A 240,747-nucleotide genomic window follows, 5' to 3' on the forward strand; every position below is an offset into this window, starting at 1 on the left:
ACACATAACGGTACAGTCAGAGTTAAGAGTACACACATAACAGGAAATTCAGTCCTATGTATGGGGGTCCATTTGGAGCTTGAACCCATGACGGACATGTTGTTAAAGTCGTGCGAGTTGACGACTGTACCACCAGACCCGACCCAGTTCGATATCGTTGGATTGTGTATAAAGCTTACACCAAAACACTGGATCAATCAATTACTCTCTACTGTGTACTTCTTAAAATCCTGATCATTTAGAAACTCATCTACTATCATTAAGTAAGTAATAGCTCATGAAATTACCAACTAATTTCCATTGTTTGGCATCTAAAGCGCAAGGTTTGTTGCCTATCCCCAACGAGGACTCGTTAGTGGTTTGCTACCTTTAGCAACATCTTCTAACCTGTCCATTCGGGGTCGTTGTTTTTATTTCCGCTTGCCATTCTTGGTCCCAGTTTTAGCTCGCTCAGAAACAACACGATGCTAATATTCATTCCCTGCATCCCTTCACAATTAGTTGGCGACTAATTAGCGACCGGTGAACAAATAGCGAGAAATTGTTTATATTTCGAAAGCCTCACTGACTCGATGTCTTGGCTTGGATGGCTACGCCTCATGTAGCTCTGCAACCATTTGGCCCGATCTATCATCGTCGCAACGAGACGGGGGACTCGCAACCGAACCTCCCTTGCACGCGCAACTACAAAGCATCGAGCGTATGATATAAGCGTTTGCGATTATTTGAAGAATTCGTACCAAAGATTTACGAACCCCTTTTTGTCGGTCGGTTGCGGCAGTAAAAAGGTAAAAGAGGGCCTCCTCTATCCGACTAGTTTTTTTTTTGCGGGGGGGTGATGGCAGCTGGCCCATAAACACACTTTTGCATGCCACCATCACCACCACCCCACGAGGATGGTGGGTTGCATTTGTGTTTTGGCCTGCGCGAGTAGTAAAATTAACTATCTTATTTTAACCATTTTTTTGTGTGTTCGTCGCACGCCAAATTCCGACCGAATGTCGGCGGGTTTTCGGTTCCGTTGCAATCGTAAGCCCGCGCAGTGTGCACCCCCCCACCCAAAGTCCGAGAGGACAAAGGGTGCGCGAAGGCGGCATCGTGTGTGAAAGTGTGAATGTTGACACTTTTTATGCCCGTGCGCGTCGCCAATCGGAAGGTTATTTGGAGGGGGGGGAAGGGAGATCGATCGAAAATTGATTGTGCAATTGCAATTGGTTTCGCAGCTGCAACTGTACTGTTGCGCGGGTGTAATTTATTGCGGGACCACATACAGCGTTGATTAATATTTAAATACAAAACCACAAAATGCGTCTCCATTCGCAGTGAAGCAATTATTTTAAAACCAAGCGAATTGCTTTATAAAAATATAAATTTGTGTCTCAATCCGAAATGATTGCACACATACGCACACATCCGCACACAGACAATGCTTGAATGAAGCGCCTAAACCCCCCCAACACAAGCGCATTTTTCTCCTGTCAAAACAAATGGAACACATTTTCCCAAACACCTTTGCTTTGCTCGCCCATCCCCACTAGTCACCTTCTGGGAAACAATTCGCATGCTTTGATCCATTTTGTTGTGCGTTGTGTACAATACACAGCCCCCGGGGGTGGATTGGATTTCTTGCTTTGGGGTGCCTTGCACCTCCACTGGCAGCACTTTAAGGTGACGGCAAAAAGTGTCCTATTTTTGGAAGGGAGGACACAGTCCCGACCATGCCGTAACTTTGTCGTCAGTGTCAAGGAGAGGGGACAGATTGTCCTTCGTTCCCGGTCAGGGCCCAATTGGTGCAGCTGACTGTGGATGGATTGAAATTGTGTGCGTTTTACGTCTTGATTGTTGAAGGGTTTATAGAGAAGTGTCGTTTTTCTTCTGCGGCACACGCTTGACCAGCGAATGGACTAACGCGGGTCATGTTCAGGAATTGGTGTAATGTATATGCGAAATATGTGATCCACCTTGACAGGCGGCAGCTGGCATGTGTCAGTTGTGCCGCTCGTGTCTAGTGAAGAATGGCTTGTTCTTCCAATTGCAAGGGAATAGGATGTTTCTTTTTTGTCCTAGAACATGCTACATCGCTAGCCATTTTTGTAGTTTTACTGTAAACAAATGGACTGTACTGTAAGAGCTCCCAATCACATCATTTCATCCATTAAAACCATTTTATTTGGCAACAAAATCCCATGATGTTTCCATGTCTCATGTACTTACGCTAACAACATACGCGAGCGAAACAACTTCCCTAAAACGTGACCGTCTTCCGACCCTAACCTTACACTGCAAATACTGCTGAAACAGCCATTAAAACGGGTAGACAACAAGCATCACACTTCACAAGCCATAAATTATCGCCAAAACGATGCGCTGAGACGGTGAATATAACATCTTCCGCTTCAAAGCAACAGCACCCATTGATTGAAAGCAACCCCCGTTCGCTTGAGGTTAAACGAGCGAAGTATTTCGTCAGCGCGTCACACCTGGTCCACCTGGCGGGCTGGAAATGGGCATGTCTTTACGCGTTGATGGTTCATTTAAAAATAGTGCCCCCTTATTTACGCTCTTTCCCCCCTTGGTGCTGGTGCACTCTTGCTGGCACCGACCTTTTAACTACTGGGTCGTGGTGAATTATTGGCGACAAATGGTCTCGGGTTTGCTCGTAGCACGCCGCTCCATAAGCGTTCCTTGGGCTGGGTAATGACGACGCAAAACTGTAGACGATTTAATGCCCGACCAGCGTGTCTGAGCGTGAGCAAGTTGTTGATTGCAGTACAGTACGTGCAGCAAGTCAAGCCAGTGAACACACTGGCGTGACTATGGCGCACTCTTGAAAGACCCTCTTCGGCTGCACAATCTAGACCACAGCAAGCTGAAGGATTTACTTGTCCACCAGCACCATTAACCATTTGTTAAGCTACACCCAGTACCTAGCTGCCAGTGGTTCAGTGCACTGTGGGGTGTTTGGCATATTTATGTAATCTCGAACATAGAACTAATCGTCACATTACTTACACGGCTACAACGTCGTACAAAAGAAGTGTCCTGTCATGCAATTACTTGTACACTCACGCGCCCGGCAGGGGTAGGGCATTGTGAGCAATGTTTTACGTTCAAGCAGTCTAGCAAGCTTTCCGTTTTGCTTCGTTTTGTTCCGAGAGCGACCGTTCAGGTGAGAGCGCCTAAATGTATGCAACGCGTGTATGCGTGTTGTACTAAAACATGAGTGAGCCTGTTGTGTACTAAACGAGTTAGTAATCTACTTTAACGTTCTTTTTGTGACTTTTTGCAATATTTCTATAATTCAGTCGAGCCATTTAATTCCACCGTCACTCTGTTTTGTTAAATACCCTCATCTTCTCCCCATTAATCAAGATCATGGCTTCAAAATTCAACGTTTTTTCTCACAGTTCCTTACCCCGCTCGAACGAAAATACACTACAAAAAAACATGCGAATACACGCCACAAGTAAATAAACATCATTTATTATGCATCATGTTTTCCCATTTGGCTAACTTCACGCTTCGCCTGGTGTCGTCGTGTGCCTCGCCGTGTAAGGCGTCACGCGGAAGTATCATACAAGAACGAAACGAACGACAAGGGAAAGAAAAATGCTTTCGCACGAATACGGCACACACAGGCACACACTTTTCTCATTTTAAACACATAAAACGGTCTCGCGAGACTCGTTTGCGTACGACAAAAACACAGCCGCACGCTTCAATGATGTTTAGTACAAATATATTGCTGTCTTTAAAGAAAAGCATCCATTAGCTGCATCGGTTTATGGCCGATTTGGTTCCCGATTTACTTTCCTGTCTGCTAATCTGTTCTTCTGTCTGCTTTCTCCTCGCACTCCCAGGAGACTCGCATTTTATATCTTTTTTTTTTACACACACTTACATAGAGACATTGCGTCTTGCTTCGGCTGCTCTCCTCTCCCTAATCTCCTTTATCTCTCATTCTCTGGGATAGTAACTAACATCTTACCAGCTAGATCTGAATGGCCCTACAAAACTGTACGTATTACCACAACAACAAAAAATATTACACAAGAATGCAAGAGATTCAAACTAAAACGTCAACAACACACACACACACGCGCGCGCGCCTGTTTGGACAATGTTTCTTCCCCCCCACCCCCCTCCCACTTCTTCCTCCCTTTAAAAGCTGACCATTTTCTTCTGCGTCGTCTTCACCTTCAGCACGCCGGTCGTCACCTTCATCCCGTCCGCGTGCTCGCTCAGACTCGCCGGCACAATGTCCTGGGCGGCCGTCTCCGCCAGCAGCTGCTTCAGCTGAGCGTTACGGCGAGCCCGGGCCGCCTGCTTCGCCTCAAACTCCTCCATCTCCTGGTCGATGTCCTGCAGCCGGGCCTTGGTTGCGCTCGCCCGCTTGCTCGCGTACGATTCGGCCGTCTCGTCCTTCCACTTGAGCGCCTGCGAGCTCTTGGCCACCGAGGACGATTCGGTGCTGGCACGGATCTGCCGCATTCCGACAGTAGGGTCAGAAGCAGCGGCAGCAAAATCACGGATGTAGTGGACAGAAAAACAAGGGCGGGAAAATACAACAAGGGGAACGGTCAAAACGGAGGGATCTACATTTAAACGTTTTTGAAAAAAAATGGGTGACGGGAGATGATGGGATGCCGTAAAGTAGAAGGGGTTTGCAGGTGAAAATCTGGTTTGAATGAGTCAGCAAAAGCGTAATGAGTCGTCCCACGGCAATGAAGTATGCAATTCGCACAACAAAATCAGCTTATTTAAAGCGCATTTTTAAATGCTTTTTGACACCTGGGGCTGTACACGATTTGCTTTGTTTTATCTCCTGCGGGATTGCTTAGCGTGCTGCTGGCTGACTGACCGGCTCCAAACTGGCAGCACGCTCGTGTCCAACGCAACCCCACGCTACACGTCCATCGTTGGGGCAGCACTTAGTCCCGGGGGAGATATTTGCGGTATTTGTACTGTACACCAAAAGGGAACGGGAACCATCGCCGGCGTCAGCAGCATTCCGGATTGTAGAGGGGGGAAAGGTTATGGTAGAAGCATACAGGAGGGGAGTGAGGGCAGGACGGGGACGAGTCGATGCGATAGCCCGGAAAAGAAAGCAGTGGAAAGAAGAAGCGGCAAGCATGATACAAAAGCGTTTAGTATGCATTGTGCTAAGAGCAGATTAAGATGTAGATGTGAATGAAGCCTAGAAGATGAAGATTTATGATGGATTTATTTCGCAAAAAGAAGGTTTGTAGAACGTTCTTGGCTTAATTCCACTTTAAGAGTGAAAATGGCTCCTTTTGAGGAAAATTGCATAATTTTAGGCGATTACTTGAATAATTTAAAAAAGACTTGTATGGAGAATTGCATAACTTTAGGCGTAAATTGGATTTGTTGTATGCCAATTGAGAATGTCTTATGAACGATCGTTCTGCTTTAAACCAAAATTTAATGTTAATTAGCTTTAAATCATACCAATTTAAAGAGAATGTTAAACCTTCCCCACTTTACTCTCATTATCACACATTTTTAAAAGCAACTCCTCGACCTCTTGAACTCTCTTTTTCGCAAGCAAAGAACGTTCTACTGCCTCCGTGCCGTGTCGTTAAACATGATGGAATGAGGACTTAACACCCATTTCCCTGAGTGGCTCTACTTCACCGCCCCGCTTGCAACAGGGCGAAAGCCCCGGGTCTTACCTTGAGTGCCTTGCGTGCCGTCATGCCGGTGGAGACAAACTCGTCCTCGTCGCTGTTCACCATCGCCATCTTGTCCGCCAGCTTGCGGGCAGTCTGTTCGCTCAGCTTCGAGCGCGTCTCGGACCGGTACGACTCCAGGGCATCGTCCGACTGCAGCTGGCTGAGCAGATTCTTGCTGGCACGGATACGGTCTAGCGTCGCCTGGACCTGTGAGCAGAGAGAGAGAGAGAGAGACGGGAAAACGCATTGTGCAAAGGAAAAGCTTGAGTTTAGTTGCTGAGATGCCAAAAGATAATTCTTTTTCATGACATAATGCGACGAAAAGTTTAATTTTGCAAATGTTTTAGTGGTTAGATTACTGCTTCCGAAGCAAATAATTTTTTAAGTTATCTTTATACTGTTTTTAATTTTATTTGACCCGTAAATCGGATTAGTAAGCAGGCAAATTATGCTGAAACAAATATTTATTTAAAATGGACTCATTTGAACCTATTCCCATTAATGAACTGTTGGTGATTAATCGATAAAACCAACTCAAAAGGAACAGTTAAAGGCGCCAGTAAATCTTACCAGTAATTAAACAATTGCTATTAAAATCCTTCCCCACTTACGGCCTCCTTCCTTTTCCTTCGAGCTTCGAATAATTACCCACAGCCCGTATAAAAAAGTTCCATTTCGTGTGTTGCGCTCAAAAATTACTCATCCATTGAGGATTTAATTCAAACCCGCGGTGCACCAAGAAGCAACATTACGGCACAAAAGGCACAACAAATTCCTGCGCAACGGAAAATACGATACGCTGCGTAGGAAACAATCGTTCGAACCCACCACCGACTGTACCACCACCGGCAAGAATGTTGACGGTGTGTTCCGTCACGGGTGGGGGTGGGGGGGGGAGGGATGACGCGACACGCCACCAACCGCTCGACGGTACATTATAATTAGCGGGCGGATTGCTTTGCCGTGGACCGAGAGGACCGCTGGTTTGCCATTTGCGAGGAATTTATTTTTAACGCATCGAAGCAAGCGACGTGTATCGGTCGAGTGCGGGAGGGGATTTGTGAGATACAAGAAAAAGAAAGGAAAAAAAAACGGGAGGAACCAAAAGCAAGACATCGCTTGGGCTTGTTGGGCCTGTTTCGCTCTTGCTTACCCACCCAGGAGAGGGATGTGTGGAGCGGGAACATGGCCATAAACCGTGGCACCGTGTCGAGTTCTTCCTCGGGCGATGGGGAGGATATTTTTAAAATTATCGCCACACCGCGCACGGTGGGTAATAGTGGCAACAACAGCAACAGCAACAAAATAAGCCGCTCAGTACCCGATAACGATCCTACAGAAAGAGGTGGACGGTGGACGGGCGGGGGCAAATGAAAATAAAATCTTACTCATCCCACGCCTCGGCTGCGGACTGCGAAGCTTTGCAAATACCTTCGAAACACACGATGGCACTGAGTCAGCATGGCCTGCTAGATGCACGAAAGGAGGGTTCAGTCACACCGTTGTGACAAAATATCGCCGAGAGCCATCAATCAGCTGATTGTGCGAGCGGTTTGGCTTTTATTTGGCCATCTTCTGCTGGGTAATTGAGTTGCTTTTTGGGGTGTGCATGGTGAGAGAATTTTGAGCATGCTGAACAGGTAATGAGGCTTGCCGGGCAGCAAGAAAAAATTGCACATTTATCATTGCAATGCAGTCTACAGGATGTTATTTAAAATAATTACTGCACGCTTCGTTCTTCGTTCCCCCCCTCTCTCTCTCTGCCAAACACCGTTTTTATATTAATAATAATTTGTTCTAAAATTAGCACTGTTGGCATTGGCAAAACAAAACATTCTCCCACGAACGTGATAACAACACATTTGCAAAGTCTGAACGGACGGTAAAAAAAAGGTGAACAGACTAGTGTTTTCTCCCAAAGACCGAAGAGTCATGTCAAGGCACTTGTTTGACACAGCCAACATAAACCACCGTCATCAATCTTTGTTTTGACTTTGTGCTCGGGCCGATGAGCCGGGTGATGAGATCATCGTGAAAATTTAAGTGACTTGGCCTTGTCTAGGGGATTGGGGTCTTTTTTATCAGTTGTGCTGAATTAGGCCGGAAAGCCGCGTTTTAAGCAAGAGAATAAGGTTTCGGCTATGTTGAGCTAGCTTTAGGAACTGGGCTAAGGACGATCATGATTCAAAAGCGAATTTTGGGGTCTTTTTTGTAATTTAAGACTAACGAAACCTTCATCAAGGATGGACTTTGAATATTGACTCATATTCTTTAGCTTAAATAGCTGCCTTCGTCGTTACTCGTAGGAATAATTCAATTTTTAGTACAGACGAAGCACTAAGTGTCTAGCGGCTTTAGTAATTCTTTGATTCTAAGCCTTAGTACACAGCCTTTGACGCACAGCAGGATAATCAGTGGACACTTTTTCTACTTGACCACTTCAACTCAGAAATATCCAATTCCCCATCATTATGTATTCTTCAATGTCTTTCAGAGAAGATAGGGAAAGTTTGTACTAAAATTCGAGTCTGATGATCATACGAAACACACTCTACAACTTTACTGTCATCTGTTGGCGATTCCTTCGTGAACCATTTTGCATTGCATTTTCGGATATTTTCATCACACTTGGCGTTGAAATGAGATGTACATGAGCCACTAAAATGCACGTTAAAAAGGGAATGGGGCAGAGATGAGGGAAGGGAATATACTCGTGTTATAATACTATTAGTGAAACATTAGTACATCATTAGTAAACGTTTAGTATGGCATGCAGTTTAAATGAATAGCTCAGTTTTTCAAATTTCGATTAAATATGTTTCCAGCTATTTTGTTCCTGTGCACACACTATCTTTTTGCTTTCCAATAGAGTTTTATGTGGTAATTTTTGCGTTCCAAAAATATAGATATATCCTAAAGCTACTAAAGCTACTAAAGCCTGGCTTCTATCATCACGAAAACAAAAAACAAACTCTCTTCACTCATGATGCGAAATGGACAAACAAAACGAATGGTATACATGTGACGGTTCTAGCGCATGGTGAGGCATGGCGATGTGGCTGCAAACTGCAAACGATCGACCAAGCATGATCCAAACGTACCAAGCAAACTTACGGTAACGATCGCCAACACACACACACACACACACATACTCGACGACAAAACCGACGAACAGCGGGAAAAAAGAAAACGAATCTAAAACACATCGAGACATGCGCGTGGAAACGGACATTCTTCTGTCCGAGTCATATCACATTTTATTCACGTGTCGCGTCCTTTCAACCACCGGAAAAAGGGGTTCGATGGTGGGCTATGGGACGGAGCGGGAGAGGGCGGTTGGTTGTAGAGATGGTAGATGGGGATACAACAACAAGATTTGATCATAACATTTTTGTTTTGCCCGTACCGTGTGCTAGTAGAGAGACGCTACTGACATGCTTCGTGCGATGATGTTGCAGCACGGATCGAAATTGGAACGGAAACAGCCTTTCAGTTTTACACGGATACTAACACGTTTTGTTCTAAACATTTGTTCTAAAAACCAGCAGGTCAAACTCAAGCTCTTGCCTATATTGTTTAGCTTTTCTAGCTCGTTCTCAACACCTGCTAGTGTTTCGTTCCTTACACGCTACTGTATATACTTTGTAAACTCCTACAAACTACAAACAATCCAAAAACAATACTACTGTGGCAGGCAACATTTTAAGCGTATCATGTTCTCCCTTCCTTTTTTTTTTGCTTTGCTTTGCTTTTTCTCCTCCTTCACACATTGTACTACTAAAAACGTTCAAATTCGTTCGCTAATTAGTTTCGCTCGCTAAGCGTCGTTTTGGTTTCTGTTTTGTTGTTGTTTTGTGTGCGTTTCGAATCGATTTCTACTCAATTTTGTACGGCGGAACATCACAAAACCATTCTACAAACAATCCGATTTGTGAGTAGCAGCGTTTGTTCCTTGCTTCTAAAGACCTAAATTATAGTGTTGTTTTGTTTTTTTTTTTGTATGTAACTTGTACGTAAAAGAACTCAGGTAACGGCATTGTCAACAATCCAGCTTGCTTGTGTAAAGCGAGGACATACTCTACTCAACGGTTCGTTGGAAACATATTTGAATCGCGGTCGCGGTTTGGTGGTAGTAACAATTAGTACGACACGAAACGTAGAGAGTAGGGGAAAAAAGGGGTGGGTGGCGGTGTGTGGGCTAGGGTTAGAACGGGGGAGAGGGACAAAAAGTTATGTGGTTGACAAACTTGTTGAGAAAGTGGAACAATTTGGTGAACAACATCCCACTAAAGTAGTTTTTAGACCACTTTGCGCCTAAAACTATGCAATCCGATGTGCAAAATCCATTCATTTAGGAACTTTTTGTTACCTCCTTGTTCAACTCTCTCATCAAGACTGTCAACTAAGTCACATAGTATGAGCTACTTCTCATAAGTATTCTTCATGAACACAAACACACACACACATACACCGCACATTGGGTAACATTGAGGTGGAGGAGAGCGGGATGGAGAGCAAAACCTCATCCTCAGCAGCAGCTGGAGTAGTAGTCGTAGTAGCAACGCGGGAAGTAGCTCGCATCGCTCGGTAGCGGCACTACGTAAATGACGCTGTTGTTGTGGTTGACCCACGAGCGTCGCAACAGAAACCGTCTGAATCTCACCTGATCGTCGAACTCGCCCTCGAGCGCCAGGGCCGAGCTGACCGGGGCCGGCGCCAGGCTCGAGCTGCGGAACTGCTCCGCCCGCTGGTCGATGGTCGACTTCTCGTGGATCACGCGCGAGGCGCGGCTGCGGGCGACCTGCAGCTCCTCGTCCAGATCCGCCCCGTTAAAGTCGTACCGGCTGACGAACGGGGAGGCGCGTGGCTTCACCTCCCGATCGAGCGACCTGGGAGGAAGAATTCGAAAAAAAAGAAAGGGGAAAGGGAGGGAAAAATAACACCATCAGTTCAAGATCACGTCCACAGCGAAAAGGAAACATCGCCGTTCGTTGGCCTTGCAAACGAACCGGTACCGCCGCCCGATTCATTGACCGGGGAAATTAATGTTTACATCATGCGCACACCGCGCCTGCCGGACGTTTCGGACATGCCCTGACGTCAACCTTGATCGCAAGGCGGCAGCTGTCCGGCGTAGCGCTTCGGTTCGCAAGGGCCAACACATCCATCGCCATACTTACGGTGCGCGACGGCTCTTCTCGAGACGCTCCAGCGCGGCCCGATAGTTGTTCTCGACCATGCTCATGTTGGCGTCGTACACGCGCGTGCGAAGTCCTCGGCGAGCACTCATGGTGACTGTTGATGGCGTTGATGGTTGTCTGTTTGTTTCTTCCCGCGCGGGAGTTGTGGTTAGTTTACCTGGAAAGATGAAACATTTCCAGCAATTAGTTTTCAACTGAATGATTAAATATTGCCTAAATTTAGGCGCTCTCTTAATTTTGTACTAAAATTCCTCCAATAATTCTTATCATGTAAAAATTCCAAAATAAATCATTATTAATACAATTGTTGACAAAACACCGTGACCACCAACTCACAAAACCACCCGCTCTTGCTCCAAACTGTCAAATCCGTCAGCGTTCATGTAAACACACCACTATTTACGATTTGTTCTACTGCCACCGTTCTCCAAACCCGTCCAAGCCTGCTTTGACCATGAGCAACGCATTTCACGACCAACAGCCGTACAGCAGCCACCGTGCACATTGTGTTAATGGCGTAAGCCGTAATGCGTACGACCCCGATAAACAACCACCTTGTGATTCTTGACGAGTCTCGTCTCTATCTTCTATTCAACCATTTCTCCATTCAGTTTCATGGACCGACCGGATCTGGAAGTGATTACTATTGGAATGTTGGTTGTTTATTTGTGGCGGCCTATCGTGCGTCAGGCTATTGGCCATCGTGCGTCGCACCAGTCCTTCGGCAATGCATACCGCAATTCACACCGAAGCCTTATAAATAAACATATTAAACAAATGAACTGCAATTGTTCGATGCGATGAGAGACTGTCATTAAAATTATTTACCCTTCGCAAACGGAAAAGCCGTCAGCTGGTCTCAGTGGGAGAGAGAGAGAGAGTGCGCGAAAGAGCTGTCGTGTTGCCCGGGGTAACCCACTAAACAGCAATCGCCGCTTGTTTGTTGCCTTTGTTGGGCAAGGTTAGAAGCTGCCCAGAAGATAAATACACACACGCGCGCACACACACAATCCCATGCCATGTCGCTACGACCGATTAGAAGCGGGAATTGTTTATTTGATGCTAGCCTAATTAATCTGCATTCCTTCGTCCACCGGGCGTCTGGCAAAGCGCACAAGAATGAATTATTTTCATTTCCTCCTTCTCCTCCTCCTCTCTAGCTATTTCAAGCAGCAGCTTCTTCTCTTCCCGCTGCACTCCGCGCTAGAATAGGGTCAACAGCATGAAAGGAACGTAGAGCGTGCGGCTGAAAATAACGCACTCGCTTGCATCTTCGAAACACGGTGTGCTCGTTTCAGGCACGGGGAAATGATGCATCTTCCCCCTAATTCCCTCATCTTCCCTCGCCTTCAAGCGACTGCACGTCACTCAATTCTGATGTCGCTCAACGGAGCACTTAATTAGGCGAACCCATCACCATCGGCCGCTGTCGCTTGGCGCATCCGCGCCAAAACGGTACGCGCCCATTGCAACATCCCAACCCAGCTCCACTTAGCTGCGCGCCGAATTAGGGCAACGTGTCTCGCATCGAGTGGGGTAAGATTACATACATACGCAACTTTGAGCACGAAACCCATCATAAACCTTGACTTAGATCACCTCTCCCTCACCAAGTGTGTGGCAAACCCCGCTGCTGCTGAGGGCATTTATGGCTAGTTTGGAGGGGAGTGGCGAGCGAGGTATTATACGGCATAACCTGGTCCCGGTTGTCCGGTGAGTGAGGAAATGGGGGCAGCAGCAGCCAAGATACGGTACGGTCGTATCGAAAATAGACGCACTCACATCTAGTGTGCGCGACACGTTTTCGTTTCGTCCATCCGTGCGGGCCAAAAAACCCGTGGTCGAAGCAAGCTGGGGAGGTTGCTCCTCAGCAACTAGCGCGTGAGAATCATCACCATTCACCGCCAGCAGGAATCAACCGGTTCAGCCGTCTTAGGAAGGAGAGGGATGGGAAAGGTAGTGGTGATTCCGTTTGCTGTGCCGTCTCTCTTAACCTCACCCAACGTTGCGGTTCGATGTATTCCTTCGGGCACGGTGTGTGGTGGACAAACTAAAATTAGTTAGGCGTGACAAGTAATTGGTTTTGATGAGTGTATCTGTGATTCACAGGAAACATTAATGAAAAGAGTGATAAAAAATAGGATCGCTTTTTTTTGCCCAAAGCTTGTGTTTATCTATCCCACACACACACACATGTCGTTGCGAATGAACGACCAGGCTTCTCCATTACGCTTCGCGTGAACGACCAGGCGTCTCCATGATCATTTCAAAGCCTCCTAAAACAAAAAGGGATGCTAATTTTAGGCATTTATAATGCAGCACAGTGAGCAGCTTATAAACATCTGCATAATTTCAGTCAGAGCCGCTCTGCCGCTTGCTGTGGGGTCAGGTCAGGTGGGGGACCTTATTTTTGCACAATTGTTGCACATTAAAAATAGTAATTGCAACCATTCCCCCTTTGCTTGCGGTACACAGCAAACCCACCTACCCAAGCACACGTACATCTGGTAAATTGTTGCGCCCGACAATAAATCATCAAAGCGGGACGAAGGAAGATGGGGTGAATAAACCGATGCTACCAGCCAAGATGGACAGCTGATTGTCTCAAGCTACGCATGGAGATTGTAAAGTAAGCATGCAACAACAACAAAAACAGTGGAAAAACACATTTTCCCTCAGTCACCTCAGCCTCAGTGTGAGATCATAAAGTAAAAATATTACGTGATCACTCACTAGAACCGTTCCCCGTTCGCCCATTCAGTTCATTTTTCAAAACGTCGTGTTTTGGATGGAAATTTTCCCTTCCCTTTTTCCCCCCCCCTCTCTCTCTCTCTCACTGTTCGCCTTGAAAGCAAAAACCACTTGAAATTTGTATTGGCAGCAACGGAATGAATTGAAAACGCCGGCCCCATTTACACTGGCGTCTATAATTTGATCGCGTTTGATCGCGCTTCCGCTTGAACAGTTTTCCGAAGGTCTCTCCAAAGACTTTTAAAACACACAGAAACACACACATACACACAAAATCGTACAAAAACCTACCTAAGGTATGTGTAAACGTTTGACGGACGTTTTTCTAGTGCTACTACACACACGGCCACTGCTTTCGATTGCGCTCTGTATCTGCTTCTCTCACTCTGGCACACAACACTGGTTCCCTATCGGATCGATTGGACAAGAGAGACAAAAAAAGGAGCAAAATAAACCATTTAAAAAAGGACCCGTTTCCAACACAACACTGCCACACCACACAAGCGCACACAATCGCACACACCACACACAAACACAATTGCTCCCTAACCTGTAGCTATCACACGATTGCTGCTCAAGTCCTGACTTCCGACTGAAGTCGCCCGGCTCTTGGTGCGACTGTTTTAATGGACCTCCTCCCCCCCAGGTGCGGTGAGTGCACTTGCGCAAGCCGCTTCACCAAAGCAGTGGTGCCAGTGCGCATACGCATCCATGCGCTGAGTGTCAGTGTGGAAATGTCAGTGGTGTGCGTGTCTTGACAGAGAGCGAGAGAGAGTCTAGAAATACGAGTGTGAGCACCTTGTGAGTGTCTTCCCGGTCGGGCGCACTGAGAGAGAGAGAGCGAAATTGTTAGGCGATAAAGATGGAAAGCAATGGCGAGAGAGCGTAAGATTAAAAACAAGCTTATTCATCAATCGTACTGTATTTTTTTTCTTTCTTTTGTGACTATCAAAAGATAACACACAGCTGACGAGCCACAATTAAACTGTCCTCGTCATGTTTGTGTACGTTTGCGCATTAATTGCTGCGAGAAAATTCCCACCGGCGTGACTAAGCGGCCATTATTACATCCTGCTGCTGCTGCTGCTGCTACTGCTAGTGGTGGAAGAGGGATGATTAACCTATCTCAGACAGTAAAGAAAACACCGTTTGAGTACTACTGCTTCGCCTACTGCTCGCAATGACTTCCGACAGTTCGGGATGACTGACGACGACGACGACGACGACCACGGTGTGGTGGTGAACAATCAATGTCCGTTCGCGTGCTGTTGCCTTTTTGGAAAGATTGAGCAGGCAGTGGCGTAGAGGTAAAAATAGTAACAGCACTCCTCCCTCCCTTCTCCTGGTGCGATTTAGGCTTTGCGGGGAGAGGGTGGTTTTGTATTTGTGCCGTGCCCTTGGTACGGATTTATGAAGACGCGTTCTGGCATTGACGTTGACAGCGGGGATGGGAGTTCTTCTCGAGAGCAATGCGCGTTGCCAACAGTTGCCCCGGCTGCTGCTTTCAGCAAGCTGAGCTGATGCTACTATCGGTTCTTGCACCTGAAATAGAGCGACAACCCCACCCCCCACTGCGAGCTGACGGCAGTGAGAACAGTTTACGCGTTTCGTTTTATGGTCAATTTGATACCATGAAAAGGTGTTGATTAAAAATAAATGGTTTATTCTGCTTGAGAGGTAGCGGTTGCTTTTGCGAGAGATTACTGTATTACTCTAAACAATAAAAAGGCATTTTTTTTACAAAATTTAGCTATTTTATTGAGTATACGATCAGATACAACGCCTACATTTATGCAATTTACATTCCAAAATGCTACAAATAAGAACTATTCTTTCACTATAAAATAGACTCCTAATATGACCTTCTGCAAACTACTTTATCATACTGTCTGGCATGTCAAACTATTATCTACCTCCTATCTGCACACCTAAGGAACACGAGCACCTTTCATAACCTTATCACAAAAATCCACCTTTAATCCCTCGATGTCGCCCAGTCACACAAACAATCACTCACTCACTCAGCAAGCGATGCAGTCCGAGTTGGCTCTTATCCAATCCAAGAAGTAACTAACGCGCCCGTACACCGTCGGCATCCCGTCCGTACACCCGTTGCCCGACCCGAACGATGTTACACCCACTTGATACGTGATGCCGCCCCACTCTTCGATCGTCAGCGGACCACCGGAATCACCAACGCAGGCCGATCGACCACCGTCCCCCGAGAGGCAAATGTTGTGCGGTTCCACCAGCAACGAACCCCACCGCGCCGCGCACGCACCGTTGCTCAGGATCGTGTTGATTGTGTAGCGTAGAATGGACGGCAGTAGCTCGTCCTTATCATTCGTCCGTCCAAAGCCACTGACGGTGCCGATTATGCCATCGAACAGCCGCTGATCGGTACGGGCCGGAAGGCGTACCGGCTGCACGTAACTGTTGAAGCGAAGCGGCGCACTGAGCCGCACCATTGCCACATCGAAGCGAAAGTTGGTGACGGTGTACGAAGGGTGAACGATGATGCCACTGGTTGCGAAGCGTATCCGCTGCTGGGTCGGTTCCACCACCATCCGGTTGTGGGCACCGAGGATGGCCATGCCACCTGTCGCTTTGGTCGTTTGATCGAGCATTACGCAGTGTGCCGCGGTGAGGATAAAGTTGGGCGTCAACACTGTCCCACCGCACATGATGGTGAACATGCCGAACTCGGTCAGTAGCAGTGCCTGGTACGGGAACTGTCCTACACGTGCCTCCAGTCCGTTGGTGATGCGAGCTGACGGATGAGTTCCATGAGTGCCATTCCTGTAAGCCTGCAGCTCCGGGGGTAAGCGGGCCCAATAGTGGTCGAGCTCTTCCACCGGTTTAACACGTGTCCAATCGATCGAATCGACGGTTGACGGCACACTGTACGCCGCACCATGCGCAATCGAAACGGTCACCAACAGTAGCACAATCAACCTCCTCATCATGTAAAGCAACAAACTAAGATGTCGCGATAAGCGCACAGGCAGCCTTTATATATAGAGCACGCACTGCGTCTGGCGGATTGACCTAGCACGATAAAGAATTCCCAAACAGTACATGCACCTTATCCATCTTATCAGCCTGCTCGATCGATTCTTGGAAGCGGGTTTTTGGGAGCACGGGCCATTATTCGTTCACGATGTGTTCGTTGCTATCAGTCTAGCGTGCGCGATAAGCCAAATTCATGCGCTTTGCGTAAATCAGGCGCCGTTGGGGGTGATGAGGTGCGGTGAGCTTACAATCGTCAATGGGCCAATGGGCTGGAATTTGGCCGGATTGTATGCATCACTCTCTTTCGTTCTCTGCAGCGCGGTTGGCGCATTTATTTTTGGCCTTCAACCGCCAGTTTATCGTACAGTGCTGCACGTGTCATTGATCCCGATTGGGAATGGTGGCAAATTTCGGAAAGGGATGGGGAGCCTTGTGTTGTTTTGGTGTGCAAATTGATAAAAACGTTCAAGGTTGCCACGCGCGAATGTACTCCATGGGGCGGGGAAAGGTGAGTTTATTCGTCATTAAGTAACTCGACATCAAGAGCCTAACGATCATGTTGGTGAATTGTTTAAGGCATTTCGCAACATAAAATCTCCTGCGAGCACCTTTATACTACTTTGAAAAAAAACATAAAATTGTTAATCAATACTATGAAACACTTCTAAATACTACATTATCGCAGCAATGTTTACAGCATTCTCACGGTATCAAAACAACGTGTCAGCCAACCGTCGTCTGCTTGACGTTTGATTTTCAAACGGTTCAAATGTTTGCTCAAACGTCTGATAGCGTTTGCGACAGCAGCGCTGCGGGCGGCGGGTGCGCGTACTAATCAACTTTTGAAATTCAACGCACGCGGTCCGTTATAGACGGTTTGGACGGTTTTGGAGAACAACTTTCTTACGGTTCTCTAACAAATGATAAGATGGCTAAAGTTTCAACACCAAACATGCGTGACACAGCATTATATGAAGCATAAGATTACCCGAATAAAAAAAGGTAATTTCATCCTTCCCTATCAATCTCCAATGAAACCACAGGAGTTGTTTCTACAAGAAAAAAGAGCAAAAAAACACTCCCAAAATGTAATGTTTGTACAGTACAGACGGGAAGCAAGCGCTTATCGTGCGGGAATAACCAGCTGATGATTGCCTTTACGATATTTGCGTCAAGCTGGACCGTATATTACTCTTCGGTAGTGTACAGCCACTTATCAAGCGTAAGAGATTATTCATTATCGTAACGCGATTGATTCAGCTACCTCCCCCCAATAATGCTGCTACCGAGATATGAATCCCCTAGCTTACGTACCAGCAAACATATATACGTCTTAAGAGATCCCGAACGAGATGATCTTATCGGGAGAACCCACCACGATACGTCAATACACACCACAGGAACGCTCCGCGATTGCCTTTTCTTATTGCAAGTAATTCCCACCTCGAAATACTGCCTATAAATACAACCTTCGACAACGCTTGCGACACACTAGTTACTAGAAAGGTTCGGGGACGTTTCGGAACGTGTTTTTCGGGTGTCTGTGATCAAGATGAAGTTTTCCCTGTTGGCGCTGTTTGCGCTCGCGTGCGCCGTCCTGGCCGCCGACGATATCGACTGGTCCAAGGTTCGCCCCATGACCCGCATGCCCCAGTACTGGCGCCGCCTGCCCAAGGACCTGTTGAAGCAGTACCTGACGGAGGTGCGCAACATGCCGGCGGGCGCCCGCGATAACGCGCGCATCGTCAACGGCTACGTTGCCCAGCCCGGCCAGTTCCCGTACCAGGTCGCCATCCTGAGCACCTTCCCGACCGGTTCCGGGCTGTGCGGTGGTTCCGTGCTGACTGCCAACTACGTCCTGACCGCTGCCCACTGTGTCGACGTTTCGAACGGTGGTCTCGTCATCTACGGCGCCCAGGACCGTACGGTTAACGAGCCGAGTCAGCAGCGCATCGCGTTCGAGCAGAGCGGCGTCCGGCTGCACCCGAACTGGAACCCGGCCCTCATCCGCTACGACATTGCGACCATCCGCGTCGTGTCGCCCGTCACCTTCAGCGATCGCATCCAGCCGGTGACGCTGCCGCGCCTCAGCGATGTGGGCAACGACTTTGCCGGCCTGATCGGTACCGTGTCCGGGTTCGGGCGCTTCTCCGACTCGATCCAGGAGGCGTCGGCCATCCTGCGCTACGTCAACAACCCGATCCAGACGAACCTGGCCTGCTCGGTGCGCTTCCCGGGCGTGGTGCAGCCGGAGAACATTTGCCTGTCGGGCGATGCTGGCCGCGGTGCCTGCCAGGGTGATTCCGGCGGTCCGCTGACGATCGTGCGCGACGGTACGACCGTCCAGCTCGGTGTCGTGTCGTTCGGTCTCGCTCTCGGCTGCGAGCTTAACTGGCCGTCCGTCTTTGCCCGTACCACCTCCTTCCTCGCCTGGATCGGGGAGAACTCCGACGTTCAGCTGCTGCCGTAAAGTGTCCTCCGCTTAACCTAAAATTATAACACAGACCAAAAAAAAAAGACAGTGAAATATCCGTTACTAAAACCAACACATTTTCGTGTCCTTCGTTCGCGTTTGGCTTCTTTCTTGAGAAAAGTGGGTTCGTTCACACCGTGCGGATTTGGTTCAAATTATTTTACCAATATTTATTTCCCTTCCTTTTCATCATTCGTTTACCTATTCCATTCTGCTCTATCCACAACGATTCAACGATTCGCACAGTTATTACCTTTCACCTAGTACAACTTCCTTTACTCTTTCTCTCTGTCTCTTTCTTCATTCAAACACACACACACATTCATTCACTTTCTTACACAACAGCACTTTGCTTAGTGTTGCTACCCGAATTCGTTTCTATACTTTTACCACACTCCCATCTCTCTCTCTCTCTCTGTGTTCGCTTCACGCATTTTTCCCTTTTCACATGTTGTTTTTTGTTTGTTTGTTCTCTTATAATTTACAAATTTACTTAACTGGGGCTGTGTACTACGTGCACTTTCAAGTAGTTTTCTTTCTCTATCCTCTCTTGCTTTGCTTTCTAAGAAAGCATCAACATCATTTAAAAGAAAGAGAGAGAGAGAGAGCGAGAGGGAAAGAAAGCTAATTGAAAGAGAAAAAATATGTATGTAACGCTTTGATTTCGCTGTTTTTGTCGTTATAATGCCGTTTGTTTGTTTGTTTGTTTGTTTCGCTATGCGTCTTCGGCGTACTTACACTTGTACTGTAAGTGTAAGTAAGTGAAACCGAGATGCTGCCCTAGGTGTGAAGAATGAACACAACGCAAAAATTGGCGAAAAGTTGGGGTTTGAAAGTTTTAACCGTATTGGAAAAGCGTATCGCAACGGCCACACGCACGCACTCGCATACGCAATATGGGAATACGTCAACAAAAATTCTCTCTTTGCTTCCTGCTGATGCGCCGTTTTGCTTTGCGGCCATATAAAAAGGGCGCAAATGCTTAAGTCTGTCTGGGTCCCTCTTGGGGGGTCGAATAATGTGTGGGAGAGTTTTACACATTAAGAAGGGAAGAAAAAGACAACAACAGTTCAACAACAATAACGCCGGCAGCGCTTTTGCGATTGCTGCTTTTGTTTTGTTTTTGTATGCAGAAAAAGAAACGCGAGATTTAAACGCGCCGCTTTTTGCTACTACTGTGCGCAGTCTACAGAAACGAAACGAATGGCATACGATTATCGCAGCATTATGCGTTCTCACTTTTCTTCTCACTTTTTCTACACACACACACACCCAGAGAAATTTGGGGGGAAAAAGGAAAAACAATTTTTGGAGCTACTACTTTCCCCTCCCTTGCACGTGTGCCCCCACACGTGGTTTATGCATGATGCACAAAAGAGGATTGCTAATTTCCATTACATATGCTTGGGTTGGTATTTATTGTTGGTTTTGTTTCTGTTTATCTGTTATCGTCGGCGTACTGGCATCTTAAAAAAAAAAACTCGCATTCTCGGGATGTTTTTGTTGCCTTTTTCTTTAATACTAACGCTCTACCACTAGTAGTTCAAGTTAATTCATAATCTTTGGACTAACAGTGTGTGTGTGTTTGTCTGTGTTGGGTTTGCGTATCTCGTTCGATAGATCGATGTTCGACGTTCTGCAGCGTAACAAGAGAGCATCAACACGTGACACTATTAAATCGCTAATTTATGTACCTTTTTCGGCTTGTGTTTGCTTGAATTCTGATACTGCTATAACTTTTTTTTTGTTTTGTTTTTTTCTTCTTCTTTCTTTTTTTTACATGCACATTTGAATTGCTGCAGCAGTTGTTGTTTGCGTTATATTACACACTAAAAAGATGCTCCCATCGTGCTGGTGTATGGCGCGTATTTATCTTTAAATTCTCTCCACAGGATGCCGCCTCGCAATATGTAGAGTCAAATTAAACGGCACACACACACATACGTAAATCAGCCCAATTGTTCCTTTGCGGCGTCGCCGTGTGGTGTACTGTGTATATTGGTATTTTAAAAGTGCGCTTTTCACTCTCTCTCTCTCTCGCTTTCTGTAACGAATTAGCAGCGTAATGGAAAGGAAATCTTTTACAAAATTCACTACCTGCGTTATGTGTGTGTGTGTGTAAGTAAAAATGCTCTCAACAACACACTGAGAGTAACGTCCGTTTAGCAAACTCTGTAACCATACTGTTGACGGATGTTAAACGAGTTTTAGAAACATTTCCTCCTTCCCTCCTGCCTGTAGGTAGATTATTAAACTCGAATCAAAGCCAAAAAACGATAGCGTCGGTTAAATTCTGGCAACATACTATTTTAACATAATTTTTACACGCATACACTTAAAACATATCACCCAAAGAGCAGGCACGGCAGGAAAGCTAATATTGGTAGGAGCCTTTTTCGTACATGCTGCTGCTGCTACTACTGCTGATGCTTTTCTCCGTCCGACACATGCACACAACACTAGCTGCTCGATTATTTCCTCTTCCATCCTCTTTCCACTTCTCCACCCTAATCGATAATCTAATCCTACTATCACTCGGTTTTCTTGTCGTAGACTAAGCGAACCACGGACAAAAAATACTCTTCCTCCCTCCTTCTCCGCGTGTTGTTTGTTTTCTCTGCCCAACCTTTCCCACCCCCCTTCATTTCAGTCCTAATATACACCGGCGACGGTAGACGTGCGTAACTCTCTGTTCCTTTAACTCGCTGCTATCAACACTAAAACTGACCAAACGCTACCGTCCAATGACGCAAGATTAGTTAGCGCAGTGGAATTCCCACACCCACCGATGCTGCCGCTGCTGCCCAGACGATGATATCTGGGCGCTCGGCTGCTCAGTGTGTTTGTGTGTCCGTCCGTCCGTCCGTCCGTCCGTCGGTTGACTAGACTGTGGAGAATTATCTGGACAAACTACGAGCGAAAGTTTCTACAAAATGGCGTACGTTCGTTGTGTCACAACTACAGGTAAGGTGTAAGGGGTTTTATGCGTTCCAAGTGCTCCGAAACGAACCACGAAAGCTCGAGTTCGGCTTAAAGCTTTCCATCCCAACAAAAACAAAAACGTGTAATCGTGCTAAAAGTTCACACTTTTGCCTTTCATATCAACACCGTAACAGAAACACATATGCGTGATGTAAAATAGGGCGACAAAATGAGGGCAACAAACCGACTTGTGATTCCCTCTTACAAAACAGTAGAAATAAAGTGTAACTGTTATTAAAATCAATTCTCAAACCATCATCCACAAAAGGGGACAAACAGAACAGAAGCTTTTCCTAGCGGATTATAAATCTTCATGCCCTTACCAACAGCCACAAACATCATGCTGGAAACACAGGAGCAAAAAACACAAAATAATCAACAGACTAATACATTTTACACAGCACATTTCACGCGCCGACTGCATACCGGTCAACAATTCCCTGCCACGGACCGAAAGGTTATTCACTCCACCTCTGCCCTTAGATTGGCCCTGCGCTACCGCATTTTCGCTCGCTCGCGTAACCGCATTCACGCCGTGTGCTCGGCTCTTCTTTGCTTTTTTGCTTACACTAGGATTGTACAAACTAATGATGACGCCGATATTAGGATTATGTCGAGCTAAGCTGTGGGCTTTCTCTTATTTCTTTTTAACACAACTATAGCTGGGCCGAGTCCTGGTGCATCAGTGGTGATAGTGGGCCCGCTACTTTACGCCCACGCTCGTACTCGTAATCGACGTCCAGCGAGAGCCCTGCCGGGAAAAGAAGGGAGAAAGAGAAACAGAGAAAAGCATTGGTGGGGGAATGTTAGCTGTCGTTGTTCGCACTACAAATGTTTCACTACTAGCAGGTACTCTCTACTTTACTATACTGTACAGGAAAAAAAATCAGTTCAGTGTAGACTAATAATACTACAAGAGGAAAAGAGTCCGAGAGCGTCAATTTATAGATACAGATTCAGTGAAGTGTTAGTTTAGCAGCGTTCAGAGAGCTTAAGCGTAAAAATTCAAGAGGCGCCAACTCTACGATAGCAGCAAAGACGATAGAGAAAGAACGCGGACCATGTTAAAAACTATTTCTTCGTAGTCTTTTAGATCGTGTTTAGCAACATTTGAATGTTTAGAGGCAATTGTTTGAAGTCAAAAAGCTTACACACAAGTATGAGATATGGTCTATGAGACGAGCTTGTAGATTTCTTTGTAGATTTATATCGTTTTTCGATTGTTTGTAATTCCTTCTATTCTACACACACTAGAGCTAAATATGTAGTGCTTTTAGTGATGGAAGAGATTTTGTCCAAGCGCAACGCGAATTAAGAGGAAAATTATAGAGTAAAAGACAGAGAGAAAGGAAATGAAATGACTAAACATAAAATGAAATCACTGCCACTACGATTGTGGTGTACGTGTAGAAAAGTAAGATAGATAGAACAGGACCAAAACACAAACACAGAAAACCAAATCATAATTACTTCAATAGCAAACTGTTGTTTTGCTGTGACGAGCATTCCAGCAGCATCTTCGAACCACGGGATAGTAAAATCAACTCCATACAACAACTCCCACATGGACTAAATCAGGTGAACGGAACACTTTTCCAACTTGGGAGTGAGATAAGTGCGGCACACAAAAACCAAAAACAAAACTGGAGAAACAGTAGCAAGTTGTGCAACGGTTGTTGTGGTTGTTAGTAATGGTGGAGTGGTGGTAGTGGTGAGTTGGTGGAAAAATAAAATAAAACACTCTACAACAGGCTCGCACACATCTCTGTCCATTACTTCTGAACCCCCGTCTGAGTCGTCGTATCGCTCGCTGTATATATGTATGTGTGTTTGTTTCTCACTTATCATCACCGCACTAATCAGTCTCCAATAAGAACGGTCAATCTGTCTTGGCTCCGATAGCCGCTTTCTGAAAATGGGTGGAAAAGAAGCAAAAATAAACCAGAAATAGTGGGGAATTCGGAGGGAAAACGACCGCAACGAGCAACGGGAAAACATGTTGCTACATTTGCAAAAGACAGATATTGTACACGTTTACTAATCATCTACCCACAGAAACAATTCAGACACCACAGGTACAGAGATGCCACAGAAACGCACAGAGCATTCTGCATGATAATGAAAGACATCGTTCGAAGACGAATACCACAGAGAGCATGTGCCGGTGATTAGTAGATTAGTTCAACAAACACCGCTTCCATTTGTTAATGTGCCGTTCGTTAGTGGACTGTTAGTGTGACCATCACACACCAAAACACACGGAAACACACAGGTATGAGGGAGGGAAAAAGTTGGAAATAACTACTTTTCTTCTCACCCGATGGCCGCCGCATGGTGTCGCTCGGCGTCTCCGGTATGAAGGCCGCCACGGCGATCGCACAGATAACCATGAGCGCGCCGAACACGAACGGCGGGCCCGGCATGAGCTGCGAGTACTCGTCCTCGATGTGATGGTGCACCGAGCCACCGAGCAGCGTCTCGTTGCGCACGAACTTGGCGTCGGAGCCGTCGAACACGCCACCGCCCGCTACCGCCCCGATGGCGGCACCGTTCAGGCTGTGGCTCGCAACATTATGCTCGTCGTTCAGGTCGACGTGAAACACGTAGAAGATGACGCCGAACATTGCGGGCCCCAGCCCGTTGCACAAACCGCGCATTCCTGTCACCATACCCTGGACCACTCCTGGCGGGAGAGAGAGATGGAAAACGTGAAAGAAAACGTGTTAGATGTATTCTCTCGCTTGCTAAATGTCATTACAACGGTTCCGCGCCTTGCACCACTTACCCTGTTGGTCCGGGTTGGAATGTATCGACACGAATGCACTGATCGCCGGGTACGTAATTGACGCTAATGAAGCAAGGATACCTGCTGCCCACATCATCCTGCGCCAGACAACAAGAACGAAACATTAATTAATGCACGTATTTCTTTTCTCCTCGCTTTCTCTTGCCATGTACCACACACTTACCATGTCTGACTGCCAAAACCATACCAAAGCAGTTGTAACATTTCGAACAGTAATCCTATTATTATTGTACGCTTTGCACCAAGTGCCCTTTTGGGAGGAGAGGAAAAAAGAAAGAAAGAAAAAGCTCACGTTAGCTTCGGTTCGTCCGGCGGGTCCGTTCGCGCAAAACTTACTTCATTAGATCACCTAGGATGACCTGCGTCAGTATACTTAGTATACCGACGACAGCAATAAAGATCGATACATCGATCGAGCTGAAATGCATTTTCAGTTTCAGGTAGACGAAAATGCACGAATATTGTCCCGCTTCGGGCAGATAGGAGAGCAGCACCGTAACACACTGCATCAGAATCGTTTGATCCAGACCAACTTTACGAAGTGCCTGTGGGAAAGGAGGAAGAAAAGGTTGTAATTATATAAAGAAACTAATTTCTACTACTCGCTGCCATACACCTACCGCAAACGGATCTGCCTGTTCCCAGCTGATCGGTGCACCCCACGAGCTGGGACGCACCTTTTCCGGTAAGCTTTCCGGCACCGCCACCAGTATGAAGAACACATCCAGCACCGCGATTGCAGTGGCGAGGGCAACGATTAGCGGTTCCGAGTATTTGTCGTTCAGGTAGGCTCCGAGGGCAGGTGAAATAACCTAAAGAGGGGGCACAGCACGAGAGTGTTGCATAAAATTCACACAAAAATTAAATTATTTTTCCAATTTATTGCTCAACATCATCAACCCAACTATCTTTTACGTACCAAACTAGCGGCGAACGTGGCTGACACCAAACCGTACGCCCGTGACCGGTCCTCCACCGTCGTCACGTCCGCGACGTACGCGAACACGACGGAAAACGTTACCGCGAACACGCCACTGATTGAGATCATTGCAAAGAACCACCTGGAAGAGGGTTGGCGAGATATAGAAGACAGATTAACAATCGCACACAGTGTACAAGAGCAAGGGGAAGGGAAAGGGAGCACACTTACCAAGAGTTGATCGACATCAGAGGGATCGGAGCGCAGGTGAAGAACACCGTAATTAGCAGGAAGAACTTCCTGCCCCACACGTCCGACAGTGCGCCAATCAGTGGAGCGCTCAGGAAGGACAGTATGCCCTTGATGCCCATCACCAACCCGTTCATTAGGAAGGTGTGATCTGGAAAGGTTTGATTGAGGACCTGCCGTAGAAGGAGAAAGAAAAGGATAGCAGGATGGTAAATAGTTGTTGCAAAGGAGTTGGGAGTTGCATCAGACACCAAAGTTCCTTGTTATGCAAGGAAGGCAGGGTTATTTTTAGGCAGTACGGTTACGTTACGTTATGCCTAATACGATTTAGACCGCGCTGTAACCTGCTGTCGCCACCCAATTACCGCATTACTCTCCAATTCCTTCGCATGCTTTTGTTATGTGAGACAATGCGCATAAAGGAAAGGAACCGATTGCTACACCAATCAGTGGAACATGTCACTTGCAAGTTTTTGTTCGCTGTTTTCAGAAACAGCTCTTCTTTAGAAACGCAACTAGGCGGCAAAATACTTACATTGATGACCGGCATCGTTAACAGTCCCCAGGCGAAAAATTCCAAAAATATGACTACTAAGGCATGATAAACGCTCGGCTCTCCTATACCGGAGCTCTGAAATAGAATGGGGAAAAAAGGGGAACGAGAACAGTAATAAGTGGCTGAAACACAATACACAGTCGCCTGAAAATTTGCGCGATAGCAGGGAGAGAGTATAAGAAAGCAGGAGAAACATATAATTTAAAATATAGCTACGATGATGATGACGAAGGCAGCGGAGAGCCGTTTTGTTTTCAGCTGCTTTGATGAAGCGCGCATTAATTCGTTTAATGATAACAGTGATCGATTATATTTACATTCCTCGTGGAATGAACATTGTTGTTGAAAGCACGCTGGAACAGATCTGTGAAACATTATCCATCCTTCCCAAGCCATTTGCTCGTTGATTGACAAGTAAAAGCGATCGACAAATATTAATTTCACAGTTCACTTCCGTCAAAAGTTATCGGAAAATAGGTAGGAAACTTCTCAGTTCGAAATCTTTGTCCTGAGAACCTGAATAGATCCTCAATCTTCGCAACAATATTAATTAACATGTATAAAACTTAAACAATCCACAGCTCGACCAATTATCGATCGACAAATGCTGCTAATTCTTCAAACAGTCTGGGAGCTCCTAGTACGAAATACCCGGAATACATCGCCTTGTATCTCCATGTTCAATGTGCAACGGTCCAGAACACAATCGACCATGTTCGCAGCCGTGTTTGCTAACCGCAAAATACCACCAGTCTGACCACCTCCACTCATCTGGACACAACCGAAACATGATGAAATATTGGCGAATATAACATTCATCGCTTCCGCTCTCGCTTCAGATGGGGCGGCAGCGCTTTTCATGCGAGCATTCCCTTCCCAATTAAAGGCCCAGCAAATAATAACATGATGATTAGCGGCCAGCGCCTCCCACAACAGCAATGATACGCAAGTACGGCAAATAAAACGAACGGGAAACAATGGTAAAGGTAGAGAGGAGCGCGGCAGAAAAAGCAGAGCATGGGGGTAATGTGTATCTCCTGCTTCAGTTTCTCCTGCTTCAGTGTCTCCAACAAACAAACAGAAAACCAACACTCCAACCCTTCGGATCTACCAACCTTACAGTGATTGAAGATCAATCGCAGGAAGTAGATGAGATTTTTGCTCTGTTTCAGCTGCACCACGGTGACGGTCGGTAGGCCACTGCAATTACTTAAGTTCGACGGTGTCGTCGTGACCCGGCTGTGCGGATTGCCAACCGCTCCATTAGCTGTCGTCCCGGACGGGGCTACTGCTGCAGCGCGTGCATTACCGTCCTGTGCATTACCCGTACTTCCGATGTCGACCACCGTGCTGCTGCCACCCGCAGTTTCGCTGACCGGATTGTCAACTATGTTGCAACAAACGCCAGCTTCCGGCACTCTGCTGCTGCTGCTGCTGCCATTGGAACAACCGGGTTGCTGGTCCGTTCCACTCACCACCAGTATGCGGGACTTGTTGGACGACACGGTTGCCGTCGTTGCGGCCGAATGTGTTAGCATGGACGAATCCTCATCCTCATCATCATCGTCCTCCTCCTCTTCGTCGTCGAGCCGTGGCTTTGGGCCGGATTCTTTGCTACCTTCACCCAGCAGCTCGCCCGGTGTCAGAACCACCCCCATCTGTCCCGACTGTATGTACCGCTCGTTTACAAGCGTCATCCGCAGACCCTCCTCCTCGGGCGACACCGGCTTCAATCTCGCCGGGCCCATCATCGGCGAACATTCGCCGGGTAGGTCGAAGCAGCTGCTGCTGCGACTGTTGCTAATGCTTAGATAATTGCTATTCTGATCGTCCGTATCGGTACAGCTGTCCTCTGCCGGCTCGCCGCCGGCAGCTGGTAAGATCGCGCCCAACTCATCCATAGTAACCACGTTACTTCTATCACAGACTTCCGCATCACTTGCATTCCCAGTTCCGGGTCGCAGCTGCTGACTCGCAGGAACTGCCACTGCCGCCGCCGACGCCTCACCCATGTGAGACAACTTCGTGCTAGCATCACCTGCTGCTGCTGCTGCCACTGCACCCAAAAACTTTGCCGAATGCTCCTCCATCCTCACTTGTACTATATCGTTCCCGTACCACGTTAGGCTCGCTCGCCTGTCCACGGAATTGACCCTTTTTCGCTGCTACTTTCGCCTGGCGGGCGTTAATCGGCAAACTTTTCCCTACTGCCAGCGATCGCTACCTTGCGCTGCCAGAGCTGCATCCAGCCGAGCGGACCTGTGCCACCGATCCGTCCGCTGCCGGTACTGACGACTCGATTCCGACTTCCGCTACCGCAACAACAACAGTGATAACAATAATGGCACCGACTCGGGCTCATTTAACGCGAAGTGTGTGTGTGGAGTGGAGTCTATAGATAAAGATTTGAATATGGTAGGCTGGATTCTTGACTTCCTTCTACTTCGGGAGCACAATTTGCTCTCTCTCTCTCGCTCTCTCTCCACGTAAGCTTCTAAGTGTACTTTGCGAATCAGCGACCTTCAGCGAAATCCGATCTGCTGCCCATCAGCCAACGGCGTGATTTTCGGGGTTCGTCTCGTTTAAAAAGCGCTCTCACTCTGTCGCACTGGGGGTGAGAGGTGTTAAACACGAGCCGACAATACAGTCACACAGCACCGGGGTTTGTGCGCGGATATATCCGTCCCTCAGGTTGTGCCGCGCGGGAAGCTGCTAAATTTAAACACCATGCGCGCTGCTGCGGCTGATCGCGATCACCGAATCTTCGCGCCGCTTGAGCTCGTGTGGCGACGTGAGAGACAGGTTATAGAGCTGGCAAACAGTAACGTACAATGGACAACCCGACCCGCACAAATGTACGCATTTACTTCCGACGCGTCGGCGTCAATCAACCGCGAACCGGACACGGACGGAATTGCTAACTCCCCAGGCGTTGCGGTGGCCTATTATGCTTTTTGCAAATCGTGTCCACACCACTGTCTCGATCTTGCGCTTGACTCACGCACTCTTGTGCTCTGTTCTTCTATGGATTTGAAGGATTTGAATTTTTATGTCTTCATTCGAGAGAGAGAGAGAGCAGCAGCAAACGCGCGCTTATAAATGGCTTCCGCCGTCGCGTAGGAACTTGTCAGATACTATCGGTGAAAAAATAAACGTTTCCTATCTCTCTGGGTAGTGGTAGAAGTAAAGCGTTCTTGAGGTATGACAGAAGAGTAGTGCACTTTTGCTTCCTTCAGGCACACACATACAACGCAATTCAAAATATATTCCTCTGTGTATGTATCCTATAGGCCCCGTCTCAGACCGATTCGGTCGATTGGATTTATGATTCCGGCTATGCAGGTATTCTCACACACTGTCACTATCAGAGGTTCACAGATCGAATGCAGCCCACCCCGTTTTTGTGGGTGTGTCTCTTGTGGTGTGTGTGCGTATTTTAAAGCTCTCAGTCGAACGGAAGCACAGCTGCTGCTGCTGCTATTGCGTTATTCTTGGTTCCTGCGGAGGATTAAGCAATTCTGTGTGGGCGATTGCGCCTCAGTGACTCCTCCTAGGACGTATACGATGATGATGGCTCCCTGGACGACTTCACCACCCACGCACGCACTCCTCGGTTTATTGCCGCTCGCTTCAAGGACTTTTGTCAGGCTTTGCAGGGTATGTGCTAGAGGGTGTGGTTGAAAATTGAACGGATTCCACTGTTTGCTTGCTTGCTTGTATTTGATTCTGTTTGAGAGAGGCACTGAATTTGATGGCAAATACTTCTTCACAATCGTCGTACACCGTACCGTGTACACCTTTTGGTTTGGTTTATTTCTCTTTTTGGGATGGTCTTTTCTTCTTTCAGACGAACTGATTGCTCACCTACAAATAGATGTGTGGTTCAAGTGTTGTTAGTTTCGCTAGAGCATTTAGTCGCATTTAGTCCGAAAGCAAGGGGCAGCAACGGTATCTGGGTTGGTGCTTTTGTTTCTGTTTGAAACATGTACAAAATGTGTCCAAATTTTCTTCACTGCACAAAACTAATGCACATGACATCCTTCTTGTCTCGTAGAAGACCCAAAAATCACATTGAACTAATCCATACTAAAGGGTAGCTATTTTTGAACGATCTTTTTCTTTTGCATTGAACTTTCCATCCTTCCAAGAACTCTGACGCACTGTAAGAAAACACACCAACATAGCATAAAATCCTTTCCTATGAAAAATTGCTTCTTAAAATGTAACCCACTCCCACTGCACGCACTACCTTCTTTTCTCGTCCCAAAAGCATCACAATCTCCCTTCATTCTTTGCAAACAGCTACCCACACTAAAAACGACAGCGCGCTGCTCACGCCCACCTGCTGTAGAAAGGGCTTTTCTCAATAGAAAGCTTAAAAGCAATCAAAAGCACATGGAAGAAAATAACACAATTCCAAGCGCATCAGAGCCCATCAGAGCACCCCGAACGAGCCAGCACCTCCAAAGATAGATTAAGCTTGACCGTCGCCATCGTTACCAACGGACGATGCCGCCGCCAGAGGGTGATTAACTTTTGAAGGGACGACAGAAAAATAAAGCATCAACCCAAAGTACATCTCTCTACACCCATCCTTAATCAAAAACAAAGCGCACACACACACAGTCACAGAGAGGCGAGAGAGGCTTGTTTGTTTTGGGAACACAGCGTGTGGATGTGTACGGCGGGTGTGGGCGGCTGCGGCAACGCATTTTCTAATGTGCCACCCCCAGAGGATGATGAGATGCAAAACAACACAGTAGGCGCTTTTGCACCGGGTTGGCTGGCTGTGTTGGATGAATAAAACATGGCACCCGGGGAAACAACGCGCCCTCCTCTCGAATGCAATCAAAGCTGTTTATGAGCTGAGTGGAGGAGAAGCAATAAATAAAACACGCTCGCAGTGCTGCAAAATGTCACTCTCAATGTCATAAAAAGATCTGACTGAAACAAAATCCATATCTGCGTGACGTACTCAATTGTGATAATCAGAGGTGATACTCAAAACGGTTGGTGTGACCAATACAAGCTTCATGACATTTATGCGACCATCGTTTGGTCAGTGACTATGTCATGACTTTTTTTAACTGTGATCAGTTCTGCAAAATGTCTGACTGGCATAGTCATTGCAAATTCCGGCTGAAACTAAATCATGTCAGCGTCACGAAACGCTCTACTGTGATGATCAGATGTGATGATCTGAAGCATGTGATTGATCCTACAACTGTTTGAGTCTCATCACTGATCATTTTAGTTGTGTACGTGAGCTGATTTGAGCTTCGTTACAGTCATGAGTGTTGGTGACTGAAACAGTGGCATTTGGTAGCCAGAAAAAAAACATGATTATGCTTGCACCGGCATTAAGCTCAGCTTGTCAGTCACATTATCAGGTTTGATTCAAGCACTCACATGCCGTGTTCGGCATGTCATGACGCACTTTCATTGAGTATCACAACAATGAGCATCAAGCTACCACGAATACGTTCATTGTTTTCGTTGGTGAAAATCTCGTGATGCTCATGACATTTTGCAGCACTGCAAGCTCGCCTCCAAAAAAGGGCTTTATGTTAACAAATACGTTGACAGCATTCTGCAATTTGATGCTTCCTATAAAGTGCAAAAATGGACCCAAAAACCTTCTTCTTCTTCTTCTTAGGCACAACAACCGATGTCGGTCAAGGCCTGCCTGTACCCACTTGTGGGCTTTGGCTTTCAGTGACTAATTGATTCCCCCCCATAGCAGGATAGTCAAGTCCTACGTATGGCGGCGCGGTCTATTTGGGGATTGAACCCATGACGGGCATGTTGTTAAGTTGTACGAGTTGACGACTGTACTACGAGACCGGCTCGGCCCAAAAACCTATGTCAAGTCTTTTTTCATATCAATGTGACCCAACATTACAAATCTAACTCGATTTGCCTTCAGAAGCTGCTAGGACCTCCGTTAAATCTCTCCGTTGATCGCTTGGTTAGACTAACGCTCTTTTAAATAACTGGTTTGTGAAAAGCGTAACCAAGGATGTGGTTTTTGAATAACCTAACCACACCCGAACACACTGAACCAGTAACAACCATCGGCATCATACATTGTCGAAAGTTAATACCGAAAGGCTGTTACATGTTACTGAAAACTTTTCCGACACCGGAACCCGCAAAACACACACACACAGAGGGTTTAAGTAACTTACTGCGGGAAGGGAAGGTTCTTTTCTTTTTCACCTTCCCCGGCAAAGGCCAAACATCATCCAAAAGGGGGGGGGGGGAGACGCAGTTTAAACTGTGGTTGCAGTTGAAAACCTATATAACCCTAAACCACAGTCACGAAAAAGGGTAATCACGAAAGGCATACAGGTCAGAAGCGAACGCAGTACCTAGCTCCAATCCTATCCTTTTTCAAAAAAACTAAAAAAAGAACGTCAAAAATGTTGGCCCCTCTGCTGCGCTCGTGCGGTTTATGATATCGTGTGCATTACACACACCCCGCGTCAAAAGCCGTTTGCCATTGCTGCTCCAAAATTCAACCCTATGCACCACACGCGCACAACACACACAAGCACACACACACACACATTGTACTGCGAGTACTGCATTGGCTTGGGGCTGCGACCACATGCGCTTTTCCAATGCACACTACTAACGCGGTATATGGTAGGTATGCAGCACGACGGCGGCAGTGTTGATGATGATGATGATGATGATGCACAAGATCGACCATCGAAAATCCGCAGCACAAGCACAGCGCACAGCTCTCGGGTGTGTGTAGAACCTACCTCTCGCAGCTTATTGGAAAACCAATCAAATCCCCTTCCCAAATGGGGACGCCACGCGATGGACGGCCGTATTCGTGACTCGCAGTTTTTCGCAGCTGCCCTGTGCCCGCTCGCTGTGCCGTGCGCTGCTGCTGAGAACAAAAATCGTCACGAAATGTCGCGCTTCTTGGATCGATTATTTACAGCGGACAAGTTGTGATTTATTGCCGGTAGCAGCACCATCCAAACGGACGCACAAACAGTGTGCGAAAAGGAAGTTTCCCATTCGTGTCAAGCCCGGTGGGAAAGTTTCACCGGCTAGTTAATACATTTTGAGAAAGTTGTTTGAGGAAAATCCATTTCATTGTAAGCGAACTCTTATTTGTTCTTACTTGCCGTAAGCGGGAATTCCAAAGACGTCCTAGAATTCCCCATCTATGCGTCCTAGGTTAAGCAGAGCTTTGATGCTTTCAATTACGCCCAAAGCGATTACAATCAAAGTTGTAAGCGATCCCCGGCCCACTTGGATCATGTTTATTTCTTGCTAAATTGCTCTCCAACTCTCAATTGATCGGGCCATTTTCCTCGTGTAAACATCGCAACGCCTCTTCCCGTCGTCTTTGGGGCAGATTTTTGCGCTCCACTTTGTCCAATAAAAATGGTGCACAACATTACTACTGGTACTCCTGGGACTGTGCAAAACGAGCAAAACATCTCCCCCCCCCCCCACCCTATCACGTCCCAAACATGCGGGGAGAGAGAGTGTAATTGAAGTCGTTGTCCATTTCGTCTGGGTCAGTTTGCAAAGAATCATCACCTCTCCTGTGTGGTATGCATTAAACACACACACACACACACACACACAGAGACACTCCGTGGTCTGAATCACCACAACCATCACCCACTTGAGAACAGGGGAAGATCAAATTTCATTCTCGACAGTAAATTTTCCCTTCATCCTTGACCTAAAAACGGCCGATGCTCCTGCACCTCACGAAATCCGAGACCCCTGAAGGGAGGAAGGGAGGCGAGGGTCTGGCCTGGGCTGCTGCGATAAACGATTTATGATACGTTACGGAATTATGTTTTATGGGGTACACGCTCCCCCCGGAGGGAGCATTCTGCACAGAGAGAGAGAGAGAGATAGAAAAACACCTTTCTAACAATTCGCACCATTTCACGCGCAAAACCCATGTCTTTGGCAGGCAGTGCTGGACCGGCTACAAGAGAACTGCTGGGAGTGCTGGAGATGAGCTGAAGCGTTGAGGTACCGCCGTTTTGGGAGTTGGAATTTAATGACAAACTTTTTGGGGGTCAAACATATGCGAATATAACGACTCCGAGGCCTACCAAACATTGGAAACTGCGTCATTGGTTAATAATAACTTTTGTTTGGCACTTGACTGAACCTAAATCACGACAAAAAGGGATTAAAAAACAAGAGCTCTTCCAAACCTAACAAAATTAAGAAAACAAATCAAACGAACTCAATCAAATATCAAAAAGAATAGCTTCTTCAAACAATCGTTCTATTATTGTTGTTCTAAAACCTAAGCTCTTTGTCGTGTGTGATAGGCTTACGTCATATAGGCACGGTACGATTGCACAACAAATAAAAGACTTCGATTGTGTTGTTAAATCGACCAATTCATACGGAATTCCCGCAGCTACTGATCACGATTTACTGCTAATGACGAACCGAAGCATAATCCGTACGATGCAGTAATCGCTAATTAGCGTAATTCCACACCCTTGCAGCACACACAAAAAGATACGATAAGTCGTCATTTTCTTCATTCCCTTCAGCTGAGATCATCTCATTTTGGCACGAGACTACAGCAGAGGAATAGGAAACAGAGCAAAAAAAAACAAACAGACAGGGAATGCGCATTCCAGTAATCAGACTAATTGTTACTGCTGCAGAAGACTCCAAAGGATCTTTCTTCTACACAACAAAAAACTCTACTTTCACGAAAATTTACGATGCGTCTCGATGTGGAACCTGAACCAACTCCATTTAAATCCAGCCACCACCAACTGCACAACACAAATCCCATCCAATGTCAAGCGGAAGTCGCGACCTCGGTGGTACCTCAGCCAGTGTCTAGAGAGAGAGAGAGCGTGGTGTCGCCTTCGACTTCCAGCGACGCTCGCGATGCTGCTTTCAGAAATCATCCAGCAGGAAATGGGCATAAATGAAATCAACAAACCCCTGGCATAATCACGCAGACACTGGCGACGGCCTAAGGTTCTGCTCCGGCATTTCCCCCAAAACCACTCGAAACCTCGCTCCAAAACTCAATTCCAAGGGAGGTATGGTTTTTCTCTACGACAGCAAGTTCATCACACCGACCCATCTCCCCCATCGCTACCGTAAACGAATGAGGATTTCCCCCCTTCCTTCAGCGCGTGCTAGTGCGCATGACCCAAAGGAAAACGTTGCCTCACAGAGCATATTCCAACGGGTTTTTGGAACGGATGCCGCCACCGAAACATTCCCTTTCCCTTTCGTACACGGGAAGGAGGTCTCGGGTCTCCCCTGTGCTTCTTTACCGGGATGGTGGCGGGGGGGGGGGGAGAGAATCAGGATGGTTGGTTCGCACGCTCTCTCGCTCTCGCGTGTGCTGCTGCCCGTGTGCCACACGGAAGGACAAGATGGATCCGGTTGTGCTAGACCAACAGCAATAACAAAGCAGGCGCTGGGAAAGCTTCTCTCGCACAAAAAAGATATGCCGACTGTATGTTTCTTCTTTTTTGCTTCGGATCGCATGTGTTTTTATGCTGCCGTATTCATGTATGTGTGTTCAAACACTCACACGCAAGCACTGGGCGGGTGCCGAACGGACGCCGCCATCATCCATCGAGCAGTAATTTACAACAGCTGTCGATAGCGCTTTTCTCAAGGTCTGCGCGAGTGCCGGGTGCACGTGCACTCACAGGCGACGACACGGGGCGGCTGGCTTCGGGTCGTTCTGTTTCGTTCTCTTTTTCCTTTCGCTGATGACGCCATCACGAAGGGAGCACCAACTCGAAATGAAATTCACCAAACGCAGGCTGGCTGCATATGGACGATGTGAAGCCTTCGCCCGAAGGAAGGAAGAAAACGAAGAAGTAGGTTCAAATGTTCGTTGGAATGTAGCAATCATAAAAAACGGCATTATTATGTGAACCTGCCATTAAGTGTCGTATCTTTTATTGTGATTTGGTCCATCAGCACACACAGCTATACACAGACATAAGGAGTAGAATACGTGAATACGATCAAACTTTGGTGATGTACAACCTCACTGCCTTCTGCAACCCATTTACGGGGACGATGAGAAGAAGGCGATAAAGCACTTTGCGGTGAACCACCAATGGGATGGAACCAACAAAAAAAAGGAGGACACCCGTTGTCCCGTCGTCAAGAAATCGCATTCCAATAAAGAAAATTCTAACGATATTATACATGCCAGTACAACGACCCACGTCGACCGAGACTCATATCGAGATGCTCGCACCGTTTCTGCTGAGCAAACAACACGCACCACCAACACACAGATAACACACAATTTCTCAAGCGTTTATCGACCGATCGCCGAGTGGGGCGCGCCATCGAAACCACCGAATAAGGACACGGATAACGGGAGAAAACCACACAATAATCCTGTGCCCGCAATCCGCATTTGCATGTCGTTCTTTTGCGTCTTGTGCTTCGATTCACTTCTTAAAAAGCACCTCAACAACTTCTTCCACTTGAACATTATAATAAAAATAATATCATACACACACCTCATCGTTTTCGCATATACATTTGTGGTCCATTTTTTTGGCCCCTTACCGAAATCCCCCAAAACTATATCTACAGCTGCTGCAGCTGGCAGCTATCACAAAGCGGGGATGTAACATAAACTTTGCTTTGCTTTTGCTAGCCCGGCCACCCCGCACCTCTTGCCAGCGGATAATGATGTGCCACCACCACTCTCTCTGGTGTCTTTTTTTTTCTCAAGACATTCCATTTCGTGCATACTCAGGCAACTTTTGCTTGCAAAAACAGAAGCAGCAGCAGCAGCCGGCAAACGATACAGCACTTGAAAAATATGGCCACAACCGAAGGGATCGGGACGCACAAAAACGCCTAAGAGAGGGAGAAAGAGCGAAGGCGAGACAAAAACCCAACCAACCTGGGTGGCAGCAAAAACCCATCACCCAGATGTAGATTAGTTGATTAATGGGTTGGGCGTGACTTTTAGCACAAACGCATCCATACACACAGAGTGAGTAGGTAGTATGGAGAGACCTTCTTTTTTAGTGTTTTGTTTTTAAAAAGGAAGCAATATCGCACACAATGCAGCAAAAGCGACAAGAGAGAAGCAATGCGCTACAGTTGTGGCTGGCAAGTTAATGTGTCATGTGGCATGTTATTATGAAATTGAAATAAGGGAAATCCTTTCATTCTAAACACAGCACCAGGCGTCTCCATCGAACTTCTTCTCAAATTAATGATCATACATAGAAGAGAGAATGGAATGATTTGAAGTAAAACTTATTTGCAAATCATTTACATGCATTCTTCTGGTAAATTGAGTCAGAAAAAAAGATTCCCACATAAACCACACAACATCATAATGGATCACTTTTGCATCTTGAATTTCCCATTTTTTTCTCTCTGTTCTTCTTCATGTCTCTTCCACTTCTCAGCGACAGTCATCGACATAATCAGGTACTTGTGTCTGTAAGGAGTTTCCCTCTTTGCCTCTATAAATAACTCAAGAGTTCAAGAAGACACTACTTCAAGTTTAAAAAGGCGATCCCCGTCTATTCCCACAACGCGACCTCATCTGCTAACGAACGAGTTATAATTATTCTTCGCCATTACATTTTATCTAAACCGTATCCCCAAAGCGTATGCTTATTACAAAATGTGTACCCGGACAAAATCGTCTGTGCTGATAGGAAACTCGTTTCCTTACGCAAACCGGCATATGCCGTCCAGACGGAGAGCAAACTCCATAAAACGTTGAATCGTTGGACCGTCTTTGCTGATCTTTCATATAATGCCAACAACCAGCACTCGTCCGGCGCGTTCGGGTTTTAAATTTCATGCACATTTACAATGGTCACCCAGGCAGGGAGGTGCTAATTTTGCACTTTCCTTTGAATGACTGCTCAAACACAATCATCTCATCAGACCCCCCCCCCCCCCCCATCGCCACCGTTTTATCGACCACACAACCGGACCCATTCAAACATTAAGCCGCCACCCAACAGCAGGAAGTAGAACACTATCCACCACCATCACCACAATCGACCGAGCCGAGCCGAGAGACCCAAGATAGCGAGGTGCTAAGAGTTTAGTCAATATTGACCAAAACGTCATCCGCTCGGCGAGTGCGCTCGCTCTCGGGGCTGCCAGCTGGATGCGAAAACACGTACCCCCTTCGCGGAGAGCTCGGTGTGTAGTAACTACGGTCTAATGGATTGGAATACGTCTCCCCCAATCCAGCCCCAGGGCTCGTCTCGTTCGGCACCACCGCAGTGTATGACAAAAGGTAAATTCGATTGGACCACGATGATTGGCGGCTTCGTTGGTACCTTCGGGGTCCAATCCAGCCACAGCAAACAAATGAATTTTTGGGGATGTTTTGAAAGAGGCCACACAAAAAAGAAGAACTGAAAGCAGCACATACACCACAATCCACTGCGGGATACTGAAATGACCAGATTATCGGTCACGGAAGCGAATACCAACCAGAGGTGCACTGTTGTAATAAGTTTATGGCACAGAAAAGGTCACAAAGGACCCTTGCGGGTTGCCGGTTTGGCGGTCCGCATTATGAACAACATAATTAAACACAAAAGCAACAAAAGCTGCCACTACGATTTGTGAAAGTTACTCATGAAATATGTAACATACAGCTAGAAGCAGGGGCTTTGGCTTTGTGCTCGGATAGCTTTGGATTATAGTAGGAATAATTCTATCCCTACCGATCTCATCCGACAACGCGACTTCTGGAAAGTTCCACAAGCAACAACCACAACAGATGATCGCCTTTTTTGTGGTACATATATAGCTGGCCTCCGATGATTGCCACCACCGCCAACAATCATTGTCGCTCTCATTAGCACTTCGATTGTGGTCCACAAGTTGGGAAGGAAGTTGTATCAGAAGCAGGTAATTCTTATTAGCATTCGCTATAATGCAGATGTTTTTGGAATAAAGTATACGCCACATTAAATCCTTTCCGAGTGGCGAGAGACCGTTTTGATCTTGGGAATGAAACAGCAACACAGCTCAAGTTCAAAGTAAAAAAATAAGCATTTTCTACAGAAGTAACTGTGCACCTTTCTAAACAAACAACAAGCTCGCTTTATACATTTCGAATTGGACCTACTAGCTTATCAAGGCTATATAAATATGTCAATAGAACAAATATGAAGTTAAAGTAGAGGTGAAAACGTTGAAAACATACATTTAGTCACGCTGTAGACAAGATTTAAACGCATGCCTAGGGATGTACTACAAGAAACGCTTGGCACTGTACCGCGCACTCGTTTCTTTAGCCCCACATTATGAACCAGTTTAGATTTTTTCTGAACTTGAAGTGATGATTCTCTCCATGAAGCGTTGCTCTGTTCTGTACATTCTGAAACACGATCAATACAAAGTTTCTATTTATCACCACAACTTGTGCCAGAGCGTCTCCGCAAAATAAAAATCTGTTTTTTATCCTTCTGTCAACATATTTACCAAACGACAAACGATACCTTTCCAACATAACCTTATAGAGTAAGCCTAACTGGTGCCAAAATCGATACCACCACCACAACTTCCTCTATTCTACACCTAACCAGCAGCAAACGACCAGATTTATATAGCAGAAAACTACTACTGCAAAAAAACAGTATACCAATCGTAGCTAGGGCAATGTTCCAAAGCGATTCTCGATTAGTTCTGGCTACATTCTAGCACTCTGTGTCCTTTGCCATGGTCAATGTACGCAAGGGTAGCTAAAAAACCACTCCCCCAATCAACAACACACCAGATTGGAGGCCGCCAACAACAGTATTTGATGTTCTCGCCATTAGCGGACGCAAGAGGAGAATCCTCCGATTTCGTGCCAATAGGCAGAGAAACCGGTTGACCTAGACCTCAGCACACACACACACACACAAAGGAGAGAAGGAGACCTCCACACTCCTCAGCAACGCATCCATCATCATTATCTTCACACCGCAGCGGGCGGCAAAAGATGGTCAAGCACGTGAAGTGACTCTACAACAAACACCACCACGTCAGACGATTCGTCTCGCGCGCGCCCTGCTCGAACGATTGCATTCCAACCAACCAACGTGGTGCAACAAATCATCGTTCGTCGTGTGATGACAACATCCCATCACCATCACCATCCAGCGCAGTTACCTTTTTGCCAGCGCGTTCGAATGATGATGCTGGGATCAAAAGTTCATCAATTTCAAACCTCTCTAGACCTCTCTAGTATCACACTTTCCACGTTCTGTGTTTTACGGACCCCCTCCTTCTTCGTGGAGGGTGAGATTGTGATGGTTTTTGATGTTCTTTTCGTTCCTTTGGTTGGTGCTGTCCTAGTACGGAGCTCAGAACGCCGTCAGAGGGAATGGAAGTCCCTGGTGGCAATTCGTTCTACTAAATCCTACAAAGAAAGACAAGTTTTAATTGTGTCCTTTTCGTCACAGTGTAAAACCTTGGACGTTGTGTCCCCAACACCACCAGAAAACAAGTGCCAACAAAAAGGAGCACCATTCCTCATCGTAGATACCGTTGCTTGCACACCCGCTTGTCTAGTTTGTACGGGCAATATTCACCCAAATATCACTTTCTAGCCCACATCACTCGAATACATACTCTGGAAGGTTGTTGTTTTTGGGCTGGCTGGCTAGGTTGCTGCTGCTGTGGCCGCGTTGGCTGTTGTGCTGCCGTGCCTTGCATTCCGCGTTAGTCTGTGTGTGCGTGTGTTAGCACCCGTTTTGTCCGAACCGTGCCAAAAATGTCTGTCTCCTCTTCGACAGGGCGGCGATGCAGCAGCACAATAGAATTTAGGGGGGGGGGGGGGGTATTGCGTTGCAACACACACACACAGCCAGACAGTGCTTCTAAAGCCTGAACAAGGTGCCTGCTGCAGCTGCTCACTTCACTTCTTTATTGATTCGCAATGGGGGAAGCTTTTCCACGGCAAACTGTCAACCGAAAACTTGCACGAAGGTATTGCTTTTCGCCAATTTGGAGCACCCTTGTTATGGCCTACTTGATTTCAGCTCCCCTTCTTTCGGAGAAATTTGGTTTCAGTGTGATTGCGTTTTTTTTATTTCTTTTCCTTTTCGAATGCAAATGCGAATTTTACGGATTTGGGATTTGGGGAAAACTCTACTATTATTGTCGCACCGAGCAAATGAAAACACACGCGCATACACTACACGCACAAAAACAAACACGACTGTGTGTACGCCCCTTCTGCCTTTTTGGGGGATAAAACGCAGCCAGTTTTGTCTTGCACTGCTGCACGGGGGGGAAGGGTTAAATCCTTTTATTTTCCACCACGCATTTTTATTGAAAATTCTTCCACACAGATGAGCTTTTCCTTCGCACAAACACACAAACAAACAGGCACCCACAAACCACACACGACTCGAACAGACGGAATAACAATTTTCACTGCATGCGAAAGTGCTCTCCCACTGTGGTTGCTGCGATTGTGGACACAAAGCTACATTCGGAGATCAGGCTGCAGAACAACAGGATGGCACGCTGTGATTGTCGCTTTTCTCCACCGGACAGAAAAGGGGGTCGATAAGTAAGCGGTCGTCGTCGTCGTCGCAGAGCAAAGAGTCACCGTTGCTGCAACGATCTACCACCGCCACCACAGAACAGCACCACCATTTTTGTTCACCGAAAAAATAAGAAACCAAAAACGACGACCAGCGACGACTTCATGCGCGTTCGATGGTAAACCACGAACTGCGGCCACCAGCACGAAGGCCACCCATCGGAAGCTGACCGATCGAGCTGGGAGCGGAGCGAGCGCGCGAGCATAACATCTCTTCTCTATCCCGACACTTCTCCCTTGCATTAGAACCTTCCGTTGGAGAGCGAGAGGACACAAAATAAACTAACCCGATGGGTCAAAGGGGGAAGAGGGGGGGATGCATGTTTACGTTCCGGGACGGGGGCTAATGGCCATGGTGGTGGTGGTAATCCCCCAAAAGAAGAGACTCGCTTGCTCGGTTCAACTGCGATGTACACTCTTCGGTTCAAGCGCTCTGCCGAGAGCTTCGTGCATTTGGAGTGCATGGCTTTGAGTGGAGGGCCCCACACGCTCATTCATTCACCCCAAAAGTGCAATGCAATGTGGTTCGTTCTCTTGGAGCAGTGAGCAGCGTGCAGAGAGAGAGAGAGAGTGAGCAGCGAGAGTGAGTGTTGCTGTTCGAGTCTCTCTTCCGCTCGGGTACGTCAACAGTGACAGATAAACTTATCGTTTAGTGTGTGCTTCAAACGATAAGTGCAAAAACAGGCAAGCTGAACAGTAGCAACGGAATGTTTTGCAGCTTTTTTTTAGGTTTTATGTTTAATCTAAGTTTTAAAAATATTTACGCATATTCTAGCATAATATGACGTTTCTGGCGAGACGGTTTGCTTGAGTCTAAACATTGTGTTTGAAATATTTCGCAAAGTTTTGCATTCTAATGTATTTAAATCTCAAAGTTATTCCCCACAAAAGGCAAATAAGTAATTAGTAGTACCCATAAGAGCGTAAAGTTAATTACTACCGATCCAATAGCAATAGATAAAACGTGACAAATGTCTCTCATATGCGTGTAACATATTATTACACAGCTGCTTGCATAAAACATGTCCCCGCAAACTCACGTGTTGCAAATCAAGCCTCTTCCTGCGTGCACCCATCAACGGTTTGAAATTGAAAAATGTTATTAATTTCTTCACGTTTCAAAACAGTGCGAACAACGAGCAAACGAGAGACATGATTCACTCATTTTACACGCACTGCTAATGCTCAGTAAATACTGCGGAAGGTAGCAGGAGCAGAACAACGGACAGAGCATACCGGATCATTCCAGAATTCGTTCTTCGCTTATCTATGCTAAAATGTTATCTACGCGCGTCTTATCTTCAAAAGGTTTAGAATTAACATATCTCTCACTGTATCTTTGTCATCGTCATCGTTTGCTTCTAAATGTATGCAGCATATTCTTCTCATTAGCGATAAATTACCTGAAAAGATAAAACAGAAGAAAAAAGAGATTATTAGCAACGTTAATCGTTTTCTGCAAGGGGTAAAGGGGTGAAGATCACGCCAGTTAGAGCATTATGTCATCCGGAACTGTACCCTCGTGTGCAGCAACTCGTCTTCAAATCAGGTTTACCTTAATAGCAGTAAATTTGCCTGCTAATTGCACACCCACCTCAACCAACTGGCGCTTCGGCGTTACTCACGCCCTTCAAAGCGCACAATTTATGCAAATAAAAGAGCACACCACGACGATACGATTGTTGCTGGCCCCTGTAGCCTGTATAAACGTATATGTACCTCCATTATCATCGGCAACACCCACGCATAATCGTCCGTTTTTTGCTACAAATCTCAGCACAAAGCAACGATAGTGCATGTTCTCATCGTATTTAATTGTCGCAAATAACGCGCCCCGAGAGCACCGAGTGCTCGAAATGATTAATTCCTCCGCTTGTTGGTCAGTAAGAATTAGAGATTAGAGCCGTCAAGTGTAGGCGGCAGTGGGAATTTGGCCCGGAAAAGCAGAAAGATAAGACCTACCGCTCCTTCTCTCTCGTGCTCTACCGAGTGCTAAAGTGGATAGAAGAGTGTTATTTGAGTGTTTGAAATTGTTTAAAGTAAAAAGACATGTTTTCTTTAAGGGGAAAATAAATTGCCAGCAACCCGGCGGGGGACACCAAACACGGAAATAACGCCTGAGTGTACATCCGAACGGCTTTCCGAAGACCTCGAAGACCCACACGAAAATGCATTGTGTGTGTCCCTCACCCTCTCCCCCACCCAACGGGGCACATTTTCACGCCAACACACGCGTACAGCCGTATCGTCTTCTCGACCACGTCCATGCTTGGGGATCGCGTGCGTACACAATGCGACGCAACAATGTGCACAAAACCACGAGACCAACAACGAAACTCAACGCAAACCCAACACAGCAAATAAAGCCCTACAATCATTCGGCCACACCAGTACACACACACACGCACACACACACACACTGGTGGCGAACCGAACTACAATTGACGTCAGCGACCAACAGGCCGGTGGCACGCGGGAAACCACGATGCCCTGCCAGCATGCCACCCGTCCCGGCAGTGACACACAAGAAGGTGACAATAAATTAGCTGAACTCGCCCAACACTCGACCACCAGAAGCTCGACTGGAGCAATAAAGTGATCAACCCCGCATCCAACTCGGAACGAACGAACGAACGAGTCGCCACTTCATAAGCGAAGATGCAAAATTGTGTGCTATCTTTCGATTTTGCGCTTCTTCCTTTTGTTATTATTACGCTGTCCAGCAAGCATAAATGAACGAGACTGTATTGCGGGACACACGAAGTATGAAATTAATCGCAAGATGTCCTCCTTTTCTCCGTCCGTTTCACTTTAAATTGAACAATCTGAATTTGAGTTGTTAAGATGAGCCACAAAAAAGGGGCAAGAGTTAATTGAGAGTAACTATTTTATTTGCATGTTGCAATCAAGCTGAAACAACCCTTACACGCTATGAAATCGTTTCATTTTTGAGCATTCAGAAATCACTTTTACTCTAACGCCTACGACGCTCGCTCTATACGTGACATCTCTAGCGATAGCGCAAGATCACGTCTCCGGCTACTGGCGAGACAGGGCAGCGGCAGAAAATTGCAATTGCACTTGATGCACGGACACGCAAACAACCAAAGTGCACTCATGCAAATTCAATCAGCGGGCAACAATTGCATTCGCGTTGCGCAATGGGAGTGGAAGAAGGAAACTTCTGTCTGCGGTTCAAGCCCAAACACATAGGAAATTTTGCCAATCTTCGTCTCGTCGTGTTAACTATAAACAAGGACGCGAGGAAAAAGCCCCGAAGGGTGAATAATAGTTACGAAATGAAAACGGGAAGAAAAATGATTCCAACTCAACGCAGGCACAAGCAAACAAGCACACATGTGTTGATCAATTTCAATTCATCTCAATCAATAGCGGCAGCCCCGGCAGCCAGTTGTCGCAGAATGCTCTCCTCGCTATAAATAACACACGCAAGGCAAACGGTTTAATAAATAAAAGTCACTTTAAAATGGTAAACCCCGTTCCTTGGTACGGCTAAAGGCACAAACAGGCAGATGGTGTTGCAGCAAGTCGGACGCGCTACTTTGACACACTTTATGGGTGCAAATTTTCACACTTTTCATTGGTCCAAAAAAATGTGCAAAAGTCTCAACGGATTGGAATCGTTTAGCAGTTACAGTGTAGCAGCAGTGCGGTAGCATTATGAAAAGCATGCAAAATTTAGCACCGTACAAAAAGCTTCCCAGGTGTATGAAGGTATCTAACATCTGGCACGGAGAAGTTCGATTTTGTTCGAGAAGAAATGAAATTACCTGTTCTATCATCTAGAAATATTAAATTAATACATGTTTGAAATACAATTCGCAGTAAATCCTTCTCCTAAAATGCCTAAAATACGCCGAAAGTAACATTCAACTCTCAAAAGGTACCTCAATTATGCTTTTCATCTCTAGCTCACACTCACAGCGCCTGACTGAGCTCATCAGCCCAACTTTGTAACCGTAATCAACTCAATTAATTAGTAACATTCGCTTTGAAGTCAACGCGACTCTCCACCGAAGCTACTTCCAAAGAAGCTTTAATGCGATTAACATAGTAAAAGTGAATTAATATAGAAATCCTTTCCTATCGCACAGGCACTATACAACAACAAAAAAACAGAAAACGAGATAAAACAAACCAAGAGCTGATTAATTAAAGCGATGACAAAATCAATAATTGGTCAATTTTGTGTGCAGCAACGATACAGAGTGTACAAACATGACTAATCGATCGTAGGACACGTTCAATCGTTACACAAAACCGGACCACACAAAAAGGGGTATCTAAACATGATAAATCCAACCATTCGGCCCTTATCGCCGTACTACACACGGACGAGGATGGTATCGTGTGCTCCAGAGGGATGAATTATTACATTGAATAATAGCATCGTGACACGGCCAAAAGTTGTACCACGACCGCTGCTGGGCGCCTTTTCGCATCCCTCACACCATTGGCTGATAACGATATCGAGAGAAGCTGATAATTGAAATTGCAAGCCATCAAACACACACACACGACGCGTTTGCAACCATTTCGCAACATAACCGTGATAGTGAGGAGCGAACGCGATTGAACGGACGGACGGTGTTAATCAGAAGCACATGGTAGGCTCGCTGCTGCTCGCTGCCCAGGGCTTGTGCAAATCTCATCCCAACATCTCGATCCGGGGAAGGGAATGTGGAACAAAATAATAGAAAAAAAACAGCAAAACCCCCCACCGTCCTCGCAAATAGGTCATGGCATGTAGAGCTATGTTGTTAAAAATCCATTTGTTTGCTTCCGGTTCAGCTTTCCGTTGGGGCTCAATCAAGGGGGTCGACACAGCGAGCCCGGGGTCCGATTGATGTGCAGAGATTGGATATGCCAATCGATTTCACAGGATGTTTGTCCGGTTTTGGCACCACTTACTGTGAGCGAAATGAGCAAGTAGAGTTGGCAAGGATGTGTGTGGGTAAAGTGGGGTGGTAAAAAAAACAGTCTGACCTTTTAAGCATTTTTCCGTCTGACACGTGTGATGAGGTAGGGAATGATAGTTGGGTCCGATATGGAACCATCAGATGCAGATCATTAACATGCAAATTAATTGTAGTAATGCATTTCTGAGAAGCCTTCAAACGCAGTCGCATTCGGGCAGCTGGGTTTAATTAAAAATGTAACTATAATTGGAGCGTCCATCTTTTGCAGTCCTGTTTGGCTGTATTGAAAAAGAGTTTTTCCAATTATTTAGCGTCTGCTTAGTGTAATTAAAAAGAATTCCTAAGGCCTCACTAATGAGTAGCAACATAAACTGATCAGTAACATATTATAGCAGAGGAAAACAACTTGTCATTTGCTTTAAAATGCCTAAAAATAATCTCGCTGGATGTATTAGACAAATATGACTCCCGAGGGCACCTCACGAGAGAAAGAAAATGAAACGAGAGAAAGAAAGTGAAAAATAGGTCACATTTGGTCGCAAAGACTGTTTCCCAAGAGAAGACTAAAACAAAATCCAAGTATTCGAGCAACCGCAAGTCTGCTGGTCTGCTAAATTTACGTAAGCTTCGAAAACGGGCGGTGTCCGTTGCCGTACGTAATGTCCATCTGCAAAAGAATTCCCTTTCGTACGTTTGTTTGTTTGTTTGTTTGTTTGATGGCATGAGAGCTGCTGCTCTGCTGGCGGGCACAAACACAACCAGAAGCAACAGTGCCGCATGCTATTTCCAGAGACCAACGCGCCCAGAAGATTCGTACAATCCTGCTTGCTGATGACGTGTGTCGGACAGATGTGTGGCGAGAGATGCGTTCAATGGATTGGAAGTCGTTTTCTATGACGATCTTTTTCTTTGCATAACGGTCCAACGACATTTACAGTGTCAGAAGGTACATGCCTAAAAATGAAAATAAACATTAAAAATCACTGCATTGCGAGTGGGAAAAGAAAAGGAACTGAAAAAGGCAACCGTCAGCATGCTTACGGTTGAAACAATAAACGAACAAAAAATACTCTCCATTCGCGATGCAAACGCACTGACACTGACCTACACGACAACTGAGCTCGGCGACACCATCACCAGCTTACCAGCCCGGGAAACCGGATTCCTCCCGGCCGACCAAAAACGGCTTGCGCACACATCAGACTCGCTCTCGTTTTACGAGCGTGAAAGGAGATAACGAGTAATGCAGGCTTTTGTAAATGTAATCCATCTAAATAGGTAATTTCTACAAGCTACCCGTCAATTTTGAACTTCAAAACAAACGCTCAACCCACATCAGACGCGTTTCAAACCGAAATGGCTCTGATAGGGCAAAGGGTTACGCATCTAGCGCAACACCACCTTTAGAAAAAAAAACTTGCTCCAAGCAAAACCTGGACAGGGTCACGTAAACACGCAGCTTTGAGCTGCGTTGGGGTAAGGAGGCGATAATCCCCTATCATTACGTACCTCCGGTGTTGCCCATGACAGTTCAAGCCCGCAGCTAACTATCACGGTCAAGTTCATGTACGTCCACTACCCTGTCTGTCCTCTTTCGTGCGATCTTCTCGAGGGCAACCCAACAGGCCCAACGTATCGAATGCTTCGGACCTGATCAGCTGAGCATACTACAGCTTCTGTAATCGGGGGACATGAGGCTGTGGTTGGAAGGAGGTGGCCAGTAGAAAGTACCACATCACAAGACGCAACTGACGCATGTGAGTGTGTGTTTCAGTGTTGTTGTTTTTTTCGTTTGCTTCATTCTCTTTTCACGTCTATTTCGTTGTTCCTCTTGGATTATCATGGACCTGCGGTGGTTCGTTGTTTTATTGTTTTTTCTTTGGGTTTTTTTTTTTATTTGGAAAGCAATCATCCATCTACCGGTACTGCTGAACCGTGATCTTTTAACGCACTAGAAGCAGCTTTTGAAGAGAGCGAAAACGAAGAGGATCCGGTACAAAAACCGGTTCCAAAAAGCATGCCGCCAATCCCCTCCCTGGGTGGTAACTGTCCCTCTGTTCGTTGCCCGAAACGGACGCAACGGATCGAATCGTGTCGAAGATCATCATCATCAGTAACAACGGCAGCAGCAGCATGATCGCGCATGATGCATCAATTAATGGCCGCTGTTCCGCCGTGCTAGCGTTACAATTGTACTTTAATTACTACTAACGCGTATTGCAACAAAACTTGACGTCGATCAAGTCGTGCGGAACACGGGAATAATTCCGATTCTAAAAACTACGAATGCAAATAGTAGAAAATAGGTTTTGCATCCCTCTTGCTTCGGCCATTTCTTCTCTACTGCTGTACGCTCGCTTGCTAAGTGGACGGTTTCTCTTTCTTTTCAAGGTGAACCCCGCGACCGACGGTGCTGTACGGTGTTTGTTTCGCCCTTGCTGGCGGGTTTTGTTTGTCCAGCTCGCGTCATCGCGGCAACAGATTGTGGTCGGTTTTGCTTTTTTTGCGTTTTTGCGTCGATTCATGCAAATTGCATTAGTACGCTTACGTACCCACAAACTGTCTTAGGCGGTTGTGTGTCTCACGTACTCCCTCCAAACGGCAGCTTGGCAGACACCGATTACAGCCGAAGGAAGGAGGGTGGTAGCTAAAATTCCCCCCAAGAGGGTTCACACTCCACCACGCTCCACCACAGCCCTGCATTAATTCGATTGTTCCGTTCGGTAAGCCGGGTCGATCGATGCAGCCGAAAAACACACACAAACATGTTGCCTATGGAAAACCGGAACTATCTATTCTCTTTTCCATCCCCGGTTTTTTTTCGCCAACCCTTAAAAAAAGCTAAAACAAAAACACGTTTAGTGACACAATCGGTTCACAATCGGTTTACCGTTATCACGCCGTCCTTGATGATGGCCGTCTTGCGGCTCCGCAGCACCATGATCGGTTTCCTTAGCGATTTTTTCGTCATGTTCGCTTTGTAGACCCCGCCGTACCGCCGATGCTGCTCCTCCTCGTCGTCCTCTTCCTCTTCCTCCGCCTCGTCCTCCACGAGCAGCCGTATCCTGTCGCGCCCAATCGTGTCCGCTCCGAAATGTCACAACAACGCAAATATTCGATTCCGCTGTGCGGGGGAAGGCCACCCGTACTGCTGCTGCTTCTCGGCCTACTGTTTATGATATGGAACCGGGAACGGAGGATGATGAAGGTCCCCCCACTACCTGTGCCACTCGTGCACCTGTGCAATCAAACACACACACACACACTCGTACCGCGCGTTTCCTGCCGCGTGTTTCGTGTGAATTAATATCGACGCGGCCGTGTGTTTTCGCAGCCTGCTCAGCCACACTACTGTCTTCTTCTTGTCTCCCTGGAAACCCGGAAATGATTTTAAGCGCTTCCCTGAAGCTCTCCCGACTCGGACCGGATGCGTTCCCTGCCGGATGCGATGTGCGCACTGTATTTATTGGATCCGGCCAGTTCGAAGCGAATTTTCGACATCACCTCAATAGCGCTGGCCCGGAACGTACATAGAATGGATCACCCACGGGGTTTTTTTTTGTATTCCACTACACGTATCGTGGCATTTTCCCGAGCGACCACACCAGCACACACACACACACGCTCACAGAGCAACTATTGTTGAGGATTTCACCACTTTAATGACCGCCCGGACAATCGCGGATATAAAACGAGCCAATCCGTCATAAATCACTCATCTTACAGTACACACAGGCATTCCGATTCGAAATTCGCGCAATGGATGCCGTTCTGCACCGTGACAGAACTTCTAGAAAACCGTGTCACCAATGGAGAACGCAACAGTGGCAGTGTGCCCACACACCACCACTCACACACACTCACTCACACACAGCACACACTAACTGCTGTTGGTCTTTCGTGGCTGATATTAATTTCATCCAAGTTGGGGTATTTTGTGCCCGCGTTGGGTGTATTGTTTCACTCGCGGGACACTTCTTGCTTCCCCTGCAAATATCTCAACCAGCCGTGCGTGCGTGCACAGGCTTGTGTGTGTGTGTCTCTCTGTTCCTTGGCTAGAGCAAGCCTAACAGGCCACAGAACCACCAAACAACACAATCCCGTTTACCTTCAGCGCGTGCAAATACCTTCGTACTTTTTGTAGCTAGCCGTCGCCGCCGTCACCGCCACAGCCACACGTATTTTTCTCACTTCTCGGCTGGATATTTTACTTGGCCCGTGCAGATGATGCACATACTTCGAGTAGCGCGCCTGGGTTTTTTTTGGGGGGGATCGCGCCGTCTCGCTTACGCTAGTGGGTGAAGGCTTTTGGCGAGAGTGCAAAGGAATTACGATTCGAAGTGCTTGACGGCTCGGTTGGACAGTGGGAGTTTAATGTGGACATTCGGCTGACAGGTGGACCAAGCACGGTGGTCTACTTTTCTTCAAAATTGCAGCGAATGATGAAATGTAAAGGAAACTTTTCACAGCGCCATTTTCAATCGTCGAAGATTTGTTCCTAATTTAGTTTATTTTTTAAGTGTTTACAGACGTTTTTGTTCAATTTTCTGCTGTTTTGAACTTGGAACAGCTTGATCTTTTTACAGGTATAGTACATTCCATGTTCTAATTTTCTGTTTCAAATGTTCACTGAAGATAATCTCAGCTCTACACGAATTCAAGAAGAATCACTTATTTTCTAGATTTGCCTCAAGATCGGCTTTGGACCAATACGATAGCCGGGAAAAGTACAACATCCGTTCATAAGACCGGGATAAGACTAGCAGTAGCTCCTAGAACATAATATGAACGAGTCAAGACCACGACAGCCTCAGCCTCAGTGCCTTGATCAGATGACCGCAACAGGTCTAGAACCGCTGCGTACAGAATTCTCTTCCGATGATGTCCAGGTGAGTAAAGTAACATTGATATCAACAGCCAATTACAGCCACTCATCATCACCAGCGTTTATTTCGTTTTAGCAACAGTTTCAACGCCGTCTTAATCTCCTCTTCCGTCATGTTTTCAAAATCCTCCGCCCGGAAGGGAAAGAACCGATTGTCGTTCCCGTTAAGCATGCCATTCCCACTGGCATCGGGTGTACCGGCACCAGCCGGCTGCACTCCATCCTCACCGTCATCGTCATCATCATCCTCCTCGTCCCGTATCCGGTGCCGATTGAGATACTTCCACAGGAACGTTCCGAGCACGAGCGTATTCGCTACGGCAACCGATTTTAATCCCATCAGAATCTTCAACGGTAAAATGAACGCCTGCAGCAGCAGCACGGGAAGCGTCAGTATGGCCAACCCGGCGATCAGATACTTGAGCAGGTGAATGATCGATGAGCCGATGCCGGTCCAGCTGTGGTCGGATATGCTGATGGACTGCACCGACGGTGGTGGGTCCGGTTTGCACTGCTTCGCCGCAGGTCCTACTGCTTGTGGGGGATGAACGATTTCACCATAACCGGGGAACAGACTGCATTAAAGGAGGCTCATTAGACGGGAAAAACGCATCACACGCCTCGTACTTACTCATCGTTTGTCGGATCGTCGTACGTGTAGTATCGCACGTTTCGTTTGTTGCGTGAATCCTCCCCAACGGATTCGTGGCTGTTGGCAGGATCTATGATACTGTTTCCACGAATGGCATCATACACGGAAGACAACACTAATCGCTTATCAATTGCCACCGAAGAAGAGTGCGCTAAAATGCATCGGAAACACAGGATCGCTAAAACCGATCGCAAAAGAAGGTGCGCCATGGCTAGAACCTTCAGCTGAGTACCGATCGGAACAAGATCTCAATCAAGAATGAAGCTGACGAAAAGGTTTGATGGTGCTTTTATAATTTCTCGACCCTTCACACCGCACCGCAAGCACACAAAAAGGAAGGGCAGTTGCTTCCATTCTAAGCGGATTAAGAACATCGATTGCCGTGACAAATCCAGAACAAAAGTAGATTGTTTTCTCGTGTTCGCTTTCAACTCGCCTCTCGTCATCGTTTAAACACACCGGTAAGTTACGATTCCATTTATATATTCCATCCCACTAGATGTACAGGAGATGCCAGATATTAGTATTATCTTTATTAAATCTAAAAAAAGCATTCTACTTGATGCGCATCTTCGGACCGCGCTGACGCGGCCGACCACCCGTACGCGGTCTCGCCGGTGGCTCATCATCGTACGGCACCCAGTTATCGTCGTCGTCCGGTTGGAAGTCTTCCAGCGTCATCTCCACATCGGAATCGGGCTCGTTGTTCTCACCATCCGCGCTCGGTTTCTTCACCCGCCGGACGACACCGTCCTTGGTCACCTCGTACTTGCCGCCCGTCTGCTTGCTGAACAGCTTCTGCTGCTTCTGCACAAACACCTGCCGCGGTCCGGTAATGATCGGTACCGGCACCAGATTGGGATCGATCGTGCTGACGTAGATCGGCAGCGAGTACGACTTTTCGCACACCGTCTTCAGGTTGATCGCCTGCACATTCAACCAGCCGCCCGGATAGACGGTCTTCAGCTGCTCCAGCAGTGCCATCCCGTTCGCGACCGCCTGCTCCACCGGCATCCAGTGGGCGGCGAACTTAATCTCCGTCACCGGACCACTGTAGGTCTGCCGGAAGGTTTGCACCAGTGCCGCCTGCTCAATCGATTCCTTAATCTTGGCGTCGCTGTCCAGTTTCACCGCGATTGGGTTTTTACCGCGCCGGGCAAACTGTGTCCCGAGAAACGAAAACACGTGCCCACTGACGCGTGCGTCGACCACGAACCGCTCGAAACGGTGCACCAGCTTGCGCTTCATCTCGAACGAACTGTAGTCGCGCTTCAGCTGCTGAAACGGAATGACCTGCACGTTGTACCCGACCGACAGCTCCTTCAGCTTGTCCTCCCAGTGGTGCAGCGTGGGCAGATAGTCGACATCCCGGCCACGAGCGTTATCCTTCACGATGAGACACATTTCATCCTCCTTGCGCATCAGCGTGTGGGGAAGAGCGCTGAAAAAGGCAAAAAAGGAAATTAGCTTCATTTCACCCGTGCAGCACCACCGATGGCTTCCTCCTACTTACACGCGACAGATCCGTAGCGGGCACCTTGGCACCTTCACAGCCACGGCTTGCAACGCATACTTTAGATCATCCCCGAACAGCTTGTTGCCCTTCTCGTTGAACTTGTTGTGCACCACCTCGTACAGCTTCCGGAAGCTCGCCTCCGTTACCAACTGTTCCGGCACGAGGGCCAGCGTCTCCTCGGACACCTTCGACACCACTTTGCCGCCCGCCTTCAGTTGCTTCTTTTTCAACGCTTTCAGCTTGAGTTCTCTTTCCCTCCGAGCCGCCTTGGATTCATTTTTTGTTTTCGACGGGTCCTCCTCATCAGTTACCTGCTTCGCTGGTTTCGGTCCTTTACCATTCAGTGGAGGCATTTTTTCCTCGTTCGCAGTTTCCTTCATCGATTTCGATCCTTTCTCTTGCTTGACTGGCGATTCACCATTCGTTTGTACCAGCTTCTGTGGGGGTTCATTTTCCTGCTCCGCATCCTTCTTGTCCGCTTTCGTTTTGCTTGCTTTTACCAGCTTCACTTCCTTTTTCTTCTCCAGTAGCTTTGCCGCAGCGGCTACCTTGGCGGCGGATTCCTTCACCGGTCCGGCGGATTTGACTTTCTTCGCCTTCTGGATGTCGGTTTTGGACTTTTTCAGCACACCCAAGCCCTTGGCGGCTGGTTTTTCTTTTTTCATGGGTTTTACTTTCATTTCGAAAGTAAAATGTACACTTTTCTAGGGTAAAAATCCAAAACGCACGTGTTTCGCACGTACACAATGCGGAGCGCGTGTTGTTTTGTGATCACGTCACTTTGACAGCTCAGGTGACAGAACGGGCTGCGTGACGTTTGCCCGTTCGCACCCAAAGAGCAAAACGGTACGTTGGCTAGGGTTGCATTGAATAAAAGTGAATAAAAGCGAATAAAGTTCATTAAAAGCGTTCAACTTCAGGAATAAACTTGAATTTGTGGCAGTTTTAATTTTGAAAATAGTTGTATGACCCCAAAATTCATATCTTTTGATGAAAATTAATATATAAAAGCAAGATAAAATTGATGGAATGTTCAAATATTAACCACCAGTGTCCCAGTGTGCAGCATCAGGTCGTGCGAAACGAACGACCACATCTCCCAAGCAGCCTCTCCTTCTCTCTCTTTCTCGCATGTACAACGGCTTTCAAGCTTACAAGGGCCAAAAGAAAGGGCGAGGGGATGAATCGAAAACAAGGAAAAAAGCAACGTCAAACGGAAACTAACACTCGACGCGCGCGGTTGTGTGTCGATCTCATCTCCGTCGTCGTACGAGCGCGTCGCATTAAATGTGTAGAGGAGAAGATATAAATGTGTTTGAAGTGTGTTTTTATTCCTAAAACAGTGTTCAGTGTTTCAAGTTAGGCTGGTTAGGCGCTCCTTCAATTGTTGGTTAGTTGAGCAAAATCTTCTCCACACAAGCAATCGCCGCAGCATCCGTGGCAATAACCTCGAAACATCTACCGCACCGCTTTGTTTACCGAAAACGCTACGCTGGAAGGCAATTATCGTGCCGTGAATCGCGCCGAAAATTCGTGTGTCAAACCCACCATTCTATTGCGGTGTTGTGGGATTAACCGCCGACGGGGTGATTTTGCTGGAAAGTGTTAATTTTTCATTAGAATCCACACAAACGCACACACAAGCACGGGTACGGGCGTCGTTAGAAATCGTGGGTTTTACCGCCGTGTGTCCTTTTATTATTTGACCACCAATCACCGTGCTGAGGTGTGCTTTTATAGATTGCGGGTGTGTTTTTTTTTTCTTCAACGAGCGAGCAAATCGGACACGGCATAACTTTCATTTCCTGCTGTATATTTAGAAAACGCATACACGACCTACAAATTATTCGGCAGCGTTTAATTTAATGGCGTGTTCTGGATGCGTGTGCAAGTCTCCCTGCCCCTATGTCAGCTGCAAGTACACACTGCTGCAATTGCAAAATTCTGCATCGCCTGCTGCTGTGCCTTGTGTGAAATCTTCCGTGCTCAACTGGTTTTTGTGTTTGTTGGTGCAGACAGGGGGGCAACAAGTTGGAAGGTGGTGAAATAGAAGCTGCCAACGGCGAATTATGTTTTTTAAATAATCATATTCAACATGTAACTTTGTTAAATACAAAACAATTATTGGGACTTCCTTTTTTTTTCAAGCACAATCATGCCCATCAAATTATGTTTCAACATCCTTTCGGTTTGTTTCCCTGTGTGTGCCGAGTTTTTGCTGATTTAAATTTCCACCCCATTCAAGCGTGTGGTGTCTCTTTCTTGCACACGCTGTTGTTACCTTAGTTACCCGCCTAAGGGGTGCGCGAGCGTGCGCCCGTGTCGATGTGTGCGAGATAGCGCAGCCAATTTAACCTGCGTCGTGCGGGAGTGTAGTGGTGTGCGTGTGTGTAATAATGGTGGTGTGTGAGCTAATAAAAACCTGCGGCATAGACAAACAGGCAAAGAATGTGATGTTGTTGCTCAGCCCTCCCCATTCACCCTTGTTTTCTTTCCCGTTTTACTTGCTTTTTATAGGTGTGTGTGTGTGTGTGTGTATTTGTTGCTATGCTGTACACGCAGCTGTAGTTCAATTTCGTAAATAGTGAAGTGAAAAAAAGCAACACCCTCGTGTGTGTATGTGTTGGTGGAAAGTGTTTTGCGCACATGTGTGATGCGTGGAGCTGCTCCACTGGCTTACCAAAGGCCTGGTATGGGTGTGTGTGTGTGTGAATATATTTGACGTTGTTCGACCGCTGGGCGGCACGTTTTAGGAGTTGTTTTTACAGTGTTTCCTGGCGCGGCGTTCGAGCATGGTTTAAGGGTGTCGTCTTCCTCGGTTGAAGAAACCCTTTCAACATCCCAACAACAACAGTCCCAGCAGGCCAAAGGCAGCACACAGTCGCGCGAGGTAAGTAAACTCTCTCTCTGCTCGTCACCCCCAAAAGCACCCCCAACCTGTTGTGAAATGCAGTTGTTCAAGAAGAAGAGAAGATAAAAGGAAGCTTTTAAACCCGAAAGCACTTCAGTGAGGCATATCTCTCTCTCCTGTTGAAAGGAAAAGGTAAAGTTCAAAGACCAAAATGTTCTTGCACTTTTGCCTTTGGAGGCAACAAATGGTTACTACGATTACGATTGTGTTTTGGGAAGAACGAAGCGTGGCATCTCCCTCTCACTCACCGTCGCTTCTCATCCTTCCTGTGAGAGATATTCACCCCGATGTACTCTCGCCCTTAACGACCGGGAAAGCAGTGCATCGTCCTCCTCCACTGTGTCCTGTGATGGCCGTACAGGCCATGCGCATGATGCAATCGACCCGGGGACGAACGGCCACCCTCAATGTTCCAATGTCAGTGTCATCGTCTTCTTGCGTCGTCCCGCTTCACGCCAACCATTTCCACTGCGCCCAAAGAGGGATGATGCCGTATCGAACTACTCGCAGCATCCGATAGCGCGATAGTATGAAGAGAGAGAGAGCGAGAGCGTCAACCCGTTGTTTATTTTTGTAACTTTTTACAACAACGAACGAGAACGGACGACGCGCTCAGTCCATGTGTGTTCTGCTGCTGCTGCTGCTGCTGTGTGTGTGACGATCCGTTCAACCTTGAGATTAATTGGGACGCATTTGCATCCAGCAATAGAGCGGTGGTACGGCTCATGCCGTTTGAAATGGTAATTTCAAGAGTTTAGATATTCTTTGTCCAACCAAATCCTTCTCCAACTGAATGCGAAGGGAAGTCATTCGTCCTTAGAAATGCCTTCAACACTCTCTGGTTCATTGCCTTCTATTTGTCTAAACAGTGTCCGAACTGTTTGTAAAACATGTCCAACAAATTCTAAAGTCCTCGTTTAGAGCATTGCCGTCTTCCACCAGCCGGCCTCCACCAAAGTGTCAGAATGTCCCTGACGTCGTCCTCTTCCGTCAACGGCACTGCGTTGTGGCAAACAAAACACTCTCCAAGAACGTGATAAGAGCGCGTACTTTCTCTTATCGCCACTATTCTCGCCTCCTTTCCCCCACACATGACTGACGCACTGCTGACATATTGGTGGTGACTTGCGTCTGTCAACAAACACAGTCATGGTGGTGCGCCTGTTTTGACATGCACTGTTTGGCTGGGCCTTCTCCCTCAGGGCGTTTCATGGCATACTGTGGCTGTGCACTGCATCCGAGTTAGAGGCCAGACAGATGCAAGCAACGGCACTGGGGTGCACATTGTGCACTCTGGGATGCAAACAAAAATGGGGACACAAAACGTCGTCTGCGGTAAGCGAAGCATGCAACGCGACAAAAAGCCGTAGGATGTGTGAGGTTTCCAATTTAAATGATGGAGCACGAGAAAAGGCCCCTTTTGTATCGTACGAAGAGGAGATTTTCTCCTTTTGCTGCTGCTCTGTGGTGCGCTGAATGTATTACGGGATTTAATTCAAGGTGCAAAGAGAAGGGAAATGCTGGAGGTAGAACTTCCCAGTGCGGGTCTGGGATGAACAGAAATGGTAAAGGGTTCGGAACTAAAATCGTGTGGGCTAATGAAGCTCTTTAAGCCGGAATTGAACTGGTTTATGCCGTTCAGTGTTCCACAATTTCTGAATGCTCCGAAAGGCCCTTCCTTCATAACTTCTAGAAGCAAACTTCCCCCAATAACAATGATAACAGTTTTATCAACCAAAGTCTCAAGCCCTCGTCCTTGGGTCGTGTGGGATCTTATCGACAAAATTCCTGAAGCAAGAATTATCAACCAAAGCTTGTACAATGATTGGATGGAAGGAAAGCAAACAAAATCATTAATGCAGCATGAAAGCGACAGGTTCCTCTCCCGGGCCCAATAACCGGTTTGAACTGGTTTTCATTGTTTGGGTGACTTTGCCGGCTCCCTCCTGGGTCTGAAAAGGAACACGGGAAGATCAAGAATGACGCATTAGAAAAAAGGACCTTTGTTCGCTGGAATCAGAGAATCGAAGGCAAAGCAAAGGGCCAATGCGATGTACAATGCACGTACATTAACCCCTGAACCGAGCGAGCTTAGGGCAGGTTAGGTTTGGTAGGTTCGTTTTCAAGGTTCTTATTATAGGAGATTTAATTTCTTCGATTCTCCAAAATTCCATAACGATAATAAAATATAAATTCGTGTTGTGGAATTTTAGGCCGCTTTGTGTCTTTGACTGGGAGATTCAATAGCAATCTTCAATAGCTCTGGCTGGAGCAGTCGAATAGCAGGACGTGTCGATGACGCCGTACGTGAAAGTATGCATCTTTCGAGAGAGAATGTGTGTGTGGGAATGATCGTGGGATGATGACTGGAACTTATTTTTGCACGCGAGGTCATTTAAAGTGGTTGATTTACGGGATGAAAACAGCACTTGGAAGTACTTGCAACAACCATAACCAACGTCTCGCCGCCTGCGTTCATTTGCGTTTGGATTATCCAGAATGAATGGCACAATTCTGCGTTTGATGTGACATAATGTGCTGAATGTGTCGTTAATTTTGTTGAAAATAATGTAACAATTCCACCAGTCGAAAGTAAACATCGGACTATCGCGTACGATAAGATAAGCGAGCGACCTGCAACTTCCCAGGCAGGCCTTTATCCAGCGCGCTTATCGCAACCGGCCATTGGCTGCTGGCCATTGCCGGTGCCTTTCCGTAACAATTCAGACCAGTTTAGAAACTTCTTTGTATCTCGACTCTTTAGGCAGTAGTGTGGCAGCCCTGTCTAGGAGGACCGGCCACTGGGTTTTCAGGCCCTTTCCCCGTATCCACGCGTCCACACCCCGAAACAGACAGGCAGAAATGGAGTTTCTGCTCGGTGGTGCTTCGTCTATGTGTGCCGTACTGTTTACGAACCCGTTCGACGTGCTCAAAACCCGCCAACAGCTCGAGGGTGAGCTGATAGCGAAACAGAATCTCAAGGAGCGAGCGTACAAGGGCATCCGCCAGTCCGTCCTCACGGTAGTCCGGACGGATGGGTTGCGCGGTCTGCAGAAGGGGCTTCCGGCAGCCCTACTCTACCAGTTTTCGATGAACGGTGTCCGGCTGGGGACGTACCAGACGGCGGAGAATCTCGGCTGGACGAAGAGCACCAGCAATCCATCGCTAACGCCACTGCTTTCCGTGTTCTGGGGCGGATGTGCGGGTCTTGCAAGTGCTACCGCATCCTGCCCATTCTACGTAGTGAAGACACAGCTCCAGGCCGTCACTTCGGGGTCTTATACGGCACGGTTTCAGCATCATCACAGTGGGACAGTGTCAGCTTTTGTGAATATCTACCGGCAGAGTGGAGTTCGGGGATTGTTCCGTGGGTATACGGCCACCCTAGCCCGACTGGTCGTTGGATCCTCCGCCCAGATGTCATCGTTCAGTGCGTGCAAAGAGTTCTTCCTGCGCTATCAGGTATTCCAGGAATCGATTGTGCTGACCGCGCTGGCGAGCAGTACGGTGGCGGGATTTCTGACCAGTGTGCTAATGTCACCGTGCGATGTCGTCACGACACGCATGACCAATCAAGGTAGTGTTCTCGGGAAAACGTCCCAAAATCCTGAAGAAGGCTTTAAATTCCGCTCTTTGTTTCTATACAGCCGTATCTGCCAATGGAAAGGGCCTGCTGTACACCAACATCTTCGATTGCTTCTTGAAGATCTACCGATCGGAAGGTATCCATGGTTACTACAAAGGATTCGTCCCGATGTATCTGCGCGTTGCTCCACACACGATGCTTAATCTTACCTTCTGGGAGTTCTTCAAGGGTTTGCACGACCGCTACGGCAAGCAACATTGATGACAACGGTGAAAACAACCTGTCTCCAAAATGCTCGATACAACATACATTCCCGATCATACAGAGATTGATGTAAAAAAAGACACACACTCAAGCACAGTGTTGCTTTGCGGCTTATCTTATCAGCAGAAGACATTCGTAGAAGGCTTGGCTTTCGTGGAGGTAGCACCACGGCAACCATATCAGCTCCACTCACAATACGAATTGCATGCAATGCACACGCCCCACACCTGCTATCAAATAGCGACTTCTTGTCGGTGCAAAACAGGAATTCATGTGTTCCAGCGTGTTCCATTAGATCGTTGAACGATAACATACTTATACCTCCCGTGCACAGAGCTTCCAATGTATCTAAACTACACTGCAACGCAAGATTAAAGAAGAGTGCCTTACAGAACAGACAGACAAACAGTCTTCTTACCCGAGAGCGCTTCAAAATGATGACATCACCTCCTGGGCGGGAATCGAGTTGTTTGGAAGTGGCTGGGTCGCTTCTCTAAGCCACAACAAACGACACCCTTTGTATGTTCGACACACATCGGGGCATGTGTTACACCGATGTTAGTACTTATTGGTTATTATTGCAAACTTCATGTTTACAACGGTCGCTTCGGTGGAAGAGTCAAGTCTATCTGGAGCAATCAAGAAGGGCCCGTACACACAGTTAGACTCATATCGATAAATTCGTTGAAAAAATGGACACCAATCAAGTGCAGCAAACGCTTCTTGCTCGTCCTATTTCCCACTTGGGTGTTTTGTATTGGCAGTGCGACAAATGGGATAGATACTGAGAACCTTGGTACGCATTCGTCATTGAATCACGACCTATGACGACTTCTTCGCAAGGTCTTGATTGATTACTTCAGGCGGATTTAGGTGACTAGGTTAGTGTGGTTAAAGCAATCGAAGGTTGAAGATCAATTTGATGGGAAGTGTTTTTTTTTAATGCTCACGATCATCCTAAACAAGTTAAAGTGGAATTCGAGTGGTAAACATCATTTACTTTCTCTCACTTTCTCCAAGTTATTCGCATCACCCAAGTGTCGCGTCGTGTGCCAATTTGGCAAATCATCGTTCAGTTTGCTCGGGTCGATCGTCATGCCATGTGGCCGGCGTCTCATGGTCATCATTGTTTTGCAAGCTAGCAAAATCAATTGATATCGCTGAATTATTGAAAAGTTTCCATCCTTCTTCGTCCACCACCGCAGAAAAGGAGGGTTGGGCAGGGGAATAAAGTGACAATATGATCGATCGTTTCGGATGGAGAAGTGTCACTGCAAAACCATTTACGGCCAGTAGAAGTGATCCATGTTCAAAGCCAGTTAACCCACATTTTCCATACCCGTGTTCATGGGTACATTTTAAAGATTTCAGTAGGTAAATATGCCGTTCCGTTTCCCATTCTGCCGTTTAGCTGTGGTTGCATATGGGTGCAATTTAGCACCCTCTGTTCCGGGTGACACGCTAGCACAGCGTGAAAGAGGAAGAACGGAAACCGGGCTTTCCCCGTGGTGTTTTCGTTCCGTTCCGGGCGCCTGAGACGCCTTCTTACTGTGGCCCGGATTATTTGCTACGAGTGTGTGTGTGTTTGTGTGCCTAGGGCTTAGACAGTCGCAGGGGTCATACAACGGCTTTTTGGTGGCGGGTTGGCGCTGGGGTGCAATTACCTTTCGCCTGCCCCTATCCGCATAGCAGTTGTCACAGTGGATACAGTGGTGTGTGGCCGGTTTGACGCAGGTCAGACAGGGGATAGCAGGAAAGTGTATGTATTCTATTTCATAATATACTGCTGCAGTGAGAGCGCTACTGAGTAGTGCTACCGACGCAGCCAGAAGTGGATGGGCTTCATGTTAAAGATCACCTTGTACTAACCGATTTCTTGGAAAAGCTTGCCGTTTAGTAGAAAAAAGCTGACGTTTTGAAATCGGAATAGATTAGATGGCCCGCGTGTGCCGGGCCATATTTTGTGAAACTTTAACGATGTTAGAACCAAAGCCTGTATCGTGACGTTGATGCAGCAACACAATGCTTTTGCCACAACAGCACAGAGGGAGCCAGCAAACACGAACATCCCCAATTGAAATTACAGATGCATGTGGGAAAATAGTTGTAGTACATCGCATTCTAACCGCACAACAGGTTTGCATGTGTGTCGATCGGGGTTTATTGTTTCACCCGGTCCGATCCGCCTTCAACTCTGCGTGTGTGTTGCTGTGCCTATGAACGTGTAGAAAGCGATGCGATTTATGCGCATTAGGAAACCCTGCGTGAGGCAAATTATCTAACACTCTCACGGCCCTTTTTTCCGACCATGGCGACCGGGAATTCCGTTGCAAGGCCATTCCCCGGTATCTCCCACCCCTTTCTACGGGTGGGAAGGAAAGTGTTTCCAACCGTCGCTTTCTTCCTCGCACATCCTTCCCTAAGTATGTGGGTCAATATTGAAATCTCCGTCTCTCTCTCTCTCTCTCTCTCTGTGTTGAGAAAGTATTGTATTTGCATCATCCATATCCACGTGAACGCTATCAGCGATCTGTTGGTAGTAATAAAAACCGTCTCTCGACGTCCATCTGTACTGTGATGTGATTACATCGCTTTTTGCTTCAGTAGTCTGCAGTATGTGTGTCAGATTAGGCAAAAAAGGCACAAACAAATGGCCGTTAGGTTGTTGTGAGGAGGAGCGAAAGTGGTTTGTAAGGAGAGAGTTACGCGAGAGCAGGCACTCTGGTGCGGTAAAATCGTCTTTAATGGAGCTTTTTGTGTGGGATACTATAGTTGCTTGCTTAATTACACGTGTGTGTTTTTTGTGTGTTAAATATACGTTCAAGATCAAGCAAAAGCGAAAGTGGGCTGAAGTGAAAGAAGCTCATGAAGAGTGATGTAAATGACGTAAGTAGAGTGAATGAGTTATTCTATAAGAAGTATGGAAGTATGGCCAATCTTTTGGATACGTTGCCTCAAATTAGGAAGTATTAAAAAAGAGTTACAATTCTGGTTGTACGGGGTCATTAAAATGTCGTGTTCAACGCCCCAACCCATTGCAAGCCAGTGGATCTTACAAAAGTTTTGTTAAGTCCTTTAGATCTTCAATCTCTCTTTTGCTATTATTTCTATCTCAAGTGTTCACGCCAATCTGGTGGTACAGTCGTCAACTCGTACGACTTAACAACATGCCCGTCATGGGTTCAAACCCCGAACAGACCGTGCCCCCATACGTAGGACTGACTATCCTCCTATGGTAACGTCACTCTGAAAGCCAAGCACTCTTCACTAGTTGGTACAGGCATGCCTTGACCGACAACGGTTGATGTGCAAAAGAAGAAGAAGTGTTCACGCCATTCACAAATTTGAAATGGTTAAGTATTGAGTATATAGAAAATGAGTGTCTGAAAATTTAGCAACAATTGGATTGGTATAATTCTGGATTTGAGCATGATCTATAATGACTACTTCATGAAGGGATGGTAAGAAAAAAACAATGATAAGCGTTAGAGGCTCAATTGTAGCAGATGAATAATGCCACATTATCGTAACGTGTAATCTGTTGTTTGCGAATGTAATGGGAATGCACCGTATGGATGTCATCTATTCCTATCTCTCATGTTCTATCCCTCTCTCTCTCTCGTTCTCTCGCTCCATGTAGAAAGCAACGCCAACGTTGATAAACAATTCATGTCGTTGCATTTCCGTTCCGTTGTGATGGCACGATGCACGGTAGCGACATGCTTCTCACACGAATCGACGGTTGCGTATCAACGTGCGCACATGCATATTGTCATATAAAGTGTGCATTCATGCAGTAAGGATGAGGCAGATAGGAAAGAGAGATAAAGGGAAATGTTTTATAGAAAATTAATAGCTCACCAGCATGATCGTTTGAAATTGGTACATGCACACGAATAGATTTCTAGATAGACAGTATGCCTTATATGCAGCCCACCTGTCGTCCAGTGGGTGTAAATGAGCAAATGGAGCAAACAAAATGTACCTAAGGAACGCATTTGATTGCCTTTTGCTTGACCATTAGTCGATTGGTGTGTTATCGATCGGTAATTACCTTGAACTTTCCATCACACATTCGGTACCCGACATTGAACGAACTTCCAATGACATGACACATGGAGTTAACACATGGTGAACATCCATGGGAGGACAATTTATGAATCAGAAGTATGGAAATGTAGTTCGGCAGTGAAAGGGATTATTACAGAACCGTACACCAAACACACCGGTAATGTTTACACGAAAGATTGAAGTTGAATAATGAATGATAATATGCTGTCAAAGGTCGCGTGTTGTTTAGTGAAATCCGTTTGTTTGTGTGGTCTATTTTGTTTATTTCTTTTTAGTTTCGGTGCTATCAGAATGCACTGACTCATGCCCAGGCAGCAAGTGGTGCGCCTGATTCATTCAGTCCCTTTTTTCAGTTGTTTATTTCCCATTTCACAGAACAGTCGGTCGTTGCAGTTTTGTTGTTTAGCTTGGCTGATTATGACCAAACAGCGCTGATATGACACTCTTTCTGCGCTCCCGTTGACGTGTTTAAGGCTCTACAGAGGGGGCAAATACGGCTCCGAATAACTGGAGTTCATTTCACTTTTGGGCGAAAGGAAGTAACATCTTCAACGGTTTGCCGACCCAATCAGCCGTTTGCGAAATTGGCGCTGAAAGCCAGTGACCTAATAATAAATTGTATTTGTGAACAACGCGTCGTGCTCCATTAGTTCTAATGTGTCCAAAAAAGGCAACGGGAAAGAGCGAGAGAGAAAGAGAGTGAAAAACGGTTGCTAGTGTTTATGCTGGTACTGACGATTGAAGCGGCATCTCAATGTGGCATAAATCTCACAGCGGAAGATCATTACTGTCGGCTGCCAGTGTAGTTTGTTCGCTGTTGTATGCGTGAAACATAAATAAATATAGTTTTTTTTTCACCAGTCACGACCGGCATCGTTTGTTCGATTGGCGCCCAGGCACAAAACGAATAAAGTCATTAGAATGGTACAATCAGTTTTATAGGGGCTTTCCGGTTTCTGGTAGAACGATGTGTTAATACAGGGGTAATTAATAAAATTATGCGTTTATAATCAGAACTGTGCAGTGCACTGAATACGGAAGAACAGAAAATGTATTCGATAAAAACGGTCGATTTAAAAATGCTCCAACTCCAGCTGAGCACGCGAACAAATTGCACTCTTTAGTAGGCTATGATGAATCCATCTGTCCAGCTGTCTACTCAAGTGCCCTGCTTCCTCAGTCCGGTCTGAAGTGTTGATCTCTCAGTGTGTGTGCGTGTGCCTTTACTGTGTGAAAATGTATAATTCTACAAACGGTATGCATTTCCCGCTTTGTGGAATAGATTCAAGTACGACCGTATTGCGTGAGTGAATAAATTTCGTGCGTGTGTGTGTGTGTGTAGGCCACATATAAATAGCCCCAGTTGCTATGAAAATAGATTGAATAATACATCCTCAAACACTCGGCCATCCGACTGAGTTGATGCACGCTTAACTCTCGCATGGAGCATCATCTCCGCTCTCGGCTTTCGTTGTACTGTTAAAAAGCAAAGTTTTATTACCTTCCTTTGCAGTGAACGGTGCCTGTTCGGCAGAGCAGTTGAACCTTACCATTCCACTACCGAAGCTTCCGGCTCGCTGTACCAAATGTCGTGCAATTAGAATTCCAATGGTGCTGGAAGTTTGCAACTGCCGGACTGGCTTTACGGCTGCACTGAAGGAGCAGGTGCACTTTTGTTTGCAGTACTACCTGAGTCGCTTTATGTCGCTTGTGAATTGGACGGTTTATGTGCCGGTAATGATTGCCTATTTCGTTATTTGGAAGAATCAATCTCTTCTGATCATTTTTTGTAGCGTCGAAAACAGATTCCCGCAACTGAAATTGTATTCCCGGCTTATGGATCCACGAATTACTATATTTATCGGAGGAAAGCATTGATATCTTACTCCGAAGATTCATTGCAAAAGCCAGAAGAGTCAAACAGAGAAGATGTTGTAAGTTTGAATACATCTCGATCCAACCGTTGTGAAGATTGGCACCCTAGCCAAGGTTGTGTTCCAGTGCGAAGAATCCCACAGGAGAAAATTAGCTGGTCGAAGGTTTTCCGAACCGTTTCCAGCGTTACTAGCCGGTTGCTACGATGCCTACTGCTCGTATCCCTCGTCATTCTGACTGTGCCACTGTGGATGATTGTTGGGTTCATCTACATTGTGGAGGGTTGTTTGATACCCTAGACAAGTTGTCCATTGTGCGAGCTGCCCCCCAGCCGCCAGTTGCATCCGGCAATCTTGGGATGAAATAAATATTACTCCTACAGATTTTACATCCCACGTGCTCGTCGCAAACGCGACTCGAGAACACTAAACAGATGTTTCGACCAGACGCAGCGTGTGCTTCGGCGCACATGTATGATTCAGGAAAAATTCCACGTAACTGAGAAAAACGTTCAAATCACCGACTGGTGTTGGCGCGCTTCAACTGGTCAGATGTGTGTGTGTGTTACGCTTACGCTACCGAGCGGGCAGCGAGCCTGGTTGCCTTAAGCCGGATGCTGATGAATGAGTCTACGCCTCTAACCTTTAGGGCGCCAATTGTCTCTCACCCTGTTGCACGCGGTCAGAAGACAGATGAATGAGCGAAAATGCTCGCTTCTGAGAACAAGCTGGTGCCATGTCTGGTGCCAAAAAAAAGATGAGCGACATGAAAACCGTGACAGATGTAACCGGACTAGCGCGGTTCATGTTGTTTTTGAAGGTGCGTCGTCGTAGGGTGCTAAGTGCAAAGACTTGTGTCTCTGCGCCGACCAGTAGTAGTAGCTGGGCCTGGTGGTTTCACCTCCCTTCTCCCGCCGTTAACTTAACCACATTTATGAGTCATGCATAACACGCGCGCGAATTGGAAAGAGAGCCCGATCAGATTTTAGTACACTTGGATGCGTCATAAACAACTTCAAATCAACCAATTTGTAGCTGGAGTCCGGGTGGGGAGTGAGCATAATCAAACCCGATTTCGGTACGCTTCCAGCGGAAGGGGCCAGTGGCATATGGAATTATGTATGTGCTTGTTGGCTGTTAGAAGTGATGGGACGTCATCGGGAGGAAAGTGACTTCACTTGTTTTGCCAAATTATTGTTTGGCACATCCCCTCTCGAACGGAAAGCACATGTCATTGAATTTGGGCAGAGGTGATTGAGAGAGTGTGTGTTTGTGAGTGCGTTATGGCCACCGAAACAATGGAACCATCATTACCACCACCACCAAAGCGACATTGACTACAATAAAGCGTTAAAGTGTTAATTTGAGAATGACGCGCGCCCATGGCGAAATTTCTGCAACACTTAGACACCAACACAGTTGATTCTCGTTAGTTGTGTGGAGTAGCAATTTTGTTTTACGTTTTGTTTATACCACAAGAACTCAACACTTGAGGAATATTCTTTCTTTTTTTGTTCAAACGACGCAAATGTTTGCCTATATTTTGAGTGTGTATGTCGCCGCTCTCGCCGCTTCAAAGCTAACAGTTGAAACAAACAAAACGAGGAAGGAAAGCGAACGCTTCGCGCAAAGTTATACGACACCGATCGTTCAGCGTCAATTTACAGTTTCTTCGAGCCGCTAGTGGAGCGTTGCGCGCATTTTTTTGTCATGGAAAAGAGCGTAACATGTCGCAATATATAGGTTGAGACGATACGTCAACCAGATCGGTGCTAAATAATTAATCAATTCAGTCTTGCTGCTCGATCGTGTGAGTGTGTGTGCTGGACCTGAGGCCCGTGCTGGCGTAACCTTTCAAACGTTTTACAAAGGTTGGCAATAGCACAAATTGCTGGTAACATAATCGGGTCCGTGTTTTTGTTGCTTCCTTTCAATTGGAATTTTCTGTTATAAGGTGAACTCAAGGCATATTGCTGTTGAACTTCGGCACTGAAAGGCGGAACTGATGGCTTAAACGCACGACGGGCTCGACTAATAGTCGCTAATTTTCAATCTGAACAGAAGAGCGCGAGCAGACGGACCCGAAAATGAGCTGACATGGCCGAAAAAAACACCCTCATTGCATTCACGATTTAAGAAAAACAGCAGCAAAGTGTGTGGATTTAATGATGGCCATCGAAAAGCAGTATAACAACAACAAAAAATATGGCCCACAATGAGGTCACATTGAGTGCGCCAAAGTGTGGCTGAGTGAGGGGAGACGCAACCAAAAAACTTTTGAAGGGGGTTTGGCGTGGCGGTAAAGACAAGAAGTTCGTTTCGAAACGCGTTGGCGTTTGTGAAAGATCGTTCCAGCGGCTCTGCAGAAGTTCAGAGTTCCATGAATTAGAGAGCTCTGGCAATGTACGATAAAAGAGGTTTGCCCAAGTGTAGTTGGCCTCCGGTGGCGGTCTCTATCCAAAGCAACACTTGTTATCAATGCACCCAGCTGGCAATCGTTGCCCTTATGGCTACTTCTTCGTGGTGTCTGAAACACTTTCTCTACGGTGAGTGTTAGTGTGATGACTCGTATCTCGAACTCCGCTTGTGTTCTCAACAAGCCTATATGCAACCGGAACCAGCATAAGTGTCACCGATTGCAACACCACTGCCTCCCTCAGAACAAAGCCATAAACAGTACCCCAAGAGTTGGCCAATGCCATCGGCAGACTGATTTCAAGACTGGGCAATTCTTGAGTCATTGGCGGAGGGAGATATACTCTGGTGTGTGTGCACCATTATCATTTGTTCTGTGTGTAGAATGGGACGCTTATTTTAGGTTCACATAATCTTCCAGACAATAAGCTCTTCACAGTCAGAACTGCAACTTATCGTACATTACATATATCTATCTCTCTAGCTCTCTCTCACTCTCTTCGTCACCATTTGTGACCGTTGATGCCTTCGAGATATCGATGCAATGTACTTCTGTTGGAAACCCGCGTAGCAAGCGACAACGAGAACGAGCCCAACAAGGAACAGTTGGCTAAAGGCGTTGATTGGTGATCGTCGTCCGGCAAGCGTGCAGTGCAATAAGGAAAACAATTTACCCTCTCGGGTTCATATCGCTGCCGTGATTCATCGGCTTGAATATCCCAACCTACCAGCTGCAAAAGTAAAGCGCAAACACAAGTAGCAGAACAGAAGGGCGTACACACGCAATTGCTGCCGATAAAGTGTCCACGAAGGATCGGGTATAAGTGGTGGTTGGGTCTCAAGTTGTCACAACACACGTACACTGTGTGTGCCTTCGTGATCCAATTTCGCATGCGCAACTCTCGCGCAATGGAACGTGTTATTGTTGTTGTGTGGTGTGCCACTGTGAACATTCGCTGCTGTAATCGATCGATCGACGGACGCGATCGACGGTATGGGGGATTAATTGCACTTGGCGTTATTTTCCACTGAGCGATAGGATAGGGTTGGTCGTCGTGTCGCTTTCACGATCGTCGTTGCAATCGTTAGTCAATCGAAAGGCATTTAGCAAACGGAGGGGGAAGTGGAACAAGATAAGAAATTAGTTCTTCCTGTAGATATTCCTGGAACTGGAAAATCGATCGATGCTTACTTTGCAGTTCTACTGCGATACAGAAGTGCGCTCTATCAGTGCAAGAACAAAGGAATTGTGTAGCTCCGGGAGATACGATAGGCAATGATTTATTGTCGTCTTTGCCTTGAATTATCTCCCATGTGCGACAATAAAGCCTCTCCAAGATGATATGCTGGCTAGGCACAAAGAAACCTCAGAATCGATGCTAATTCCATTGCGTGCGTCGTGCGAGTATAGTTGCTTTATTCTTGAAGTGATCTTCTTGACAATTCTCACATGGAATGGGGTTTACTGTATTTCTGTTAAAATTATGATAAATATCTTGATGTATCCAAAAGAACTCTATGAGATTATTCAATGGTCCAACTTCCTACACGTATGAGTTTATGATTCACAGAAACAAAACACCAACCTTTACATGTACTACCTACACCCTCTCATCGCAGTTATGCTAATTAGAAGCTTCCTCTTCTCCACACACACACAACTCAATTTGTCATTCTCGCGGCAGGCATTCCGTTAGGCAGCGGATTCCGTTTCGTTCGCCCTTAGTATGTAGTGTAAACACCGCACCAATCTAACTAACTCTATTGTGCTTCTCTCTTTTGTTTCTTCACTTTCCTTCCAGCCAGGTGCAGCAGTAATTGATGTAACGGGAAGAACGCACAGTGTGCCAATTCTGGAGTGTGGCTGCTCTCAGCCTGTATCTCTCTTAAGAACATCCCGCGCGCAAACGTTGGAATGAGTTGACGATCTTACACAATCGAACACGCGTCGGTGTGACGAGATATACAGCATAGGAGAGATCTTCAAAAGAGAACAAAGAGCATCTCGTCAGGACGAAGGGGCAATCGAGTGAGACGTTTGCATACGTTCGCCGCAGTCGTCGTCATAACTTGTAGACGCGTGAACAAGTGGCTGGAATTATTTGTGTGATCGCACTAATCTTCGAGTCGTTGGTGGTGGTGTTGGTGCAGTGTGTAAAGCGGCAGCATTACAGACAGTTGCGATCGCATTACAGACAGTTGTGGAGTGTTTCTAATGCTCGAGTGTTCTCACGAGCCACTGCACTGCGAACGATGCCTAACCGGACCGCCGCCATACGGGGTTGCTAGTTATGAATGAAGTTTGTCCGCTCCCTCTCTAAACAACAGTGTACAGTGAAGCAAGCAAACCTGATCGCTGTGCACAAGTGCATTGCTCGAGGGTGACGAAAAGCAAACAAGTGAACGGATAGTAGAAAGAGAGAGAGAGATCTAAAGCTGCAGTTGTAGCGGAGTATAACCCGGACTTTGTGTCCACACTGTGTGTGTGGCTTTTCAGAACAGAATCACAACAAAATACACACACAATGGCACGAGCACGAAAGAAACCGTGCATGCAAAAGCAACCAACATCGACCACGGCTGTGAGCGGGCTGCTGCTGCTGGCCATGCTGGTGGCCATCTGCCACGATGTCCGAGTGTTGGCCCACACCGAACTCATCAAGGATGATCACCTGGAGGGCCCGAACGTGTGCAAGGAAGTGGAAAAGTAAGTGTGCTGTTTTGTGCGCTTGTAATGTGATTTACCTTCGAGGAATTAATTGCGCCAAAGGTTGCTGGCTGGCGATTAGTGTGTTAAGGTGGTGGTGGGATGAAATTACCGAACGGCAAGTCTGCTGAGTGCAAATTGCTGAATGAATGAAGGTGAAATCGGGTTTTCTCACTGGTGGCAAAGTAGTACCGGCTTTCGCTGAATAGTGGAAGAGGGTTGCAAGGGTGGAGATGCATTACGATGGTGTGTGGGGTGATATTAGTAGGTCAAACGATTGATTAAATAACGGAGTAAGCTTTAGTAACTTTTAACGCGAAGCAAAAGTGTTGAAAATAGATATCCATCTAACAAAATTGAAGTAAAAAACATTTAATGAGTGAATTAGTCAAATAAATTGCGCAACGAGCTAATTAAATCGTACAAGAACAGAGAGATCCAACACACTAACACCACATGAATCACTCGCTTGATAAAACGCACTGAACTAATTGCAACGTTTCCCCGTCTCGCCCTTCTTCTTCACAGCATAACCGTCACGATAACGACACCGCGCGAGGAAGCGTACCAGGAGCGGTACCAGAAGTGGTGTCTCGGCATACCGCCCCGCTGTTCGGCGTACCGCATCAAGATCCGGACGGTGAACGAAACGCGCACCGTCATCAACCAGCGCATCGTGAAGAAGTGCTGCGTCGGCTACCAGCTGGACGAGGAGCAGCTGCACTGCATACCGGAGTGCAAGGCGGGCTGCGTGTACGGCACGTGCATCAACCCGGACGTGTGCCGGTGCAACAAAGGATATGCTGGCAAAACGTGTAACATAAGTATGTGCCTTTTCGAAGTGCCCTTTTGCAATTTGTGCGATCACTAAAACACGGGGTTCGTTTCGCTTGCTCTTTTTCTGTAGGTTGTCCACCGAACGTTTGGGGCTCGGACTGCAAGCAACCGTGCAAGTGTGCGAACGGGGCAGTATGCAATGCGGCCGACGGTAGCTGTGAGTGTAGCCGTGGCTTCAAGGGCCGGTACTGCGAGGAAACATGCCCGAGCGATCGGTTCGGGCAGGACTGTGCGGAGATCTGCCAGTGCAAGAACGGTGGCAAGTGTGACCACGTGTCCGGGGAGTGCTTCTGTGCGGCAGGATACACCGGACCGCTGTAAGTGTTGCTTTGTTTGATTGTCTCGTTGTCTTCATCGCATTAACCTGTCCTATCTTGTGTTCTTTTTAGCTGCACCGAACCTTGCCCGGCCGGTACGCACGGTGCCCAGTGCCAGTCGAAGTGCCGCTGCCAGAACGGCGGAACGTGCGATCCAGTGACGGGTGAGTGTGTTTGTCCGGCCGGTTTCACCGGCATGGTGTGCGCCAACCGCTGCCAGCCCGGCTGGTACGGGCTGCAGTGCGCGAAGCGGTGCGAATGCTTCAACGGCGCCGACTGCGACCGGGTGACGGGCCAGTGCATCTGTGCGCCCGGGTTCATGGGCGCCAAGTGTCTCGACTCCTGCCCGAACAATCAGTACGGCATCAACTGTACCGAGACGTGCCGGTGCCAGAACGAGGGCATCTGTGATACGGCCGACGGGCGCTGCACCTGCCCGGACGGGTGGAAGGGTGCGGATTGTGGCCAGCGGATCTGTCCGCAGGGTCGGTACGGGGCGAACTGTACCGGCGTGTGTGACTGCAAATGGGACAACACGAAAATGTACGCACCGTTTGTTTTTCCGCTTCACCGATTCCTTGATTGCGGCTTTATGTTTTAAACTTTTCCATTTTCATTTCTTATTTTTTGTTGGACTCCTCCTTCGTTTGTTGTACCGTACGTGCGTGTGTGTGTGCAGGTGTCATCCATGGACGGGCAAGTGTCTTTGCGAACCGGGCTGGAGTAACAGTGCCTGCGATCGGCCTTGCCGCTTCCTGCGCTACGGACAGGACTGTCAGCTGATGTGCAACTGCAAAAACTCATCTCCCTGTTCGCATATTGACGGTTCGTTTAAATTGATTAATTTATTTGCTTTCTTTCTGTTGTCTGTTCACGTAATACTTAGGATTCACCTGTGTAAAACAGTTTCTGTTTGTGTCCTTCTTTTGCACCCTACTCACATCATTTTGTTTGATCGATTTTCACCATTTTCACCTTCCTTCTTTACCATTTCACGAACTGTTTATGTTTCCTATTTAATTTTTGTCCTAATTTATCTTTTTTCGTTTTAATATGTTTCATTTTTGACTCATCTCGCGTACGACTCCCGAAATCAACCCTAACCACAGGCACGTGCCTTTGTATTGCCGGCTTCAAGGGCGAAAGCTGCGAGGAGCCCTGCTCGAACAACACGTACGGCCAGAACTGTAGCGAGCGTTGCCAGTGCATGAACGGGGCGGCCTGCGACGGTGAATCGGGCAAGTGTGCCTGTGCACCGGGCTGGCAGGGCATCAAGTGCGATAGGCCGTGCGATGCGCAGCACTATGGACGGGACTGTACCGAGAAGTGCCACTGCCAGAACGGGGGCGTTTGCAATCCGATCAATGGTCAGTGCACGTGCCCGGCCGGATGGACGGGCGAGCTGTGCGACAAGAAGTGTTCGCCCGGCCGTTTCGGGCAGAACTGTGAGCAGCTGTGCGATTGCCATCTGGAGAACTCGCTCGCCTGCAATGCGACCACCGGCCGGTGTATCTGCAAGGCAGACTGGGGTGGTGAGTTGTCGTCAAATGTCGGGCCATCGAAATGGGTGAAATAAGTCGGCAGTGGCCCCATCAAATCCTTTGATTACTGGTTCAAATCCGGTTCGATGGACCAAAATGTGTAGGATTTCGCCGTACACTTGATAGTGTTGATAACTCGTTAATCGAGTTTACAATGGGGCCATTTGGTGTTTCCGCATAAAGACAAAAAAGCTTTCTTCTTCCGTTAGTTAATTTGTTTGTTTGCCTTCATTTTAGGCGTTCGCTGTGAGAGTCGCTGTCCGCTCGGATACTACGGTGAAAGCTGCAGTGAGATCTGCACCTGCCATAACAACTCGTCCTGCGATCCCACGACCGGTGAGTGCATCTGCTCGCGTGGCTGGACCGGCCCAAGCTGCAACGAACCCTGCCCGAAAGGGTTCTTCGGCCACGGCTGCATGGAACGGTGCTCGGGCTCGGCGGAAAGCAATCGTACCTGCAACCCCATCACCGGCCAGTACAGCTGCCCGCCCGGGTACGTCGGACCGACGTGCGAGCATCCGTGCTCGTCCGGCTACTACGGGCAGGATTGTCAGAAAAAGTGCCCAGAGTGTCGAAACGGTGCCGAATGTTCGCACATCACAGGGGAGTGCCAGTGTACGCCCGGCTGGAAGGGACCGCTGTGCGAGACGGTGTGCGAGGGCATGTACTACGGCACGAACTGTAGCCAGGTGTGCAACTGTAAGAATAATGCAAAGTGTCGGAAGAACGATGGCACCTGCATTTGTGACGCCGGGTGGATGGGACACCGGTGTGATGAGGTTTGTCCGGAAGGATTCTACGGGAACCATTGCATGGAGGCGTGCGAGTGTCCGGCCGGCAACTTTTTGTGCCATGCGGCGAAGGGATGCGTGTGCAGCGTGGGCTGGACGGGCAAGAACTGTGACGAGCGTATGACGAACATGCTGACGCAGGATCGGGTCGATGAAGGTAAGCGTTGTTGTTTGGTAGATCAATCAATTATATTATCATTTTTATAGTGCAATTTGGTATGATTTGAACCAGAAAAGGTGGTTGGAAAGGGTTGTGGATACTAACTGCTACTCATTTCTTAGCGACACGTTTAGTAGATGAAGCAAATCACACGTCAAACGATGACGTCACCACCCTAACAGAAAATAAGCCAAAACAAGCGATCGAACACTCTCCAGCGCTGTACAATCTTCGCATCGAGCTGCTAAACGATTCCGACACGCATCACCACGAACGGGAACACCACGTGCTCGCCGGTGAACACATTGCGAGCAGTCGTCCTAAAGCATCCGCAGTGTATAACGTTACGGTTGAGTTCTCACTCTACGGCAATAGCTTTCTCACGCGCTACAATAGGACTCACTCGCTTCGGCCAGGGCAGCAGATGGCGCTACAGTATCGAGACGATGGCTTTCTTGACCTCACACTTGTGCAGATGAATTCGTACGTCACGCTGGGGGAGGATTTGGTGGCCAGTAGCTCGGCTAATGTTATGGAAACATTCATCAACAGCACTAGCTATCGTGTAGCATTGGAGGAGGGGTTGACAGTGTACGTGTCTTATGTGGATCTGCAGGAGAGAAACGATTTAGAATGTGATTGTGAAGGTAACAGGACGTTTTTGCTGCGTACGGGACAGAGGATGGTGATAAGGTTGATAAGGATGAAAGGGCCAACACCGAAAACGATCGAAGAAACCACTGTAATCCATGAAGATGTGAGTGTAGATAACGATCGTTCTACAGATGCAACTAGAGTTCAATACACAACAGAAGAAACTACTGACGATCGCTTTAGAATAGTAGATGAGGTGAATGGACATGAATTGCCTGATGCAACCACATCCTGGATGGATACTGTTACTTCGTATGAACAAAGTATAATTCCTGAAGCAGTTCAAGAGGTAACAGAAAGCATTCAACCAACAAATTCAACTTCAAAAGAGACTTCTCCGGAATTGAATTCTAATCGTAATGTCCTGAAGAATAGTCGAGAAGATGCTACATCACCTCAACCTGATTTACTTGCGACTAATCCGACAACTGTTACTTCTCTGATGAGTACAATACCTTTAAATGCACAAGATCTAATTACTATTGCTGCTAACCACGCAATCCTACCAACAAATTCCACTCTAAAGGAAGTCTCAAAGGGAGATGCAAATAGCTCTAATCGCAAGGTACCGAATAATACTCAGGAAGAAAGCAAAGATGGTGGTCCTACAACCGTAAAAGCGAATTCAAGTGACCATGATGAAACAAAAGAAGAGTATTTAAGCGAATGGTTGAAAGAGTTTTACGGACTTGACGACGAAGTTGAGAGAAGAATGGAAAAAGACGATAGACCAGTAACGAATTCATCCTCTTCTGTGGTGGCCCAATCACAAATTCAATCACCAGAGGGACTATTGGGTAATATGAATGTACTTGTGCGTTTGTGTGTTTCACAATTACCCGTGCTTAATATGCCAGATGCTGTTTTATACACACACACACATGTGGAAAAATATGCTGCAATTTGCGCACCTGTCTGTGCACGTATGCGTCTCAGAGTGTGCACCATGCGTGTACTGCACAATATGTCCCCCTTTAAAGCAATATTCCTTTCCACAATCGTGACACTTTTTTCATGTTCTCTCCTTCGCCCCTCTCCTATCCCCAGGTTCCTCCAGCTCCACCGTATGGATGGTGGTGCTGTTGCTAATGTTTGGCGCGATGCTTACCGCAATGCTGCTGTATTACCGGCGCCGCGTCGCCAGCCTAAAGGCGGAAGTGAACCACGTCGTCAACTACATGACCCAGGAGCAGCCGAGCCATTTCGACAATCCCGTCTACGCACGAACCGGCGGTGGTGGTGCTCCAAACGGTGGCAGCATTGCCAGCGGCACCCTTTCCTCCAACGGAACGATCGTACCGCCGCTTGATGCACGCACTGGCCTGTTGCGCAATGTGCTGCCCAACAATTTGCGCGATGTCATGTCGGGGCGGCGTAAGCAAAATCAGGACAAGTACAGCTACCCGGACAATGAGTACGATGTGGACAAATGTAAGTAACAGGGAATGATGGTGATCATCAACACAGTTGCGGACGCTTTTGCTGACGTGTTTGTTTCTTTCCCCCTTTTGTAGCGCTTTCCTTCTCGCACTATCGGCCGGAAAGTTTGAAAAACTTTGAAGCGGACATGACCAATCCAAACTTTAAGGATCACGTGTACGATGAGATTCGACTGAAGGATTCTATCGGTAAGAGAGCGTGCGAAGAAAATCGTATAAGAAATGGTGAATTCACTCGTCGTTTGCGATTATCCGTGTTGCGCCTAACAGTATGCAATCGGCAACACACAACGAAGCATTTTCTGTTATACACCATTTGTTTGAATCATTTTCTTCCATTTTCGAACAACTTTCTAACTCTTGTTCTATAACTAATGTTCTTAAATAGTTACTTAAAGGGGTATTTTCAATATATAAATCCATTTAAATAATATATTAATTCTAACGGACGCAGCCGCTTTATCGCGGGATGCGAATTACGCCTACATTTGTAAGTTTTATCGTATAACAGTGCTTAAAGGCATTTAATTTATGTACTTACGATTTTATCCACCTTTTTCTCGCTTTCGCGGCTAATCATCTTTCCCATTTCCCTATTCCAGACACCGAGTACGATCACCTGGACTACTCTCGCCCGGGAAGCTCCCACAAAGCGCACTACTTCCGCATGAACGATGGCGCCTCGAATGGAAACGGCACAGCAAACGGCGGCACCCTTACCGGATCGATCGCATCGTCCAACGCGTACGGCAACGGATCTCCGAAAGCGATCAACGTGCTGCGTGACACTGCTTCCGCCGGTCCCATCAACAACCTGTCCGCACCGCCCACCGCCAACCGGGTGAACAATCTTCTGCCCGCCATCCCGTCCGTACCGGCGGAGGCGAAGTGTAGCAACACCGACAGCGCCAGCCTCGGTAACGATCTTTCCTCGTCCTCGAACTCCTCATCCCCAACGCCACCATCATCACCCTCCCAGCAGCGTCAGCGGCTCGTACCGGGCGGGGACGATCTGTACGTGCCGATGTCGGCCGGTGTCGCCGCCGCCACCAGCGCCGAGCACGGTTCGTCCGCATCGTCCTCCGGGTCCGAGTTTGGCGGGCTAAAGATTCCCGACCATCAGCTCAACATCAAGGAGTAAATCCGTGCCCCGTGTCCACGAAGGGGGATCCTTTTTTGTTTTCTCATCGAAAAGTCCACAGCAATTGGTTGGGATTTTCGTGTTTATGGCAATTTGCATTTGTGTGTGATATAGTACCCGGCCCCCGGATCCTTTCCCCTGTTGAGTGTTCCTTTGCGTTTGCATCTCGATGATGATCATTACGATCATCACCCGTCTTCTTTCATCAATCCCCCCGCCCCCCCTCATTTGTACACATGTAAGGCAATCATCCCAAGCGTGATTAGGAGTTGTGTGTGAGTGTTTTTGTTTTAGTTTTTCATTCCGCCGTTCGCTTCCGTTCCGTTTTTTTTCTTTTCTTTTTTTTAGGTGTTTAATTTTTAGGTTGTGCATGCAAGCAGCAGCGCGCCCCTCTATTTGCCTCAGCCTATTACTTCCTCTTCCACATATGATTGTGACTGTATATGTGTGTGTTTGTATGTATGCGTGTGTGTGTGTGTGTTTGCGTGATAGTATAATGATCGTGATAAAAGTGAAAACACGTGGAGGAGAAGCGTACTAACAATGATAAAACGGAACACATAGGCATATTATACATCAAAACCGTGCGCGTGCCAAAATATTGTAAAAGGAAGAGAGAAAGAGAGAGAAAGAGAGAGAAAGGAAAAAGGAAGAAAGTGAGAGTCACAATACAGTAAGGTTGTATACTATTTTTTAAGCAGCATTATTGAATCTCATCACGCCTGATGTTTGGTGTGTGTGTGTGTGTGTGTGTCGCCAATAGAAAATGCCTCGTGTGGCAGACAACGACCCCCAGAACTGATTTACAGCTTATTTGAATTGTTTTCATTTTCTTTTCTTTTGTTTTTGCGACACAATTATTCCCACAACGATCGTGTGCGACGGAGGACACACGCATTATTTTCCTTACTTCTTTTAGACTACTATTGAACAACGATGAAGCTAAGTTGTACACATTTTAGAAGCGATTTTATGAGTAGTTTTTCTGTCACCCCCGCAGCACAGGATCGTACCGATTCTGTTTAAAGAAGGAACACGGATTTCAAGGCGTTATAATTTGTACGTGAAGATTACAGTATAGGTGATTGTAGTTTCCAGTGGGGGCACGCCACCCCACTACTGGAGGGAGCTGGAGCAATTGAAAGTCAAAGACGATTCATAGTTAATAAAGTGCATTTTCAAGCCAATTCGGGGAAAAAAGCAAGTGAAAAGTAGGGGCAACATTTTTCTCTCCCACGTTAAGCAATAAGCAATACAAATAAGCGTAAGCAATTTAATTCGTTACAAAAAAAAGATTCGTTAAATTCGTGTGTTTTCTAAAAGAAAAGTATAAAAAGGGCAAAGATAAAACTATTTTTGGAAAGTAAAGAATAGAGTAGAGTCTAATCGAGTAATAATAAGTGAGGAGTGTTTGAGGGAACCTGGCCGAAGAAGAGAGATCCAAAATGGAAGGAAGCGTTCTTTATGCCCTCCCCGATGATTCCTTCATCGTTCGAAATCGTGTTAAAATATGATAGGAAGTTTAATAGAGAGTTGTAAGATTATCTTTAACATGTGAGGCACGTGTAGCAAAAAAGAAAAAACAAGCATAAAACAGCAATCCTGAAAAAGTATTGAACGGAAATTGGATTGAACATTATTATAATGATGAAATAAAGGAAATTAGATGAATTACACACTATTTACTTCAAAAAGTAAACGTGAGTTAATTACTCTTGTATTTCTCAATACTTTCATTTTCTTTCGTTAGTATCACACAGCTTCCTTTCAAAAAAAATGCACACGTCGTTTTGCATTACTTTTTATGGCAAACCTTTGTGTTGTTGTGTTTTTTTTGTTTCTTCGTTTTTATTTCGATTGTACCGAACCAGCAAATAGTTGTGTAGTAGTAATCGATAGTAGTAGAAGTAATAGTATTAATAGTAGTAGTAGTAGTATTAGAAGTACATCTCTCATACTGTCATCGTCTTTCGTTCGGTTGATGATTTTTTTTTTGTAGTAACATTCACCATTCAGTTTAACGCAACTTGTCCCACATCCCCCGTCTCCCTTCCATTTATTCCTATCTATATAGTTATATAGTACGCGTTTTTTCTTCATTTCTACTACTAACCTCAACTCAACTGCTTCTTACTGAATTTTGTTTTTAATCTTATAATTGAGAGACGGATCGGTTTGCATGACCAGTGGTGAGTGTGAGTGTGTGTGTGTGTGTGTTGGTTGAAATATTTACATTATCGTTCTCCTCTTCCCAGGTGCAGTATCGTAAATCAAAAACTGCTTCCAAGACGTAGAATTTCCGTGCTAGTCTATCGCGTTGCTGAAAGTGTTTGTGCAGATTGGATTGAGAAAGGGGAAACAGAAGTGAGGAAAGAATGCACGCTCACACGCTTCATTCCTCTCACTAAACTTGCTTCCGCTTCCATTCTCACCGCTTTTCCGCTTTAATTTGAATATCAAGGCGCCTTTTATTCCTGTGTTTTGTTTTTTTAATACGTTTTTTTTTTTTTCTATACGACCACCACAAAATACAATCCTTCTTCGACCTCTACTACCTCTACTACCCTTTCCTATCCGAAACCGTGGCGACAGTAATGTGACCTCTTACATACCTCCAAAAAAAAAACCCCATCTTTTTTTCATTTTTAAATAATATTTCTTCCTGTTTTTTCGTGTATTGACTTTCTTTTTTACTATAAGCCCTACTTTTCCTACTTTCTCTCTCTCTCTCTCTCTCTCTCTCTCTCTCTTTCTCTGTGTTGATTGCACAACACTGTTCTTCAATCACACCTGTTAAATATTACACCTAGCCGAAATTGCAGTGGTCTGTCCGTGTCTGTAAATGTGTTTGTTCCAACAAGACACACACAATATGCGTACACACAAACAAACACACATCCGATAGAAATCCCAAATGCCTTAAGCTTATCTTACTTAACTATACATAATGCTTGCTGCTGCTGCTATTTGTATTACAGTTACTTCCGCCGTGTTCACTTTCGCATCCAACAGCTTACCACCACACTATTTTGGCGACTATTTTTTCTATGCGTGTCCTTTTCTCACTAGCTCTCTCTCGCTCTCTACTGACCAACCTGTTGCTTTACTATTCGCACCCCCGTATCCCTTTTATATCAGTTAGAAAGTTAAATTACCAAAACGGATTGCTTGGACCTTCCCACAGTATCTCCATCCGTCGCCGACCTTGGGGTTGAGGCTTGGAACCAAAAGAAAAAACGTGTCCTGTGTCATGGCGTTCTGCCAGTGTGTGTGTGTGTGTCCCCTCTGTCTACCTAAATGCACTCAGAACCTTCCCTTCTATGTACAAAGTGTGGTTGTTGAAGAGACGCGGATTCACCTCGCCTCGCCTGTTTTGTTGGTGCAAAGGTGGCAAATGGAATGTTCCTGCTGCTACTCCTCCTTCTACTTTTTATTTTACACTAACGAATTCACCACCCCCGCGCTAAACTTTCCCCTTTCCAAAACAGACGCCGACGGCCCCACATGATGCCATGCATGGTAACACTGCTAACCTTCCCCATGGTGGGAGGACACACACACTTACTAGAATAATGCAACCGTGCTCCTTTGTCCTAGCACGCCAACAGCACGCCACCGGCATCGGTTCCGGTACAGCCGGCACCGGCGATTGGGCTACGGGTGTGATGATCCGCTACCACCACCGCCGCCACCACTTCGGATCATTTCTCCTTCAGCAGCAGGTTGAGGAAATCGATCTCCTTCTGCTGCTGCTGGATCGCTTTGTTCTGGTTCTTCACAATCTTCCGGCAGGCGAACAGCTCCTTCAGCGTCTGTTCGTACTTTTCCTTGTAGTCGATGTGGAGCTCCTCCACCAGCCCGCCACCATTCGCGTTCACGTTGTGGATGCTGTTGTTGTTGATGGTCGTTGTACTGGCGTTGGTTACGGCACCGGCAGGCGTAACGGTCAGCTGCGACTTGAGCGACGGCGGTATGACCGCCTCCACCTTGGCGACCTTCAGCTTCTGGTGGTACGCGTAGTCCTCGTCGGCCGAGTTTTGATAGCTCGAGTCACCTTCGGACGATTCTGCAAATGGAAAAATGGAAGAGGAAGTTCTTTAGTACACAAAAAAGAAGAAGAAGAAGTAATTCATTCGAAAGCTGCGCAGGGTAGGAGAGCGGCTCTAGATAATTAATTAATTGAATTTTCAACGCAACTAATCTTATAAATCTTAGCGAAACGCACTGAATTTAAGCGGAAACAACCTTGCTCCAGGAATAGCACGCCGGGTCCTTATCTTTCACGCACTTCTCGGATTGGAAGGCTGATTTTCGTGAGGCTTTCTTCGTACTTAAGAGAGAATTTGCGACACGTTCACCTTTTCCCGGCGAACATGGCGATAACGTCGATCGTGACTGGATGAAAGGGAGAAGCAGTAGCAGCTACTTCTAACTGTGACTGTTGCTTTTTGGTACAATTTATCGTTTATCCGTCATTTTCTTGGAACTCCCCTCCAGCTGATAAGATCATCCACCAACCGCAGACCCATAGGGTCAATGGGCTTGGCGTGTGGCTGGCTGAGCCGTTTACAATGTTACGGGTTTTCTTGTGCGGTGCGTGTGGTATATCCTCCTCCTCCAGATTGGATAAGAAGCAAAGCCGAAGCTGATAATATGTGGATCAAGTGGTCGCGTTGTTTCTTCCCCACAGTTCCCACGCTTCATCAACTAAGGTGACCAACTTTACATTGAAAGGGGGGTGTCTGGGCGGGTGCGGCTGCTTTCCTTACGCAATCAGCAATGCAATCAATCAGCAGGTACAATTCAAAGTCATTGATGCACTTTTTTACTCCATTTTTCCCTCTCTCGCTCTCTCTATCTCTATCTCTAAGGAGTAAACATAAACCACCGACCGGTCAAAAGCAAGCAAAACACACACACACACAAGAACTGGTTTTCGCATGACAAGGCGCATACAGGGGGAAAACCCACCACCGCATAGAAATAGTAGCAAAAAAACATGTTTTTTTTTATGCTGAAATGCAATTCGTTTCGCTCCAACGCCACTCTGTGTGTGTGGTGGTGGTGGTGAATTTGATGGCTAAAATTAGCCTAACACCCCTCAAACACCTAGCCTCCCCCCCCTGCCCATTCCCAAACAGTGGTTGGAATGATTGGAAGGAAAACAGCCGCACGTCTCGCTCCGTTATGTGCGCGGCTCGGGCCGCCTCAAGGTCAAATGCGCGAAGAAAAAACCGGTTCTCTTTGCGTGTGGTTTGGTGGCTGGTGTTGGAGCTCGGCGTTGGGGCTGCTACTTGCTGGGCTGGCATGTGACCGTGGACTTGATCGTGATTAGTTGCCAAGGCATTAGGATCAACAGCAGCAGCCACGATTGGAACCATCGTGGGGATGTTCACGTGTTCACGACAAGAATTGAGGCACGATGGAAATCTAGGTCTATATATTACAATGCATAAGAGAAAACCCTTATGAAAGAGAAGGCACGAGCCAGAGATTGAATTAAAAAGCGAAACTTAACAACATAACAACAACAACACCACACGAACAAACGATGCAAGACAAAACCATGAAAAGAAACGCACGCAGCAACAGAACAGAAACAGAGGAAAGCAGAGGGAGAGAAGCATAAACGACAAATAAGAGAGCAAATCACGTGGTGAAGTTGATTAGCAAACAAACACGATCACGATCATGATGACGATGACGATGCCGATCATGAATCATAGACGAAGACGAAGGCAAAAGTAGACAAATAAAAGGGGGCAATAAAAGTAGGAAAAGAACGGCACAAGAATCAAAACAAAACATCACACTGTTGCGCTTTAACTCGTTCCTCGTTTCTTCTCTTATGTGTTTTGGTTCTGTTGTTTCTGCACATTCTTGTGCGTGTGTTTGTGTTTTTAAATGTTGATGATTAATAAGGAAAGGCACGCGTGCGCCGGCATACTTTCGGTTTCGTTTTATGTTGCTGCGCGCATTGCGCATCAGAAACAACAAGGAGATGGGATGGGAGGAATGCAATATTGTAAAAGAAGGCAAAGCAAAACAGCCGGGGCGGCCACCGGCTGCTGGGGTGAGAGTGTATTGAACTTGGCCGCTGTATGGTGCTGCAAACATTATTAGCATTATATGTATGTCATTCAGCAGCATATATACAACCAGTGGCGGAATGGGTGTCACACACGCGCGCGTCAAAACAAGCGCAACACCGACGACGACCGACGTCATTGCCATTGCGTCAATGTGGCCTCCTCCTCCCTTCTGTTCTTCTTTTGCTACCGCTCTAAACAACAGCGCTTTATTCGTTTTTGTTTACGCCAATCTCGACGCCAAAAGGCGGTTTTGCGCGAACCAGCACGCCGCTCCTCCGCGCTTGCTTTGCTTTGCGTGTTTCGTCGTCTTAGACTTTACGCGGCTTCACTTTCATTCATTGAGCAAATGTTCGCGCACGCACACACATAGAGACGCACTATCTTTCTATTAGTGCTCGTGTGTGTTTGTGCTTCTTTTCCCCTTTGTTTGCAATCTGATAAGACACCGCGGAACCAGAGCGCGAGCGCGCTGCGGACACATGCTCTCTTGTTGCTGTTGCATTTTTTGCTGTCCCCTTCTCGACGTGGAACTATTCTTGTTTTACGCTTATTTAAAACGAGACAGTACGATACATTCCCACGCAAAACAGGTGGTGAGACGGGAAAATGTGTCTGTGTGTCGAGTTTTGTATTTTCTCCTTCGTCCCTTCTGCCGAGAGAGAGAGAGAGAGAGAGAGAGAGAAAGAAAGACACACGAGCAGAAAAGTGCGTGTACGATTGGAGTGCGCAAACGCCACTGCCGCCGCTTGTTGCGCGCGTACATATGTTCTTCGCAAGACGGCGTCGTCGGCGTGTGCGTTTTTGTTCTATTTTTGCACACATTCTTAAAACCATTCTCTCTCTCCCGCTCCGAAACACACATCAAATCGAGTTATCGAGGATTTTATTTAAAAGAAACCCCAACAGTTCGTTGCGCGACTGCGCGATTGCGTTGGTATAGGGACGTAGTGAGGAAGGGATGACGTTTCTTTTGGGGTTTTGTTTTTCTCTCTCGCATTTCTTTGCCCCCCCTCCCCCCTTCCCCCCCTCTCACGCACACAACACTAGACAAGGCGCCCCTTTACCCCCCCATTCCTCACTAGGTCAATAGAAAATTGCGTGAAAACAACAACAGCAATGACCTCCACCGGCAGCGGCGACGGCGGCGTCTCGCGTGTATGTATTATTCCATTCGGACCGCATGCAAGCAACACATAGAAAAAGCATATATGTGCATCATTAAAAAGCACTGGTTGCTTTGTTAGTTGTTGAGCGGTCGGTCGGTCGCGCGACGAAAGAGCACGTGTGCACACACAAAGAAAGCTAATCAACATCAAACAAACGAAACACGCACACACACGATTATCTTCTTGATTTTGTTTTGGATGGAACCCCAACCCCAACCCAATGCTTACTAGATGCTTTTTAGTAAACGGTTCTCTCAGAATAAAAACCTGTCTATAATTTCAAAACGATCCATTTCAACCTGAGATTTGAACCAAGAACGAGCAGACTGAACGATCCATACAATACCAACACGACTGTAGAGCAGTCATGTCATCCACGGAGAAAATAACTCACCCTATTCCTCGCACACTGCCGCTACCGCTTGCAATATATTTTCATCGCCCAACATCGTACACACGACGCACGCAATTAGCATTCACCTCAGGTGGGAGGATTATTGAAACGAGGTAAACTCGGTCCAGCAGCGGGTGAAGAACCGCGACCGGCTTTTTCTACTACGGCCACTCCGGTGAGCAGCAGTGTGGCTATGACCTTCACACACATACCCGATTGACCGGACCGGAATTGGGTGGTCCCAACGATCAACACGGGGCGGGCGGGTTTGATGGTAAGAAAGAAGCCTCCTCACCGGGGGGAGTGAGACATACACCAATGCGTTGCTGGCCAGCACCTTTGTCATTCCCTTCTTCGGAGCGCTGTTTTGAAGGCGCTCGGAAGATTGGACAAAACACACACGCAGTCGTGACAGTAAGTTCACACAAACACAACAAAACAGAGAGACATACACACAGAGCAGAGAGAGAGAGAGAGAGAGAGAGAGAGAGAGAGAGAGAGAGCGATCAGTATCAGTTTGCCTTCCCCGTGAGGAGATACGGGGAATCGGGATTTGGCTGGACGGCGACGAACAGTGATGACGGCGATGGCTTCGAGACTTTTAAGGTGTAGAGAGCCGCGTCTGCACATGCGTGTCTTCTTCTTCCCCCCCAAACAGCTAGACAGATAAAGCGGAGGACGGGACAAACACACACAAACAAAAAAACACAAACGACGCGTCTGCTTGCGCGCTACTTGTGCCGAAGCAGAAGCCATTGTGTGTTGTTTATGTAGGTCATGTTTTGATAAAACAAAGCGCGTAAGAGCACTCTCTTCTATGTCCAGGCACGCTGCAAAGCTTCCACACAAAGTTTCGTCAGGATCTTATCAACTCTCTACATCAGCAACACGTTTGCTTATCTATCCTTGAAGCCGGAATATGACAGTGGCATTAAAAAGAAAATTGAATTTTAATTCAATACCACCTGTAAGCAACAGAGAGAGAGAGAGAGAGTTGTTAGGGCCACTTGTTGAATGAATGAATTGTTCAAAGAATTTAGAACGCTCAACAAAAACGATGAAGAAGCAAAGTAAAAGTGAACCTATACATTGCCACTTTAGAGAGCTTTTTCTCCTATTTTCCGACGTTGGAACATTCCGAACGACCCCCGTCTCATCATCGCATCTTTTCCACCACCTATACGTGGACGCACAAAAAGCAACAGTGGGAAATGGAGCTATCACGCCGTCTGACATTCACCACCTTCGACTGGGAAAAGGACTCTTCTGCGCACACGAACACTAAAAAACCGTGTGCATGCATGCAGAGTACACTACTCTGGAAGGAAAAGGGAAAACAACATCGCACTCGGACGAAATGTCACCATCGACCATGCGCCATCCGAACTCGGGCAGTGCCTTGTGTGTCTGGAGCATGTCGACAAATACATGGACACATGGCACAGTCCGGCGGTTGAGAAAATTCCCACCAAGCATCCTTTCTCTCTCACTCTGTTACTTGTACGCTCTTATAAACGAATACACATCCTGCCAGATGTTAGCGATTAGAGTTCACCCCACCTGCAACGCCATCGCCATGTTTTATGCTCCTCTAAACAATCCTTCGCCGTCGTTGTATGTTTTTACGTTTTTGTGAATGAACTGATATAGTAGTAAAAGAGTGTGTGGATACAAGCAGCCACACTCGTCATGTCTGTAGTAGAATGGCCTTGAGTCTTCCCATGGGGGCGAGTGAGCCAATTTCATGACCAACACACAAAGTGATGCATACTGCTCAACAGATACGAGAGTTTGTGTTTGTGATACAGTGATGTCCCTAAACGATTCTAAGCTTTCCTTGCCCCTGAACTTATCCGGATCCTACTGTTTCTTCTCTGTCCAATCGCTCTACTCTGCCATTCGGCAGTATATAAAATAATCAACCATCCATGTGACATACATTCCAGCTTCGTGATGTTCAAAGCACCACAAAGGCCAAACCATTACACACCATTTGGAGTTTGGACACCGAAATCCAGCCTTTTTTTGTTCACCAACCCCTCACCCTCCGCTGCTGACATGCTTCAACGCACGCAGTGCCATTATCATGCCATGGATTTGGGATTTCCCCCGTCATAAACACACTACCACCCGTGACAGACGACGACACACGCGAACGTGCAGGTATAGAGAGAACGTGCAAAAAGGCGTACATCTCCGGAGGTGCCGTGTGCCAAGATGGCAAAGAGTGGCGGCCGCCACAAAATGGGGAAGAAAAAGAAGCCCACACACACGCAGACATCTTTTCTCCCCCAGCGTTAAAACGAAGAACAAACGCAGATGGAAAAAAAGAAGCTGGTAACCTCCACACCTTCAAGGGGGGGCCAGCCAGCACAGTCTTTGTGCTGCTCCAAGATCTCCATCCGAAGCTCCCTTTTTTGCCCCCTTTTCTCGCGCAGTATGGGTAACGCAGCCACCATACCACCAGCACCTGGGGGAACTGGCCTGGGTGGTGGTATTGGTGGCAGGCTTCATTAGTGGCCCCGCGCGTTTGTGTGTCTGTGTGGCTGTGCTGGAGCGTAGCACAGGTGAGATGAGCCACTGAAATGGCACACAACACATCGCTCACACCGCGTGCGCATGACCTTGGAGGTGACAACGGGTCGTTAAGTCGATCGGAACACGGTGGCAACTGATGGCACGCTGGTCGTGGTACGCGCGTTGGGTCATCACAGATTGGGCCGCACTGATTGGGAACGTATCCAAACGCTTATCATGCCCGCAACGAACTCTCTCTCTACAATGTCCCAGGCCCCTCTCTGTGTCGCAAGTCACGCGATCCTACTAATCCACGTTCCCTGAAATTGAAGTCCCAAAAGCTTTAACGCAGATAACGCATCGCATTGGCCAGCACCTACCTCCGGCGGTCATGTCCATGTCGACCATGTTCAGCCCATACTCGCTGTGGTCCAACAAGCGCCCTCTGCTACTGCTGTTGTTCAGCTTTCCGCTCTGCTGGTGGTGGTTGTGGTTATGGTTGCTCACGTTGATGTTGTTGTTGTTGTTGTTATGGTTGTTGGCACTAGATTTTTTCGTTGTCACGAGCGAGATCGCCCCACCATTGTTGTTGTTGTGGTGGTGGTTGTTGTTGTTGCTGCTACCATTGCTCGGCGGCGTACCGATGATGGCGGGCGTGATGGACACCTGCCCGTTCACGAGCCCGAGCGCGGCCAGGGCGGTCGCCTTCCGCTGCTGGTCCTTTAGCTGCTGCTCCTTCAGCTGCTGCTCCTTGATCTGCTGCTGGCGCTGGATCAGGTTGGCGAGGGCGCCGGTTGGTGCGGCCAGCGGCGGCACGGCCCGGTTGCGCTTCGACGAGGAGACGGGCGTGGTCGCGGTGGGCGTCGCCGTGGACGCTGTCGTCCCCTGGCTTGCTGTCACCATGCTGCCCCCGCTCATGGCCGAGGCGGACCGTTTCAGGCTGGCGGTCAGACTGCTCAGCTGGCTCGCGTTCTGGCTGGCGGACTGGGTGGCGGCCGCCGCGACGGCAGCCATCATGAGCGACAGGTTGGTGTGCAGGTTCGGGATCGAGGCCACGGCCGACAGGAGCTTCTCATCGATCGGTGAGCCGGCGCCATTGCTGCTGCCACTGCCGCCACCGCCGCCGCCGCCGCCACTGCCGATGCCATTGCCTCCACCATTACCACCGTGTGGCTTTGTCGCTTCCAAGTTGGCCGGGTTCACGGACGGTACCGAGCCTTTTTTGAGCCTATGCGCGCGCGCACACCGCAAAAAAACACAGCGCGACAGAGGTGTTAATGAGCGTTCGTGCCAGATAGTTCGTCCGCCAGCAGCACACCAGCACGGGATGCGAGGGGTCCAATCGATGTGACGTCAGCAGAGTGTTGGTAACGACGTTCCAACGCACAAGTTGCCGTGCGTTTCCGTGAGTGCCGTTTTTGTGCCGTCCATCATTGCGGGCGAGATAAAGGACATCATCGCCATTCCCAGAGGTCATTTTGGAGTGTAGAGAGAGAGAGAGAGAGGGAGAGAGAAAAAAGAAAAAGAAAAAAACATTTATTAGGATTTTTGTGTGATACGAAGAGCTCGATGGTGCTCGGTTGATGCCATTTTTTTACTGCCCAAACCCACCATCCCGGATATGCTGCTGCTCGGCAACCGATCGGACCAGGGGACTTTTCGGGAGGAGTGTTCGGAGTTTGTGTGTCGAACCGAAACGTAAACCGAAAAAAAGCAAGAGATGATGGAACGAGAAGGAGACAAAAAAGAAGCTTGAAGAATGCCAAGGATGGTTCACGCGGGAACGTGAATGATAGTTAGAGGACATACACACACACACGCATAAGCCATCCTCCCTCCTCCGGTTGGTCCCAAAAAACGTTGAGGCTGCGCGCGCTGATGTACCAGACCCCAGCCACCAGATGACCGCAAAAGGTATCGTACCATCCGGTACCATCCTCATCCCTTCAGGTTTTCTCATCGAGGTATCGATTCTTTGGCCTTTTTTTGGGCACGGGGACTGCTACGGGGTGTAAAAATGCCCTGCCGGGCGCCGGAGATAGTTTCAGGGGCATTTAGGGGCCCGCAAGACACGAACGCAAACCCCTGGGTTGCGAGAGAGCGCACAAACTCAGTCACACACGCGGGCAGGTAAGGGAACACGCAGCCAGCCAGCCAGCCAACCAGCCAGAAGGGTACGGGCATGACGAACCCCGACGGGCGGGCGAAGAACCGAAGCGAAACCGGTGCCAACCAGCCACAACCAACCTTCCAATCCTTCGGCACTGTCTGTGTGCGTGTGTTTGGAGGCTGAAGTGAGCGAGCACTGCTTCGGCGCTTCGGCAAACGGTACGCCCGCTGCGGAGTTCGAGGCCAGCCGCGCGCGGGTCTCTGTAGTCGTGTGATTTGGTGTGGCGTTGCGCGGAGTGTTACCTGGAGTTTCGAATTGAGGGGAGAGGGGGGGGTGTTGTTTTCGTCGCACTTATGGATGCGATGTTCGCTCGTGGAGGGACACACCGCCATTACGGTTTTGACATTAACGGAGGGAGCGAGAGAGAGAGAGGGAGAGAAACGCACATTTTCGATGGTTTGTCAAAATTCCCGTGGCCCGGGGTTCGGAAGGTGCAAAAACCCGTGTAAGGAAGAGGGTCGGTTTTTTTGGTTTGGGAGGAGGAATTCTCCTCAAACTTCCCATCCATCTCAACGGCGCAAAAAAGCGAACCAACACTCGAGGAGGACCTGAGCTGGAGTTTGGCAAAAAGTTTCCTCCGGCCCAAAACGACTCCCGAAAAGAGAAGAGAAGGGTGGGGGAGGAGGTGGTGGTACGCGTGGGCGACGCTTCCTTTATTGAAAGCGAGTCCCCCCCCCCAAAACGGACCAAAAGGAAAGTTAATTTCACACAGTCTCAACCAACCAACCAGCCAACCCCCGCCAACTCCAACAAACCCCAAAAAACGCAAGAAAACACAGACGGGAACCTTCTCTTCCTCTCCTCGGTCCCCCACTACTTCGTAAGGGATAAAAGAGACCCTCCTCCTCCTCTCCACCAGCACCACGCCCGCCAGACCCCGAGAAGCCCGAAAGACTTGCCGTGTTCCCATAAGGTCGAGTAAATTAGTCTCACCGGTCGCTCCTTGCCCGTTGTTTCTTCACAAACTGCCCTTACTGGAACACACCCGGAGAAGACAAACCATTGGCCTACCTGCCTGCACCTCACTCTCCCCTCCCTTTGTCTGTGGGTGGAACGAGAGTGTACAACACACACACACATGAGGGAAGAAGAGCGGTTCAAGAAAGAGTCAAGGAAATCGATTACCATTAAATTCTCCTTCGTCGCCGCCGTCGTCATCACCGTGGACACGCTCTACACCTTCAACGCCGGGGTTCCGTTTCCCTGCGCCAGCCAGGTCGTCGATTTTACGACACCAAAAACCTTCCCCGCGTGCGCGCCCGAGGATGGAGTGTATATCGCACGCAAAACGGTTCTCCCCGGGTGTTTGCCTGCTGGTGCTGCTGCTGCTGCCGTGCTGGCAAGTTATTTTAAAGGGGGCTGTTGCTGGCTGCTGATGATGCCGAAGGGGTTTCCCATCTCGTTTCCCCATCTCTCGTTCGTTGCGCCGCGCGGCGGGACTGAGACTTGCGGAAAAAGGTGTTGTACTCGCGGGCTGCTGTTGCTGCTGCTGTCGATACGCTTGGGGTTTTGCGTATATACGTTCTTGTGTTTTTTTTTACTGACCGCTGAGACTTTTTTTTTTGCTTTGACACTTCACTCTCTTGCTTACTCTCTCTCTCTCTCTCTCTCTGTGGGCATGGGTGTGTGCGGTCGCGCGTTACGCCCCGGCAAAGATGACGACGTCAACCATCAACCATCAGCAGCAACAACAAAGACCCATCCCCAAAAAACCGAGATGGCAAAATCAAAGATCCTCACCACACACACACACATCAGTCGGCTTTGGTGTGACTTTTTTTGGTCGGTGGGAGAGGAAGAGGGGAGAACCTTTTTTTGTGCTTGCTAGCATGTGCCGAGCGATCATCCCCGAGCCAGGCACAGCCAGGCCCGTTGGTCCGTTGGTGGGAAGAACGCGCGACGAGATTTTCAACGACGATGTACCTTCTTCATCCGTCTTTGCTCGCGCCGCAACAGACTAGGCCAGCCTCGCTTGGTCTCTCTGTGTGCGTGTGTTTGTTTGGTTGCCGTTTTTGCGGCTCGCTAACCAGGCATGTCAGCTTCCGAGGCAGCAACAAAAAACGCCAGAAACCCAACGGCAAAACAGTCTCCTCCGAATACCCTTCGCGCGGGGCGAGATCGTTGGTTTTCTGGGGGGAGATTTCACTCTTTTTTTGCTGTTGTTGTTGCTGTTGTTGGGGGATTGGGTGTGGGAACTCAAAACCGGGAGAGGCGCTGCCAGTAAGCGGACAGCAAATAAATAAACACTCAAACTCACAAAGGGAGTGGGGGTTGGGAGTGTGTAAGTGATGGGAACCGCGCGCAACACCATCTCGCGGAAGGTTCCCTCTACCGACTTCTGGCGGGGCTCGCACTCGCTCTCGGGTCGCGTTTTTATCACTCGCCAAAAGGGTCTTGAGAGAAAAACAGAACCCCACTCACCACACCAACTTCGGCTGGCAGAAGGTAGGAAGGAGAAGATGGAGGAGCAGTTTAGAGAATTTCTGCCAACTCGGCTAAAAGGCCCACCACCACCGCGAGGAGCTCGGTGCGCGAGAAGGCCACGGCGGATTGTGATCACGCGGGCGCAGCGAAACTCCCCTCGAGCCAACGCCACACACACACACACACACACACACACACACACTGCTGCAACCCAGAAAGATCCGGCGGGCAACAGACACGCCACGGCCCAAAGAGATGTGCGCAATACCACCACCAGCGCGCGTCCTTCTCGGTTTCGGTGGACGGATCTCCGATCAGAAAGCGCTCGTGCGCGGTCCAAAGGTCCAACGCATCATCATCATCATCATCGCCACGATCATCAGCCGCGTTGCCAACAGCAGCGTCCGGTCATGAAAGTGTCCGGTGTGTGTCTGGGGGCGAGTGCGCGCTGCTCGCTCGCGAGGTAATCGTTCCACCAGATCCGGTCCCCGACGACGCCAGAGGGGTGCATTGGAGGAGCGCGACCAACACAGAACAGTATTAGAGCGATCGAGAGCGAGAGAGAGAGAGAGTGAACGGGACAACCAAACACACACACAGACCAAAAATTGGGGTGTCCAATCCAAAAGGTAGACCCCGAAAAAGGTTTTCCAAAAACAAGGTTCCCCGCGCTTGCTGGTTACTGCTGCCATTAAACATCCTGAGGTTTGCCCTCTGCGACTATGGGGTCTGTGGTCTGTGTCCTCGGTGTGCTGGTGCTGTACCTGTGTCCCACCAACCAACCAACCAGCCAACCAACCAGCATCCCCCGTCACTTCTCACACGTCAGTCCAAGGATCTGCTCCCTTCAAAAGGCTGCAACAGACCACGAATGCGAACAACTTACCCTTGGCTGAAGAGATTGGGATTGTTGAAGTCCGCCGGCTGAAAGTGGTCCGAGCAGATGCGGGAACTTTTGTACAGATATTCCGGCCCGTTCTCGTCGTACTTCTTGTACAGCTCCGGCCGGTTGCAAAAGTCGACCCACTTCTTGCAGCTGCGTGTGTGTAGCCGCGCGATGGAAAGAAAAGAAGAGAAAACAGAAACAGTTTGGGCGTTAGTGTATTATCGGGAAGTTGGAAAGTTTGGATTTTGGAGGGCGAAGATGCACATCTTTCCCCGAAAAAAAAAAATGGAAAAAACAAGATCTAATCATAAGGGTTTGCCGGCTCTCGCTGCTTTTTGGGGAGTGGATATTGACAGGTATACAGAGCACGGAGAGACCCTTATGCCCGGACGGGGTGTAGTAACAGAGGGCGACGAAAGCGAGAGAACCACAGCAATTAGCAGCAGTACGTAAACTTCCAGCTTCCAGGCATTCAGCAACGACCGTCGTCAAGCGAAGGAGGAACACGCACATTCCTGTGCTCATCCCAACCTTCAGAGAGCTCAGAATTCATTTCCTCATCGTTCACCAGGGCTTTTGTGTGTGTGTGTGTGTATGTGTGCAGCAATCTGTCAACCCGAGGTCGGCGGACACTTGCCGCCAGGGATCGGCGGCCTCTCTCTCTCTCTGTGTGCCGTCAGCGCAGAAAAGAATGTCGTAATCACTCCGCGCTGCTGCGGCTGCCGCTCGCCAATGAAAAAATCCAATATCACACACCGACACACACACAGCCAGGGAGTGTGACACTTGTGTGACTCGGTTTGGGTAGGCAGCGGCGGACTGGCGACCACTGTCGGGCTTGAATCACCCCCTCCTCCCTTGGGCGCACGGCGCGCGCTACAATGACGCCAAACAGCGGGCCAAAAGTCGCCCCGGCCTAACGCACCAGAGAGAGAAAGAGAGAGAGAGCGGTGGCGGTGGCACACGACGATCGAGGGACGCTGGAAGTGGACGATCGAAGGGCGCTCGGGTGTTGGTGGTGATTGCTCGGAATGGGGCACAATGACCGCCGATGACGGACCTGACACGGTGCGCTGCTGCTGCTGTACTCAGTTTGCCAATGAGATGTTACACAGCGAGCCGGGTGAAGGGGGGGTTGGGTCCGTGCCGCAGCCCCGTAGGTTAAAAGCGCGACACAGTTTGTGTGGTGGTGGTGGTGGGAGGGCGCGCACGTAAGAAGAAAACAGAATGCCACAACTGGCGGCGGCGGCGGCCGCACCGAAACCGAAATGAGGGTTGCTTGCACACACACCCAATCTCACCCCCTAACTCCCCTAACCCCCTTGGACCCTCTTGCGTTTGTTGCGTTGCGCACCGTGGCTTCTTCTCTCCCACACACACACACACACACACGCACACACACACAGACACACTCAGGCATGCCCGGACTGAGCAAGGGTGGACCTGGCAGGCGATTACGGGCCGTGCGCACCGTGGCGACTGACTACTGCTACCTCCCCCTCTCTGCGCCGCCATTTGTCGGGGCAACTGTAACCACTCTTCCCACACCACCCACCACTCCCCCCTCGCACGAGAGATATAACACACACCGGACGCAGCGTGTGCCCAACCGAGAGAAGCGCAAGGGAAACCACCACCACCACCATCAGGCGAGCACACAAAGGGGGTGAGAGCGATTGGTCGGTCTCTGCTCTGGCGGACCCAACACACAAACAGCGACACACACACACGTCATGCGGCGCGTCCGGGAGCGCGCGTTTGGACCTGGGCGACCGATAAGAAAAATCGTTGGAACGCCGCCACCGTCACACACAAGCGATGATGTATGGGGCGACGGAACACGACATTTTCAGGCCGTCGGGGGACCTGTTGGCGTGACAAAGGAGCCAGCTAGAATATGCTCCAAAATGTGTGTCCGCTGTGAGGAGGATCTTCTGAAGCAACGAAAAATTGCAACCAGGACCGACCCAATCCGCTTGTGTTAAAACTCCCAACTCTCCAAAAGCCCATCATCGGGGTAGAGACACGAAGAATACAGTTCAAGGTTCCTTTCTAGTACCTTCATTCCATCCAGCACACACACACACACACACACACACACACACACACACACAACACACACACACACACACACACACACACACACACACACACACACACACACACACACACACACGAAGCAACCCAAAGTTCGCAAAAGCTTCCACACACTGCTTGGCGGCGGTACCTTCCGCTCCTTCTTCCTTCACCCGCACCCGACTCGGAATGAAGGACAAAATGGCCTGCGCGCACAGCGCGATCGCGCCGATCGATGGACAAGTCAAAGTCAGCGCGCGCGCCCGCCAACAGAGTCCGTGGGTGTTGTTTGTGGGGAAAGGGGTTTCATTTTTCTCGCGTTGATCTTCTTCTTCTTCTTCTTCGTACGCTTCTTTGAGCGCGATCCTCCTCATCCGTTGCACCGGTACACACATGCGCAGAAGAGACACACACACCACCCTCCTCTCTCTCTCTCTTCTGTGTGCGTTTTTTCGGGGTGTTGCGAGAGTTCAGCTTCTTTGCTTCTTTGCTTCCAGCTCCCTTTGACGGTGTGGTGCATCATCTTTTTTTGTAAGACCCCTAGACCCCCCTCCACTCCAACGGGCACACCACACACACACGCACAGTAGGGTGGAAGTGCGCAGAAGGCAACTGAACCAGCAGCAGCTGTCGTCGTTGCATGCCCACGGAGAAACCCTCCCGATTGCTGCTGCTCATGCTTCGCTGATTATTATTGGACTTCTTTACTCCCCCCCCCACCACCACCACCCCTCCCCCCATCCATTGGGAAGTTGCCACCAGGACTTCTCGTGGCGTAAGAAAACAAGGGGGAGAAATGCACAAACTACTCCAAACCGATCGAGCAAGCCCTGGCTGGAGCTACAGTTGGACGACTCTCCCTGGAGGACACCAACTCCAACAAGAAGTCCTCAAGAAGTCACAGGGAAGAAAAGGCGTCCTGCTGCTGCTGTTGCTGCTGCACCAAATATTCCACCCAAGTTTCGTTTTGTACATCCAGACCCTGTGCCCCTCTTGCTAGCTTCGGACGACATGTGTCCGAGTTCGGGTTTCGGGTAGTACCTCCAATTTCTTCCACACACACACACACAGCAGAGGGTCCTCGGGGTTTTGAGGCATTGCATGCCAGCTGGCGTGCGCGCGCTTGCCCGACTCACACGCCAAGGGCTTCGTCAGACCGTCCGAAAGGGCACGTAGACGTACGTTGGGTTTCACTACCTCCCTGCGCGTGTGTCCCTTGCCCAGGGGGTTAGGCTTCAAAAGGGAATCGAGAAAGCGGTGAGCTCGACAAGGCAGACACACACACACCTGCTGTCAGGCGTGTGTGTTGCCTGCCCGCATTCTCGCCCGCAAAACGGGCAGCTGGAGTTTAATGGATTGCTGGCGGGCTGGCTGGCTAGCTGGTTGGCTGGCTCTTGCTGGCCTGATGGTGGCCGCTGTTGTTGCTACCATCCCCCTCCACTTTCGGTCCAATTCGAAAGGCAATCCAGCGTGTGTGTGTGTGGGTAATCTTTCCTTGCTTTTCGCCTTTTGGGTGTCAAGGAGTGCTTTCGCAACAGAAAGTACTACCCGCAGCTGATGCTGCTCCTAGCCAAATCTTGCAGCTGCGATCCTTGCCACACAGATGCCACAGTTGGCATTCAATTTCCACGCGCGGTCACACAAAAAAAAAACCCACAGATAACGCGCTCTTATCGAGCAAGTGGTGCGGCTGTACCAGCCAGCTTTTACATGACTCAACCCACCACAACAACTCCCAACAGCGGATTCTGAGCTCTCTGGAGCTCAGAAGCTAACTACTCCCTAAACCCCTTCGCTAATGAGTAGGCTTTACAGTGGGATAGTTATTAAGCATCCCATTTGCGCTATATTTTTAGAGCCCACACCTCCAAAATGGGAACCAAACTGGAAGAGCACGGGATGGGAAGCGGCAACGCATTAATCACCGTTGCAAACACCAACCGCATCACATCCGGACGCACCGCCGTGAGTCATCCGTGCCAAGTGCCAAACCCCCAGTAAGACCCGAGATGGGGGGGGGGGAGAGGTCTCCGGGCGCAGTAAGTGGCGCAGCAATTGGCAAACTCTCAACTCGGCACGTACGGCCAATGAAATCGACGGCACATAATAAAACGGTGTCGCACCAGGGCTTTGACGGTACTGGGCCTTCCCCTCCTACTCCTGCCCCACACGGTGGAAAGTTACACCTTTTGTCTTGGCAGCGACGATAATGACCATCTGGATGGACACACCAAAGCGGAGGGCGTCGTGTTGGGATAATTGATTTTGTCCGATAGCCAGAAGCAGTAGGTTGCAGCCAGGTGTTGCCTCCGGGAACGGGGTAGAAGCGATGAGGGAGAAGCAAACCCATTACACACCCATGAAATGTACCCAAAATGTTAGAAACAGACGGGTACGGGAAAGAGAGAGAGAGATAGTTCCCAACTTGAACCCTTCCCATTATTGGAGGACACATTCGGAAGAGCGCACCACGCGCGCATGATTCATTCGCCGCTCGCAGCCCCAACATCCAAAAATAGGACTTTGGAGCTGGGTGGGAATGTGCGCGATTAGAGTGTCCCAAAACCAAACACCACCGTTCCAGGAATTGGTGCGCATTCTCTGGAAGATAAAGATCGAGTGCGATTTCCTGGAACACGACTTGCGGGCAAGTTGCGCACCACGCTCCCTTGGTCCGTCCGGATCACCGATAAGAAAGTTGCCCGCCGGTGCGGAGCCCTCCGGGACTTGCAAGAATTGCAGGCGAAAAGCCTTGCAAGGGGGGAGGGCCGTCCATCGGGTCTTTTCGGATGATAACGGCCGCGCGCGGTCTGGTGTTTTTTTGTTGCTGATATCATCTTCCTGGAGGGTTAATAATCAGATCCCCAGATACTTCTTCTTGGAGCTGGACATTAGACATGTTTTTGGAACATCCAAGAAACGACTCCTAGATTCTCCAGCTTCCCAGAACTCAGCGCGCAGAGGTGATCTACACTGTTGGAGATACCCAAGATGATGATCTCGACCCCTCCCGCACTACAACAAACTAGCCTCGTGTGTGTCATCTGTCAGGTAGTCGTGGGCCTGCCAAAGTCCCCACCAGCAGCAGCTCGCCATGCCCGGTTGGCCTTGCCACGGGCACATGGTCAGAAGTCACCGCATGGAGAGTGGACGACCGACTCCACTCCAAACTCCTCCCCACCACACACACACACGTGAGCACGCGTGTACTTAACTGCAACCAGAGGGGTCCCCAGCAACTCCGCGCGCAAGCAAACGGTCGTGTGTACGCTGCTGATCGCCCTTGCTGCTGCTGCTGCTGCTCCACTTCCACTGCTCAACCCCATCCGGTCAGTCCCTCAACCTCTCTCCCCCCCCCCCCCTCTCTTCGTGTGCGCGTGGGGCTTCTCGCTGCTGGGGAGTTCCTACAGCAAAACCTGCACTGTACACACACAGCCACGAATGGGTTTTACAGTGCCAGTAGGGCACACGCTCGCTTACACAGAGAGCTCGGTGTGTTTTTTTTTTTTGCTGTTGAGTTGATGATGGCGGTCGGTGGCGATGGCTCCGAAAACGTGCTGCGCCTTCCCGTGCGCTTCCTGCTCGCCCTCTCCCTGTTCCTTCCCCACTGACTCTCTTATTCCCTAGGTAGGAAGCTCTGGACTGCAGCAGCACGCACCGAACGTAGCTCTCTTTCCCGCCCATGGGGCCGGTTGGCAAGCGGGGTGTTGGCAAGCGACCAACAGCAACAGCAGCCGACGGCGGCGGCGGCGGCCCCCAGAAGTGCTCGATCGAGTGCGCGAGCGAGCCCGGGCCGGCACACACGGGCGAACTTGGGAATGTGTGGTTAGCTGGTTGTTTGTGAGCCATTCGCCCGCCTGCCTGCCCTCGCGAGAGAGGGAGAGCACCGCGGCACCACAAGGGGGTGTGTGTGTGTGTGTGTCTGTGTGTTGAACGCGTGATATCAGCTACTGATGATGGAGGACGCCGCCATCAGTGTGACTGGTGGACTGACGCTGTGGTTGAGGGGGAGCGATTACGAATGGATGTGGATTCTCGCGTTCGATTCGAGCGAACCAGCGGGTACTCCTCACCACCACCACCACCACAACCCTCTCTCCGCGCTCGTTTGTCCGTGTCATTTGTCGCGCTGCTGGTGATGCGGCACACCATCATCATCATCATCATCATCAGCAAGTTCCTGCGGTCCCGCGGCACCGAAAGCGAAAACATTGCGTTGATTGGGAAAAACCACCTACCCATAGAGCCCTCCCCCATCCCATTGGCAGGGGAAACTCGTCGGTGCGGTGGGTGAAGGTGGAGGGGCGCCTTCCATCACCCCCTCTTCACCCTCTTCGTTACAAGCCAGTGGGAAACAGAGCACAGTGGGTCGGTCTGTGAGTGTGGTCGAAGCGGATGCGCGTGCAACAACACACCAAGAGCTAGCTGCCCGTTTGCCGCCGTCGCCTCCGCCACCACCACCGCGCACCAAACCGGAGAGAGACCGACCATCATCAACATCATCATGCCAATGCCGGATGAGCACCACCACCACCACCACACACAACGGCGGCGGCAACGACGACAACAACATTCGTGCCGATCGCGCCAGCAGCAGCGAGTGATGATGACGATGGTCGATGCCAATGGCGGCGGCGGCGGTCGCGTTTTGGGTCGGTCACTTGCTGATGAGCGTCGCGGAACCGAAGGGAAGGGAAGGGGGGGGGGGGAGGGAAAGCGGAAGGGAAGGAAGTGGATGGCTGGCAGTGATCATCGCCATCGAACACAGAGCTACCAACACAGCCGTACACAGGCACAGCCAGAGAGCCAGGCAGCAGCAGCAGCTAGCAACCGACCGACCTCAGCGCCAACGTCGTCCGGTCGGTTGAGTTTATCCAAGCACACACCACAGCACACCAACACGCTGGGTTTTTTCTTCCCTCTCTTCTACCGTTCCTTCTTTTGTTCGCTCAGCTGCCACCGCCACGCCACGTCGTCGAGGGGCATCATCATCATCATGCTGGCTGACGATCCTGGTTCCGCGCACCTGTCTCTACATCCGCCGTCGACCAAAGCGGTGCCCAAGTGTTCCAGCAGCAACAAATCCAAACCTCCATTCCGAAAATGAAGGAAAAACCGATCGTACGATCATTCTAGAATACCGATCGGTGGGTTGAGCGGGATGAACATTCCAGTATTTGGAGCAAGCAAACATACACAGACTTACGCGACTTTGGCAAGGAAGTTCTAGAAAAACTGGCAAGCCAGGTAGTTTCCCCTTTTGGGGGATTTGGGTCGAGAGATACCAGCAAAAGGATGGATTAGATGGGGAAAATCGTATGTTCACCATTACAATCTTCTCCCGCAACGGACCAGCCCACGCCAGATGCACACCAAACTAGTGATGGGTAACGTTGGCAAATATCCGGAGTCTACTCCGATAGTATCAGAACCGATTCCAGAAGCTAGGTCCGCCCAGCGTCGTTCGAAGTCGTCCGGAGTCGTCCAGAGTCGGTCGGAGTCGTTCGAAGTCATCGGGTGTCGCCTTGAGTCGTTCAAGTACATCCAGAATCGCTTGCAGTCGTTCGGAGCTGACCAAAGTCGCCCAGATGCCGATTCCGGATGACTTCGAACGACTCCGGACAACTCTGAGCGACTCTGGGCGACTAGGGCCGTCTCTGGACAACTCCCAATGACTCCTTGAGTCGTTCAAAGTCATCCAAAATTGCTTGGAGTCGTCCGGAGCTGTCCAAAGTAGCCCAGATGCCGATTCCGGATGATTCCGGATGACTTCCAACGACTTCGGACGACTCTTGACGACTCCGTACAACTCTGGGCGTCTCTAGACAACTCCCAACGACTCTTTGAGTCGTTCAAAGTCATCCAGAATCGCTTGGAGTCGTCCGGAGCTGTCCAAAGTCGCACAGAGGCCGATTCCGGAAGATTTTGAACGACTCGGGACAACTCTGAAAGACACTGAGAGACTCTGGACAACTCCCAACGACTCCGGACAATTCCGCACAACTCCAGAAAACTCAGGACGTCTCCGGTAAACTCCGACCAGAACTAGTGGTTCTGGTGATTTTGCCGGAGTTGGAGTCAAACTACCAATAGTCTGAATCAGATCGGAGTCGTGGGTGTGCTCCACGACAGCACACATCACTACACCAAACGCTTCACCGCACCAGCCAGCCAGCAACGGCCCCAGGCCAGCCCAGCTCAACCAGCCAACCGAGCCAGCTGCCAGCTTATAAATTGAGGGAACGTCCGGTCGCCAACGTGTGCATGTGCGAGAGCGAGCGAGCGAGAGCAAGACAGCGTTGGATATTTCACCCCTCAGCGCAAAACCAGGCAATGATGACCACACCACTCGGCGGCAGCGACACACACATACACACACACGCACAAGCAGCAGCACAAAGGCAGCGAGCGCGCGCTCGCACGGCAAGGGGGAAACATTCCCAAGGCCCCGGGTAAAAACCCACCGCTGTAGTCGTCCCCGCGGTCGGTCGCGATGGGTTTCGCCATCATCGCCATCGTTGCCGTCGTGGTCGTGCCCGCCCGTTTGCTGCACACCGAAAACCGAAGGGATCGACACACCGTGCACGAGGCGGGAGGAAGACCGAAAAAAGACCGAGAACAGCCCAAAAAAAAAAACGATACCGGGAGTTTGAAGGTGACCCAAAACGTGGACACGCTGCTGGTGTTTCGGAGTTTCGGCTTTCCTTTGCTCTGTGTGTGTGTGTGTGTGTGTGTGTGTGTGTGTGTGTGTGTGTGTGTGTGTGTGTGTGTGTGTGTGTGTGTGTGTGTGTGTGTGTGTGTGTGTGTGTGTGTGTGCTGAAGCGAAAAGGACGGACCGGTAACATCAATAACAGCAACAGCAGCAGAGGCACCCGGAGAAAACACGGCCTGGGCCGGGGCCCTTTTTTGCTGAAGCGGCCAAGAAAGGGAGGGAGAAACTCCAAGTCCCAAGTTCCACCGATGGTGCCTGCACCCAACAACCACGACCGACCGACCGACCGACCGACGACGATGATGATGGCAGATGGTCCTTTTTCCAAACTTCCTTTCGTCCGTTTCTCGCCAGCCTCCGCACCGTCGTTTGGTAGTGGCTGTGTTCCCGGGGCTGTGTGTTCCCCCTTGGTATTTCGTACACACTTTGTGCTGCGCGGCTCTTTGGGCATATGTCTCTCCTCTCCTTCCCTTTTTGCTCGGTTGCTGGAACTGCATGCCAGCCCCTGTTGGGTGTGTGTGTGAGCGTCCCCTTCATTTTTCTTCGTTCGCTTTCTTCGCGGCAGCGTCGTGGCAGCCACAAGGATCATTGCTCGGCGTTTTTGGGATCCCGTTGCGTGCAGCGCATGTGTCCGCTCGTTACCAGCGTCCCCTATTGCCCTACAGGCCATTCCACTCCCCCCCATGCCGCCGAAAAGGACGTTTGCTCCCTCCTCTCCCGAAACACTGGTTCGATTTTTTGGGATATTTAGGATATTGGCTTGAGTTTGTGTGTGTTCCTTCCACCAGAGGAAAAGATACATCCATCACACTTGTCCCCGAGACAGTGTTGGGGGAGAGACCAGTGAAACCGTGTCGAATCGCGAGAAGAAAGCAAAAAAAGGGCGAAGAACAATCCGGCACATTCGCAGTCACAGATCTTTTCTTCTTAAAGAACTCACTACTGCTACTACTACTACTACTTACAGGTCGGCATCGCGCGGAAAGCGGAAGTAGGACCGGATGTTGGCCTGGTTGAGCAGCTGCCGGTTGCGGCAGCCCAGGACGAGACAGTGGCTTCCGGAGATTTTGCCCATCTCCCTTTTCCGCTTTCTCTGGGGATTTTGGGCTGTAAAACGACCACTGTACACACACACACACGCACTTTGACACACTTTTGTCTCACTAAACACGCAATGAGGTGGTAGTGGAGAGGTGCACTACTTGTGGATTGACACTTTTGTTTGGACTCACTTTGGATTGCTTCTCTGCAACAAAATAGAACCACAACGACGGGATAAGCATCACTCGTTTGCTGGTGCAGGGGAACTACACACACACACACACGCCGGGTGATCTCTTTTGTTGCCCCTTGTCACCATACAAACACTACTACTACTACTACTACTACTGCTACTGCTACTGCTGCTGCCTGTACTAAGGGGCAAACACGATCGCCTGTGCGTGGCTGGAGCCTTCCAAAAGCCGAACCACGATCAACCTTCTCTAAAAGCCCGTGGCTTGGTGCGAGTGTGTGTGTGTGGCTGGCAGGTCCCAGAGTCTCTTCCTTTGTCTTGCCTCCGGGAAGCGGTGCGTGGGAGGGAGTGGGAGATGAGCGCGTGTGTGTCTGTGCGTGCCGTTTTGACCGTGCGCCCCGTGTGTCCGTGTATGCGTTTCTAGCCCAGCCGATAAATGGCCGTGGGGTGAGCAGATTTCCCTCTTTTTTTTTTCATCTTCCCCCTGGCCCAGCAACGGCGCGTCGCTCCCTCCTCACCCACGTGTCCAGACCGGAACAAAGCACACACACACGGTTCGCCCCTTCCCGCTGCTCTAACGACAACACCAAAGGCCCGAGTGGTTTCCAAAACTCGGGAAACGGGCAGGGGTGGGTTCCAAATACCCCAGAGCCCCGCGTGCGTGTGTGTGTGTACGCGCTGCGGTTTCCGGTACACAGCACACACAGCACACACACGCACACACAAAACCACGGCTCAATCCAATGGGAATGGGGGGGGGGGAATGAGATGGTTGGTTCATGTGTTTTTTTTCTTGCTGCTTCAACGCATCGCTTTAATTCCATTCCATGAACGCACACACACGAGCCACGGGTTCGCCCGGGATGCCCGGGATGCCCGGGATGGTGGACGGTCGGGCCCGGGATTTTGATTTCCAGTCCAAAGGACAAACTCCCTTTTCAGAAAGGGTGTGTGCGTTCGGGGAAGCGTTGCAGATTGGGACGATGGAGCAACAACGGGAAGCTGGGAAAAGTGGGAGAAATGTGGGATGACGCTTTCATCATCGGCTTGTGTGAGTGTGTATGTGTGGGAGTGTTTTTTTTCTGTTATCAATATCGATAATAATAATATTAGCCCGGTCCGAACGCACACGAACGCACACACACACACCCACAAAGCGTGTCCCGTAGATGGACGTCCCGTAACAGGACACAAAGGACCTATACACACACACGCGCGGACATTGGCTTCAACGCACAAACTAATTAGCCGATATAGGGAGCACATAGGCTGTAGCTGCCACACTTTAATTTCCAATACACGCGCTTTGCCACCGAACGCCGAACAGTGCACACGCTGCGAGGCGACTCACACTATCAACACACACGACGCCCCCGATAAAGCGACGCACCAAACAGGGCACGTGAATGGTGACGGACACGACACACCACACACCGGGACACCGTGTGTTAGAAAGCGAAAATTTTCTGTTCCCATAAAACCGCCAACCTGCCCGGTTTCACACAATTTTCACGGCACGACCAACGGTTGGGCACTCTCTTTAGGTGCACCTTTAAAGACGCTTCCGTTCCGTAACGCTCACACCCCAACACTTACGTTTGCGTTAGGGTACGACGCAGCGGCTACACTAAACACACCACGTACACACGGTTACACGGTTACGGCACGTCCGTTCGCTTCGAAGTGTGGAAAGAAAAAACACCGCTTTACACGAGCGACCGTCACAGCTGGCGCTGGTTTCAGGTGGCGCGCTCTCCCGAGCAAAGTGTCGTACGGGTGCAAGAGTGAGAGTGAGAGAGAAAAACAGCGCTCGCGAGCCCTACGCGTTCAGGCGAGAGCGAGAGCGCGCGCGCGTGCCGGACCAGTCGGGAGAGCCCGAGGGACAAATGTTTTTGCAGGGCTCGTGGCCCCATTTGTTTATAGCGTACACGATAGAATTGTTTTTTTAATCGCATTTTAAATGTGTTGAATTGCGAAAACATATACACCGGCAACAAAATACTCTAGTAGCATTCTGAAGCATGTTAAAATGCTACAAAAATCATTCTTTCAATAACAAAACAGTTCAAAGCAAACACTTTGCTGAACGAGTACGAGCCCTGCACAACAAACGCTTGCGAGAGAAACGAAAACAACAGCGAGAGAAAGAGAGAGAATTTGCTTCACGAGAGATTGGTTAGATGCTGCAGGTACACGGTACACGACATCAGCGTTGATCATTGTGCAGAACGCTACAACAGTCGCAGTATACCGAACACTTCATATTTAACCTTTATTTGTAAGCATAGTTTAATATTGAAGAAATGTACCTGAAATAAACTGTTTCCCTTAAAAAGCTGGCTTTTTAAACCTCATACAAGGCCAGACAGAATCAATTTCCATACAGGCCGTCCCCCCTACATAGCAACGATGATTATTTGAATGTGAGGTACTAATAAGGCTCGGAGTATTGTTTTTTTATAAGCAGAACAGCATCGATAATTCACTCTACAGCTAGGAAAAGCGCACCACAAACACGCAAGCCACATCACTTCACCAACAATCCGAAAGCAAAGTGATAATGCCTGCCAACAGATTACGGAGCGATTTCCTCCAAAAAGCCTCCAGCTTCTACAACCGAACTGCTCGCGGCGTTTTACTTTTTCCAGTTAGTAAAGCAGATTGTAACCGTTTGCCTGGACGTAGCCTTTTCACGATTAAACTATTGCTAGGCCCATCCCAGCGCCTGCCAGGAGTTACAGGAACCAACCCTATTCTCCACAACGTGTGCCGATAACGCGCGTTCCCGCAATTCCAGCCATTTCCCTTTAAAACCCACTGGATCCCCTAGATCCCGGAACACGTCAATCGATAAATCACGGACGAACAACTCCAAGGGGGTGGAAAATGGTTCCCCCCCCCCCCCTTCCTTGCCGCACCGTCAGCGAGCAGCTCGCCCCAGCCAAAAAGCCGAACAGCTCGCTGACCCTAAATATCGATCGAATGTGCTACACACCAGCCCAGTTCCCAGCATTCCCAGTTCCCAACCGTAACACCCACAGAATTTGGCCCTGCTGCGTCACACAGCACAGCAGCTCTATGTGCTAGGCGAGACAGGAGGGAAAAAATCTCCACCAACACACACGCGCATACACGCGTACAATGCCAGCCCACCCGCCACCCGCCGTGACCATCCAACATCCTCCAGAGGGGATGCTGTACCGACTATGAACGCGGGGACGACAGCCTAAAAGTATCCGTAAAACGACCCCTTGGCGAAAAAGACATTCTCTAATGGCGCAGATGAAAGCAACTAGGAGGAAAGGGAGAGAGAAAGAGAGCACATAAAGGACGTGCGGGGAGGAAAAAAACTTTTCCCTCTGCCCTCCGTAAAACTCGGCCCAGTTTTCATCTCGAAAGAATGAAAGCAGTAACAACAACAAAAAAAACAACCTCTCTCAAAGATGATGCGCTTCGGTCCCGGGACACGGGCTTGCCAGGATTGGGGGAAAACTTTACCAAGAACACAACCCTCGTCGAAAATGAATTCCTTGCACGGTATAAAATGGGTTCCCCCCCCCCTATTGAACCCGGAGTTTTGTGCCCCCTCCTCGGCAGGGCAGAGATCCCCGGAATGGAGGTAAAAAGTCCACCAGATTTCCCAGGCTGTTTCTCCAACGCTCGTTGCTAGAGCCGCACGGAGTCAACGGAAGCGTCCTGCCGTCGCCACCGCCGATTACTCACCATCATGGTTTTATGGTTGACTTTAGAAGGAGCGGTGAGGTGGAAGAAGCTGGGTCATCGTGCAAAACTGGACTGGAAGAAGAAAGCAAAAACCTACACCCAAACCAACGGAGCAGCCTTGGACGATGATCCAAGGGCTTTTGCTCGGTTGTCGTAGCAACGGGGCGGCGAAGGTCGGAGCAGGTCGGTGTCGGAGGCGACGATTCTGTCGAAGGAAAACTTCAACCAAGAGCCCTGGTTGTGCTGCTGTGTTTGTGGAATGCCCCTGGCAGGTTGCAGGGCAAGGGAGTCTCTTCGGATGTAATATCAACGGCGAGGTAAGTAATGAGAGCAAGATAATACACGAGCATTCTCCTTCAAGTCAAGATATTCCCGGGCGTTTGGAGCGTTGAGGCGAAATTCTAAAGAATTTTGAGACACGTGCCAACCTGATATGAGAACCTGAAAAACTTGACTGATATCATCAGATTCTCGTGGGTCGGAGGGGTAGGAACAGGAGCACCGACAAGAAAACAGAGTGTAGCGTGGGTTGAAGAAGCTTTCGCCTTAGCCGCCGCTGCTGCTTCTTAGCTGGGGCGGTTGCTTATCGATCGAAATTCCGCCAGTTCCTGGCAACTTTCGAGTACTTGGCCCTGTTCCTATGGCAGCCCGTTGCGGTTAAATCCGGGCAAAAACATCATGCACCCACAGCCATGAGTAAAAATCCCTCCCAAGGAAAAGTCCAACAAGTCATCTTACAGCTCCCCCAATTCGTTCGATACTTACATGACAACATCCTTCGGGAAGCAGTACAAGCTGCAGCAGGGGCTCCGGCTGTTGGTGCAACCTTTCACCGAGCAGTAGGACGGTGGCATGGTGACGACGACGGCAGGGTTTGCTGATCTTCTCCGACACCGCACACTGGATTACACTGCAGCAAGCGAACCAACCTGTTGGTAGGAGTTTTTTTTCTTCTCTCACTCTAGAACTTTCCACTTCGAACTGGTGGCGCGCGCGCTCGAGGCAGCTGTGGTCAATATGTTTGTTCAAAAAATTGCAAAACCGACAGCGCTAGGGCAGCAAAAACAGGAAGAAGAAGAAGAAACGTAAACCTTCTCATCCACTTCAACCTCCGCCGATGACGACACCGGAAAATACACATACACACACACACACACACACATGCACAAAAGTCAGCGTGAAAAAAGCCGAAGCCAAGGGAACGACGTTGGGGGAGACAGGGTTGCTGCCTGGATTACTCGGTCGCAACGGAACTCAAGTCCCACTGCCCCAGGAAAAGGTACAGAAATATCTTCGCACGAGCTTCTATTTCACCATTTCCACCACCAACTACCACCGCCGGCCACCACTTCCACACGAAACGGCTGGACTATGTGCCGAGATACTTCGCGAGAACTAACTGCGGCACGGGAATTGGCACGGTACGGGGCAATGTGACTTTGGACAAACTGATCCCTGCTTTTGCTGGGGATGGAGGTTAAATCGTAATTCGCTGGTTGATTTTTTGGTACAGATTTCCACCACTGAGCCTCACACACACACACACACACAAAGCACTGCGGCCGTTACACAGAAGATCTGGAAGTGAACTGACTGACTGGCAGGCTGATGATTTCACCTCAGTTCCTCAGCGATTGCTAGGATCTTGCTACCCTAATGAGCAGGTGCTAGCAATAAAACAGCTTCTCTCCCAGAGCTCTATTTCCCTCTGCTTCGATCCAAAAAAAAGCAGTTGGCGTGGAGTGGCAATACGGCCGGGTTGACACACAGTCTACTTGTGAGTCTCTGTCAGCGAGCGCGACCACTAAGCCATTGAAGAAGAACCGCCCCGGCGTGGGATGATGTTGATGATGATGATGATGATGCTGTGGCGTCTCCATGCGGTGTCGCGGTGCCGTGCGCGACGCATTTTCCAACGCCGTGGACGGTGAAGAACGGTAAAAAGTTATTTCCACCCATCGCCCCTGAAGTGGGGGATGTACTAGAATGCTCTCTCTTTCTCTCCCTCTCTCTCGCTTTCGCTCTTCTACCACTACAGCGAGTGCAGTTTTGCGTGTGCTGACGTTAGTCGGTGCACAGGAGCAATCACACTTTTCACAAAATCAGAACCTCGCGATTAATTGATGCTTTTTTTGGTATGTCCTCACTGATTGGTTTCCATTTTCACTTTCAGTATGAAGCACAAAGAACTTCGGTACACTATCGATTTGGACCACATCACACCACAGCAGAGTGTCCTCCGTCTAAGACGACCACCGCAACATATCTAGACGTCTTGCGTTTATTCTTTTTTTGATTGTGTGAACTCTGGCTCCGAACGGTTTCAGAAAACAGATGATTATTACGAGCTGGCCGCCCTTGTCCACACACACACACACACACACGCACTGGTAGTGTTAGTGAACTCGGGAAAAATCGGGGAAAAACAAACAAAACAACGAAATATGTGTCACCGTACTGCCGTACCCCCACCTTCTGTCTGGGGGTCGTGATTGCCCTAGCTCAGTGCACTCGAGGGGCAACGCTAAATCGACCTCAGAGCAACGGAATCGAATGAGCTCATCCCGCGATGTATAGGAATTGAAAATGGCCAGCCTTTCAAAATGCACTCGGCCGTGTGTTACTCGGACCGGATCGCACGGGCTATATGCTACAAGCACGTTTCGCAAGCGCCTACTACCAGCTGCCCAGGACACGCAGCCGGAGTGCTGCTTCAGCCAGAATTCGTTGACGTTTTGGTCGTCCGTTTTCTTTTGGGCGGAATTTGTATTTCCCCACCCGACAACCACTTTTGACTTTTCGGAGGGGAAATTTTCCGCTTTTCATCTTCAGCCCACAGACAGGTTGTTGTTCGAGTGAAGTCTCGCACACACCATCAACACGCAGAGAGCAGGCGACGACGACGACGATTGTGTTTATTTGATTTTCCCCACACAAACACACTCAAAGGAGCAGCGGCTTGCATTGGTGTTGGTGCAGCGCGCTGGCTCGAGTGTACGAGTGAAAGTGAGAAAAACGCCGGCAGTGTATACAACTAGCTGTGTGGCTGGGAAAATCCCCCAGAGAGCGAGAGAGAGAACAACTCGTCGGTGAACATTCGTGAAAAGCTGTGGACGTGTGTTCGCTTATTTTTTATACCCACCCAAATACCTCTTTATTGCCTCTCTTCGTGAGTTTAAAGGGTCCACTTTTCCCTTTCCGTGATAACAAAAAAAATTCGTATAATAATGATATAAAGGTGTCCAAAAATTGTTCGCGTAAGATAATATTGTTGTAATAATGGTACTGCCACAACCGCTGCGGGCTCCTAGTCGATCATCTTCCGGATCATGTAGTTCAGGATGCCGCCGTTGCGGAAGTACTCCAGGTCCACCTCCGTGTCGAAGCGCACGATCACCTCGAACTGCTTGCCACAGTCCGTGCTGACCGGGATGCGTTCGTGCGGCTTGCAGCTCTCCGGAATCGCAATGCTAAACAGCTCCTGCCCCGTCAGGCCCAAGCTTTCCGCGTTCTGTCCGGCCAGATACTGCAGCGGCACAATGCCCATCCCGACCAGGTTCGAGCGGTGAATGCGCTCGTACGATTCCGCAATAACCGCCTTAATGCCGAGCAGGTACGGACCCTTCGCCGCCCAGTCACGGCTCGATCCACTGCCATAATCCTTGCCAACGAGCGCAATCAGCGGCGTTCCCTCGCCGGCATACCGCTGCGCACAGTCGAACACGTCCATCTCCTCCCCACTCGGGATGTGCAGGGTGCGCGGGCCTGGCCGCGGAACCAGCTTGTTCACGAGCCGAATGTTAGCGAACGTACCGCGCGCCATAATGTCGTCATTGCCGCGCCGCGAACCGTACGAGTTGAAGTCGCGCGGTGTTAGCCCCCGGTCGGACAGGAACCGTGCGGCCGGGCTGTTGCGTGCGATCGAACCGGCCGGCGAGATGTGATCGGTCGTGACGGAATCGCCCAGATTCAGCAGCGCCCGCGCATTGACGATGTTTCCGATCTTGGGCAGCTCGCGCGTCATGCCGTCGAAGAACGGCGGCCGCTTGATGTACGTCGACTGGGTGTCCCACGGGTACAGCTTGCCGGTCGGTGCGTTCAGCCCCTGCCAGGAGTCCGACCCCAGCTCCACCTTTTCGTAAACATCGCGGAACATGGCCGGAATCACGTGCTTCTGCTCGACGGTTTGAATTTCCGCGCGCGTTGGCCAGATGTCGCGCAGAAACACGGCCGAACCGTCCGGACGCGTACCGAGCGGTTGCTTCTCGAAATCGATGTCGACCGTGCCGGCCAGTGCGTACGCGATCACGAGCAGCGGACTGGCCAGATAGTTGGCGCGCGTGTTCGGGTGAATGCGGCCCTCGAAGTTGCGGTTGCCGGACAGCACGCCGCAGCACACGAGATTGTTCTTCTCGATCGTGTTCGCCACATTGTCGTCCAGCGGGCCCGAGTTACCGATACAGGTCATGCAACCGTACCCGACCACATTGAAGCCGAGCTCTTCCAGCGCGGGAATGACACCCGACTCCTTCAGATAGTACGTCACGACACCGCTGCCTGGGGAAAGGGAAGTTTTGATGTACGGAGCCACCTTCAGACCCGCCTCGACCGCTTTCTTTGCCAGCAGGCCCGCACCGAGCATTACGGACGGGTTGCTCGTGTTGGTGCAGGACGTGATGGCCGCAATGACGACCGAACCGTGCCGCAACGCGTACGTCTTGCCGTCCGTCCAGCTGAAGCTACCCTCGGCACTCATTTCCGCCTCCGGCACGGCGAATCCCTTGAAGCCGACCTTGCTCACCAAACACTGGCGGAAGTCCTGCTGCATCTCGCTGACGGCCACCCGGTCATGGGGGCGCTTCGGCCCAGAAACGGACGTAACGACGCTCGCCAGATCCAGCTCGACGATCTGCGTAAAGACCGGATCCTGCTCGGCATTGCCGAAATCGCGCAGCTGATCCGTCGCCTTCAGGTACGCCTCGATCACGCGCACCTTCTCCTCCGCCCGGTTCGTCTGGCGCAGATAGTCCAGCGCGTTCTTGTCCACCGGGAAATAACCGACCGTGGCACCGTACTCCGGGCACATGTTGCTGATGGTGGCCCGATCCGCAATGGACAGCTCGCTCACGCCCGGGCCAAAGAACTCGACAAACTTCCCCACCACACCGATCTGGCGCAGATGCTTCGTGATGGTCAGCACAAGATCGGTGGACGTGACGAGCGGGTTCAGCTTGCCCACCAGCTTGTAGCCGATCACCTCCGGCAGCAGCATCGAGATCGCCTGACCGAGCATCACCGCCTCGGCCTCGATGCCACCGACACCCCATCCGACCACACCGAGCCCATTGATCATGGTGGTGTGCGAGTCCGTACCGACGACACTGTCCGGGTACAGCAACCGTGCCGCGCCCTCCTTCGCCGCGTCCTGAAACACGACGCGCGCCAAATACTCCAGATTGACCTGGTGCACGATGCCCGAGCCGGGCGGAATGATGAGCATGTTGTTGAACGCCTTCGCTCCCCACTTCAGAAATGTGAAGCGTTCCTTGTTGCGCTCAAACTCCAGATCCTGATTCTTGGCCAGCGCGTCCTCGCTGCGCGCAAAGTCCACCTGCACCGAGTGGTCGATCACCAGATCGGACGGGCAGATGGGATTGATGCGGTCGGGGTCACCGCCCAGCTTCAGCACGGCGTCACGCATGGCCGCAAAATCGACCACCGCCGGAACGCCGGTAAAGTCCTGCAGGATGACGCGGGCCGGCTTGAACGGGATCTCCAGCTCGTCGTCGGAGGTCGGCGTACCCTTCAGCTGCTTCCATCGCAGGATGCCCCGCACGTCTTTTTCCAGCACCTGGAAGTTGTCGCAGTTCCGGACGGCCGACTCGAGCAGCACGCGCACACTGTACGGTAGTTCGCCTGAATGGAGGGCGCAACAAGCAAGAATCAATAAAAAAAGGAACACATTTGGGGTCAATTCCACTTACGATACTCCGGGAATGAGGCAATGTCGAAATAGTGGAATGTTTCGCCATTGACGTTGATCTCCTTCAGCAAACTCTGGAATGGATTAGCACCTGGGGGGCAGTTGTGAAAAAGGGAGAGAAAAGGGAATTAGATTAAACTAGGTGATAACGAACCATGCCCCAAAACACTTCCACTTTCATTGACAAGCCTCCAACCCATCGGAAGCAATCAAAGCAACACAACACGATCCACAACGTCATTACGCAACGTCTCCTCGGCCCCTTGCGCCCCAGATCAGACCGATTGTGTGTTCGCTTGAATGACTCTGCCAACTTTGTTTTTTCGCCCTGCGTCTTTTGCTTGTGCTTGTACAGTTCCCTAATTAATCCCCGATCGTGTTATCTGTGATCTGGAGAAGCTTCATGCCCACGGCAATAGGACGGGGGGTCGCCATCATCATCATTGGTCACTTGCTACGCTATCACTGCTCCGTCTTTCGCAGTGTCCACTCTTATCGGAGTTTCAGGTCGAGCAGTGGGAAAACACCCCGGAATGTTCTACCGCCGCCGTATGCACTTGACCGCGGGTGTGTGCTTATCGCGCCGATTGGAGGTTCTTTTCTCTGTTTTGTGGCAGAATTTTAGCTTAATTTTCACTGCCCCATCCACTTACCGGCCATTTTTACTGCGGTTGTTTACTGCGCCTTTTGCGAAAGAATCCGGAATTACAGGGGAATTGAAGGAATGTGTGCTTACTGCGCGACACTTGATGACGTTGTACGGAGAACGGAAGGGAGGAGAAACAGTAATGGGCGACTAAATTAGACGGCCAAATGCTTTTCTCACCAGCACGAAGGCACGGCACTTCTGTGTCCGTTTAGAAAGTGACCAGTTTTTGTTGTCCAACGCGATGCGGCGTCAGAACAGCGGGTACGTGTACTGCCGACCGGTTTGACGTTTGACACACGTTGACGTTTGTGTTTGAATTTGTTCGGTGATGAATGCGATGTGTTTATGTGTACAAATCGATAAGAAACCATTTTTAAAGATGATGAAATGTTGAAAATAAATTTAAAAATATATTCAAATTGTATTTAAAGCTCAATAAATATTCAATAAAAAATCAAAACTTGGCGCTGAATGTGCAGCACAGGGTGTCTCGGTATGTCTATCCCAACAGTTTGACATTACGTCAAAGACGCTGCTTGTTCTTTTTCTTCCCGTCTTCGGTCGCAGTTGTTCTTGTGATTACAAATGAAAACAATATTCTGCTGGGTAGGCGTAAATTAAGTGAAAAATTCTTGCGTATGTAGCACCGGAAACTGCGCCACAATGAATCACAAACTGTTGTACAGTATTACGCTAGTGATAATATTCCATGTAGCCACCACACAGGTAGGAATAATCAGCCATTAACAAGCGCCCTGCGTAAACGGGGGGTATGCACAACGTCATCAAAGGGAAGGCAGTGTTCTTAATCTAATTTTTTCTCGGTTTTTTCTTTTCCCAGAGCCAATCGTACGAAGATAAACGGTGCAAATGCATCTGCCCGAGCTTCAAGACGGCGGACAACACCACGCAGAAGGGAACCGACCGGATGCTCATAATCGATAATGTCCCACCGAACAAGTGCAACTGCGACGGTGTCATCCTGCCCCGGCTGGTGGGCAAAATCAAGGGCAAGGGGCAGGAGATCTGCCCGCGGTGCGATTGCAAGTACGAGAATCGCAACACGACCATCATCAAGGTAGGCTGAGATAGAAGGGACTCGGTGCGGGGATCGGAAAAAAAACAAATACGATAGCATCTTCTCGCTCGGGGTTGAACCTCTCCCCTTCTCTCACAGCACAACTCGTTTGTTTGTTTGGCTCTTGCAGGTGGTGGTCATCATTGTGATATGGATCATTTCGCTGCTCGTTATCTACATGCTGTTCCTGATGTGTTTGGATCCACTGCTGAACAAGCGCGTGAAAGCGAACTACCAGGAGCACACGAACGAAGATGTGATTATCGCCAGTGATAGTATTAGCGGGTCGCCGGGGGCCGGTACCACTGCTAGCCTTAACAGTGGGGCGTCGTCGCGCCTGTTTCGCGACACGTATAGAAATAAGTACAGCGGAAGCTTCGTAACAACGACGATTGCGGCCCGTTCGAGCGGTAGCGACGAGGGTAGCGAGAGTGAGGTGGACTTTTTGGCCCCATCGCACCATCGCACCCAAGCGTACGGCGATCGTGAGCGGGTCCGCTTGATAAGTGATTGAGGGGCCTTCTTGTGAAGGCTCGACAGACGCGGACGGCGACGACTGTCGTCGTTGTTACGAAATGTTCCTACCACCAGACAGACACGATGGACACAAGACATTCCCCGACACACCACACAGACATCCGTCTGGACTGCCATTTATTCCACTTTCCGATGCCCGGAATAAAAACAAAGCGTATCTGTTTCATTTTATATTTTCGTACCCGTTTATAATTTCATACCGTTTTTGTGTCACATTTTGGGTTTTACACTAACTCCCATTATTAGAGCTCATACCCCCTCGTCTGCTGTTACTAACACAAACTGTGAAGGGAGAATCGGTGGGATTAGTGTGTTTGGTTTCGTTTGTCTTGTCTTTTTTTTTGTCCACCCCAACCTGAGGAATGATCTCTCTGTCTCTCTACTTTCTTGCAGGACGACACAGCCGTTACCGTGGGCAATGGGCAGGATATGCACGTGCGGGAGAACAACGTGCTGAACCGGGTCGGTCACCAGCAGGACAAGTGGAAGCGACAGGTACGGGAGCAGCGGCGCAACATCTACGACCGCCACACGATGCTGAACTGAGAAAAATCACGGCCAGTGACGACGGGCCAAAACGAGTAAACCCCATCCATCACACAACACGCCGAATGTGCAATGTTTTGTATTTCCGATGATCTGCAAAAGCTTTAGGAACACGGGCAGCGGTTATTCCCATGTTTTTTACCCCAAAAGCATTGTGTCCGGACAAGCTTATTACTGGAAGATGATGAACTAAAAGCTACTTTTGTTGTTTTGGTAATTTATGTATTGTTGTGTAGAGTGAGTCGCTAACCCGTATCCCGAATGTAATAACTGTGGCCGGAAAACGTGCGATATGAGTGCGGGTCCGGTCGGTTGAAGAATAAACCAACTTAGACTTTATAGATTGTATGCCGCCTACAGTGTTCTCTTCCGTCCTTCAGTAATGTTTGTAAACTAACTTCATATCTTACGATAATGTCCTGTATCCTTACCATTTGGCCAATCATTCAATTCAACGTTTTGAGCGAAAAACAATCGTTTAAAAACGACTGATGCTGCGCAGCACAAGAAGAAGATAAACGGTGAGTTAACAAAATGGAAGAGAATTTTGTAAAAAGAAATCTCCAACGTGCCTCCTGTGAGAATCGAACTCACGACCGCTGGTTTACAAGACCAGCGCTCTGCCTACTGAGCTAAAGAGGCATGTGCTAGGGAGAAGGTTACATTTATTTATAAACATTGCTCAGCCTGTGTCGATGAGTCACATCAAAGGTTGAAGCGTTGGGGTGCTTACTGTTGTATTTCCTACATATGGAATATTACGTGCTGATTAAGAGCGATTGGACTCGCTATTAGAAGATCTATTTGATTGTTATTGTATATGGAAGCAATTTAATCCAATTTCGAGATTTATACTATATGTCTCATATGGTTTATACAGTTAATTGTCCAGTAAATTATACCCCAAATGTTCTGGGCCAATTCCATGTTTTCCTTTATCTTCTCTCGGGCATGCAGAGCGCTTTTGTTATGAACGCTTTGTTAGCGAAGGTGTGTTTATTTGTGCTATTTTTTTTGTTCGCATTGTGTTTCACTATGTAACGAGTAAAACAATGATGATAATTGAGTTTTTGTTGGATGATGCTTATCGTACGAGTCTGAAATACTTTCTTCAACATTCTTGCCCCTGGAGAGCCTCGTGCCAGTTTTATTTAGCGGGTTATCTCATTCCGATGTTCAGGCACCTACCGTCCGAGGGGTTGAAAGCTAGTCCGTGTATATGGTGACATATGATTCCACTCTACACGAACAGGGGCGTCCGGATAGGAGTTAAATAGGAGAGCCTATTTTATCCTTTATAGCGGTCTCGGATCCTATTATCCCATTGCAGTCGTTAAATAGCATGTGATATGAAAGCAGTTTTCTCTTTTCGTAAGGAAATATTTCCGTCCGTTGTTCTAGTACACATTATATATAGCGCGTCTAAAGAATAAAACACCGCGTTGTTAAACATTTTAATAACTGTGTTGAAAGAAAATTAAATTAGCGGTATGAAAAAGAGAACGACGACCCGGGCGAGCATTAATTGTGAGGTTATAAAAAAGCTTCATGCGCCCAACGTGGGGCTCGAACCCACGACCCTGAGATTAAGAGTCTCATGCTCTACCGACTGAGCTAGCCGGGCGTCGCTGAGGAGAGGGCGCTCATAGGCCTACAGTTCATACCGGTCTGCTCAACGGTGCTTTGAGAGTTCGTGAATCGGTCGGTACTCCGCACAGACTGACGGAATTTGATGCGTTCCGAAATCTTTGCTTTCCACGATTGATCCCACGGCGAATCTAATGTGTTCCGGTGGAGGGCACACAACATCAAACCTGCGTGTAATGAGAGACACAATTTCCCTACCGAAATCGAGAGACCGATCGCTCAATAGTATCAGGCGCACAGGATGGGAAGAGTGACCGGGGACACGATGTGTGTACCCACACCCACCCCGCTGGCTGGCTCAAACCCATGGATGAGTGGGTTTGTGTGACCAACTCATTTCGAGTGGCTGGTGGCGGAGAAAACCTTCCGCCATCATCCTCTGTGCGGGACCGATTGCGCACCGCGTATCATTGCGTTACCGGGGGAGGGCTGCCCGCTTCCTTACCCTGTGGGACGCGCGCGAGTGCGCGAATGAGAGATGAGAACGAGTTCCGAACACACGACGGGGTTTGGCACATGCGGACGGCGCGCCGCAGTCCATATGGTGGCCGCGGTGGTGGCCGGGATGGGTCCCTGTCGGCGAAGGGAGAAGCGGTCACCCGAAGCGGCACCGAGAGTGGCCTTAGCTGGGTTGTGAGCGGGCAATCGAGAGTTCTCCTCCTGTCTGAGATAGAGATAAAATGCGCGGAAACACCTCTTGAGTGTTTTGAGGGGTTACTTTATTTTAGTTTAAAGTAGAAAAGGTAAATTAATAAAATTAAATTGTATTTATTGTACTGTATAAATAACGGTTGTTTAATGCTTTAACCTCGATTTATTACTACCAAAAGTCCATGCTTATGATTTTAAGCCTTTTCCATTGCTCTCCTTCACAGATCCGGGGTAAAGTCCGAGTTCGTCTCAATCCAGTCCAGATAGTAGGTAACGCGGGCAAACACCGTCGGAATGCCATTGTCACAACCGCCCGCCGAACCAAAGGAAACGACACCCACCTGCAAGCTTTCCCCATTATCCTGCACCGTCAGTGGGCCACCGGAGTCACTGTTGCACGCCGAACGACCACCATCACCCGACTGGCAGACGTTCTGTGCCTCGATCAGCCACTCAAATCCACTCCACGCGGCCCGACAGTCCGCGTTAGTTATGACGGGATTCAGAACGTAGTTGAGCACATCGGAAAGCCCTGGGTTAGCGGTCGAGTACACACCGTACCCGGACACGGTACCCATCAGCCCGGCAAAGGTACGCGTATCGGACCGGCCCGGCAGACGGATCGGTTGAATCCGGTCCGTGTACAGGATCGGTTCGTCTAGCCGTACCACCGCAATGTCATTGCGCACGTCGAACAGATCGTACCCGGGATGGCCAATGACTCCGCTTGCGCTGAACGTGATGCGCTGCTGGGACGGTTCCTCGATCATGCGGTTGTGGGCGCCCAGGATGGCGGTTCCGTTGGCGACGGGCGTACTAGCATCCACCCCGATGTAAACGCAGTGTGCCGCCGTTAGGACGTAGCGTTGGGTAATGATCGAGGCACCACACAGCCCAACACCGCTGTTGAACTGTCCGAGTAGGGCCACTTGATAGGGGAACTGACCGGGGCGTGCTTCTTGTCCGTTAACGATGCGACGGTTGGGAGTGTTTTGTGTCACGGTGGTTGGTGTGCGGAGGTGAGCTTTGATGTGATCGAACTCTTCGATCGGACGCACCTCGGACCAATCGATTCCGAACGAAGAAGAAGCAGAGGTAGTGGGCAGTGGTGACACACCGTTAAGCAGTGCCAGAAGGCCTACCAGCGTGAGTGAAATTACACACTTCATCTTTGGATGACAATAGAGATTGGAGCTCCGAGAGGTTGCCCGAATGATGCGATCAACCAATGGCTTTAGGTGTGCTTTTATACCAAATTTGCTGCTTATCACTTCAACTTTGCGATAAAGATTCGTCCAAAATTGGCCCACAATGGAAGTCACGTGCGATAAGACGATGCCTTGTCGCCTTCCCCGCCTGCTAAAAGCGTTAAATCAAAGGAAGATTGCATTGGGAATGCCCTTTCGGGGAAAAAACGTCCAGGAACGGAACTTTACTTCGAATATTGATAAAAATAGAACCAGAAAGCGCGTGCCAGTGGCCGGTCGGGATGATAAAAATCCAATTGCCAAGGGAATTCCAATGATGCCTGCGTGTCATACTGGGGGCATTCCCCATGGGAAAGGCGAAGGAATTGAGATAAGAGTGCCTCTCCCCTTCGAATGTTGTAGAACAAGCGGGTAAAGGTAATCAAACGTGTTGTAAGCAAAACCCACGTTTTTTAGACCAATTTCATCTTCTTGTTCTCAGTGGCCACCTGCCAAAGACTTAAAAGCAAGCTTACCTTAGCTTCTGTCTCAGTCAAATAAATCCCCCAAGGACTCAGTCTCAAAATCAAAGGCCGCGGTTAAGACGGTCCATCGATTTCGTCCGGCCTTGCAAGAGCCGGTACGCCTATCGAATAGTCAACAAGGCAACAAGGAATGATGTTTGAAATAACAACACAGATGTGACGTGTTATAGGCTTTATCACGTGACGTCCCAGACAGCGATAGGTTCTTTGGAGCGCACCCATGGTTCCGAACCGATTCCGACAATTGTTGTTGTTTGATTATAGCTCCGACGAAACCAGAACTAGTAGTTCCACCCGGATTTGTAGTCGTCTGAAGTTGGAGCAAGTCGGCGTTAGAACCTGTCCGAATCAGTGTCCGAATCGTGCCAATTCCAGCCAACCTAACTTCCAAAGGCACTTCCGAAATTATGGAATTCAGATCGGAGTCGACTAGTCCCAACAGATTGGTTTCAAACCACTGACAATGACTTTGTAGCTTCCATCAGTCGTATTGGCATCGGCAACAATCAACTGTCCTAATTCTCCTGTGCAATAAGCTACGAGAAGGTGAATGAGATCATGTCCTTGAATAACAAATCCTTCAAGTGTGCCATGTTCGTTATTTGGTCCCCTTTAGAAACCATGCGTTCTTCTTTTTAAAGGGAACTCATCCCGTTCATCGATGTTGCTGCCATGACTGTTCGCTTAGCACTGCGTTGGAGCCTTCAAAGAATCTTTTTAACTAAATTCCAGCTCTAGTTCGCTCAAACAGAAATACACTCACACATTCTCCCTACCTTTCCCAAAACCCCTGAATTGTGGTTCAGTTGTGCAAGCACTGTCCAAAAACCTGTATTGCAGTACGAAATCCTGAGACAGAGAACTGAACGTGCGATGTGTTTGCACAGCTGCCCCATCCGCAAGCACAGTAGACGTGTATGGTCCCCCGCAGAAGCGTTCTATTGCAGAAGCATTGAACAGTTTTGAAAACAAGAAGGCACGTTTAGACCGTGCTCTTGCTCTTGTGCGGATATCGAATATTGGCAACGAATCGGTGTTGCCGTGCTAGATACATTCAGGAGCCATGTACGCGTTGGCTGTGTCTGTTGCGTTGGCCTGCATCGTACTGCAGGTTGGTATATTGAAGGGTGGTGGATGGTGATCGCGTGATCTTTCTACGCTTCATTCATTCCTTCGTGCAGGTCGCGTATTCCCGTCCCGACTTTGGCATCCGGGGCACGATCGATGGTGTGAGCAACGTCAACTCGCGAGCCATCCTGGTGAAGGAGTACTTTCTGCGTGTGAACGACTACATTATACCGGACCAGAAGAGTGACATTGCGACGCTGCGCGATGCGGCTAAAACGCTGCAGGCGATCGGTCAGTCGGTGAACAGCCTCGGACCGGCCCTGATGGATGCACTGACGACCGCCACGGACAACGACAGCGGGGATGTTAATGCGACGTTCGCGCTGATCGACATGGCTCGGTTAAACTTCGAGGGCTACGTTGAAATCAATCTAAACGAACAGATCCTCAACTTGAACACGCTACTGGGCATACATGTGCGCGATCAGCTGGTGGACGATTTCTATCACATCTCCAACCGACTGGCCGCAGTGAACAACACGCTCGGTCTGCTGCAGGCGGCAGTTGTGGCGGCAAACGACGCAGCCAGCGGGGGCCCTGTGTCGCAGGATCTGATTAGACAGTTTGTGAGTGCCGATCTGGTGGCTCAGCTGTCCCGCCATCTTACCCTGCTCGCCTACCGCATTCCCGTGCTGACGTACACGGTGACCTCCTCGCTGGAGAACATCGAGCAGGCGGATGCGTACTACTACGGGCTGGTGCAGGACTCGGACCGTGTGCTGAACGAGATCGAAACGTCGGGCGACGAGTTCAACATGCTCGCGAGCAACTACTCCCAGCTCGTGGAGCAGCAGATGAACCAACTGATTGCCGATTACGAACCGGAACTGTCGTTCGCGAACGATACGGCTACCGCGCTGAACGTGACCGCTTTGGTGACGGTCGTAACCGACCTGAAGAACGTGACGGACGCCAAACTGGCCGAAACGCTGAAAGCCTACAAGGACCTGTACCTACCCGCCATTCTAGCGCTGTCGAGGCTGCTGCCCATCGAGTCCAACTTCTCCTTCCTGGCGGGCGAAAATCCGGCCGCCGTGCTGGTGGGGGTGCTGATTGCGAACGGTCCCTTTTCGCGGTTCTGCTTCTGGAAGTACTCGAGCCTGCTGCACAACATTCTGCTCACGTCCAACTTTGCCGCCGAGTGCTACGATCGCGAGTACAACCGGCTGAGCACGCTGCAGCAGGCGCTGCTGCTGCAAATCGAGCTGATCTCGTACAGTCTGGAGATCGTAAACCCGTACTCGGTGGTGTGTGGGTTCCTGCCACCATCTGCCGCCCTGCGGACGGAACAGTGCGCAAATGAGGTGAGAGCGAGAAACGGTCTCCCGTAGGCTTTTTAATATTGGATTGTTATGTATAATGTTATTTTTCTTTTCTATTTTTTCGTTACACTAGATCGCATCATACTTCAACATAATTTCGAACGATTTTAGCAGTAAGCTGGCGGCGTTCGTTAATCTGACCTCCATTGAGCTTAATGCCAGCAAGCAGCGGCTGAGCGTATGCTGGTCGGCCAAGATACAGTCCACGTTCGTCAAGTATCAGACGCTCATTCCGGAAATAAGAAACTGCTCCGTGACCGGTCCCGAACTGTAGATGACATAGACGGTGTAAAATAAGCATTAAATCAAACGAACTTCTGCTAAATATTAGTGTGTGTGTGCTCGATTTTCTTCTCTTCTGCTTTGTGGTACTACCGATTGTAGTTGACACTGGTAGCTGTTATGATGACCGATCGATCATGAACGATCGGTCGTTGTGATCGATGATTCATGGATGTATTTAAGGTTATTTTTTGTGAACATCTGTTAATATTGCTTAGTTACAGGATAGTACAAACAATTTTGGAGATATTCAATAGCTTCAGAAAGCAAGGTGATTATTGATCCAGGTTTCATGGCAATTCACATGGCACGAAAGCACGAGAACACCATACAGGTCTAGAAACGGCAACTGATCTATAAGGTCCCTGAAACTGCTCCAGCTCCCTGTATTTATCCTATAAATGAATACAAAGCCATACTGGGACTAGAAATGATCCGGAACTGATACCTGTCTTGGAATTGATTTTGAGCCCACACCGTTCCTGGAACTGATGTCTAACCCATGTCGGTCCTGAAACTGCTCCCTATTTTGTTTCCAAACCTAAATACGTACAAATCAAATATATAATTCTTGAATTCTTCTGTATCAAGAGATTTTGAACGTACTGTAACGTAGGAACAGTTTAACACGGTAAGCAAAACACCTAATATGATTATTTTGACAAGCCAGTGACGTTCGCGAAGCCGGTCCCTAAGCTCCATACCAAAATTACGCAGCGCAACCATGCAAAGCTCATTGTCACTATCCTTTACTTCCGGGTTTGCGTTCGGAACGTGACCTATAAATAACCGCGCGTCCTTAGCATATTTCCCTGCAAACTCCGAACATAGTGCACGGCTCGGGCTATATATACAAGCAACGGGACGACGTTACACGCAAAGCCGTTTATGTTCGCAAAAGCATTATCGCCACGGACCAACCAATTCCCCACCGAAACCTTCCGATCGAAAGAGCAGTTTTTGGTGCTTAATTCGCACTATTTGCAAGCTGTTTATGTGAGGCGCTGGTTTGAAACTTTGTGCCGCAATTTGGTCTGAGGCGGGGGTTAGATGTGGGTCCTGGCGCTGGGGCGATGGGCGGTTGGTTGGTTGAAGCGGATAAGCGGATCATAATTTTCCCGATGCCGTTCTCGCTTCAAAGCTCCGAAGCTACCACCATCAAGAGCCCGCGGTCCTCCCAGAAAGCAAAGGTCTCTCACTTCACTCACTCACTGTGCTCATCACTCATCATCATCCTGTGGCTGTGTGCTCATCTCAGTGGCGAGCGACAAGTTCGTTGTGGCGTTGGATGATATGTGGCTGTTGGGATATGGTGGGGTACATAAATAAAACATTCATCCTCTATCCTCGGAGACATTTACCCACCCCGGGGGTTTCGGAGAACAATGTCCACGCTCGAGACATCGGAGGATGCGAACTCGTCCACCGTCGTCATCGTGGTGTGTGACGTCCGTGTCTGTGACTGTCTGCCTTGTTGCCACAAGCGCTTTCACTTCACTCGCAGAGCAGTGGAACCTATGGGAAGGACTTTGGGGAAGGACACACTATGTGGCCCTTTACGATTTCCTTCAGTGTGTTTGTGGATGCAATTACCCCATCCCACAGCAAGCATGTTGATGATGATGAGGATGTCTCTACAATGTTGAATCGAGCAGCTGTAGAGAGCATCAAATGCGTTGAAATCAAAATGCTAAAATCTTGCCCATGAAGCTTACAGACGATTTGAATTCGTTTATTGGTTGGCGGGAGAATGTGTGTGTGTGTGTGTGCGTAAGTGATAATTTGCCATTGCACAATGGGTGGGGTGATGTAACAGACTGCACAAGAGCTTAGCCCCCGTACCCCGCCAGGAAGCCCAAATCGCAGTCAATTTGGTATTGTAATACGGAGCAGCAGCAACTGCACTGGACAGTAAATTGAAATTAGAATCAATCCCTTACCTAACCAATGAGTCGAGAGAGAAAGAGAGAGAGAGAGAGAGAGAGAGAGAGAGAGAGAGAGAGAGAAAAAGAGTGAAAGAGAGAGTGTTCAAGAATGTGAACCTTTGGTCTCTTACTACGTCCAGTGAAGACGCACATGCAGTTCAGGAAGCGAACTAAACACGCCAATGCTAATCGAAAATTCAAATGACGCGTTATTGTCCAATGTCCAAACGGTTGGGCCCGGTTGGGTGAATATTTTATTTCGGCAGTTCCCCACAAATGACCCTGCGTGACGGGAGGGCGTCACTGACATTGAACAGACGTGGTGGGGGGGCAAAATGGCTTCTTGACTCGGGTGCACGTCAGTGGTCAACGGTGGACGCGTGTTTTTTTTTATTGACTAAATTTTCACAGAAAAGACAAAACAAGCAACAACCCTGGTAATGGTAGCCGCGTGTGCCCCCGCGAGGCAACACGCACATACACATGGGGCCACACGTGGGGCCGTCTGAGAGACGGTTACGAGGCGACACTGACCTCTTTGGATGAGTTGCGCTTTGTGCAGTCTGCGCCGTTGGCCAGCTTGCCGTTGTAGTCGCCATTCATCGCCTTGCCGTTCGAGTCACTCTTGTGGATACCGTTCTGCTGGTGGTCGGCTGACCGCCGTACGGTAACGGTCGGCGGCTTTTTCTTGATGTACGCCTGGTAGTAAAAGTCCAGGAAGAGACAGAACATGAAGAGATTCTGCGGCAGAATGACAAACAGGGGCCACTTGGGGAAGGTACAGTTGGGCTGGAACAGTAGCACGAACCACTGCAGGAAGATCATGCCGAACTGGATCTGTGGAGGCAGCCAAGCCATCGATATACGTTCAGTTGGATGTGTTATGGTTCAACACTCTCTTGCTACTTACGATCTGCAGCTGCGTGATGTACTTCTTCCACCAAAGGTTGTTTTTGTACTTGGGATTGGCGGAGGTGAGGAAGTAGTACGCGTACATGACCACGTGCACGAAGCTGTTGATGAAGCCCATAAACACGCCGTGCCCGCCGGGGAACCATTTGACGCCGCTCCAGACCAGCATCACCATGCCGGTGTGATGGTACACGTGCAGGAAGCTAACCTGGTTCTGCTTCTTGCGCAGCACGAAGAAGATCGTGTCGAGCAGATCGAGCACCTTCACGAGGAAGTAGTAGTAGCAGCGGCGCGCGATCGCGATCGGTATCTCGGTCGGCGAGTAGTCGACCGGTTGGCAGAGAAAGCTGTACCCGCGCAGATACCCAAGCCGAAAGCCCTTGAAGGAAGATCGTAAAGACGGGGTGATCAGTGGGTGATGATCGTATGTGGAGCAGGCTTCGAGGAGCTGCTCACCTCCACGAACAGGAACGCACACAGGACGACCTGTATCAGATTGTAGTACTTGATGATCGTGTCGATCTGGAACGGTTTCCTATTCTCCATCCATTTCGGGCCCCACTTGAGCACGAACATTAGATAGAGGCCGAGAATGGCGGCCCCCGGCCAGGGCGTTTTCATCAGGAACCAATCATTGACCCGTGGATCTGTTAACGAGAGGGTAAGTAAGTGTCACGTGCGTGAGGATCTTCTCGTTTCTCCAATAAAAAAGCACTGACCACTGACTTCGTAGTTGACGTAGTGATAGAACGATGCCAAGTACCGTAGCACCAGCATCTTTAAAGGGAGTTAAGTCCTTGTCGTGTTTGATCGTTTTACCGGCTCTGTGAGACACCGCACCGTGTCGATCCGTGTGTCCGGACCAGTTAGAACTTAGAACATTACTGAGCCGACGGGCCGACAATGGTTGCGACTACTCTCGCTAAGCTTAATGTTTGCACTGCCGGACAGTAGAGACAGTTCCGGCACAAACACACCGGCACGATCGACCGGTCTTCCCGATGCGCAACTACAACACGCGGTGGGACGCACACACCGTTGTGAATGGCGCAGTGTTTTAGATTATTTTTTGTTCTTCCGTTAGTGGTGTATAATTTTCCATTTCAAATGAACACCGGAGTGTGTGGTGTGTGCAACGCATAAACTTAGACTCTCTTCTTCCTTAATCACGCGGAGAAGCGGAGAGCGGTAGACCAGACGGCTGGACGATTGTTAGCCTTCCCCATCCAGTCACACACTTTCCCGCACCCGGTTTGCTCCATTGTTTGTAGCTGGCCAACATTTGCCGTGTGCAACGGCGATTGTTAGGGTGCATTTAGCGCGGTACGTACACACACACACACACACGGCCGTGAGAAAGCTCACATGCCCGCCGTTTGACCTTCGACATTTGACGGCGTTCGTCGCTTAGATTCAGCGTGCGTTACGTCCCAGTAGTAGGAACGTAGTACCGAGATTGTAGAAGGTGTTTGGGTTTCGGGCGTTTGGGGATTTCGAAGGCGTTTGAATAAAAGGGAAGCTAGCCTTTGAAAGGTGCGTTTGCGGGTAAGTTCAATGACTTGTGCAATGTCTCGGGAGGTGTGTGTAGGTACCAGCTAGTTTGTATTTCAGCCAGTCGAAAGTGTAAACGAGTAGTTCAGCAACTTCAGGGAGGGGTCGAAAGGTCATCAGTTACGTTTTGTAAACGTGGCGTACCCCTTTTATGAAGCAAGCAGCATACAATGTTGCTACAGTTCAGTGACACAGTTATGGGGGAGATGCACAAGGAGTGCATTGGACATTGTGATAGTGGAACACTAGATTGCAGCTATGTGAGTAACAATGTCTTTTTTAAAGGTAAAATAACTTCAAAAAATTAACATTCTGAGGAAATTATGATCATTAAGATGGCTAATGTAATGTAACGATGATAGAACCAATAATATCCTTCACTATCTCCCACTTCTTCCAGGAACTGCGCAAATTTCCCGTTCACTGGGCAGCAAATCCTAATCCTTTGTTCGGCGTGAGTGTTGCAGCGCGATTTGCAACGATTGAATCCGTACGCCGAATTCGGATCAATTATCTCAGTACACAGCGCACAGTACATAAGGGACATTCCTAACCCGCACACACACAGCAACACCGGAATTTCACCCCCCTCCCCCCTCTCCCGAAAACCACCCGTCAAACCGGATGCATCAAAACCGAAACGCACATCAATATATTGCGGTGATCCGGCATCCGCTCTCCCATCAAACCCCACGTGTCGAGCCAGGCAGCCGAGCGCATAGGGACGCTCGTTCGGAAGGATGAAAAATTACTGAAATGTTGCGGTAATCGCGTCAATATGTTGTAACGATAATTTATCGCAATCGCTATTCGATCGGGGTTGATACCTGTCCTCCCTACCGCCCCCTTCACGGGTCTTTCCGCGTTTGGCAACGCACAACCCCAGCCCCGAGTTTGGAATGTGTGAAAGAGGAGGAAAATCGTGGAAAGGGACGAGAGCAAATTTTAGGCAACATCAGCTTGCAACCACAACCCACCCGGTGTCAGAGTGACGGGTTTTGGGAAACGGGGGTAAGGTGAGTTAATAAATTTAAGCGCACATTGATGATGTGATGAAATGGCGTTAAACGTAAACGAATGGCAAAAACAACGATACGCAAAATCAAGCGGAATGTACGGTGAAGCGGAGCGCTGTTGATTGGTTAAATCAAATCGTGTGATGCGAATAGCATAGCTTTAGGCGTAAATGTGGGACAAATCGTGTTTTTTTTCTGCCCGAATGTATGCAATGCGCATCACAGTATTGGCTTAATTTGTGAAAACTAACACAAAACGGAGTAGCAAAAGTGTGTGCTTATTCCTCCGAAAATGGATTTCCCTACGCATCAAGCAATTTCTGTTCCGCAAAATCGCAGCCCTTACGCTAAAGTTAGTTAAACAAATCAGCACATAATGGGTTACAGTTGGAGTTCACGCTGGCGGCGGCCATACATACAGCCTCCTGTTGCGGTGAGCTGTTTCCTATTCGTGCCACCTTGCCTTTGCATCCGTGTAGGAAGGTAGACCTTAACCGTCGCTTTTCTAGCCCTTTCCTCGAGTCGGGTTTTTGTTGCTACTTTTAAGAGGATGTTGGGGATGCTTCTCGCAACAAATCTCCACCGCGTCCCTCTGCTTTGCTGCCCCGTGCAACCTCTACCCTCCCTGTACCCGATTCCACCCACCCAAAAGGGACATTATGTAATCATCTTCAAATAGTCTCCCGAAACCCTCCCCCTCGACAGCAAAACTCGACACTCGAGCCGACAGCCGAGCCAAAGCCCTGAGAGATGTCAGCCCAAAAGTCAGAGGCAGAGGCAGAGGCAGTCCCCCTCGAACTCACCGGGGTTATGTACAGTGGTGTAAGTTTACCATCGACGGGAAGGGGGGGGGGGGGGTGGAATCTGGCAAGGATAAAGCAAGCGCAAACCTTCGCCAGCTAACCAGCGTTTTGCTGGTTCATCGCTGGGTTGGGTGGTGGAAGGTGGTACTACCGTATACTGGCACCCACTGTGTGGCAGACGATGGAACGGAAAATCGTACCACGAAGGCACGCACAGAAGGCAAAGTTTTCATTTCAGCAGGGAGCAAAACCGCCCGTCCAGACGGCCCGGTACGGGAGCGCTCTGCAGCGAAATGAAACGAAAGGATAAAGTTTTTTGCTGTGTCCCCTGCGTCGCCCGTGTCTCTTCACTCTTTCTCGCTCTCTCTCTTTCTATCACTCTCTTTTGAGTGGTGGATGTTGGGTACCATCGCGGTAAAGGGTTTTCCATCACAACGCGATAGCGACGAGTACGAGAGTGCGCTTGGTTTTTTTGGTTTGGTCCGCCTTGCCTGCCCGATGGCTATGTTTGGTGGGAAAATGAATTTTCAACCAAATTCCCCTCCCCCTCCACAGTTCCGTTCCTTGCTGTCCTATCCTATCCTATCCTATCCTAGGCGAGCTGCCACCATCTCACGCGAAGAATAGTCAGCGTCACGAAACGTCTTGTGCAAGGTAAGGTTGTGCAAACAACCGCTCGACTGTACCGAGAAAGGATACACACACGTGTGAGGGTGTGTGTGTGCTGTGTTCGTCCGCAGGCAGTTCCAAAAATGAAAATGCAAGCACATGAGCATTCTGTGTGTATATGAAGGGCACACAACCATCTCCATCATCTTCATCATTCGGGGCGCCGTAAAAAGGGACCATCGCATCCTACGCATCCTTGGATGTGGCTGTGTCTAATCGTTTTCAACGTTTCATTTTACCGGGAATACAACAAAAAACATTCAACGATACGAACGCATTCGCATGAAATTTATCCCCATCATCAGAGTCTTCTTTCCCCCCCCCCCCTCCCATTTTCCAGTCGGCCGCAATGTTCTCGGTTGAGTGTTTGGGAGTATTTTCACCCGCCATGCTTCTTGGAACGGGAGCGCGAATTAACCTGGGCGTAGATTTCATGACAATTAACGTCATCCGATGTGAGGCGAGGTTGGTATTTGGGGCCGGTTTTGTTCGATCTAACTTTATTACACTTCGCGATAATGGGGATAGCAAATTCTTGAGAACACTGGGGAAGTACTCGGGGCACCTTTGTTGCTTGGGGATTGCTTCCGGAATGCGTGCGTTTCGCGGTAAAGGAATCACATTTAACCCGACTGTTCTGTACGCTCTCTCATTACTGTCGGTTTGTGTGCTGTGGACCTGGGTAAGTAGGCATTTAGATTTTACATAGAACTGTAGTCGCATACTTTGCTGGGAAGCGTTCATTGGAAATAGATCATTACTATTTCCTGGGACTGAATGAAGTTAGTTCCGATAACTTCAATGTAATCTGCACACTTTGAACTGTTACAGTCTTTAGGCAGACTTTTGAGTCGATTTCCCCATTATATTCTCCACTGCTCATGAAGACCCTTGAAGAACTCCCAGAAGGTAAGGTTGAGCATCGTGTGTGGAGCAACGCGCAGATACATCGGGACGAATCCTTTGTAGTAACCGTGGATGCCTTCCGATCGGTAGATCTTCAGGAAGCAGTCGAAGATGTTGGTGTACAGCAGGCCCTTTCCATTGGCAGATACGGCTTTATAGACAAAGAGGGTAAGAGTTAAAGTCTTCTTCTGGAAGATAGGAAATTTCTCGAGATACTACCTTGATTGGTCATGCGTGTAGTGACGACATCGCACGGTGACATCAAAACGCTTGTAAAAAATCCCGCTACCGTACTGCTCGCCAGCGCGGTCAGCACGATCGATTCCTGAAATACTTCATAGCGCAAGAACAACTGCTTACACACACTGAACGAAGCCATTTCAGCAGCAGAGCCCACGACAAGACGAGCTACCGATGCGGGATACCCCCGGAACAGCCCTCGAACGCCACTCTGCCGGTAAATGTTCACAAACGCCGACACTGTGCCGTTGTGATGGTGCTGAAACCGTGCCGTATACGACCCCGAAGTGACCGCCTGGAGCTGTATCTTCACTACGTAGAATGGGCAGGATGCAGTGGCACTCACGAGACCGGCACACCCGCCCCAGAACACCGATAGCAGCGGTGTCAGTGAGGGATGGTTAGCACTTTTCGTCCAGCCAAGATTGTCTACGGTTTGATACGTCCCCAGCCGGACACTGTTCATGGAGAACTGGAAGAGTAGGGCTGCTGGTAGTCCTTTCTGAAGGCCACGCAACCCATCCGTTTGGACCACCGTGAGGAGGGACTGACGGATGCCCCTGTACGAACGCTTTGTGGGGTTCTGTTTCGCTATCAGCTCACCTTCGAGCTGTTGGCGAGTTTTCAGGACGTCCAGAGGGTTTGTGAACAGTACGGCACACATGGAGGATGCACCACCGAGCAGGAACTCCATTGGTGAGATGTTTAGATGAAGTGGTTAGTTGAAGAGTCGAAGGTAAACTGTTCATCATAAGCATAAGCACCAAAGTCATTTGGATTCAAGGTAGAGAGATCTTATCTTATCACCGGCGTACTCTTATGTGCTCTGCCAGATAAGAGGATCGTTTGCATATGAGATTGCAGTTTTTTTGGGAGAGATAAAGGTAGATTATGTGACATAAATGATTCAAGTGGGTGTTTAAATTACTAAAGCTTGTCTTAGAGCATTTGGAGAGGCTTGATCTATTGATTTGGGTAATTGAGGGTCAACCGCGTTGAAGTTACTGTCAAAATTTGCTCATAAAATGAATGTTCTGCATGTTTTGGAAGGGTGAAATTGGAAATGTTTGCCCCTATATTGTACGATACGACACAAATAACATTGTTTTAGCAAATGGAAACTAATTAACAGGGCCTTCAACCAATCGATTCTATTTGTATGGATTACTTTGCCTCATTGCAAGTTATTGTTAACCACCTGTCCAATTACTTAAATTTAACCCCACTGATCAAATTACCAAGCTAGCTCACTGATAGAGAGCATCGTGCCAGACAAAAATGCAAAAGCTCCCTCCTTTCTCCTCCTCCCACCAATCATCCTAATGCTCGCGAGTGTATAAGCTAAGTGAAAGTTCACCTTTCTCATCGACAACGATAAAGCGCGCTCCGTCATCGCGTCCCATCCACGCTTTCGGGTGACGATTCTGCCCGCTTCGGTAATAACATAAATTTTGTCAAAATATGAGATCGTTATCATTGTAGCAGCACCAGCACCAGCAACGGAATTCGTCCACGGTGCACTTTTGGCGTTGCACTCTTTCACTCTCACACTCTCCTCGCTCTTCATTCGTCTTCGCACAAGCGCTTGCCAGGGACGAAAAAGACTTGGAATTGCGGTCAAGACGTCGTACTGGATGCGAGAACCGAACTGAGAAGGGAGGGAACATATTTTGAACTTACCGACCGATTCCTCCCAGCTTTGCTCTTTTCTTTGCCCTTCCCTCAAGCGGGCGGGTGGGCAGCAAGCGATCGCGTGGCAGGGAGGTGAAAATGTTGTGATATGCGCTCGGCGTGTAGCAAATCCGTTAGCAGCAGCAGCAGCAGCAGCAGCAGCAGCTTGTTTGTTGGGAGTTTTGTTGCGCGAGTGCAAGCACCCAGTCTTTCGTGGTCAGAATTCATCGACCTTCTTGGGTCTGGTTTGGTGCGTGGAATGGGACTGTGGAATGGAAATGCAGGGACTGCATCAGGAGAAAAGCATCATCAACAGCTTCTTCGCGTTTCACCGTTCGGGAGGGGGCTACAGTGCCTTGACAATTCCGAATGCCAATGAACGCGCCGAACCGAACTGGGCGACCGAACTGCGCTCTAGCGTTTCGCCCTATCGGTCAGCGGGTGGCGGGAAGGAGAATGGGGCAGAACTGAAGAACACTCTGGCTGCAGCAGCAGCACACACACACACACATCGAACGAAACTCCACTTCACTTCGACGTCCATAACTTGTCTGGAAGTCTCGACGGCGTCTATTGCCGCTTCACTTGATGTCGCGTCCGAGCCCGGAGGACGCCCTTCGCTTGCAGCACACAACACAAGACGCGCAAGACACACAGCCACAACACTGGTTGCACTGCTTGCAGAAGGAGTAAGATAATTGTATTTATTGCCCTGGTATCTTCCTCGTCCCCCTTTTCTGCTGACCAGCTCACAGCCCCGTTTGCGACCCTGGACGGGTGGTTATAAAAGTTTTTAGTGAAGCATCTTTGCCGATAGACTTACACCGTGATGCAAAGCACACAGAGGGAATGGCAAACACACAGTTCAATATCTTCACCCTCTCTCTTCCCATCCCAGCACAAGGAGGGGGGGGGGGTTAAATGCACACCAGGAACTAGATAGACCGGAACCGGAAATGTATCCGAAATGGGAAGGATCGCACAAGTTGCAGTGCTGGAAGATGGCATCGGTTTTTGGAGCAGAGGTTTGTCCGCAGAGTGTGAGGTTTGTCCGGATTGTTGGGGTGCAAATGGGGAGCTACACTGCAGAAGCGGGAACCTTGGCAAAGGTTCGATTCGTCTTGGCTATCGATCAACGGACGGTTTATTGATTTTAACCCGCAGCAACACCCACCGTTGGGCACTGGAAGGGTTGGGCGCAAATCACGCTTCAAGTGATGTTCCGTAAATGGTGTTATGCGAATGGGGTAAATCGGTATAATATCTTCCCGGTACTGCTTCCCGGGGTAGGGTTGAGCTGTAAGGTATGCTCAGCTCGAGGTGGGACAAGAGAAGCGAAAACTGTTAAAATACAATCTCTTCCTAAGATCAATATCCAAGGGATGTGCAGGCTGAAGAGAGATATTCATCCAAGGGAAAGCTAATGGAACAGGCAAGGCTTCAAACGTTTGAAAGGTTGCATCATTTGACAGTTATATAAAATACCTTCTAAACTGCCACATTTTGGAGAATGTTTATTTTGATAGTCTTATGTAAGGTAAGTTAGAAAAGACACCATAAAGACTCAGGGATGATGTTTTGGGGCTATCGAAAGCCTTGATGAAGAATATAAACTGGTTGAGTTTGTAAATCTTTTAAAAGCCCTCCGTGGAGTCCCATCACATGGAACCTTCTTAAATAGTATTCATAAACTCTATCGAAACACCATTCTCTATCATTCCAAACATCATATGGATATAAATACACACACTCATTCAAACGTTGGGTTGAGATCAGTTTTGAACCCATGCCATGTGATGCGTTAGACTAAGTACTTTACCACGGTACTGTCATACTGTCTTACCCATCACGCTGCTATTTGTTTACCTGTATCAACGAAGTAAAAATCCTATTATTTTGTTCGTCTAGCTCTACTAGACTTGCAACTCGTACTCCTTTTTACGATGCATCACTGCTCCATCAAACGAAGCAACGCAGACTGAATTTTGCACCGACTTCACTAGCTTAAATCCCTTCCAACCGTACCATTACGGCCAAACGCCAAACCAATCGTGGATTGCCTGTTGTGTTGGGAAATTCATTTTCAAATTGTGCAAACAGCAAAAGAAGTCCCGCGTACTGCACAACTCGTCCGACGATGGAGTCGTACAAAAATTACTTCTCCCTAATATGTGTGTGTGTGTGTGTGTGTGTGTGTCTCTGTGAAACTACCAAACACGAATGGGAAATCGAACGGGTAGCCATCCTTTGCACAGTTCGCACAAAGTATACGCGCGGCTCTGTGCGTTTTTGGGAACGGAAAAGCTAATCAACGCCGCCGGCGGTCCTGCCCTCGGTGGCGGAAATGGCCACCGATTGGGTGTCCCTCGTTCGAATCGTTCGGCAAAGTGTTGCTTACAGCGTTTTCGAAAAGCACAGGATACGCACAGGATTTGTTTGCTCAAAGGCTGCAGACCGACCCCGAAAACCCATCATTTCAAGGGATGGCATTCGCTCCCGAAAGGCATCGGATAGATATGGTCCCACACGCACACGCAACACCCGGGAATGGGGAAAAGGCCAAAGAGAGGGAGTGAGAGAGTGTGGGAGGAGGAGGGGGGGGGGGATGTATCGACGACTTTATTCTGCCCCGAGTCCGTTTCGGTCGTTGGCTAGCCATCAAGTTCGATTACGAATTGTTGGTTTCCCCTCATTGCCCTCATCGCCACCGCACGACGGCCAAGGCAACATCATCGTCAGGTTCTGTCTGTACCATCGGGGTTAAACCGTTGAAGGTGCCCCGGACGACGACGACGACAACGGATGCCACCGGATCGGTGTCCTTCTCGCTCTCTCTCGCTCTTTCTTTGCAAATCTCTCTCTCTCTCTCTGTCTCTATCTCTCTGTCGCTCTCGGCAAGTGAGCAATAATGGGCTCTACCGTCACTACTATGTATCACACGGAATGTGCAATGTTCATCCCTTCCAACCCCTCCCCGTGTGTATGTATTCTGTGTGTGTGTGTGTGTGTGTGTGTGTGTGTGTGTGTGTTTGGCTGTTCTTTTTTTTTTTAGCTGCTCCATTCCACCCATCTCGCATGCTCTGGAGCAGATCGAATGCGTTCGAGCAGTGTGCTCCGTCTGCTGTTGAAGTTCTTCTTCTACGGTCCGACTGAACGCCACCCACGAACACGGGCGGTTGCGTTGCGTGTGTGGGAGATACAGTTTTTTTTTGTTGTTGCTCTTTCCCCATCTTTCGTTTTTGTTTGCTCGCTACGACTCCCTTTTCCGCATGTTGCTCCCATCGGCCGAAAGGTTCAACAGGGATCTCGACCTCGCACAAAACGGTTGGGGTGATGGACACGAACACGGTGAAGGTCGACCGGTGTTTTGTTGGGCTTGTGGTGTAGCTTGCTTGGATGAGAAGAAGGAGGAGGAGGAGAAGGAGTAGGAGAAGGTTCGATTTTTGAATGTCATACATAAAGGCAACCTTGGGTAGTGCTGTATTGTGCCCCAGTGTACAGTGGTTGACGAATCCGTTGGAGTGGTTGAAGAGATGCTTTTGAAGACTTTTTTTGTATTATTTATGTAATAATTTACTTTAAAAATGTGTTTCATAGAAAATGTTGAAGATTTTGGCTTGAATTACTATTTGTTTGTGTCATACAGAGGCTATTTGATATAGATTGTATTACTTGTTTTTGTTTTAATGTTTTATTAGTTCCTTTTTAATTTTTTTAATGAATTGTCATGTTCCTCTTGTTTCTTTTCAATTCATAGTTAAAGTTATCTATGATATATTAATTATTGTATGCTGTTTTTACTTATCATATTGTTTTTACTTATTTATTTGTTTCTTTTCTTTTTTTATTCGATCTCTTTTCTTAATCAATTGTACATCTTGATGTCCTTCTTTTGTTCTTTAATTCATTATTTGAGTTATTACTTTCGTAGTATTTCTTGTAACGTTCAAATTTCTTTTTACTTGTTCATTTTTTGTTCTATTTTGGGCTATTATTTGTTCTTAGTTTTTTGTGCTCTTTAGATAATGATTCTTGTTCGATTGTTTTCCCATTAATCATCTAATCTATTACATATTTTTGTTGCTTCAACAAACTATTTAATTTCTTCCTTTGTTTACCGACGTCGCTTAAGCTTTTCGATATTTCTTCCACTACCATACCACCACCAGCGTTTGGTACGATACTTCCCCCGTAATGGTTAATGTGGCACTTATCCGTTTAGGGACGGTGCTTGGAAAAATCGCTATGTTTAGGTTTCCTTTTTTTGGTTGTAGCTGTTGTAGCCTTCCCTTCAACGTTATCCTTTACACCGAAACGGACGGCCCACCAAAACCCTTGCAACCGAAGGCAAAGGCAACGGGTCTCAGCAAATCGATTTAGCCACCCGGGTGTGTGTGTGTGTGTTGCCAGCATAGCGCACCATTGTACCAACAGCAACAACCTGTGCTGGCACTCACCTCATAAAAATCCTTCCTGCAAACGCCCTCCGGCACTGGGTACGTTGGCGTGGCTCTACCGGATATTCAGATGTGTCAAACGGATCAAACACAGGGCAGGGAAGGGACGATGGGTGGCATTTCCCGTGGGTGCGTGTAGGTGTGTGTGCTGGAGTTTCGAGGATTTGGCTGCGTGGAAATGAGGTTCGGTCCTTCCTGTGCGAAGGATAACGAGGATGGGAAAATATTACAAATGTATGCCACGGCAACGAATGGTCTCTGTGTGTGTGTCTGTGTGTGTCGAAAGCCTCTCTTCAGTGGTTTGTGAGTGTACAGGCTACATCAAAGAGGGATCAAAAGGCGGGTTGGCGGGTGGATGATGTCTCTTTCGCTCCCGGGGTTTTTGGGCGAGAGAATCTGACTTCGGTAAATAAACCGGTGTACCTTGGGTCATGCTTTCGACTGTCGATTCACTCGGCTGCCGTGTTCATTTTCCTGGTGGGACGGAAGGACGGATGTGGCAGTGTATGTGTGTGTGTGTGTGTGTGTCTGTGTGGGCACATATCTATGTACGGCGCTTTTCGGAATGCCAGCGTATGGGGGAGAGCGAGCAAACGGAGAAACGATAGAATCATTGCACGGTTTTGCTTGCCAAATGCTGGACCATCGCATGCCCTGGAACGGTGAAACGTTGCGGTCAGCTCACTGAGGAAGGACGAAGGAGGAGCGGAGGTGAATGCAGATCATGTTGGCGGTGTACTCATTGTTCGCCGTGTGTTGTTTGGCTACCCCATCCGCCCCATTGTCGAGGATTGTCCGGAGCAGTGTGCCTGTGATGCTGCTGCTGCTAGTGAAGGACTTCAGGATATGTCCATGCTCAATCCCTTGCCCCAGCAGCTTATCACCAGCAGCGCAGCTAGCCAGCAGGGGATGGCGGGAGGGTTGGTGTAATCCGTGCTGAATGGTGGAGGATGGCTGCATGCGTGCGAGTGTGTTTATATACGCTTCGATCGGGCGATCGAATCAATTATCATTAATTCATTTCGAGTGGAGATATCGGCACACAACCTCGGGGCAATGTGGAATGGCCCCGTCGCCTCTCCGAGCCCACTGCACACAGCACATGAACGTTGTGGTACGGTGGTAAAGGGGGCGGTGGGAGTGAATTGGTACTATAAATATTATTGGCAATAGTGTTGTGCTTCTAGCAGCCCGTTCTGTGTCCGTGTGCGGGAGTTCCTTTGTTGGCGCGTTTGCTGACTTATTGGCACAAATATTTTGCAGAATCAGTGGTAGGGCTAGGCTTGGGAATCGATGGATGGTCACGCAGGCACCTTTGGTTTGGCGTGTCACCGAATGGCGATGGATAAAACGCCCCATTTCGGGCAGAGTTCGGAGAAGCGCGGTGCGTTTCGTTTGTTTTTAGAATTAATTAGCCCATTTTCGGAGTGTTTGTAATTCTGTGAACACTTGAAATCATTGCAGGTAATTTAGTTACTTCGCTGGAATGAAGATCGGGAAGAATTGCGTACGCATTGGCCGAGTTTGTCCCTTCCCCAACATCGTTTGTAATTAGTTGCTTCAAGGAATAATGTTTTTCTGAACTCCTGAGGATTTTCTCCTATTTTGAAGCCTTCCGTAACAGCTTGAGCTTCGAACTTCCGGGGTGCAAAACTCAAATCAGGGGAAACTTCACTACAAGTGAGGTTCCGTTGCCTTGCAAGAACCTTACTTTCTCCTTGCTTCATCATCGGAGAGAACGGATATTCCTCGAATGACCCGAAAGAAAGCGACCCGATCGGTTAGATTTTCCCCAAAAGGGGAGCTTTTCTTAGGGCAGCTCCAACCCGGCACTGCCCCAAAGTAGGTTAAGGGGTGTGGGGGGAAAAAACCGCACATTCAAGCGCCCACCAGCTCCCAGCGTACTGCGCTCCTGGTAGTGGAAGTTTAGCCTTCGGCGGAGTAGCGATCGAACGAAGCTGCCGAAGATGGGGCTGCCCCTATTTCGCCGAGCGTAGCACGGGGTTCGGCTTTTTTGGTGTCTGCGCTGGGTGGAGAGAGTGTCTTATATGGCCTGTTCCGCCTTCGGACGCGCGTGTGAGCTTTTGTCGCTCGAGACTGCTCAGCACGAGCTGCGAGTGGCCCGAGCGATGGGGAAAATTATGTTAGAGTTGATGATTTCTGTTCCTTCGATCGTTCGTAAAGTAGTGAGAAACTTGTGTCTATTTAATTCCACTGAGCATCGTGAGCGCTTCTCTGTTTGGGGAGAGCTGACAGAAGGAAGAGTACCGGAATTAAATAACAGCTTTCATACGTGATTGACAGTTATGACCAATTTTGAGCGCAAACAGCAACGAATACCCTTGAAAAGCTAGCTTCCTTTCATAAACGGCAACATTTTGCAATGAAGATTGCATACATTGGGGCTGGAAGCACGCACAACGCCTAAAGATATGCAATCCGTAGGAGTGTAACTCGCTTACTTAACGAATGATTGGAATTTTCTTTGCAAATCGGTACACAATATGATTGTGAAGGATGCCAAAACAAAATCCAATTAAACAAATTCTATCAAGAGCCTTTCATGCTTTGCCGTGTATCTAATGAACAGAAAAGAAGGGCACAAGGAAAGCCTTCCAGGAAGCTACTACTTCTACTACAATCAAAGACACAGTACAAGCCGTACGATGTAACAACACACGAGGTACGGGATTCAGGTGCAACCGTCCGGGTGGCACATTGTGTAAATGGGCATCATTGCTTCAAGACAAAACCATGATAAATGTATCAAACATCGTACGTTTGTGTACGAGGTGAGCTGTCCGCTTGCCTTCGACAGCGTGCCTGTGTGTTGGATTTTACGCATAGCATTAGCACCACCCATGAGCTGGTTGCAGACGGTGGGGGAAAACAGCAGACAAAAACAGGGAGCAGTGCACAGGGAAGTTTGTTTAAATTTATTGGAAAATTCTAACCCATGCCCATGGGTGCCAGCAAAGGCATGGACATATCCCCCCCTCCGGGCACCGAAACAGGTTTGAGAGATTGTTACACATTTCGGCTTTTTGTGCCGAGAACGGAGTTTCACACTCGAGCTTCGTCTAGTGCGGGTGGAAGTATGTCTCGTCTGTTCATGATTTGGTTTTAAACCAATCCTCCCTTTGCCGCCGGTTCGATCACACATCGATGCCGTTAGCTATCGTGTTGGTTTGGTTGGCTGGTTGGCTGGTTGGTTGGTGCATGTTGCCAGAAGCATGTTGCCGAGCATGAAGCCAATATGTGTGTTGATGTTAAAGTTATGTGAAATAATGCGGCGAGGCGACGAGGCTGTGCGTACATGCGGAATGGGCGGAAGGATGTTCACTTGCCACGGTGCAACGTTTGGTACGAAGTTATGATGTTTGTATCGATACTGTCAGTACGGTAGCGTTAGATGTGCAGTTGGTGGGAAACGGGGAAACAACAGAGAGAGATGGAGAGAGAGCGAATGCCGTTCGAGCGAGCAAGAGCAAGATAGCGACACAAACGCTGCAGAGGAATGGACGGAGATTTAACTGCCTTTGTACGCTTCGGTACTTTAGCCGGGCTGTGACGAAACGTGTAGAGGGGAGTGCGAAGTGTGTGTGTGTGTGTGCATGTGTGTTTGGAACCGACCCGATACGATGGCATCGATGAACTGCATGTAGCATGTTCAGGACTTTCCATATGTGCGAAACGATGCCATTCTGGACCGCTCACGCCTCACCGCTTTGCTGCAGCTGCACCTTGCGGCTACTGCAGGCAGAGGCGAATGGTCGTCTCACCGCAACACCCGCCCACATCGTCCCGCTTTCGCACCTAACATTTATAATAAATGGAGGAAATTTATGCATTTCGATCCCGAAAGCGTACCTCGGAAACAATTGCTGCACAACGCAGCGGCAGGGGGCCTGAAAATAGGGGAGTGTGTGAGTGTGCGGGGTGAAATGCGGCATGCGGAAAATTGTGCACGGGTACGGTACAAAACAAAGGTGGTAACAGATGCTGCTACTGTTGTTGGTTACGGGAGCAATTTACGAGCAAAGAGAGCGATAGAGCGAGAGAGAGAGAGAGTCAGAGAGACCCCTAATCTGTTGTTTTGTAGAAGCATCCATCCTGGTGTTCGGTGTTCGTGTTCTAAGAAATCAAGCCCTTTCCTTCTCCAGGACGCCATCCTGGATGGCCTTGCACTTCTCCTCGCCTAGTCCGGCACGTCACCCACGGCCTATGCAAATCGTATCAAATCGAGGGCATTGAGTAGCCGGTCGGGCGTTAAATAACCGTTAAAGCTACCGGTTCCGGAACGTGGACAGCATACCGGAGGGGGAGGCTGAAACCCCTTCCTCATACTCCCCCCTCCCCCCCTGTTTGGTGCGCTCAAACGGGTAGCTGATTTATAGGCTGTTGATTTGGATGTGGATTAGGATGAGCTGGTAGTATGATGATAAGAGAGAAAGAGAGAGAGAGGGAGTGTGGAAGGCAAACGGAACGTTTGTGAAAGCTTATTAAAGTGATTTTGCCCAGCATCAAACGCGTACACATTGTGCTGTCGTTCTTTGACCGTATTTATGCTTATCGGTTGGGGGTTAAGCCTCAAATCATAAACATTTCAACTTTACAGCTTCACATTTATCACGCTGTACGCCAAGCTGCTTCAATCCCAGCTCATAGCTGAGTTCCAAGAGTCCTTCCTGGCTAGCTTACATAACTTTAGGCGTTGTTTGAATATTTTTCCGAAAAAAAAAACGCCTGAAAGTATGCATTCCACAGTGCAATGCGCGTAAATAAGTGCAAATAATTCAATAAAATCAATTAATTGGTATTTTAGTGCTATTTATCGGTGTTTATATGACAAAAAATCCAATATACGAGTTTTAGTAGCAAAATAAAATCAATTTTCATATCTCAAGGCAGCACTCGGCTCGCACCATTAGCTTCCATTGTTCTTCTAATCCTCAGACCATGTGACAAAATACTGTACGATGTTTGTCTTTCGATTGTCAACGGTGCCAGCGCTTTAAGTCCTTTCGTTTTCGTGGACTAGCAGAGGAAAAAACAGAAAAGATGGCCAATTTTTCATAATTAATCCCCTCCTGTCGTAAACCATACCCGAACCGAGCGGCTCTATGTATCTCCCATTTCGCTCTCTCTCTCTTCCTTTCTCTCCCGTAGTTGTCATTTCTCTTTCCAAACGCAGAGCGCATTAGAAAAGTAAAGCATCTTAGCGCTTTGGAGATGATTTGTTTCCCTTCGTCTTGATGTTGATGTTGCCGGTCGGGTGTCGGGTCATAACATAAAGAGCCCCTAACCTTCTCCCTGCGCGCCTCAAAAGGGTGTTTGTGTGCGTGTGTGTATCGATATTATGTGCTCCATGAGTTCGTTTCGTGCTTAGATCGAGATCGCCAACTCCCCGTTCCACCCTCTCAGTCCACGCCTTACTCAGCGACACAAAGACGCTCACGCTCGGTGCGCGCAAGGGGCATCGTAATGCGGAAGCGCACAAATGCATGTTTATGTTTTTCCAGCCCCACTGGCGCTGGGACCTTTTTCTTTCGTACCTTTTTTTTCCATGTTTGCTTGCGCTCGCCTCCCTTGCAGACACGAACCAGTCAAGACGGAAGAATCTTTATTCAGTGGGATTGATTTACGATGGCCATGGTTCTGGTTTGGCGCGTACCCAGCCCACCCCACCCCGTTTGGCATACACTGTTGGAGGAACCGAATTCAGTGGCCGGCCAGCTCTGCTCGACTCGTGGTGATTTATTGGAATAATATTCAATCATTAGCTTCGTCCCGGGCAGTGCGCGCTCCGTGTGTGCGTGTGTGACGAGGGTTGTCCCGGGCTAAAAGATTACCGCCGGACAATGGTTACTGCTCCCTGGCTGGCGCAACGGGGTAGCAAAGTGGTATTGATTTTGTAAAAAGGCGTGTTAATAAAGTGTGTGCGCGGTGAAAGGTAGAACGCAGCACAGTGGGAGAGGGCTTGTTTTTAGCTCCGGTTCAAATAAAGTCCGTCTAAACGAAGAAGACAGAGCGATCTGTTGCAATGTTTGTTTTCCATTCTGGAGGAGCTGAGGAATTGAGCAGTAAAGAACCGTGCGCCTAATAATATGCAAGATAGTGTAGCTTTCGTTTTGCTTTTGTTGCGTGCTGTTTTCATTTGCATATTCTTTGGATAGGATAATTAATTTGGTTTGATGGTTTCATTGTTTTGGTTTGATTTATTGTATGATCATTTTTGTTGAGTAAGACGCTTTATTTTCCTGAACGTTGTCATACTTTTCTTAAGCTGGTGTGACGCAATGTCTTTATAAGAGTGCATTTATTTAAAATTTATATTTATTAAGTGTTATATGATCCTTTATTCGCTTGTCCGAAATGAATCATATTGAAATTTGTCAGTGTTAACACTCTCTTAGCTGTTCAAGGCCATTCTACACCTCCAAGAATACCCATTTTGACAGACTTCCTAATCACGGATGACAAAAAAACGTCTTTCCCCATTCCAAAACAACGTCCCACAGCAATGATCCGCTTTGCGCGGTGATCGACCACCGCCGAAGACCACAAACTGGTTCCCGGTGTGTTCGCCGGTCATTCTCTTTCTTCCCTCTAGCTGAGCCAATGCCCCTTGTCCAATGGTTTTTGCCTGCCCATCCACGGACACTAATAGCTCATAAATTTATCATCGCACATATCGCGCGAACTCGCGCACGTTGTCTGCGCACGGTTTCTGTTCGCTTGCCATTTGGTTTTGGTATTCGCAGCCGTGCCGAAGCACCCACCAACGGGACCAACGGGTGTATTGACGACATCGGGACGGGCAAACAAAACACGCGACTGGCCGAGGAAAGCTTTCGCTGAGCCAGAGAGGAGCGAAGCAAAAGCGGGCGAGAACGTCCGAACGACCGAGAATGTGTGTGCATAAATCTTAAGCTATTTAACTTAAAACCACCAAACACCCGGCGACGATCGGTACTCGGTTCAGCAGCCCCGGGCGCTTGCTTTTTGCCGCGAGCCTTGGCTGCTAGTTTGTACGCGTTGCTGGTTGCTGTTTTATTGGCGCGATGCTTCTCTCTTCTGCTCGTGCCGTAGCAGCAAGTGTTGACCGGCAGGCAGCACATCAGCAGGACCGGGCCCGAGCTTGCTTGTTCCTTCCTTGCCGCGCGACGCTCATTATCGCCGGTTAATCATAATCCGCTGGGGCTGGCGGGATCCGGACAATCTTGCCAACACGGTCATCGGCGGTACATATCGTTTGGGTGTATCATCGTGTACGCGGGGAGAAACACCAAAAAAAAAAGTAGAAAGAATATCGAGGGTCATGGTTAGAGCGGTAGTAAACCAGTTTCTCCACTCAAACGCAGCAAACGAAGGGGCACAGGTTGAGCAGTTTCGCTTGTTGCATTGCAGTACACCCTCGCTTTGTGGCGGGAGAGTGTCGTACACGGTGGACACATGAAGTACCAGCAGGAAGTCAGATTATTAAAGTACTGCACTTTTAGGATTCTAAAAAAATGGTAACAATAATATGATTCTTTAAAAAGTACAGTTTAAGTACTTCAACAAGTACAGTTGCTTTGATCGTATTATTTTGTGTAGTAAGATCGCCCTACCAATGTACTTGTATTCTAAAATTTTTGAGTCCTTAAAACCAGGTAAGATGGTGCCGTACCAAGCGTCGTGACTCACATAAGGAAGAATGCGAGTTTGATTCCCGAATCTGCATGTCAAATCTTCTTGAACTAGTTCAAATTTTCACATTCGCCCAAATTTAGTTTGGATCAAAAAGGCTTTGTGATAACCGTTGAAAATTGTATGAATCATAGTCATACAATTTAATTTAAATAAGCTAGAGTATTTGTAATACTTTGATATCGTACACGTATTTTAAAATAAAATTATTTTATTCAAATGAATCTCCCAAAACAAAAGATTAAGCAAAAGATTGTTTGTAACCAATCTTCATCCCTTTTGGCTGAAAAATAAAAAAAGAATCGTGCGTCGGCCGGGAATCGAACCCGGATCAACTGCTTGGAAGGCAACTATGCTGACCATTACACCACCGACGCACACGCTTTCCAGTGCGCCAATTGCAATCCACAATCGCTCCAGCAGCAGCTTTCCAAACGCGCACTCAGTACACAGCACCAAACAACGTTAGAGAAGAAAACACACATAATTGGACACACATGCATACACACGCCACCGGGGCGTGTTGCCAAAAGATCGGTACACACAGCCTCGCGGTCAATTACGGAGCGATAAATCTGTCCGTGTGCCTGTGTGTGTGCGTGCGCGGGATGGTGTTGTGGCCTCTATAGCACAAACGAAAACAAACCACTTTACAGCAGGGCGGGCGCGCACTGGAAGGGAGAGAAAATAAAGAGTAGTTACACTTTTTTCCCCACTTACTGCGGATCCGCATGTGTGTGCGAGTGTGTGTTGGGGGTAGTATTTTATTTTACAATTTTTCGGTCTTTGATCCAAAAAAAGGCATGTAAGAGGCTGTGTAATTTGGCACCAAACACCCATGAGTGACGGTTGGCTATGGGTGGGGGTGCACAGTACACAGCAATAGCAGAGCAAACAGGGCACACGAGTACGAATGCATCTGATGTTGTTACAATTCGGGTTTTTATCGCTCAACACTCCATAAATCATGCCCTTCGCTTGGCTGCTGGGGGTTGGAGTGGGGGTGGCCGGGTTTAGAAGAAAGCGCTTCCAGAGTCGTGTGCAAGTGAGTGCTGAGAGTGTGGATTGCGGAACTCGAATTTGAAAAATCTCCCATCGAGTGGAAGGGTGTAATGGAAAGTGGTCTATTTTTAGAAGGTATTAGAGCGGTCGTAGAATGACAACGATTAGGATGTATTTTTTTAAAACAGATGAATGAAAGAATAGTGGTAAATTGAGTGTAACTTTGAAGTACCTTTCAAAAAACCACACAATCAACTCGAATGAATGACACCGCCCGTTCCCAAGTGGTCAACGAAACCATAACACTTTCTTTAGATTGTTCTTCTTTGGTTCTGTGGTTAGGCATTGGAGTGAATTTGGAATGCTGAAACCGAGATACGGTTGGTTGTTGTTTTTCTTTCTTTTTTGGACGTCCTGTCCAGCATCCAGTGTACCTTCGGTTGCGGCTGTCATGTTTCAATTAGGCAAATTTATTTATCACCAAGTCCCCGGGAGTCAACTGTGCAAATTCCAACCGCCTCCTCTCCGTGACCGGGGAGCATTAATATATAGCTACACACACATACACACACACAAACACACACAAATATGAATATGAATATCTGTTGCGCCGGAGTCCTGCGGTCGGCGTGGGGTACGTGTCTGTGTGAGATTTTTGTTTATGTTTTAAAATGTTTGTCCGCCGCTGCTCTCAACATGATGTGATATTCCGTTTTTATCCCCCCAAACGAGTGAGTGTTTTGGGGGAAGTAGGGTGGAGAGCCAAACCGGGTGGGCATAGCGGCATTGGCATTAGCATAACCGAGAACAAATCGATTCCAAATGTCCGTCCAAATCGAACGAACGAATGCGCGCGCGAGAGAAGGCTGTACAAAAAGTCGAAGAAAAAGAACACGACCCCCTCGAGGTCACCAATAGGCAAAAAAAAAAAACGCTGCACAGAATGGAAACAAAAAACCACTCCTCCACCACGGGAGAGTATCCGATGATAAACTGGTTTTAGTTAGGCGTTGGTGCTTGTTTTTTTATTTACAGCTCTTATTTGTTTAATAAACGCTGTCACACGCATCGCGCCTGACGACAAATCTGTAATCGGGTGTGTAATTGAGCCGTACAGTCCCCCTCCCTCCCTCCCCGTAGCCTTCCCCTATGCTCCACTGGTGGCTGTCAAAATATGGCCATCACCGCCCCACGGAGGAGAAGCGAGTGAGTGGTTGGTCTGCTGCTGCTGCTGCTGCTGCACAAACATGTGTAACTTTTAGCAGTATCAGCTAACCCCCCAAAACGTTATCCCTTCTGCACCCTTTCCGGGCGGACTATCGAGCAACCAGTTGCTTGCGAGGTTTTTTTTTCTGGGGAGAAGAGTTTGAAGAGATTGGAGGAGTGTGTGCGCTCATGTTTCGTCTCACTCGAAAGCCTGCTTGGATGAGTGTTCTCTCGGCTGCGATGATAGCTTGTTAATGAGCTGTTTTATTTCTGCAAAGCAGTCGCGTATTAAAAAGGCATCGTTAGTTTCATTGTAATAATGAACAACAGTTTAAGAATCACTCGTTAATGTTGTGCATACCGAGAACATTGGGTACTGTATGTGTCACTTGCTGCATGTTTTCAATCCCAGGAAGTAAGCTCGTTTCTCCGGACCTAGTTTGCATCCTTTGAAACGCTGCCACAGCCCACTGGCAATGATTTTAAAACAATGAATTTACGCAATGAAATGAATACCAGTTCCCAAAAACCAACGCACACACGCACACACGCACAATCACAGTGAAGCACTCACTAGTGGGACGCTTTATAAAATCAAGCACGTGTAACAATGATTGGAGCTCTGTTAAACAATCTCCGCACTGACAGGCCATGGATGGAAGGTCTCCCTCTTTGGGTTGGGCGCATTTCATCCTGGGAATTGTAACCCACGATTTTGGGGCTTGCTCTTCTGGAAGTCCCTGAGTGTGTGTGTGTGTGTGTGTGTGTGTGTGTGTGTGTGTGTGTGTGTGTGTGTGTGTGTGTGTGCTTTGGTGCGATGGGTCGTTGGGTGTAAAAATGTGTACCAAAACCCTCCAAGGCCCACCCAGAGAATCGATGAGCTACTCCAGTTCCATCCATTAGCTCCATCTAATGGTGGGGGAAGCCCCTCCCCTCTTCCATTTAGCAGGCGAGCCGAGGGCCGCGTTGCAGTTGATTATGTTTGAAAACATTAATCAAATCGACTTGCTCGGGCGCGGAGTTGATGCGGGCTGCGGAAGTTCTGGGCGTTTTGTGTAACTGTTTGTACACGGGATGTCAACAGGCAGTCGGGGTGGTGGGATGTTCCGGTTAGCGAAGGGGGGAGACGATCAGAAATCAGCACCATAACGCAGGACAGCAGTCCGCGGGTAAATGGTGACTTCCCGTTACCGCCCTCTTTCCTGTTGTCTCCATGCTCACTTTAACACCAGTCCTGTGTGCTAATCCTTTGTTCACTGGTCGAAGGTACTCCTTAGCAGGGTCCTCCCAGGGCTAGAGGGGTTTGTTGTCTTTGCTGATGTTAGTAGAAGAGAGAGAGAGAGAGAGCGGGTGAGTGTTGTGGATTGTGCCAGCGATGGCAGCGAAGCGACGATTCGAAGCTAATTAATTTATTAGGTTATTGATTGGGTCGTTGAGCGATGACTTCCCCCCGGGGGCGGTGGGGAAGTGGAGGCGGGCAAGCTCATCTCAAACAGGCACGGGAGGCAGCGCAGCAATGTCTCAATTCCGTAACCTTTATCACTGCTGCCAAACTGCCTTGGGCGAGGGTGGTTTGTAATGTCCGGCGCCTGTCAGTGTGCCAGAGACAGCAATGCTTCTCGTGATCGTCTTTGTGTTCGGCAAACTGAAGTGCATTCCAGATTGCATGCAGGAGAAGCTGTGCAGTAAAAAAAAAGGCGTTTACATTCTTAAATATCTCTGCTACGTTCTGTGTGAATCTGTGCAATGTTCAATTGGTGCTCGACTGTACCTCTTCTACTGTCCACCGTCCATCCTTCCACTGCGCCTCGATCTGGCTGTGATATCGATACGTCTTAATCATCGTTGCACCTCGTTCGTCCCCCTCCCCCTCCCAGGCAGGCGTGATGCATTGTGCATTCGAAGCTCGGAATAGCAGATTGTTTGCATAATTGATAGGCATAACTATTAAACAAACAGCCCGGTTTTTGACTACCATTAGACAGGGGGAGGTGTGTCGGTGTGATGACTCCCAGGGCTGGCAGTGTGAATCTATTGGAGCATTCAGCGTGCGGTAGGATGCGGAAAGACAGGATGCTTTGACAGGATGAAACGCAATCACTCTCGTTGGTTGTAGTTTAGTGATATCGATGTTATTAGTGTTGCTGTTGCGGGTGGCATTTGTAGGATGTTATTCAGGTAAAAGCTTGTTCCAGAAGGCAGAATGGAATCAGCAGAATGTAATTTAATTTAAGCTTACAGTAGCTAACTCTCCCATGAAGGTATGATTTGGTGGTATTGGTGGATTTGGCTGGTGGTAAGAAGCTGTTGTTATATTACTTGAAATTGCCATTACCATATTATACATTTAAGCGAATCAATCTCGATCACACTGTCCAATCCAAACTTCACGCTTCATACACAAGGAGCGGTGCACAAGATCGAGATAACCTTTAACATCCCGTCGCCGACACAGTTCGGGAGTGGAAACAATTAAAGCATAGCGATTGTATTGGTAAAGGTGCGTATCGGGAGGAAGGAAAGGCGAAGCGTTAAATAGCGAAATCGAAGGTAATTAGTATGTTTCGCAACCGTTTCTTATCACTATCAATCAGCTAGTTGGGGGTTGATTATGTTGTTCACCAATCCGCGACACGGTGTGGATGGATGGATAATTATTGTTTGTCGTTTTCGGGTGTGATGGATTCGTGTGAGAAGATATTCGTTGCGCTGTGAGGTTGAATGTGTTTAAGACAGAGTTGTTGGTTGGGAAACTAATACACAAAATATGGTACAACTTATAACGATAATATAAATAAGAATTATATTAAACATTTATCATTGATCAAGAAATGTAAGATTAAAGACATATAAGACGTTACAGATGAGCTAGATATTTTGGTCCAATCCTCGCTTAAATCCATAACAGTAATGATTTATGATTTTAATGCATTAATCTAATAACATTACTCATTCATATTTGAAAGAATGAATGAAGTTCAACTGATAAGCGAAACAAGATAAGGAATGTGAAGAGCAGTGTGGACCAGATGGCCAGCAACCTGGAGCAAACTAGCGGCCCTTCTTCACATCTGTTTCCGTAGTGTAGCGGTTATCACGTCTGCTTCACACGCAGAAGGTCCCCGGTTCGAACCCGGGCGGAAACAAGAGAGTGTTCTTTTTTCCTCTCCTTCCTCAACAACTCTGAGTGACTTTTCAAGTGAGAAAGCAATTTCTGTGTGTAGTAGAGTTCTAATAGAACTATTATCTTTCCTTTTCTAAGTACCTCTGTCTTCTGCTGTAATATAACAAACTTTTGACTTCAATGCCGCCCCGGCAGATCGGCTTCAAGGGTGGGATTTATTTAATTACAGCCGTAATAATAAACTTGCTCGCTCTTACCCACCCTTTTGGGTTTGCAACTGCCACCCGGGTTCCCCCGGAAGTAATTGTTCCACGATCATCTCCCATTTTCTGGAAGCTTACTGGACAAGGCCCGGGTGGAGCAGTCAGTTCTTGGAGTATACTTTCGCCCTCAATGAAGATGTCCGGATATTGGGGTTTGTGTGTGTTCATCCGGCGCTTACCATCTCGCTAGCCCGAGGGCATTTCAAGAAGAGGTCAAGACATAGCTGGAGCGACTATTTCACGTCCTTTCCGCTAAGATGCATCCATTTGCATCTTGCATCCGTATCGTGTGAGCGTGCAGCAGTACAAAGGTTGATTGGAGAGGTTGCGCCGACCGGGACGTGAGGAGGACATAAACGGGTAAAACGGGTTTTCAGCTGAACCCTGCGGAGGTGCCAAGACGGGCGCTAGGAAAGGGCTCGGGGATTGGTTTAAATTCTGGAATTCTTCGAACTTGTCCAATGGGAAGTTTATGAGCCCGGGCGAGGTTCTGGCTCATCGTACGAGACATTCGTGGCGGTGGACGGATTCGCAAAGGCACGGGAAGTGAGGAGGTGAGTGCAAAACTATGCACAACATCGAACGTCGGGAATCAAGTGTATGGTGTACTGCTGCTGCTGTTGCTCGAGCGCCTAGGATCAAGAGGAACGAAGCGAATGGTTTCTTGAGTTGGTTGCCGAGATAACTTCTTCAGGGCTCGGAGCGCTTCGCTTGGGCGCAGCAGTACTGTCAAAAAGGGGGTGTAAGGTGAACGCGTTGGTTCGCTCCAATCCCCTCCCTTTCTAACAGATCGTCTGCATACTTGATAACTTCTGATTTTGTTCCACCCGGGGTTTCGTATTTGCTCCTGTGGCGATAGAACCGCATCGTACAGCAGCGCCGCGGAATGTGTACCGTTCCAGCGAGACCCCAACAGTCTGCCCGGCGTGGATGTGTCTTGTGGAATTCAGGATACACACGGTCCTGCCGTCGCCCAGTACCGTGCGACAGAGGGTATTACTGGTGCAGTACATGCGCTGACAGCCGTATCTCGCCGTAGCTGATAAGATTTCTGTGTGTTCCCGGTAGGTCCAATCTATGAAGCTCGAGATAGGAGCGTTTGTGCGTCTTCGATGCTATCCGGGGCTATCGTTGGTCGGTGGAAACTTGCTTCAAGAATGGACTGCTGCTCTGGGAAACTATTTTGCCGCCGCTCCGAAGTGAGTGAGTGTTGTGAAATCAGAGCGTACGATATGTGCTGTTGGTAATTAATATCTTGCTTAGAATTTGCGATTCCAAAAGGGCGTGGGAAAGCTAAGGGAGCTTCGTTTTGATCTTCGCTACGATGTTGTTTCTCAAAACGATGAATAATAAGTCATTGGGGCTATCTAAATGGCATAGCGTTGACGGAAATTCTATAAACGCCTGAAAGTATGCAATACTCTTATCTAAATTGATGTTTTAAAACGAAATAACTATTGCAAACACTATTTTTTGCTATTGAGAGCTGTACTTGCAACAGAAAATGAATGAACATCGCAGCATCTTCTCCTTATCCCACAGAGCGATCCATTTTCCCCGTTAAATAAGACTCCTTACACAATTCCATTCCAGTCTCAACGGCATCTCAACTTCTCCATCAAGCGAGCAACTCAGCAGGTACTCAACGCGCTTCCTAACGCGAGGAGAAAGCAAAGCTGCCTGTGGCTCAATGCGAGAGAACTTTCCCTCAATCGACTCCACCACCGTACCAGGGTAGCAGGAAAGTGAAGGATTCCTGCCTGCCTTTCGAGCCACCGACACCGACAAAGCAAAGCCTTACTCTTTTGTTCGCCGAGCAGCAAAGCAGAAGCAGCAGAGCGTTCGAGAACGAGTTCGCATGAATCTGGTTGGGTGCGAGAAAAATCAATATGACAGTACCACTACCACTACCCGGAAAAAAAACGGGGAATGTGTTTCGAATGTTTTTGGGTGAAATTTTGTCACTCTTTACGCGCGGAGATCTTGTGTCTGGTGGGTGGCAAGAAGGGAAGGGATAAATAGCAACCGTTAAAACATAGTCTGCACAACTGGCCCCACACGGGAAGGAAAATACGAGCCCTTTTTCTTCTTCAAATGGGCAGAGAAAACACACCTTAAAATGGGGAAGGGCATTTACCGGCAGCAGCAGCAGCAGCAGCATGGAAAGTACCCCGTAGGTGCAATAAATCATGACGGTCTTGCTTAAGCGAGGGAGCGCAGTGCGGGGATGGTAAAATTATTGGCGAATGGTTACAAGTTGATCGTTGGATTAGACTGTAACACCGATACGGTAACACAGCACAGAAAAACACACCAACGAACGAAACCTTTTAATGCGTGCGTGTGTGTAAAGGAAGGCACACGTGAGGTGGTCGTTTTCGGTTTTATGTTCGTACTGTTTAATGAGATAGTATGTAAGCCTGGAGGGGGGGGGGGGCGATGGGAAAACGGGGAAGATAGGAGAATGGATTTGAGTAATCGAGGACCCAAGCGGAACCAGCTGATTAAATATTAATTTTTCACCTTCCACACATGCTCCTCGTGCCGTGCCGTGATCTCGACACTTCGAGATGGGATTTGTATGTTGTGGTTTTCGTTGCGAAAGACATTACACGGGGCATGTGTATCGCGTTAGTGGGTGGGTCATTTGTTGTGGAAGTGGAAGAATTGTATATGAAATGTAGATAATATTAATATTTAAACTGATAACGGTTAGTATTACACTAACATAAAACCAATCATTTAGCCAACCATTAGCACAACAAGCAACATGAAATACTACCTTCACCGTTCTACGCTTCCAACACACTCACACATTCGCATCAAAAGTTAATATTAGGAAGTCCTTGGGCGATGCTACGGCCACCATCATCAACACCACCATGTTTCATCGATGTAAACAAATCGCATTTATTTTTAAACCATCACAACTCATTACACCACCACCATTGGGCATAGCGCTCCAGTTTTTTACTGGCTTTGCCGTTTCGATCGCGTGTGCGCTGCCGCGCAATTTTAAACCCCAACAAGAAACGGCCCAATTAAAGTGTCCCGAAAAACCCAAACTCTCACGCACGCCTGGAAATGGGGCCTGGGGGTGGGCTGGTTTGGCCGCTTTTCCCTATTTTCCAAACACGACTGGACGCTGCTACCGCCACTAGACTAAACACGCGCTCCATTTTATAATTAGGCTATAATTCATTTCCCCACTACTAAGAGAACGGTAGTTCTAGGGAGCTAAACCAGAGGGCAGAGTTCGATTGTGTATTTTGATGCGATTCTTTGTACATTCCCAAGCGAAAGCGCAACAAAGCGGCCGGCCAATTGGCGGCAATTCTTTTGCCGCTTTGCCGCGGTTGAAAGGATTGTTTTTCAAACTACAGACAAAAACATTCGTAAATGAAATCGGCTTGTGATACTTAATCGGTACGCGTTGTTTGTCTTGGCAGGGGGTTATGTGGAGACATGTTTTGAAATGTAGATATAGGTGAGGTTAGTGATTGTTTGCCCTACTTCTAGCCAGATATCGTGCCAGCTGCAGTTGAACAAATGCTCGTTGCCCAACAAATGATTCTGGGTTGGATCTCTTAAAAAGCGGCTTACTAGAGATGCGGCAGCTTACTGCTGCTGTAGCTCGATCGTTGTGTGTGTGCATGACAATGGCTCGCGCAAGAGAACTTTTGCTATTTGCTGCCTGTCTGCTGTCGGTGAGTAAAATGTGAGACTTTAGAAGATACGAGTTCTTTATACAAAAATGATCTGCTTTCCCGCCAGATGACGTTCGTCGCAGCAAAACCCGACTTTGGCGTTGATGTGATGATCCGGGGCAGTGTAGCGGTGCAAGGTACGGCCGTCATGATCGAGCAGCGGTTGAGCGAGCTGACAAAACACATGAGCTTTTCGCTTGTCTCGTCCTACGGCTTGCTGAGCGATTTGCGCACCCAGATGGACCTGCTGGCGCGCAAGGTGGCTACCATTGGGACGACCTTTGCAACTGCGTTGAACCAGGCCAGTATAAGCAACAGCAACGTCACTGCTACCTTCCATCCCGTCTTGCTCTCCCTCGCGCGTCTGCAAACACTACAGGTGGACGAATTACCTCCAATTCTGGCTGAAATCGAAAAACTCGTCAAACTATCGATCAAGCTAGAGCTGCAGGACTCATTCAAGACGCTGCAAAGCTCAGTGCAACTTATGGTCGGAGCGGTAGTGCAGCTAACCGCAGCCGTTGTTGACAATCCGGTGAGCATAGATGTGTCCATCGTCAATATGGTAACTCGAGTGGCTTCGATGTTGCGAGCAAACACTGTTCCGCTAAACTACACGATCGCTTCGACGGGTGAGAATATTCGAGCGGCTGATGCATTCCTCGGAAGGCTGTCCAGGTCGGTACAGACCACAACGAAAACGGTTGGAAATGATTTTAAAAGCTTTATGGATGATGTGGAGCAATTGCAAGACACGACGCTGCAAGCATTGGGCTGCACCAAGCAAGAGATCAGTGGTCTCGGCGCATCGGTTGAACCCTTGCTGGCAATACTATGCGCCGGCTCGGGCCCGTGCGATATTCGGACTACGGTTGCAAAAATTCTGCAATTGCAGTCGGATGACCAAGATGAAGTGGCCCTCACGGTGAGGGAACAGTTCAGCAAGTTAACCCCGTACGAAACCATCCTAACATCGGTCGCATCTGTCACGTTCAGTCGAGCCTATGAGCTCGGTTTGTATCTTGCCGACGTGACGGCTATGAAGGGACCGTACGGCCTGTACTGTTTGAACAAGTACGCCAGCGTGGTGGAACAGCTTCTACCGCGCGTAAGGGATGGTTTCATAGTGTGCTATCGGCAGGAGCACACGCGACTACGAACGCTCCGCACCAGCCTGCTCAACATGTACGCGACGTTCGTGTACGATTTCGAGGATCTGTTCGATCAGCTACAGCTCTGCACTGGGGAGTCGGGCAATTTTTCATGCGTAACTGCTGTGAACGGTCTCTACACACAGTTGGTGGAGCAAATGAAGAAAAAACTGAAGCTAATGAAGTCGTTTCTGGTGGCGGAGACAACTAGTAGCGCCCGTCGGCTGCTGCTGTGCGGTACGGAAGCCTCCCTAGCTGTCGCGAACGATCGGGCGCAGCTATGGAGCGAAATTGGAAAGTGTCGACAGAATGGGCCGTCTTACAATGTGCCAATGATGGAGGCTTGAGATGTTTGGAGGGAATATGATGTTTTATGATATAATATAAATAAAGTTTTGTGAAAAAAGATAGCGTTTGTTTATTATATTGAGTTATTCCAGTTCAATTAGTTCATTAGTCACTGAAAGCCAAGCCCACAAATGGGTACAGGCAGGCCTTGACCGACAGCGGTTGTTGAGCCAAAGAAGAAGAAGAAGAATTTCTGTTCAATGATATTTAATGCCGGTCTCGTAGTACAGTCGTCAACTCGTACGACTTAACAACATGCCCGTCATGGGTTCAAGCCCCAAATGGACCGTGCCGCCAAGCGTAGGACTGACTATCTTGCTATGGGGGGATCAATACAGGGTTTCGAATCATATAAGGGAATAGTTCAATCACTTAGGGGAATGTTGCAAATCGGTAGGGGAATGTTGCAAGCAAGCTGTGGATGTTTGCAATCACTTAGGGGAGTTTTGCAATCGATTAGGGGAATGTTGCAATCGTACTGTGGAGCTGTCATCAGACTGTGGGTGCCGGTGTAAAAAACTACGAATTGCTACCAATGATGTTTTTTTTTAAAACATCGTTTGAAGTTGTTTTCGTGTGGGATTCTGCTGTACACATGATAAACTAAATAAATCCTGCTGCGGAGCCATAATTAAACATGATAAGTTAGTAAGATTGACGAAAATATTTTAAGGTATTTACAGCGGCACCCACAGTCTGATGACAGCTCCACAGTACGCTTGCAACATTCCCCTAATCGATTGCAAAACTCCCCTAAGTGATTGCAAACATCCACAGCTTGCATGCAATATTCCCCTACCGATTTGCAACATTCCCCTAAGTGATTGAACTATTCCCTTATATGATTCGAACCCCTGTAAGTCACTGAAAGCCAAACCCACAAGTAGTGTGGTACAGGCAGGTCTTGATCGGCAACGGTTGTTGAGCCAAAAGAAGAAGAAGAAGATATTTAATGCGATGACGATGGTGATCTATTGTATTGATCAGGCTTGACTGACACTTTTATTGTTGTGTCCAAAAAAAATCTACTAAACCTTAAAATACTTAAAATATAGTAATAAAACTATAAAGCTGTATCTTATGCCGCTTTCGTATATCCCATCAATCGATTGTTTCCTATTGTTCTTCTTTCTTTTCAATACTGTCTTGCCACTTCCAGACAACAAAGAGAATGGAAAATTGTGTATACTCTTCAATTCTTCATCTTCTTTTTGCTACAACTACTGTTGTTGGTCAATGCCTGCGCCTGTGCCACTGCTGGGCTTTCAAAGACTTACTGATTGATTATACGTAGTAGGGTAGCCAGCCCTATGTATGGGGGGCATGGTCCATTCGAGGTTTGAACCCATGACGTGCATGTTATTATAAGTCGTACGAGTTGACGACTGCACCACCAGACTGAGCCATTATATTTATTATTTTGTTAATAATAAGAGAACAGCTTTAAAGAGCGAAAATTATGAGGGAATAACACAAAATCTGGGAACTCTTCTGGGTAGATTGGACAGCCGGGAGAATTTTTCCCTGTTTGTGCTATAAACCCACACAATTTATTTGATGCAAATAAAATGTATTCAAAGAATCAATCGATAATTCCTGCATTGTAAAACAATTTTATTAAACCATTTTTGTTTGCACAATCAATTAAGGCATCCTCTCGAGCACCTCAATTTTCACCAACGCATTGCTTAGCGTCCTCTATGTAGGTAGGTACCAGGTTGAGGAAAGTGAAGATATTCACGCGCGAAAAGCATAGTGCAATCCGGTTCAGACTGGCAGTCAGGGCCGATAAGAAGAAATTCGCAGCTCTGGTCAATTTAGCAGTATTACGCGCTGTCTTTAACTTGTTGTAGAATGAAGTGATCTGGAAAAAAAACGAAACAGATGAACAGGTTGGATAGCCATCAGATCACGAACTCGAAACCTTACCTTTGAGAGACAGTCACTCTTGGTACATTCCGCTGTGCAGGGTTTCAAGTTATTCCACATGTCCTCTACGTCGTACGACACCATCAGTGCGTACGTTTCCATTAGCTCTTCCAACTTTTGCAACCTCGGTCGCTCCGTATCGAAACATTCGTTCAGCCGTATCCTTCCCAAGGGAAGCAGATCCGTCACAAGGGCAGCGTACTTGCTATGGCAGAACTCGGCATTGGCGCTTGATTCGAGGAGCTGCTGGGCGAGTTGTAAGGCTGGAGAGCTCACCTTTTTGGAGCTATCCGAGTAGTATATCAGGCTTACACCATTCGCGATCGATTGTCTGTTGCGTGAGCTTGCAATTTGAATGGATTGCTTCAGATCCTTCACAAACTGTGAACGGGTGGTCGTGAACGATAGCAGATCTGCTTTGAGCTTCAGGAACTTGTTCTGATCTTCTACGTCACCCTTTAGCTCGGTGCTCAGTCGTGTGCCGGTAGCGTTGAACAATTGTTCCACCGTGGAAAAGGATGTCTCAACAGCAGCTTCAAGCGTTGACAGTCGTCCGTTGAACGTGGCCGTGTCCTGTTGGAACTTATCGGGCAGAGGCTGTTCGTCCTGCTTGAAGGTAGCTATGAACGTGTCCGCCGTTTGGAAGTTCACTCCAACACGCTGGAACACATACACCAGCAGTGGTAGATGTGCCTTCGTGTTTCTCAACGCATTCACGAGCGGTCGCAGCAGACCGGCTGGAATGTCACCTACAGTGGAGACACTAAGAAGAGCCCCTCGCAACATGTCCGTCGTAACTTTTACATCGGGAAGAGCGCTTTCAATAAAGTCCAGTGCGGCCCAGAACTCACTGCTCACGTACAGACCCAGCTTGGAGGAAACATCCGAAACGAATGCATTGCCATTGCTGTTGTAAAACGTGACCAGCTCCGCATACTTATCTAACACTGCATTCAGCGTGTCGTTCACGTTGGAATTACTGCTTGTAGCGGTTAGCAGCTCTTCCGCGACGGCTTTCAACTTTCGCGAAAACTCGTCAGCAAAGTTGACTACCAGCAATCGTTTGGATTCACTGTTGGGTATTAACCCGCTCATCATTACGTTGAGTGTATCGTCAATCGATGCAGAAAGGCGGGACACATCCATAGCGCCCTGAACGACGGCGGACGTCTGCGGGACCTTGAAGGGAGTGCCAAACTCTGGATGACCGCTCACGAAGGCAAACTAAAGGGGAGGGAGAAAAGGCGTAGAATAAGAGTCAGGAACGTGGTCGGGAAGCGTGAAGTTGCAGTTGTCGTACCTGTGCCAGACAAAACGCCCAACAAATGTATCTCAGCGACTCCATTTCGTGGCTCACCAGGAAAAAAAACTACGACTATGCGGGTCGGGTGCAGTATCGCTCGTACTATTTAAAGCTTTCCAAGCGTCTTATGTGTGTCTATGAACTTGCAGTTGGGTAAACATCGCTCCCCAAAAAAAGGTCTTTGTTGTTTGTTGTAATGCTATTACCTAATAATCCGTTCTAACAGATCTGTATTTGTTAAGCGAAGTTGCTTTGGAAGTGTGGAGCTATCGCAATTGAAAAGTGATTTTAAGTATCGTTTCTGTATGTACAGCTGGTTTGAGTTACTTCGAAGCTTTCCAAACTTTTGCTTTAATGTCTCTGTTCTAGAAAATCATCTGGCAATTGAAAGAGAAGAAGAAAGGCGGCTCTCCACACTTTCGAGCCATACTCTGTGGGATCCCGTGATGAAACCATTTCGCCCATCTCGGCGTCAACTTTCCAGGGGCTCGCCACATCCAAGATGGCCCGCTATGAGCAGCCTATTAGATGTTTATCTGCAGTAGCTACCTTTTTACCGTGCAACTGTCTCCATCTCACTTACGTTGCTCTCACGCTCTCTCACTCACCATCATCATCCCAAGGACATGCGTCTCAGCTCATCTCCCCATTGCCTCCTCTGATCATCACTCACTATTTACCTAATCAATTTGAAAGTGGATACCGCTGATGCCGTCAGATATCACCCGACCAAACCTGTGCGCTGTGAGCGTGTGCTTGTGCTTGTGTGTGTCTGTCCCGCTCGGCTTTCGGTCATGATTCGCTGCCATTTTATGAGCATATAAATCGTCCGTTGAAAGGGGGCTCAATGGCTTGCCAGAGGGGGAGGGGGGGGGGAATAAGAGGGACTACGTGAGAGTGAAAGTATCCTCTCGGTGAAGGGAAACGCGAAAAGCGGATCATCCCGGACCCGCCCGAAGGGAAAGCAACAATAAGGGTGGCGCACGTGAAAGGAAACAATAAAAGGACCTTTGCTTCTTGAGCGAAAACCCATCAACACGGTCGTGCGAATGGGCTGGGAGAGTTTGGGAGGAAGACGGGTTTCGTTGTATGTGTGTCTGTGTGTGTGTGTGTGTGGTGCTGTTGAGGAAATTTCTCCATTTGTTCAGGGCGTTTCGCTTCCACTGATGTTGCAAATTTCACTACACCATCGCGTGATTTGGTAGAATATAAGCAGCAGCAGCAGCAGCAGCAGTGGCGCCAAGCGGTTGTTGTGTGTTTGTATAGCAACGCCGAATCTTCGGCTGCGCTTGGAGAGGTTCATTTGTATGCAGGATTGTTTGGTGTGCCGGATTGGAGGTAGTATATATGTGGGTTGATAAGTTGCTTTGATTGGCTGGTATTTTTCTGGCATTTTGAAGTACAAAACTCATACTTGATTATTGGGGCCCTTCAGGATTTTAGTCAGCTTGTTACATGGAGTTTGACAATTGGAGGCTGAAATCATGTAAACACTTCATACAAAACTACACACAAAACTAGCCTGCGATTTTCAGCCTAGATTATTTTAATCTCAAAGCATGAATTAGATTCGAGTACCTGCTCGAAAACTTGCAAAACAAGGTGGTGTTTTCATTTATCCAAAGGTGCATTAAATAGATCATGTGGTGGAATCTGGTATCAAAGTGTATGTAGTCCTGGTGGTCTCATAGCATGTTTTTTATAACCATATTTGAACGACTTTTTTGACAGTACAGGTGAAAACTTGTGCTCTAACAGGCTCTGGTAGCTTGACGAATACACGAAACACTGTTAAAATCATCATTCTGAAGCAGAAGCAATAATAATTACCCTTCTATATGCATATATACCTTGGGATAAGCACACCTGTGTGTATATGCCTATGAATGTAAGCCTACGAACTTAAAACGCATTGTTGGGACTTTTGATAAATCTCTTTTTTTCTTTTGTCACTACTTCACTTGTAGCAAATTCATTGCGACATCGAGAAAAGGCGTAAAAATCATTTCTATACCAAAATCTCTTGAGAGACCTCACTAGCTCTGCTCAAGATTCCATCGCACGCCGGGGGAGAAAATGAACGTTGCCTCCTACCAGTTACACCACAAAGTCAAGTAAGTTACGTTGCGTTATCTATCCATTTGATTAATATGTAACGCTGGTCTTTTCTTCCATAATGAATCATTCTACAAACTTTTCAATACCATCACCACGATAGCATGATTCCTCCTTCCATCCTGACCCGCTGGTAGGAAAAAGCAACAGTCAGTTCGGCCGAAGCGCTGGAAGCGCCCAAGAGAAGATTGAATAAGTCGGTGAAGGTGCAGGAGAGCGCAGAGACACAGGACACCCCACCGATGGCTTCTTATTTTGCAGCCATTCTCTTCTTCCGTCCCCCTTCTACTGCACGCCCGGCACGGAAAAGTGGCCACAAATTCACCACCAACTCACATCCTACGCGCAACAAAAAAAAAAAAAAACGGATGGCAACGCGAATCGGGCAGATTGGAACGGTGCTGGTGATACTGATTATGCTGCCCATGTACTTCGCGGGTGGTTGTGCCACAGGACGCCGTCAAGCATTCCTCTCGCCTCCACCGTTACCGTCGCTGGGATGGGGCAAACTTCCCCGGAACACGAGTGCGCGCTGCGGGAAATTGCTCTTTGCCACGGTGGAATTTATTCGCCGCTACACGAGAAGCTGAACCGGTAAGCCGAAAGGAGCGGCGCTTTAGGAGCATATTTTGTTCTCGTGCGCTAAAAGTACGTCCTTCAGCCTGGCCCTTTTGCTGACGTTCCGTCACATGTATAGCAGAAAAACCCCATCAAGAACCGTTGCTGCCGCTCGGTACGCGAGCTGCTCCTGTAACACCATCATCGTTCGGTTGACATTAGTCGATGTTTCCGCATCCGGCTGCTTGACTTTTCCCCACGCTGTTGGTTGTTTTGTGGATTGCGCTCCTCGTGTTTCTCTCCTTCCCAGAAGGGACACGCGCTCCTAACCTTTGCTTTCGCTTCCGCTCGCAAATCGGTTTTTATTTATTATATCTTCTAATAATCGAGTGGAATGTTGCTTATTGAGTGGGAGATGGCACACAAACAAGTGTAGAAGGACTTCAGAGCGAGAGAGATATAGATAGATAGAGAGACGGAAAATGTATACCACAGTGTGGAGCGGGAACGAACATACTACGCGGAAGCGACGCTAAGCCCTTGCCTCGGTGCGACTTACTGACTTGGCCGCGGGCGAAGGCGCCTGCACACCGAAATTGATGAGATTGAGTGAAGAGTGAGAAGATTAAATTTGGCTGCCGGGAGTACCACCGTGGCAGGTGATGAAAAGTGAGGGACGAAAACATAGAGCATAGAGTTTGAAGGACCAAAGCATGTACGGGAAGAAGGGTTTTGATAAACTGTTAGTGATTAGTAAGGGGAAGCAAAATTTATTCAATCTGTCGTAGATTGTGCAAAGTTTTGCGAGAGATACCTCACGGCCAAGGGTTGGTTTTGGAAGTGGAAGTGTGGCTTGTTGAGCAGAGAAGATAAGGGAATTCTTTAAAAAGGGAATGCAAAAAAAACAATCCCCCAGCAAAGAAACGGCCTTCCGAGACAACGGGTTGCTAATTTTCTTTGAATTGTTGTTTCACCGGGCAAGGCAAATTCTGCGATCAGCTTTTGGTGTTGTTAGAAACTCTCTAAGGGTGCTAAGCGGAACTAATTTGCTTTGCCTCGGGACGACCGGGCGGGCGGGCAGAAATAAATTATGTTGCAGCAATTTAAAACAGATCTTTTTTTTTTTTTTTTGAGTTCATGTTGATGTTCCAGCGGCCGTTGATGGAATGCGCACTGAAAGCTGTTAATTCACGCAGCGCGCACAAAATGCGAGTGTTGCTGCGATCGGAAATCATTTTCCACAAATTATCCACTCCACGCGCACCTCGACGACAGGAAGCGACGGCATGCTGGGATGAAGGAGGGGGGGATAAAATTGTCACAGCCGGCAGATTTCGGCTGCAGATTGTCCTTCCGGTTCTTAAGCCTCGCTCTTTCGGTTGGCGTGTCTTCCTTCCCAGTTTCGCTGCGCTGCGTGCCTTGCATGCTGATGCTTACGGTATAAGGGGAGACAAAACATACAGAAAGCCCCCTCGGGGTTGCAGTGCCGTCCTTGGCCGCTGCTGCTACTTATCGTTGCCACTGACAATGCGCCGACATAAAGGACACAATGGGGGGGAAGGCCGTGGCTGTGAGGGAAAATGTTAAGCGTGTGGTAAATTCTTTTCCTGGGTGCCGTGTTGTTTCGAATGTGACGATACTTGACTTCTTCGAACAGCGAAAAAATTATTAGAATTTCGAGCAAAGTCATCAAATGAAGGGTGCGAAAAGACAGTTTCGATTAGAAATGGTTGATAAAAAGGGCACTCGTTCACAGGTGTTGTGGAGGTGTGTGTCTCACTGTTCGGTAATTCATTTTAACATTTAAAATTATTCCAAAAGCGACCTATTTTGCGACCATGTTTGTTATATTTGTTATCACCCTTCAGTACGTCCGGCTAGACAAGAAGCCTAACACGACCAGCAACAAACGTCACCACCGACAGAGAGCCTACCGACATTGTACCTTCTAAACGCTTTCCATTCTCGTTCCCGCTGGCTTCTTTTTTCCTCTTCCTGCACTAGATTTGTTTGCATCTGTCTGTACGTTTGTGTGTGTGCGTGTGTGTGTGTCTCTTTCTCTCTATGGGTTTGTTGTTGGTGGTGTGTTTTTGTTTCCGAAATTCACTACATACCGACTGGTTTCGACCAGGGTTGTGAGCCAGTCACAATGCGCTTCTACGTTGAAAAACGTACGCTTCGTAGTACCTTGCCACTGTACACACGCTAGCGTATTTGTGGTTGTAGGGGTGAGGGGAAGATAGGATGAGTGAAGTGAGTTTGGGGGTTCTGATGGAAAGATTGAGGTTGTGGAGAGGGGTGGAACGGACCTTTTGCCATTTGCATCGTAGCCGTGGTCGTAGCCGTAACCGTGTTGCTCCACCATCGCAAAAAGCTTCAGTTGCATACGGAGCAGTTCGGTACGGATAGAAGCGACTGTGTGTGTGTGTGTGTGTATGTGAAGGTTTGTCTGTAGTTTTCTTTTTTTGATGCAATGGGGGGGGAGAGGGGGGGGAGGGAGGGGATTGAGTAAGTAAAGGACACATGGTTTATTATTGAAAAGCGTTGAAGCACACTGGGTGCAGCTAGTTGGGTTTAATTAAAGTTGTTATTTTTAGTTCATTTTTAGATAGCAACTTTTATATATTTATACTAAGGTTTGATAGGTTAAATTCTATCTCAAATATAAACTTAATTATAATTAAAAGTAGTTAAAAAAAATGCTGTAAACTTGTGCTAGTCTGTATCCAATAATCTACCCAAAAGCACTTCCATTAGTTTGAGCTTTTATTCCTTTAGCATGAAGTTCTCTCTTTCCGGTTAATGAGTCGACTTAAATTTCACTAAACCTTTTTACAATTTAAAGACACTTTGCGTAAAATAGAATGAAAAAAAAAAGAACAGAATTTGCCCCATCAATTCCGAACGAAACGCTCAGTCCCACCGTGCACGTTCGGATACACAGCTTTCATCCGAAAGTACCATCCAGCATTCACTGTCTCTGCTCTCTCCCTCACTCTTTCTCTCTCGCTCCGTCTCTCCAACTCTTTCCACACACTCTCCTGGTAGGGACAGTTTTTCCATGTCACGTATAGAGCCGTATCATTGGTATCAGGGCGTCCCTATCCTTCCCACCACCCTGACCCACCGTCAAAAGTGCCTAAAGCTTTGCCCAAACGAACGACCAACACCGAAACGAAACGTTCACATTGTTCGGTGGCTGGTTTGGTTTTGGAGAGGAAAGCCGAGGGAAAATCATTCCCAAAAAAACGGACTACTCAAACGGAGGAACTGTGTGTGTGTGTGTGTGTGTCTGTGTGCTTTTTTTTCGTACACTCCGCTTGTGCTCTTAAGCGTTGAAACGGATGGGAAACCGGGTCCGGGGATGGGTGAAGTTTTAAAATTATTCAAACAAAAATTGTTCGCCTTTCGCAAAGCTTCGTTAGAGAGAGAGAAAGAGAGAGAGAGAGAGAGAGAGAGAGAGAGAGAGAGAGAGAGAGAGAGAGAGAGAGAGCATCGGAAGGGAGTAGGGAGTGCCAGGACGTGCTGGTGGTTTTCCGAATCCGGTTCTACTGTGTTATGTTTTTCCCCGCTCCGTGGAACAGCAGCTGGGGGGGAAGATGGGGAATGAGAAAGTGAGACACAGCTTGGTTGCTGTTGTCTCATTTCGGCTACTTCATTGTTGAAATTGCAACGCTGTACGGCACAAAGCTTCGTTCTGAACTTCGTCCTTTGGCCGGGTGGTGGGAACGGATGGAACGGTAGCAGCAGGAGCAGTCAGGTTGCCGTAGGTGGTTAGTCTAGTCGGTCGTAGTCATCGCTGTGTTTCACCTTTCATGTCCCAACCCTTGGCTTCGGTTTCGCTCTCGTCCGTTCCAGCGCCTCGCCAAGTATCGCTCTTTTGCGTGTAATCGGGTTGCTGGGAGAGGCATGAGAAAGGTGGTGTTGGTGGTAGAAATGAAAAGTTTTGCATGATATGATAATGTGTGGCGCTTTTACGGTGCTTGGTAGAGCTTTTGGAGTTGTTGTTTCCCTCTTTTGCTTACGCGCACGTGTAGGTGTGTGTGTGTGTTGATTTTGAATATCCGGTGAGCGTTGGAGACGGAAAGAGAGGTTAATGGAGGAGGACAGTTCGGAGGTTGATTGTTAAGTTGCGAACGGTGAGAATGAGACGGTTTTTAAATGAGTGAGCGAGTGAGAAAGAGAGAGAATTTAAGGGAAAATGGAGAAAAAGAAAATAAAGCTTCCCCGTTCAGTGCAATGGAGCAGCCTGGTACTTGACGAAGGGTCTCACTGATAGGAGGATGCGTATCGCCCGTATTTTTTTATGTTGGTTGCTTGATGCAAACGGGTCAAACTGAGTGTGAGTGTGAGCACCGAGCTGAGTTCCTTCTCCGTCACACTCACAGTGGGGAAGCACTTTTGTTACCATCCTGTCACCTAAAAGGGCGCTCAGCGTTTGTGGCCTCCCCGCCCATCCGACCGTGCACACACTTTGGTCTGTGTGTGCCGTTATTTTGAGGTAAAGAGCAGCGCTGTGTGACGCTGTGTGTGAGTTGGCACAATGTGAAGGACTCTCGCATGTTGGCAAGCGGGTGGGTTTAAGCCTCCACCAGAAACGAGTGGTTCAATTCCTCTTCGGTGCTTCGGGGGGGTGGCGGAGTCGGGCGCCAAAGGGTTCAAGCAAGAGCAGCAGAGCGGCGGCAGCAAACATATGCATATATGTGCTTAGTGAATATTCGATGGAAACATTCTATTGGGCTTATGTCGTACCGTACCGGGCTGCCCGAGAACCACCGTCGAGTGAGGCTGATGGGCTCGAAATAACGCTCCCGAGAGAATGGGTTCGGCACCGAGAAAGGGGGCACAAAAAGCGTTTGCCGTGTTTGTTTATTTATTTGTGTATGATTTAGGCGGATTTTGTTATTGGAATTAATAAACAGAAGCGCGCGGCAATCTCGACCCGCATTGAGACAGACGCTGCTGCTGTTGCTGCTGCTGCTGTGGGGACAATTTTGTTTGAATTTTTAATGTGTGAGTGTCACCTTTTTTAGATTTGAAGGCATTTTTCGTGTTATTGCTCCCATTGCTTTTACTGTTTTGGTCCGTTTCACGTGTTTTATTTGTTTGTTTTGTTATTTATGACTTTTTCTTCTTTATTTTAGCTGTTCGTTTTGTTGTTTTCTCTTTGTTTTATATTAAAAATCTTCCTTTCATGTTTTTAATTAATAAAAGTAAATAGTAGTAGTAAATTTTGGCTCTTTCTTAATATATCACATGATTATCCTTAATTCTCTTCAGTATTCTTACCATTTCCACCATTATAAAGCAAAGCGCGTTCAATATTGTTTCTGCTATTGCTTCTACAATGAAGTGAAACACCTCCCCTTACCTTTTGTTGCCCCCGTCCCAGTGCCGTTTTACTACCACCGGATGTAGCTCACCGTATGTCTCTCGTCTGCTTTCGAAGCTCGATTTATTATTTCCCTCGCTCTCCCAAATTCCCCAGCGCCATTGCAAACCGCTCCTCACGATCACAACGGCTACCGTACACTTACATACACTGCACGGTAAGTTTCATTCCCCCCCCCCTTTTCCTTCCCATCCCTTGCTGGTTTGGCTGACAATCCCAAACGCGAGAAGCGTTCCACAAGCAGGACGAACTTTCAGACGAACCTGGCGCTACAACATCCGAACACCGAGCGAGCGCTGTGTCTCGGAGTATTGGAACTGTTTGCCTTCCATGCACCTTCTCCCATTCGACTTTCGCTTCAGCCGTAACCGTGGGTAGGTTAGGGCGAACCCTTTCACTGCCCATCCACTTCCTCCGCACCCGGTTTGAAGCGGCATTCATCTTTAACCTGCTTAGCCGGTCACGTTGCCTGCAGGATGCAAAGTGCATCCAGATTGGAATGCTCGAGCCGGAGCTGGAGGAGCTGTTGCATTGGCCGTGGGGTTGATTTACACGGGGAGGTAAACCGGGGTGAAACGTCCCGAGAGCTTCCGTTCAACGACATGAAGACATGTGTGAAAGGGAATGGGGGTTGGATGGTTGTAGTACCGTGTGCTTGTGTGCGCCGAAAGGAGCAGTAAACGATGCAGTGGCTTTATTTTCAGTGTGGCAGTGTAGTACCATTTTTTTTGGGTTAGAAACGATCCTTTCCTTGCTACTGCTGCTGCATTCGTGTTGCATATAGCAGCTCCAGACTGCTTTGTCTGCACTGTTTGCACTGGTGGTGGACACGGTCAAAGTTTCAGACTTTGCATCGTTTCGCCGTGGTTTGCTTGGTGGAAAGCTTTAAAACATTCAGCAAACTGCAGGGCATTATCGGGAAGAAAGCGTTTTTATTTGAAGTAATTTTAATTTTAAGTTCATATACTTTCTTTTTCTAAAGAAGTTCAATCAAACATCAGGTGTCCCCCATTTTAAGAGTAATTTATTTGCAAATAAGAATTATGGTTAGCATTTGTTTGCAAATGATTTCACAGTGTGATGTGCTTTGGTACCGTTTTTCCATCGATTTAATTTCTAGCTTTTTGTCGCTCCTTCCCTCTCTCTCTCTCTCTCTCTCTCTCTCTCTCTCTCTCTCTCTCTCAATCTTTTATATGTTAGTGTATGCTATATCGTAGGTAAAAGTTTGGAAGCGCTTAAAAAAACAGACGATACAGGGTTTCCCACGATTTATTGGTCAGTTCCCATGATTTTTTGGTGCGTTCCCACGATTTTTTGGTCGTATCCCATAGATTTTTGGTTCGTTCCCATAATTTATTGGTATTTTCCGATTGGATATCAATACAATTGGACCAAAAAATTCTGCGAAACGACCGAAAAATCGTGGGAACGCACCAACAAAATATGGGAACCCACCAAAAATTGATGGGAACCGACCAATAAATCGTGGGAAACCCTGTAATGTGTTGCACTTGCTGCACGGTGTCTGTGCATGTCTGTGCGCGAGATAGACGCCATTGTTTGTCTGGATCGACTCAAACCCTTTGCAATCGGTAAGCCATACCATGGAGAGTGTGCATTGCTCGAAGTTGTGTAGGTGAAAATTGAAATTGATTCCCTAAATGCGATTTTGGAGAAGTAGAAATTGAGCGATAAGTAACGAAGAGTTTGAGTACTGTCCATAAATTGAATCTACCTTTTAGTGAGGAATTATTTAAATTATTTCAAAAGGTTTATCTTTACGCATACAAAAGGCTCTTTAAGGCCCTTCAAAGCATCACAATTCTTCCACATATTAATTACAGACATCAGTCGCAGGCGCATTTGGTGTGTGCCTTGCTCACTCAAAACGAGCCGAAAACAAGCCTCAAAACGCCGTCCAAACATCAAACGAAAGAGCGTCCCAAGAAGCAACAGCCGCAGAAAGGCAACAATAGCGTGAAATATCGAGAAAAAGCAAAGCCAAAGCATGTGTGCCCCGAACCACTTCACTCCACAGGGAGGACGGGGCTAAAAGATAACGAAGAAAAACGAGGTTAATAATGGTGTGCGGAGGAAATTAGCGGAGGTGATAAAGAAAGCTGGACAGAAACAAATAAGAAAAAAACACAACCGCATCTGCGGATCTGTTATGCTTTGCAAAAGATGAAGCATAAATAAATAATCGATAGCGGACCACCCAGCAAGCAGCTCCGGTTCGCCCGGCTGTGATGAGCTGTGTCGTCTGATGGGAATTCGATGGCCAGCGGGATACGGGAGTTGGTAGTCAGCCCATCATCCGTGTTTTTTCTTTCGCCAATTTAATGCACGGACGGGCTAGAAAGAAAGGACGTATAGCCCAAAGTTCGAAGACCAAACTTCGACCCCTTTTCGATGGTTCGGCGGTGAGTTGGTAGCGGTGGGGTGAGCTTCGGGGTTTGGGGACGCTTTGGAAGTTTGTCTTGTTGTCGATCAAAATTGCATGTTGAATCACGATGGGGAAAGTTGAAACCGCGAGCGAGTGTTTTTTTTTTTTGCAAGAAGTGTGTAACCGTGGAAGCTGGCGCTTGACGGTGGCCTGACCTTTCGTATTGATCTCTGTGCTGTTGCAGAAGGGAGTTTCTTGGAATGTGCTACCGAAGTTTTGGTTACTTGAACTGAGCGTTTAGATTAAATTGAGCAGGATTATGAGTGTCAAAAGGTGAGGATTTTGTAGAGAGATTCTTGTAGAATTCTTGGGATACACCTAAGCAGAAAAGAGCACCTAAAGAACCGCATAGATGAGAAAAAGGCCATTTCTTAAGAGTATTTTTAATAATATTATCGTTATCCAAGAGGTTCAACTAACTACAAACATAGCTCTCCAAAGAGGCCCATAAGCGTCTGCTTAATAGGGTCACCAACGGCATTGCATAAGGGCGAACGAACTAATTCAACAGTGAGGCAATCATACAACTCAGCCCGTGCCCGGCTGTATACACCTCAAAGGGCCAAAGTAGAGCTTTGCGTTTTGTTTGCTCAAAGCTGCAGATGCATGTAGGTGGCGTTTCTAAGTTACTAAGTCGTTTGCATAGCTGCTGCTTACTTCTGTACTGATTGTTTTTGCTCTGCTCTCTCTCTTTCTCTGCACCAGCAATCGACAATGGTCCAGTCGGGGGAAAACTATTATAAAAGTGAGGAAGGTGAAGGCGCCTGCCAGACTGTCATACAGCACGTCAACGAACGCTTGCAACGATGCCTGGAACTTGGTTGTCATCGGTGGGCGTGTTCTGCCTGCTGCTGGTAAAATAAAACGATTTCTTTCGCAGTATCTTAGGTGTCTACTTAAACCCTTATCCTTCTACAGTGCTTTGTGTCAGGTGAACCGCGTCCTGATTTCGCCCTCGGTAGTACCCTCCTCGGGACGGTGCGTGTATCCGGAGCCATCGATGATACGCAGCTGGCCGTGGCCGATGTCAATGCGAATCTGTACATCAATCTCAACTCCACCTATCCGGGGCTGTCCGCGCTGCTCAAGCTAACACAGGAAGTCGGAGAAACTGCCGCCCGCCTGCTGTACAATGTGCTTACTCCACTCGAATCGCTCGCTCCCTCGCGGAGCTCGCAAGACGTGCAGCTGTTTGACGATGTGCTCAACAACATTACCGCCCTGCAAACGTTCATATCAGTGCGACTCGTGGCCATCAGCACCGACATTGAGATGAAACTGGGTGGCTTTCTGCCCTCGAAGCTGGAGGACGTGTTTGGGCGTGTCGTGCTGGGGCTGCAGGAGTTGGGCCTGGCGTTGGAGACCCTGAAGAGCGCCGTTACAGCAGTGCTTGGTGGAGGCAGCCAAGGGGAGTGTCCTCCAAAATCCGTCCGACCCAAGCTTGTCTATCGGGTGGTGTACGCCGTCCGTACGCTTAGGGCTTACCTGCCCGCGGTGACGTACACACTGACGACCGCGGTCGAGAACGTCGCGTTAGCCGATCGGTTCATTGTTCGGCTGTCGGAGGACACGAAGCAAGTGCAGGATCCGAACCAGTACGTCGATCTAGTGCGGGCCACCACCGGCATGGTATCCAGGGCAGTCGCTACCAGCATTGCCACAGTAACTGCTGAATACGCGAAGGTATCCGCCAAGCTGCCGCAGTTTGCCAACCTTACCACGCTGATGGCCTACGGACAGGTGGGCCAACTGATGAACTCCTACAACGCCGTGCTGATGCAGCTCGGCACCGTTGGTGCATCGTTCGATGCCTCGCTGGCGGACATTGCGGAGAAACTGCGGCTCGCACTGCAACCGGACGAAAGCACGCCGATGGTAGACAATGCGGAGGTAGTCGCGACGCTTGTCACCACCCTAATCTCTAGCAGTCCGTACGGGCGCTTCTGTTTCTACAAATACTCCGAGCTGCTGCTCGGCCTGACCGACACCGGACTGCTCGGGGTGGAAGGCTGCATTAGCCGGGAGACGTTGCGGCTGCATCAGCTTAGTTACGCGCTGCAGGAGCAGGCCAGGCTGCTGCTGTTCGATCTGCAAGATCTGCCCACCGAGCTGGGCGAATGTAATCTGCTGCCGAACGCGAACCGCCGTGCGGCGTGTGTTACGACGGTTAGTGAGAGAGTGAGCGATTGGAGCGTTGGAGTAGAATTTTAATGACCATTATTATGTCTTTGTTTCAGGTGGTTGGTTTTTACACCAATGTGGCGGCCAGTTTCCGTACCAAATTCAACAACCTGTACAGTACGGGTTCGGCGGAAGCGGATGCAAGCAAAAACCGTCTGGCGGCGTGCGTGAAGGTGCTACAGTTTAAGCTGGTGGATGGATCCTCGACCGACCTGAACGCTCAGATTCGGAAGTGCTCGATGGTGGGCCCAGTGCCATAGCAATAGCACGCATGATGTGGGATGGTCCTCATTGTAGGAAGAAAGCTGTTTAATAAAAGTAATAACATGAGAAGCTGTATCTGTCTGTGCTGTGGTTGTCTGATATTAAAAGTCAAATGAAGACAAGGCAATCAACTATCTATCTAGACGTAGTCAAGTCGTTGTTCTATTTGTCAACCCAAACAAGGCCAATCCAAGGCTTCATTCAAGAAGTGCAATGGGCTTAGAAACAGTTTGTTGCAACCATTGTAAAGTTTAAACGGAATTTACAATATGTCAATTATTTCGCAATATTTGCAAAGACTTTTTTATGTTTCATCCGTTCCGCTCTCCCGCAGGGGTCAAAACCACACAGTCGCCGACAGAAACGGAGAGAAACAAACGCTGCACCGTATTGTTTACACAAACACTTTTGGCTTGGAGCCTAACAGGCCAAAACAGCCGCTCAAAACAAACAAGAAACCAAACTGAGGTGACAGACAGAGTGTGTAATCGAGCCCTCGGCCGTCGATCGGGCATTCGGGGTAATCAATCTTCATTCGAAACGGATTTTTATGTGCGACGGAAAGACCACCGATTGGCGGATTGGGTTACATTGAGTGCAGCAAACCCAAAGGGGTTGAGTCGTAAACGCGACAAAGCATCTTGACCTTGACCAGTCACTTGACGTGCACCGCGGACAGCGATCGGAAGAATCCAAACAGTCACAGTCTCCGAGAGCGGTCCGAGCTTCCGAGTGCGTTTAAATGGCGATTTTTACTGCGCTTCTGGTTGCTTCTGCCCGTAACATTTCGACATCGGGTCAGGAAATGTCACTACAGACAGGTTTCACTTGAAGATTCTTTGGTTGTAAGTAATGCGTTTGACCTTAAATCGATGCAGTTTGGTGTCTTTAAAACTGAAGTAGTTGTTCGAATTCCTCCCCGAAAATACTACATTGATTATTTTTTGTCTCAATTTTGCAACCAGACTGAGTCACACACATGCTTCTAGGAACACATGTTTTAACAGCTGTTACTGTATCTGACGGTAGCATCGCATCTGCGAAACAGTCTTTACGAGAACGCTTCTCACACAGCTAAAGAATATCGTACAATATAGTAAGTGATTGATGTTTTTCTCCAAAAATGATAGCTTTTTATTCATTTATGGTACTATTCTTGGTTCAGGTAGGGGTTCTACTTTCAAGTAATGTCACAAATATGGTTCTAACTCATCAAAACATTCATTTAAGCTCTCTCGTGCAGGTCCAGTTCCAAATTTTGGTCTTCCAGTATCAGTCGCCGGCAGTGCACAAGTGATCTCTGCATCCAACCAAACAAGCGCGGTGGTGAGATCCACCACCAATCACCTCGGTAACGTCTCGCTTGCTTCGAACTACACGAAACATCAAACGGTGTTGGTACAGCTGGCGACGATCGCTAACTTCACCGCGAGCGTTGATCAGTCGATCGTGATGCCCTTACTTGCACTAGCGGAGGCCACAACGGGCAATGTGACGGAACTATTCAACGCCATTCGGGAAGGGATCGCTACAACACAGAGCTACATAACGCATACACTTCCTGGAGATTTGAAGGAGCTGGAAATTGAGATTGATCACTACGTACCGGATCGATTGAAGGATGGGTTTGGGTGTGTTCAACGAGGGCTAGACAGTTTGAGTGAAGCTTTGCAGTCACTGCAAAATGGTGTCTTAGCTGCAGTTAGGGAAGCAGGGACGGTTAGCATGTCGAATGTAGAGCCAAGGAAGTTTGTGAGCTTAAAAGTCGTCCATGACGTAGCGCACAGTATTAGGGCGGTGAGTGTTTGCTTTCCATCGATTGTGGAAACAGTTAACAGTACGATTGACAGGTTGAAAACAGCTGATAGGTTTATTATCGACACGAGCCGGTTGATTGCAAAGCTGAAGGGCAGATTTAGTCAAAGATTGATGAAACGTGCGGTGAGTTTAAGAAGAGAATTCATAGAGGCAAATAAACGTTTTGTTCCCTAGTTGTAAGCCTTTTGAAAGCCTTTTTATTCCAAAATAATTAAATCAACTCAACAATAGCTTAACAAACTAGCTATAAAAAAATACAAAAAAATGGTTAACGCAGCGTAATTTAACGATGAGCGATATCGTTCGTGCTACTGGCTGGCTTTCGTTTCTTTGACGCGCTCCGGTATCGCGTATCGTTGCCGTGACTTTTCATTACAGCAGAAGCGATTGCGCGCGTCGCGTGTAATTACCAACCCGGCTCATTCACCTATGCCATATGCCGTAAACTCTGCTAAAAGCTCACGTGCCCCGCTGGAGCCCGTTTAACCTCGAGCCGACCTGCAATAACCATGCGTCTCCATCGGGCACGCGACAGTCGTGCCCTTGAGGCATCAACCCTGAAACGGACGCCATCTCGCCTTGGTCTAACCGGTGCTTCTGCGAAGAAAGCATCGTGAAATGGGTGAAAGAAACAAAGGAAAACGAGCGCGTACAGGGCAACCGAAAAATCGAATGAAATTATCACTTTACACAGGTAACGAGCCGCATGCTATGCATGCTCTCACGTGCAGCGCTGACGAGCTAACGGGCGTGTAAATGAGGATGGAAATTTCCTGCCTGTTGAGCAGCAGCAGCAGCAGGCGCAGTCTCCCTCCCACAGACGCGTCCCACCGATTATCGCTGATGTCGTCGAATTAAAACTAATTGTAGCAATCGAACAGAGCGAACGAAACGAACGAACGGGGAGGAAGGAAAACAACAAAGCCAAGCGCTACTACACACGTGTGGAACGTATTTTTTGCTGTTGTTGTCTTGGATGCGCTTTTGTGTGCAGCTTTTCGCTCATTTATCACCAATGCACTCATGAACCATGAGCTTTACTAACCGAGTGCCGTTTTCTCTGCCTCTCTTTCTGTTGCTTTACGTTTACGTTTGCAGTGAGTGTCACGCTGCTCCGCGCCGCCAGCTGACTGACACTAATGAGCCGGTGCATCATGACGAAGCTCGCGATATACAGTCGCCCGGCTGCGCGTGCAGCCCATCACTTGAATGGGGCCCGTAAAAATCATCGTGTTTACACCGAATTGTACTATCCCGTTCCTATCGTTCCTACTGTTGCCGAGGACGGGCGGTCTGTGTGTGTGCTGTGCTGATGATGGCCATCAACGCTAGCGACACGTGACCGATGGATCACACATTAGTTAAGAAGCCGGGAGGCAAAAGAGGACGGTCAGTTGCAGTGCAAAGTGATGCATGTGAGAATGGTTCTGTTTTGTTCATTCATTCGGTTGCGATAATCAGCTTGAATCAGTCGTGGTTCGACAAATTTAGCTTGGGTTGAGCTGGGTATGACGTTTAAAATTATTTATTATTCTTTTCACTCGTTTTTTTTTGATGCCACACTTCTTCTTACACTTTTTACAAACTTTGTCGATAAATATAGAAAAATTGTTGAAGATTTTCTTAATAACATATTCAATAAAAGCGTGTTATAAAGCTATAAGCTTGAATTTCGCTTAAATGTATGCTATACTCATTACATAAGCGTTGTTTAAGTTGGTTAATAACTCTTTGAGCTGATTGAATGTTAAAAACAGAGAAAATCTGTAAATTTATCATAAATTGTTCACTCAAAACAATCATTTTCTATGGTAAGGTTGAACCAAAAAGATAAAAAGCAATAAAAGCTGCACGCAAAAATGCGTTTTCTTCCAACACGACACTAACTTCTCATTTAAGGTGGAGTCAGTCGCCCATATTTCATCATGATCAGATGATCTCACCAGCAGACACCGCCCAGCTTATGAAATCGCTTCAAACACGAGTACCACGGAAGCCGCATTTGCCAATCGCGACCGATTTGCTGCTGCGTTCTGTGCGCGTTAATCAATGTCACGTCATGTTGAGTTAAAATCATGCCTGACTGGTTTGTCGCTTCTGCCTGAGCAAGGGGGAGGAGGAAGGGAAGAAGCTTTCCCGGCTCTGTCCGGATGAGCGGTGGCGCACAAGGCAACACCCTTCCCATCCCATCGCTCCAGCAACGTGTTGCATAGGCAGTTGGTGAGATGACGTTTATTAGGTTATGGCATCGCCGGTGTATCGTTTCGCGCTACGGCGACTACCTGTCAGTCAGTGTGCGCTGGCTCACCTGTCAGCGGAACAATTGCACGAGGCGCCTTAAAGGGGTGCGTTCATTCGTGCGTCAACCGGCTGTTCTACCTGCTTGCTGCTGTGTTGATCGGGCTCAGAATTGGAAGCAAATTGTATGACAGTCAAAGAGCTTCAAGGTTGTGCCAACTAAGAGTGCAACAATTTGATATTTCTTTCTCAGCAAAGCAAACTGTCTCTCTTTCAACGCTCAAATCATTCCCTTTACTTGCTCAAGCCATAAAAGGAGCTCACGACAAACGCACACACACACTCAGTCGGTGTTGATTTATTGCAACAGTAAGGGTGGTAATTTTTGGCCTCGTTACACATATATCCCCACCCAAGACGAAACGATGCCAAATCAACGCCTCTTGCCGGCTGATCGTACACAAGTGTCGCACGAGCCGAGGTTGTCCTGCGGTTAGAGTCACAAGCGTAAAATAATTCACCGTTTAATTAACTCATCTTTCACGTGTTGCTCTCCAACTCGGGCTGGTGCTCGGGAGGCTGTCGTCCCAATCATTTCCACCTTGCTGATGTGTACTAAATGGTGCAACTACTTCCACCGTGTATCCCGTGGCGTTGCCCTTTTTTTTGACACTGTTTAATCCACAAGATCATGCGCTTAGTAGCCTACCAGTATACACACACACAGTGGGGGGAAAGATCGCATTTTCCCTTACGTATACGGTGGTTTGATACGAAATGGCAGTATCTGATTACGTACGTTTGAGTGAAAATAATATTTTAAATTTAAACATTTCCCAACATAATAACGTTAATAATAGTCGCCCGGTCTGGGGCACCTTTAGCGACGACGCATCGGTCGCCTGGCATCCTCCCAGGAGGAATCCAACCGCTGTCACCTGCGGAAGACACGAGGTTTCGGACCGTCGAACCTGCCTCGGAGGGAGGGTATTTATAGCGGGACCGATTCCCGCGTGCTGCGCTTGTGGGGTGTTTTTCCGGAGCGATCTCGAAGAGTGAGAAGGTGTGTATGTGTGTGTGTGTGTGTGTGTGTGTGTGTGTGTGTGTGTGTGTGTGTGTGTGTGTGTGTGTGTGTGTGTATGTGTGTGTGTGTGTGAGAGATAGAAAGAGAGAGATGGGACGCCGGACGGGGTCGATGTTTCGTAAAGACACGCGGTGAACCGTTTTTCCAAATCGGGGGGATTCGGGGACCGCCGGTGAAAGGCTGCCGCGGCTGGCAAGATCACTGCCGACGACGGCTTCAAATGATTGTCTATTAATAATCTGTAAATCATATAAACGGTCGGCCTCGGCGAAACCAACTCGACGGTGGTAACGTTGCGGTTGTATCGGCTGAGCGCGACTTGCTATTCGATAGACAGACACTCTGAAAACACGACCGCGACCGCACAGAGCAACTGTCGGCTTGGATTGCCAATACTAAATAGATGCGACTCGATGGGCGAGTCTGTCGGTGCGTGCGTGAACTTTACCAACCGGATGTGTGTAATAAAGATGAAACCAACTGTTGATTGGATGTGACCAATCACCAATCGAATTAAATTTGTGTACAGTTTGTAGGAAAACCTGGACAAGTGGAAATGAGCTGGATCGCATTTTCAAGACTTTCATGTGCAATTTAGATGATTTTATCGACAGGGTAGGTCACCTTTTCAAATCCGAGCACCAAAACACCAAAAAGTAAAATAAAAGATTGCAACTACTGAGTGAAATACGGCTTTTTATCTTTCATATCCTGGTCACGGCACCACTAACCCACCAAGGAAAGGAATGATAGGAATGAAAGTGTAGCAAAGTCTTCCGACTGATTCCCATCGCGCTCATGCTGTCTCCACACTGGTTAGACAACTTTGTTTATTTTTACTCCGGCCCGGCCTCGGCGAATCTATTTACCAACCAACGCCTTCTTTCCACGATCGGGCGATGATCGTGTGTGGAATCGCGAAGAGAGTGCACACTTTGCACACCTGACGGTTCTTTCCCCATTTTGCTACAAAATGTTGCTGTGTTACACACACACACGCGCGTCCCACGACAAAGGTAGGCCGGAATCAATCACAGCAATCAACGAACTCCTAACTAGCCTGAAGCATGTTGACGGAAGCGTCCTACTCACATTACCACCACGGCGGCAATCGCTCAGGTCGCGCTGAAAATAGCGCACCGCACTGGGGCGGCTGTGGCTGAAAATAAATGATTTTTATTTTTAAACCGATTGGATCATTTTTATGTCCAAAGTGCATCATTATGGAAGTTAGCTGCTAGTAGCTGATGAATAGCACTGCCGTTATCGTTAGGTTAGGAAGGGAGACGCAAACGTTGCTACCACAGAGAGCTAGCAATTCGTCATACAATGCAGGAGAGCAAGAGAGAGAGAGAGAGAGCGTATTTAATTTGAGAATTTATATTTCACCATGACTATCAACATTCGGAAGAAATTGTGGACGGGCTGATATCGTGAGCCGCTTTATTTCCAAAACCAACTCTTGTCTAAGGGTACCGTCGGGATGCTCATCTCACTGGGTGAGTCGCTAGTCGTCCGCTGTGGGGCCCGTCAAGGCACAGGCCCGGATGCTGTTCATCAAATCCGATTCGGTAAACTCAACCAGATTCACCTTGGCCAGCTCGTTGCAGATCAGGAATCGATTCGCGCTTGCGGCCGCTTCCGTTTCGATCAGCTCGAACAGGTACTGCATCTTGAGGTCAAAGTTCACCACCACCTCAGCGTAGAAGCCGGAAAGCTGTTGGTGAAAGTGGAAAGATTCAAAGGGAACGGTCAATAAACGCTGCTATGAAATGAGCCCCCTAACCTACCGCTTGAATGCATTCGTTCAGCTTGTCCGGTGTTGTGAGTGAGTCGCAGATGCTCAGCTCATTGAACAAGTCTTCGTAGTCCGGTGGCAGTAGAATCCTCGCAGTGGCTAGCGTGTCCTGCAGATATTCCAGCCGTATGATCTCCTTGTCCACACAGAGCGCCGAGTTGTCCGAGAGCGAGGTTAGGAAACCGAACACCAGGCCCATGTACTTGTTGAAACAGAACTGCGCATACTTGCCGTTCTCGATCACGGTCAGGATGAGACTTTCGAGCAGTGGGGAGGACACGGTCGTCGTTGCATTGCCAACGGACAGAGCGTTCGCGATGGTGTTGAGAAGCGTCTGAAGCTGACCGTCCATCGCTGTGTAGCGCTCAGTTTGCGTTTTGTTGAACACATCCCGGAAGCTGGACAACGCACCGGTGACGTTGCTGAATGCAGGCGCGGCCGTTATGTGCGTCAGATTCTGGATGTTGGCTGCGTCGGCACTGTACTCGAGAGCGTAACTGTCAACTCCCGCTTTCACATCGATCGCCAGTGCATCCGTTACGTTCTTTACGGACTCCAACACCGTCCCGGACACGTCGGCCGACTGGTTCGACGCTTTCTGCACCAGCAGCAGATAGTCATCGGCCAGGTTAATGTTCTCGAGCGTGCTGTCGATCGTGTACTTAATAACGGGGAGGTACGCCTTCAGCTGGTTGATCGAGAACACGACTTCGTAAATGAATGCGGGCTTGACGTACTGCTTCACGAGCGCCTCGGTCAGCTCGGTCACACCGCCGGCTTGCGTGCCGGCCGCGTCCAGTGCCAGCCGGAGGCTTTGCAGTTTCGCCGTCAGGTCGTCCAGCCCGAGCACGATGCGGCGGAAGCCGTCGCTAAACTGTTTCGGTATGTAGTCGAGCCCTTCGCTGGCGAAGTGCGTCTTGAACACGACCTTAATGTCCGCGATCGCTACCGGTAGCTTGGTGCTGATCGCTTCCTTGGTAGTGTTGATGCTCGTGAACATGGTCGCGAACGCGCCGGACATATTGCCGGACACGTCCGACACCAGGGCGGTCACGTTCGGGACGAGGTCGCTACCGATCGTCACCAGGTCGATGGCAACGCGCACCGTAATGTTGGCCAGCTCCTGCAGCCCCTTGTAGTTGGCTTCTACCATGTACGGGGTGTTATCGTCCGCCGCCAGCAGTACGGTTTGCGCTTTCTGCGCTGCAGTGGACACCTTCCCACTGCTCTTGATCGGTAGCTTGATGCCAAAGTCGGGCTTCGCGTGAGCGGACGGCAGGAGCTACGGGAGAAGAGGAATGCCATCGCAAAGCTTCAGTAAATGGGGGCTGGAGTTTTATGGTTGAGCGGTATCTACCTGCGAGAGACTCTGCACGCACAGCACAAACACCAGTAGGCGCATCATTGCGGAGGACCACTTTCGGCTTTTCTACGAGTGGTCCAATGTCACCACCAACTACAACTAGAACTTCCAAGGTAATCGGAGGTATCGGGCACGAAATCTTTCACCGTTCCCAACAGGGGTAGACTGTGTGTGCTGCATACGTGGTTACTGCTGCTGCTGATCCAGCTGCAATAGAGCGGCACACAGTGCGGTGTTGTGTATGGCTGTACAATCGGTGGCTTCAGCGGCAGCTGTGCAAACAGTCACCAGACCAGATCTGCAGAGTGTCGAGGGTTCGGCGGGTGAACACTTTGCGGTGCAGATTTTTCCACTGTTGCCAGTGCTCCACGCGCGTCTGTCTGATGCGAATCGCCGTGGCGAAAAGATGCCCTGGAGCCGTTTCGGTTTCGGTGAATGTGATGTGAAGTAAGGCGACCATTCTGGTGAGTCCGCTTCAATGCTTCAAGAACAAAACATGCAGTACTATCTCGCTAAAGTAATATCAAAAGCATTACTGAAGGACTTCAAGGTATGAGACAGGGAGCATAAACAACGACAATCTTAAACTTGCACAACCAAAGCTTGCTTTATTGACCTCGCTCGTGCTACACATTCCACCCAGCTCTCATTCCTCGTCGCCGTTCGGTCCGTCTTTGGTACAAATGGTGATCTTTTCCAGCAGCAACGGCAGATCCGACTCGCCGAGCGAAGACTGTGAGAGGCGCAGGCAAATCTTCAATCGGCTGCCGCTCGCTGCAATCTCGCGCGCGATCGTATCGTACCCGAGAGCAAACATGTCGCCAAACGCTGCCTCCAGTCTTTTGTAGATATCGGCCAGCTAGGGTGGGAAAGAAAATGGGACGGAAATGTTAGCGAAACGCACGAAACTGAACAGTGAAGTCACAAAAGTGCAGAAAGAAGCTACACTCACCGAGGTGATGCACTCGTCCAGGTTGGCCTGATTGCTGATGCCATTGCACACGGTCAGATCGCCGGCAATGTCCTCATAGTCGTAGTACAGCACGTCCAGCATCAGCTCGATCGTGGTGCGAAAGTACTCCAGCCGCGTCACCTCCTTGTCGACGCACTCACGCGCATCGATGCTGACCCTGTCGAGCATGGAGAAGAAAAAGTCCTTGTACTTGTAGAAACAGTACTGCGAGTACTCGGCGTTCGCGATGAGCGTCGCGATCAGCGCGTTCACTACGTAGCTGTCCTGGATGATGAACAGTGGTGCCGCCACCGCGTACACATTGATCACCGAGTCCTTCAGGCTGCCCAGCACGGTGTCCACGGACGGGGTTTTGTTGCGCAGGTCGGCCAGGTTCGCTGCGTAATCGCCCAGCAGCGCGAGTATCGCGCTTCCGTTGGCCGCCGCAGCGACGTTGGTGAGGGAGGAAAAGTTGCCCTGCAGCGACGATAGATCGGTACCGATGCTAGTGGTCGTGTTGGTGATGGCGCTGCCGATCGCGACTATGATGCCATCCAGGTCCGCCGCAATGCTCGACTTTTCGCCCAGCGTCAGGGCCACCCTGTTCGCCAGATCGAGCATGTACTGGTCGGCGATGGCAATGCCCTCGATCGTACTGTCCACGGTGTACTTCAGCACCGGCACGGTGGCTCTCAGCAGCTGCAGCCCCTTCACCAGGTCCGTTATCAGCGAGCTGCGCATGTAGCTGGAGACGATCGCCGATGTGAGGGTGCCGTCCACGCCGACCGCAGCCTGCGCATTGCGTGCCCCCTGCTGCAGGCCGATGAGCGTCACATTCAGTGCGGACAGCGCTTTGCCGATGTGCTGGAAACTGTCCTCAAACTTCTCGATCAGTGGCTTGCCGACCAGCAAGATCAGCGGGGTGGTGATATTCGGCATTCGGTCCGTCACGTACGAGCTCGCATTGGCAACGGCGGCCAGTGCCGCCCCGAACACGGTGTCCACATCGCCGCTGGCATTGCTGGCGAGCGCATTAATGCTGCTGATGACGGTGGTCCCCAGCGGCTGGAAGTCGTTCGCCACCGTCTGCACCGCGCTGAACACTTGGTTCAGCAGCGTCAGGTTGTAGCGGATGGTAAAGCTGAGCGTGGCATTGTTCACCACGGAGATGGCAGCGTTTGCTTCGGAGGCGGCGAGCCCAACCCGAGACGTGCCACGGACGGGTGCGCTCAGCGCAAACTCTGGTCGTGGCTCTGCGGCGATGCTCTGCACATTGGGATGCAGGAGAGAGGGATTGGAGTTATCACTTCAACGGGTCTTCGACAGTTCTTCCTTACTTACCTGCAGTAGTGACAGCACGATCAATGCTGCTATTGTAACTCCCATCTTACGCTCGCTCGTCTTACGTCTAGTGTCTGTAGCTAGGGATGCGCTAGTTTGAGATATGCCAAATGACTACGCCTCGGAATCGACGTTCAATGCCACCGACAGTGGTGTAGCACAGTTCTTGGAACGAAGGGGCAACCGTTGCTTCAGTCGTGCGAACACATGCGCAAACCAGCTGTGCACACGGTGCACAGTTTGTGGAGGCGATAGTCCTGGAATTGGGCTTGGATTTCAGAGAATGCACAGAAACATACGACCCCCCACCGAAGGTGTGCGAAGGTGTGCCGCAGTGATGTATGCATGGATGGATCGCTAGTTCAAGCTGATTTGGATGCAAAAACAATGAGCTCGCTGGGAGATAAATGTGTCTAAATATAGACTGCAGTGTACATCCGTTTTTTTTTTATTAATTATTTGCATTAAACAGTTAGAATGTACTGAAAATGGGCAAAATTGTAGTATCTAAGGATAGCAGCTAGAGTCACCGAAGAGTGGTCAGAGAAGTGATTGAATCTTCCCCATCCAAAACCATCTCTTTGGAGCTCCGTTTGGTTCAACTCTCAGCCCGTTCTAAGACGGACAATATTTGAACAGGTGCCGCAGGGCTCGTGAAAGCCTACCGTTTTGAAATGGCAGGCTGTCTGCACGCAACCAGAAGCTCAGTAACACACAGAGGACGGACGTTGGGTACAGAGAGTGAGCGAGTTTTGCTCCACAAGCACACAAACAAAAAACTGAGTATGGATCGTACCGTTCTGTTGGTACTACTTTTCCTTCAGGTACGAAATGATCCGCCGAAGCTTTTTAGCGACCTGATGAGACATTTTTCCTGCACATCACCGTTTTCGCTGCCCCCAGGTATCGCTGACCTTCGCCAGCCCGGACTATGGAATACCGAATGCCGTCTACGGCACGGCCCGGCTACTGACCAGCGTGTCCGACGCAGCCAGCTATCTAGACACGCTGGCGGCACCAAAGCTCGTACCGGCGAACATCACGCAAACCACCTTCAATCTGTCGAACATGGTGCAGCTCCTCCAGCAGACGGGCAGTGCCATAGCGCAAGACGGCAGCAGTGTGGCGAGCGCGATCACCAACCTCACCCAAAGCACATCGGGCGATCCGGCAGCACTGTTCGACGCTGCCAACCGGACCATCCAGAGCGCGCTGGATCACATCACGCAGCTGCTTCCCTCGGTTAACTCCAACCTGACCGCTCTGATCGGTGCCAGCGTACCGGACCAGCTAACCGATGGCTTCGGGCGGATAGAGCTACGACTGATCACGCTGCGCACCCAGCTGAGTACGCTTAAGTCTGCGATTCTTGCAGCGATCGCAGCAGCCGGCAATACCACGCCCATCCCGACGGACATACTGGCGAAGTACATAACACTGAGGAAGGTGTACGACGTGGTGTAGTCCGCTCGGAAGCTTCGTGCCTATTTACCGGTGCTGCGCTACACGCTCAACACCTCGATCGAGGACGTGGTGGAGGCCGACCAGTATCTGGCGCAGTACGCCGGCATGCTGGCGTCGCTCGACAGCTTAGTAGCGACCGTGCTGCAACCGCTCTCCGCAGCCAAGGAGGGTTACTACCTGACACTGAAGGGTGGGGTCCGCGATCTTGCCGCTTCCTACGCCCTCGTGGAGGAGTCTACGCTCCTGCTGACGGTGTACAATGTGACGGGGCTGGGAACGTTCATAGACACCATGCTGGGGAAGTTTAACACCCCACTGGCAAACGTTACCCAGGATGTTGCCGCCGTGGCCTTACAGCTGCTACTATCTGGACTCGGTCAAGGGTATGGTGGGGATCAGTGACCCTCAGGTCATCTCCGTCACCGAGAGCAAGCTGACCGTGGCCCTGATCCACACGCTGATCGATAGTGGCCCGTACTCGCGCTACTGCTTCAACAAGTACAAGGACCAGGTCACCGATCTGCTCAACTATCTGCTGGAGGAGTCCTCGGTATGCATCGACCGGGAGATACCGCGCCTGGGCAACCTCGGCCCAGCCGTGCAGAGCGTCCTCGATGTCAGTGCGCACGACTTTGAGGACATTAACGATTGGCTTACGATCTGTGACGGGCTGCAGGAACCGGCCAATCAGAACCTGTGCGTCACGACGGTTAGTGTGCTGTTCTTCTAGCGTGTTCTTGAGCGTCTTAACAGCCACTCATTCGCTATGCTTTCCTCCTCTTCCGAACAGATTACCCAAGCGTACACCACGCTGGGAGATGACTTTGCCGACAAGTATGCGCTGCTGTACGACCTGACGACTACCGAGGTGAACGCGAGCAAACAGCGGGTGAAAATCTGCATTGACCTGTCGAGACGATGGCTCGCCGACGGCTACATTCCGAACCTCCAGACCGGCATCGAGCAGTGCGCGCTGAACGGCCCAACTGCGGTCTAGAAGTTGACACGTTACGCGTCAATAAATCGCAATCGAAAGCAAAATTTTGAATTTACTTGTTATTTTTGTTTTTGTTTTGTTGCTGAAATGTAAAATACAGACTGACAGTTTTTTTGAAGCAAAAGATATGCCTTTTTTTAAACAATATTAGACATTCGAGCATACCCCGGAATATTAATTCGTTTGGATGTGTGTGTGTGCGCGCACGCATGCTATGCGAGTGTATTGGTGCAAAAGCATCCCCAAGCTGATCGTGAGCTCCATCACTGCGTGGATTGCCGAACAGCTAGGCATATTTGTACAGCAGGATCCGGCAGGCCATCTTTTTTTTTTTGGCACTCCACTCATCTGTTTGCTGTGTCTGCTCCCTGGGTCCCGCTCGAACGGGACGTGGCAAAATGCTGCACGGGCAAGATGCAGTGTGCCCGCTGGAAAATTAATAGTAAAGAAGAAATGAAAATTTAAATAAAAATAAATTTAACAGCACATTCAACGTCTTAGAAAACTATCATTTGATGATTTTAATGATGGACATAAAATTATGACCGAAATGGAAATTAATTTGTATTTTTTTATTTGTTTCATATTAAAAGGAGCTGTTATTTGTGGTTTTTATTGTTTAAGAAGAGCGTAATTAATTACACCATGTTTGTAAAACTGCTCTAATTGCTTGGTAAAAACGGTTCACAGCGGTAATGTTACATCCAGCATAGACAAGGACAAAACATAGTAGCTTCATTTCCAAACCATAGGGGTTATTATAATTTCGCGCGAACGGGGCTCAGATTGGTGCTGTTTAAACAGCTGCGTGCTGTGCCAAAACCGGCAAACGGGTCGCAAGGGCCAGTGCCGATGATACATAACACAATCGACGTATATAAAAGCGGTATCTACCCAAGACGCAATCAGTTTCTTGTCCTCCTGCTTAGCAGAGAACGTCCACGAAATGAATCGACTACTGCTAGCGTTCGGGCTCGTCTGCCTACTGCAGGTAAGTACTGGTTGCCACCGGCAATGGGATCAACTCGAAAGCACATCAACACTCTTCTGGAAAAAAAACAACCCACATCATGATGCTTTTATTACACGCCTTCCCACACACAGGGACTCTCTGCTGAGCCGAGACCAGAGTTTGCGCTGACCGGCACCGTTCCAGCAAGCGTCCGCATTACGGCGGTGAAAACCGAAGCTAATGTCACTGCGACCGCCATCAAGGCACTCAACGTGACCACAGTAAACTCCGGATTTGCGGGGCTGATCGGCACAAAGACTCAGATTGAAAAAGTCATCACCGAGTTCGATACAAAGGCTCAGTCCATCCTTGCCGCCTACGATACGCTGCTGGCCGCTAACGATGGCAACGTCTCTGGACAGTTCGATGCCTTCGTCACCACTATCAATGCAACGATAACTTATATCGCGACCGACGCCAGCAACGTTACGGCCGAGCTGGGCGTGTTCAACTACACCGGTATCTCGGATGAGCTGACGGACGCGTTTGAGCGCATCCTTACCGGTTTGATCGATCTGAGAGCGAAGACCGCCACCGTCCAGACGGGTATCCAGGCCGCAGTTAACAGTGCAGGATCGGCGACAGTCAGTGCGGATATTCTGCGCCAGTTCGTGCCACTGCGCACCATGTACGATCTGCTGCGCGCGGCCAGCAACCTGCGTTCCTATCTGCCGCTGGTGCAGTACATTCTGACCACCACGATCGAGAACATCGCGGAAGCGGACAGTTACTTGATGAATCTGAAGTCACTTCTGTCGTCGGGCGTTTCGTCAGAAGCGAGCAAATACGGTGTCGATATCGAGAAGGTTACCAGCGAAATTGAAGCGCAGCTTGCAGGGGATTTTGCTGGCGAGGCCAGCACTACTAATGCCACTTACTCTACTGTGAGCCAGTTGTCAAGCATTACCAGAGCCACAAACCATAGCGATCTAATCAGTACACTCAGCACGCTGAACACCCTGTTCACCACCACCACACTGGCGGGCAAAACGGCCACTCTCGGTGCGGCATTTGATAAAATCAACACATCACTGACCACCCTCGTCAGTCAGCTGCAGAACTCAACTGATGTGCTTACGAATCCGCTCGTCAAGGAGCTGGTTGACACGCTGATGGGTAATGACGAGTACGGTCGCTACTGCTACCACAAGTACAAGGATCTGGTTCAGGGTCTGTTTGGACAGTCTTTCGATTCGGCCTGGCAGTGTGTGGACAAGGAGTACGAGCGTCTCGAATACTTGAAGATCACGCTTGGGTTCATCGTCGACATCCTCGCTTTTGATTATGAAGATGTCTCAGTGCAAGCCGAAATATGCAACTCACTTACCTCTGACGACAATATGAATAGCTGCGTGGCAGCGGTGAGTACCAGGGGCAGGAAATTAACCGTTTTGCGGTACCCTTTACTGACTTTTTTTTACATATTCTCTACCTAGCTTGCCAAATACTACAAGGACCTGTTCGCAGCCACTGCCGATAAGGTAACCCAAGTGTTCCAGTTCGCCACGGATGAGGCCGAAGCCAGCGAGAACCGTATCCTTATCTGCTTCCAGCTGGTCAACATTGAAGGATCCGTCACGGCGGTGGAGGAGATCAGCGCTGAACTAACCACCTGCTCCATCAGTGGCCCACGCGGCTCGGATTAAATAACAAAATCCAGAAAAATAATGTAATCTACCAGTACGCCTCGGTGAGGAAAGGTTGCCAGAGAAATAGTTTCAATAAACGCAACGACCCTAGCTGCGCAAGGCTTTATCGTAGCTAGGAAAAAATCTAAACCTCAACGTGCCATGGTAGTTTTGCTGTCTTTCCTTCTTTTCTGGCTCGTTTTGCCGTGCAGCACATCTTGACAATACGAGGGCTGACAATAAAGTAAGGTCTCCAACGCTGCAACTTCGCCGGATCACGCGCTAGGCGAAATCTGGCAACACCGCCATGTTCCTTGGTTCCCCCACTACCACTTTGCTGCTGGGTGAGGCTTCCCCGACCGCTCAGTCTTGGCTGAGCAGCCGTCAACGATGGAGGTACCCCTTGCGTCAGCATCCAAGTGCGAATTGCGTTCTGTAATACGTTTTTTGAGTGCGAAAAAGGTGACACCTATTGAAATCCATCGTCAACTAGTTGAAGTTTACGGGGAAAAGTGTATGGACATAAAAAACGTGCGTAAGTGCAGCCGCGAGTTCAATTCCGGGCGCACTAATGTTCACGACGAGGAGAGAAGTGGCCGACCGTCGGTCTCGGATGCGATTGTTCAAGCACACAGCCAACGTTACCCTTGACCTGCTCAAGAAATTTGGCTGGGACATCATCGATCACCCTCCCTATAGTCCCGACGTGGCCCCAAGTGACTACCACATGTTCCCCGCCCTGAAAAAAACATCTCGGAGGGAAGAAGTTTGAAAGTGACGCGGAGGTTCAGAAAGAGGTCAACACCTGACTGCGCGAGGCGGACGGAGAGTGGTATTCTGCCGGCATAGACAAGTTCATCGTGCGGATGCGCAAGGTGTTGGAAAAAAATGGCGATTATGTAGAAAAGTAGTCAAGACCTTGGCCTTTCCAACGGTGTATCGCTTTTTGTGAATAAATGTGATTTTCTATGAAAAAAAATAGGAGACCTTACTTTATTGTCAGCCCTCGTATGTCCTCATGGTCATAGAACTGATTCATAGACTGAAACCATCGACAAAGCACAATAAAGCCTAACCTGCTTCGAAGCTATTCACGGCTCATAGTCATGCGCTAGGTCTGAACACACCGTAGCAAATATGAAGCCCGAGGAATACCAAGGTCAACAGCGTTCTGAGCGTCTCTGATGATCCATCCATGGACTTATCCCAGTGCATCTGTTCATGAAGTCCTTCGTAGGCTTGGAATAATTCTTGGCCAATGCGTTTGCTTACCTTATGTGCAGGCATGATCATGATAACCAATCTATCAACACTCTTCGCCTATACTTGAAATTAATACCATCAACTGCTACATCACTGCACAAACAGGCCCTTCCGCAGGTGTCGGTGTGTGTTTTGTTTTTTTTTCTTCATTACATACCTTCACAGCTGACTTTTCGAACATATATCGCATCTCGCATAGCATAGCTCTCTCATGCTCTCTCATGCACCTTGAGGACGTAGTTTCACGTAAGATCTGAATACAACTGAAGTGCACGTTCACGTTCCGCTCGATCCTGTTAATAATGGTCTTGGAACACATAAATTAGTGCTTTGTAGGTAAGGCGATGTGCTCCACGCTCATTCATCACACGTACGACCATAATGGATGCTTTGTAATAAATCTGTATTGTAAGATCGTTTGTTGGTTTTACCTGTAATCCAAGTCCGGCTTAGCAGTTATCGACGATATTTGTTGCAAGATGTGCAAATATGAAATATTTAAGATGAGTGAGGACCTTCGAGATAATCCGGTCGTTTGTCATCCTGAGTGATCTGCGTGAACATCTTCAGCTTACATCAACTGCGGTTGATCTTCTGGATCACGATCGCATGGAGGATCTTTTCTGTCAGTTTATCACTGCCATACACTAAGTAATCTTATCCATCATATGTTTACTCAGGAGCTACATCAAGAGAGAAACAACTTACCTTACGACGTATAACTCCCCCGAGCGTTCTGAACTTCAATGAAGATGTGCCGTGGTGCTGTGTCGAGAGAGCGATCGTACTCCGTCTTCAGCTGCCTGTAGAAGAGCTTCTTCTCATCGCCGGTATTTCCAAAGTGCGATAGAACGTAGATCTGGCAAATCGTATATCGGATATCATGTATTATTCTGCTTGTCATAAAAATAGCACTCATACAAATGTTAACAAGCAGTAGAAACGCTTGGCATGCTGTACACACGTGCTAAAGTTTGAGATTGAAACAGTAGCTAAACCACTTGATTCAACAAAATGCGCCGTATGTGTGTGGCTGTTATCCCTCTGATATTCTGCTGTTTAGGGTGAACCATTCTTTTCGTGACTTTCTAAAACGAAAACGAACGCCATCTAAAACTATTTAATGTCTTTCAACACATGATTTTGTTACCTGAACTCAACTTGTGATGGTTATTCTTAATACTATTTAATGGAACCTAAACCTAATATCTTACCAGCCGTTTAGTGATAAAGGCATGACATTTGGCCCACCTGTTGCGTGGCAAACTTTAGTCGCTCCATCCATTCTTAACTTTTACTATTTCGGGTCAATATGGATCGATAAATCTTCCTCAAATCTTCCGTCTCAAATGCAATCGCACAGGATTCCCTCTGATTTCTATAAGATCCAATGTTTTCCCATCCTTGACAGTGTCGGCAGTGCTAATGTGAGCTTTAATTGTTAAACAATTGATACGTTACTGGTACTTTAAACTTTACCTTCAGAATCTGAGCAAAGGAGTACTTTCGGAGTGGTATGTTTCAAACATGTTTCGAAAACAGCCCCGAAACACAAGTATTCCTATATGTTCTATAAATGGGCCACTCATTGCACCTGAGGAACGAGTAACGAAGATAGGGATGAAATAAGAAGTTCTGCTCTACAGAAAATTATGGCGCTCGATGGAAGTTTAAACAGCTGCATGCTGTGCCAAAAAATATTTTCCTCGATCGTGTGCCCGAAGGGTTGGTAGCGATGGAACATAACACAATCAACCTATATAAAAGCTGTGGCTACCCGAGACGCAATCAGTGTCTTGTCTTCTCCTGCTTAGCAGAGCACGTCTACGAAATGAATCGAGTACTGCTAGCGTTCGGGCTCGTCTGCTTACTGCAGGTAAGTACTGGTAACCACCAGATGTCTATACCTCCTCACAGGCACATCAACTTTCCTTTGAAAAACTTCAACCCGTACCGTAATACGTTTGTTACACACCTACCCACACACAGGGACTCTCTGCTGAGCCGAGACCAGAGTTTGCGCTGACCGGCACCGTTCCTGCAAGCGTCCGCATTACGGCGGTGAAAACCGAAGCTAATGTCACTGTGACCGCCATCAAGGCACTCAACGTGACCACAGTAAACTCCGGATTTGCGGGGCTGATCGGCACAAAGACTCAGATTGAAAAAGTCATCACCGAGTTCGATACAAAGGCTCAGTCCATCCTTGCCGCCTACGATACGCTGCTGGCTGCTAACGATGGCAACGTCTCTGGACAGTTCGATGCCTTCGTCACCACTATCAATGCAACGATAACTTATATCGCGACCGACGCCAGCAACGTTACGGCCGAGCTGGGCGTGTTCAACTACACTGGCATCTCGGATGAGCTGACCGACGCGTTTGAGCGCATCCTTACCGGTTTGATCGATCTGAGAGCGAAGACCGCCACCGTCCAGACGGGTATCCAGGCCGCAGTTAACAGTGCAGGATCGGCGACAGTCAGTGCGGATATTCTGCGCCAGTTCGTGCCACTGCGCACCATGTACGATCTGCTGCGCGCGGCCAGCAACCTGCGTTCCTATCTGCCGCTGGTGCAGTACGTACTGACCACCACGATCGAGAACATCGCGGAAGCGGACAGTTACTTGATGGAACTGGAGACCCTTCTGTCGACGGGTGTGTCGACGGAAACTGGCAAGTACGCAGACGATATTCAAAGGATTGCGAACGAAACTATTAACCAAGTGGTAAATGGTTTTGCCGATGAGAACATAAATACTGAAGCAGCCTCAAATGAGGTTTTGTTATCACCGAATATTGGGAGTGCCCCAAGACATTCTGATCTGATTGTTGCAGCAACCAACCTGAGTGCCTTGTTCACCAACGCCACGCTGTTTCAACAAACGAACGTGATGGTTGCCGCATTTACCAAAATTAGCACATCGATGACCTCGCGCATTGCTACACTGCAAGCTGGTTTCAAAGTGCTCGACTTTCCACTCTTCAAGCAGCTAGTGGACACGCTGATGGGTAATGACGAGTACGGTCGCTACTGCTATCAGAAGTATAAGGAGCTGGGAAAGGGAATTTTCGGCCAGGCATTCGATTCGGCCTGGCAGTGTGTGGATAATGAGTATGCGCGTCTCGAATACTTGAAGACCACCCTCGGGCTAATGGTTGACCTTTTGGTTTTCGATTACGAGGATGTGATAGATCAAGTAAAAGTATGTGATAATCTTACCAGTGGGAATAATCTGAACAACTGTGTCTCAGCGGTAAGTAGCAGGAATATGGTGTATACAATGTTGTAGTTTTATATCAATGTGTTTTTGTTCCCTCTAGCTAGCGACATTCTACACGGAACTGTTTAATGAAACTGCCAGAAAGATTTCTACGATCTATCAACTCGCTACAGATGAGGCCGAAGCCAGCGAGAACCGTATCCTTATATGCATCGAGCTAGTTTACATACAAGGAACTGTCCTTGAGCCGCAAAAGATCTCCGACAATTTGGGAATATGTAGCCGAGACGGCCCTAAGGGTTTGGATTAAGCAAAGCGCGGAGAACACAACTCTTTTTTACGCTACCAGAATAGCATAGAAAGAAAATGATGCCAGAGAAATAGTGTAAATAAACGTAATGACGCTTGCTACAGTTTTATCACAGTTAAGAAAAAAAAGTAAACCTCAACATGCAATGATAGTTTTGTTGGTCTCGTTCTCGTTCAGCTCTGTTTCTACCGTCCGCTTAGTTTCATACAGGGTTTCCCACGATTTATTGGTTGGTTCCCATCATTTTTTGGTGGGTTCCCATATTTTTTTGGTGCGTTCCCACGATTTTTTGGTCGTTTCCCAGAATTTGTTGGTCCAATTGTATTGATATCCAATCGGAAAATACCAATAAATTATGGGAACGAACCAAAAATCTATGGTATACGACCAAAAAATCGTGGGAACGCACCAAAAAATCATGGGAACTGACCAATAAATCGTGGGAAACCCTGTAATCGCAGAACTTGGACTATGCGCAATGTAGCCTACACGTCTTGTAGCCACGCGTAGTCTTGGAATAATTCTTGGTTAATACGTCTATAATTTTCGTTACTTACTCCCTTATCTGAAGACTTGATAATTTTCAGTTATCAACATTCTTTAGTTAAACTAGAAATTTATACCACCAACTGTTGCATTACTGCACAAATAGGCCCATTCGTGGTTGTTGGTTTATGTTTTATTTTTTCATTACATACCTTTTCAGTTGGCTTTTTCTAAATACATCGTGCATACAGGGTTTTCGAGGATTATATAGACATGTTCAGCGAGTTGTAGATTCCCAACCAACCAGGCATATAATAGACTCTTTCAGCAAGATATAGAATTGCTTGGAAGTAGGCGTTGATATGTTCAGCGATTCTGTAGTGCTGTCATTTGTTTTGTTTACACACTGTGCCGCAGCATTTCATTTTTCATTCTTAAATGTCCTGAAAGTAGCTAATAATCATACCCCAAGCTGTTTAATACATAAATTAGTTGAAACAAACATATTTTTTCGAAAAACGTTTGTTTACCTCCTGATGAGATTGATCTAAACTGCAGTCCAAGTGGTACGAAAGTGACAGCTCTACAGTATAGCCGAACAAGTCAACGCCTACCTCCCGAACAATTCTATATCTCGCTGAAAAAGTCTATTATATGCCTGAACGAATCTACAACTCGTTGAACATGTTTATATAATCCTCGAAGACCCTGTAATAGCATGATTTTATGGTAAAGCGATGTTGAAGTGATATAATTGAATGGCCCAAACCCATGTGAGATATGAATACAACTTTACTGCACGTAAATCATTCCAACATACTGGATGGTCTGCCATAAGGCCATGAACTTAGATCGTTTGTTGGCTTTACCTCCTGTAAATCCTGCTTGGTTATAGTTATTGACGACATTTGTTGCACAGGGGTGCACATCTGCAACTGCAATTTCCGAAGAGCCTGTCCAACAAAAAGGGCCACACCCACTAAACATCAAGTTCTAGTTCCAACAAGTTCTAGTTCCATAAGAAAAAGCCCTCTAAAGCCCCTGCTTCCTAGCCAATTTTCTTTAGCTTTGCACTGACTTTAGCTTTGCTTTAGCTGACAATTTTAGCCTCATATAAAGATGGTGGGACACTACATGGTTGCTTATAAGCTACTGAGATGTATAAACTGTTCAGGCCCAGTCACGGAACCACTGTCTTTTGATCGTGTTTAATGTCCATTCTTTCCATCCATTATTTCTTAGTCCATTTCTTTTATAATTTTGGACCGACGGTTAGGGATCGAGCAATATTTTTAAAGTCTTCTATATGGAACACAGGTACGCATGATTTTATCTGATTTCTAGAAGATCCAGTGCAGCTGGGGATCTTTGACAATGACGGCAGAGCTATTTTGCACAAGTTGATATGTTACTGATACTTTAAACATTTGCTCCACCATCTTAAGTTACTCTCACTCTAGTCGTGGTTTAATGTGTGTTTTAGGTAGAACATGTTAAGAAATCTATTCCAAAGTATATGAATTTCTAGTATGTTTTAAAAATAGCGTGCGGTCAGCAACCTGAGTGCCTACTTCCCGCTGGTCGAGTACATTATGATCACCTCGATCGAGAACATCGCGGAGGCGGGCAGGTATTTCAAAGATCTTAATACCCTTCTGTCCAAGAGTGTGTCGACGGTATCTGGCAAGTACGCAGACGATATTCTAAGGATTGCGAACGAAACTATTAACCAAGTGTTAGACGATTTTGCCGATAAGAATTTCGATGCTTTATATGCATGCATTGGAATTAGATTGGCACTTCATATTTATGATGCCCCAAGATATGACGATGTTCTTAGTGCAGCAATCAACCTGAGTGCATTATTCACCAACGCCACGCTGATGCAACAAACAAACGCGATGGAACGCGCATTTGTCAAGAATATCACATCGATGACCTCGTTGTTGAACTAATGACGCTCACAATAACACTGCCGACACTGTCAAAAATAGGACTACAGCGGATCTTCACAAATATGGAGCCCGAGTAATACCAAGGTCAACAGCGTTCTGAGCATCTCTAATGAGCCATTATCCTAGTATCCTAGTGGTGAAGTCCTTCGTAGGCTTGTAATAATTCTTAATAATTCCAATGCGTTAGCTTACCTTATGGCTGCTGAGTTGTAATCGACGATATGAGTTGCAAGGGGTGCTGATATGTAGCACAAAATATGAGAAAGGACCTTCATAATACTCCAGTTGTACGTTCTCTTGTGTTATCTGCGTGAACAGCTTAATCTACAGCTACAACTTCAGCTACATCTACAGCTTATCTACAGCTTAATCTAACTCCGGTTGATCCTCTGGATCTCGATCGCATAGAGGATCTTCAAAATCATTTCTGTCAGTTTATCACTTCTAACTGCTTTGTAGCTATGCACTGATCACACTAATAATCTTATCCATCATCTCCATCATCTATACTCAGAAGCCAAGGAGACAGAAGCAATATACCTTACGACGTTACTATGCACAACTTCCCCGTGCGTTCTGAACTTAAATGACGATCCTTACCGTGGTGCTGTGTCGAGAGAGCGATCGTACTCCCTCTTCAGCTGCCTGTAGAAGAGCTTCTTCTCATCGCCGTTATTTCCAAAGTGCGCCATAGATCTGGTGGATCGTGTATTGGATGTCTTTTATTATTCTGGTTGTGCTAAAAATAGTATTGGTACAAATATTTACAACCGATATAAATACCAGGCTAACTGTACATACATACTTAAGTTTGAAAATGGAACAGTTAGCTAAACCACTTGATTCAACAAAATCCACCGTATGTGTGTGGCGCTATTTTCTTCTTGTTGGAGTAAACCCTTATTTTTATGTCTATCAAAAGCTTGCATTCTTTAGGAGGGTTCGCATCGCACGGAGAGAAATGCAATGGACGGAAATCATAAAAATTCTGTGTTTATTGAAGTATGATCGGTAGGTCACACAACTTTAACATTACCGTCACCAAGAACATAGCTCGTTTGGGACGATGATGCTGTAAGATCTGAGGAGGCGACGTTTATTGCCGTGAGATGAAAGAAATGGACGGGTTTAGTTTAGTGTAAACTATGTTGAACAGTGTACACAAATAAAATAGTAACTGAATCACGAAGAAACAACAAGGAAAGAACAATAATCATTGTACAGTTGTACATACTTCTCAAAACATGATTGTTTATTCGAGGCGAAAATTGTGGTTTACTTTAGTTTCTTTTTTTTTTTTGAAATAAAAGCAACTAGTTCCGGTTTTATCATAACATTCCCTTGTATGTAACCTGCTTAATCCTTTTAACCTAAATGTCTCATCTGTTTTATTTCTCGTTTTCATGTCTGCGAGTGAATTTCACTTTTCCTTACACCTGTCACAGAGCCATCTAAACCTATTTACTGTCTTTCAATAAATGATTTTGTCTCCTTAACTCGACTTATGTTGATTGTTCTCAATGCTATTGGACGGTGCCAATGTATACAATAATCAATAATAATTCTTACCGGACTTCAGGTTACATAGCCATGACATCTAGAGCAACTGTTGCGTGGTAAACTTTAGTTGCTCCATCCATCTTTAACTTTTACTATTAAGGGTCAATAGGGATCATTGCGAATCGATCAATCTTCTTCAAATCTTACGTTTCAAATGCAATCACAAAGAACTACTTCTGATTTAAAAAAGATCCGCTGTAGTCCTATCTTTGACAGTGTCGGCAGTGTTATTGTGAGCGTTATTAGTTTAACAATCGATCTGTTACTGGTATTTATAACTTTTCCTTCAGAATCTCTTTAGAAAAAAGAGCAAAAAAGGTCCTTAGGCATGGTGAAAGATGTGGGTTGTATTTCGAACATGTTTGGAAATCAGCCACGATACACATGTATTCTTGAATAATCTATAAATGGGCCACTCATTGTACATGAGGAACGAGTAACGAAGATAGGGATGGTCCGATAAGTTTAGCAGTACCAAAATAGATTTCGCTCAATGGAAGTTTAAACAGCTGCATGCTTTGCCAAAACACGTCTCTCCGTCGTGTGATGGAAAGGTCGTAACCGATAGAACATAACACAATCAACGCATATAAAAGCTGTGGCTATCCGAGATGCAATCAGTGTCTTGTCTTCTCCTGCTTAGCGGAGGACGTCTACGAAATGAATCGACTACTGCTAGCGTTCGGGCTCGTCTGCTTACTGCAGGTAAGTACTGGTTGTCACTGTAAACGGGATCAACTCAATGGCACCTCAACACCTATACCATGATCCGATTGTTACACACCTTCCCACACACAGGTACTCTCTGCTGAGCCGAGACCAGAGTTTGCGTTGACCGGCACCGTTCCAGCAAGCGTCCGCATTACGGCGGTGAAAACCGAAGCTAATGTCACTGTGACCGCCATCAAGGCACTCAACGTAACCACAGTAAACTCCGGATTTGCGGGGCTGATCGGCACAAAGACTCAGATTGAAAAAGTCATCACCGAGTTCGATACAAAGGCTCAGTCCATCCTTGCCGCCTACGATACGCTGCTGGCTGCTAACGATGGCAACGTCTCTGGACAGTTCGATGCCTTCGTCATCACCATCAATGCAACGATAACTTATATCGCGACCGACGCCAGCAACGTTACGGCCGAGCTGGGCGTGTTCAACTACACTGGCATCTCGGATGAGCTGACGGACGCGTTCGAGCGCATCCTTACCGGTTTGATCGATCTGAGAGCGAAGACCGCCACCGTCCAGACGGGTATCCAGGCCGCAGTTAACAGTGCAGGATCGGCGACAGTCAGTGCGGATATTCTGCGCCAGTTCGTGCCACTGCGCACCATGTACGATCTGCTGCGCGCGGCCAGCAACCTGCGTTCCTATCTGCCGCTGGTGCAGTACATTCTGACCACCACGATCGAGAACATCGCGGAAGCGGACAAGTACTTGATGGAACTGGAGACCCTTCTGTCGACGGGTGTGTCGACGGAAACTGGCAAGTACGCTGACGATATTCAAAGGATTGCGAACGAAACTATTAACCAAGTGGTAAATGGTTTTGCCGATGAGAACATAAATACTGAAACAGCATTCAATGAGGTTTTGTTTTCGTCGAATATTGGGACTGCCTTAAAGTATCCCGATCTGATTGTTGCAGCAATCAATATGAGAGTTTTGTTCACCAGTGCCACGCTGTTTCAACAAACGAACGCGATGGTTGCCGCATTTACCAAGATTAGCACATCTTTGACCTCGCGCATTGCTACACTGCAAGCTGGTTTCAAAGTGCTCGACTTTCCACTCTTCAAGCAGCTAGTGGACACGCTGATGGGTAATGACGAGTACGGTCGCTACTGCTATCAGAAGTACAAGGAGCTGGGAAAGGGCATTTTCGGCCAGGCATTCGATTCGGCCTGGCAGTGTGTGGACAATGAGTATGCGCGTCTCGAATACTTGAAGACCACCCTGAGACTTATGATTGAATTACTGGCTTACGATTACGAAGATGTGATAACGGAGGTATACGTATGCAATATACTTTCTAATGAGGACAATGTGAACAACTGTGTCTCAGCGGTAAGTAGCAGGAGCATGGTGTGTATAGTTTTGAAGTTTGATATCAATGTGTTTTTGTTCCCTCTAGCTAGCGACATTCTACTCGCAACTGTTTCCCCAAACTGCCAATAAGATTTCCACCATCTATCAACTCGCTACAGATGAGGCCGAAGCTAGCGAGAACCGTATCCTTATATGCATCGAGCTAGTTTACATACAAGGCACTGTCCTTGAGCCGCAGACAATCTCCGACAATCTGGCAATCTGTAGCCGAGACGGTCCTAAGGGCTTGGATTAAGTGAAGTTCAGAGAGAAAAATAAATTCTACCAGCATACCATGGAAAGAAAAGGATGCCAGAGAAATAGTATAAATAAACGTAACGACCCTACCTTCACACGACTATATGTCAGTTAGGAAAAAAGCAAAACCTCAACATGCAATGGTAGTTTTGTTGACTTTGCTTCTTCGCGTGCTCGCTCGTCCTGCAGCACATTGTGATAATTTGGGGTCGTTGTCTTAGAACTTCCGGCAGTTTCGTTGCACAGCCGCAGAACTGCGACTATGCTCAATACAGCATATCCTGATTCGAGGTAGCCTTACGCCTTACGCGAGGTAGTAATTCTTCGTTAATACGTCTCTGATTTTCGTTACTTACTTCCTTATTTGAAGATATGATCACTTACAGTTATCAACACTCTTCAACAAAACAAGAAATTAATGCCATCAACTGATGCTTGTTTTATGTTTTTCCTTACATACCTTCTCAGTTGGATTTTCGAGGATGTATCGTGAATGATAGCATGCTTGCATTGTAACGCAATGTTGAAGTGATAAACTTGAATGACCTATGAGATCTGACTACAACTTTACTGCACGTAAGTCGTTCCGACATAGTGGCTGGTCTGAAATAAGGCTGTAAAGTTGAATCGTTTGTTGGCTTTACCTCCAGTAAATCCTGCTTAATAGTTATCGATGACATTTGCTGCAAAGGAGTACACATATGAAACATAAAATTGGACAGTGGACCTTCGGGATAATCAAGTCTTTCGTCCTCTGTGTAGTCTTTGTGAAGTTTCCCAAATTCCGGTGGATCTTTTAAATTTCGATCAGATACAGGATTGTCAACAGCTCTTCTATCAGTTCACAGTTCTGTCAGTTTTTAGGGATTTTCTTGGTTATCTAACACTGATATAATGGAATCTATAGCAACTTGTATGGACACATTTAATTGGATGTTCCGTCGAACTTGTCTAAAAAAGAGACCACAGAGTCATACAAGATCATACAAAGTTCAATTTCAGTAAAAAACAATGAAAAATGTGTCCCTAGTTATGAGCTATGAGACAGCTATAAGAGCCCTCGAAAAACCCTGTATTGCAGTCAACTCTCTTTAGCTTTGCACTGATCACAATAGTAGCCTTATATAAAGATGATGGGGCACTACATGGTGGGACAGCTACAATGAGGTAGAAGCTGTTCATGCCCAGGCACGGAATCACTGTCATTTGATTGTGTTTAACGTGCATTACAGGGGTTTCCGATAGAACTCAAGACCACGGGACACTTTGACGAATTTGCGGGAGACAAACGCAAGGCTGCGGAACGATGCTTGAAAACGTTACCAATACCGGGATCTGCGGATTTGTATCGCAAGACTGCGGCACACTTTTTTGGGCACACTATCGCACCTCAACGACATACACTGGTGGACATAAAAATAGGAACTTTTTTCTGTGACCGAAAGACATAGTTCTTGTCAGAAATATTTGGTAGCCCTGAAAAGGACTGTTTAAGTGGTTGTTGGGAGGAGGTGTTGCGGTGTTCCACAGAGCGAAAACACATTCTAACGGTCAATGTGATGACCGTTATTCGCTATCACTTCCTGACAGCGTTTGGCCATATCTTCGATGAGCTTACGGCATTCGCTTTCGGGTATGTTTTCCCACATAACCTCGCAGCGTGTCCATAGATCATCGGCTGAACGTGCAGGCTGGTTCTTAAGCTGACGCTTGAGAGTTGACCACAGATTTTCAATTGGGTTTAGGTCAGGACTCAACGCAGGCCACGGTAGAACTTGCACATCCTGGTTTGCCAAATAACATTTAACTGTTCGCGATGTGTGCTTAGAGTCGTTATCATGCTGAAAGATGTAATGCTCTTCGTCTCCGAATTTTTGTCGGGCGTATGGCAACATCTTACGACTAAGTATTTTTCTATACCCTTCCGAGTTCAGTGTCCCGTTGATACGGAACAAAGGACCCGGGCCGTGCCAGGAGAAGCAACCCCACACCATTACGTGGCCGCCTCCGTGACTTCGGGTTTTTATCGTATTTTTCGGATGATACGCCTGATTAGGAAGGCGCCAGACGTATTTAATGCCGTCCGAACCATCCAGATTGATTCTGGACTCATCCGAAAAAATGATTTTACTCCACCAAAAGATGGATGCAGCTAAATGTTCTTCGGCAAACCGAATGCGCGCTTCTACGTGGTGCGGCAGCAGCTTACGAACCTTCCGCGGTCTCCGGGCACAGAACCCAGCGGCGTGTAAACGGCGAGACACCGTTTTCGCCGAAACTTGCAAACCAAGCTCCTGCTTGATTTGAGCGCAAGTTTTGAAAGGATCCGCCTTGATTATCTCAACAATCTGCGCGTCAACGTCGGCCGTTGTTTTTCGCGGACGACCTGTCGATTTACCCGTAGCCTCGCTACGAATGGCGTTGTCCACAAACGTCCGTGAACGGCCGAACGCCTTACAGATTGTCTTGATTGGCACGTTCTCACGATAAAGCCCCTGAATGTGTTTTCGCTCCTCTGGTGTGCAGTGCTTTCCGCGACCCATGATGATTTTGTGGAATTTTTCAACAGCAACCTTTCACCTTGACCACTGATGGAAGAATGAAGCTCAACACGATTTGGCTCTCCTTTTATACTGCCGCAAAACGCTGCCGGCACTCAAAACTCAGATAAGTAGCGCACCAAAAATGAGAGTATAAAAGGCATAATTCGACTATTGCAAATTCAGTACGCCTCGAACTGTTGGCGATGACACACCTAGTGCACGCAAAAAAAAAACACACAATTTTTTTTTCCTATTTTTATGTCCACCAGTGTATAACTTGACAGCCTATCGGAAAACCCTGTATTTCCATCCATTATTTCTTAGTCCATTTCTTTTATAATTTTGGACTGTCGAATAAGGATTGAGCAGTATTTTTAAAATCTTATATTCGGAACGCAGGTGCGCATGTTTTTATCTGATTTATACAAGACCCAGTGCAGTTGGGAAGCTTTGACAATGACGGCAGAGCTATTTTGCCCAAGTTGATATGTTACTGATATTTTTGCTCCACAATCTCAGGTACCTCTTACTTTAGGAGTGGTTTAATATGTGCGTTTTATGTAGAACATGTTAAGAAGAGTATTGCAAAGTACATGAATTTCTACAATGTTAAAAAAATAGGTCATTTATGGCACCTGTGGAACGAGTGACATAGATAGGGAAGAAATAAGCTGTTTTACTCTACGGAAAGTTATGACGCACGATGGAAGTTTAAACAGCTGTGTGGTGTGCCAAAACATGTTCCTCCGTCGTGTGATGGAATGGTCGGAATCGTTGTAACATAACATGATCAACGTATATAAAAGCTGTGGCTACCCGAGATGCAATCAGTTTCTTGTCTTCTCCTGCTTAGCAGAGAACGTCCACGAAATGAATCGACTACTGCTAGCGTTCGGGCTCGTCTGCTTACTGCAGGTAAGTACTGGTTGTCACTGTAAACGGGATCAACTCAATGGCACCTCAACACCTATACCATGATCCGATTGTTACACACCTTCCCACACACAGGGACTCTCTGCTGAGCCGAGACCAGAGTTTGCGTTGACCGGCACCGTTCCAGCAAGCAACCGCATTACGGCGGTGAAAACCGAAGCTAATGTCACCGCAACAGCCATCAAGGCGCTCAACGTGACCACAGTAAACTCCGCATATCCAGGGCTGATCGGCACAAAGACTCAGATTGAAAAAGTCATCACCGAGTTCGATACAAAGGCGCAGGCCATCCTTGCCGCCTACGATACGCTGCTGGCTGCTAACGATGGCAACGTCTCTGGACAGTTCGACGCCTTCGTCATCACCATCAATGCAACGATAACTTATATCGCGACCGACGCCAGCAACGTTACGGCCGAGCTGGGCGTGTTCAACTACACTGGCATCTCGGATGAGCTGACGGACGCGTTCGAGCGCATCCTTACCGGTTTGATCGATCTGAGAGCGAAGACCGTCACTGTGCAGACGGGTATCCAGGCCGCAGTTAACAGTGCAGGATCGGCGACAGTCAGTGCGGACATTCTGCGCCAGTTCGTGCCACTGCGCACCATGTACGATCTGCTGCGCGCGGCCAGCAACCTGCGTTCCTATCTGCCGCTAGTGCAGTACATTCTGACCACCACGATCGAGAACATCGCAGAGGCGGATAATTTATTGTTGGATCTGGATTCCCTTCTGTCGGCGGGTGTTTCGCTAGAATCTGCTTATTACGCATACGATATCCAAACAATTGCGAACGAAACTGTTAAACGAGTGAAAGCCAATTTTGCCGATAAGAACATCGATGCTGTTAGTGATAGCATTGGGATTACAACTGCCTATTTTTTTTTGGATGCCCCAAGATATGAAGATCTTACTAAAGCAGCGCATTACTTGCGTGCATTATACACCAATGCCTCGCTGTTTCAACGAACAAACGCAATGGATCGCGCATTTGCCAAGATTAGCACATCGATGACCTCGCGCATTGCTACACTGCAAGCTGGTTTCAATGTGCTTGACTTTCCACTCTTCAAGCAGCTAGTGGACACGCTGATGGGTAATGACGAGTACGGTCGCTACTGCTATCAGAAATACAAGGAGCTAGGTAAGGGCATTTTCGGCCAGGCTTTCGATTCGGCCTGGCAGTGTGTGGACAACGAGTATGCGCGTCTCGAATACTTGAAGATCACCCTCGAGCTTATGCTCAACCTGTTGACACTCGATAATGAAAATGTGTCAGAACACGTATACTATTGTAATAAACTTGAAAGTGGGGATAATCTGAACAACTGCGTGGCAGCGGTAAGTACTAGGAGCATGGCATACACAGGTTAACTGCTTTCATATTGTCGTTATTTCTCTCCTCTAGTTCGCCAACTTTTATACGAATCTGTTTCCCCAAACTGCCAATAAGATTTCCGCTATCTATGAACTCGCCACAAATGAGGCCGAAGCCAGCGAGAACCGTATCCTTATATGTATCGAGCTGGTTTACATACAAGGCACTGTCATTGAGCCGCAGAAGATCTCGGACAATCTAGCAATCTGTAGCCGAGACGGCCCTAAGGGTTTGGATTGAGTAAAACGTGGAAATAACAAATAACAAGTTTTAATAAACACAACGACGCTAGCTGAGCACGGCTTTATCGCAGCTAGGAAAAAATGTAATCCTCAACGTGTGATAGTAGTTTTTTTTTGTCTATAGTACAGCCTAACTTGCTTCGAGGTTGTTTAGTATCAATATCAAACGAATATAAAATAGCATACAATGTTGCTTTACGTGAAGATTTTCAGCCGCTTTTGATACGTGACCAGGCCCTGTTGAAGGCAGAACGACAAATTTCTGTAAATGCAAGCTCAGCGCAAAGCCCTTGCATTAGCCCTGCATTAGAAGGGATACAGCTGCCCACCATCCCAAACTAGCTGTTGGTAAAACTAAGGTAAACAGAGCCGACTAATGTAAACAGAGCACGATATTTTGCGGAAAAGAAAAGAGTTACTTACGTAAACCCGACCGTTACACGCTCACTTACACACTGCACTCCATCAGCACATTTGCGGTGCAAGTTCCACTGGGACCAGGCCAAGGAAATGCTCGCATGATACAAACTTTCACACAACACGCACACAAATAAGTGGCGATGTAGCACTGAGTCAAGCTTCCGAGCAACACTAGCGATGTACAAGCGATCGTGCATCCAATACGCTCACTCTTGAATGGCGTATCCTAGCCTGATCTGATGAGCAAACGATCTTCTCTTAGGTTGAGCATCATACAGCGATTGTGGAGGCAGGTATCCTGCGCGTAAGTAGATCTGGTTTATCGCGGTATGTTAGCAGTCAACCCAGCCCGTAAAGTCTTTTTAGGCCGTTCACAAGGACAGCCCGCCATTAAGGCCGGGATAACGGACTGGCAGACGAAGGCCCGAGACCGTGAGCGGTTTCGGACACTCCTGTAGCAGGCCAAGACTGCAAAGCGTTTGTAGCGCCGGATAAGTAAGTAAGTAAGTTAGATAGCAGTTGAGTATCGAAACCTGCAGAGCTTCGGTCTGGGTTAGTTTTCTCTACCCACTTCACATGTAACACTAAGGAAGGTTCACGCATTTAGCGGACAGCAGCACACCACCCCACACCTAGTAGTCATCGCTACCGAGGGCATGAAAACTGCAAAATCGTACACCACAGCTGGATACATTTTCAACAGGCCTCAACTCGTGCAGCTCGAAAAAAGCAACGCGGTGACGTAAAGAACCAGCCTGGCGAACACTAAATCCATTCCTAAGCCGAGAAGGAATCGCACTATGCATTAAGCAACAATGCTGAAAACAGCCAAAGCTATCGTAGCTCATCCCCATATTTTGAATTTAGTATAACACCGGCAGCAACAGGGCGAACCCGTGGTACAGCCGGCAACTCGAACGACTCAATACCAAGTCCGTCATGGGTTAAAGTCCCGAATGAATCGTCGCCCCGTAGCAAGGATTGACTATCCGGCTGCATGGTACTAAACTAGTTACGAAAACCTGTATAGGCCGGCATGTACGCGTAGGATATTACGCCACATAGAATACGAAGAATCTGCAGCAACAACACGAAAGGCACATACACTTAACTTAACTTCCGTTTGTCGTATTTTGATATAGATTGTTGACTTGCGTCAAGAGGTGCAGGGGGAAATGGGATCATAATCAGGCACAGGCACGGAAGCCCTGACATTTGACCGCATTTCACGAAACTCGATGGTTGTTGTTTCGTTGAGTTTTGAGCTTTCGGCTCGGGCAAATAATTTATACCGATAAATTAACTCTCTCCTAATTTTTTCGCTCAACATAACAAGCCACAACGGACAGTAATTATAAAGCGTTAGAAAAAGAGGTACTGTTGGATTGAAAAGAAGCTATTAAACTTACGACGTTTCCGTGTATAATTCCTCAGTGCGTTCTAAACTTCAATAGCGATCGTCACCGTACATCCAAAGTGTGAGTTGTGAACATATACTCTCAATGCTCCAACGGAAGAAACCTATCACGAAACATTGGATCACCTTCGTGCACGTGGCACATTCGCACTCATTAAACGGACGCCGTTGCGCCGAGATTTGGCGCGTCTACACTGCTCTGGTAGATCGTGCATAGGATGTCATTTACTATTCTGGCTTTGGTAGGAGGACACCATTTGTTTGACGAACGTTTGAAGTGGAAACGCCCGGCGTACTGTGCAAATGCGCCATAGGTTGCCATTGGAACAGCAGCTAAATCACTTGATTCAACAAAATGCCACCGCTATACTCTGCTAGTTGGTGTCTGGAAGGATGGACCATTCTTTTCACGGCTATCAAAAACATTAGTTCGTTAGGACGCCTTGCATCGTACGGAGAGAAATCGCTGGTTGGATATTGCAAACATTCTGCCTGTATGGAAGTTTGCTTCGTGAGGGAAGGAAGATAGCACGGTTCATTGCAGCACTGGTGCTGTAGGATCTTGGCGGGGCGTGTTTTGGCTAGTGAACTAAAATTAAGTCGATTTTATAGGGCTACTTAACCTTTGTTTGTCGTATGTTTAGATTTAAGTATCTACAACGTTGTGCATAAATAAAAAGTAATTCAATAATAAATAAACAACCAGGAAAGAACGATAGTTATGGTACGATTTTACACACTTCTCAAAATATGATAATTTATTCGAGATGAAATGCATGGTCGTCTTTAGTAACTTAGTAGACACTCCAACTGTTTCGACCGTTTTGGGCTGCTGCAGAACTATACTAGACTGTTTGCGTTTGTTTCAACAAATGATTTTGTTATCTAAATGCATGCCTGAAATGGCCTAGCGGACGGCACTAAAGCCTTATCAGTCGTCCGGTAACATAACCTTGATGTCTGAAACATCCTTATCTTTTAACCGGACGAAGAGTTGAGAAAATCTTTATTAAATCTTCCGTTTCAACGCAACCACGATGGTTCTGTCAGATTTAAGGAAGATTCGGAAAGGATCTCATGGTAGAAAGTGATGATAGCAGGTTTTTTTAAATATAAATGCAATAGAATGACAAAATGTTCTTATACTGATACTTTTGCCTCCGAGTCGGAGTAAAGAAGTACTGTAAGACTGGATACCTTTAGTGGACAAAGAAGTACTGCAGGACAGTAGTCTCCAGCCTGTGTTCCGTGGCGTTAATAGACGTGGTCCGCGAATGATTTTATGTTTGAAAAAAAGAAATGCTTATTACTGTACATATTGTGGAATTTTTACCCCACAATCAAGATTAAATTTTCAACAGGCATATTGAAAATAAGATTAAAGCATATGCTTGATCAAAAACTATGAACTAAGTTTAAAAATGTATGCCCTATATGGATGTAGGCCACAGCAAACGTATTTTCAAAGCCAAGTGATTCGCGATCCTAAAAAGATTAGAGAGCACTGCTATAGGAGAATGTAAGCAAGGACAGCCATAGAAACCTGTCCCGAAATACATATATTCGTGAATGCTCGTAAGATGGGCAATTTCTTGCGAGAGCTAGTAGCGAAGAAATTGGCTGATAAAAGAGATTTGCTCCATCGAAAATGATGGCGCTCAAAATTTTAAGCGTTCTAAGCCGAGACTGGTACAATTTGAACAGCTGCTTACCGCGCCAAAGCACGTCTAGCCATCTTTTCCTGGAAGGGCCAGTGACGATGGTACATAACACAATCAACGTATATAAAAGCGGCGGCTACTGAAGGCGCTATTAGTTGCTTGTCTTCTCCTGGTTAGCGGAGGACGTCTACGAAATGAATCGACTACTGCTAACGTTTGGGCTCGTCTGCTTACTGCAGGTAAGTACTGGTTGTCACTGTAAATGGGATCAACTCAATGGCACCTCAACACCTATACCATGATCCGATTGTTACACACCTTCCCACACACAGGGACTCTCTGCTGAGCCGAGACCAGAGTTTGCGTTGACCGGCACCGTTCCAGCAAGCGTCCGCATTACGGCGGTGAAAACCGAAGCGAATGTCACTGCGACTGCCATCAAGGCGCTTAACGTGGCCACAGTAAACTCCGCATATCCAGGGCTGATCGGCACAAAGACTCAGATTGAAAAAGTCATCACCGAGTTCGATACAAAGGCTCAGTCCATCCTTGCCGCCTACGATACGCTGCTGGCTGCTAACGATGGCAACGTCTCTGGACAGTTCGACGCCTTCGTCATCACCATCAATGCAACGATAACTTATATCGCGACCGACGCCAGCAACGTTACGGCCGAGCTGGGCGTGTTCAACTACACTGGCATCTCGGATGAGCTGACGGACGCGTTCGAGCGCATCCTTACCGGTTTGATCGATCTGAGAGCGAAGACCGCCACCGTCCAGACGGGTATTCAGGCCGCAGTTAACAGTGCAGGATCGGCGACAGTCAGTGCGGACATTCTTCGCCAGTTCGTGCCACTGCGCACCATGTACGATCTGCTGCGCGCGGCCAGCAACCTGCGTTCCTATCTGCCGCTGGTGCAGTACATTCTGACCACCACGATCGAGAACATCGCGGAAGCGGACAAGTACTTGATGGAACTGGAGACCCTTCTGTCGACGGGTGTGTCGACGGAATCTGGCAAGTACGCAGACGATATTCAAAGGATTGCGAACGAAACTATTACCCAACTGGTAGGCGATTTTGCCGAGGAGAACATGAGTGCTCAAGCAGCTTACAATGAGATTCCATCGTTGACGAATATTGGGACTGCCCCATCGTTCTCCAGGCTGAACTCGGCAGCCAACAGGCTGAGAGCATTGCTCATCCCCATGGTATTGAGTCCACGAACGAGCGGGACGGAGTTAATATTTGCCAGGATTAGCAGATTATTGACCTCGCGTATTGCTACACTGCAAGCTGGTTTTAGAGTGCTTGACTTTCCACTCTTCAAGCAGCTAGTGGACACGCTGATGGGCAATGACGAGTACGGTCGCTACTGTTTCCAGAAGTACAAGGAGCTGGGTAAGGGAATTTTCGGACAGTCTTTCGATACGGCTTGGCAGTGTGTGGACAACGAGTACGAGCGTCTCGAATACTTGAAGACCACTCTCGGGTTAATGGTCGACCTGCTGGCTTTTGATTACGAGGATGTGATAGATCAAGTAAAAGTATGTAACACACTCACCAATGGGGATCTGAACAATTGTGTCTCAGCGGTAAGTACTAGGAGCATGGCGTGCACAGGTTAGCTGCTTTCATATCGTCTTTTTTACTCTCTTTTAGCTCGCCAACTTCTATACGAATCTGTTTCCCCAAACTGCCAATAAGATTTCCGCCATCTATGAACTCGCCGCAGTTGAGGCCCAAGCTAGCGAGAACCGTATCCTTATATGTATCGAGCTAGTTTACATACAAGGCACTGTCATTGAGCCGCAGAAGATCTCCGACAATCTGGCAATCTGTAGCCGAGACGGCCCTAAGGGTTTGGATTAAGTGAAGCCCAGAGAAAGAAAAAAAAAACTTTAAATGATGCCAGAGAAATAGTTTCAATAAACGTAAATTGAGTAGGCTTGATTAGAAAACTCAACAAAAAAAAATCACACATTTTGGTGACGTGATAGTACAGCACGATCTTCATTCATTCGTCATTGGCATTCTGAAATTGGAGCAACTGCTCAATCAATTAAATCAACAACATCCTCCCGTGTGAGGAGCCAAGTAGTGTGGGCTGATACCACATAAGTACGAATAAACCACTTTTTTAATAAACCACCAAGACGATGAGCAACGAGGTAGAGGATAGCGCTTATGCGTACTAGAAATAGGTTCAGTTTGGTAACCGTATGCATACATTATCTCGAATTGTGTTTTATATCCAACCTGAGTCTACGTCATACCCCGTCATCACAGATTAAAATCAGATACATCGAACTCATCGAACTGCATTAAATTTTTGACAGTAACTCAATTCCCTCGGTTCTGCAGTTTGAATACCATAGACAGAAGCTTTGAACTGTAGATACTAGACATTATCAATTGCGGTGTAATATGCCACAGGATCTCTTTGATATTTCTTATAGAAAAGCAAGATCTGTAGATGAGTATTGAGGCGTTTTTTATCTGCAGTAGATCTAAGCAACAGTCTTTCGTCCACAGGGGTGGTACAGTTGTCAACTCGCACGATAAAATGACATGCTTCGCTATATGGGTTCAAGCCCCGTTTGGACTGAGTGTGCTTCCTCCTAGATCTTTTGACTATCCCAAACAAGGAAATCAATCAAGTTACTTGATAGCCAGCCAAGCTCATATACACCTTGATCTCAACATTAGCATTAGTATGGCATAGAAGAAACAGAAGAAAACGTTTGAGCTCTCTTCTTCCTATTTCCGGTGCTTTAATATTAATAATTTATTCGCATCGGTGCGCCTTTTGTCACCTACAATTTCCTCCCGAACATGTAGACACCATTGGCAATCTCTGCACTCATCACACACAACACAATCGTGTGCCGCCGCAGCTCGGAAAACAATCAAATGTTGCAAACTCTCTCTCTCTCTATCACCACCTTCCCCAACACGCCTTCGAAACAGCTCCAACAACAACCTGACTGCTGAAGCATAAATCGTGCCGAAAGTTTTGCAGCCACCTTCCTAATCACGCCTTTCTACGGTCTTTTCCGGTGGCGTTAGAAAGACAAATGATGAACCATCGCGATATGGCGAGTGGTGCGAGAGGAGAGCGCACGGATGGGCGCTTCAATCCGCTCCCCATATCCGATTGTCTTGCAAGACGGAAAGACAAATATCACAAACACACACCGGCCCATCAAGATCGGGTCACGGTTTTTCGCAGTGGCGCGCGAGCGCGCAAGGGCTTGGTTGTTGTGTTGGTTTCCACGCCACGATCGAGACTTTTCCGGAGGTGAACGAAAGCAAGAGGTTCAGAGAACGGAGGGAACGTCGAATTGGCGCATATTTCGGGCAGTTGGCACCCGATTGCTCTCTCTCTCTCTCTCTCTCTCTCTCTCTCTCTCTCTCTCTTTCTCTCACACCAGTCACTGCACGATGCAAGGTTTTGTGTCGCTTAAGGTCAAACGAAGCGAGAGCGTACGGCCGCCGTCCGCCGCGTCCTGTTTTCCCTCCAATCCAAGGGGGCTGGCGAAATGATAAATGGCCGGTGAAAGATCGCGGCGTAGCGCAATAAATTTATTCGATTTCTTGCACCGTTGCCGATGAGAGGTAGCTGTGAGGCGAAGAAGAGGAGACTGCTGTGTGACGAAAGGGGTTTTTTACGAGATCGATGGGACGGTGCATCGTATGTGAGTGCAACTACTGTGCAGGATAAAGTGTTTTTTTCTTTTGAAATTAGAACTAACTTCTTTCAGTAGTTTGCTGACCAGTTTGTTCACCTCAGCCCAGCCGTCATCATTGCAATCAATCGACCTGAAACGTAGCCAAACGTGTTCGCTCTGACTAAACAGATCTGGCCCGGCTGATAGCGGCCGGCACAGTTAATATGCTGGCAGAACAATAATAACCGCCAGTAAGAGAAAACGTTCCTCGCCTGCACCCCGGTGCCGGTGGGAATCATAATTTGAATTTATATACTTTTAATATATTCTTACCGGTTTGTTTGTCTGCTTGCACAGTTTAGGCTGTGTGTAAACCCTCCCCGTATTCCACCCAGTATCTGGTTTGGGCCGGCAAACTGCTCTCCCCTTGAGCGCTGCCCCAGCCGATCAGCCAGTTCACCTGCCTAAAGGGTTCTCTCCCTGCCCGCTGGACGGCAGGTTTCTAAGCGAACTTCTAAAGCTCTTTCTCATTTTCCGTTCTGGTGCTGTTCGCGATCGCATCCGTCTCGGATCCCTTCTCCTTCCTCGATTCGTTCGTACTGAAGGGAAAGCCAAACCAAGCGGCAGATGCCAACCATGCCGAACCATGTGAACCTACCCGCGTGTGGCTTCCGAGGGCTTCCCGAGTAAAATGTGAAGCATAAAATATGTATCCCATGTGCAGCGCGCGGCACTGAGCGAATAAAACAAAAGCACACACACACACACACATGGACGAACAGTTGAAGAAAACCGCGTACGAGTGGAACATAAAACAACAGTCAAATAGTGAAAAGGAACAACAACAAAAAAACCATCCGCCGTACGCAGAATGTAGAAGCGGTCAGTCGAAGCGGCCCCCGAACCGAAAAGTAAACGAATCAAAATGGTCCGCTTGATGAGTTGATGAGGAGGCAACAAAAACAAGAGAGAAAATGAAAAAAAAGCACACACTCACACACACGCCGAGCCAAAGCAAAACAAGTGGAACGAAACAGAAAACCAAGCGACGAAATGGAAATGGAAAGATACAGAAACAGGCGAGTAACAAACGGAAAAGACAAAACCCCAGGCAGCAGGCGATTGCAAGTGACAGCGGGGAAGCGGAGCAGCGGGCGGGGATGAGTTTGGGATGCGTTAAAAATAAGAAAGTACGAAACGGCACCGCTCAACCCTGCACAACGACGACGACGACCGAAAAGCCATCATATCGCTACCGCCACGGTTACGGCCCCCACCGGCGGACTCCAGCAGCTCCAAGGGGGCTCATCTTTAGCATACGCGCGCGCGCTTTTACGCCCATGCGTCCCCCGCCCCCCGACCCGCTTGCAGACATTGCGTCGTTGGGGGCGAGATGGGGCTGGGGCGAAATTTTGCAAAACAGGGCGACGGTGGAACGGCGGAAAATGGGCACTGAAAAACGCATCACGGTCATGTACGGCCGTTTGCTGCTGGGGATGGGGACGGGGAACTCCGAAGACGAGCCTCATCATTGAGGTCCCCGGTGGTGTCTGAGCTCTTTTCCCTTTTCGCCCCCACCCCTCTCTTTGTTTAGTGGGCCTCAATCAGTCGAGCGAATACGAAAGAGTAGCAGTAAAGTTTGAGCATATTCGGAGTGGATAAAAACATCTTTCCCGGGATTTGCTTGGCACGGTGGTGCACGGGGTAAGATTAACATGCTTTACTTGTTTTGTTTAATCGGTATGTGTGTGTTTGTGTGTTTAGTTTTGCTATGCAAAGGAGTTTATATAGTTTCAACCGGAATTTGATTGGATTGTTTTTGGAGGATTTATGTAATCAGATTAATTTAAGTGGATTAGTGTAAGTAATTACGGTTGACACTAGATCTAGACTCTTTTTCTTTAGAGGTAGGAACTAAGGACGTGTTAGAGCTAAAACAGCTACCATTAAATCACTTATTAATGCAAATACAGAACAACACATTTGTTTACTCAATGTCTGTTAAAATTCACCTTGCAACTATCAAACAAACATTAACAATCATTGTTTTCTTGCTGTACACAATCAAATGGATGTTCTTTACCGATAAATGTCAACTTTCCTTTCGTTCCTTTTTGTTCTCCCTTTATTTGTTCTCTGTTCTTCTTGAATTTGCTATTCATTCGTTTTTCTTTCTTATAATCAACTTTTTTGTTATCAATATTGTATAAACACTATAGTTGACACACATTTTTTGTGGTTTTTATTATGCTTTTACCTTTCCATGTGATGTTGTTGTGTACTTTTCTTTTGTTTTAATCAATATCAATTGTTATTGATTTTATGCATGCACAAGTGTTTTGAGTACATTTATTATCCTCTTTTTTTACAATTTCGTTTACTTTTCTTCAATTTTATGACATTGATTGTTATGTATTGAATCATATTTTTAAATTATCTTCATTTTCATTTTAATAATCATCAGAATAATGTTTTGACTTTTTGATTCTCACGATACAAATTAAACCTGCCACTCATAGCATCGATGCATCTCGCATCGCTCCTGCGGAATTGTATTTTGACTGATAAATCCACACACACACACACACACGCGCGTACAAATCGCCAACATCGCCCGTGTTTGCAAATCACGCTCGGAGAAATATTTCTCAGCCCTTCCTTTTGTTCACAATATTTATCCAATTGGCGTTTTGTCGTAGTTTCGGTGGTTTCGGGGTACGTGGAAGGTCGGCTTTGGAATGGGGGAACCGATTGCCCCGGCAATAAAAATCCGTTCGCATCTTCATCTTCGCCCAACACCAACCTGTTGCATCGAGCGAGCATTCTTTGCTCGTCTGCGTGTGTGTACACGCACAACGGCCTGACAGGATGGTGCAGGATGTCGGTTTACGTGGGCTCGATCCAGGGACCATCAGCGGGTCGATCGGGCCGCAAAAAAGGGCTCTTTTAGCTGTGGGTTTTGCGCCTGCATCTTCCGCCCCGGACGTCGCCGTCTGCGCACTGCAGCCCGTTGACCATTTCTCAGAAGGGCGGGCAGACGAAACATACCCCACGGTCGGTACGAGAGACATGGAAGCGCACACATCCCGCTGCACGGGAAGAGTGCATTTTTCGACCGAGAACACGCAAGCCGCGAAGGAAGCCGACAGGAAAGAACGAGAACGAAGCAAATGGCACGATACATAAGCCTCGGCGCAAACGCATCTTCGCAACTTCATAAATACGTGTGCCTTCGGCTTCTTCAGCGGGTCGTCTTGCATGGTCGTGATCGGTGTGCCGAACGGATGAGGGGCAGCCCCGGCGGAGGGAGGGCGTCGATGCTAAGAGGCGAATAAATTGGTATAATAAGACTGATGCGCTCCGGAAAAGGTAGCACTCGCGGAGAAGGAAACGCTTTTCGGCGCAATAAATAAGTTGCTCACACGCGCACAGCCGTGTCTGGTGCCGAGCATGGTTCCGAGCCCAAGCGCCATGTGCAGGCGCAGCGGTGTCCAGGTGTGCGGAGGTATTCGGTATCACTTCTTACTGCGTCTCGGTGAAACGTTTTCTTTGCTTGCCTTCGCTCTTTTGGTTGCGTTTCAATTTAGAGAGATGCGATCGTTTGTTCTTTCAAAGCGTCGAGCGACGCATGGAATTAGGACTGGCGGCATTCGCCCATTCCACTGATAAGCACCCACACTCACACCCACACGTCACCCTTAATAAAAAAGGGGTTTCCAGCTGAGGCTGGCTTCATTTTATGAGGCACTTTGAACCGATCCGAACCAGCTACTCCACAAGCGAACGAAGATCGATGATCCTGGCTTACATTAATCCCTCGGAGTGAGTAAGCGCCAGAGCGACCCCATGTACAAAAAAAAAAAACACACACACACACACTTATAGACTACTCATCACGGGAAGGGAAAGTCTGGAGAAGAGTGAAAGTGTAGAAGACACACCGACACTGCCACATGTTAACAAGTTATTTACGAGACCTCGGATGACAACCAAGTCGACCGAGCGACCGATATGAATTAAAGGGAACCGGAGGGCGAAGGCGTCAAGCCGGGGGGCCCGGTAAATGGATGCGTTTTCCCTTCAGGCGTGTCATCGGCCTCGGGTGAGCAGAGTTTTCGGGTGTCTGGGATGAGCATAATTGGATGTCATTTTCCTCACAAGAGTTGCGCTACCTCCGTGTGTGTGTGTTGTAAAAATGTAATTCGAAGAACGGTCGATCTTAAATTTCTTCCATTCTAAACTCTCTCCTTCTTTCTACTTCGTTCTCTTTCTTGTTGGATCTCTACAATCATTCTTACATTCTCGGTCTCTCTCTCTCTCTTTCTCTCACTGCAAGACGGGTGTTTATTTCCGGTACGCTGGTTTTCCGGTGTTTAGGCTGCCTGCAACGGGAAGGTAATATGGTCGCATGGCAGATGCCTCACTTACACCCTGGAATTAATTTCAATTGCAGCCATTTACTTCGCGGGTTGAGAAGGGCGCGCTGTGCCGGGGTGTATGATATGCTTTTGTTATGCTTTTATTGAGAGTGGAGTGAGCAAGATGCTCGAATGAAGCGATTGTAAGGTGTTTAATCGTTTCTTGATGTCACTGCCAGATAATGAATAATTGAGATTTGATGAAATTGGAAGCTATGCACTAGTTAAACAGTTCGCACAGTGATTCGTCCTAAGCGTTTATTACTGTTGGTTATAAAACATATATTGAAATTACTTGTGAGTTTCAATGATCAGATTTTACTTATTTTACCTAAACTTACTGATCTATGCGACGAAGACGAAGTACCTGCTTGCCGGTGAGTCATACCATCTAGGAAGCATTTCCTTACTAGCTGACGGCGACAATCTCGAGGTAGTAAAGGAGTTTGGCTATCTCGGGACGGTCGTTACTTCGGACAACGACTTTAGCAATCGTGCGTGCAATGGGATTCACCCGACTGCTGAGATCCAGAAGGCTTCAAGCCCACATGAGAAGTGAGATATATCGCACATTGATTCGCCCGTTGGACGAGTCTTGAACCATCCGAGCGGAGGATGCAAACGCTCTGGGCGTGTTCGAGCATGGAGTGTGGAGGAGAAGGATGAACCACGAGATTGCTGAGCTGTACGACGAATCGAGCATCCTGACGGTGGCGAAGGCAGGCAGGATACGATGACTGAGGCATGTGTCATGAGGATGCCGGACTCATGCTCCACCAAGAAGGTGTTCGACAGCGAGCCCCAGTTCGGCATAAGGCGCAGGAGAGCACAGCGAACTCGATGGCGGGACCAGGTGAAGCGGAACCTGTCGGAGATCGGGTGTCTGCTTGGATGGTAGGCTGTAGCCAGGGACCGAGCAACCTGGTGAACGATTGTTGACCGGGTCATTTCACAGCAACATGCTGTATAGTACGCAGGCCAAAGAGAGAGAGAGAGAGAGAGAGAGAGAGAGAGAGAGAGAGAGAGAGAGAGAGAGAGAGAGAGAGAGTGAGAAAGACCTATATCCTTACCAACATATTCACCTCCCTTCTAGCATTGCTGAACGTCTGTAAGTTCTTATTACGACTATAAATTGTGTCTTGGTTTTAGTAGAATGATTATTCAATTTTCATATGTTCATGTCTTCAACTTCTTCATCTTATCTTCTATTTGGCGTAACGTCCTAGTCCTACGCAGACATGCCGGCGGCCTATACAGGCTTTCGAAACTTACTCCATTACCACACCGTAGCCGGATTAGTCAAATCCTTGCTACGGGGTGACGGTCCATTCTAGGATTGAACCCATGACGGGCATATTATTGAATCGTTCGAGTTGACGACTGTACGATTGGACCACACCATGTTCTCTTCTTACCGGTGGCATTTTACGCTTAACATTTAATCTCGTTTACGCTATCACCTCCACTAAGATCTCATACAAGATGACAGATTTCAAATATTTTCCTCAAAAAACTCATTTCGTAAGCGACCGTTTTGTTTAAAACATATTTAAATTACGCCGCTCGTTGCCGTAATTATCAATATCAGATTTCGAATAAAAACGTTCTGAGCACTGTATCGCCTCGATACGGTTGCTGCCGCACTCCAAGTGAAGTATCGGCTCCATTATCGGTTCCGATTGGTAATTTTAAAAATAGTTCCCACCCAACAATGGGTCATGATGGTGGTGGGTGCCCACCCCCCCTGACTTTGTAAATGAATCACTCCATCACTTTCTCTTTCGGTTGCGTTATTTTTCTCCCGCAACGTTGCATCCTTTCCCCCATTCGGCCACCCCGGTTTTCCACCCATCAGTCAGGGTCCATGGCAATCGCCTGCGCTCCGTCGCAGAAACAGAGCAGCACAGTGATCGCAGGGTGAGAACCCCTTCCCTTCCGGTGGGTGGATTCCGTTTTAAAAAAAAAATTCGGTACACACACGCTGCCCATACCCGCTGCTAGCGATCTTCGTTTAATTTAGTACGGTCGAGCACGGTCGGGAATGTGACCGCAGCTGGAAAAATCGTGGCAGCACTAAGTGTTGGCATTATAATTTCCTTCCCGCCGGTACAGTCCAGACGGTAGGGAAAGGGAGAAGAAAGATACAGTGTGTGTGTGTGTTTTTCCCCCTGCTTCCCACAATGTGGTGGAGAGATATTTTAAGAATCGATTCGATTGGAACCTCGGGCTCAGCGTGTAGTGGGTGATGCAAATCTGTGGATCATATCCAGTGAAGTGTAGTTACTTTAGGAAATTTTTCCTTATTTCGCTTTCAAGCTGTGTCGATGTGTCTGTTTTGCACGTTGGAAATGTGTTTCAATCGTGTTGCTTACTCTCTTGCATGGATTGGAGTGATTCCTTCTCAATTATAGGACGGGTTTATTGACATTTAATCGCTTTCAATACTTTTACGCTCTAAGCATTGGTTTCAATTTTTATGATACATTTATTGGCTTTAACATATCGTAAAGAGTCTGTTGTATAAACACAAGTAAACCAACGCAGTCACTGCAAAAACAGGGCTTCCACCTTGTAAAACTCAAGCCATAAACCATAGAATTAAGTCATTACAAAAGCCACGAATACTCCCCATTTGTTCCTAATGTTTCCTCACTGCGCCGTAAAACGATTACGCTTTGGGGTACATTTACCGCCAGAACATTCGTTCTTCATTGCAAAACCGCATTCTAAAGCACCAAATGCTCGCGAGTGAAACAAATTCTAAATATACGATTGTTTATTTGCTGGGAAATAATTTGTGCCCATCGCGGTGTCTGGAAAACGGGCTAGAAAATGAGGGGTGGAAAGGGAGCGCAAACAGGGACGCTCACCACACGCACGTGTGCGCGAAGATCAAGTGAGCTCGAAATCGTTTGCTCACTGAGGAAAATTCACAAGTGAGCATCCTCTCAGTTTTATTTCCAGCGCACCTCCCATTCCCCCCTGCACCACCGTGGTCGTTTGCGTGTGCGTCGTTGGACACCAACCTCGGCGGCAGACAAACCGCCATGGAAGAAGCGCTATATTTATAGGAGAAAATGGAGAAAACGGCTGAAAATGGAAACGTGGGCAGGAGGTGGAGGAGAAGGAGGGAGTAGAAGGTGTGGTAGGGCGCGCAAAGATCGATGTCTATTTTTGGTCACCCATTTTTCGATACAACACTGTGGCGTTTCGGGGCGTGCCGGTTTGCGGTTGGTGGCTGCTTGTTTGCTGCTTCCCGCTTTCTAGTCGCTTTTCTCCCCACACGACAGCGCAGGGGGATTAGTGTGGCGTCTTGCCGCACTCCCAGCATCCCCGGGGTCGGCTGGTTCTTTGTTTTCCGTACGATGTAACAAACGCACCGCAACAGCGGAAACGAACGAAGAAAGCCCCGTTTTGTGGATCGACCACAGCGGCGCGATCAGAACGCGCGAGAAACCGGAGATGTCGCTTTTCCCCGCACTGTTCCACCCTTCCTGGAGTGGCATGGCTCACTTCGGACTGCGCTTCCCCCCTCCCTCCGTTCTATCGGAATGCGTGAACGTGGTAGAAAAACACACCGATTGACAAATGGGGGTCAGCCATTTGTTCGGTCGGATGGGGTGCTGGAACAAAAAACAAAAAAGAGCCGTGCAAAGAAGTGCCGCGATGGAAATCTTTTTCCCCTTTTTCATCCCCCCCCCACTCCCTCCAACAACATTCCACCCATCGGGGTAATGATTGGCTAAGGCCGCCCGGAACTAGCGGACTCGCTAGCAACAAAAACAACAACACCAGCAATAAATGAAACTCGCGCCAATGGGTTTTTCATACCAGGGAGAGATTTGCTCCAACAATCTCGGTGCCGAACGCGAGCGGCGCGACCGGGAGCGCCGAAACCGGCAAGAAAAATGGTTAACTTGAAGGGGGGCGAGGAGGGCCAAGCAGCCACTTGCTAGCCACAACCAAAAATACGCCAAAAAAAGCGAACTGACCCCGACGCCGTCCCTTTGCGTCGAGATGGAACGTTCAGGTTGGCGTTCAAATCGGAATCAGTAGATGAAACGTTACCCGGGATGCGTGTGTAGAGCGTAGCAGGGATGGTGGTTTTTTGGTGCGCTCGAGTTTATCGCTCGCGATGGGGGAAGAATGGAAATAACTTCCGACAGGCGGGATCATCTTCTACGGAGTGCAATTTGTCAGTGTACCGAAGTAGACGGCGTTTGGAACGGAACATTAGTAAGGGGACGTTGGGAATGGGAAATGTAAAAAAATGGATGAAAATAAATGGCTATTGTTGAAGTGTTAGTTTGTTTTTTTTTTTCACTGTTATTTGGTCTTCCTTCCAACCACCATTGGAAATTATATGCATGAAATCTTCAACTTTTCATGAGATTTAGTAGAAATAAGGTTTTTTCTTGATTTAGTGCATCCCAACCCAAGGTCAGAACGAGAATCCATCACAGACCTTCTATATACCAGCCTGCGCACTTACCATACGCTCTATGAAGACACTACGCAGTAGATCGGCTTATGGTCGGTTTTGTGTTTAGATCGCTATCAACTGATCTGGCACAGTGCTGTGGAAAGATGAAGATCAGAGATCAAACCAGATTAAACAAAGGTAAGTTTCGGAGTAGTAAAAATTCGAAACTTTTCGTTCACATAGCTTCGTGCGGGGAGTGCCAAATGTAAATTGAATCACCAAATACGAGGTCGCTGACCCCGGTTGGTCGTTTTTCGGTCGGCGCTTTGCAGCAAGCAGAAATCAAATTTTGAGCAACCCAAAACATCCCCTCATCCTCCCCATCATCCCTCATCGCCCCTGCTGCTTCGGTTGCGGTAGGTGTTGGAAAGCTAGAAACGTGAGGCAAATACGAGTAGCGCGTTTGTTTTGTGCGCTGTGCTCTCGAGGCGTGCGAACGTGCGCGAGCCCCGCACCGCGGCTCCATTCGCCACCGTTAGTTGCAGATTAGACCTAAACCACGTAACGCGCTCGTTCCGCGAAGCGTCGTTAGAGAAGAGCACAACACTGGCGAAGAAGAACGATATAGAGTCAAAACTAAACCATGCGCACGATCGGAAGCGTTCGGTTGGTGTGGAACGGAGCCGGCGGTGGTCGGCTTTCCATCCGCAGCTTCCGTACGGTGGATGGTGGCTTAAGCGGCGAACCCTTTCACGGCTTTCCGTACCTTCGGCGGGCAAGGTGCGTACTCAATTTAACCGATCTTCTCGTATTACATGCCCGAGACCATCCCTCCGCAATGATGTGATGTGTGTTTGGGCCGGCCTGAACTCATTCTGCCTTTCCCTTTGGTGCCTTTCGGTGTCTCAAAGCCCCCGGTGCCTTGTCTAAACTCTTTCTAACCACTGATCAAAACTCACATACGTGTGTACGTTTCTTGATTTTTGTGTGTGGTGTGGTTTTTTTGTTTGGAAGTGCCTTCTCGTCCACGAAAAACCCTCCTTTGCGCGACCACCACCAAACAGCCATGAAGGTCGCTGGGGTGTTTCCGAGACAGTTTCCGCTGGGGTTGAACGGTGGCGATGGTGCCTCGTCTCGTACCAGCGGCACCCTTTGTCTGGTGAAGAATGAGCAGTTGTTTGGGAAAGAATAAGAGAACGGCAGGCAGAACGGCAAGTACACTCGCGGCCCTAACCAAAAACCACATCCGCAGCGCGTTTGCGGGTTTTATAATTTAAATTAATTTACAGTTCCTTCAACCTTTTGCCTAAGCAAAGCTAGCAACGCTGGTTGCGGTGATGGGGATGGGTGCGGGAGGGGGTTAGAAAAATTACTTCGAACACTTGCCCCAAACGTGAAGCTAACCGATCGGACGACGGCGTGTGTGAGCGTGTATCGTTCTGTGTCTCGTCTAATCGACTTAGGAATCTAGCGTTCACGATGAAAATTTGTTTCGAGTTATGTTTTAAGCTCAATATTCCTTATTATCTTTTCTAAGACCTGGTTAGATTATCTTTTTTGGTTCTTCTATCTTGTGCGTAAAAGATCTGTTTGAATTTTGATATTGCATACTTTAAGGCGTATTTTTGTATTAATACTCTACAAAATGATATAATTAAATAAAATGCATAATATAAAGTGATATTTTAGTAATTTTATCATTTTAATTAACATCTTGTAGTGCCAATCGTAGACTGAATCACGTGCTGATTCGCATTAGCTACCTGAAAATGCAGTAAAATCTCTTTCACGATTTCCACACGCGATCGTATTTTGACACATTACACTCATGAGTGCGATCTTGTTTTCGTACTTTGCTGTGGTCGTTATGCCGGCTTCGCCACCGATCGTTTGCGGTGGCTGTTGTGCATGCAATCAAACGGGCATCACCATCACCTCCTCCTCATCCCCGGGGTTGCCTGTACAGGTGGCTGGGCTAAGATTTGAAAGACAAACTTCGGCACTTTGCCCCCGTTTTCCCTCAGCGTCTGTTATTTTGCTTGCTATTTCCCTTACAGCCCGCAGTCCATTTTGTACGCGCCGCTACCAGCATTGCGCATCGGGCGCAGAGAAAGAGCGCATATTATTTAGCGCATTTGACTCACGTTTTTAACGTCCCTCCCTTCCGTTGTTGCGTATTTGCCCGCCGCGACGCCGGACTCCTCTAAAACGGGTGATCTGGAATTCCGAACCGTGGCATCTCGCCATCGCGAGCTTCCGCGAGCGAATGGGAAAATTGGTGTGTTTGTACGCGCGCGCGCCTATGTCGTTGCGGTTCACACTTTGTTTTGCGTAGAAAATAGCAGCTCCCGGTCATGGGAACGGGCGGGGAGTGTAAGTGTGTGTTTTGTGTGTGTGTTCCCTTTTCCTTCTTCTCTCGGTTGGTGGAAAGGTAAAATTAGGAGCTGTTGTTGTTGCTGCTGCCGCTGCTGCTGCTTAGGGGAGGAAAACTAACTGACCGATTGTTGCGCAAAGGAAAGAAGCATAAATCCACACCGAATGGTACGCAACCCAACAAGGGGTGTGCGTCTTTTATCTTCACTTACCGAAAGCCCCAAAAAGTACACCCAAAAGCATTGTGATCGCGGGCACGCTGTTTCTCTTTCCTTTTTGGTTCGTTTCGGTGTTCCACCTTCCAGCCGAAATGAACCGAGCGGATCAAAAAGCAGCAATAAAGCAACCGAAAGTATGCACGAAACCAAAACGGTTGGCGAGACGGCGACCCATGTCCCACCTGGAATTCAGAACCAGCCACCACCAGGAGCAACAAGGGAGAAGATGACGGTAAGTGATCGCGCGACTCATCTTTCGCGCGATCCGAACAATGCCCCCATGGGAATGGTTCCACGCTGGTAGGGCTGGGCGCAGGGTAGAAGATCACACGTGATGGAGCCATTTCTCTTACTTTTTTCTCTCTGGTGTGTGTGTTTGAGCGTCTTTTGGGGGGTACAATTTGAATGTGTGTTGACTTTGTCGGACTGGTCACACTCGTGTTCGCTTCCACCCCCTCCCCCCATACGTGACGGAGGTGTCATTCGGGGGGTTTTATTCTTGCACGCACTGATGCTGCCCGCACACATTCGTCTTACTGTTGGGGAGGAACCGTGTGTGAGTGTTTTACCTTTTTCTCTCTTCTCTTTATCCACAACATGCTTCCTTAGTTTCTCCATGTTTTTTTTTTGTCATGCAGTGCAAGTCTGGGTTTCAACGGCAGACGGACCAACAACCAAAAAAATGGACCCAAAACGGACAAAGAGACGAGCGCGAGGGTTGACAGTTTTATGAAATGGTGTATGATCGAAGGTCCAATAAGGCGAGTGAAGAGGCAGGTATGTACAACAAAACTTGCCTTTTTTGTGGGTAAAATCCAAGATTCAAACTTTTTAAACGGTTTTACGTGTCAATTTGAATATAAAAAGGTTCAAATTTTGTAAATAGATATTTCAACATTAATTGACATTGTTTATTGGTTCATTTATCTTAATTTCTCCTAAAATATATCATAAAACTGTAAGTATTTATTATTAATTCTACTATCAAATACACTATTACTCACAATGTTCTTAATAGCATGACGCCATCGAATCAAAGACGTTCACACACCTACGCCAGATGAGGTAGCCAACCAAACGAAATATGAAGAAAACATCTCGAAAACAATTTTAAACCAGGATAAGCATCTCGCTAGGGACAACCTTCTTGATTTCAAGCAAAAAAAAAAAAAACTCCACATGAAGCTCCACAACTTCACGGGGAGACATCTAACGCAGTTTTTCGTTTTATTTATTTTTTGCAACAATACTCACACGATCATGCCACCCCCGTGTCTTTTTCCCAAGCTGCACACTGCCCCTCTCCACCCCATCAAACCGGATATCATCCCGCTTCGGGTTTTGAATGTGTATGTATCGCTTCCACCCTTTGTGGAATGATTACTTGCGTCTTGGCCGTTTCTGAGCTAGCGAGGTTCGTCGTCTACCTTCCACCGTCCTCCTGGCCGTTTGAAAGTTATCCAAAAAACTACATACTCTCACACACTGGTATCTTCTTCTTTGGCGCTGATAAAGAGAGAGGAGAGATAGGGAACGTCTACCCTTTTGTCCCACACCGGGCCCTCTCACACAAGGGTGATCGCAACCGGAGCGAAGGTGAAGTCAGAATAATTTGTTTATTTGTTTATTTGCTCGCCCAACGCGCCCCGAATTCTGCTACGTTGCCCGTTAGGTTTTCGAAGATTCTTACCCTGTCCTCCCTGGTACCTGGTGTGTGTGTGCGTGCCCGTGAATGTGCGCTGGAGGATGCTGCACCGTGTGCTGGGAAGCCGTAGTTAAGGTATCTCCAGGAGATGGTGTGGTTTTTGTCTGTCCGTTTCCCCTTTTTCGTTTCGTTCGTTCGTTCGTTTGTGGCGGCGTTTCTGTCGGTGTTGCGGAGATTAGCGCATTTTGCTTCTTGTGTGCCATGATTTATCACCTGTGGACATTCTCCAGTGAAATTGTGAGTGTGTGTGTGTGAGAGAGAGAGACAGCGAGGAAGGGGATGATCGTTTTAGATAGTGTATTTTTCTGGTTATTAGTCGCATTCTTGCCTTTGGTTGAATTTATCACGATGAAGAAGAGAAAAAAAAACGGCCACAGTTCGGCAAAACTTTGAATTCATATCGCTTATTGGTTTTGCATTCTGATTGGATTGTTGATATTGGGTGATATTTCCCATCTTTCAAGCTGTTATTACTATTTGTCTCGCCGGGATTGGTTGATTTAGTTGTTCTAAGGATGATTTTAGTTTTATCTTTATGTTATCAACGTTTTCTTTAATTTATCAGTTTTTTCCTTTTTGGGTTTTGTTCATTCTTGAGTTTTTATTTGTTGTTTTTTCCTTTCTTGTTGAGCTAGACGAATATATTGTTTTGAGATGGTTTTTAGATTTGTTTTACATTTTATCTACTTCTTTTACACTTTATTTTTCATTTGTTTCAAGTGTTGTAAGCTGTTTCAGGATGTTTTTCTCAGTTTGTATGTTTTTTTTAATTTATTTTTCTTTATATTTTCATTTGAGTTCGTTACTTTCAAATATTTCATCGCGGTGTGCAAGATTTGCTTACCGTACGGTTATTTAATTATTTACTCTTTTTGATCTTTAATTTTCTCTTGTCTATCTCATGGTTAAACCATGTTTGTATTTGTTACATTTTCTTAATTAATATTGTTTCTTTCTTATGTCTTGCCATGGTCTTCCTACACTCCATTTGTCAATAAACTGTTTCGCTATTTCAACAATTTTGCTTACTTTTTTCTATCCACACACACACCTTCTTCTCGAATCATTCGATCGATATACCGTACGCATAATAGCAGGGTTTTTGTGCATGAAAAAAAAACAACAACCAAACGCGCGGCATCAAACGGCACCTGGGAGGTGAGGCTTTGGACGGACCACGACACAACAGAGCGTTCGCGAGAGATACCGTTGAAACAATTTCCCCGATCTCGAGCCTAATCCGTCCCTATCCCTACCATCCGTCTCCTCCTCTTCGGGGAGGAGCCCTTACTGCTGCCTTTTTTTTGCAACCAACCACTGGCTGGCACACACTGGCTGGGCAAAAAAAAAATGCAAAAGAAAAAAAAACGGGACGATGCCATCGTTGGTGGCTCATCCATTTCCCATTTCCCTTCGCTCGGACCTGCCATCATTCGGATCATCATCAACCGGAGTCGAATGGGTGAATCTGTGTTTTATTCCTCTCTCTCTCTCTCTCTCTCTCTCTCTCTCTCTCTCTCTCTCTCTCTCTCTCTCTCTTTCGCTTCGCAAGCCTTCGCTTGCCAATGCTTTGCCGGCAATGCGCAGCCGGAACGATACATACGACGGCCGGGGCAGCGTTTTGGTACCGTTTGTCGAAGATGGTCGTGCCCGGGCCCACCGCCTTTCCCTGGTTGCCGTTTTGACTCTTGCGTATCATTTGTGTATGTGTGTATGTGTGTATGTGTGTGCATGTGAGGCAGAGAACATCGCACCCAAGTACCGGTGTGACTCGTCGTTCTTCCGTTGGCTGAGCCGCGGGAAAGAACCGAGAGCCCAGAACGTCTTTCCACATTCGAACGGTCCGCCACCGCCGCCGCCTCCGTTTGTTCGCTGCTGCCAACGGTACCTTCTTCGCTCTGTGGAGAGGAAACCGACATCGACCGGGGTGGGGAGAGTCATCATCGAATAAATACCTGTTAAATCCAAATGTGCTCCACTCGCAGGCACCGTGGTTCCGTAGGCGAGGCGCATCTTGATACCGCGTGTGTGAGTGTGTCTTGCAGTGCGCGTCCAAGCCGCCCCGACCATTCGCGGCCAGCGATGCAAAGGGCTCGGGGTGGAGTTCAGTTCACCCAGCGCAGTGCCTCCGGTGCGGGATTTCCGATAATCGCTTCGATGGTCTAAGCATCGTCTACCTTTTTCTATTCCCTGCCCGCCAGTGCGAAGCAAACAGATCGCGATCACGATCTACTCTTTGATCTGGTCATTCATCATTTTTCCCTTCGCTTCGCGCGGCACCGAGCCAGGCAGGCAAAAGCCCTCATCAGCCTCGTACGGCTCTCGTCGATCGGGAGTTACCCCTGCAAATGAGGTCCAATTTACTGTGCCGTGGTTCTCAGCCGCCTGCAGCTCTCTAGCTCACGGTCCCGGTGAGCCCTTGTGGCGATGGGTCTATCGGCTACTGCGCGAGCAATGCACTGGGCACTGTTCTATGCTCTGTGGTGTATGATCTTCCCCTCGGTCGTGGTACGATCGCGTTCAAGGAATTTAAGGATCATTACCGGAATCCGGCCCCGGAATGATGGACAGTGGAACGGAATGCGCCACCGTAAGGTTTGTGGCTCGATGAGGGGGGAAAGGTTTAACCGATTGCACGAATGCAACTATATTGCAGAGGCTATGTTCGAAGGGGGTGAGGTGATGATGGGTGGAAAATTATGGCCTTTACACACCTTCAACTATGCGATCGATGTAAGGCACGATCGTGGTGTGCTTTCTTTGTTTTTATGCTACGGCCAGCGATGCTAGGTAAAGTGAGCTAAACCGATCACGTTTGTTGTTTGTGGTTTAAGGTTTCTTTGTTGACAACATTTCTGTCGAAGTAGTTGTCTATTTATTTTTTGTTTTTTGCTTCTTTTTTCAAACACTGTTATGCTGCTTAAGAATTAATTCTATTACTTTTCTTTTTTGTTCACATTCTGTTACTTTTAGCTGTTTTACGTGAATTATGTTATTTAATTTGTCCTTTTTCATATTTGGATTTTGATTGTTGAGCTATATCTTCTGCTTCTTTGTTTTGCTTGTTGCGTTGTATTATAAGTTATAACGTTTTTAGGTTTTTTGACACTTTTTGTAAGTGACGTTTGGTCTTTTTTTATTTCACTTTTTCCTCTATATTTTGAATGTTTGGTTTTATATTTTATTTCTGTGCTGTTCTATGCTATTTTCAATGTTATTATTTGTTCTTTCTTGAAACTAATAGTTCTTTGCAATGCCTTTTATGCGTTTTTTTAACATTGAAATCTTTCGGTCTTCGCAGCTCAACTTTGATTCCTTACAGCATGGTTTGAGTGTCCGATTTTGGTACCGTTCGCCGGTTCGCTTCAATAAACAGGCGGGCCACCTTATAAGCTGGCCACTTTATTTGACCTTTTCTCCACGGCAACGTAACGCCAAGTGAAACGATGCTCGGGTATGATTTTCCGTCCCATCCGTACCCATCCCGAAATCGCTTTGTATTGCGCGTCCGATTACACCTTACACCGGAGCGCAAACCACGGTAAAGCGAAGAAAGTAAAATCAATTTATCAACTCGGAAGGGCAAAAATCATTAAAATCCCATCTTCACCCCGGAGCCCAGTTGGGCGAGACGCCCAAGACGCCAACTGTTGCACGGGATGGACACGGGAAAGGAGGAGCAACAAAAAAACGGTCGTTCTAGGCTGGGAAACGGAGAACGAAGAATCGAACGGTTCGTGAGCTTTATAATCGTTCAAATATTCAAAGTTCTGTCCCGGCAAGCTTCCCCCCCCCCCCTAGCTGCGCTCTTGATTTGGCCGTTCCCTTTTTCCTTCTAATAGATTTGTTTTGATCGTTTGTAATCAAGTGGGACGAAAAGGGCACCCACCGCCCGAAACTGTTCAGACATCCTTCCACTCCTCTTCGCTTCTTCGCTGACGATTCTGGAAAGCTTTTTTTTGTGTGTTACTTTTCTGTGTTCTTCGGTGGGGTCATCTTCTTTCGTTTGCGTCCAGCGTTTGATTTATTCCTCGATCCGTACTTTCTACCGCTTTCGTGCCGCTCGCCTGTCCGCTATGCACCCCCATTGGACCGCGGACACTTATGCTCGCGGGAACTAATCATATTTTTTACGATCACCTTTCGCTTCTTCATGGCCATCATCTCGCACCGCGTCGCGTCCGTACAACACACACTGGACTGCGACGACGACGACAGCTCTGGATGAATTCCTTTCGCATCGTATTCCATCCCCAAAGACGATGGCGTTCGAATTTTCTCCCTTTTGCTCCGAGATTTCACACACACGGCGGCGGTGGCGGCGGCGGCGATGGCGGCGAACGGTGGCGAGGTGACGGCAGCAAAATGTGTCTCCTCTCTTCGGTTGCTTGCTTTGCTTCCAGCAAAGGGGTTTAATCTGACCCATCCCCATCGATTTGTTGGGCTGGCAGGCAACGGCAACGTCCAAAAGGAAAGGCGGGCACACAAAGAAGGACGATTAACAGCGCAAACCGGCGTTCTCGCGGGGCCGGGCGCGTTCTCGCGACCGCCGCGTGGACGACCCGATCGCAATAAAACCCGTGGGATGATGCTGCTGCTTCTGCCGCCGCCGCCGCGGCCATCGTATGCTGATGATGCTGCTGCTGCTCGAGCATTGGAATTTCGTGCTTGGCGGACTGTCGTTCGCGTTTACGGCGTGTGGCTTTCTACTGCTCGGCGGGTTTATTGATTATTTTATTTCTGAGTGAGTGTCGGTGGATGGAACGGGGGAGGTTTGTCTCCCTTTCCTCTCCACTTTTTCCTCTCTCTCTCTTCATTCGGGCAGTTGTTGTTTTGTTTGTTTCGCCCGCTGTTATAGTCCACTTTGTGTGACTTCATGCGATGTGGGTGTGGCGCAGGGGAATGGGTAAGGAAGGTGGCTGAAAGGGCGAACACCGAGCCATAGCCACCTGATTCCCGTGATCTCGTGGGTCGCATGCCTGTTTATTGACCTCGAACAAAACGGTTCGAAAAAGAATGGGAAAGACGGTTCATCGTTTGCGTTCGGGGGTGAAAGAAATCGTTATTCAATGAGGATGCTTACTCGCTTGCTGTTCGGTATATACACTGTGACACTGCTGAGTGCTAGTTCTAGCAGTGCGTGTAAAGTTTGATTGCGGTTGTTCGGAATAAAATAAAGGACAATAATGTTTGGCATTATCATGTAAATTTATGGAACAAATCAGTCATTAAGAAGGCCAATGTGAGCACGGTGGTTTTAAGGGCCGATCGGAACCTGTACGACTATTAGTGGCGCTACTGGTAGAGTGCAAAACAGTGCAATCGGTAAGTAGCGCGCACTTTGCAACGGGTGTCTTTGTTCGAATCTCACTTGAGCTAGTTGTTACTTCATTAGGGACTTTGAACGAGAATACACTTAATTGCGGGAGAAGTAAGTCCCCGGATTGTTTATAACTTGAACGTCATTATCGATTTGTTTAGATTCATATGTTGATGCTTTATTATCTGCAAACTACATATTATTTCCTTTTCGACGAGTTGACCCCCCATATCACACACTCTTTCGCCTATCGTTTATTTGTCTCAATCGGCGATAAAAATCACACCGTATGCCTTAATCCTATCACAAGCTCCGGCATCATCCAACCGTACGCTTCAAATGTCTGCCCTGGCCACAAAAAAAAAAACCCCTTCAAGCGTAACCTGTTTCGGCTCGGAATTTAGTGTGTCCCACCGTAAAGCACCTTCACTTTGGCATCCGGGCTACCGGTCCAGTATGGTCTCGCAATCCGCGCGATTCCACGCGACACAATAGCGCTCGGCCTGGCAGCAGTCCCCCGTCACACACACCTTACGAGCCTTGGGGAGTGGGGAGACGACCCTGTCGTGCTTTTGGAGCTTGAAGTTAGGCTTGCTTTTACTCGAATTGTGCCGAATGTTACGAAACTATGATCGGCGTCTTGCTGGGGCTTTTTTTGTGTGTGTGCTGCTAGAGAAGCGTATGAGTTTCAAACGGTGATGGATGAGATCATCAGTTAACACCTGTCTCCACGCAATCAGTGCTGAGATGGGTGTGTGTGTGTGTGTGTGTGTGTGTGTGTGTGTGTGTGTGTGTGCTTTTTTGTCGTAGGTTTACGTTAGAGGCTTTTAAGCTTGATTCGGGAATGATAGAAGCACGAAAAGTTGGTGCGGTGCGAGAAACAGGCTTCGACGAAACAGTTTCGTTGGAGTGCTTTTTATGAAAGGATTTGTCATTGGCCTTTTTGTGCCGATGGAAAAGGAAGTTGATTTAAAATTTAAATCAAATTTTAAGCTTTTTCAAGGACAAACGTTTAGGTATGACACTGGCAGAAACTCTTATGATACCAGAGAAATATTTGTACTACATTAGAGTTATTGTAATTACACTGCCATGCTGACTTTGGTGGTACATTCCAAGGCGACTGACACCGTTCCATGTCCATATTTCACCACCGTAAGTAAAGCACTCGCACAAAGGACAAAGGACAAATACCTTCGCTCGAAAATGGAGCACAGCAAAGGTGCAACAGAACAGACGGTGCGATAAAACCGAGGATAAAGCGAACCTCCTCCAGAAGCCCTATCGACCACGGTACGGTTTCGAAACGGTGGTGCCCAGCCGTGTGCGAGAATGAGAGCAGCCTAGAATATTGAGATGAAAAGAGAGAGAGAGACAGAGGGAGAAAAAGATAAAGCAAGAAACAAAATCATACATCTGCAACGAGAACGGCGTTGAGGCGAACGAGATGTAGCCATAGTGACCGAGGCGCGCACGAGCATTTGACCCAACGGGTTTGGTACGGGGATTTGTGGAAGCGAAGGTCAAGTACTTTCGCGCATCCCCATCACCCGCATTCCCCCCCCCCCCCACCCGACCCGGTGGGAGGAAGACGACGGCGAGGCCTTCTACGCTCGATCGAGGGGAGAATGATGAAGAAATGTGCCAACTTCTTCCACGGAAGTGGAACACAGCAACACCGTCCAGCAACGGCCAAATACGAAACCGCCCGACCAACCCGGGCACGATAAGTACCGGAGGGGAGAGGGGGGGGGGGAGTGAAAGAAAAAAATATTAACAGTGTAAAACACTGCCAACACAGCGCCCCTCCCGTTCTTCCTAGCCCCTCCCCGCGCTGGCGCCCTTCCAACGCGCTTGCTGTTTCTTTTCTGCCTTTCCTTTCGCGCGATTCTTCTGGCCGGTTGATCATTTTCAGCATATTCGCTTCGGTTCGGTTCGGCCGCTCGCGCGAGAGCGTTTAGATGAGCGGGTTTATCGCTGTCTCTTGTGCCGCTTTTTCTCGCTCATCAGACATGTACATATTTGCCGCAACAGTTTCACACGTTTTTATCGTGTTTGTTAATATTTGTGTGCGCTGTAGTTTTGGTTTATTCATTGCATTTTGCACGATTTGTTGCTACATTTCATACAAATTGCGCTTTCAAGCAGCAAACTCTGAAGCATGTGTGTATAGCAATTTAAAAGCTATAAATTATGGTGAAAGAAGTATCAATGGTGTAATAAAAAGTAACAAAAAATGGAACACATAATTAAGAAATAGTTGGAAAGTAAACATAAAAGAACAAGAGTTGATAAAAGGCAATAAAGTGAAATGAAAAACAAAGTTAATAAACTGCAAACAATCAGTCTAACAAAAAAAATGTTAAAGATAACAAAAAGAAACAAAAAAAAAGGTGAAAGTGATAATAAAGAAAAAGAAAAAAGGTAAAAATTTGAAAAGATAAATAAAAAGATGAAAATTGTCAACATTAAAGAAAAAAATCGAAATAAACACAAAAAACCAAAAAAAAAAAACAGTTATTTTAAATAATAAAACCGTCCAAATTGTTTGACTCAACTATTCAAAAAAAGCAAATAAAGTACAAAACTACAAACTGAAACTATTCAAACCATTATCACCAAACTGATAAAACAAACCTCCGAAGAGAAACGTAATGATTAAACCTCATCTTCCTGACCATTTGAATCTGTTTTCTGTCCAGCAGAATGTTCAGTACAATCTCTCTGACCCGCCTCCTTCCTCCTCTCCCCTCGCTCACTGCGGTTACTCTCTCAGTTCCACCCTCCAAACCTTATGGGATGCTGCTGCTGTATCTATGCTGCTGCCGGGTGGGTGTTTCTGCGACTCATCCCCCATCCCGCTTGGTTCATCGTCTCGTTCCATTTCCATTCCGTTTCATTCCGTTTCCTCTATGGCCAGCTCAACTTCATGCCTTCCCGCCCCCACCACCACCCCAAACAAAAACCCCAAATTCATCACATTTTCGGCACAACGGCGTGGTGCGTGTGCGAATCGTTCGTACCTTCGCAACCATTTGTTTTATCCTCTACTCCCAGGGAACATTCATACTCCAACCCGGCCACACTGTACGGCGAGGGGGGGTTGAAAAGGTGTGTGTTTGTGTGTGTCATTCGCATACCGAGGAGTCAAATACGGTTCAGTGGTTCACTCACTTTAGCTCATCGTTCCAGCATTGCCCGAGCACTTACACACGTACGGGTTTGTCCCTCGCTCGCTCCTCCATGCATTGCGCTTTCACGTGTCCAATCGTGTGATCTCTTTCTGATCACTGAAGCCGGACTGGCCCACACTACCGTCCAGTCAATGCCAAATGATACGAATAATGAAGAAGAGGCTCCTGGAGACCGTCCCAGCATCAGCCCGGTGGATGACGAAGCCATTTCACTCCGATCCGGAGCGTCCCGTTCAGCTGTGATGTTCAATCCATCCAATGCAATCCACGCTTCCATTGTGGAATCGAGCCATCGACCGATATTGATTTCATACAGCACCGACCAACCCGTGTGTAGCTGGGCAAACATGGTTTACGTAATTTCCGAGCAGCATAATAATGTTTCACAAAACAAAACTCAATTAAACAACCCAATTAACAGCTTCAACTGGTGACCAGCATTTCAACACACATGCTTCGTTTGGGTAAAAGAAGGAGGAGGACAACAAACAAAAAAACTTAAAACACCCCATCGTATTCCGTTGTTTTTTTTTACAAGCAGTCCCTGTTGCTTTCCCTTCAAAACCTGCGCCGGGCACCAGCATCCGTAATATTTCACCCGAACTGGTTGGGAGCGAAAACGAATCAAACAAGCCTGTCGCTTTAATCTAATCGTGCACTTTATTAATTGTAATTGATTAAACGAAACGAATGCGCACAGTGGAAAAAGGGGTTGCAACAGCACTCCTCCTCTCCTCCTCCTCCTCCTCCTCCTCCTCCTCCTCTCCTCCTCCTCCTCCTCCTCCTCCTCCTCCTCTCCTCCTCCTTCGCCATCACAAACAATGGCCTGCAAGCGTAGCCGGCAACCCTACTTCCTGCTTCCCTCGGCTGTGCTGTGAGTGAAGCGGTTTTTGGTGAATGTATGCGTGTTTGTGTGCATTTCTTCTGCGTCTCCTTTGCGCTCATCTTGCGCGAGCGGAAGAATTCATAAATCGTCCCATAAACTGGGTGGGTGGAAATGTCAGATTAATAACTCGCGCTGCAACCTCGCGTTTGGATGTTTGCACACTTGCCCCGCTCACCGGCTGAGTTTGTGAATCCTTTCCGCGTGATCCCGTCCAGCCGCGTGGGGGTCGGAGGTCGTGTTTGGGCAAATTGACAAATTAGCTTTACCGTGGCACTAGGATCAAGCTTTTGCCTTTTTTCGTTGTTTGTTGTTGGCAGCTCTTATGCTCTCATTAGATTCAGCAGTCACAGCAGTGGCGCGGGCGATGGCGGGATGTTCACGAGTGGAACATCATTAATTAATCAAATCAATTCCACTTGCAGCGAATTATGTGCTTACCCTCCCCCTTTTCGGGCTGTGAAGTGATTTCATGTGTTATGCTGCTGTTTGGAGGGATGGAATGGGAGCACCATAGTTTATATGCTTAATACTTTGTACAAATGGTTTGGAAAGAAATAAATTATACACATTTTGTATTAAATTGTTTTAATAAATTTTGTTCATATTTTCCATTAATTTCCATTTTTCCAGTACTTCTGTTTATTTGAACTTTATTTTTAATTTATTTAATAGTTTTTTTACATTTGTTTGCTCTTTACGTTATCAAACATATCAAAACACTGTGAAAAGTGTATTTTTAACATTGTGGTAATAGAGATAATTTTAATAATTTATTGAAATAAAATGAATTTAGATAAAAATGTATAAATCTGTTCTGAAGACAAAATTTAAGAAACTTTGTTTAGTGTACAGTTCTTCAATAACTACCTAGTTGTTTACTTTATTTTAGTTCATTCGTATTTTTGTACAATTTTGAACGATTATCTGTTCACTATTCCCTACATCTCACTCGTTTTATTACATTTGTTACAAAGCCAGACCAGCTACCCGGAACCAAACCCGCTTTCCCTTGCTTCCTGCTAGTCCTGCGGCCTTTGCTGTATGCGAGAAAGCAATCCGCAATCTTTGTAAGTGCGTCAGAATGCCAAACCAACGTGCGAAAGCGTACCCGCACACCGCTCCCGCGCGTAATGATGTCGCCGAAGCGCAATGGCAACCCTCCAAACCCTCCAAGTGCGCTAGTCCCCTCTGCTTGCTTTACTGGCGGCTTTGGAAGCTGCAATGGGCGAAAAAAAAAAGCGGAGCACCCAAGGCAAGTGGCACCGAAGCAGAGCGAGCGAACGAGCGCGGGCAATTTGCGGCAGGCGACGAGGCCCGACGCCCGCGGGTCTGCGTTTATTTTCAACGTTCTTGATATTTTGATTATTTTTATCCATATTCATCGCCGCGCTGTTTTGCCGCGGTTTTACGAACTGCTTGCCACCGCGCCCTTTACGAAACCATTGCACCCAGTACCCCGACCCGACCCGATTCGCCGGCAAATACGGGGGTTTCGGTGGAGGCGCATGGTGGTGACGCAGTGTGTGGGTACTCCCACTGTTGCTTTCCTACTTTATCGCTATGGTTCAAGCGCGCGCGTGCACATTCTCACACACACACACACACACACGTAGATGAATTCCTTCTCACGGTTGATCATCGTCGTTGTTGCCGTCATCAACATCTTCGCTCGGCGGTTGTAGCAAATGCTTGTTGGAATCGTGCTGCCCTAAACGCTGTACGTGTACGTAGCAGAAGCGTAAAACCGGAGCAAACACCGATAGTCATATGCACACAGACACAGACACACACACAGTTAGATTGGTGAACAGCACCCACCCCCGGTCTGCTCGGTTAACTATGGGCTGCTGTATTGCTGCACACTGACAAACAAACAAAAACAAACGCGCGCGACCGCCCCACCGCGTACGGCTCGAAATAATCTCGCGTATCTCTCGCTCGCAAAGGGTGCAACAGAGCAGCAGCAGCAGCAGCAGCAGCAGCTGATGCTTCGAGATTCCGTACCCTCCCTCCACATTCTTCCCCAATCACGCTGGCAAGCCGGGGGAAGGGGGACAGCAAGGTGAAGGAGCCGACCGAGGTTGAAGGGAGAACAAAATAAAAGAAGAATGCCGCAACGACGTCGCAGCCGATGGTCCGAGTACGAGAAGCGAGAAATATGCGCCAAAAAGGGGCCAAATCGTATTCTCGAGCTCTCGAGCGCGAATGAGCCCCACCCCGATCGGGATCTCCCCCCGCCTTCCGCCCCCTTCGGGATCACCGGATCCCGGAGAAGACGGCTACGGTCACGCGTCGGAACTGAAACTCGCGTCTGTCTCCGAAAGCCGCTCCCGCAGTTGGGTGGCTCGCAGCGTCCATGCAGCGTCCACCACTCGCCACTTTTCACCCCCGGCGGATCGCTCGATATGGTGCTAATAGTGTGCTGGATTGAAATGTGCTGGGTAGCAAATGCACGATTTATGCTTATGATTTTAAGGTATAGGTGTTTGACCCGTCATTTTTGTCCAAAACACAAATTCGAGCAGTTATACTAAGTTTTTCGAGCACTTTCGAGCACTAATTACCATTATGTCACGTGATATGTCCATCGTTGTATTACCGTTAAAATAAAAAAATATCTAATTCGAGTAGTTTTTCTAAGTTTTCGAGTAGATTCGAGCACTGTGTAAGTAACTGTGAGGAATATTATCTCCATCGACATGATAACGTTTATACAATAAATACTGAATTCGAGCAGTTTTACTATGTTTTTCGAGCAGTTTGTGAGCAAGAGTTTTGTATCTTAAAAAAGTTTCAAAAATTATAATATTGACAATCCAGTTCGTGATCGATATTTGATTGCTTCCAGACACTTATCATCCATCCAGGCACGTAGCATAGATACAGTTTTGCTCTCCCTCTCGCGTTCATTCATTCGCGTGGAGCAGAGACTTCGTTTCCCTAGCAGACGACTACCATGAGACACCGCCCTTCCCTTGATCCACCCCCCATTTTGATGCCACACCCTCCCATCCATCCCAATCTCACCCCAATTCCTCTCTCTCTCCCCTTTCCCCCTCCTGTCTGCTCTTTCGTCTCACCCCTGCTCGTCCACGGTTCTCACCCCATACGGGTGTTCCTGTGTGACATCGAGCGTAGAGAGCGTATGCGAACGAACAGAACACCGTCACACCACATCGCTCTTCCTTTCCTCTCTTTCTCCTACTTCTCCTCCTCCTCATCCTTCTCATCCTCCCTTATCCATCTTGCGTCGATCCATCAAGCGTGGTATGGAAAACGAGCGCTCTGCAAGGCAAAACAAAAAAAAAGGAAAGAAAACGCAAGCACTCCGGGAGGACGGGGAGGGAAACGCGTTCAACGCGCAATCGATGGATAAAAAGCGTGAACAAAAGAGCGAACAAAACGATCAAACGGAACACACAGGAGAGATGAAGAACGCTTCGTTCTTTTGCTCGCACCACCAAAACCATTATACCAATTCCACCCCGTTCTGTGTGCGTGTGTGTGTGTATGTTTTTTTCCTTCTTTTCTTTATAAGCATGCCGTTTGGTCTCTCTGTGTGCTTCCCTTCTGGTTTCTGGAGGTTCTTACCCACCAACACTCCCTCGACGCCTTGCCATTCGTCTGCTTTGTGTCTTGTGGCTTCGATGCCTCCCCCCCCCCGCGCCAATGTTAAAGCGATACTCGCCGTGGCGTTGGAATATATGGCCAAGAATTTCCCCTGCGCAAATCGGGACCATACCAAGCGGGAGCGTGAGAGCCCGAATGGCACGGAACCGCGAGAGCATGAAGCAGCCGAGTCGTCTTTGGAGCAACAGACCCAGCATTTTTAAGGGTGGAAAATCTGGTCTTGGAAGCACTGCTCGTTGGCAGCAGCAGCGAGCGAGCGAGGGTGAGAGGGAGGGAGGAGCAGCATAACAAGGAGTGTTTATGTATATTTATACATAGGTGAGTGCCGAAGGTTAACGAGGCGCTATCGAACGATAATGGGACTCGCCCGGGGCGAGGGGGAACCGGTCGGGCAGAGAGGACAATACCGTCGAGGCCGTACGCACATGTACCAGAAAATGGATAATCCGAAGGGCACACACCGAGCGGAGACGCGAGCCAGAGCGAGTGACGCAAAGTGAGCTCCAGCTAATCAATACGCATACGCGCACGATTACGCTCACTCGCGCTCACGATGACGGCAGTGAGAAGGGGCGCAGCAGCAGCAGCAGCAAAACACGATGATGGAGTATGATGACAGTGCGCTGACAACGAAAATAAAGATGACGACCTCGTCCTTAGCCGAGCACGGGCTGGAACGGTGTAGGGGAAGTTCCTGCTGCTGCTGCTGCTGCTGCTTATGTTGTTCCCCTGGGTTCGTGGCGAGTGATCCTGGTGCCGCGCTCAAATGCGCCGCTAATAATGGTAATTGAACTTGTCGGTGTGCTATTTGCTACCTTAGAATTTAACAATGCCACCACGGATTACATGCTTTGGAGCAATTAAAACATTAGCCAATCGATGTGATTGAGTGTTGTATGAATTAAGCGGATTGGGTTTGTAATTTGATTAACTTGTTGTTCGTTCTCTCAGTTACTTTGTTTGTTTTGCTGTCTTTTACTACTATTTTCAATTTTTTTACAGTACTTTCATTAATTATAGTCATTTTCAATGTCTTATGTAAAGTACTAATTCCCTTAGTAATTGTCTATACGTTTTATGTTTCGCAAGTTATTTATCGAATAAATTGCTTCTTTATTTATTTGTTTGTATGCTATTTTTCTTTGTTTTTTGGTTATGTTAGTTTTTGTAAGTTTTTTAGTTATTTATTGAATTAATTGACTGATTCTCTTTTCACTTGTTTCTTTTTTGTTTAAAACTACAATTCTATTGTTTTTGTCATAAACTTTTATATATTTGTTGCTTACAGGGTTTCCCACGATTTATTGGTCGGTTCCCATCAATTTTTGGTGGGTTCCCATATTTTGTTGATGCGTTCCCACGATTTTTTGTCGTTTAGAATTTTTTGGTCCAATTGTATTGCTATCCATCGAAATAACCAATAAATTATGGGAACGAACCAAAATCTATGGGATACTCGTGGGAACGCTTGGGAATGACTAAATCGTGGGAAACCCTGTATATATTTACACTTACTTCTTTTGTTTAGTTGCTTAACTAAACACTTAACTAACACTTACTTTCATTATTTTAATATCCTTACTATTCGATTGTATCCTTTTCTAAAACATTCTCTTAAATTCAAATCCAATCACTCCCCGTGTAGCTTCGCTTCCCAATACATCAATCCACAGCTCGTCAGTGGAACAACATTCTATTCGTTCCTCGTCTATTTCTTAAGCATCACTTTGCCCGTGCACAGAAGAAAAAAAAAATACACAGAAACATACAAAAAAACACACAACCTTTCGGTGCGCCCTCGATTCATGCTTTCCCGCTTACATGCCCGCTCGCAACCACGTTGACAAATATTCCCATTTACCCGTCGATGGGTTTTCGCCTGTGTGCTCACCGGCCGAATGTTTCCAATCATATTTTTTTTATTGCCCCTTCATAACCGTCCTTTGCACCGTTCTGTGCGGCCCCTTTACCTCACGAACCCGCACCGACCTCACGGCTACAGTACACTATCCTTGCCCGTATCCTTTCTGCCAATGTACCTTCCCGCACACGCACACACTTTCGTCCCGGTGTGTTGTGTGTGCGTTTTTTTATTATTGTTATTCCGTCCATTCTAATGTGTTGCTTCAATTCGATCGTGCATATGTGCGTTTGCCCTCGCACTAAACCGAAAAACGGAAGCCAGCGCGAAACGCGCATTTACCATAACCTCCCCTCGGGCGAACCCTCGGATAGCACTTGGTGGAAAAAAAAAAGAACTGGTAAAGTGAAATCGTTCACATATACGCAAACACCACTCCGGACTGTTCGATATTCAAATGAAAAAAAAGAGGAAAAAAACCACATCGCGTGGCATCGGCAACGCCAGTGCATGTGATTTAAAAACGTCGCCCATACCCGCCGAGCTCGACCATATGCGAAGGGAAAAATGGTGAATCGAATGAAAGGAGAGAAGAAAAAAAACACATACACACACACACACACACACTCACATACTAACAATGACGAATGAAAAGCAGCAATAACAACAAGGGCAAAAAATATGATACAAAACGAAACGTGTGTAAAGGCGAGCTACAAGGGCTGTGCAGGGTGTGAGAAAACGCTCTGCTCACAGCTCATCGCAGTGTCGCCGGTGTGAGCCACGGGCATTTGAAAGGTGGAAAAATGCTAAGGAGCAACAGAGACAGCGTGTACGCGTGAAGCGTAAACCAACCACCAACAACAAACAACGAAACCAAAAACCTACCCTTA

At 47.9% G+C, this 240,747-nt stretch overlaps 24 protein-coding genes, 2 long non-coding RNA genes and 4 other non-coding genes across 51 annotated transcripts; 16 read left to right on the top strand and 14 right to left on the bottom strand.

Annotated features, from left to right (window-relative positions):
* Positions 1-3,722: 3,722 nt before the first annotated feature.
* LOC121593069 lies at positions 3,723-16,645 on the bottom strand. Of its 4 annotated transcripts, XM_041915116.1 has the most exons (6): positions 14,196-14,307; positions 13,937-14,052; positions 10,874-11,051; positions 10,357-10,582; positions 5,694-5,900; positions 3,723-4,482 (listed from the first exon to the last, which is right to left on the bottom strand). In XM_041915116.1, the coding sequence occupies exons 3-6, from the start codon at positions 10,981-10,983 to the stop codon at positions 4,162-4,164; spliced, it is 864 nt and encodes a 287-aa protein (XP_041771050.1). In that variant the 5' UTR covers positions 10,984-11,051; positions 13,937-14,052; positions 14,196-14,307; the 3' UTR covers positions 3,723-4,161. The 4 variants fall into 4 exon arrangements, 2 of the variants coding, with proteins under 2 accessions (XP_041771050.1, XP_041771051.1); XM_041915117.1 differs by lacking the exons at positions 13,937-14,052; positions 14,196-14,307 and adding an exon at positions 11,231-11,326; XR_006004724.1 differs by lacking the exons at positions 3,723-4,482; positions 5,694-5,900; positions 10,357-10,582; positions 10,874-11,051 and adding an exon at positions 14,818-16,645 and having other exon boundaries at positions 13,936-14,052; positions 14,196-14,471.
* A 1,484-nt stretch (positions 16,646-18,129) lies between these two features.
* Positions 18,130-19,203, top strand: LOC121593070 (brachyurin-like). The gene has a single exon (XM_041915118.1). It carries the CDS (start codon positions 18,210-18,212, stop codon positions 19,125-19,127), a length of 918 nt encoding a protein of 305 aa, XP_041771052.1. The 5' UTR covers positions 18,130-18,209; the 3' UTR covers positions 19,128-19,203.
* Positions 19,204-19,274: 71 nt separating this feature from the next.
* LOC121593066 (hippocampus abundant transcript 1 protein) lies at positions 19,275-51,490 on the bottom strand. 12 transcript variants are annotated; one of them, XR_006004719.1, is made up of 12 exons: positions 41,256-41,343; positions 27,758-30,506; positions 26,622-26,717; positions 26,069-26,259; positions 25,838-25,979; positions 25,539-25,730; positions 25,255-25,463; positions 25,082-25,168; positions 24,898-24,995; positions 24,418-24,795; positions 22,539-22,863; positions 19,275-22,455 (listed from the first exon to the last, which is right to left on the bottom strand). XR_006004719.1 is itself a non-coding variant. In XM_041915109.1 (12 exons), exons 2-11 carry the CDS (start codon positions 28,730-28,732, stop codon positions 23,972-23,974), a joined length of 2,406 nt encoding a protein of 801 aa, XP_041771043.1. In that variant the 5' UTR covers positions 28,733-30,506; positions 41,256-41,343; the 3' UTR covers positions 22,784-22,863; positions 23,954-23,971. The 12 variants fall into 12 exon arrangements, 8 of the variants coding, with proteins under 8 accessions (XP_041771048.1, XP_041771047.1, XP_041771041.1 ...); XR_006004722.1 differs by lacking the exon at positions 19,275-22,455 and adding an exon at positions 23,583-24,021 and having other exon boundaries at positions 22,772-22,863; positions 24,430-24,795; XR_006004720.1 differs by lacking the exon at positions 19,275-22,455 and adding an exon at positions 23,583-24,021 and having other exon boundaries at positions 22,772-22,863.
* Positions 51,491-51,622: 132 nt separating this feature from the next.
* Positions 51,623-52,447, top strand: LOC121593072. The gene is made up of 3 exons (XR_006004725.1): positions 51,623-51,760; positions 51,840-52,063; positions 52,136-52,447. It is a non-coding gene; the product is annotated as an uncharacterized LOC121593072 (long non-coding RNA).
* Positions 52,448-53,213: 766 nt separating this feature from the next.
* Positions 53,214-55,023, bottom strand: LOC121593068 (ribosomal L1 domain-containing protein CG13096-like). Its single transcript, XM_041915115.1, has 2 exons — positions 54,225-55,023; positions 53,214-54,152 (listed from the first exon to the last, which is right to left on the bottom strand). The coding sequence occupies exons 1-2, from the start codon at positions 54,905-54,907 to the stop codon at positions 53,267-53,269; spliced, it is 1,569 nt and encodes a 522-aa protein (XP_041771049.1). The 5' UTR covers positions 54,908-55,023; the 3' UTR covers positions 53,214-53,266.
* Positions 55,024-55,412: 389 nt separating this feature from the next.
* On the top strand, positions 55,413-80,606 carry LOC121593529 (protein draper). Of its 5 annotated transcripts, XM_041915972.1 has the most exons (14): positions 55,413-55,617; positions 56,745-57,117; positions 71,151-72,055; positions 72,584-72,879; positions 72,963-73,209; positions 73,282-73,752; positions 73,889-74,034; positions 74,319-74,741; positions 74,988-75,698; positions 77,403-77,786; positions 77,870-77,983; positions 78,249-78,284; positions 78,397-78,711; positions 79,284-80,606. In XM_041915972.1, exons 3-14 carry the CDS (start codon positions 71,874-71,876, stop codon positions 79,289-79,291), a joined length of 3,333 nt encoding a protein of 1,110 aa, XP_041771906.1. In that variant the 5' UTR covers positions 55,413-55,617; positions 56,745-57,117; positions 71,151-71,873; the 3' UTR covers positions 79,292-80,606. The 5 variants fall into 5 exon arrangements, with proteins under 5 accessions (XP_041771906.1, XP_041771903.1, XP_041771904.1 ...); XM_041915969.1 differs by having other exon boundaries at positions 78,397-80,606; XM_041915970.1 differs by having other exon boundaries at positions 71,155-72,055; positions 78,397-80,606.
* On the top strand, positions 60,001-60,985 carry LOC121592367 (solute carrier family 25 member 35-like). Its single transcript, XM_041913767.1, has 2 exons — positions 60,001-60,715; positions 60,786-60,985. Exons 1-2 carry the CDS (start codon positions 60,001-60,003, stop codon positions 60,983-60,985), a joined length of 915 nt encoding a protein of 304 aa, XP_041769701.1.
* Positions 80,607-81,446: 840 nt separating the features above from the next.
* Positions 81,447-110,588, bottom strand: LOC121593531 (probable WRKY transcription factor protein 1). 4 transcript variants are annotated; one of them, XM_041915979.1, is made up of 5 exons: positions 110,477-110,588; positions 109,095-109,379; positions 94,585-94,734; positions 89,485-90,332; positions 81,447-83,001 (listed from the first exon to the last, which is right to left on the bottom strand). In XM_041915979.1, exons 2-5 carry the CDS (start codon positions 109,181-109,183, stop codon positions 82,637-82,639), a joined length of 1,452 nt encoding a protein of 483 aa, XP_041771913.1. In that variant the 5' UTR covers positions 109,184-109,379; positions 110,477-110,588; the 3' UTR covers positions 81,447-82,636. The 4 variants fall into 4 exon arrangements, with proteins under 4 accessions (XP_041771913.1, XP_041771912.1, XP_041771910.1 ...); XM_041915978.1 differs by lacking the exon at positions 110,477-110,588 and adding an exon at positions 109,473-110,470; XM_041915976.1 differs by lacking the exons at positions 109,095-109,379; positions 110,477-110,588 and adding exons at positions 104,338-104,618; positions 106,203-106,311.
* An 861-nt stretch (positions 110,589-111,449) lies between these two features.
* Positions 111,450-115,199, bottom strand: LOC121593530 (cytoplasmic aconitate hydratase-like). The gene is made up of 3 exons (XM_041915975.1): positions 114,966-115,199; positions 114,314-114,403; positions 111,450-114,245 (listed from the first exon to the last, which is right to left on the bottom strand). Exons 1-3 carry the CDS (start codon positions 114,970-114,972, stop codon positions 111,637-111,639), a joined length of 2,706 nt encoding a protein of 901 aa, XP_041771909.1. The 5' UTR covers positions 114,973-115,199; the 3' UTR covers positions 111,450-111,636.
* A 298-nt stretch (positions 115,200-115,497) lies between these two features.
* Positions 115,498-117,470, top strand: LOC121593947 (uncharacterized protein CG1161). Its single transcript, XM_041916746.1, has 4 exons — positions 115,498-115,687; positions 115,803-116,039; positions 116,170-116,295; positions 116,970-117,470. The coding sequence occupies exons 1-4, from the start codon at positions 115,625-115,627 to the stop codon at positions 117,120-117,122; spliced, it is 579 nt and encodes a 192-aa protein (XP_041772680.1). The 5' UTR covers positions 115,498-115,624; the 3' UTR covers positions 117,123-117,470.
* A 221-nt stretch (positions 117,471-117,691) lies between these two features.
* On the bottom strand, positions 117,692-117,764 carry Trnat-ugu. Its single transcript has one exon. It is a non-coding gene; the product is annotated as a tRNA-Thr (tRNA).
* A 909-nt stretch (positions 117,765-118,673) lies between these two features.
* Trnak-cuu lies at positions 118,674-118,746 on the bottom strand. Its single transcript has one exon. It is a non-coding gene; the product is annotated as a tRNA-Lys (tRNA).
* An 806-nt stretch (positions 118,747-119,552) lies between these two features.
* Positions 119,553-120,684, bottom strand: LOC121592621 (brachyurin-like). The gene has a single exon (XM_041914247.1). The coding sequence runs from the start codon at positions 120,587-120,589 to the stop codon at positions 119,639-119,641; it is 951 nt and encodes a 316-aa protein (XP_041770181.1). The 5' UTR covers positions 120,590-120,684; the 3' UTR covers positions 119,553-119,638.
* Positions 120,685-122,078: 1,394 nt separating this feature from the next.
* On the top strand, positions 122,079-123,929 carry LOC121594129. Its single transcript, XM_041917124.1, has 3 exons — positions 122,079-122,263; positions 122,334-123,584; positions 123,676-123,929. Exons 1-3 carry the CDS (start codon positions 122,216-122,218, stop codon positions 123,874-123,876), a joined length of 1,500 nt encoding a protein of 499 aa, XP_041773058.1. The 5' UTR covers positions 122,079-122,215; the 3' UTR covers positions 123,877-123,929.
* Positions 123,930-126,168: 2,239 nt separating this feature from the next.
* Positions 126,169-127,679, bottom strand: LOC121592391 (elongation of very long chain fatty acids protein 7-like). The gene is made up of 4 exons (XM_041913801.1): positions 127,441-127,679; positions 127,178-127,368; positions 126,720-127,100; positions 126,169-126,646 (listed from the first exon to the last, which is right to left on the bottom strand). Exons 1-4 carry the CDS (start codon positions 127,496-127,498, stop codon positions 126,326-126,328), a joined length of 951 nt encoding a protein of 316 aa, XP_041769735.1. The 5' UTR covers positions 127,499-127,679; the 3' UTR covers positions 126,169-126,325.
* Positions 127,680-131,239: 3,560 nt separating this feature from the next.
* Positions 131,240-132,631, bottom strand: LOC121592996 (solute carrier family 25 member 35-like). The gene is made up of 2 exons (XM_041915007.1): positions 131,886-132,631; positions 131,240-131,817 (listed from the first exon to the last, which is right to left on the bottom strand). The coding sequence occupies exons 1-2, from the start codon at positions 132,598-132,600 to the stop codon at positions 131,624-131,626; spliced, it is 909 nt and encodes a 302-aa protein (XP_041770941.1). The 5' UTR covers positions 132,601-132,631; the 3' UTR covers positions 131,240-131,623.
* A 13,400-nt stretch (positions 132,632-146,031) lies between these two features.
* Positions 146,032-146,103, bottom strand: Trnag-ucc. Its single transcript has one exon. It is a non-coding gene; the product is annotated as a tRNA-Gly (tRNA).
* Positions 146,104-151,007: 4,904 nt separating this feature from the next.
* On the top strand, positions 151,008-151,080 carry Trnav-cac. The gene has a single exon. It is a non-coding gene; the product is annotated as a tRNA-Val (tRNA).
* Positions 151,081-154,662: 3,582 nt separating this feature from the next.
* LOC121593700 lies at positions 154,663-156,528 on the top strand. Its single transcript, XM_041916292.1, has 3 exons — positions 154,663-154,747; positions 154,841-155,028; positions 155,096-156,528. The coding sequence occupies exons 2-3, from the start codon at positions 154,930-154,932 to the stop codon at positions 156,524-156,526; spliced, it is 1,530 nt and encodes a 509-aa protein (XP_041772226.1). The 5' UTR covers positions 154,663-154,747; positions 154,841-154,929; the 3' UTR covers positions 156,527-156,528.
* Positions 156,529-170,801: 14,273 nt separating this feature from the next.
* Positions 170,802-172,739, top strand: LOC121593438. The gene is made up of 4 exons (XM_041915770.1): positions 170,802-170,878; positions 170,976-171,124; positions 171,189-172,436; positions 172,508-172,739. The coding sequence occupies exons 2-4, from the start codon at positions 171,077-171,079 to the stop codon at positions 172,709-172,711; spliced, it is 1,500 nt and encodes a 499-aa protein (XP_041771704.1). The 5' UTR covers positions 170,802-170,878; positions 170,976-171,076; the 3' UTR covers positions 172,712-172,739.
* Positions 172,740-179,284: 6,545 nt separating this feature from the next.
* On the bottom strand, positions 179,285-181,243 carry LOC121594114. Its single transcript, XM_041917077.1, has 3 exons — positions 181,011-181,243; positions 179,646-180,935; positions 179,285-179,572 (listed from the first exon to the last, which is right to left on the bottom strand). The coding sequence occupies exons 1-3, from the start codon at positions 181,056-181,058 to the stop codon at positions 179,363-179,365; spliced, it is 1,548 nt and encodes a 515-aa protein (XP_041773011.1). The 5' UTR covers positions 181,059-181,243; the 3' UTR covers positions 179,285-179,362.
* A 185-nt stretch (positions 181,244-181,428) lies between these two features.
* On the top strand, positions 181,429-184,773 carry LOC121592664. Its single transcript, XM_041914306.1, has 3 exons — positions 181,429-181,480; positions 183,949-184,133; positions 184,213-184,773. Exons 2-3 carry the CDS (start codon positions 183,984-183,986, stop codon positions 184,771-184,773), a joined length of 711 nt encoding a protein of 236 aa, XP_041770240.1. The 5' UTR covers positions 181,429-181,480; positions 183,949-183,983.
* Positions 181,599-189,963, bottom strand: LOC121592662. Its single transcript, XM_041914304.1, has 4 exons — positions 189,831-189,963; positions 183,310-183,566; positions 181,969-183,234; positions 181,599-181,875 (listed from the first exon to the last, which is right to left on the bottom strand). The coding sequence occupies exons 2-4, from the start codon at positions 183,352-183,354 to the stop codon at positions 181,663-181,665; spliced, it is 1,524 nt and encodes a 507-aa protein (XP_041770238.1). The 5' UTR covers positions 183,355-183,566; positions 189,831-189,963; the 3' UTR covers positions 181,599-181,662.
* Positions 185,075-185,987, top strand: LOC121592665. The gene is made up of 2 exons (XM_041914308.1): positions 185,075-185,482; positions 185,564-185,987. The coding sequence occupies exons 1-2, from the start codon at positions 185,108-185,110 to the stop codon at positions 185,768-185,770; spliced, it is 582 nt and encodes a 193-aa protein (XP_041770242.1). The 5' UTR covers positions 185,075-185,107; the 3' UTR covers positions 185,771-185,987.
* LOC121592661 lies at positions 186,649-188,566 on the top strand. The gene is made up of 3 exons (XM_041914303.1): positions 186,649-186,761; positions 186,875-188,143; positions 188,219-188,566. Exons 1-3 carry the CDS (start codon positions 186,717-186,719, stop codon positions 188,426-188,428), a joined length of 1,524 nt encoding a protein of 507 aa, XP_041770237.1. The 5' UTR covers positions 186,649-186,716; the 3' UTR covers positions 188,429-188,566.
* A 23-nt stretch (positions 189,964-189,986) lies between the features above and the next one.
* On the bottom strand, positions 189,987-196,336 carry LOC121592666. Its single transcript, XR_006004690.1, has 3 exons — positions 196,250-196,336; positions 190,382-190,532; positions 189,987-190,320 (listed from the first exon to the last, which is right to left on the bottom strand). It is a non-coding gene; the product is annotated as an uncharacterized LOC121592666 (long non-coding RNA).
* Positions 191,460-193,317, top strand: LOC121592663. The gene is made up of 3 exons (XM_041914305.1): positions 191,460-191,549; positions 191,663-192,931; positions 192,999-193,317. The coding sequence occupies exons 1-3, from the start codon at positions 191,505-191,507 to the stop codon at positions 193,206-193,208; spliced, it is 1,524 nt and encodes a 507-aa protein (XP_041770239.1). The 5' UTR covers positions 191,460-191,504; the 3' UTR covers positions 193,209-193,317.
* A 1,494-nt stretch (positions 196,337-197,830) lies between the features above and the next one.
* LOC121594283 lies at positions 197,831-199,650 on the top strand. The gene is made up of 3 exons (XM_041917381.1): positions 197,831-197,914; positions 198,008-199,276; positions 199,344-199,650. The coding sequence occupies exons 1-3, from the start codon at positions 197,870-197,872 to the stop codon at positions 199,551-199,553; spliced, it is 1,524 nt and encodes a 507-aa protein (XP_041773315.1). The 5' UTR covers positions 197,831-197,869; the 3' UTR covers positions 199,554-199,650.
* Positions 199,651-202,907: 3,257 nt separating this feature from the next.
* On the top strand, positions 202,908-204,725 carry LOC121592780. The gene is made up of 3 exons (XM_041914567.1): positions 202,908-203,013; positions 203,107-204,375; positions 204,443-204,725. Exons 1-3 carry the CDS (start codon positions 202,969-202,971, stop codon positions 204,650-204,652), a joined length of 1,524 nt encoding a protein of 507 aa, XP_041770501.1. The 5' UTR covers positions 202,908-202,968; the 3' UTR covers positions 204,653-204,725.
* Positions 204,726-208,300: 3,575 nt separating this feature from the next.
* On the top strand, positions 208,301-210,052 carry LOC121592657. The gene is made up of 3 exons (XM_041914298.1): positions 208,301-208,391; positions 208,485-209,750; positions 209,818-210,052. Exons 1-3 carry the CDS (start codon positions 208,347-208,349, stop codon positions 210,025-210,027), a joined length of 1,521 nt encoding a protein of 506 aa, XP_041770232.1. The 5' UTR covers positions 208,301-208,346; the 3' UTR covers positions 210,028-210,052.
* The last annotated feature ends 30,695 nt before the right edge of the window (positions 210,053-240,747 follow it).

Source organism: Anopheles merus, chromosome 2L (genome assembly GCF_017562075.2).
Source record: "Anopheles merus strain MAF chromosome 2L, AmerM5.1, whole genome shotgun sequence".
Taxonomy (NCBI): Eukaryota; Metazoa; Arthropoda; class Insecta; order Diptera; family Culicidae; genus Anopheles; species Anopheles merus.

Coding starts and splice junctions, on each gene's coding strand:
- LOC121592657 (XM_041914298.1), top strand. CDS start 208,347: ATGAATCGACTACTGCTAACGTTTGGGCTCGTCTGCTTACTGCAG. Junction 208,392..208,484: donor GGCTCGTCTGCTTACTGCAG/GTAAGTACTGGT, acceptor TCCCACACACAG/GGACTCTCTGCTGAGCCGAG. Junction 209,751..209,817: donor TGAACAATTGTGTCTCAGCG/GTAAGTACTAGG, acceptor ACTCTCTTTTAG/CTCGCCAACTTCTATACGAA.
- LOC121594114 (XM_041917077.1), bottom strand. CDS start 181,058: ATGATGCGCCTACTGGTGTTTGTGCTGTGCGTGCAGAGTCTCTCGCAG. Junction 180,936..181,010: donor GCGTGCAGAGTCTCTCGCAG/GTAGATACCGCT, acceptor CTTCTCCCGTAG/CTCCTGCCGTCCGCTCACGC. Junction 179,573..179,645: donor TGAACGAATGCATTCAAGCG/GTAGGTTAGGGG, acceptor TTTCACCAACAG/CTTTCCGGCTTCTACGCTGA.
- LOC121594283 (XM_041917381.1), top strand. CDS start 197,870: ATGAATCGACTACTGCTAGCGTTCGGGCTCGTCTGCTTACTGCAG. Junction 197,915..198,007: donor GGCTCGTCTGCTTACTGCAG/GTAAGTACTGGT, acceptor TCCCACACACAG/GTACTCTCTGCTGAGCCGAG. Junction 199,277..199,343: donor TGAACAACTGTGTCTCAGCG/GTAAGTAGCAGG, acceptor TGTTCCCTCTAG/CTAGCGACATTCTACTCGCA.
- LOC121592663 (XM_041914305.1), top strand. CDS start 191,505: ATGAATCGAGTACTGCTAGCGTTCGGGCTCGTCTGCTTACTGCAG. Junction 191,550..191,662: donor GGCTCGTCTGCTTACTGCAG/GTAAGTACTGGT, acceptor ACCCACACACAG/GGACTCTCTGCTGAGCCGAG. Junction 192,932..192,998: donor TGAACAACTGTGTCTCAGCG/GTAAGTAGCAGG, acceptor TGTTCCCTCTAG/CTAGCGACATTCTACACGGA.
- LOC121593438 (XM_041915770.1), top strand. CDS start 171,077: ATGCCTGGAACTTGGTTGTCATCGGTGGGCGTGTTCTGCCTGCTGCTG. Junction 171,125..171,188: donor GCGTGTTCTGCCTGCTGCTG/GTAAAATAAAAC, acceptor ATCCTTCTACAG/TGCTTTGTGTCAGGTGAACC. Junction 172,437..172,507: donor GTGCGGCGTGTGTTACGACG/GTTAGTGAGAGA, acceptor TCTTTGTTTCAG/GTGGTTGGTTTTTACACCAA.
- LOC121593069 (XM_041915116.1), bottom strand. CDS start 10,983: ATGAGTGCTCGCCGAGGACTTCGCACGCGCGTGTACGACGCCAACATG. Junction 10,583..10,873: donor GAGAAGAGCCGTCGCGCACC/GTAAGTATGGCG, acceptor TCTTCCTCCCAG/GTCGCTCGATCGGGAGGTGA. Junction 4,483..5,693: donor CGGCACGCAAGGCACTCAAG/GTAAGACCCGGG, acceptor GGAATGCGGCAG/ATCCGTGCCAGCACCGAATC.
- LOC121592661 (XM_041914303.1), top strand. CDS start 186,717: ATGAATCGACTACTGCTAGCGTTCGGGCTCGTCTGCCTACTGCAG. Junction 186,762..186,874: donor GGCTCGTCTGCCTACTGCAG/GTAAGTACTGGT, acceptor TCCCACACACAG/GGACTCTCTGCTGAGCCGAG. Junction 188,144..188,218: donor TGAATAGCTGCGTGGCAGCG/GTGAGTACCAGG, acceptor TTCTCTACCTAG/CTTGCCAAATACTACAAGGA.
- LOC121593529 (XM_041915969.1), top strand. CDS start 71,874: ATGGCACGAGCACGAAAGAAACCGTGCATGCAAAAGCAACCAACATCG. Junction 74,742..74,987: donor CTGCAAGGCAGACTGGGGTG/GTGAGTTGTCGT, acceptor CCTTCATTTTAG/GCGTTCGCTGTGAGAGTCGC. Junction 77,984..78,248: donor TCGACTGAAGGATTCTATCG/GTAAGAGAGCGT, acceptor TAACGGACGCAG/CCGCTTTATCGCGGGATGCG.
- LOC121592780 (XM_041914567.1), top strand. CDS start 202,969: ATGAATCGACTACTGCTAGCGTTCGGGCTCGTCTGCTTACTGCAG. Junction 203,014..203,106: donor GGCTCGTCTGCTTACTGCAG/GTAAGTACTGGT, acceptor TCCCACACACAG/GGACTCTCTGCTGAGCCGAG. Junction 204,376..204,442: donor TGAACAACTGCGTGGCAGCG/GTAAGTACTAGG, acceptor TCTCTCCTCTAG/TTCGCCAACTTTTATACGAA.
- LOC121592391 (XM_041913801.1), bottom strand. CDS start 127,498: ATGCTGGTGCTACGGTACTTGGCATCGTTCTATCACTACGTCAACTAC. Junction 127,369..127,440: donor CGTCAACTACGAAGTCAGTG/GTCAGTGCTTTT, acceptor TCTCGTTAACAG/ATCCACGGGTCAATGATTGG. Junction 127,101..127,177: donor GTGCGTTCCTGTTCGTGGAG/GTGAGCAGCTCC, acceptor TCTTCCTTCAAG/GGCTTTCGGCTTGGGTATCT.
- LOC121593068 (XM_041915115.1), bottom strand. CDS start 54,907: ATGAAAGTAAAACCCATGAAAAAAGAAAAACCAGCCGCCAAGGGCTTG. Junction 54,153..54,224: donor CCGCTACGGATCTGTCGCGT/GTAAGTAGGAGG, acceptor TGCCTTTTTCAG/CGCTCTTCCCCACACGCTGA.
- LOC121592665 (XM_041914308.1), top strand. CDS start 185,108: ATGTTGCCGCCGTGGCCTTACAGCTGCTACTATCTGGACTCGGTCAAG. Junction 185,483..185,563: donor AGAACCTGTGCGTCACGACG/GTTAGTGTGCTG, acceptor TCTTCCGAACAG/ATTACCCAAGCGTACACCAC.
- LOC121593531 (XM_041915976.1), bottom strand. CDS start 104,447: ATGGGCAAAATCTCCGGAAGCCACTGTCTCGTCCTGGGCTGCCGCAAC. Junction 94,735..104,337: donor TTTCCGCGCGATGCCGACCT/GTAAGTAGTAGT, acceptor ACACACACGCAG/CTGCAAGAAGTGGGTCGACT. Junction 90,333..94,584: donor CCCAATCTCTTCAGCCAAGG/GTAAGTTGTTCG, acceptor GCGCGCGCATAG/GCTCAAAAAAGGCTCGGTAC.
- LOC121593530 (XM_041915975.1), bottom strand. Junction 114,246..114,313: donor TGCCTCATTCCCGGAGTATC/GTAAGTGGAATT, acceptor CCCTCCATTCAG/GCGAACTACCGTACAGTGTG.
- LOC121593070 (XM_041915118.1), top strand. CDS start 18,210: ATGAAGTTTTCCCTGTTGGCGCTGTTTGCGCTCGCGTGCGCCGTCCTG.
- LOC121593700 (XM_041916292.1), top strand. CDS start 154,930: ATGCGGCAGCTTACTGCTGCTGTAGCTCGATCGTTGTGTGTGTGCATG. Junction 155,029..155,095: donor TTGCTGCCTGTCTGCTGTCG/GTGAGTAAAATG, acceptor CTTTCCCGCCAG/ATGACGTTCGTCGCAGCAAA.
- LOC121594129 (XM_041917124.1), top strand. CDS start 122,216: ATGTACGCGTTGGCTGTGTCTGTTGCGTTGGCCTGCATCGTACTGCAG. Junction 122,264..122,333: donor TGGCCTGCATCGTACTGCAG/GTTGGTATATTG, acceptor TCCTTCGTGCAG/GTCGCGTATTCCCGTCCCGA. Junction 123,585..123,675: donor CGGAACAGTGCGCAAATGAG/GTGAGAGCGAGA, acceptor TCGTTACACTAG/ATCGCATCATACTTCAACAT.
- LOC121592662 (XM_041914304.1), bottom strand. CDS start 183,354: ATGGGAGTTACAATAGCAGCATTGATCGTGCTGTCACTACTGCAG. Junction 183,235..183,309: donor TCGTGCTGTCACTACTGCAG/GTAAGTAAGGAA, acceptor CCCAATGTGCAG/AGCATCGCCGCAGAGCCACG. Junction 181,876..181,968: donor TGGACGAGTGCATCACCTCG/GTGAGTGTAGCT, acceptor TTCCCACCCTAG/CTGGCCGATATCTACAAAAG.
- LOC121592664 (XM_041914306.1), top strand. CDS start 183,984: ATGGCAGGCTGTCTGCACGCAACCAGAAGCTCAGTAACACACAGAGGA. Junction 184,134..184,212: donor TGGTACTACTTTTCCTTCAG/GTACGAAATGAT, acceptor CGCTGCCCCCAG/GTATCGCTGACCTTCGCCAG.
- LOC121593947 (XM_041916746.1), top strand. CDS start 115,625: ATGAATCACAAACTGTTGTACAGTATTACGCTAGTGATAATATTCCAT. Junction 115,688..115,802: donor TCCATGTAGCCACCACACAG/GTAGGAATAATC, acceptor TTCTTTTCCCAG/AGCCAATCGTACGAAGATAA. Junction 116,296..116,969: donor AGGAGCACACGAACGAAGAT/GTGATTATCGCC, acceptor ACTTTCTTGCAG/GACGACACAGCCGTTACCGT.
- LOC121592996 (XM_041915007.1), bottom strand. CDS start 132,600: ATGGAGTTCCTGCTCGGTGGTGCATCCTCCATGTGTGCCGTACTGTTC. Junction 131,818..131,885: donor TACACGCATGACCAATCAAG/GTAGTATCTCGA, acceptor TTGTCTATAAAG/CCGTATCTGCCAATGGAAAG.
- LOC121592367 (XM_041913767.1), top strand. CDS start 60,001: ATGGAGTTTCTGCTCGGTGGTGCTTCGTCTATGTGTGCCGTACTGTTT. Junction 60,716..60,785: donor GACACGCATGACCAATCAAG/GTAGTGTTCTCG, acceptor GTTTCTATACAG/CCGTATCTGCCAATGGAAAG.
- LOC121593066 (XM_041915106.1), bottom strand. CDS start 28,732: ATGGAGGAGCATTCGGCAAAGTTTTTGGGTGCAGTGGCAGCAGCAGCA. Junction 25,980..26,068: donor CTGATGTCGATCAACTCTTG/GTAAGTGTGCTC, acceptor ACCCTCTTCCAG/GTGGTTCTTTGCAATGATCT. Junction 24,996..25,081: donor GGTTTTGGCAGTCAGACATG/GTAAGTGTGTGG, acceptor TGTCTGGCGCAG/GATGATGTGGGCAGCAGGTA.
- LOC121592621 (XM_041914247.1), bottom strand. CDS start 120,589: ATGAAGTGTGTAATTTCACTCACGCTGGTAGGCCTTCTGGCACTGCTT.